Source organism: Halichoeres trimaculatus, unplaced genomic scaffold (genome assembly GCF_033239565.1).
Source record: "Halichoeres trimaculatus isolate MK-OKI-2021-1 unplaced genomic scaffold, fHalTri1.1 fHalTri1_scaffold_17, whole genome shotgun sequence".
NCBI classification, from domain to species: domain Eukaryota; kingdom Metazoa; phylum Chordata; class Actinopteri; order Labriformes; family Labridae; genus Halichoeres; species Halichoeres trimaculatus.
In genome coordinates this window covers 6,886,407-7,174,764 of record NW_027437195.1, presented here as the reverse complement: position 1 = coordinate 7,174,764, position 288,358 = coordinate 6,886,407, and the positions used below count along the sequence as shown (strand labels likewise).

At 39.4% G+C, this 288,358-nt stretch overlaps 1 protein-coding gene across 1 annotated transcript; it reads right to left on the bottom strand.

The window, feature by feature from the left end:
- Positions 1 to 94,238: 94,238 nt before the first annotated feature.
- lrfn5a (leucine rich repeat and fibronectin type III domain containing 5a) lies at positions 94,239 to 262,922 on the bottom strand. Its single transcript, XM_074692287.1, has 10 exons — positions 261,957 to 262,922; positions 182,753 to 182,864; positions 130,676 to 130,899; positions 126,865 to 126,993; positions 126,547 to 126,727; positions 125,831 to 125,986; positions 123,295 to 123,554; positions 120,975 to 121,442; positions 98,134 to 98,407; positions 94,239 to 96,208 (listed from the first exon to the last, which is right to left on the bottom strand). The coding sequence occupies exons 3-10, from the start codon at positions 130,870 to 130,872 to the stop codon at positions 95,282 to 95,284; spliced, it is 2,592 nt and encodes an 863-aa protein (XP_074548388.1). The 5' UTR covers positions 130,873 to 130,899; positions 182,753 to 182,864; positions 261,957 to 262,922; the 3' UTR covers positions 94,239 to 95,281.
- Between the last annotated feature and the right edge of the window lie 25,436 nt (positions 262,923 to 288,358).

The window sequence follows — 288,358 nt, the reverse complement described above, 5'->3', positions numbered from 1 at the left end:
ATAAATTCTGTTCAAGCAAAGGCTGAACAACACTGAAGTTTCAAGCCATTTTTGGGAGAACTGTCATTGGAATGTTTTTTTTCCTGCATACCAACATCAGATGGCTCAGCAGAGAAAAATTCCTGCATTGTTTTTGACTAAAATCCAAGGTCTCATGAAAGCATAAGAAAAGGATACAACTCTGTGGTCTGACACTGAATGGCAACTGCACCTGGCATTTTTCACAGAAGTGACAAAAAAGGGAAATGACTTTAACTACGACTTACAAGTCAAAGACAAGACATTCAGTGATGTGATTAGTGCTGTCAAAGAGTTCAAGGAAAAGCCTGGCCCTTTTTTTTTTCAAAAATTGAAGAAAAGAAAATACAGCTTTTCATCTCTGTGCACAAAATGCATGATAAGACCTCTCTTAACAGCATAAGGATTTATAGCATTTCACCAAAGTTCACTTGGTATTGAAAAAGAAAAAAGAAAAGAACCACTCCTGTCTTTATCCTTAGTCTGTCAATCAAATGAAGGGCAAAAATGACTTTCTGCAGAGGAGACCCGATGAAAAAACTGTTATTTGGGAACTTCTGCTGCTCCCCTGTAATCCCCAAAACACTTGGCATCACTTTACCCAGAGTTCTTTTTTCCTGACCTCCGGTGGCTTTGTGGTTTGATACTTTATTTATGGAAGACTGTAAGAAATGTCTACTGCTCTCTTCTAGGCCTGCTTCAATAATTAACAAAAACCAAGAAAAAGCTGGCAGTGTCAGTGCACAGGGATTTAAATATTTCAACATGAGCCAGGGGTTAAATGTTTTTTGTTTTTTTTTACAATATCTTATCTACACAAGACTGATTTCTGGTTATCTTTCACATAAAGCTCACAAATCAATACACATCAATCAATACAGTTCTATACAGCATTGCACAACTTTCCATTGTAGAAAGAAATCTGTCCTCGTAGGCTACAGTTATTGTCCTGCAGTAGGTTGATGTTGCATCTTTACTTTCTCCTGTTGAACAAAAATGAAACCAAAATTCCCTCTTACGTTCTCAAACCAAGCAGTGTGGAAAGAGACAAAGTTAAGACAGGTTTTCTGCCTCCTTGCTGAAAGCGACAGTGCATTAGCCTTTCACTCCAGTCATATGTGCTCATAACCTAAAGACCTCTTGGCATTGATTGAACTTTTCAAGATTAGGGATTTCTGCTTGGGGCTGACCAGGGCTTTGAATTAACACCCTCCAAATGTGGGTGAACATCTATTTTATAAAACTCACTTGCCAATTTGGTCTGTAATAAATGGGGCCCTTTACCATCTGTTTTGCTGGATATGTGCACATGGTTTTGTATAAGAACACAACCATTGCTACGTCCTACGTCCATAGACTGAATAAAACATGGAGTTTGTCACCCATCTGTTCCTGATACCGTGACAGGAAGCCAATCCGTGGGTACAGCCACACTGGATATGACGCAGGCTTTGCGTTTCCTTTCTAACAGCTACGGGGAGCCTGTCAGTCACCTGACCTTAGCTGTGCCTCTGATTGGATAATCAAATGATCCCAATATCTTCTAAATCGCCGAGTTAGAAAAAATTCATTCACCATACAGTGTGTGCCGATACTGAAATCAATGTTTCAGACCCCAGCCGTTTTTTTGAACCAGACTGTAAATATGCTTTAAAAGTCTGTTTTTATGGCTGGGGGTGTACTTGACTTCCGGTCTTTCTGCAGACATCCTCAAGTTGACCCTCAGCGAACAGCAACTTTTAACACTATCACAAATGCTTCATTTTAGGGGATGGGGATGTTGCCCCTTGGCTGCGTCACACATCTCAGTGTGAACAGACGTCTTTGTCTCTGGGTGGGGCGGGATGTTTCAGTCTTATATTGTTGTAGGACAGTAGCCCTCTCCAGCCTTCTTAACATAAACTGCCTAAAGCTGCACTGCAGTGGGATGTGACCCTGGTGCTACGTACTTTCACAAGACCCCCTTTAGGGATAGGATAACACTTTCTGTTCCTGGCAGAAATATCTCATTGCTGATCCAAATCATTTACCAGGCTGAAACTGTAAATTGACCAGTCTCTGGAACCCCTTTCCAGTTTTTCTGACCACTCAAAGCGCTTAGCACTCCCACTCTCTGTCACCCATTCACACCACATTTACACCCTGATGGCAGAGATTGCTGTGGTAGGAGACCATCAGTGGTCGCTAACACATTCATACCCATACATTCACTTCTGACCAGGAGTTTTGCTCAATGACACTTCATCACATGACTGCAGGAGCTGGAATCAGATCTTCAACCTTTCTTTTGAGAGATGAAGACTCTACCCCTGAGCCACAGACAGCCCAAAAAGCCTCTGTCATCTTGCACCAGCTCTCTTCCCTTCTAGTTTTTGCTTTCTCTGCATCCTCTGTGCATATTAAACACCCAGAGTTCTGCATGAGTCCCCAGTGGTTTTGCCAATAAGCCGGCCTGGCTTCAGCTCTACCTGCTGTGCACAGAGGGGCGACATTGGTACATGTCCTAAGTCATGTGGCTGAATCCTAATCAGACAGTAAATGCCTTCCTCTTGTGAAATGAAGCTGATTTATTGATGCTCTGGAAAGCAGAATTTTGCTTCATCTTCATGGAGAATACAGAGACCATGTCTGTATTTTGTGCCATATTTCTTCATACCTGTCCACTCTCTTTGTGGATTGTTGCTGTCTGTGTTGGTTATGAAGTATCTCTTATTCACAATGAAGAATATGTATTTTTCTGCTGTCCTAAAACCACTGCAGCTCGTATATCTTGATGAAATCCAAAGACTTGTTCCTTCTCCTGTACACATTCAGTCTCACACTCCACTATCAAACACATAGAATGACATCAATCAAACTAATAGATTATTACAACAACACTTCCTACAGGGTGAGATCAATTCTCCACACACTCTGTGGACCACAGAAAACCACATGTATGTACAGTACACAGATGCTGATGACAGCGTTGAAAGTGGAGGTTCATGGTCAGATTATTGTGCAACATATGGAAGCTACAGATCTGACAGCTTGGCAGCATATTGAGCGTCAGAAAAAAGAACGGACAAGAACAGACTGAAAGCAAAGAAAGGAGCAGAGATGGCGAGGGGGGAATCGACGGATAGAAAGGATAGAAAGGACACTGTGTGAATAGCATGTACCTCGTCAACTGTGAGTCATTGTGATCGTTGCGTTTTTTCGAAAGGAATGCTTACTGTTTGTGTGTGCGTTTGCGTGTGTGGGAGAGAAAGATAAGAAAGAAGCAGGGAAACAAATTGCTTTATTTCATCAAGGTACTTTATTCTTATATTTTCCTGCTTTTTCTGTCACTTTTATAGTTTTTTTCTCTACTTCAAAGCATGTAAGTGGTTAACATCCATGGGCTTCTTGTATTTTCTTATACTGTGACTCAGAAAAGTATTAACGCCATAGCTTTTGGCTTGTGAAATCAACTTGGAATGTTGTCTTTCCTAGCAAGATACTGCTTGTTTGGGTTGTCATTTATTTATTTTTTATTTCTTAAGCATTTTGTTATTTGTTTTGTAGAAATGCAGGTTATTTTTCTTATTCTAATAAGTATCATTTAACTACAAAGACCAAGTAAGAATGGGTTCAAAATATTTCCTCTCCTCACAAAGTAGCCTTTACCATTAGTGTATGAAAGTTTTGTGAATAGTCTCCTATTCATATGACTAACAATGTAAACACTCTTGAAGTGATCAGAAGACTTTCAAAAAAAGCAGCCCAGTTTCAGTACTGGCCACGGCCAACTGTGCCCTTCTTGGTGGGCAGCATGTAAGCCGGATGCTAAAAGCGTCATCAGCTTAGTAATAGCGTGGCGCCACAGCAGTGCGACACAGTGTACCCTGTTAATCCAACGAAGAAGAGCACGACACAGTTACCAAAGAGCAACGATGAAAGACATCCAGAAAATCGTCTTCTTCTCTTGCTTCTTCTTTGTGATTGGCATGTGGCTCTTTGTTACAAATAACAATCAAGTTTTGTTTCAGAGAAGTCTGTGTGCTATAAGGAGAAATACAGCCAGTGACGATGCTTCGGACCAATCAACAGACTGTAGTGTCGTGACTCCAAATCCAGAGACAATTGTACAGTCTGGTTGGGATAAAGGCCACAGGCTTACACATACACACACATGAAGACACACAGCACACAAAACCTCAGACTCAACGCCATCTTTGGTTCAGTTACAGTGCAGGCTGCTGAGGGTTGAGGTGAGTGCCCGAGGAAGACTGCATGTGCGCCCCTCAGTGTCTGTGCAGTGACATATGTGGAAGTCTTTGAGGTCTTTGTTTATTGTTAACATGTGCTTATATGCTGAGTTGTTTTGTTTATTTAATCTCAAACTACGCCTAACCTGACTCGCTAGATGGACACTTTCGTATATCTGTCATGGAAATATTTCACTAGTCCATCTTGGTAGCAGCTCTTGGAACTCTGGATTTGTTTTCAGAGGCGGGACCTTCAAAAAAATCAACAGCTGGTGATTGGACGACCGTTCTGATTGACACACTCACCACAGACCAATCCACATCAAGCCATGGTATGACGTAGCCTGCTGAGAAACAATAGAATAACAACTACAGGAACATGAGAAACAGCTGTTACAATGGCGTTTTTGTAAAGTTCATTTAACCCTTGTATTGTGTTACAAAGCTGCTGACGTCTTTAGTGTTAACGGGTCAAATTTGACCCATCATTAAACTTGGCTTGTTTATTCTTAAAAAACAACAGCTATCACCTAATATTGTTTTTCACCTCATAGTTAAGTCATTTTGTATTCATATCCATGTAAACAATGCTTTAAAAATTATGTTTTTGGCTCTACACTCTTTTTATCTTACAATATACCCCTCATTTTTAATTAAAAAAAAAAAAAAAACCTGTTTAAATCACTTTTTTATTTCCTGTAGTGAAGATCATGGGTAAGCACATTATGCAAGTCTTGAAGACTAATATTAGAGCACACCTACCAAAAAGTTAGTTGTGTTCTTTGTTTTAAACCTAACATTATTAACAATAGTGACATCTGTGGTGTTAGGGGTCATTTTTGACCCCTAACACCACAGATGTCACTTTTTTTTTTGAGGCCTTCAAATTTTACTTAAGTGTAGAAAATGTCTTCTGTTGTGTTCGAATGGTTAGACAAGTACGAAAGTCTGCTGATGTCACGTCTGCTCGCCACCTTCGCTCCCACAGCCTTTTCCTGACTGGGCGGGTAAGAATTTAGCCGAGTGAAATTGTTGGTCGATGGAGCCTGGCAAGATGGTTCTGCAGGATTTTAGAAACTGAATCAGGCAGGTCCATCTGCTCTGCAAGGTTAAACTATGCCCACCCACTCCCCCCTTTTTTGAGCATAGTCTGGTATCGCTTTCTTTCTATTTCTCTACTTACCTCCTTCCTTTTTCCTCATCTGAGTGGGGGTGCTGTGCACGCTGCTGCACCCAGTTCTCCCGTTCTTGTCCTCCCTCTGTCCTTGTTACTGTCTTTTTAATATGTTCTCAGACGGGATGTAACTGAAATGTAATTTTGCTGCCCTGAGACATGTTCAATGACAAATAAAGCTATCATCATCATCGCCTTATGAGGTTGGATTGGCACCTCAACAAAAGGCTACCAAAAAGTGGGACGGTACAGGTTGGCAATGTGGGGACCTGTCCTGGGATTAATCAATGGCAATGCCACAAAGTGTGTGCAGTATCAAGATGAACTGAACTGAACCACTTGGTTGAAACTGGGCTGGGGTAAAGTCAGTCTTACAGAGAAACATGAGGCTGATTAAAGGAACAGCTGCAGTTCTTCTTTGGGAAGTTATAATATAATGGTGAAATAACAGTAAAATGGCAGATTGCTGATTGAACTCAGAGTTAAGCAAACAAAGAAAGGCAGACGGTCTTCATAGAACCAACAAGTACTACTTCCCATTATTTGCTTCTCACACTCGTTAGTGACCTCACTGTAACCTCCTCTCAGGTCTCTGGACATCAAAGCTACTTTATGACATTCTTGTCCCTGCCTGAACCCATAATGTCCTCATCACCCTGAGAGTTAGAGTCCTGCTCAGAGACTGAGTAAATCAAGTCTGCACTCCATCCATCACTGCCCTCCATCAGCCCTGAGTCCAGCAGATTTCACTGCTCACAGGGGGCTGTTGAGTTCTGCTATATGTCCTAACTCTATTTGGACAAATGCAACTTTTTTTTTATTTGAGCATAAGAAAAAAAACTTGAAAATATATTTTGACCTAGATCCTAAAATTAACAGTCCAGAGTTTTGCTTCATTTTTGCTCTCCCTATATTCCTTGACAGAAATGTATCACTCTTTTTTTCTGCAATTATAGTTAATGATGTTTCTTTGAAATGTTTAGAAAACAACAACAACAAAAAAAAAAAAAAACTATAGTGCTCTGAGGTTTTTGGTTAGTGGGTAACCTTTTCTTTGCTTATTAGTCGAATAATTTTCCCAACACCTGAACTCCGAGCCTCCCTGAGCCTCTTTACCCAACAGACTAAGTCAGTTTATTTATTTTTTTCTTCCCTTCTCTGCTGTCACCTCTGCTTCTGTGCTAAGCTCTACTCTTGTATCTGTCTTTTATTTCTTTCCCCCAACTCTTCCTCTCTGGGAGACTGACCGTCCCTTGTCCTCCACCCTCCCTAACGCCCCTCAATCAGCCTCCTCTCTCTCCCCTCTTCTCTGTGTCTTTCTCTCCCTGCCTGTGTGTCAGCTGGCTCACTCCTCTCTCCTCTCTCTCTGCAATGCAGTATCTGTGTCAGCCATCAGTCCACAAAAAAAAAAAAAAAATGTGTATGTGTGAGAGTAGATCACACTAGCAGCTGGACAATAAAGTGAGATGAATAGCATGTGTTCATCTCTCTCCTGTATTTCCCTCCTCTCTCTGTTTTTCATTTGTTCTATCACCTGTTTATTTCTGTCTGATTTTTTTTTTTTTTTTTACAATTTTTTTTGCAGGATTTCTTCTCTATTTCTCCACCTGTGATATGCTTTCTATCTTTCTTTCATACCATGCTCATGCTAAGTTCATCGTCAGTTTAATCATACAGTCAGTTAAAGGAGTATATATATATATATATATATATATATATATATATATATATATATATATATATATACACACACACATAGAATAGAATTTTTTAATATATTTTTTGCATTGTCATCATGTCAATAGTGCTCTTACTGCTTAAAATCATATTTTCTGGTTATTGTCCCTTTAAATGAATGCAAAGGTCACTGACTTCCTGGGAATCAGGGCAGTTTATCAGGAGGTTCGCCCATGACAAAGTTGTCAAGAAAAAACAAAAAATAAAAAAAACAAACAAACAAAAAAACATATTTTGCATGGGTGAAGGGGAAAAGCCTGGAATCCCAGTCAGAAGACTGATGTCTAGTTTTCCAAACAGAGGGCAATGTGGGCATAATGCTGGACAACCCGTCTGCACACTGGTTATTTCACTGCTGTATCTGATTTTAATGAGCAATATCTGTCTTCAAGTGCAGTATCTCTCTAATATAGTTCAATTTATACAATACCTGTCAAATACATTTTACTTAGTGCAATATATGTTTAATCTCAGTACACCTAAGAGCATTACTCTGTTAAATACAATTCATCCAAGTAAAGTATCTGGGATTTTTACAGCTTTATTTATTTCTTATGCATCTTCAAGTTGGCCGTCAGTCCATCATGCAACAAGGTTTGCCTGCGTTTACTGGGTACTCAACATAAACCGATAACTAAACTGGCACAAAGACAGAACTCTATACAGAGTATTTTTATCAATGCAATGTACAGTGAATACATAAAATTAAATGTGTGGGTAATTCAGATAAGATTGTGTGTGATAAGAGTTTTCTTCGAGGCTCCTGTGATTAAAGAAAGAAAATAGAGGGATCATCCACTTTGACCAACCGGAGATCATCCATGGCTTCAATGAATCTGTAATACACTAGAAAGTGTTCTGGGCTGCTTCAATCTATGCAGAGTCAAATGCAAAGACAGACAGGTAATGAAAGAATCTGAGTGGCGACAGGTGCAGCTGAAGCTTATCAAGACGAGTTATGCTCAGTACCAGTGGTGTGTTTGAGGGCAGCGTCGGTTAGCGTCAGTTGTCTGGTTAAAACATGATAAACTGCCCTCTTGAGGACAAACACACACTAAAGTGCCCACACAGAACTTAGTTTCCTCTCTTCAGAGTTGAGAATGTGCTGTATGTGCTTTTTTTTCACCTCTGCCCTCTAGAAGTCCGTGCACACCACTGCTGAGTACAGATACCCAGCATCTCATGGCTTTTTCCTGTAGCTTTAGTGCTTTACCTGTGGTTGTCACATCTGCCGGGACAGTCAAAATTCTCTGTGCAGCCTGCTTCTGTATGGAAGCTGGCCAACAGTGTCGTTACAGTAATTACCCTCAGTAAAGGTTACCACAAAGGTTCCCACAGAATGATACAAAAGGAAATGAGCTTTCACCTGCTCAGCTCGAGGTAAAGCACCAGGCAGAGCACTAAGCTCTTTGCTTTCATTCATCTGCGTCATAAAAGTGTTTTTGTGCATTTTTAATTATTAGCCCATTTTAAATTATTCATTGACAGCAACAAGGGAAATGTTAGTCATCTGTTTTCGTGCTCCATCTCTTCAACGTTGTTACTAATTTCATGTCTCATTATGTGCTCATTATATTCAAGTCCTGCTGTTTTTTTGGCTCACTGGCTAATCCATGCAGATGCAGACCAAACCATCAGAAACCCAGCTGGACTGAACTCAACTAATGATTGAGGTAGCCGTGTTATTTTCCAGCTCTTTTCTTCCTCCATCCTGAACTCTCTGTACACTCCTACACACAGGCACATACATACTGGCATTAATGACCAAGTGGAGTGAATTGCTAAACAATGTGGGCGTTAATGGCTGCGTGACAGCAAACAGTCACATCCATTGAGACATAAAATGTCACATCTGCAGAGCCTGATGTGTGCGTGTGCGTGTGTGTGCGTGTGCGTGTGTGTGCGTGTTCGTGCGTGTGCATTCAGGTCAGGTAGAGGACAAAGTGTGAAAATAGCAACTGCTCTGCTTCTAATTCCATAACATGACAAGGCAGACTGTGTCCATAAAATGAAAAGACCTACCACCTGCTCACATTTTCAAAATGACAGGACCGTTTAAGAGCCTGGCCTCGCTCGAGCAGAGTATAAAGTTAAATTGGTTGGGTATTAGAGTGCAAGTCCATGTAATGATGAACTGTACGGTTTAAAAGATATGGGCTAAAGCTCACTGCCAGCTGGTGAAGTGATGCCTTCTCATATTCTGCTCCCCGGGTGTTCCTGCAGGAATATTCTGGATCAGTGTGCAGATTCGTGTGGTTAAAGTCTATGTGAAAGAAATCAAAGAGCTTCTTTAATGAAAACCCAGCAGATGTCTTTATTTAACCCTCAGTATTTACACTAAAGGGTCAAAGCAAATTCAACTCTTTTTTCAGCCTTTTTGAGTCAGATATTGATTTAAAATCACAGCACTAGTAGATATCCTGAGTCAAACTCAAGGTTTGTGTTATACAACAACAAAATCAGAACTGTTGCTCTAAATTCTATACCGTATATTTTCAATGGCCTGGATTTCAGCACAGCAGTCTTTTAGTTCACCATCCTATGTCCCATACTTCATCCCTGACATTTTACCTGCTCAGGTAAAGATAGTAAAGTGTTAACAACTTAACTCTACCAAACGCTTGTTCAGTGAGTGCATTGCCCTACATCCATACTTTAAAGGGCAACTCCGTTTTTTTGACACCTGGACCTTATTTATAGGTGTGTGCATGCTCATATACTCACTCAGACAAACATCGTGCAGCTTGGAGTCCTTCAGAAGTTATTTAGATCCAACCGATTTTAGCCGCACATAGCGGGGGCCACAGCAAGGGAGCTTCAGCGCAGGACATAATCTCTGCAAAATCGCTCATTTCGGCTATATTTTTTCATCCATCACTATCCATGGTTATCACAAACACAGTCCTCTTCTGTTGCCATAGGTGAACACTGTCCACAAACGCACCACCAGTTCGCATTGAGTCGTGGACGTGCTCCTGTTTGTTGTTCTCGAGCCAGCTCTTCGTCTCTCCCTCTGCATCCTTCTTTCATGGCGCTCCTCGTCCATGTACTCAGGCTCAAACCGTCAAACTCAAAGTCGTAATCTAAAGGTAGATGAGCTGACTTTATGATAACACTGGCAACGGATGAAAAAATATAGCCGAAACGAGCGATTTTGCAGAGATTATGTCCCGTGCTGAAGCTCCCTTGACGTGGCCCCCGCTAAGTGCGGCTAAAATCGGTTGGATCTAAATAACTTCTGAGGGACTCCGAGCTGCACAGTGTTTGTCTGAGTGTGTATATGAGCATGCGCAAACCTATAAATAAGGTCCAGGTGTCAAAAAAACGGAGTTGCCCTTAATTAAAAATAAGCTTTTAAAAGGCGCTAAACTGAGGTTCAGATGGTAACGTAGGATGTATGTGACATCACCCATTAACATCTGATTTTTTTCTGTTACTAAAACTTAATTTGAGCCTGAAAGGGTCAAGGACATTATTCTGTGGTATTCGTTTTTATATATTCAGCTGTGTCTCTGATTGGACCATCAGAGCATCCTATTATCTTCTGAGAGAGAAAAAAAACCACCCACCGTACAGTGTGTGCTGATAGCAAATTAGCATTTCAGACCCAAGCTGTTTTTAAACAAGGCTGTAAATAGGCTTTTTTTTTGCTGTAAAACTCTGTAATTTTGGTTTGGTGTGTATGTCGTTTCCAATCTTTCTGCAGCGAGGCTCGTGCAGATTCTTGATGAACAGCGACTTGTCGTACTTCCACATTTTTCTTAACCAGATGTTGCCCTTTGTTTATGATGCATCTGGCTTTTTTGTGAAGTCTGCCAGCGCAAATGTCTCTGTGGGGAAGTGATGTGGTCCTGATGTCAGCTCTGCAGCAGTGAGCTGTGGGAGGCTCTCTATCATTGAGCGGTAAGAGTTGGTCAACAAGGATGAAAATCAGCTGGTGTTAAACATGTGAAAGTCATTGTTCTGCAGAATATTTCAGCATTTCTGAGAATATAGTCTCCTGTCACCGTGCAAGATGCTCTTCTCTGACTATGTCCAGAAGAAGATTTCAAATAAAACCTGAAAACAACACAAAGAGTAAACTTTTAAGACTCTGGTGCTCTCATTTAAACAGCCATCATATTACACTGTCGATTTGATGATGCTCGGTGTATTGAATGAGGGAGAGCAGAGTTGTTAAATCATAGCTGAATTGTTCCATTCCATCTGTCACAAATAGGGCTGATGGATGGCAGATAAAGGCAAGTGAAGAGTTCATTTAGGGAGAGGTTTGATAGAGAAAGACAGCTTTGACTATCTGCTCTCACAATGATAGAGCTCTGCTACCTCCTATCCATCTATCAATCTCTATCAATCACCATTTCAGCCTGCTTCCTCTTCTGTTTTCTATAGTTTAACCCGGAGCTCTGTCTATATCGTCTCATCTATGAGTCAATGCAGCTTTCTCTCCGTCACTCACAGCCTTTAGTCTGACCAGAGAGGCAGCAGACAGGTACAGAGCTCCATTTATCCATCATTCATCTCTGTCAAACTAAAGCAGGGCTCAGCAGCTGGCAGCCGACGGCCTAGAAGTGGCCTGGCAGCATTAACACTTGCCTGAGAAATTATTCTCTTGGTGCCTTTATTCAGCATAAATCCTCAGAGATAAGTCACTATTCAACCTGTGGCCGGGCTCATGTTCTTCACGAGTGAATAAAGGAAAGCTTCTGTTTGTGACCAAGGCTGGATTGAAAGGAAAGGTCTTTACTCTTTAACTGTGGAGTTCATTCATGACAGATGTGACAAAATTTTACATTTTATACTTCATCCTGCAGCTTTTACAGCAAAAAATCTAATGTACATAATGGCACAGTCTGTATCTGCAAGAGATTTTTTTCTCTGTTAGATCACCTTGACTAAAGCCAGAGTTCAAGAGGAGGAACCTGGGCAGCACAGGTGCCTTGTAAGCAGAGGGGATTGGTAATACAACTGCAAAGCACTCATGACTAGCTTGTCATCAAGTAAAGTTCAAAGCAGTTAATCATCCCCTTGCTCCAATTTTCTTTCCCCCAACTTTTGCCCAGTCTATTCTTTTCTTAATGTGTTTATTTTATTATTATTGTGGAACCAAAGGCTGTAGCACTAGCCTTAAAGTTCTATCTTGGATACAAAAAACGTGTGATTATCTTTTCCTTTCATTTGATTATACTTCAGTATGTATAAAGTCAAAGTCAAATTCAAACTTTTTCATAGGGGAAATTTCAAAAAACTGCAGTTGACACACAATCAACAAAACAAAGAGTTAATAAAAAATAAAATAAAAGTTGCACGTCTTGTTCAGGTGGTTCGGGCACCTGGCTAGGACTCCTCCCTTGGAAGGTGTTTCAGGCATGTCCAACTGGGTGGAGACCCCGGGGTAGACCCAGGACACAGTGGAGAGATTATATCTCTCGACTAGCCTGGGAACGCCTTGGTATTCCTCTAGAGGAGCTGGTGGAAGTGGCCGGGTCAGGGGTCATTGGTCTTCCCTGATGGTACTGCTGCCTCTGCTGCCCAGACCCAGATAAGCGATGGAAAATGATATGAAATGATGTCTTATTCAACCAGTATTAAATGCCAATGCAATGAGGTGTGTTTTAAGAAGTGATTTAAAGCTCTCAGTAGTCTGAGAAGTCCTATTTTGCCTATAGAGGCAAACTGAGAGTCCCAGAGTGTTGAAGGAGGCCCCACCAAAGATCTCACCTCTTGTTCTGGGCCTTGCTTTTGGGACATCAAGAAGGACCTGGTGTGTTGACCTGAGCGCTCTGACTGGAGGATGCAGGTACAGTGATGCCAACCTTTCTAAAATGTTATAGACCAACAACACAGTTTTATACTGGATCCTGAAGCTGACAGGGGGCCAGTCATTTGAGTCAGGCAAGAGTTTCCAGCTGATGGAAGAAGACTATTTACAGGAATATCCCTGCACATGACTTCGTTCATTCACCCTTCACACAGTTGCATTTGTCCTGTCCTACCCAGACTGAAACAACCCCAGACCATCACTGATCCACCCCCAAGTTTTACTGTAGGGGTCTGACAGTCTGGTTTGTAGGCTTCTCCAGGCCCTCCCAACCAGTTAGTTGGCCAGAGTGGACATCAACTAAAAATTCAATTGATCACTGAAGAGAACCTTTGTGCAATCATCAACAGTCCAGTCTTTGTGATGTTTAGCAAAGAGTAACGGGGCCTTCCTCTGCCTCTCGTTGACAAAGAGCTTCTTCTCTGCCTTGTGTGATTATAGACCAGCTTCAAGAAGTCAGTTTCAAACTGTCTTTGCTGAACAAGTGGGGTAGAAAAATGTTTCCTGCTTCAACCAGCCAGCATATTGGTGGTGCCATGTTTGGCTTGCTTTTGCTTGGTGTAATGAGCGGCTGTCTTGGATTTCTTCAGTATTTGGCTACCTGTCTCTCACTCATGCAAATTTCCAGCAGTGCCAAGATGGCTGCCTTTGTGGATTCACATAATTCTTTTGTTTAGGCATTATGTAAGGGCTGGCAACTTCTGAGATGTGCTACAGCTTGAATGTAAGCAAGAAACAACTCTTGGCCTTTGCATGAGCAGTGCCTATGACATGGGGAAAATAGTAAAGCTTAAGCAAATCAAATAGGACATAAAATGTAATGTAATCAGCTGCAGTTATGTCATGTTCATTGTATTCTTCAGGTAATATGCTTTTAGTGGTACCCAACATTAAAATGTAAAAACATTTTTTAGATCTTCTGATAGCCTATAGCTTTAGTCTAAGATACTGAGTTTACCACAATATATTAATAACTTTATTCTTGCACATTGATAAAATTGTTCTTGTAAATCTAACCTGACCTTAACCCTCTGTTGTAATTTTGTGTACGGAAGGAGTGCAGTATAACAGTTTTGCATCATGAAAGCCTAGTGCTGAAACGGCTCAAATACACCAGTCTGCAGTTCAAATCAATCCATCAACTTTCACTGGTCTGACTGCAAAGCTGGTCCAGCAGGTAGGCGCTAACACGCAGCTATCCTGTTTTGGCAGATACCATAGCTGTGACACATAAAGTCACCATAGGGAAGACCGAGTGGGACAGGAAGTTGTTCACCCAGCGACTTTCAGCTTAAAACCAACCTTGTTAAAACCAGATCGTATTTAGCTTGACAAAGACATCAAATGGACAAAATGAGCGGACCCAGACCAGGAGTCAACAGGTTTGAGGTATTACAGCCCAACATCGAGGGAGCAAGAAGCCTGGGAACTCCTCGGTCTGGCGACTCCAGCTGTCTGTCAGTCATGCAGCTATGGAACGCAGTCAGACCACAGACATATCAGGTGTATTTGAAGCGTGAGATGTGTAATATTGGGGAATCCCTGTGATTTGAGCACTAGTGCATTTAGAAATTAACAATTATGGTGCTAATGATTTCACTTTAAGTCAAGGACTTTGTACAGGAAAACATAAAATTGAGATAATTTTAAGAATATCCATGAAGTCCTTATAGCTCCTTTGATTAATAAACAAAAAACCTGTTTGTAGTTGTGACCAGCTTACTTAGAGAATGGGAGTTAACTGTCTGATTTCATTACCTTTATATCTGCTTTCCAAAGCCTCTGCACCCTGGGCCACTCTTCACACCAAGAAGGAGTATAATGTTGCAAGACAAACCTTTATTCACTTTGCTTTTTAGATTGTTTAGATGTGGTCTGAAGAAGCTAGCAAATTAATCACATGCAAAGGCTATTTTGCACAAGTTAAATGTATGGATAATAACTTGGTATATTTTATACAAAGCATACACCACATCATGGCCTGCAGGGTAAGGGTCTCTAGAATAAGTTTTAGTTCCTCAGTGTCCAACTGAGTGTTCACACTGAGATTCAAAGTGGACAAATAGTGGCACAAAGACATGGACAAGTCAGACAAGCAAGACATGTGGGCGATCATTAATGTCCATGTTCTGTCCCCTCACTGTCACATTCAAGGGTTGAAGAGCTGATTTGGTCTCTGTGTCAGTCACACACTTCTCATCTATGGCTGCAGACCCCATGCAGCTAAATCCGGCCAAGCTTGGGGAAAATTGGAGGGAAACTGTCATTAACATTCACCTGCAGACCCCATACTGTCACTTATAAAGCAGAAAAAGAGGAAGAGGCAAAGAGGAGGAGATGCTCAGAACCCTACACACTTATACATGAACATAGGATGAATCGGGCAGCTTGGTGTGCCATAAAGAAAATAGGAATAATGTATGACTTGGCTGAGCAGAATATCCACCAAGGATGACCCTGCATGGCTCTACCCCCCTCTCTCTGTCTGGTTATTATTCAAACATAGTTCGAGGACACGTCCAGCCATACAGCTTCTTTAGGTCCAGCTCAGTCACTCTGCTCCACCTTTGTTTCTCTCTGTCACTGTCTTCTCCATTATTCACACACCTTGGCTTGTTAAGTAGTAATGAGCAGGTGACTGAGAGGGTCATCACTCACACCTCATGACCTGAAGAGGGAAATCTGTGTTTCCCACGTGATGGATGTCAGAGGTTAAAAGTGATTCGCAAGAGCTGCCATTCGTCTTGAATATTACTGAGAATGACAGAGGAATATTAATGAGATTAAAAGGGTGAGAACATCAACACTTTTTATCAGTGTCTTTATAAACATTGAGATGTTGTTTAACTTTAATTTCTCATACAATAAGAGGTCTTATGCGCAGCCTTTCAAGTTACATGGTCAGGGAAAAAAGGGATTCTGGGCACACCAGATACCAGGGCTAGAAAGAAAATTTATACCGGTATTTTGAGAAAGTAAAGCTGGCCAGATGTGTGAAATAAAAGTGATCACATGATTAAAACTGATGTACCCCTAAAACAAAGTCTGTTTTTGGTAATGTATCGTTGTAACATGGGGAGAGTTGTAACACCACCAATTCCACCAATCAGGGATGAAATAGGAGTCATATGATCATTTCAATATTTACCCGCTTCCCCCCCTGACCACACATGGTATTGTCAGGGCTGAAAACAGGTACATGCAGATTCTTTAGAGATAAAAATGATTTTGAGGTAAGGAATTTTTTTTTTTTTTTTTTTTTTTTTTTTTTACCAAGACTATAATTTGTTTAGTACTTATACTATTCCAGATAAAACCATTTGACTTATTTCAGAATAAACTGTAGTTTCTCAGACAAAATGTGATACAGTTTTCACATGCTAATTTCAGTCCACTGTGCTAATACAGCGAGACAACCTGTTACAACCAACCCTGGAAGTGGGGATGGTTGTAGCAAAGGACAACCATGTATTTGTCATCACCTGGTGAGGTCTGTGATATTCTTGCAGAGGTTTGAATTGGTTACATTTGTAGTAAACAAATGTGGGAACTTTGCTTTTAAGTTTGAGAACTCTGACTCAAAAATTCATGGAATTGGAGGAGCTAAAGCAAAAAGTGTTACAACCATACACTCCCCTACTGAACATCTGATACAACGATAGGACAGGACGATTGCCTGCACAGCCGTAAAGTCCTTATAATTAAGTCCATGTTAGAATAAAGCTCAATTTACTCTTCTCCTCCCATATATAGATTGAAAAAGATGGTGCTGTTGAACAGATTTTTACTGAGGATCCCTTTGTACTTTGCTCTTCTTTCCCTCATCCCTGGCCAGTTTACCAGTACTTGCTGCTAACGAACAGACAAACATGTTCACATACTTATTGTGTTTCTCTGTTGGGATGGTATTGGGTAGGCAATGAGCCATGCTTGGTTTCCTCCAGACATAATGTCTAGAATTAAGGCCAAAACTGTTCAACCTTCGTTTCATCAGACTGAAGAATCTCCACACATGAACCACTGGGTTTTTTTTTCACTTACATTACTAAGGCTCTTCTCCCTGATTGCTCAGTTTCACCAGGTGTGCATGTCCAGCCATTAGCAAGAAAAGCGTACCATTTCTACTAACTGTGAAAAAAATGATTATGGTAAGCACAAGCCAGGTTAACAGAGCATTAAAGAGCGTTAAATTTAGTGGAGGTATAACCCACCATTACAGGTGCTAACAGCAGGATTACAATGCCTTTGGCTGTTTAAAGGCAGACATTGTGCTTGTGTATTACCTTTTGAGACAAAATCTACAAAGACAGTGGACAATCCTTTGGAAAGGTGGCGATGTGTAGCCATACAGCATAGTAGGAAACAGAACATTTTTTCAGTGAACAGATGAGATAAGGGAGACAAACAAAGTCTCAAACTGGCTAGACTCACTACCGTCAGTTTTACCAGTTTAATTTGCTCTTTGCTCTTATATGTCTGGGTCCTTTCAAGATGTGTGTGATAAAATGTTGGAGTTCATAAACTGCTTTAAGAGTTATTCATGGAGGTACTGGGACATTGCTGCAGCACCAGTTCCACAAAGCAGCTTTCATACCATTGATTTGATTCTTGAGGTTTTCTACTGTCCACTCAGAAACAATACACACATTTATTCTGTTGGACGTCGCCAAACTTTCACTTTCTCTTTGTTTACCTGATTGACTAACTGATAACAGCTGTTTGTGTGTTCTTATAATAAAATGTTCATGGCTTCTGGTGAAAAATATTTTTCTAGATCTTCTCTTAGTTACACCGTTACCCCTCGTCAGATTTATTGCAGTTTATTAGTAGTAGGCATGCGCAGTTTGAATTTGTTTGATAGGGTTTTTGATGGGGACAATTATTTGCTGCCGTGCATGAGGCTAACGCCAAAGGGGCCGTTCCTTGACAGAACGTTACGACTAATGGTCCTGTTTGTTTAATGACTGAACGTGCATATGGGCCCAGGTCTTGGTAGAGTCCTGGTTGTACCAAACTTCTTCCATTTAATAATTATGGAAGCTGCTGCTACTGCCTTGATTGATTGCCCTGATCTGTGCCTTGCAACAATCCTGTCTCTGAGCTCTGCAGACGGTTACTTTGACCCAACAGTTTGGAATTTGCTCTGATTTGCAGTTTTTTGTAGATAGGCATGTGCCTTTCCAAGCAGGGTCCAAGTAATCTCATTTACCACAGGTGAACTCGCGTCAAGGAGCAGAAACACCCCAGAAATGATCAAGAGAAATGGAAGGCATCTGAGTGGAATTTGAAGTGTTGTTGCAAAAGGTCTGGATACTTGTGCCAATGTGATATTTCAGGTTTTCCTTTTTGGTCACTATTTCATTGCTGGCTTCTTAGTGCAGATAAGTGTAAAAATGATAACAATGCTTTAATAGATTGTAGCACCATGCTGCAACATAACAAAAGTCAAAAAGTGAGCAAGTCTGAATACTTTCTGAATGTACTGTATGTGAACCCTCAGGCTTATGACTTCTCCAAGAGCTAATTGGAGTCAGGAGTCAACCAACCTGGAGCCCAATCAATGAAACAAGAGTGGAGGTGTTGGTTAAAGCTGCCTGCCCTATAAAAAAACACTCTCCAGTTTTGAGTTTGCTGTTTTCAAGAAGCATTGACTGATGAGAAGTATGGCCCCCACAAAAGATCTCTCAGAAGACCTAGGATCTAGAAATGTTGACTTACACAAAGCTGAAAAGGGTCATAAAGTATCTATGAAAGCCTTGACGTTCATCTGTCCACAGTAAGACAAACTGCCTAAAAGGAGAAAGTTCAGCACTGCTGATACTTTCCCTAGAAATGGCCATCCATGCACAGAATTCTCAATTAGGTGGAGAAGAGTCCCAGACTATCAGCTGAAGAGTCAAACCTCTGGCACATGCTGACATCTCTGCTGACTAAGTAAAACACTAAACAAAAGTAGAGTTCATGGTAAAACACCATGGAGGAAGTCACTGCTGTCCAAAAACAAAACAATACTGCCCCTGGATGTTCCACAGCACTACTGGCAAGATATTGTGCGGAGAGATGAAGCCAAAGCTGAGATGTTTGGAAGGAACACTCAACAATACATGGACTATGTGTAGAGGAAAAAAAAAAAGGCACAGCAGCACAGCACACCGACATCAAAACCTCTTCCTAACTGTGAAGTGTGATGGAAGGAGCACCATGGTTTGGCGCTGCTTTGCTGCCTCAGGGTCTGGACAGATTGGTTTCATTGACAGAAAAATGAATTCCCAAATCTATCAAGACATTTTGAGTTAAAGACTCAACAGATGGTAGACGATGCAACCGGACAATGACCCAAACCCAGAGTAAATCAACAACTGGTGGCTTCAACAGAAGAAAATTTGGCCAAAAACAAGTTTTTCGCCCCATTTCCTCGAATACAGACTGTTTGCAATCCAGAGTATGTTTATGATCCTCCGTCCCTTGAGCAGGAGAACAGCTTTGGTGAATCCGTGGGTATTTTTCGGTTTGTCCCAGGACTGTAGATAATGGCTTTGGGATCTGCATGGGGAGACACTTGGGCTGAGACTCCTACCATATTTCAGCTCTCTTCAAACAACATTAAACCAGAAGTTGGTTTATTAAAAAAGAAAGCTGTTATATAATTAAGGAGCAAAGATTGTTGAAACTGTTGCTTATATAAGTAAAATGGTTCCTGTCAAAAATTGGGACTGTTTATTTATTTATTTATTCATTCATTCATTTATTTTTCAACTTTTTCTGAAAAGTTTATTTTAGGTTTTACAGCCTTGAACAGAAATTCCTCAAGTTCAAAGCCAGGTCTCTGTTTACCATCTGTAAAACAGCTTCAGAAGGTGTTTAATGGAGATTTCTAGATTTCTATTCATGCATCAAGGTGTCTGCAGATTTTGAAAGTTACCCACATTTGGCACTCGAGGCTTCCAGCACAGCTGTGTAAAGACTTCTATAAAATCCTGAGATTATAACTTGAAATGAGTGTTATCCAAGCCATCTTATCACAGCCTGTTGGTGAGCACAGCCTACCTGACTGACAAGCTGCAGAGCTCTCTGCTTCAGGCCAGTGAGCACCCCGACAGACATGACTGCAGCTTGTCAGTCAACTTACTCAACAGCAGGCAACCGAATAAGGAGAGCAACTGCAGCATGATGAGCAGGTACTTCTGACTTGCACTTTACAGACTAAACTATACTGCATTTTTTTTTTAACACCAGAGGCATGTTTTTGTTTTTTTGTTTTTTTTATACAAGAGGCATCGTTTTTTTTCTTTTCTTTTTTTACAGTTTCAGACACATGGCGTCAGACGAAACAGCTCCCTGTGGTAAAAATGACCTGAAATGAAATCCAAAATTTGAGCCTTTCTTAAACTTTTGACCACAGCCGCAGATACTTTGTTGCAAGAAAAGACGCAGTGTTTCTCTTTAAAAAACTGATAAATTAAAGAGCATACAGGACATAAAAATGTCCCTTCTGCAAGGGAGAGACAGTAGGATGAGATAGGTGTTACATTTAGATAATGTATTAAAATGTGTTTCTATTGGTCATTTAGGGCCCCAACACTGATGGTGGCAGGTGGAGTCAAATTTTCAAGTCAAATTTTCAAAAGTGGAGATCCGCTGTTTTTTTTTTTTTTTTGGTGTTTTGGATAGTATACGGGAGCATACAGCAAAATACAGAAAAAAGAGGGGAAAAAAATAACCGATCCCCTCCTGGCACTGGATTCCCCCCCGATCACTGTCACAAAAACAAAAAAATAAACCTGTGAGACGAATGCACTTAAAAAGACATGCACTTAAAAAGACATTAAATACACTGTTTTTTGTTTTTTTTTGTTCTGTTTTTTTTTTGGGGGGGGGTTAAATAGACAGCATTGGTGGTTGTTCTTAAAGTGATACTCCGGGATGGAACAAGTTGGGTCCTATCACAAAGTTTAGGGCAGAAATTACCCCTACAGCAGTGATTTTGTGCAGCAGAAGTCCAGAGCGTACACACCAAACACCCCCTCTCAGCTCGTCAGCCGGTTTCCTCTGCACTCAGACGGGGCCATATTTTACTTGACCAAAACGACAAATAAACAGACTCCCACCAAAAAAATCTGATATCGGTCTGCATTCACGCTTTATTTAGAGAATTTTCAGAGTGTTACTTTCACACAAAAACACAGCTCAATAAGGCTCTAGTTCTCATCGTGAATAAAGCGCTCTGGGCTTCTGCTGCACAAAATCACTGCTGTAGGGGTAATTTCTGCCCTAAACCTTGTGATAGAACCCAACTTGTTCCATCCCGGAGTATCACTTTAAGGGGAAAAAATGATCTGTTTTTTTTTACATGCTGCTGCTGCTGAACAGTGAAAAGCATAGATTACAGCCAGTGTTAGACTTTGATATTCACACAGATCCAGGTGTGATGGTGAAGTTCCCTGCTCGTAATGTTCCTACGAGCAAATTTCTGAGGCTTATGGGCCATAATGACAGTATAGTTTATTTCCCATATTCATGACTGTTTTTTTTATCCTTTTGAATTTAGAAAGGTAGAAGTTCAGTTTATCTCTTTTAAGGATAAATTCAGAGTAAAACAGAAAAAAAGCCTGTAAAATGTTATTTTAAGAGTCAGTCGTTAAAGGCTGCCACACTACAGTATAAACTACACTACAGCTTACCTGAATAGGCTCCGTGGGTCTTTAACTGCTGAGTAGCTTTGCTTCCTAAGAAGAGCACCAGAGATGTGGAAAAACATGGAGAAGAGATTTGATAAAAGAATAAAAGATGGAAAGAATTATGGAGAATAAGGTTTGGATTGGAAACAGAGGGAAACAATGGGCAGACAGCGTGAAAGGCAACACCAGGCTGTTTCAGCTTGATGTGAACATTGATTTAATCAACCCCAAACTTTGTTGACTTCTTTCAACACACACACACACACACACACACACACACACACACACACACACACACACACACACACACACACACACACACACACACACACACACACACACACACACACACACACACACAGGTTTTCCTCCCCTGACAGTGTTCCTCTGGTATTAATTTTTCAGCACTGTCTTGTTTTAGGAAGGTGGTTTATTTCGCTCAGAGGAGAAATTACAATGGATTTCCAAATCCATTTTCTCCTATCAATTATTCAGATATGACCAGCCCTCATTATACATGGAAATGTTCTCAGCTCAGTGAATTCAGCAGAGGATGTTTTGCAGAACAAGTGTGTGCTTGTGTTTACATCCATCTACAGCTTAATGCAGCACAAACTATCATAACCCTCAGTCATTATCAGTCGCATGTGTTTATCAGCCTCTCTCCTCTCTGTGATGTGTGCATGGGTGTGTCGTAGAGTGTGTGCTGGAGTGGAGAGCAATGATTGGATCCTCTGGGGGTGATTCATGGTGACATCATTCCTTTTAAGCAGCACCTGGCAGAAGTTCAGCAGTCTAATACACTTTAACAATCTACTGTAAACTAATGAAGAAATTCCAACAGTAAAATCCTGTTATGATCCTATATAATCCTATTGTGATTATAATCCTAAAAACATTTCTTCCAATAAAAAAAAAAAAACAAACACATAGGAGATTTCAGTTTTCTGTAGTATAACTGTGAGTAAGGAGGGGCATGGGCTGTCTGTGCTACACATGGCAAGGCCACATCTACTCAATGACTCTTACAGTGTGTTTAATGTCATGCCAATAAATGAGATGTGTCGGTGGGTAAAGGTTGTGTCCATAGATGGTAAAAATAAAAATGGACGTAACCTTGCTCGGCTCGAAGTGATGTCTCCACAAAAACTGCTCTCCCTGGTGGCTGACTGCAGTATGGGTCAAAAAAATCCATCTCTCCAGTCATTCCAGATGGGCTGTCGTCAAACTTTAAAAAATTGATACACCTCATAGAAAAGTTTCTCACACAAAATTGTTGTGGTGATTTGAAGAAACAATTTGGCTGCCTTGTATTCCAGCCCTCTTTTTTCCGGAAACATTTCATTTATATTAGTTATAGGGGGTTAAAAATGAGGTTTTACATTACTTTTTACAATGATTGACAGCTGCCGTTCTTGTGTATTTTTTTCAGAAATTGTAAAATACGCTGGGAGGTAAAGCCAAGAGGAGATTAGACTCATGAAAGAAAAAAATATTATTATTTTTGTCACCTGGCTCCACTCAGATTTGGCTGCCAATGGCAGTGTCTGTGACGGGAGTTTTGGCTTCAAAACTGTACGATACTAAATGGCCACTACAACAAAATAAATCTCATTAGTTTTTTTGAACAGAGAAAACCACAGATTCCTCTTCTCACAGCTAAATTTCATTGGGCATGAATCTAGAAGTCAGACTTTTCAAGATCACTAAAAAGTCCTCGCAGTTCCTATGAAAATAGAAGTATAAAAGGAGGTTTGGCATGGTTCAGGTGCTGTTAAGATGTTTACCTGCCCTGCACCCAATCAGATGTGACGTTTCATGAAGTGCATGTTTTTTGTGGGCCTGAATGCAGCAACAGAGATTGATGTAATGATACCAACTCATGTAAGATCTTCTGTGTGAATGTGTGTAAGTGAAAATGTCATCTCATTAGAATCGCAATAAGCCTATGCAGTTTCTCAGAGCTATAGAAGCTCACATATACAGTACATCTCCCAGACATGGAAGACGTGTGTGTGTTACTTTTCAGGCCCCAATTAATTCCATGGTTGCACTCGAGCTCTGATTAGCACTGTTGTCATGGCAGCATTCCTGGGATCTGACAAGAACTCCTGGGATGGATTGACAGCATGGCCCTCTGTTTGACTTAAAATAGGCCAAATATGACAGAGTTCTTTAATTTACATACTGCATCTGCTGTGAAGAACAAAAGTGTTATCTGATAAATGAAATGATAATAATAAATAATAATGACAACAATAATAAAATCAAATCTTATAAAACAGCCCCTTCACATGAATGCAAATCCATTTGAGTGTTGATCCTCATTAGTGATCCATCACTCAGATGTTTTATTCATTTCATTCTGGTTAAATTTTCATGCAAACAGTTTTGTGTTTCTGCTGATCAGTCTGGGAGACCTCTGATCATTTTGACATGAATTTTGACTTGACAGAAAGAAAATCAAAGATACAAGCAATTTTTTAAAACACCATTTGTAGGACTTTAAGTAGGTCTCATTTCACCCATCAGTTTAGATAAATGTTCTGCTTGTTTTCTCAAACATTCTTAGAGAAACTTCAACGAGTTTTGCAAGTGGTGGATACGCTTTGATCGGACACTGTGTTCACAGATTAAACAGGGAAATTAGATCCACAATAGTTGGATATTATATTATAATCTAGTAGAATGATACACCACTGATAGTATCGAGCTCTAGGGAGCATAAATTAAATGTTCCAACAACTCCCCTCAATCCTTTGTTACTGGCTTAAGATAAAATGAGATAATCCTCTAATTGTCCCAAAACAATGGAAACTGCAGAATTCCAGCATCAAAACCAGTGTTTCGCACAGAATGATGGTATAACAAGAGAAAAACAGTGTATAAAGAACAATAACACAGCCGCATGGTATGGCACATCCAGATCAGTAGGTTTCAGCAATAAAAAAGCAAAAAAGCAAAACGTATTTGTTAATAAGTCTTGTACTAAAAATGTCAACACATGCTAAAAATAGAATCAATGCTGTACTCATAAAGTGCACCAGTGGATCATCCTCATTCCTGCATCCCAAATGTCCATACTCAGCCAGTAAAGGTCAATGCTAAGCCCTTTCAGACTGCTGATTTGTATAAGAGTCTGCAGATTTGTGGTCCTCCATAGCGCACTATGGCAACAGCTTGCTGATGGTGGTGGTGGGGAGGCTGGTTTCCTCTGAAACAGAAATGCTTCTGTGTGAGGTGATGGCATCACAGCATGGGTTGAATAATAATATTGATAATAATAACTTTATTTATATTGAACTTTAAAATAAAATCTTTAAAAAGAGCAAAGACTGACAGAGATGACGCTTGGCAGAGATTAAGGTGGGTGTCAGGATAAACATTAAATAGAGAGAGTGATGTAAAATATTCTCACAAAGCAACAACAAAAGCTTAAAGGGGACATATCATGCTTGTTTCTCCTTTTCACTATGCCAGACTTGGATGCCTGTAAAGCATTTCTGCCCTCAGTACAAGTCATTTAGTTCCTTCATTGCCCCACAATAGCGTTCTCAATATCCTCATTTTAGGCCATTCTGAAGATCTCGTTGAAACGCTCCGTTTCCAGAATGACCTCCAGTAACCTCTCAACGTCACAGCCCTTTGTGCTCTGATTGGTCAGTTCTATCAGAGGGGTGGAGGGGGTAGAGCCAGGGGGCTGTTTTTGCAGCATGGCAGTATTTACAAAATCGCCACATTGAATGGAGCAGACTGAGCGAGTTTGCCGTTTGCCAAAACTTCACCGTAAGGCATCGATAGCACTAATAAAATGGCAGAGTGTAGGATACGTCCTTTTGTATTGGACCCCGAGTCAGACCTGCACGGTTCTGCAGCTCAGGAGGAAGAAAATCCACCTGAACACAGATCATCTCAGGAGGCTTCAGTGTGGTGAGTCAAACCGGTACTGTAACATGTATAGTTTATACGTTTATACTCGGCTCTTGGTGGGTGTATCCCTCGGTGGCGGTTGTGTGACTAACTGACTTCACAGAGGTGGAGCTGCTTAATCAGATTACTCCAATCACAAGAAAGTAAGTAATATCTCATTTTTTGAAAATTCAGGGGGTGAAAGGTCTTGTTTTCAACTTTATTATTTTATATGTAAGTATTAAATCACAGATCAGCATGATATGTCCCCTTCAAGATGTAAAGGACATGTTGAAAGCATGGTGAGGACATCCAGAAAACTGTTATTTTTCCAGTTCCTACAAGCATTTGTTTTGGAGCAAATGAGTGGAGATTTAGGGTGTATTCACACCTGTGGCTCGTTTCCTTTGTTTTGATTCAGGGGCAGAAATGATACAATCGTAGCGGAAGTCAAGGCAAAAGTTTGTTGTGGTCCAAAGTTGCAAACAAATGCCACGTGCGATCGATTTATTCTCTCAGTGGTCAGAAATCATACTCGGAAGGTGGAGAGTTTGCCTTGTCTTCATGGAGCATCAACAACTTGTGTGGCTAGTTTGCGTCAAAGCGTTTATGGCTCATGTAACAGTGTGTGCTACATGATCAACATATGTAGTTTTTAAGAGTCCCGACTGCGCTAAGGCACTTTGATAAGGCACTTTGTTAATTTACCACCCTACCTGAGCCCACGACTCATTTTCCTCATTTCTTCGGTCTTGTTTTCTTCTGCTGTGGCTGATTCTTCTACTTCTTCTCCTTCCACTGTTTTGACTGTACAGTTGTCAACCGGGCTCATCACTGTCCCCATCACTACAGTGAGCCACAGTTATGAGTCAGTTGAGACCACCTATTTTTGGGGATCTCGACCTGCTTGTTTTGTCCCACATCTGAGAGTGATTGCTGTGTTCACATATGCCCAAACAAACCAGGGTTCCGGGAACGATTGCTCAGGCCCCATTTACATGATGCCGAAAACGGTCAATTCCGCAAACATTTCGTTGCATTTTGGCCTTCCGTTTAGATTAGACCACATCGCGTTTTCAGTGAAAACGCAATCTTTTGAAAACGCTCCCAAGTATGGAAAGATCTGAATCCGCTCCTCCATCCAGCCTCGTGTTAACACAGGGCAGAGCGTTTCAGGGTGAAACGCTGACGTCACCGCATGCACACTCACAGTTTCAGGTGAAGGCTCCGCGCGCAGCCACATTTCCAGTTGAGCCATTCCGGTCCAGTGGGTGGCAGTAATGCACGTCATGGTTGGATTGCCGACCGCCTCACACAACAAAACGTCAGAAAAAGAAAGAACAGAAGAAGTGACTTGTCCTCCTGGAGTCGTATGAACGCAGATCATTCTCACGCCGTCCTCATGTAAACGCTTGGAAACGCAAAGGAAGAAGCTTTGCGGGAGTCTCCGTGTTAACGGGGCCTCAGTGTTTTGATACCACTGCCCCAAACAATCCAGGTGTGAATACACCCTTAATCCTCTTTTTTACACTACATTCTTCGTTCAAGGCAACTTTTCACAGGTTACAAATTGACAGGGTGATGGATGAGCCTGATAACCTGGTTCCTGTTCACTTCAACAATTTGGCATGTGAAAACTAAACTTGTATCTGACAATACATGCTCAAGGTTGAAAAATACATAGAAAAGTCTCAAGTGTTTTTTTTCTCTATTTCTTTTAAAGACATTTTATTCAGTCCAGGATTTAAACGAGTGTTGGTCATCATTTATTCAGCTAGTTACTTAGCATTTTGATCCTCTGTTCCCTGGGGATTCACAACGTGAAGGTGATAAAGGGCTGATGAAAAATTGATCAGACTTTGATTAAGGTTTTGATTTGGCTGATGTCCTTTTTTATAGTCAGGTCAGTGAAATGAGAGTATAAAAAGCAGCATTCAGCGTTATTAAGTCCTTCATCATCAGTCTCCTCTGTCTCACCACAGGGCTTAATTTAAAGCCTTTAGAAGTGGGTCCATGGAAAATGTCATCAAATTGTGTTGATTTGGTTTAAAACTGTCCATTTTGGAAATGAGTGTTCACAAAAAAAAATGTTTCTTTTACTTTTATAGGTCTGCATAATTTAAGGATAGAGCCACAGAAATATAAACTTTTAAACATTCATTCTTGTGAATTTCATGTGAAATATGAGGTAGACACAGTTCCTCTAGCAGAGTGTCCACTTTGACACATCAAGATGGCATCTCAGACAGTTGCTGATGACAATACTCTATCTGCTGGTGATTTCTGAAGTGCACTCCAAGAGTTTGCAGTTGATTGTGCAAGTTTTGCATCTGACCATTGTGTTGAAAAAATAAAAGAGAGCTGAACTTCACCAGAGGCAGTGACCAGAACAAATAAACCTCAGACACAAACAGAGAAAGGTCAGGTCTTCAATCGTTATGACAGGCCTTACTTATATAAAGAAGAAGCCTGGAGACTGTGGAGAGTATAGGTGTTGTACTGATGCTCCTCGCTTCTGGCAACCCTGACATCCAGTAAGGCTAGGCAACAGCTTGACGTGGTGCTATCAGACAACTAATCGCCTGATGAAATATCCGTCTAAAGATGGTCCTGTCCACAGCCTAATTTAGAAGCCCGCCTGTAAAGGGGTGAAAAAAAGGATCAGGCATATGTGATAAGAATCCAAATGTTGGAGACAAGACCAGGAGCGAACGTCTGGCAATAAAACAGGTACAACCTCACAGGGAGATAAAGATAAAGCCTAAAGCAATCAATGCCCATGTTCTGATCTGGAAAACACCATTTCAGAGATGCTCGAGCTTGCCCCTTGGCAGCCCTACTTCTAAAGTGCTCTCAGCTAGACCAAGGCATCCTGAAAGAAATTCAAAACTCTGATCTGTCATTTGGGGGACAGGAGTCCTTGATAACAGTCGGAAAAAATTACAGGGGAATGAAAATCGTGCTGTCTGGTAATGCTGTAGGCAGGCAGGACCCTGGGCCTACAAGATGCTAGACCGTGTAACACCAGACAGAGATTTACTTTCTTTTCCTTTTTTTTTTTATTTTTTTGAATTTCCTGAAAGTAACAAAGAAAAGTGTTGATATTAGTTTTGATGAAAAATAAATTATTCCATCAGCTCAACTTTTTTTGGTACCAGCACACTGGTATGATTCAATGCTGCTGTTGTAAAGATGGAATAGTACTGATTGAGATAAATAGATCAGCCTCACTCAATACCTAACTATCCTCACTTATACTCACTAATGTGCAAATTGTATGTAAATCCTGCCATCCTGGCCCCTCCCCAAAATTTTTAAAAAAGACAGAGTGAAAAAAAGTGGGATCAAAAAAGGAAAAATGTCATTGACATTATAACCTGTCAGTGATAAAACAGTAACATCAAATAAATAAAATGTGATTTACTTCAAAAAAAGAAAAAAAACATTAGATTGCAATAAAATATAAAAATAAAATATATTAAATTTGATGTCCGTGTTTTTTAACCTTAGCAAAACATTATCAATGCCTTTACCTGTTTTGACGACATTATATATTTTCTATTATTTAACATGTATTTTGATGCCAATGTTTTTTTTTTAAGTTTCAGGCTATTTTTTTTGCCATTTTTTTTTCTTCAATATGGTCATAAAAGTCATTGTTTTGGCTCCATATTTTTTACCCTTTGGTGTTTGTGTGTACCTAATCAGTGTGTCTTCCGTTTTTTTCGCCAAGTGGTCAAGTGTTCCCTGGTGTCACCTCAGGTCCAGGTGCAGTGTGAGCTTTGGTTGCTGCGACATTCACTCATGCAGTGTGAGTTTCCAGTTCATTATGTTGTGGCCTAAAATGAGTGAGGCTCTTGCACTTTGTCTAAATTCTTTTGCAGTTTTAGTTCTTTTGGGGCACATACACTCATAGGCTTCTTGATTAGATTCAGCCTGTTAGTACCAGGTTGAACCCCTACTTTAGCAGGTCTTCTTGTCCCTGTCTACAGGGCTAAATGCACAGAGCTGCTGTCATGTGATTGGTTGATCAGATGTTTGTGTTAACGAGCACTGGAAGGCCTAATAAAGTGACTGCTCAGTTTCTAAAACAGCCTTAACAATGCTTCATAAGGCTCTTACCCCCTTCCTACTTGGCAATGAATATGCTTTAGAGTCTTTTTTTCCTGCTATCATTAGACAGAGAATGTGGGGAGCAAAGAGTTGGAACAAAGATGTAACAAAGGGTTATGGCTTGTATTCTCATTGCAACAAGTACTATAGCCTCTATGTACATGTTGCATGCTTGAAAATGGCCTAAATCACCAACTTTGAGATCTCAGGGCAACAGGCAGATGTCTCATTGCTTATATGTTTAAACTTAAAGCAGTGAAATCAGTAGAAATGTGTTCAGGATTACCATCTAAGACACCACAAAACGTCAATAGTAACACATTTTGTCATGAAACTAAACACTGAGGACTAATATGCAGCATTCCTCCATGTCTTGTGTTGGTTTATTTCCATGAGCTGAAACTACTGAGTGTTGTCACGGCTGATGAAACCGGTCGGCCAGTCCATGGATCTTTGATTAGTTGATTAGTGCAGTTCAGGATGAATCAATGTCAATGTGGGGAGTCTACTAAGACTGTAGACATGCATCACTGGAATAACACACTTATACATACAAATGTAGGAACGCTCTGTAGCCACTCGGATAGGTGTTGTGTCAGTGCTGTGAAGCCGTAGTGTTTTTGATTACTGCCTCTGGTTCAGTTGTACTGAGCTGAGTACAGCATCATATTTGAAGACTGAACACAAGGAAAGCACATGAATAGGAAATTAAACTGTAGTTTTTTTATTGTTCTTTAATTGAATACAGTTCTGTTACATTTTGTGTTTTTGAGACCAACCCACACTAGAAAACAACCCATAACTAGAGTCAGTCAACCCACCAAAACCTGGTTATGAAAATTCCATTGATCATAGTTTTTTTTTTTTTTTTTTTTTTTTTGCACAACAGCAAGACACCACACTATTAAAAAAACCCACAAAATTTGATATCAAAGGTGTAATTTTAAAACTTTTTTTTGTAATTTTATAAAGCTGCATTTTAAAAACCAGTGTGGCCGTGCATCTACAAACCATACTCAACCAGAAGAATGCATTCTTAAAGTAACCGCAGCTGCGCACAAAGCTTTGTTGCTAACAAAATAAATCACTTCAGCAGCACTACTTCTTGGTGATATTCCCCACTAGTATGTTTTAAACATGCATAAAATAAAAACAGTCATACACTTTGAGGAAATAAAAGAACTTGCAAAGCTGGTTGGAAAAAAAAGGACTCCTTAATTCTGGAAAAATTGTCTGCAGAGGGCAATGGTTAGAGTCTCAGAGACTTGTGCTGTTTCTCAAAGTGTGTACTTTTGTAAGTACACCTAAATGAAATGTACTGAATACACTCTGTACTTACAAGAGCAGTGCTAGAAATCCTACCGGGTAATGCTGTGTCAAATCAAACGTTGAAGCTTAGCACTTACTGGAAATAGTGATTGCATTTCACAACCATTCACAGGTGTTCTGCTGTTTACAACCATCATCCATCATTTGATCTGTTCCAATACAGCAACCAGTAATTGTCCAGCTTTTCATGCTAAACTTTTTGACCATTTTGTGAGTAGACTTACTCACAATCAAAGTGCACTGTTTTTTTTTCCAAACTGTCAGAACTGTCAGTATAAATGCATTTATGTACATTATGAGAATCGGGACACAGCCTCGGTCAGTGGGTTGTTCCACACCACACAACTATAAACGATACTGTAGGGTCCACTACCATTAAGCTTGCTTCCAAGGAGGCAATACAGACAGTACTACAATGAACTACACGTTGGCATTGAAACCCCACATTGTTTGATACATAGGATATCTTCACAGAGAAACACTGTTAAAACTTGTTTTCCTCCCATGGCCCCTAAAGAGTGAACGAGAACTCACCTCAATATTCACAATCTTGCCTGAAATCAGCACTGTTACCAAACACAGAGGACAAATGAGAAGACTGTGCGAAACAATTAACGCCACAGAAATGTAAGCAGTAATGCCAAAGCCCCATTCTTAACCCTACAGAGTAAAGTAAGCAAGAGAAAGACATGCAGCCAAGGACCATAGCTGGGAGTAGAACCACCAACTGTTGTGACCAGGACTATAGCCCTTAAATTTACGGTGAACACTGAAGTGTCCCTAAATTAAAATCTGAATAGGCAGATCCTCCTAAATGATATCCTGATGGTCTATGTTCTCATCCTCAGCTACAGTCATGAGCCATGGGTGGTGACTGAAAGAATGAGATTGAAGATGCAAGTGGTGGAGTGTTGAAATAGGGGTCAGGGGCTTGGAGGGGCTCAGAGTAGAGCTGCTGCTGTTGGAAGAAGTCCATTGAAATGGTTCAGGCATTTGATTGACAGGGTAGACCCAGAGCTTGCTGGAAGGATTGGAGATGCATTTAATCTGACCTGGGAACTCCTCAGGATCCCCCTGGACAAGCTGGAAAGCATTGCTGAGAAGAGAGACGTCTGGGTTGACTTGTTAAGACTGCTGCCCCGGCAACCTGATCCAGATAGAAAATGATAGAAGGAAGGATGGTCCTGGTTGCAAATGCACTTGTACACTGCAAACTTCCTAAATTTAAAGTTCAACCCTCATGCTCTGTATTTTCATATCAACAAAATTGCCTGTCTTTTCATTCATGCAGTTGTTTTGTTTTGCTCCTCCAGCAAAGACTTGAAGTATTTTCCTGTCTCAGTGCATCAGCCTTTCAGTCCAGAAAGCACAGCTTTAGCTTCATGATGCAATCGCAAGTCAAGTCAATTTCTATCTGTGTGGCCTACAATCCCCAAACACATTTTGCCTTAGAGAGACTCTCAAATTTTAAAACACTTTAAGTCAGGTTTTCTTGTCTCAGTGGAGTGCATATACTTTCCAACACAAGTACATTTTAAGCAGTAATCCTGATAGACTGCCCATGCTCCAGATCAGGCCTGTTCAGTAATCCTGCCTACTCTAACTGTACAGTACAAGTATACATGAAAAACTAGATAAGCAGTCAGAGAGCGCAGACCTCCACCAAGCATATTGTGATTGTCACCAACACTTTAGTCCTACTTTAATGTTATACTCACTTTCAGCAGACTGTCTGCTACAATTTGGTGTTAGTTGCAGGTTTGTACGATAATTTATTACCTGACTGTTGAAAATTATAATAACCCAGTACATATTTCATATTCTGTATCTTAGTATCCAGAATATTGACAGAATCTGGATTGTACTTCTACATCTGTCAGAAATTATGGTGACCTTGTCTTATATTGTTTTGCAAAGCAATCCGACCATTTATGGTGGAGTTATATACACATATGGTGAAAACAGCCCTATCTCACAATGATACAGAATCCTTGAAAAAATATCCTAGATACAGACGGTGATCTGGATCACCTCCAAAATGTAATTACTTCTTCCTTATCCCATTTCAAACATTTCCTGAAAATTTCATCAAGATCTGTTTATTACTTTTTGAGTTATTTTGTTCACAAAGAGACAAACTCTCCCAAAAACACAACCTTCTTGACCGAGGTAGTGAGTAAAATTCTGCAATCAAGATGAAGCTTGTCTTCTTTCCTTATGATGACAGCTCACGTCACCATACACTGATCTTGTTCATTGCTCCCCAGGCAGCCATCTTTCCTCACCTGCTCACTCACCAAGTTAGCTGGACTCAGGAGTAGTATTTTATTACAGAACCAAATCAAAGCAATGACATGCATCATATGCTCTCAGACAAAGAAATTAATGAACTGCCATCATATCAGCGTGTTTCCTGGTAAGAAAAAATTACTATATCCATTAGTTCTGCCTTTTTTCTGGCTCTGCTGTTCTAAATCACCACAACTAACCACAAGTCCAAATACCTTGAAGGTTTTTCCATTTTTCATACTCATACTCGCTGACGAATGACTCATCAGGAATTTACTATCGTTCATTTTAACATCTATTCAGGTACAATACAGTTCATCATCATAATTGAACCAGTTACAGAAGGCTGTTCTTTTTTTTCAGCAAACCAACATTGGATGAAAGCAATATGTATTAAACCAAACAAAAAAAGCAGCAATCTAAGTGAACTCCAGGGGAAAAAAAGAGAAACATTGATTGGCCGGTATTGATATGCAGTTACAGAGTGAAAACAATGTGTTGCTCTGTAATTGAAACATTTATCCTCATATCTTTGTGACAAACTCAAAACCTTTCTTCCTGTTTCTCTTGGTGTATGCCTTTGTGCTGTGTGTCAGAGGCTGGTTTGGAATATTTGTTATGGTCAGAGAGAGGAGTGTAGACAGAGGGAATGAAGAAAAGAGCTACAGTAGAGGGAATGAGTTTCTGTTTGTTGGTACAAGTGGCTGCTTAGGAAAAATCCATATTGTTGCTGAAGAAAGTTGTAAAGCCAGTGTTCTGACCAAAAACATTTTAATTGCAGATGTTTTTAATTATTTAGCCTATTTTGTTTCTTCTTGTGTGACTCAGAGCACAGGGTTTTAGCCCTGAGTTTTATCTGGAAGCACAATGGCTTACATTAGTGTTTTTATGGGGGAATCAATTTTTTTCCTCTTGACTGTTGGTGTAGTGCTCAAAGCACAAACTTTGCGTTAAGGTAAATGGACCAGTGTCTTTATAGTTCTTCCCTAGTCTTTCTGACCACTCAAAGCACTTTAGACCTCCGGTCTCTTTCACCCATCCACATCACATTCACACATTGATGGCAGAGACTTCTGCTGTAGGAACCATCAGTTTCAGCAAACACATTCACACCTATCCACACACCACTGACCATTACTGGGAGCAATTTGGGGTTGAGCATATTTATCAAGGACAGTTTGGCACATGACTGTAGGAGCTGGGATCGAACCTTTAACTTGCCAATTGTGAGACGATGACACCACCTCTTAGGCACAACCGCCCCATGTTCAAATTGTATTTCTGCCAAATGGAACTTGGAATTACGCATGATTTCAGCTGTGTCTGGCAAAATTATAAATTAGCACAAGATGGATGTTCTATAAACAGAGCCATTGTGTCCCCTTTTTTTCCCTTACTTTCAGGATCATCCAAAACTTTAGCGACGTCATCAAAGATAGTCATGACACTGGCACAACTGCAGTGCATGCAGGCTGAAGGTCTCACTTCAAGTCCTTAAAAAAAAAAAAATGGTGTACCTCAGGGATCAGTTTTGGGACCATTGTTGTTTACTATTTATATTAATATCAGGTGCAATGTTCATTCATTTCTATGCAGATGACACTGTTATTCACTGCTCAGTTCCAACATAGAGTAACGCCTCAAATACACCAGATGCATCTGCAGTTTGACTTTTTTTCGTTGTGCATTGACTGTGTTTGTCAACTCAAACCAGCTGCATGTTCAGTCCAACAAGCTGTATGACTGACAGACAGCTGGAGTCACAGACCGAGGAGTTCCCATGCTTCCGACTCCATTGATGAGTCTCTCTTCTCTCTCTAACATTGGGCTGTAACACCTCAAACTGTTTGACTCCTGGTCTGTCTCTGCTCATTATGTCAGTTTATTGTCGTAGTAAAGCTAAATACGAACTGATTTTGACACGTTTTGTTGTATTTGGAAGTCAATGGATGTTTTTAGGTAGTTTCTGGTCACAGCTTCCTGTCCGGCTTGATCTTCCCTATGCTGAATTTATGCGTCCGCATCCGTTAAAAAAGGAAGGCTGTGTATTACTTGCGTCATGACGGACCAACCACAGACAGACAGAAACGGAACGGGTCCAATGTGAGTTGACACAGACTTGAATGGAAACCTATCTGATCCGTTACAGTGATGGAGCGGAGACAGACTGCAGAAGCATCTGGTGTATTTCAGCCATCATTTACTGGAGGCTTTAAATGCTGTACAAGTCTTGTTCAGGGATTTAAAAATGGTCTTAAATCCTAAAAAAGGAAACTGCATGATGTGAAGTAACTCAAAAACTAAACCACAGGACTTGCCTTTTCATAATTATGTCTCAGGGTGATGCCATTAAACTCATCTTAAAAATATTAGGGTTTCTTAATTGATGATACCTTGTCCTTTAAGCTTTATATTCAGCAGCTCATTAACAAGCTGAAGCTGCATCTGAGTTTTGATTTCAGACACAAGTCCTGTTTTTTCTATTTGCTGCAAAGAAGAGATTTGTTGAAGTTACTTTCTTGTCTCTGATTGATGATGGTGATGTTTTATACATGCATGCATCTTCACAATATCTTCACTCCCTGGACACTGTAAATCATGTTGCATTGAGGTTTATTACAGAAACTCAGGCTCTAACTCATTAGTGTGACTCGTATTCTGGAGTTGGTTGGCTTGCTTTGTCTATTTGAAGAAAAAATCATGGGCAAGTTTTTATTTATAAAGATATTCTTGGTTTGTTATTTATGTGATTATATACAGTTGAGAAATGCTGGAACTCACAGTCTTCAATCTCTCTCTCTTTCACAAGACCTATACTGCTGTCTGTTCCTAAAGGTCGTCATGAAATGGGAAAAAAGGAGTTTTAGATATGTGACTCTTGCAACGTGGAACCTGTTGCAGGAGATGCTAGAATTGAGGAAACAGGTCTCTCCGCTATTTTTTAAAGGTCCCATATTCTGCTCCTTTTCTGCAGTTCAATATGGATCATTGATGTCTTCATGAAATGGTAGTAACATGTTTTGGTCCAAAAAGCCAATAAATCAAGCACAGCAGCATTGTTTCCAGGCTCTCATAGCCCCTCTGTTCGGAACGCTCTGATTTAGTGGGCGTGGTCTTCATATGTAAATGAGTAACCGCTGATACCGCCTGCTCTTCTGCGTCACTGAGAGCGGTGCTACGTTGTTTAGAAAACAGCGAAGCTCGTTTACTGCAACATTACAGGCTAAACAACAGGCTAACCGCAGGTAGCATCCTGAAGCTAACACAGAGACAGGGGAGACACTGAGGAAAAGCTCTTACATCTGCTCCACAGCACACAGTGTTTATAATACTCACATTTCCAGGGTCTGAGGTTTGTTGGAGGATGGTTGGTAATGCACCTGGATTCAGGACCTATGAACTATGTGGCTGTTTACAGCCAAAAACAGAGCAGTGATGGCTCTTCAACTTCGGCATTCTCCTTCCCGCTGCAGCAGGGAGAGGAGTGGGCGGGGAGGGGGTTTAGGGGTATCTGCTCCGGTGGACCAATCAGGTCAGAGTTGCTCCTGATTTGTCAAAAAGGGAATCGCTGACGACGGCAAATCCCCAAAATCCAAACAGCTCGTTTTAGGTCAGAATTTTAAGTTCACAAGCACTACTAAGGTTTTGTCATTAAATATCACATTTTGTGGGCTGGGAGGAAAGCCAAAGACCCACAAATTTCACTTAAAGACTTAAGAAAGTGATTTTTCGCATCACATGGGACCTTTAAAGTAGACCAAAAATGTTGGACGACAATGCATTAGGTTGTAAATGCATTGTTGGCTGATTTTTCTAATTCTACACAGGTCGTGTTGATCTGCTTTTGTTTTTTTGAGAAGTTTGTAACTGTGTTTAATGCTGTGTTTCTGCTATCTTGGCCAGGACACTCTTGTGAAAGATTTTTTTTTTTTTAATCTCAATGAGGCTTTCTCCATTGAATAGATTGTAAATAAATAAAACATTAATACACAACCAATTGGAACATCCTCCGGCTGAAACAACCTTTGGCCTTCCAATCACATATTGGGACACAAATCTGTAGCATTAAATTCATCCGGTCTAATGAACTAGCATGCTCAAAATGTTGTTAACCTGATGAACTAAAAAAATATATATCTTTTGGTATGTTACAGCTCTGCAGTGTGTCAGCCCTCTTTTCTGTTCTGGAGAACTGAATTCCCGCAACAGCTCATAATCGTTCTTGGGTTTCAGCTCATTTGAGGCTCTTGGGACAACACACGATAAGTTTTCTCCAGCTTACAGCATCTTCAAATATGCTTTTTCTCACTAAAGCCTCATAATATATTCTGTCTTTTCAGGACAAGGCAGAGCTGTCCTCTTCCCGTGAGAGAGAAGAGGCAATGTAGCTTCAGACAAACTAAACCAAGTGAGCTGCTGATAAAAATAAAAATGAAACTTTTCATTCAGCTTTTGAAGATTTACCTTACTTATCCACTTGAGGGCACTTGGTGTAGAGAAGACACAGAAGTGACTACTCAGACGTCCTCTTATGTGCCTTCAAAAATATACCCTTGATGATTAAATTACTGTTTGTGCCTGTTAACCTATAATTGTCATTCTACATCTGTGGCAGGCAGGTGGATCTTTTAGTATTCAGGGAGTCAGAGGCATCAGTGTCCTTCATCCTCAGCTCTTTGACTTCCTTACCTTACAGCTGGCCTGCACCACAAAAGAAGATGTCCCTCTGGCTTCCAGGTATGAAACAACTGTATCTGCTTTCATTCTCTCCTGTATCACTCCCCCTGTCTGCCTTCCTGCCACCTTTGCTCCTTGTTAAGATTCCCTGCAGGAACTAGTGAGGCGTCAGGAAACGAGGAGTCTCACAAGGAACAGATTGTCAATTTCCCTCCCCTGAGAAAGTCTGCACAGAAGTCCAACCCTGTTTGGAGACATGACAAAATGCTGTCACTTCATTAGCATCTTGACCGCCTCAATCTGTCAGCCTATCTGTCTCTATACTGTCGTTCCATCTTTGACTCCTTGCTGTCCACTTTGACACACTGTCCACCCCCTTCGTCCTTCTCCCCCACACTTTTTCTCAGTCTTACTCCCTGCTGAAGAAAAGTTAGCTAAAAATAAAGCATGACACATTGTTTATTAATAATGTATTGAATATGAATTACATAGGAGAGATGAGTCAAGCTGTGCAGGAGGATTTCTCATGCAGACAAGGAAGTTGCTGATTAAGAGTTAATAAAAGCTGAGTGTCCCAGACCGGCAGGGGAACTGATGCACTGCATACACAATTTTATCTGAGCCATGCTGTTATTTTAGGGTCATTAGAGCAGTGTTGTGTAGAAACAGCAGTACAAATGGGTAGTTAGAAGTTAAACAACATTTCTCTGTAGCTTGGTGGTGGTGTTACTGTTAGTGGAATTAAACATCTTTTCAGTGGCTTTGCTGTTTTGTTAACACATCGAGCTGGAGAATTACATACAGTTCATATTTCCACACAAAAACGTAAGTTCTGCTATTTCTGGTCCTAGTCAACACAACGGTATCTATAGCCCCGTTTCCACCAAGGAGTTCAGTTCAGTTCAGTATGGTTTGGTACAGTTAAGCCTGATCCCGTTTGTGTTTCCACAGCAAACTGTGCCCTCTCGTGGTGGGCTGCGTGTAAGCCGGATGTCGAAAGCTGCAGCTGTTCAGAGAAGTCTGTGTGCCGCCAGGAGAAATGCAGCAGCTGTCGCGGGTAAGTGATGAGTCTACCGACCAATCAACCGTCTGCAGTGTTCTAGCCCCACCTTCCGAGAGCGGATCAGTTTAGTCTGGCACCCATACAAAAGGGTCCCAAAAAGTGGGACGGCTCATCTCGGTTATTTGGGGATCTGTCCTGGGATAAGTCAGCGGAAACGCTACAAAATGTGCGCCATACCGAGACGAACCAAACCAGTCTGCTTGGTGGAAACGCAGCTTATATACGACACTTTATAAAAGGGGTGTTTAAATGCTTAAGGCCTGTGACCCATTTTGGGCTAATCCTGTGAGACATTTCAGGATTAAAGATGCTATGAGGAGGATCTGTATGTTCCCAGTGAATTAGCCATTTAGAGTCTGACACCATTTGTTCAAAGCATTGAACTTTTTCAACACATTAAATGATGTGTGTGTTGGATTACATTTAGCTGGGACATATAACATATTACATGGGAATAAAGCTGAGGGTAATTATACTTGTGTTGTTTTATCTTATCTACTTATCTAAATTCTTTAACTATTAATTACTTATCTACTCAAATACGTCACAATATACACAACTAGAAATTTGGCTACAATTCACTTGCTTTGCTGATAGCTGTCACTGACTGCTGCAGGATCGTAACTCAAAATTCAACAAGCGTGTCTATTATCAATTCATTTCCTCAAAGCAAGAATGAAGCAGCTATTAAATCCCAATTAACACTCAGTGTCTGCGTCTTAATTAAATGTCTGCAAATATTCACCTGCAGATAATTGAATTGTGATTCTTGGGAAGATTCTTTGATATCTTTACTGCATGTGTCAATGTGACACAGAGATTCATTGACCAATTAATCGCCAGTGGAGGAAGAGCGTTCGGCTATCAAACTTCACAACATGAGCATAAGTGAACATAATCAGAGGTTAAAATCATGGATCCATTTTTAATATTAGACCAGAAATGCTTTAGTCCTCAATCTTCATAATAATTAACTGTCGGATTTTAAAGCTCCCCATCAAATCTACAAACAACATACTATCAACATCTGCTTGCCTTCAAGCAACAAGCATGTTCAAACTTCCTCTTCCTCGCAGAGTCAAAATATTGGTTGTGTCAAACTACTGAAATTGTTCTCATTTGATTTGTGAATACCAGTCCAGGGTGTACCCCGCCTGTCGCCCAATGACAGCTGGGATAGGCTCCAGCCACCCGCGACCCTGAACAGAATAAGCGGTTCAGAAAATAAAAGATTTGTGAGTTGCAAACAACCGAAAGTTGGTAATAAAACAAATATGAATGGTTTATATTTTTTATAGTGCAACTATTGCTTAATTTCATTTGCCTTGACCAGAACAGTGGTTCTCAAACTTTTTCCAGTGATGTACCCCCCATGATAAATTATTTTTCTGCCTAGCCCTGACAAGCCCAATGCAGTTTTGGTTGAGAAAAAAAAAAAAAAAAAAGTAAAACACAGCACTGTAATATTGGTGTCCATTGGATAAAGTACTCAGTTTAAAAACTTAACCTCATATTGGAATCAAAAACTGATTAAATATATTGTGTTTTGGAATTAGGAATTTTGCTTGATTGCTATTTTTTGGTTATACATTTCTGAACTGTTTGAAGAACCAGTGGACTAAAACAACAAGCTGTCAGAATGAGTGGAGCCAGGACTGGAGTCAACAGGTTAGGTGTTTTCAAGTGCTAACAAAGTCAATATGGATGAGGCTGTGCGTGTGGACAGACTAGAGACTATGGAGCCCTACTGAAACAGAGTGGAGATGGACTGCACATGGACCTGGTGGAAGTCTGGTATCACATGGCTTGCATTGATACTTTTCATGAACCATGGAGCTATTATTATTCCTTTTGTACTCTCCAGCAACCTGAATTCCTGTTGATTGTGAGTAAATCTCAAGAAAATCAGTCTCTTGCAGACTATGGCCATGTCCACACGTAGATGGGTATTCTGGAAACAACATGTGTTTTTATACGTTTAGACCTGTCATCCACACAAAACTGCAATTTTATGCCACTAAATATGTTTTCTGAAAACTCTGGCTAAAGTGAAGATAACTCCCGGGGATGAAAACTCCCGGTTTATGTGTATGCTGGGAAATAGAGTTTTTGGTTCTCAAACGTCACAGCTGAATGACGGAGTTGGCTGGAATAGGTTTCACATCTGAAAATCACTGCCACACATGGGTTTGGCATGCTTTGAGATGCACTTATTGGCAGATTTTCTGGGTGGAAACAAGCATTTTTGAAAACCTATGAAGGGTGAGAGGCTTCTTAAACCATGTGTTGGACTGTAAACTATTTTACATATAGGAAAGAAATTCTTGGCGGCAAGTTGTTGGCCTGAGTGACAAGTTGATCATCATTCCCAGAGGCATGTATTATCACCAGATGATAAGTGGTAGTGACTAGAAAGTGAGTTGCTTATTTAAGATATGTTATAAGAAAAAAAACTTGGTCTAAAGTTGGTTTTGCAGCTCAACAACAGTTATTAAATTGCATTACAAGTCAAAGAAATACTACAGTTAGCACTTTGTCTCTGTCCTCTTGCTGTTCCATTGATAAATGTTGACGTCTTTGCTTTGATCGTTCTGCAAATAGAAGAATAGAACGGGCAGCTCGGAGGAAACCGACAGGAAGGAAGAACTGAGAGACAAAAGGCGGATTACAAGTCTGTCTGTTGACACTGCCATGGATTTATCAATACACAGCTGAGTTAAGCTTTTCAGAGCTGTGGCTGGGGCCATAGATTGGTCCCTCTTTTTTTACTTGTACGAACCTCAGTCACATAAAGGATCAATGAACCAGGCTTGAAATATCCCTTTGTCTTTCCTCTCTCTGCTGCCAGGGAAAATGGTTAATTCCCATCCCTTCATGACCTAAAGCAGTAACGGCTTTAAAGATAGGATGTTTTTTTTATTTTATTTTATAATTTGCATTTTTCTACTCTATGATAACAAATTTTCGGGACAAAATACAACATGAGGAGATAAGGTAAAAACAACACACTGCAAGAACAGCATTAATGCGCTTTGAATTTGATTTTTAAAGTCTCCTAAACTTAGGTGGATGGAACGACATCTTTCCAAAAACATGTTTTATAGTGAGCTGGTTAACATCATTCTGCAAACTTGCCTACTTTGAATCCAGCCATTAACTGCCAAGGCCATATCATATGAGCTGCATTACTATCATACCCATCAAACCATACAGTGACCTTGTGCTCTTTAAATTAGGATTTTGACATCATAAAGAGACTGTTTAGCGCCACATTCGGCCACAATTTTAGCACTGATTTACAGTCAAACACTGAGCTGTCATGGTGTCAGCTACAAACTTATTGGAAACCTTAGAGAGTGTGGAGAGGATGGATTGACTTGCCAGCAGTCCTGACCTCAACCCCACTGAACCCTTGTGAGATCAACTTGAGCTTGCTGCTTGTGCCAGAGTGACCAGTGACCCTGTGGGCTGACGTGCTACATATGCTGGCTGAGGAATGGAGCGCCATCCAACAACAGTTGGACCAGCCTGGTGACAAGCAAGAGGAAGAGGTGCCAGGCTGTTGTAGCTGTGTATGCCTCAACACATACTTCTGAGTCTCTCTCTTATTAATAATAATTGTTAAATTGCCAATATGTCATGTTTCTTCAGACCTGAATTATCCAATCCACCAAAAGACACTAAAGAAGTTTCAACAGCAGAATAAACTGTTTGGCATTGGCAGAGAAGATTTTGGCCACATCCCATGTATTTAACTCTGCTTCTTGTCCTACAAATTCATGTTCCTTACAAATAAAAGGAAAAATAGGCTTTTTATTTCCCCTTCCAATGATATGAGGCTGCATTGACAAGAAACTTTGTTAAGACAAAGGAAAAAGCTACCAAGCAAAAATTGCCTTACATTTTGTGTGAAGATCATACATATTATTTACTGAGAAACAACACAAGATAGTTAAAAATAAAAAAAATAAAAAATAAAATCCCACCACGACTACCAACAACAAATGAATTAATAAATAGATACATCAATAAATAAATAGAAACAATGAATCTATAAATGGAACTGATAAAACATTGCTAATAAACATCATCTATAAAGGGTAAACAAGGGTAACTCAATAGTTAATAACTATATTTTCATTATTTACTGTAAAAAAAAAAAATGAAATCATAGTCAATAATGTTTGCTGAGGATATATAATGCTATAAATGTTGTGTTAAAAGTCTATTGTTGCAGACCTTGTGACATTTAATTCACTTTATTAAAGTGAATTTTAATAATAAACAAAGGATTTTAAAGCTCTCAGATTTTTTTTTTCAGATGGTGATTATTAGGAGTTAATATAATGAAAAATGTTAATTTATGTCGTAATACAGGTAGTGACTATACAGAATAAGTTGTTAATAAGTGCTTAATAAATACTAATGAAGAGATAGTATGCTACTTATATGCATATATTTTGTATGCATATATTTATATATATATATATATTTTTATCTCGCCTTAACACTATTTGAATGGTAAGTGTAAAATTCAGAACTGATGTCAATAAAACGTTAAATAATGCTTCATGTACAGATTATAAACCATTTGTCAACATTATGAGAATGACTTGAGTTACAAGTGTATATATATCTCTATGCAGATAATTGCTTTATAAAACAGATATAGTGACTACAGTTGCAGCTAAAATATGGCTTTTAAAAAACAGTGTTAAGTGTGTCATAGATGACGTAAAGAAGATATGTATTTTTATATATGTTTTTGTTTTGCCCACCAACGGTTTTGAAATATAAAAATTGTCATTTTCTGAGCCTTATTGACTGGTGGCAATGCACCACAAAACAATAGCTGGGGAAAAGAGAACAGATCAGCAGTAAAATCTTTATTACAAGGTAGCATCGTAAAGGTACATTTAAGTTCTTGGAATAACCATCTAAGTAATGTTTATAAATGCTCTCAACATTATTCATTAAACATTAACAATCTATAATAAAGCTGCGATTCACAAAAACCATCCATATAGAGATTGCAGATGTCAAAAAAAAAATAAAAAATCAAAACACAAAAACAAAACAAAACAAATAGTTATCATGGATAAAGTATGAATAATCTTTTTTAAAATACAGGAATGTATAAGTGCTTAAAGTATTATTACAATTTTCAGTTAGTTCCAACTTAATAATAACCATCCTGAATTTCTCCTCGGGGATAAATAAAGTATTTTCTTTTCTATTCTATTCTATTCTATTCTATTCTATTCTATTCTATTCTATTCTATTCTATTCTATTCTATTCTAAATAATTTTGTAGACGCTTCATGAAATATTTACAAATCATGAAAAAATAACTGGTCCGTGTGTCTCTGGTCTTTTATAAACCATCTCACAGTTTTATAAACCATTTGGTCATCATTAACTAACACTTTATTAAGTGTTTATAATATTTTAATGTAACAGCAATAAATTGTTGAAGTAACATCAATTATAGCATTACAGATCAAGAGAAAATATCTCATTAATTTAATTGTTAACTGTTACTATTAGATAGCCATTTATTAACCTAATAATCCTTATTTACCCTTTATAAATGATTATTATGAAGTGTTATCATTTTACAAAAAAAAAAAAAAAAAAAAGAAAATCTTATTGTTATCCCTCCTCTTTTCTTTCTATTTAACATCAGTAGTTTGCAGGGATTTAAATTAGGTTGCAGCAAACTCCCCCTCTGTGATGACACAGGAACACAGAGAGGTAAACTACAGAGTAATATGTACTTTGCTTGTTAAGGGGTTTGCCTTACCCTGCATACTCTGCCTTATGCAATTGCGTCACATTAAAAACCACCTGCTGACCACCACATGGCTCTGGTGATCAAAGTTCATTATGGCCGGGGTTTAACAGAGATTGATGACCAGGTGTCAGGCAGCAAATTGCTTCTTGCATACACACTCACTGAGAAAAGAATCAAAGCTTGCATGCTCCAGGACACGCTCCGAGTAAATGCCTACCTGCGTGTTCACCCAACAGCACCAAAACTTGATCACTTGAATACACACACACACACACACACACACACACACACACACACACACACACACACACACACACACACACACACACACACACTCACGAAAAAAGGGGTTGTGAAACTACATCCACAAACACGATGACTGTCTCACACCAACACGTATCGCCTGTATCAGACCTGCGGAAAATACTGCACGTCACTGGTCAATCTCAGCCAGTTCTGCTAAGACTCTTGCCCCACACCCAAGCTCACACACACACATACACTCACACAAACCCACCCACACACACTTTTCCCATGTTGCCCCAGTCACTATATGTGTCACCAGTGGATTTTTACCCCCTTAAGTTAAGTCGAACAGCTCAAGCTTTGGGCTGATAGGCCAATTATCGAGTGTTAAACCTCGGATTGTCGACCACCCAGATGGATTAGTGAGGCTGTCAATCACCTTTGGCACTAATCCAGATAAAAGTCACATGGGACTGGAAGTGACAGAGGTCGAAGTAGACCTTTGGCAAACTATGTGACCTGCCCTTATCTTCCATGTCCTCCATCATCTTCCTCCTATTCTTCCCTTTCTTCAGTGCCTGATCTGGTGCTGCTTCTTGGATATTTATTACATCTTATTTTTTTCTCCAGCAGTACTTTGTTTCTTGTAGGTGTACCTTTTTTCAGTGTCAGGTAAAGAATTCAAGCTGCAAAGACTTACAGTGATAGTCTCACGGTTGCACAAATTTTCAGAAAATATCCAGGTGACCTGCACAAAAATAACACGTTTCTCACCTCAAGTTTACATGCATTTTTTTCCCACTAGCCCCTTTTGTATCTAGACTGATTTTTTTACGCTCCAGTGAGAATGCAGTGGGAAATCTCCAAAATGTTTCCTTGGGAGTGAGTGGAAGAGTGGGTGATGATGCTGACAACATGGGACCAATGTACTGTTTTGTTTGGCAGCGTCAGAAATGCTACAGATCAGCAGCATCGGCCACCAGTTGGCACTATTTAATAATGCTTTTAGCTAGTACAAAGATACGTCTACTACAATAATGAGGTGAGCACATTTTGGTATTCTATGAATCTTTAATTAAAGATTTAACAGTGTCCCAGTAAATCAATACCTAACATCAAATAAAGCCCTCAGAACAGAACCACAGACTGTTTTACTGCTGCTCTTATCATTTGTAATGTCAGATGCATACATGCAGTATCAGCAGTACAACAGTTATTATTTTTATCATTATTATTATTATTATTATTATTATTATTATTATTATTATTATTATTATTATTATCTTTTACAATGTATAGTTTTACAATTTATTTTTATTATATCATATTATATTATCATATATTATCTGAATTTCCCCTCGGGGATAAATAAAGTATTTTCTATTTTCTCTATTATTATTATTATTATTATTATTATTATTATTATTATTATTATTATTATTATTATTATTATTATATAATTTTACAATGTATAGTTTTACAATTTATTTTTATAATATCATATTATATTATCATATATTATCTGAATTTCCCCTCGGGGATAAATAAAGTATTTTCTATTTTCTCTATTATTATTATTATTATTATTATTATTATTATTATTATTATTATTATTATTATTATATTTTTAGTATTTTTGTATGCCCAGTAAACATGTTCATTTTACAACTTTCTAGCATTTGGACCATAGACTGTAAAATAGATGGATGTAATCTCCCTGACGCCACCAGTCTGTTTCTGAAACTGACTTTTGAAGCACAATGACTAGTGCGGCCATATTGATAATGTGTCAGGTTTTAAGTCTTTCACACTAACAGCTATAGGGTGCCCGTCATTCACAAGAGATGAACTGTGCTCCTATTGGGGACCTAAACACCTTCTGAACCACTGAGTTAGGAAAAATTCACCCCCAGTATGAGGCAATAGTGAAATAAGCAATTTAGATGGGAAACATTTTTTGTACCAGTCTGTAAAAATGTTCATTTCTGCATTGAAAACAGCTTTTTTGGCTTGGTGTGTATGTGACTTCCAGTACTTCAGAGCCAGCCTCAAGCAGACACTTGAGAAACAGCAGATTTTAGCACTTCTGCTTTGTTTCACATTTTTGCACAGGGTTTACCCACTTGATTTGGACATACATTATAAATGACAGACTCCTGTTCAAGGGTATTTTTATCTATTTATTTGAAGTAGGAAACTATGTTTGGACTTTTAACTTTCCTTGGTTGATTGTAATGAACATGGGACTTTTTCTTGTGTTTCAGCAGAAAGGAGAAGCTACATCTGTGCTGACAACAACTTTAACAGCTGTGGTGTTATGTCAACCTGCATGGATGGTTTTCTTTCCTTGTTAATTAAAGTATTACTCCCCATGGTGATGACAATTCTGTAAGGCAAACATATGGTACCACAAAAACTCACTAAACTTCTGTCCAATCCAATAGGTTCTTCCTGAAGTGTCTGGTACATCAGTTTGTGCAGTCTCTGTGTGTTTATGTGTGTGATTCCTTTGCCATTCATCGTTTCACAAAGGGAGTAGCAAAGCAGGCCGATGTGGACACAAGCTAATCTGAGTATATTTTTAATCAAACCCTGGGACAGGGTAGCTACAAGTGGGTACCTGTTATCATTTACATGCAAATAATAGAAAAGAGAAATGCCATTTTTCAAAAGAGTAAAAAACATACAGAAACATAAAGAATGGATGGACCTGGTTTGGAACTGGCCTTCATTTGAATTTGCTATTTCATATCTGTCGTAAATTAGTTTTTCATAAATCAACATGCAAACATGTAGTGAGTGAGATGCACAGTGCCTGACTGATCGAGGACCTTGTCTCTTGTGGTCCATGGACAGGAATGCTGGAATATCTTTTCCTTTAACCGGCCATTTCTTGTCAAACCTTGTCTGCACTTTTTTCCTTTGAAATATTTCACATAATCAGAGCTCAGAAACATAATGTAGTACATTCTGTTATGTTGCTTTCAGAGAAGATTATAGGCCTGTGGTACTCACTTTTCCCTTCCTCCTCTAATCTATCCTTTTCCCCTAAGAAACATGATGTGCTTTGTTTACGTGTGCAGGCATCACATCCCTTTCTCAGGCCTTTTGTTCCCATATTTCTGTGTTTTCACAAAGAACATGCTATGCTATGTTCAGTTTTTTCACAGTTTTCTCTTTTCCTCTTTTGTCCAGGAACAGAAATAAAGCAAGAACTTACTATTCCAAGCTGATTTTAACTGATCTGTGCCCTTGATAACTTGATTTGACATCGCATGCAAGCTTATCAAGGTGAGCATGCCTGGAATAACAACTCAACACATTCAGCCCTGGAAAAGATATGTCATAGTTGTTAAATTTATTTTCATTTTCTGAAAAGGTCAAGAAAGGTAAAAAAAAAAAAAGAATGTCAGATTGGCAGCCAGTTTCATGCCTCATCACCTACGTGTTAACTTTTCACTCTTTACTTCTCTGTCATGGCTGGTTGAATTTTGTAGCCACGCCCCCTCACGTTTCAGGTCACTTCAATTCCTACTCTGGTGTTATATTACAGCGATATGTTTCTTACATACTATCCTGCAAAAAACTGAAATCTTATCAAGTGATTTTGCCAGTAGAAAATGAGACTTAATATGAGCCACACTCCCCTGACCAGTCCAGAAACATGTCTTGTTTCAAGCTTTTTAAAGATAAGAATAAGGTCTGAATTGCTTGTTAATAGTTACAATATCTGTCAATGGAACAAGAGAAGAGTAACTTGTATTAGTTTCAAGCAAATTCTCTAGGAACAACTTAAAACAAGACATTTTTCTGGACTTATAAGTTGAATGTGGCTCACATCGAGTATAATGAAAAAAAAAAAAAGAGACTTAAAAAAAATTAAAAACACTTGATAGGATTTCAGTTTTTTTGCAGTGTAGTTACATTACATGGTGTGTTGGAGCACAGAAACCCTATTCTTCATGGTCATCTACTTTCTTTTCTGGGAGAAATTTGCTGAGGTGAACCGAGTCCTGTTGGTTTAAACCATAGTCTTACAGCAATTGCATTACCTGGGTATGTCATTCCAGCTATGCTCAATGCTTTCTACATCCGAAGAAGCTTATAACGTGCATCTTGATAGTCCAATCTCGTGCTGACTAGGGATGGGTACCGAATTAGGTACTTTTATAGTTACCGACAGAATTCTGTCAAAAGTACCGGGTATCGATTCACGTTAAACCAAAAGGTACCATGTTTAGGTACCTGAATGCATCCTTGTGACCGTGAGGGACTGGAAGAGTAGGTGATTTTCAATGCTGGACATGAATACAGCATTGCAAGGTTATATATTAAAGAATAAATTTGTTAAATTGAAATTTTTTAAATTTCATTATTAAACAAATTGATATTTTTTACCACAAAAACACAAAAAAGTACCGTTGAGTACCGGTACCGATTGCCAGGTACTGGGCATCGGTATCGTATCGTTTCAGATGTGAAAGGTACCCATCCCTAGTGCTGACTAAGCTCATTGTCTGATTCCTTAAACTGCATGCAAACGTACTGTGTGTCTCCCTCTGTCTTGTGCCAGATCATCATGTCCTGTAACTCATCCCTGTGCCATCTTTGTCTCCCCTCTCTGCCTTTGAAAGGCTGGGTAATGCTTTTCGCCAAAACATGAAACACAGATATGTAGTATAGTGCATTCAAGAACATATAATTGAAATAATACAATAAGTGTCAACTCGGGTAAAAAAAAAAAAAAAAAAAAAAAAAGTCTATCAGAGTCAACAGCTTGGTCCTCATTCTCCAGTCAGCCTCCGCCTCCTAAGGGTCCAGCACTGAACTGAACTTTTTCACCAGTTTGTTCAGTCTCTCTTTCCTTTGTCCTGTCCACCCACAGCTGGTGAAATCCCCCCAATGTGGCATTTGTGTTAGCTCTGGTATAGGTGAAGGTATTCCCTCTTGTGCTGGGTTAGCACAGGTAGCTTGTCCATCCTATTAAAGATATATCTTACATTCCCCAATATGATGGATGGAAGGACAGGTCCATACCATCTCTTTTTAGCTCGCACTGCAGTACCAGCTTATCATCCTTACCCTCTTCTCCCCAGCCTGTAGGGAACATTGGGCCTAGCACTGGTTAGCATTGGCATACCATGGGGCTGCGAACAGCTGAAATTTTGGGTGTAAACAATACAACCATGCTAACATTAAGGATCTCTGGACACACACAGGAGCAATAAAAAGTAAAAAAAAAAACCCACTGCAAATGACCAGTTTGGTGACAATAGCCAAAAATGAGAATTACAAAGATATGACAGGCTCCAAATAGAAAGATAACTAAATAGAGCGTGGGGAGAAAAAAAAGGGTGAAGAGAGAGTTGCTGCAACAAGCTGCCACTCAAGTGGAGCTTAGCAACATGTATACACTGATATAAGTGAGGTTTAAAGCCATAAACGATAATCAAAGACTGGACATTGTGACACAAGCTCATAGAGAGTTGCAGTGAAATATGCACCAGAGATGTAAATGATCAGATCACCCACACTCTGTGCTAAGTTTCTGTCTGCTGATGTGATTTATTGCGTCCAGTTAACATGTTCTAACAGAAGAGGTGCTGCTGTGTTCACTGCTCAGTTTCTAAAAATGTACTTCATCTTAAGAGCAGTGAAAACAGAGCAGAAGAGAATGATGCCATCTCGGGCAAAAGGAGATGACCTGTAATGCAGGATAAGAGGGTTTAATAAACAATAATCAAAAAACTTGCTCATAAGAAAACACGAGAGCCACAAGAGAGAAAGAAAAAACACCCAGGAATTGAACAAATAAAGGTGAAGCAAACAGCAGTGAATATCAGATAAAGACTTTTGACCTTTAATTCATAAAATGACTGATGAAGCCAATTACGCACTTGTCCAGAGGCCCATAAAATAAGTTATTGAGTTAAAGGGTTTTATCATGACACAGCCAGCAGTCACTTAGCAAACTTCCTTTGGTCTGCAGAGAAAGAAACATTTAGGTTGTGGTGGAGGTGGTGGCTTCCTGCTCCTCAAAGGAGCAGCTGACAGGATGATGAAGGGGTTTGTCCTGGCCTCAATCAGCTTGGGCCAGAGGAGAGTTTGGTGGAATGAAAGTCCTGAGCTGTAAGTGTGTGAGAGATGAAAATCTAGTTCTAGTTCATAAACTTCGGTCTCTCCTCACAGATTGGAATAAAACACAGACAGGAAACCACCATAAAGCAAAATGAACTGTTGGTCAGATACAGTTTGTTCAGAGGCATTTATCTTACACTGCTGTTGTTTGGTGGTTGTCAGAGTACAGTGTATCACCTGTTAAAATGTTTTCACTCTTACTCATAAAACTTAAATCCTACATGGATTTAGTTATTAATTTGCTTTTTCATTATTTGAGAATTATTCTTATAGCAGGCAGATCTGTCTTTAGTCTTCACAAGTGATGTCCTCCTCTGATGAAAAGAAAGATTGAAGGAAATATACCAAGAAAAACCCTGCTGAGCTGAGCAATCAGTCTGTCAGACAATGTCATTTTATGCCTTTGACAACTTTCTAATGCATTCAGCTGAAAAATGATTTGATACTTTTTTGAAAGTAGATCAAAGCTGGAAGGAGTCGATTTTACTTTTAATATTTCATTTCCAGTCCATGGCTCAACCAATGAGATGTAAGAAAGCAGATTTCACCTGTAATATCTTTGCAGAAAGTAATGGAAGGTAGTCAGGAAAGAGAAGAGTAGAGTCTGGTTCAAACTACTGCATCCTGGCTGTGCTATAATCTATGGGTCTGCAGACCTATCAGCCTGTGACCCTCTAAAAGCAGTGCTGAACCACCTGACGGTAACAGGTTTGTACTAATAGGCAATTACAAAAACAGACAAATAAATAAATAATAGATAAGCTGGATGAAGCTAGACTTACAGAACATGTGACAGTATTAACAGCACTTCACTTTTTTTTCTCATTTGTTACTTTGGTCCTTTCCAGATACACTGTGTGAGCAATTTGTGATATTGTCTTGATTAATCTGACGAACCTGATGGGTTTCTAATCCTCAAGGCTATGTTGTGTTTTCAGCTCAAATGTGACGCATGGAAATGAGACATATAGAATAGGCATGAGACAACATACTTTTGAACACTCCCCACAGCTTTGGTTCCCAAACTGCAGGGGGCGGTGTTTCGCAGACACATGTCTACAACAGAACTTAACTGTAGAACAAGTTGTTTTCACTGTTAAAAACATTCCTCTTCTCTGCCAGACACATTTTAAGAAAGTTAAAATTTTTAACACAAGTTAGATAATTTTCAGATAACATTATCCGTGTCGAGCATAAAGCATAATTCAAGCTTAAGTCACCTTTAGGTCTTGTAGCCACAAAGAACTGTGGAAAATAGATCAAACATGGTCTGTTTGCATAGATTTATATAAAATTGAAGCCTTATTTTGTTTTGGTTTTTTGTATTTTTAAGGTAATGGATAAAACAAGTGAGCCACATTTCTCACATGACTATGAATCCAGTACCCAACTGTCCTATACTTTGTATTCTTAATTTGAACCCAAAGGACTGTTTGCTAAACAGCAAAGAGAAGAAGATGACTGATTTATACACACTTGATGATTCTTTGCTGGAAAGAAATCAAGAGCCTCTCGATTGTTGAAAAGCTAACATACACGCCTGAAAAGGAAACAGCCCAGTTCAAAGAGATCTGGACCAATGTTCTAGCAATCTTAAAGAAGTATAAAGTTTAAGAAGCTCTGGTAACATTAAGGTGACAAGTCCTTAACTGTCGATACCTAAACCATGTGATGCAAAGCTGTGCGTGATTACAAATGTAGCTCCCCAGTTTTGTGTTTTTTTCTGTTTCAAGTTCTTTTATTTTTCTTTTTTTTTTTTACTTTTTTTTTTTTCTTTGGGACAATGGAAGTAGATTATTTTATAGTTTGATGGATATACAGTCAGTTAAACATGTTTAGATGCATTTTTGTAAACTTGTAAAGACCCAATTAATACATGCTTCTAAGAATATAAATAAATTAATAATAGATAAATAAGTAAGCTTAAATAGTTCTTGATTTTTGGAAGGCATCTTTCCTTACATGCTCCTCTTCAGAAATATAAAAACAGGTCAGATGGAGACTGACCAGAGCCCTTCCACTGGTCTGCTAAGGAGCATTCTGTTTCCAGACTGTACACAGGCTGAATATCATCTCCTTCAGCTCTCATCTCTTCTTCTTCACTTGTCTTGTAGTATTTTCAACTGCATGGTGCAATCATCAGCTCCATCCTCATCATCACATGCCTGTGTAATAAACTTCAGTGCTGACATTGTTTCCTGTGCTCAAACAAGTGATGTAGTTGTGACAGGGTCACCTCGCTGAAAAAAAAAAAAAAAAGTGGAAATGATAAGGAAAAATAAAAGAACGGAGTAACGAAAAATAGGGTTAGGCTTGGTTCACTTTGGTATTGAAGTAAGTCCCTGTACTCAAGGTATTTGAGGGGTGCAATAAAAATAATATTGGAAAACAAAGGTGATAAAAGGGAGGATGTGGTGTGGGGGAAGAGGTGTGTGGAGGACTGGGAGAAAGGAGGTGCCGAGGAAACAGCGCAGAGACCGTGGACTAACGTGGTGCTAAGGGGAAAAACAGTAAATGGACAGTCACGAAAAGTCATTGAAATTAATCTCGAAGAAAAGACGTTGAGCTGTGGTGATTACTGTGGAGGCTGTTTCCTCTCCTCTGACCTTTCCGTGGATGTACACGCCGCGGAGGGGACGAAGGAGCTGCTTGGCTGTGGGTATTCTTTCCCGGACCTGGGTGAGATCGATTGTTGTTTTTTTTGTTCCCACATTAAGTTTTTTCCTGGTATACTGGTGTTTTAATTTTGATAGATCTTTTTTGTGGACTATTTTATCTTTATTTTGGGGATTTTTAAGAGCCCAAACCTTTGGGGCAGGAAGTGCGGGGAGGTGAAGGAGGACTTCTTTTTTGTTAAAAATGAAAAAGACTCTTTGACCTGGACAGTTTTCGGGGAAAGGTTGGTTTTTGTTAGTGGGCTGTTTTGGGATAATTTCAGTTTCTTGAAGGCTAGGTTTTGAACTGTATTTTGTGTTTTTTTTTTATATTATTATTGAGACGTCCACTGTCACGGGCATTAAAGTACGCGTCCTGGCGAGAAACTGCTAACTTGTGTTTCCAACACAGTGGTCACAACAGTATCAGCCCCTACAGAGTGAAATAATACAGATGTATGGACCAGGTTTCAGTCTACACAGTCTTTTTGATACAATAAAACAAACTAAGAGTTCACTGAAGTCAGGAACAGTTTGGGATTAAACTTCAGTCAGACTAAAATACTCTGCCATACACATCCAAGTCAAGAAACATCAATAAAATACATCCTTTCATTTTTCAAGAGGGGGAAACGTACTCCAGGGGGAATGAAATAAATGGAATGGAATAAATGGAAAATATTTTGGGGTGATAAAGCAAAGGTAGCAGATGAAAAAAAAAAAAACAGTCTGGGGTGAACCAAGGAGCAAAGAAAAGCAAAGGAAGAAAGATGCACCAAACTAGGAAGCAAACCTGTTCGACTTACTCCAACAACAGCTAAACAATACCATCAAAAGCTTCATCACACAGATCATATTTACCCAACACACGCTAATCGCTGTGTTTTAGTGTCAAGCTGATGGTACATTTGCATGTAAATTTGGTTTTCCAGGCTTCCACTTCAGATTACAGCTGCAAACAGCAACATGCATTTATGTCCTTGAGGCAACAGAAGCACTTCCAAACACTCAGCTCTCCTCTCTTTTCCTTTTTTTTCCCCCGTGCGTATTTTAGGATGCCTGTCAACTCCCAGCAGGTTGGCTGTTGTTAGCCATAAGGGGATAAAGTGACGAGCAGATGGGACAGAGACAGATGCAAAAATGACTAAAGTAGGACAAACCTGGCAGAGGGAGACACAGAGTGAAAGATTTCTACAGAGAGCAGACACAGACTATTTCATGCTTTGGAAAAAGCATGAGAAATGAATTTGAGAGAAGAAAAAATGAAACACACTACTGTCTTTGGTCCCCAGGTTTGAATTTTATGTGGATATGAGCAGTATTATTACAACCACTGATGTTTTTTTATCCGGTCAAGGTGAAGATGAGTGGCTGCAGCTGCTAACCACATGCCTGTCAATTAAACATTTTTATTTTTTTTTTTTTAATAAAAAAAAGACCTGAAAAATAGCTTACACAAACATTACAGCATTTCCCTTTGAAGAGAGTAAAATGTTTGCTGCATGAATGCTTTGGTCCTGGTTCAGAACAGTTTTCTGAAAGGAAGTCTGCATGTTTGTGTGTGCCATCCCAGTGAAGGTCTGACTCCTTTGGCATTTTAATGACTGGCTGTCTTGAACCAACATATTGTTTACCACCTAAGAATGCTGTCACATTTTTTTCTTTATCACAAAAAGATTTTTGCCAGTGTCAAGAATGGAGGAGAGTAACATCTCATCCTTCAGTTCTTAAAAATTCACCTGTGGCTAAGCCACGCCCCCTCTACTCACTCAGACCAAAAATGAACATTCAGTGACAGGCGCTACCGCAGGTGTCACAGTAGGGGACATTTCATGGGAGGCTATTGTTAATTATTGGAGACAGAAAGATCACAGATCATCTAAAAGTTACCAACAGGGTCTCAGCTACCCATTAGAGGAATATAGTAACCATTTATTGTTGAGAAGATAGATAAAAAGCTTCAGTTACAAAATTTTGTCATCACCATGTCAGACAACAAGATGTAAGATCAGCATTGCTCATGAGGAACTTCCTTTGTATCATCTTTACCAAGAGTGTGTCTGTTAGTTTGAAGCTACAGAATTTACACTTAATTATTCAGCACAACATTTACCAACCTTTGTTATCTCGGCTATTACAGATAAGATAATGAAGCTAAGCTCCAGATGCTAACATTAGTTTAACGAGAGCCCTTTAGACAACAGCTAACAATGATGTATGATCACCAAAGAACAAAAACTAGGACAAAACAGGCCAATGAACTCCCAACAAGCAAAAAGACATGATGAACAACTCAGCTAGGAGCGAACGTTAGCTCCTAGCTAGTGTTAGAGGAAATCCCAAACATACCGTCAGACTGCAGTTGGTGGGTCTAGTGTTGGAAATGACTTTATGTTTCTTTCTAGCAAAGTGACAACATGTTACCTCAAATACGATGTCAGGCTAACTTAGAACAGATGTCAACTTCCTTGTTCATTTTACCCATGTTGAGTCTGTGTTGTGGTCTACTGCACAGCTTTATCCAAAAAAAGACACTTTCTCATAAATCTAAATGAAAACTGACTTTCTGCAATGCATAACAATGGATGTCCAGAGATAACCCAGTGTATGGTAGTGGCTATACCCACTATGATTGGCTCATTGTGTCTGAGGGCGGGACTTAGCCTCAGGTCAGTTTCATAGGTTATATGAATGTTCAACTGGACATGGCGATAAATTCTTCGTGTCAGAGATTAAAGAGGGGTAATGTGCTATCCCATGTTCTGAATAATGATATAAAACAACACAGCTGGATGTTCGTACCAAACGTGCAGATTTTAAAACCGTTACATATGTGCACGTAGTAGAAACCCACAAATCTGTCCATAGACTGCTTAAAATGGTCCGTTCAAAAGCACAAGATTTTAACCAGACTTGCTGAGATAATAAGATCCTCACAAAAGGCTATTCAAACTGGTTCATGACTAGCTGCAGAGGCAGGCTTCAAACACTAAGGGCCTGATCTACTTAAGGTTTGTGTCTACAAAAACGTGCAAACTTGATAATGCGCACAAAGCTAATTTAATAACAGGGTGCACCAAGGATTGTGTCTGTCAAATGAGCAAAATAGCATGCGTATGTACTTAAATATGCTGGAATGTGCAGGTTATCAGAATGTGTAAAATTCTGGGAGGAAGAGATGCAAATGATATCATTACCACACACAAAAAGTAATTAATGAAACCTGACACTGATTGGGGTTGGTGCTTTTGCATCTATATTTAGCACGTTAGGTGGCAGGTGCAAACCGGCACAGTGTTACACACAAACGACTGTGGCCATTATGGCCAGAAGGAGGCAGAGGTGCAATGACTGATGAGGGACGGAGAGAACCCTCTGTGTGCATGTCAACATATTTATACTTGGGCAGAAATAAAGATAGTAGATGTATCATCTATTCAGCCATTTTTGAGCTTCAGGATGACCTAAGAACTGCTTTGAAGCCAGTCATAAAGAGGAGGCATGCTAAATATCCTATGAAAAACTCCTTGTAGCACACTGCATTTATTTGGGATCTTGGCTCAAAACTATACCCCCGATAAGCCCCTGGAGGGCTGGCCAGTCAGAAGGGAAGGGCTTTTGTGAAATCTTAAAGAAACAACATCTTAAAAACAGTTTCAGACAGATTCTGAAATAAGGGCTTCCTAAACACCAGCAAGAAAAAAAAGAGGTTAAAACCATGTAATGTGACTACAGGGGTACAAGAGGGACAAAAAAGTTGTACAAACAAAAAAAAAAAAGCACAATACTCCTCTTTTTTTTTTTTTTAAAGGATTATGGGTGAGTTACAGCAACAACTGTTACTTTCGAATAGTGTTTGTGTTTCACTTGAGCAAAATGAAGATGTAAATGCAATCCATTGCAAACGCTGGATTAGTCCTGATTTGCCCCTGAGTGACTATGAGTTAGGTCTTTTAGTTGCAAACATTGTGTAGTTGATAGTAGATATTCCCTTGTTTCAGCCGATTGTTTATTTTCACACATCAATAAAAACAGAGTTTATCCTGAGCTTTGTAAACATGTTACTGCTGTCAAAGTCAGAGACAGGTCATCACACCCCCTCTGTCACAAGAAAAGGAAACATTTACAAGTTTGTCCGTCAAAAGGTGGAGGTGGTATAACCTTGTGAGTGAGCTCAGACATCCACAGGGCACTCCATAAATGTAAAAGCAGGCTGTATTGTGAAATGTTAAGTGATGCAGAAAGCATATGCTGATGTTGCCAGATCGGTGAAACAGAACAAGGACAAGAGGAGGTGAAGAAATGGAGGAGGAGAATTTGGAGAGGGCTGTGGGCTGTGGAAAGTGTGAAAAATAGATCAGAGAGCCTGAAGTTAAAGGTCTCGGCTCAACAAGACATGAGGATGTCAGTGTCCAGAGCTGCATATCAGCCTACAGTGGCTCTGACATAAACACACACACACACACCAACACACACTTTCTCTCTGAAGCTGATTTGTTATCGCTGCCTCTCCAGGGTCACTGCTTGCATTTGATTGGCTGCCACACTGTAATTTAGAGGAAGTGGAACGTTGCTATGCCGATACCAGTCAAGGCCAGAGACTGAAGGGTGGAAAAAAAAGAGTGATGTGTGAAGAATATTGATTTTCATGGCGTAACATTTGGCCTGGCATTGCTTTCTGATGAAGCTGACGGGTGATGAAGTTCTAAGGATTGTGTTAAGTAAATGTCTCATGCATTGAAATGAGGACTGGTGAGCATCAATATGTGAGGAGAAGAGAGTTTGTTGAATTCAGGGTGACAGTGTTCACTGGATCTGAGCACACCCACATGTCTGAGCGACCCAGGTGCAGCCCCACTACCAGGGTCGAGGTTTAGTCCTGTTCAAGCCTGATGCAAGATGCCTGCGTGCTTTCTGCTTCATGTATCAAGAATCCTACCAGAGAGTGGATCTAAAAATTAACAATGTAGCCAGTGAGCTAAGAGTTGACACTTTATCATGCATGACCAATAACAATAAGCCAGTGACTAGCATCCATTGCTATCTTACACACTGTTCTTATAGTTGTATATTATCTAATGTAAGTGAGTTTGTGAAGAGTCTGATAAAGGAAACCTTCTCCCTGCTCTTGTCACATGGCAAAGCATTGTTGGCTCAACTGCTAATGTGACAAAGAAGTTAAAAGGGAATGTATTCAGGCTGTTGACTTTTATGAAAGTCGAGTCTTAAAAGAAAAGTGTACATGTTTTTTTAAGCTAAGAAGAATAGGACCAGGGTTTCCCTGCTCATTATGTTTTGTGTTGTTGAATGACTTTGTACATTCAGTGTAATCATCTCTAAGGCAGTAGCATAATCCTTAAACAGTCAGCTTTGGTGCCCAGCTCTGAAAAAGGAGCAAAACAAACATTTAGCCAGGGTAGATGCAGATAAACCAGAAAAAGAAAATGATTTCGAATTAAGAATATATTTTATAAAATATGAAACCATTTATTATGATCCCTCCATAATTACCTTTTCAAATAAACAATAAAAACTTGAAATATAAACATATGTAAGTGTTATTAACTGTTCTTTTAAGACACACCCAAGGTTTCAAAAAACTGATTAAAGAAACTTAAAAAGTGCATTTGGAAGGATAAAGATCCTATACAAGGGACCTCATTCTAAAGAGATAAAAGACAATTTAAACACAAAAGGGTGACAAGCACATTAATATCTGTGCTAATCAGAACAACCATGTTTTGATATATTGAAATCATAAACTAATGCCCCATTTCAAGCAAGCGGTTCAATTTGGTTTGTCTCAGCACGGCATGCATCTTACAACGTTACCACCATAGACTGTAAAGAACATCGAGGTAGTCTCCCCGACGTCACCTGTCTGTTTCTGAAATGGAAAATGAAACACATCGGCTATCACGGCCATGGAGAGGGCTTCTCTTACAGCTATAGGGCACCTGTCGCTCACGTGACCTGAGCTGTGCCTCTGATTGGGTGAGCTTATGATCTTAATATCCTCTGAACGGCCGAGTTAGAAAAAAGTTCACCCCGTACAGTGTGTGCCAATAGTAAAATAAGCGACTCAGACAGGAGATGTTTTTTGAACCAGGCTGTAAACAGGTTAATTTCTGATTTGAAAACATCTTATTTTTGGCTTGGTGTGTATGTGACTCCCAGTACTTCAAGAGCCAGCCTCAAGTGGACACTTGAGAAACAGCAGATTTTAGCACTTCAGCACTGTCTGATATTCTTAGACCCGAGGTTGCTGCTTGGTTTCCCCTGACTAACCCCGGGACAGATCCTCAAATAATCGAGATGAGCGGTCCCACTTTTAAGCACCCTTTCTTAGAGGTGCCAGACTAAACCAATCCGATCTTTGAAGGCGGAGCTACAACACTGCAGACCATTGATTGGTCGAAAGACTCGTCAGTTACTGCGCGACAGCGGCTGCATTTCTCCTGTCCGAGGGTATGAAGCCAATGCAGAAGTGCTAAAAGTGCTAAAACTGTTAATTGAGCATCCTGGGTTTTGTTCAGCTTGTTCTACAGAGCATTAATATTTATCACAAAGCACTACACTGGGCCTCTGGTGTTATTCTGATGTAGCCACCTGTCAAGATGTTGAGCATGCACGCCTCATGGGTCATGACGCTATGACCCAGGCCACTCCTTCCTGCAGATCATAGCAGAAAACATGCTGTGACGGCCTGCTCTCATTTTCTTTTTCTTTAACTTTGAGCCATTATTTATTTTTTACATTAGCCCAAATACAACAAGAGTTGATGAGCTCTCTTATTCTTTATATTTAAGCAATATAGAAAAATTTCACTTTCCACAGAAAATAAATGTTTTAAATAAATGGATGGTTTTTAAAGCTACTCAGTTTTCTCTGAGTATCTTTGGGTATTTCTGAGTAGGGTGTCCTCTTTTTCCTTTTTAAATTATTCCCCCCTTAGGTTAGGTTTGATCAAAACAGCATCAATCTGCCTGTTTCAGCAGTGTTCAGTTTAGTTCAGTATAATTCTGAGGGTCTGAGCAGGAGATATGACTTCACTGTTTGTTTTCAGGCTGATTCACTGAGAGCTGTCAGCTGCTTCATAAACACACACAGGGTTGAAGGATGCATTTGATTTACTCTACTAGTCTGCCTTGTTTGTATGGATAGCTATTGTGCGTTAGCATCATTTTTCATGAGGGTAGGACATTAATTTCACAGGTAAACTCTGCACTATTTATTGTGCTGTAATACAATAAATAAACTTTAAATCCTTATATGACTCCCTATTCTAAGACTTATATGTTATGTCAGTCAGACACAAGAACCAATTATTTGGGGAAGTAGTGAAAAGACAAGCGTCGAGAAAAATGAGGTGCTGTGTTTTTTATTGTGACTCTTTTCTGTGAAATTGTGAACAAGTCTGTCCTGTTTCTGTGCTGTTAAACATTGACTTGGAGGCAGAGGTGACAGGCAGAGGAATAAAACAATGTCAGGGTTATAGATTGTAGGAGGGTTGGACGCTGAACAAACATAGATGGAAATGAAAACAGTAGGCTAAGGTATGATTAACATAACTATTTGCCACAAATAATACACATTGTACAGTGTAAAATTGTCCAAAAAGTTAGGCAGTTTCCCGAACTGCCTACCACACTGGTAGTGCCTACTACTTTGGCTGAAAATTAGTAAGTAGTAGGTAGTATGCGAAAACTTGCACGAGTACGCCAAAAATCCCCAGATGTCTACTGATCCAGGAAAATTTCTCAGTATTTCTCGGTCTACGGTCTCGGTATTTCTCTGTCTACCTAGAAAACTGTTTCCCACAATGCACGGCCCTAACGCTGTGTCAATGCAGGTGGCAGATTTGGGTGAATTACTGCCATCTACTGGAATGAGTCAGTCGCTATAACTAGAACACAACAACACTAACGTTAAGACAATCCGTGAGATAGAAGTGAAGAGGTGAGAAAGAAACACAAGTAAACTTTTTCAGGCAATTACCTCTACAAATGCATTAAGGCCCATACAAACCAATAATTACCTTGTTTTTATCCGTACATGGATTATATGGAAGTGGTTTTCCTTTCAGCTGTAAAAATAAAAAGTCAATTGCTTCCAAAAAAAAAAAACACCAGCTGTAGCTCTGCCTTCTGAAACTTATAACCAGAGCAGTCTACTAAAAAACAGACCCAACAGAACAGTCATACTACATATTACATGCAAAAGCAGAAGGCAGTATGCAGCATGCAGAGCCTACTACATACTTAATTCACACATAGTGTGTCGTAGGTGGTTTGGACAACAGCTCTAGTCCCTCCAGTTAGTGAATGTGTAGATTATACAAATTTCAGGTCCAGATGATGATTATATATAGTTTCGTTTTTTTCCACCTACAGTCACTGCACGTTACAGGTCATCATCAGCGACAACACAGTCAGAAACACCTTTTAGCAGCTTCTTTTTAATGTCTTATTTTTCACCTCATGCAGTGATGAAGCAAATCTTTATTAGGCACAAAGAAATCTCTTCTTTCTACTACAATCATATTTAATTAAAGCATTAAAAACACATCTCCAACATTTTCATTCTTTTATTTTTGTTTGTATGATTTCATATGGAATGCAGGTACTTTTCCTCATAATCCACATAATAATCAGCATTACTGTAATCCCTTATTTTAATCCTTTAAGCCTTCTGACTGCTCTGTTAGTCACATTTCTAGATTCTGCCTCAATAGCACGATATTTGGATTTGCAGCAAAACAAACAAACAGGACAAGCATTTTATTTACTGCATTGGAAAACAAAAAGGTGATGACAGATTTTGTCACACACTTGGATCTGCTGACAGGTGTGTGAGCTACACAGTAGTCCAGAGAGAGTTGTGCAGGTGAAGGAAGAGAAACAGTAAGACTTGCTTAGAAGTCACATACTTTGAATCATAAGCTTAAATCAAGCCCTTTGATGTCAATATACTCCTTTTTAAAGATTTTCAACAAACGGACTTTTTGAAATACTCCCACATTTTTCTCATGGTTTGTTTTTGGTATTTCTTTAACAGAAAAAAAAAACTGATTTTAACACTCAGAATCCCAATTCAGAGTGATTTTTGCTTCCATCATATTTTGTCTCATTTATCTCCATAAAGTGAAGTGCAGCACCACTATAGATTCAGAACAACCATGGCTATAGGCTTATGTAACTCAATTATGTCTTTATGTAGTGTAAAAAAAAAAAAAATTCAAAAGCTGTAATTCATTAGCGTTTTTGAACCTGCCTGCAGGTTTGGGATCTAGAGGGTTTAAGCCCCTTTTGCGCATAAAATCCTGACATTTTCTAACAAATTTTGGAACACAGAAAAAAAAAAAATTGCTAGGCTCAGCTGTGTGGGTGCCTGTTGCAGCAGCTTCTCTTCTTCAATCTTCCAACCACTCATGGTGAATGTTACCTGCTGAGTTCACACATTGACAAAGCTTGCTGCTTTTATTTGTTTATTTTTGGAAGAAGCATGGTTAAAATAATAATAATAATAATAATAATAATAATAATAATAATAATAATAAAAAAGATCTGCTTTATGTCACAGTGAAAAAAACACCAACTTGGGTTGACAGACAGAGGAACTTTTGGAGACCAGAAATTGAGATTTTCTTCCTCTTCATTGACAGGGGTGACAGTCTGATCCATGTTTATACATGTTAAACAGAGGCAGATACAGACGTACAAAAACCCATACTTAAACGTCTCCAGGAGACCCTGTGGTTTATTAATTTAGTCATTTCTGTCAGGATATTGTTTTTTTTCCCCATCAATTTGTAAACAGTTGTTTTTAAACTGCAATATGCCCTTTAACAAAGTTTTAGTACAGCAGTAACTTAAAGAAATCTTGTACCAACAGATGGGATGGCATGATGCCAGATTGCAAAGTCCTTATGACTTTTCTTATGTTGTGCAGTTCTTCGTGTTGAGGAAATTTCGGAAATCTTGACACTTGATAAAGAAGACTCAGGTGGCTTATGGTGAAAAAGTTCATATAGCTCGATCGATGGAGAAAATGACTGACAGTACACCTGTGTGCCCAGTGTAATGCAGAGTCAATTCTGACGGACCAGTCTGTGTGCTTTGTATTTACCATTCCTGAGATTAGGATTGCTATGTCTATCTATGAGCCAATGGGTTCAGCCTAGCTCTGTGTTATTTTTAATATTTCAGAAACTGGTGTATCATCTTTATGTAATGTAAAAAACAAACAAAAAACACATTTTTTTTTCTAAATGATCTCTTTGCATTCCTTCTAGAAGACGTTTGTTTTTTCCAAGTGAAGAAAAGGAACCAGAGATAAGACAGACTGCAGATACAACTTAAGCAGCCCAGGCAGACTGAAAACATGTATAATGTGTAGCAAAAAACAAAACAAAAAAACAAATGAATAACCTTAAATAACTTCCCAATACCAGATAAGTGGGCGACCACACATATGCACGGGCAGAAAGACAACACTTTAAGACAAACACAAAGAGTGGGTTTAGTGTTGTTTCTGTTGGAAACTCTGCTGTGTTCGCTGAGTATTAGCACTGCTGTCTCAGCCAGAAAGGGATTTTTCTTTCGTCTGCTTTCTTCTCCTGTGTGTGCTCACATCCATCCAGACTCTGTCTTTCTCTGTTTGTTTGCCAACAGCAGTAATTACATCACTGTCACTGAGCTCATGCAAAAGCAATCACACACAAACACACAAATGAGGCGCACAGCTGTAAAATAGATGACCTGGTTTATAGCATTATACTGGTATTTTTTTCATACAGCTAATAAAGCCTGTGAAGAGTCTACACCCCTTCAGCGTTTACTTCAAAGCTCTTTCAACCGTCTGCTTCTACAGGGTTTACTTACACAGGCGTTAAGGGTCCCTGTTATTCTATTAAATACCTAACGCTACTAAAACACACTGGTTCTACTACAACTATTTGTCTCTATACTGCTGCAAACAAGAAGGTGAGCAGAATCAATTTTAACAGAGGTAACAATCCTATTCATTTGAAGTCAAGATTTATGCCTGTAAGGTGGATGATACTTTTTTTTTCCTTTCCTCTTTTTTGGTTCATCCCTTCTCTTAAATCAATTTTTAGTTCTTTAGTTGCTATAAATAACCATTTATGGAGGACCAATATTAGATGTGCAGCAGGAAAACAGAATAAATCAAAACCATAAAGTTGTGCAGTGAAATGAGAACTCCTGATAGAGCTCAAGGGCTGTTTTAAACTAAGTTTGGCACAACATGCTTATAACATGAAGAGAGGGTCTTAATGTGGTTGTTTTAAAGTTCTCGTTGTTGCATAAGACGATGTTCAAATTATCCTTGCAATCAAAATATCAGCCCATATATGCAATGCAAAACAAACACAAACATCTCAGCAGTTCAAATGATCTTCACCTCTTAAGAATTATTACACCATTATTTCCATTTTTTTTTTCTCATCAGTAATCTGGAAAAAAAAGTAAATGCAAATAAATTAAATTAGCTGATAATGATGTTTTAGAACAGAAACAGTTTTTATTGTGGCAGCTTCTACATCACTGTGAATGTGACGTCAGAATAGAATACTGTACTTAATTAACCCCTGAAGGGGAATTCAGGGTCACAGCAGCAAAACAAGAAAGAATATAGCACAAAAGTTTCAAGGATATTTAGTAGAAAAATATAATAAGTGCCCACTTGAAGACAAATGTCTATCAAAGATGACAGCTTGGCCTATTTCCCAGCTCATCCTCCTCCTCCACAGGCTGGCCTTCTTCACCTCTTTCCTGTCTGCTCCCAGGAGGTGAAATCCTTACAATAGGGTGTTTGTATCTGGTGTTAGCTTAGTTCAGTGTTTCCTAATCCTGGTCCTGGAGCTCGTCATCAAGCTCTGCTCGAGCCTGATAAGGAGCCATTCATTTGAATCAGGTGTGCTGGAGTAGGGTAACATCTAAAACATGCAGGGCAGGGGTACTCCAGGACCAGGATTGAGAAACACTGGCTTAGTTAACCAAATCTTTGTACATAGCATGATGCTTCTTTGCCCTCTAGTATTCCCTTTGTTGCTAGGTTAGCACCGCTTGCTTGTCCATCTTATTGTAGATAGGCTTACTTTAATGGCTGAATGTCACAAGTAGTGCAAAAGCAAAGAGCTTAGTGTGGTTGGAACATAGACTGTATAAAGCATGGACATAGCATCCGTGACGTAACTCGTCTGTTCCTGAAACCGTGAAATGAAGCCAATCCACGGACACAGCCATATTCGCTATGACGCCGGCTGTGAGTTTTTCTTCGAGCAGCTACGCCCAGCAGTCATGTGACCTGAGCTGTCCCTCTGGTTGGAAATCCAACAATCCTAATAACTTCTAAACCACAGAGATAGAAAAAATTAGCTCACTGTACAGTGTGTACTGATAGTGAAATCAGCGTTTTAGACCCAAGCCGTTTATTGAATCAGGCTGTAAATGTGTTTTTTAATGCTGTAAAGGGCTTTGTTTTTGGCTGGGTGTGTACGTGACTTCTGATCTTTCCGCAGCCAGCCTTAAGCTGGTTCTCGATGAAAAGCGACTTGTAGAACTTCAACATAGGCTTCATTTTTACTAACTGCATGTTGCCCCTTGGGTTGGAAAGACTAGAAAAGGTATAATTTGATACAATATACACATAGACATACGTATACGTATATGTACCAGTTGTTTAGTATTGGTAAACAAGCATTTCAACATCTTGAGTCAATGTGTTCTCATCATAGACTGTAAAAAAAAAAAAAATGGACATCATCTTTCTCGGCTCGAAGTGAGGGTTCCACGAAAACTGCTCCCCCTGGTGGCTAGCTCCTGTATAGGTTAAAAAATCCGGCTTTCCGGCCATTCCAGATGGGCTGTGGTCAAACTTTAAAAAATTAATACACCTTGTAGAAATGTTTCTCATGTCTGATTGTTGTGCTGATTTGAAGATATTACTTGGCTGCCTTGTATTGGAGAAAATTTTTGTTTTCATTGGTTATACAAGGTTGAAAAAGAGGTTTTACGTAACATTTAACAATGATTAACAGCTGCTGTTCTCGTGTATTTTTTCCAGGGATTGTAAAATATGTCGGGAGGTAGAGTCAGGAAGTGATTAGACTCTCAAAAGAAGAAAATATGTATTATTTTTGGCACCCAGCTCCACTCAGATTATCCCAGAATCCCTCATTGTCTTTACTGTCCAGACTCTGGCTGCACAACTGCTGCCAATGGCTGTGCCTGTGAAGGGGTATTTTGGCTTCAAAACTGTACAGTGGTAAATGGTGTAGCCACGCTGTCCACTCTCTACACAGTCTATGGTTCTCATTCTGGCCTTGTTGATCTGAAGCACTTTGGATCAGACTTCTTATGTTGCCATATGCAGAAACAGTGCGGCATTGCTTTGCACAGATCAGCCCTAAGGGTCAGGAAGTCAGGCACTGATACAACATTAAAACATCCATTTGATCATCAAATTGGAACCATTTGTTAACACCAGACTGTGATTCACTTTTCTTTTCAATGACATGCCAAGGCAATGATTAGAACCTGGATTGGCCTGGATTGAGGATTTTGAGCCTAATCAAGTAAATATAAATAAACAGACACTCATTATTGGAGTTGAAAGCACAGGAACCCTTTGGTCACATGTCTGTCCAGTGATACGGCTGTACGCTGCATCCTGGCAACAGTTATTGTGTGTTCACAGACAAAGGAGGACAGAGAGTGTGGGGTCATGGATCTAGTGTGAATCAGGTGTTGGCCGTCAGTGTGTGCTGCGAATGGGTGACTCATGTTGTGGAAAAATGGAGTTGTGGTAAATAGTTCAACAGTTGTCCCACAAGTTAAATTATCATTAAATGACAAAAAAGACGCGTATTTACTTTTGAAACTACCATTTGACAAAAATACTGAAAAGTTGTCTTGGTACAATCATTAGAAATTCAATGTTGATGTTGCTGCACTGAAGTCTTTGATGTAAAATGATGGACATCAGCATGCCAAGTAAAAGAGGTCTGCTTTTTTGTTGCATTTACACACACACGCCAACACACATACCCTCATTTACAGAGCAGTAACGTATATATATTATATATCGACTTAAACACCGTGAACTGCCCTGCTTTGATCGTGTAAACTCTCTTTCCCATCTCTGCCTCCACTTCTCCCCCATGTCTTGTACCAGGAAATATTGGACGGATAAAACAAACAGCTAACTCAATACACACTTTGATCTTTGCAGCTACCCTGCTTCATTTCTCTCCTTACTTTCTCCCCCTCTGAACCATTCCAATCTCTTTTCCTTCCCTCGTTTCCTCTTGCTTTTTCTATCTCACTAACATCAAATTTAATATTTGTTCTCCCAGCTCACTTTTCTCCCTTTTTACCTACACTTTCCCTGTCTGCCTGCCTGTACTTTTCTTCACTTAAGAAAAGAAAACATGTTGTAAAGCACGGTCTGTGGCTGGTGATGATTTTGATCAAACTTGTTTAGCTTGAATGGCTGAGCATACCTGAAGGTTTATTTGTTTTATCTACACATAACTTCAGACAGATGATGACCTTGCAATCAGATGTGCAAAAATTAAAAAATAAATATTGATGTATTGAGAGGGATCCTTTTAACATTGTTGGGTTTTGAAGCTCAGTGACGTAGAGATGCAACCTACAGTTACACAAACCTTCAGCTGAAATCACGGCAGGGGGCAGGCTCCAAGATGCAGGATTTCAGTGTAAGCAACAGTGGAGGAGGTCTGATTTAGGTGTCATTTGTTAATTTCAAGTATTTATCTTTAAATTGGAGTACAGCTAAAAAACAGTCTTTCTGCAGCTAGCCTCAAGCGGATTCTCAATGAATAGCAACCTTTAGCACTTCCACATAGGCTTCATTTTTTCCTATACCAGATGTAGCCCCTTGGCTCCAAGAGAGAAAGCATTTTAGCTTTTTCCATCAGGAGGTCATGACAGTGGATACCTGAAAAGAAATCACATTGGCTCTCATTTTATCAATCTTGTTTGGCAATTGGTGCAGAACTGGGTATAAAAACAAGCATATGACATCATTCACATGTGATTTATGAAACATGCGTATCAGGGCTGATCACTGCGTACGCCTGATGAGGTATTGATACATGTGAAGGATGAAAACAGCCAACAGGACAGGCTTCCAACCCAAAAACAACATGGAAAGTTGGCTTTTAAAGATGTGTTTGAGCTCTGAAAGTAGCGGCAGACTTCAGCTTGACCTGTCACAGACGGAGGAGGGACTGATCTACGTTACTTTCACACAGAAGTCACAGGGGGACAGACCAACTTGCTCCGTGTGAAATGCAGATAATAATAATAATAATAATGAAAAAAAAGATGCAGGACTGCAAAAAAGTTCAACTAAAAACTGATTTCATTAACTTCATTTGTAGTTGTTTTGGTGCCTGACCAAGAGGTCGCCTATGCACAATCATGCATAGACCAGAGTCTTATGATTATTGGTACCACTAGACAGGCCAATTGGTTGGGATCCCATGTAAATGAACGTTCTTTCTTACGAAACAGTCACTTTTTCACACACAGTTGACGTTTATAAGAAAATATTGTGAGGATTGGAATAATCATTTTCACATCTTTTAATCAATGCGGCTTCCTAAGAAAATCCATGCAAAAATTGTATTCCAGTGTCCTCTGGATGTTCTCTGCCCAGACTGTATAATGGACATAAGAGTGTATTATTCACTGATAACAAGCTCTGTTTGTCCAAAGTAAATCAATAAAGTACACGCGTATTTGCCATACGGAGAAACCAGCTGACAGCAGCTTTTTCATGTGCAATGTATTTTACAGATTGGCAGAAGAAAAGTGAAATTTTAGAAACATTCTTTGTAACAAATTTAATTCAACAATCTAAACATTAAAATAAAAACATCAGTTTCTCTGTCTAAAAATATTTTTGCACTCACATGATCCAATAATTCATCCTCAACAGATGGATTTTCCTTGCTGCACCACGCTTCCCACTGTCATGAAACTTGCGTGCGCGAACTCAGACGTGGTGTGGGATGTTCAGACTCATGAATGTGGTTCTGTGCATGGTAATAAGTGTACACCTATTTTTCGGTTGCACACACATTTGATGAATAAGGGCCAGTGAATCCACATTTTTGTGCAGATTTTATTATAAATATAAATTATTTATTTTAAAATAGTAGTGATAAATTAGAGTTTTTCAACTGTGCTTAAGATTTGATCAGGTGTGCACCTCCATCCTCCCACGACCATTTTTGTCCCTTTTTTGTACCTCCACTCCTCTCCTCCTCTTCAGCGCTCACGCTGAGTACCTACTAGATTTTAAAAAACATGTATTCCTCCTTTTCTACCTCCAAACAGCCTCCCTTCACAACACTCCCCTCTACTTAAAACACATGCATTCATGCATCTCTTTCACCCCTCTCTCCTTCTTCCTGTCAATCTACCATTTTCATTCACTATCCCTTCCCCTGGTCCTCTCTCCATTTAAACATCCCTTCCACTCACAATTTGTCTCTCTGCAGAGAGGGGTTGAGGGCATGGTCTCATAGCAGAGCGCTGTAAATTGGCGAACACAGGCTGCTCTGGTGGGGAGCAGGGAATTGTTAAGGAGATGGACCATGAGGAGAAGAAAAGACATTGCAGCAGAATAAGGAGAATCTGGAGTGGACAGGGAGATGCTGCCTGTGTGTCTCCACTTCAAGTTTTACTCCCTCTTAGCATCAGTGCCATTGATTTCCCTCCATGTTTGAATGTGAATTCGTGCTTACCTCTCCAAACTTACCCTGCCTTCATTCTTTATTTTTATTCATCCTCTCACTCCCAGGAGAGGTCTGAATACAAATGTTATAAAAAGCAGACAATTCTATGTTTTTTTAAGAAACTTTCTCTTAAACTCTTGCTGCTTGTTTTGTGGTGCTGGAGCCTGACTGCAACACGGGTATTTAAACAAACCAGCATAAAGAAACATTTAAATGCAACAAAATTGATTTTTTTCATTGGCTTTTGCAGAACACAACCTTCCACATCTTGTTACCTGCTCACCTCACCTCTCTTGACTTTTCAATGGATTTGGTCACAGTTTCTCCTTCATCTCAGCCCTGTAAAAATGCACAACAAAAGAGAACCAGACAATTTCCACGGAAATTGTGAGAGGGGCTCAGGCGGCGGCCACACGGTGAAATAGTTCAGGAACACAGATGTCACCAGACCTTGTTTGACTGAAGTTGCAAAACACTCCCAAAAAGGTCTTATTTCTGATTTCAAACGTGTCAAAATTACTTCATGCACAGTCAAGTGTTTCGTGCGCACACTTTCATATCTTTACGGCTCTATCCCCAAAACAGTATGTCACAAAAAAATACCTACATGTCATGAGACATGTGGGAGAGTGGCTGGTTGCAAAGCCATAACCCCCATGAAGTACTAAAGAACTTGTTAAAGTACCTGAGTGTGTCTGTGTGTGTATATGTGTGGGTTGGCTGTTAATGCATATTATACCATGGTCTGGGTGAATACTCAATTCTGATTGGCTGCAGGGTGGCCGTTAAAAGGTGATAATGGACACACTGAACAGAAGTTCCGGTCAAATAGCCCTATGGTTCTAAATTACTGCACTGGATCAAACAGTAGTTGGTAACTGTGGCAACGGAAACTTAACATCGCCTACCTCATAGACACTAGACAAAATGAACGATTTCATGGTTTCCTTCAACCTGTTTGGTGAATTCAATCATTTTGAAGACTGGGATACAGCAGAAGAAGAGAAAAGAATATGAGAATAAGGAGATGCGACACAAGGAGGAATTGAACAATTTTGAGGAGGACAAAGACGAGGTGAACACAAAGAAAACCACGAAATGGGCAGGCAAAACATTAAGAGACTTCTTCCCTCAGAAAAACATGGAAATCAACTTTGAAAGCTAAACTGCCACTGCTCTCAATGACATTTTGAGACTGTTTTAAGCATCTGTCCAGTCAACCAAGGAGGGAGGAGAATACAGTGTTGCAAGTTTGAGGAGTTTAAGAGCCGGCATTAATCGCCACTTAAGAGACGTCAACATCATCAGCAACACTGTATTCAAGAGCAGCAACGCTGTTTTTAAGGCGATACTGAAGTGTTACAGAAAGAGTGGGAAAGACACCAGCTTCCACCATCCTAACGACCCACCTAACGACCCAAACAAACAAAACGTACAAGGTTTTATGTCCGCAAGGCCTGGTGATCCCCTGTGCCCAGTACAAAGTTTCAAGAAATACATCTCAAAATGTCGCCCAGACGCAAAATCTTTTTATCTGCCTCAGAAGTGCTCTGTCACCTTGGCATCTGATATGTGGTACTCCAGGGAGCCAATGGGTGTCCACTACTTGGGAGACATGCTAAAAAAAATCAGCGAAGAGGTCTGTACAATTCTAATAATATTATAGCCCAATATACCCTATTCTGCCTAACCCCTCTTCTGCCCCACAATAATAGCCAGTGTGTTTATTAACATTTCTTTAAGGTGGGTATGTAGCGTATTTACACAAACCACAGCCTCCAGAGCACGGCTGTAGGTCGACTCTCAGACGCCGGGCTGGAGACACACCAGATCATGTCTGTTACAGGACATCACTGTGAAAGCAACCTGCAGGCTTAATGGGCTCCATCAGTCCAGGAGAGGCAAGAATGGAGCAACATTTTGTCATCCAGCAACGTCCCAACCAACAGCAGTGGTCAGGGTCCACAAACGTTAAATCTCCGTCCTTCAAATGCCACTATGGATATGCCAGTATCTCTTTCAAAGTTCACCATCAACGGCAATGTTGCATTTAATTTCAAATAGCCTGTTCCTTGCTTGTCTTTCTGTCTTCCTTACCTTATTTCTTTCATTATCAGAGTGAATGGTGGATATTTATAAAAACGATGTCGGAAAAAATTACTTTCTTGGTAGCACATTTAATGATCAGAGTGAACGGTGGACAATAATTCTTGCAATAAAACAATTTAGTAAACTATCTGTTGACTTTGATTCTTTGAAAAAAAAATTGCAATTCTCTCTGGATACACAAACGATAAGAGATGCACTTGCGCTCTGAAATCACACTTTTTTAATGTAACTTCAAGCAATCATCTCACTTCCCTCCACTGATTAGGCCTAATACAACAACTGCGGCCGACCGAGCTGCAGGTTCTGTGGCCAGAGGAGGTTACCTTAGCAACGTGTCACAACGAGCAACATTGAATAGTCTGCTCAGCCTTCTTGTTTAAAACGAATGATTATAACAGTATAAAAATATTTACTTGTTAATAATTTACTAAATATGTATTTCTTTCATAAGTGACCATGGTATGTAAGCGGGATAATGCCCTCCAAGGTGTCCATTATCAGAAATTAATGGACTTCATGTAAGCAACCTTCCTCCGCTTCGCGTCCATTAAATTAATGGACACCTTGTCGGGCATTATCCTGTACATAAACAAACAAGTATATGTGTTTCTCTGTCCCTCAATGACCTTATCAATTGGTATACACAGCTGTGTGGTTACCATGGTGATGATGATGTCACAATGGATGTGATGTGTCAATGGAACTTTGGAACACTTTTGTGCCCATTGAGCTAAAGCAGGAGTATTGGGTTAGACATAGGTCCAAACACCCTGCATTTATGCTGAAACCCTTAGGGCTAGAAGAAAAATGATAACATCATAAAAATCTGGAGACTCTGATGAACACAGTGATGTGTTTCCCAAGTCAGTAGAGTGATAAATGAGGGCTGGACAGTGATCTACAAATGTAGTTCTGAATAGAGCTGAGAAAATCAAAAGATCAGAAAATTACATTACACCCAGATTACCGACACAAGAGGTTTTCTCACATTTTTTAAACGCACTTTTTATTTTTCTACAGTGAAGATTTTTTAAGTTATGACAATTTCTTCGAGAAAGTTGGAATGTCTCAGCAGGTGCCTCTCTCACTCTAGCTGAAGAAGTTCTGCACCTAGGAGCTGAAGGTTGATGTTGCTTAAACTGACATTTCAAAAATTGTAAAAAAAAAACAACAAACAAACAAAAAAAACAACTTTAAATAAATTCATAAACGAACAGCTGAAAGATCAGTGAACATTTTAAAACAATAATGGTGCCTGTAAGTGGAAGTATGCCAAAGTTTTAGCATCTCAAAGTTAGTGGGAATTTAGGGGAGAGAGTCTTAATTCCCATCCATTCCTTGTGAGACAACTAAGCCAAAGATTTGCGTAACAGCGAAAAAAGTCATAGCACACCATTCCTGGCCAAACCACACGTTTTGATTTGTAATTTGCGGGAGTTTTCTCAAAAACCTAGCAGCAAGCAAGGCAAATTGAAATTTTGGCTGGAAGATGACGAAAAAAGACGCATACAGAAGAGCAACAAGCCCCTAATAATTACACAAGAAAGCTCAGTCTGCTTGAGTTGGTCACATCATCTCTCCTGCCAATGGCAGATGAAAACAAATATCTGAGACATTTGTCAGTACCTGTGTTTGGTTAAGATAAAGGGGTTCATAGATCCAGCTCTGGGAATTGTTAAGATTCAGCCAACATCTCCAGCACTCTGCACCAAGCGCTTCAGTTTTGCATGCATTTTGTGGCTTTTCCTTTGACTCAGACGGGGACAGGTCCCCATACCATGCCACTTTTTGGTCCCCTTTTGTTGTGGTGCCAGACGTTACGATCTATCCCTAGAAGGTGGAGCTACAAACACTGAAGTCTGTTGATTGATTCAAAGAATCATCACTTTCCGTGTGACAGCGGCTGCTGTATTGCTCCTAGTGGCACACAGCCACCTCTGAAAAAAAGCTTGATTGTGCTTTTTAACAAAAAGCCACATGCCAATCACAAAAAAGATGAATGTCTTACATTGTTGCTCTTTATTTACCGTGTAGCGTTTTTTCTTTTTTGTTGGATTTATTAACACTGTGTCGCGCTGCAATGGCATCACAATATTATGTAGCTGAAGCAGCTATCGGCATCTGGCTTTACACGCTGGCTACCAAGAAGGGCACGACTGGCTGTGGATATGCAAACAGGAACAGGCTTCACGGATCCAACCCGTACCAAAATGTACTTACCATACTGGACCACTTGATGGAAACGCAGCTTTAGTGGCACAAAGAAAGCCAGACTCTAGCTTTATGGGCATAGGTATGTTACTTGATGAAAAGAAAAAGTTGAATTGAAATTGTTGATGGGTCACACTGCATGTTTGCCAATTTAGAGACTTAATAAAAAGCAAGTGGGAAAGAAAACACGGATGGCTTGTGTGTCACTTCTAACACCACACTACCTCAGTGTACCTTCAGAAAAAAACACCAGAAAATCAGAAAACAATGTGGGCAACAAATACTACTACCAACTATCAAAGTTTACTGCTGTTAGTGGAGTTTGCCCTTGACATGGCAGATTGGACCCTGTGTCCAGACTTAAACTGTTTTTCCACAGTTGTCTTTTATTTCTTCTTGTCCCTTACTCTGTTATCCCTTTGCTTCATCTCTCTGTAATCAATATGTTTGTATTCCAGGAACTTGCATGTCTGCTCAGCAGAAGTAAGGCGACCCTTAGAAAAAGTATTGATCTTGCTCTTTGAGCTGAAGTGTGTGACAGGCAACTAGAAACATGAAGAGATACACATGCAGACTACCAAAGTGTTGGATGTCAAGTTATAGTGCTGTGGTAAAATTATCTTTAACAAGTGCTAAAAAAATAAGTTTCAATAAATGCTTACAGAAAGATACCATCTATAATACAAATCATGGCTGGGTAGCTGAACCAGATGAATGAGAAATGTGCTCTAAATTAATAAATCACTTGAAATAAAGAAAATGTAAATACAAGCAGTTTGTGTATTTTGGACTGAGTGCATTTACACACTCAGAGAGCACATCTTACTGTAACGTGACACCACAAAGTCAAAATCTGCTTGAGGCTGACTGCAGAAAGACTGGATGTCACATACACATCCAGCAAAAAAAAAACCCAAAAAAACAAAAGCATATTTACAGCCTGGTTAAAAAAAACAGCTTGGGTCGAAAAACACTGATTTCACTATTGACACATGTATGGTGGGTGATCTTCTAATTTAGTGATTTTCTAGTTTAGAAGTTAGGATTGTTTGATTGTCCAGTCAGAGGCACTGCTCAGGTCACATGACTGACAGGCACCTTGTAGAATGAAAACTCACAGACAGCGTCATTTCAAATGTGGCTGCTTCCGCGGATTGGCTTCATTCCACAGTATCAGGAATAGACAGGTGACATTACAGAGACTATGTCCATGTTTTATACAGTCCACGGATTGAACTAAATCTCTGTATAGGCGTAACGATGACTGTTATAAAATTACAAACTTGTGATCAGAACAAATGCTAAACTGAGAGAAGCTTGACCAAATGAAAAATCCTCAACTGTCATGCCCTGGTTGCTTTGTCAAAGGTGGTAGTTGTGCAGTTTGATGTGTCTGTCTGACCTGTAGTTGTAAGTTCTGGACTTTTCAGCTTTCTTTGTATTGAAACAATTTTTCACACACTGTCTCTGTTGGAGAGTGACTTTATTATTTTTTTTTTTTTTCATTTTTAATTTCTATTTAGATGAAGTCCATCCTCCTGTTGTTTCAGCTGGATGAGGTCTTTATCTTAGCCAAGGGTGGCCCTTTCAGAGTCTCCAGGGTGGATCTGGTCTCCGGATCTTTAGAGAGACAACCCATTTAGCCTGGACACAGAAAACAGGAGTTATGGTTAAATACAAACACTCCTTTCAATGTGGGTCTAACTGTGTGTGTATGTGATGACTTCATGATGGAAAGACTTCTGCTGAGCCATGGGTTGACACGGACCACGTCACGGATCTCTTCAAATGGGAAATGTCCATGAATGAGTGTGTACAGCACGACCCCGAGCTGCCACACATACTTTATTAATCCCCGAAGGGAAATACATGTAGTTTGGCAACAAGAACAAAGAATAAAATGAAGATTTAATAACTCATCTTTCATAGATTAAAGAAGTAAATAGTAATAAAAATATAGTAATAGTAATCAAAGAATTAAAGAAGTTCCTATAATATCCACAGAATCAGGGAAAAAGACACACAGGTCAGAGGTGAGGACAGATGTGGAGGACTGAGACATGAAGTATGTTTGGTTGGTTCATAGAAAAGGTTTTTGATCAGAGAGGAACCGCGTACCAGTTGCTGCGGTGTAATATCCTTCTTGCATAAATGTACCGCAGCCGAAATCAATGATCCTCACACGAGGGACGTCAGAGCCGGTCTCTACAAGGATGTTCTCCAGCTTGATGTCCCTGTGGAAAACTCCTCTGAACTCAGGGACGTAACCAGGGTTTCAAAATTAGTGAGGTCCAGACCTTGACCCCCCAACCAGCACCCACACCCTATATATATATATATATATATATATATATATATATATATATATATATATATATATATATATATATATATATATATATGTGTGTGTGTGTGTGTGTGTGTATATATATATATATATATATATATAAATATACACACACACACACACACACACATATATATATATATATATATATATATATATATATATATATATATATATATATATATATTCATATATTCTGTGTAAGGCCTTTCCCCAGCCCTCTCTGTTCATCTTGCTTATCTTCACCTCTCTGTTTCAGTTCCTCTTCATCATCTGTGCCTCTCTGGTCCTACCTGATGCCATCACTGGTCTCCTCTGTAGCAGATGCCATCACTGACTCCACTTGTCTGCGTTCCTCTCGACTAAGTTAATACATACAAGCATTATGTAATAGCTTTGAATTAATTAAATTCTTCAACATAAATAGTATTATAAAAATGAATCACCTGGTATCAAGTGGCAGTTTCTACACGTGTCTTTTGTGTTCAAGGCCTCGGACTTAAAGCCAGTGAATGCCTGAATATTTACAAACCTCCTCTTCATACACTGACAGAACTTACTGACTGTCTTTCAACCATTCTAAAAAACTTTTTCCTTCTCCCTCTTCCGTTTTCTGTTCTGTGCCCCCGAGAGCTAATCAGTGACGTGCCGACGTGCCTCTGTTATCTATTGTATTGTTCACACAAACAGCGGTCAAATATAGAAGATGCCGACTCAAAATAATTTTCCCCCACCTCTTTGGCGCCCCCTATGCACTGCATATAGTGCATACCCACTTTTTGCACCACTGGCATGGAACAGGGAATAAACTTACTGGCACGTTGTCTGCCCTCCTAAAGCCGGCATAAACCGCTCCAAAGCCTCCTTTACCTACCAGTTGTTGTTGCTGTGGTCGTTCTCATTCAGCTTCATTCATATGAGTAAAAATCTCTTGTTTCCAAAGTGAAAACAAAGCAGAGCTAAAAAGCTGGGCTCTGAATGTAAACATCCACTGAGTGACGTATCTTAACCCCTATCATAAACACATTTATCATATCAGGATGAAATAATTCTCATGCTCTCTCAGCCTTATAATAATGAAAATGTTAAATGTATCATACCTCTCCTGGCAGAATAGCTTCCACTGAAGAGGGGGTTGGAGGTTTGGTGGTCCACCTCACAGTCAGGGCCTCTGCTCCTCTTCCTGGGCACCTCTTCAGCCTCATCTTCAGTGGATTTCCTCTTCCCACTGGTGTAACTGCTCACAGTGAGAAATGAGGACTCACTGAGGCTCGAGGACTCACTGAGGCTCGATGACAGGCTCAAGACGTCTTGAATGAGCGAGATAATCAAGAAGACAAAGAAAAAGGAAGAAAACAAAAACACGTGAGTCAGGAAGCCAACACTAAACCCCACACTCTAACATTGGTATTTAGACTAACTAGTTGTATTAACCTGTGGACTACACAGACCTATAAAACAGTTGGGTGCTTTGTATTAACTGAGTATTGATTTCAGACTTGAAGTTCAGACTCTAGCTGAGAAAAAGGAGAGGACTTAATCTACTTCCTCTAACTGTTGATTTGTTTAATGTCACTAATGACCATTTACCAAGTTCTGAGCTGATCTCATGTGTCAAACATTTTCCTCGTTAAAAACAAGTGTAATCAATATCATTTCTCTCTCATCTTACCTTCAAAGCCAAAGAGACCCTGGCGAGCCGACATATTCCAGTTGGTCGTTGAATTCACGCCCCCCCTACTTGGAGCGATCCTACTCCTCTTCTCAGGTCGTTCAAGACTCTCAAATGATTTTCTTTTGGAGCCAGTCTTGACAAACCCTGATCTGATGCAGCCTTTTCCTGCATTATCGAATGGGTATGTTTTGTTCCCTGGAAAAACAGTAAATTACAAACATGTAAGATTTGTGTGTTCACTGAATTATTCAAAGTCTGGGTGACTCAGGTAACAATCAGTGTTTAAAAATCCTTGATCTACATGTTTTTGTAAATAATTTGTTGCATACTTACTCATTCGTGCAGCAGAGGCTGAAGGTTCAACAGAGTTGAAGCAACACGATCTAGACTCCATTGTCTCTGACACTTGTGCTTCTTTGTAGAAACTACAAATGGCAAGTGACCTTTGGTCTTTCTTGGTATCTCAGTATCAAACAGGTACTGAGCAGGTAACGAGCTTGCACGAGGACCTGTACATTTTGTAACTTAAGCTTTTTTGACCTTCTCAACAATAGAATGATTGATTTATCCCTCCAATGTAGAGCTTAGACCTTTTTAGTGACTTCTAGATGATCTGTGAACTTCTATAAACTGAGTTTCTGGATCCAGTTGCAAAAGGATTCTCAACCACTATAAACGAAAGTCTTCAATGTGCCTTTAAATGATTTTGAAAAAATATTTCTGTCATGTATTGTATCATGGTTTCATACAGTTAGAGGCACACTGTACACCAGTTTTTCAGACCAACATGTGTCACCAGAGAGCGATGGTTAAATAGTTTTCTGGTTGGTTGTCGCAGTGTGGGTTGACCATGTGTTTACCATGATGGTGTTTATACCTCAGCAGCTGTGTCATCTAACTTCCACCGAGCTGTTCACTCCCCTGGTTTATAAATTTCAATTTCAGCTTCCAAACTTCTTCCCTCTCCATCCCATTTACCGTTCCCGCTTATCCATGCCTCCCTCACGACTTTTCTTCCCCTCCCTCACCTTCTTTCCCTTTGAAAAGAAAAATGGAACCGAAGCATATAAAAATCAGACAGCGTGGCGTATTCAAATGGTCCCCAGGGAAGTGCTGCAGAAGAGTGTTCACTTTGGGTGCTTCAGGAGGGGTGGAGAAATGCATGAAAGAGTGGCAGAGGGTTGTGTGAGCACCTCCCTTGTCCTTTCATCCATCCGTTAAGCTCTCTCACCTCCCCAAAGCCTCTAAGGTGTATTTGGCACAGAGCTCTGCCTCTGTATTTTTTTTAACAGTTCATGTTGCATGAGCAAGCCAGACATCCTCCACACAGCATGAGGTTGTTTGTTCTCTCATTTCACCCATTTATACTCTGTTTATAGCGTGAGCAGTGTGACTAATTGGTTAGAAAGTTATATTCAACAGCAACTCTAAGCGACAGTGTATATTTTGTTTTGAGGGACACAGCAGAACGGCTTCAAGGGAACACAATCTGCAGCTGAGCCAGTCCCTCCTTTATACTGTCATCCTGTTGTTGGATACGGTGAAACAGCAACACAAAGCTTGTTATGGGGCTGCAAAGGAGTTGGAGGAGAAGTTTGGTGAGAGTTACTAACAGGGAAATAAACTAAGTAAAAATAAGTCTAAAAACACCTTCATATAAGATTGTTTACAGATTATAACTTTTGTCATTCAGAGTTCATCTTCACTATTTTTCTGGCCAAGCGAAATGATGTCAAGATGTTCATTTTGTTCAGGTACTTCTCAGCTGGTATTAAGTAAAACACACTCAGCTTCACTGTCATTTCATCACCACTGGTCACACACAATGTTCTGATACACTCAAATAAATGTATGTTCTATACAGGGATACAACTTTCTGCTTGTTTCATTCACAAAAATTTGAAAGCAAATTTGAACAATTTTAAACTCTGAAAATCACTTATTACAAAGTCCTCAGGTACATAGAATAGAATAGAATAGAAAATACTTTATTTATCCCCGAGGGGAAATTCAGGAGTCACAGCAGCATTTAAGAAAACAAAAGTAAGAAAGTGTATAGAAAGTGCAAAAAGGTCCAAAAGAAAATAGATGACGACGTCCCGTCCACCACTCTCCACTCTCTCTGTCTCCTGGATCCTGTCTGCCCACAGCAGGCGAAGCTCCTCCAGTGTGGCGCCAGCGTCAGATGTCAGCTCCGTCAGCCACGTCCGTGAACAGCACGATGCCGCTGGGTTAGCACGACTAGCTCGTCCATCCCACCGGAGATAGATCCCACGGTCCCAACAACGATGGATGGAAGGACAGGTCCACGTCGTCACCTCCCAGCTCACACCCGAGAACCAGCATGGGCTGGAGAGTGGTGGACGAGTGGTGGACGGGATGTCGTCATCTAATTTCTTATGGACATTTTTGCACTTTCTATACTCTTTCTTACTTTTGTTTTCCTAAATGCTCCTGAATTTCCCCTCGGGGATAAATAAAGTATTTTCTATTCTATTTCTATTCTATTCTATTCTATTCTAATAGGCAGCTACTTAGGCAGCGCCCAGCAATGGAAAAAGATGACTACCCAAAGATAGCCACTGATTGGTGGTTCATCTGGCAACTACCAGATAATGCCTTTATTTGATTGAAAGTCTAAAAATTAAAGAAAACAGAAAAGATGGTTGTGCTAAACAGTTCAGTTGGCTGCACTTTGACACCGCTGGCGGCGCCATGATTTTGATTGTGGGTGGGGCTCCAGAAAACTGCATGGGCCAGTTAAAAACGCACAAATGTGAAAAAAGGTTCACTTTTCTTTGTCGTGGGTTTGAGGACAGTGACTAAGTAGCCAACCTGCGTGACTCTTGTGACACTGTCCTCAGCTCAGTGCTGAAGTGAAAAACCACTCACCTTGGCACTTGCCTTGCTGTTGTGAGGGGTTGGGTACGGGAGGGCTTGATGGAGAGAGGCCAGCCGAGCTGGACGGTAACTCGTCTCAGGTCATTTTACTCAAAATGGCAGGATTTTCCTGCTTTCCAGGGCCCCCTTTCCATGAATTTAAATGAAAACAAGCTGCTTTGCTTTGCCATGTTTAAGATAAAGCAAAGTGTTTGCGGCCATCTTTTTTGGAGCTAAATGTCATTCATTTGATCGGATGACATGCAGGTGACGATCAGTCTGATTGTCTCTTCGATCAGAGACAAAGAGACCACACGTGGGGGTACAATCCACTGATTGGCTGAGAAGCTGTCACTGCGTGGTCAAAATGGGTGGGCCCAGGCCCACCAAGGCCCAATAGTAGCGCCGCAAGTGTTAGACACTATCACATTTTCCTTTTTTCTAGGAAATGAACCCCTACTGGTCATTCTTCACATCTAATGTCACAGAAGGCTATATCAGATTCATTACTCTTGAGAGAGAGCCCACTGACTGGTCGCAAATGTACTATTCATTTTGCAGACCCTAATCTAGTCAGGTAACAGATTCAGTGACATGTTAAAATGTAAAGTATGCCACATTTGTATTCTATTTAACTGTATCAATCAGGACGAGTTCAAATTTGATAAAACTTTTGTTGAAACAGTATGTTTTGTGTGTTGTTTGGATGGAGTAATCTCCAGATTTAGGAGGAGTTTAACTACAGTATAGTCTTGAATTTAAGACTTTAAATGACAGAGCACTATCTTTCATCTAGTGGACCACTTCTTACTGAGCCTGGGTTGCCCTACACTTAATACTGTTTTTTGCAGGGAGCCAAGTTTTTCCCTTTAATTATTTTAACTGAAATAGGCATTGGGGTTTCCCTCATTTTGCTTGTCCTTTTAAAACATTGAAAGTAACTTTATTTGGAGGTTAGGCAAGAGATTGAAAGATATGAGAGCCTGGCAAACGTCAGGTTAACCCCCAAGTACCAATTAACTTTAAGGCAAGAGGGATTAAAAATTATGTTTAGAAACAGCTTAGGGACTAGTTGTGGAAATATATTGTGTAAGTTCAGGTTAACATTTGAGGTTTTTAACCAAAGGTGAGAGTTATGTGTAGTTAAAACCATTTTAAACCACTGAGCTTCTTCAGCAGTCTGTTCAGTCTCTGTCTCCTGGATCCTGTCTACTCACAGCAGGTGAAGCTCTTCCAATGTGGCGTTTGTGTCTGGACATGGCTCTGTTAGCCATGTCTGTGAATAGCATGATGCTACTCTGCCTTCTGGTATGCCGTCTGTTATTCGGTTAGCACGGCTAGCTTGTCCATCTTATTGGAGATAGGTCTTATGTTCCCATTAACATGGCGTCACTTCATAGCTCACACCTGAGAACCACCACTTTGTGGGAAACATCAGGCCTTGCACCAGTTAGCGTTGACATGCTACAGGCTGCTAACAGCTGATTTCACATGTGAACAATGCAGCCATGGTTACATGTAGGATATCCAGACAAACACAGGAGCAAAAGTAGTATCACTGAAGACAAAGCCAGTTTTGTGTCCATGATCAACTAATGAGCCATACAAAGTAATGATCCACTCCAAATGCAGAGATGATGAAAAAGAGATGAAAAAAATCACAAGAAAATGACAAAGACAGAGCTGCTGCAACCAACAGGGTTGCGCCAAGCAACTAAATTTACAACTATATAATTAAGTATATAACTAATTATAATACACTTACAAGAAATGCCACATCATTTTGATGAATGCATTAACATAAACACAAAAATCTAGGTCTACACTCACAGCAAATGTCTAGAAAGACTCATTCCTCTCACATTTTTCTATGTCAGGAGTATTTTCTACATTACTGTCTGTCCTTGTTTCTACAGTGAGTGTTAAACTCATTGGATTGTGAGAGCCAGCTCGGTAAACTGTTTCTCCATCCTCAGGTGAGTCAGCCAGCGATTCAAACATAGCCTTGAGATTCATCAGTAATGAATATAAAACCATCCATGTAAGAAGATGACATTCAGGGTGGATTTAAATGGAATGAATAATCAAAGCCAATGATCCCCAATAGCAAATGAGAAATTCTGCCTCACAGAGAAAAAAAAATGCAGCCTCTTAACGTACATTGAGCTGCATCTTTTGTGTCATCCAGTTTCTTACACAACTTATGTGAGTTTTTTTTTTTTCTTTTCTCCTTTTTGTGCAGGAGGAAGTTTAAATAAGATATGTGAAGGCCATGCATTTAGTGAGAAGAAGCACTGTAAGAAAGTCCTTGACAATAAATCAAGTCAAACCCACTTACACAACTGCCTCATCTCAAAGAAACACTGTTTGTGGTGTTGTCACTGCTTGGAAGTCTCTTTTAGAGTGGGCAAAAATGGTCACAGACTATGAATCATCATCAAAAATTCATGAAAATGCTCCAAAAATTCTTTGAAAGTTTTATACCATTGACGAGAGATTTTCTCCTCCATGAATCTTACTTTATATACTCTTTTCCTGTTCTCCTGCAGAGTTCATACTAAATGCCAAGCCTGCAAAAATCCAGACAGTGCAATGCAAGACGCCTCATTTATTCTTTGTGCAGACCATTTGCTCAACACAAAAACAGTGCTTCTGACTTGACACCATACTCATTTAACAAGATAATACTCCAAATATGAGATATCTGCTTCCTCCTTTGTGCTGAGTGTCAGGTGATCCTCCTTTCCTCGCTGCTCTCGCCTCACACTGACTCAGACTCACTTCCTGCGTCGAGTACATGCTGATGCAGTCTTATTCTCAAAAACAAGCACATCACCACAGTTAACCAGCACATGCTGACACACTCATTAGGCATTTCTTGTAGCATGCAAGAGGATGAGGGAAGAATAATTTAACTCTCTCACACACGCACATCCCAACACACACGCACACATTTGTGTTATTCTTCTCCTCTCTGGAGACAATCAATTTACTTATATTACCTGCTTAATTCTAACCTCTCATTTAATCCTTCAGTTTGACAAGTAATCCCACTGAGGTAATGTGAAGACAATCAGTTAAGGTGGACAAAACATATGTGCTAAAGTTTGCACACACACCTGCACACGCAAACACACTGTGGAATAATTAGTGTTCGCCTCATTATGCAACACTGGAGTCCCTTAAGGCCCAGATAATTCAGGCTGGGAAATCTGTAAAACCACAGGAGTATTGTGTGTGTGTGTGTGTGTGTGTGTGTGTGTGTGTGTGTGTGTGTGTGTGTGTGTGTGTGTGTGTGTGTGTGTGTGTGTGTGTGTGTGTGTGTGTGTGTGTGTGTGTGTGTGTGTGTGTGTGTGTATTCTCATATAACCATATGCATGGCCCAAAAAGTTGTGAGGAAGCAGACAGTGTGAAGCCTATGTGATACTATGGTGTAGGAACTCAATATGCAGCAATTACACACACACACACACACACACACACACACACACACACACACACACACACACACACACACACACACACACACACACACTCAAAAGAGTCACGTCTCTTTGTTACAAAATGAGATTCTGCTTCACTAAAGCCAGTCATCATCAATCACATTCCTAAGAGTCAACACACACACACACACACACACACACACACACACACACACACACACACACACACACACAAGGTCTATAGTTAAAAAGAAAAATTGAACTTGAAAAATAAATCTCTATCGCACACTTCTTAGTAATTACTTACCTTGAGGGAACTTTGACTGAACCAAACAAAAAGTTTTAAAAAACGACAGTGGACCTCAACATTACAGGCACTAACATCAGGATTACTGCACCTGTTCTGCTGTTTCAAAGATGGTGGATGTCACACTCATGCACAATTCAGATTTGTTGGATAACACTGCAAAAACCGAAATCCCCTGGATTGGCTCTGCTTATTATGTCTATTTGTTGCTGTAGTCAAGCTAAATATGATCTAGGTTTGACATGGTTTGTTATATTTTGAAAGTCACCGGGTGTTTATGGATAGTTTCCGTGCACCACTTCCTGTCCTGCTCTACCCCACAGTGAAGTGACGTGCCACATCTCCAGCTTCCGGCAAAAGTAGCAAGTAACACCTCAAATCCACCAGATTTGTCTGAAGTCCAACTTTGTTCCGTTGAGTGTTTACTGCGTTTGTCAACTTACACCGACTGCGTGTTCAGTCCAATAAACTGTATGACTGACAGACAGCTGGAGTCACAGACTGAGAAGTTCCCACACTTGGCACTCCATTGATAAGTCTCTCTTCATTCATGTTGGGCTGTAAAACCTCAAACCCGTTGACTCCTGGTCTGACTCCACTCATTATGTCCATTTACTATCAAATTTAAGCTAAATACGACCTGATTTTGACACGGTTCGTTTTATTTTGAAAGTCAGTGGCTATTTTTAGGTAGTTTCTGGTCATGACTTCCTGTCCTGCTCAATCATTCCTATACTAAATTTATGCGTCAGTGCTCCATGTGATATAAAAATAGGATGGCTCCGTATTACCTGCAACATGACAGACCAGCCACACACTCATACTGCAACAGAACAGATCCAGCGTAAGTTGACACATTGACTTGAATGGAAACCTATCCCAGGACCACAGGCCCATCTGGTGTATTTCAGACGTTATCATAGGCACCCCCAATTTTGCCATTGCTCTTGCACCCCTGAATGATGCTGTCAGAGGTCGGAGCTGGTTGGGCTCACTTATCATATTGTAGTGTGAGCGTAAAATGACCCAAGGTAACAACACAACAACTACTATTTGTCATTCAAACATTAGAAATGACACAATCCAAACAAGCGTTTAGTTTAAGTTTTAGTTTAAGTAACTGTAACTGAGCCAAAATGTTGCTCTGAGTTCTTTATCTGTGATATGCAGTTGGATACAAATACTAGTAAATGGTATGAAACCCATTGTCAAAGTGTACACATCCATTAGGCACTACATTTATCATCCCAAAGTGCCGACTCCACTGAAATGGATTGATTTGAAGATCTGGATTGCTGGTTGCTGGATATTTCACTCTTCAACAGCTGGTGACTCCACCTGAAACCAAAGAGCAGCCAAGAACAGATGTATTTTATTTTTCTCACATAAAGCTTCAAACTCCAGCTCAGGTTTGAGGTTTTTGTTTACTAAAGAACTTACCTGAATCAGAACTTATCTACGTTACAAACGTTTAAACCTGATTTTTATCAGCTCTGTAGCTGTATTCCACCCTCCCCTGATAAGGCCTTTATCTCATCCCATCCATTTAGCCACTGTTTCAACCATTTTTCACAGACTTGAAACAAACACACTGCTTTCTTCAGTTTCAGAGTCTTGTCCCAAAGGCACCTCTGCCAGCCTGTCCCTGTTAACACCAGATGACTCAAACTTATGCCGGGGCTTGATCAGATGGCCTCCATTAGAGCGCTCTGCCAGGTTCTGCTCCCAGTCATGGATCATGTGTCTCTGGAGTTTCCAACAAAACTTTACTCATTAATATCTAGATGTGGCACCTCATCCATAATGTGGAGGAGTGCTTATTAAATTAGATGCAGTGTAAATGTCAGATTGTTGTGCTTCTTCTCCTGCTTTGTTCACCACAAAACAAGCTGACGTGTGATGCACAGAAATAAAAATGATGATAAATGAAAGATAGAACTGAAAGGGAAGGGTGAAAGAGTGAAGGTGTGAAAGGGAAGGAGAATCAGGCATGAGAATATAGGAAGGGATCTTCTACTTTTAAGCCTCTTAACATTAAGCATTCACAGCTTAAAGGTGGGCTGTGTGACTCTAATCCAACACCTTTACCACAAAACGCTATGACAGAGACAAACCGACAGGAAGTGTTTGGGAGTGAATTCTGACCACATTGTCCAACACAGTAGGATAAGTCAGCTGATAGAAAAAAAGACAACCAAGTGCTTTGATGGCATTGAAGAAGATCCTGTGGCCAACATGGAAGAAGTAGTGCTTGACATTCTCAAAATCCTGCATGGTTAGGTCACTTCCTCAAACTTTTAGTTTGGTGCTTCCACGAGATGGGAGTGTGATTTTGCATATGAGCAAAATATTTGACACAGGAACAGTTTCTTTCCCCAGGCTGTCACACTGATAAACGGTTAACCCTGCCACATTTATTTGACATATTTTTCAGTGTTGGTTTTGAATTTTTATTTTCATTTTAACTTATGTGTGTTTTATTATTTTCTTACTATTTAAGCTCTATTTTTTTCCTATTTTTGTAATATTTAGCGTGTGTTTATAATAATTGTACAGAGAGAGTATCGTTAACAAGAGTCAAATTCCCTGTATTCTTGATATACTTGGCAAATTAGAGAGATTCTGATTCTGAATATTTTGAAATCTTTGCTCAAGGTTTATAAATCTTGACTAAATATTTAGAAATCTTCAATAAAAATACTTTAGTGTCCCTGACCAAAAAGCAAGGACCTCTTCTCTCCCTTTGGGTAAGGACTCTAAATATTTAGTCTGAGCTAAATGTTTAGAAATCTTAGATAAATATATAGAATGAAAAGTAAATGTTTAGAATTGTGGTGGGACTTGATTAAAAAATTAATTGAATTCATTATGCCATTTGTAATTAATTAATTGTAATTAATCACATTTTAATCACATCAATATTCAACATCAGAAGCAGCACTTTTCAATTCAAACAGACTTTGGTAGAAGACTAAATCATCGAATATTCTCATACGCAAGTTTAAACAACAAAATCCTGTTTATTTTGGTTAGAGGATGTTTTTTGTGGACACTACTTTCAAGTACATTCATCTGCCATAATGTGATAAATAGTGCTGTCAGGAGATTAAAAAAATAATCTAGTTAATTACAGGATTTGTAATTAACTGATCTAATTAATCACATTTTAATCTTATATCTGCTTAAGATCCCCACATAAATAATTTGAATTCTGAGGCATTACAAAATCATAGTGCATGACTAATGAGTGAATGAATATATTTGAATGAATACATAAAAAAGAGAAGATTTCTAAATCCTTTCCGTCTTTTCTCACGATGGGGAACGTTGGGAGAACTAAACATCTAACCAACACAGTACGTTTAGAGAACGTAACGCAAACTTTCCATGGGAACGTATGGGCAACCTCAAATCAAACCCAAAGACACCCTCCCGGGAACATCAGAGCTTTTGTTCCTAGAACATTCTGAGAATGAAAAATTGTTAGTAGGGGATCATGGAGAGGAGCAAAAGATTGAGCCCCCGAGATGAACGCGATCAAAAAAGTTTGATTTGTCTGTTTTTTGGACCAAAAACAGGAAGAGAGACATAAAAGAAGAGAGTCCACTCTTCTTAAGTAACTTTGGTGTTTTCATGGTCAGAGAAAACAAGATTATTTGGGTCTTAAAAGATCGTTCAAGATGCTCTGAAAATGGCTGGCAGCCAATGAGTTAATCTTGCATTGATTTGTATAACACGTTAATGTGCGGTGTAATTTATTAATCTAATTAACGCGTTAAAGTCACAGCCCTAGTTTAGAAATGTAGCTAAATATTTAGAGTCACAACATTGATTTATAACATTAAGATATGACATTTAACATTTAAATAAAACATTCAATGTTTTTTTTTATTATTTCACAAATGTATTTCACAAATATTTCTCTAAATCTGCATAATAAGTGACTTTTTTAGAGCTAAATGTGGAGAAATGTTGTTAATTGTAGTGTGTTCGACTTCACAATCGGCGCCCCATGGAACTGCAGTAGCAACGAATGCTTCTAATATAAACCAGAAATCAGTCGTATTGATTGTCTTAGGTGGGTATGAGAATAATTCCCAACATTCTGGTGTTTTGGGTTGGAGCTACTGAAGTGGACCTGAAGCAAGGGTTGTGTTTATTTCACTGTTGAAGTCAAACATCCACACTCATATCTGACCCACCCCAGCCCTGCATACCTCATGTTGAAGCATGGTATTAGAGGGTCTGTAAAGGAGGCTTAAACCAGGACATCACTGACACACCTGTAAAGCGAGGAGGATTGCAAATGTATGACCTGCCTTGTGCGGCTTTATAAAACAGCTACCGTGCAGCAGCAGTGGCGTTTTTACACGGATTAAACCAGGAGAATTATTCCCCCTCTCGTCTTCTCGTGTGACTCTCCGGTGGTTCAGGTTTCTGTTTAAAAATTCACCTGGTGTCTGTTGGCGTCATCAGCTATTGAAATTTAAATCCAGGGAGAGGACCTGCATGTGATAGGATTGCGGTAGTGGGGGGTAATTTCGTTTTTAATCCCCCAGGAACTGGAGTCCGTGTCTCACTCTCTATAATTAATTAACTTTGTGAGGATTAAACATGTGGGTTTATGAGCTGACTTCATCACTAGTAATTCATTACTTACAGTACGCCTCTGTCTGCTGAAAACCTGGAAAGAGCACTCAAATAACCTAACAGAGGTCAGCAGTGATCCACCTTCACTTCAGTGAATTCATTTGACTTCATTAAAACAGGAATGCCTTATAATTGAAGTGAGAACATCCATTTGCAATTGCCTGTCAAAACTGTTTCATGTCAAACAATTTGAATAATTTCATTGCAAAGTAAATCAGTTCCCGGCTTTGATGTTAAATGAAAGTGACTTGGTCCATACCGGCCCTCAGGTTGCCTCGTTACCATAGGTGCAGGTGTAATGATAGCAGCTTGTGGTGTTTAAGTGAGTCAGGGCCACGTAGTGCTGCTGGAGGAGTATCATGACAGGGAAGAGTGAGGGCTCATATCTTATGAGGACTTCAATAACTCATCTTTTAAACCCTTCATTTAAAAGAGTAATACTTTGAGCCCATCAGCACCGTGGTGTCAAAGGTTTCAGGATTCTGATGGTGAAACAAACTGAGATTGTTTTGAAGACAGGCAAACTAATGGGCATTTTGTACTTATATCTGTAAGCCCTGTTCATCTTCAGCTTTAAATTTAATTTCACAAAACGTCCCTCCTTCAGAGCAGGAAGCTGGCTCATGATTAGATATTCTGTGTGATGTTTTAGGGTTAATGTAGATTAGTAATAACAATGAGGTCTTATTTCTCTTATAATGATGCCTTAATCCTTTGGAAAGAACAACTTTGATCTTATAACAGTATAACTTAATTCTCAAACCATAACTATTTTATTCCCCCAAATCAATGTAAATAGCTTAATCCCTGCAAAAGAAAACATTACATGATACACTAACAGATTTTGTTACAGGTATGAGTCTGGATTTTGCACGAGCTGACATTTATCCAGGACTTTGAAAGACATGGAAGTAGTCTCTATGACATTATATGTTGGTTTTTGAAGCAGTTTTGAAGCCTTCATAAAGCGTCTGTAAAAGCCTTGTTGAAAATGCCTTTGGACTTTCTGACACCTTTGACATGAGGCAAAGAAGTTGGCTTGATGCAAACTTTTAGCCTCCTTACTAAAAGCTTACTGCCAGTCAAGTCAAAAATCATCACTGAACAGGATTTACCAATAGAGAAATAAGCCAATCACCAAACAAAAACATTCTTTGTACTGGGTCTGGAACATGTTTATCACCTCTCAGATTTCTGTTGACTGTCTATGAACGTCTCACATGCAGGTTAGCAGGCTGTATTGTGCAGATCCTTCACACGCTCTGTTCACAAAGTTTGAGTGGCTCCCATCAGACTGCTGGTTTCACTGCTCCGCCTGGTAAACTCAAAGAAGAAAGGACGCCTTTGTGCCCAAAGCTGTGCTGCTAATCAATTCAAAACATCTATAGTGTTGTCCTCACTGCCCCTTTACTCATGACTGACTGTCATTCATGACCACTGGCTCTCTGCATTTACTAATCCTTAATGCACTTTTACATTTTTTTTTTTTTTTTACCTCATTTTAATTTGCACGGCATCATGTTGGTCCTCAATACTCAGGTTCTTTGGTATTTATTTAGTTCATTACCTGGATTTAGTATTTTAATATTTTAAATAATAGACTACATTTGATGTGCATACTGTGCTGTTTGTTTTCTCATCTTTCTCTGCAGTTGTTCACATCCTTTACTGCTCGATGTGCCTTTAATGCCCCTTGGGATGATTAATATTTTAGAATTGAATTAATGTTGCTGTTGTGATTTTTTTGGTTGTTTTTATTTTTTTATTTTTTCAATTGATGTGTACATGATTTCTGGTGATTCTGCGGCCTGCCTCTAGAGGACAATGGATGAACTGTTGTTTTTAGGACTTCTGCATCAGCTTCTTCTGTCAGAACAGGAGGTTATTTGATCAAAACCTTAAAAAAAAAAAAATAAAAAATAAAAAAAAATTGAATTTATTGATTCAGGAGATTTTTTTTCACAAAAACCTAGGAATTTTTAAGTGCTGGCAGGCAGATGTGATGAGTGTTGCAGAGCTCTATCTTAGCAGACAAATTTTGTTATATAAGACAGTTAAGTTTGTTGCATCTGGGTATAAAAACTTGTCAAATGCAGACTAATAAGGAGAGGTCTCTGTGTTAGCAGTTGCAGGTGGTGAAAAGGAAACAGAAAAACAAACAGCTCAATTTCTAATTTCAGAGAACAAAAAAAAAAAAAAAGAACTAAACTAAATTACTATTTCCACCCATAAAACCAGCATCACAGGCACAATCTGGGCAAGGTTAAGAGCCAGGTTGGACCAGTAAAAATAAAACTACAGGGTGCTCAGTGCCCATCTCCGCATTCTAGATATAGCGCCAAAATAGTTTTTTCTTAACGCTGTTTTTCAGCTTCCTGGTCGGGTGAGGCAGTTCTGGACTAATTTATGGCATGTTAGTCTCTATGACAACACTACGCCAGCTGACAAAGTTTAGTCATGAGAAGAGAGATCTGTGTTTTTCTCTGCTGAAAACGATTTCTGTGATTAATTTTGTAGTGATGGTGGACACTGGAGCCTAACTGTCAGACAGAAAAAGGAAAGACGAAAGATAAACAGGAGGGTGATAGAGCACAGGCTAAAAGGCTAAAACAAGGGCTAAACTGTTAGTGATAATGTCCATTCCAACCCACAGTCAGCAGTTATTCTGCAGTGGTCTGTTCAAACTTGAAAGTCTATCAATAAAATGAAGAGTGAGGTTATGTTAGCTCTGATTGGTAGATGAGCACTGGTAAAGAGGATTTACTAAGGTTACATTTATGGACATGTCTCAGAGCACTGGGCTAGACTGTAGCGCTAAATATAGCTGGTGTCTAAACTTTGGTACAAACTGAGAAAGTTTACTTGCTGTCAGTGCTATGTAATAGTTAATAGCTACTTAACCTCATGCTGTATTTATGTAAAATGTTAAAAAGAAAATCCAATCTCCATTCATTATTCAAAACACACAGCCTGTGAAGAGTCATGTTTTATGACAGCTTACGTGACTCCAGGCCAAAGGTGTCGCTCCAATCCACTTTAAAATGATAGTCCTCACAGTCCCATTAAATGCTTCTGTTTTTCAAGTTCAAGTTTTTTGAATACAGTAGATCAGACCCCCTGAAAAAAAATATTAGTTGTAAAGCGAATGTTTTGTGTAGTTCTTTTTAACTTTAAAACATATGGTAATATGGTAAATATCTTTTCACTCCATAATTCCCTTTTTTCCAGCAGAAGTAAAGACATGGTCGAACATTAAGGAAACATTGTTATTTCATTCACGAAGTACAGCGAGATGTAGGTCATCTCAATCCATTGTTGCATAAGAGGAGGAAAAATTAAAAGTGCCAAGATCTTCCCACTCATATCTTGCTTCTCCTAGATCTTTCTCCTAGTCTGTGATCCATAAATAGTCTTCAGTATTTCTCGGGTGTTTTTTACTTCTTCCATCTTATGGTTGTAATCACGATCAGGTTGTAATCATTATTTGAAGCACTCAACATCACATCCTGTGAGTTTTATTTATTTAGACACTGTCAAGGCCACATGGGAGCACTTTTCAGAGCTGTGATGCTCATTAATTTGTTTACAAATGGGTAAAAAGTGGGAGGTTTAGAAAGGAGATGTGTTTCTCTTAATTAACTTGCAGATAAGTGGGTGTTTGCAGCTCTGGCTCTCTTTCCACTAACTATAGCACTACGAGTCTGAAAAGATAAAATAAAAAATAAATAAATTAAGAAAACTATTTGTCTGTTCTTGATTAAAGTAAAAAATAAATGAATAAATAATAATAGTAAAAATAATTGCATATTTAAAAATGGAATAATGGAAAACTATATGTATCATAATGCTATTCCACCCTGCTAACATCAACATTATTCTCTAAACACATATATTTCCCAAATATATGCAGATTAAACACACAGTCACAGTTCCAGTTTTCATTTTATCCCTTTTTTATTTTACACAACATAACAACACAGTACATGTTGTCTTTTCTGTACAGAAGCTTTCCAGGAGCTTGTGACGAACACAGGCTGCAGTATACCAATGTCGTTGAAAAGCTCACAGGGTTTGTAACATCTTTTTTTTTTTTTTTTTAATACTTCCCTTTAAAAAATATCAATTTCATAAGAGGTCTGTTAAAGTCTTCACCTGTTTGTTACTTTTTGTCTCAGTTTGTGTTTGTCTACGTGTCAGGAAACATCTGTACTCCTCCTGTAGGTAAGAAAGGCTATTAGTGAAATATCTCTTCCTTTGTTTGGCCCCTCCGTCCTAATCCCTCTTTCGTGGTTGGTTGAAGTCTTTGAACCAGGATACATCGTGTGTCAGAGGGTCTGTTAGTGCAAAAGAAGGCACCGACTGCTATTCTCTTGCCACCGTATGGATACACGCCTCCTACTGGCGTGTGAATGTAATGGTGTGCTTTTCAGTTCATTCGCTGTTTTTGTTTGTCTTTTTTCCTGTAATTATTCCCTTTTTGTGGTATTTTCAGAGAAGGTGACAGTGAACCTGGAAAATGACGTGGCGAAACCCATTGTCTTGTTTTCTTTTTGTGCTATAAGTGGAACCGATGAGACAACTTCAGGACGTTACGAGACTGTGCGAGTTTAGCTGCTCGCTGAATGACCGAGTGAAAACAGATAGGAAACTGTCAAAGTGAAAAATTTGTAAACGGAACAGAAGAGAAAAGTTATGAAAATGATAAAAAAGAAAAAAAAAACACACTCACGCGTTCACTCAGAAACACACGATCATCAACCCAAACATCTATAACAAAACTCTGAACAGTAGAAGACACACATACACACACACCAGAAACGCACATTCTAAACAGCAACAGCACACACAGATTCAAGTGTCACACACACTTGAAACTTTGTTCCCACTTCAAACAAATTCAAACCCACACACACACACACATAGCCTCACACACACTCATACAAAATTAAATGAGCAAACAAAGTTTTTTTTTGATGGTAGCTGTCTCCCTCCAGTTCAAACGGTGCTTTCTAGAATCCAGTCCGAGTCGCACCGCCCTCTGTCTGAGTCCCCATCGCCGTCTTTGGGGAGCAGCATCCCGCTCATTGATTGGCTCCTTTTGTTCCGCATTATACGCCCCAGTTTGGGCACTGCTCCTCCCTGATGGGATGAGTGAGTCTTTGAATCTCCTCCTTCGCTGAACGAGTACCTCCTTCTTGCCCTGCTCCTCCCTCCCTCCTCTACAGGGAGAGTCTTGTACTTGGCGGAGGAAGAGGCAGAGGAGTGGGCACGAGGAGCCCTGCGCAGGATGGGTGTCTCTCTGAATCGGATGGAGGGTACCGGGCTCGGCGTGGCAAGAGAGCTGGAGAACAGGGAGGGCGGAAAGGGAGATGGAGATTGGTTGAGGGATGTGGAGTTATTGCGGTTGGTGTTGAGATTTTCCAGAGGAGTAGAGGATGGGAGCAGAGCTGAGGAACTTGAGGAAGGAGGGCGAGGAGAAGGGGAGGTGAGGTTTTCAGAAGCAGCAGAGGAGTTGGAACAAGCCGAGCCGGGCTTACTGGGTGCAGGCTTCCGCTTTGGCTTGGTTAGTGAACCATTTGTAGCGGTGGGCGAGGAGACGCCGACTAAAACTCTCTCTTCACCTGCCTTCTCGCCTCCAGCTGTTGGGCTTTTGGCTGCCCATGACTGGCTGAGAATGGACGTTGCTGTGGAGCAGTCGGGCAGAGAGGAGTCAGAAGACTGAGTCACGGTATCCTTGCCCCCTCCTCCTCCTGCTGCGCTTCTCTTCTTGGAGCCTCCTGAGAGGTCGTCTAATCCGATTGAGCCGTGTTTAGAGGCGCTGGGAGTCACCGTGCATCCTTGTGACTGCGAGCCGTTGGTCTGTGAGTGAACATTGGTCATTGACAGTGAAACGCCTTTCCCCCCCTCGCCGGGGTTACACACCTGAGGAGAGAACAGATGGAAGGAGTGAGAGCCTGTTGGTCTCATCTGTTCAAAGGTTCACAAAGAAATCTAATGAGCAGGACAAATACAGCAAAATACAGACATTCTTGGTCCGACATTTTCAACTGCATTTAGTGCTATTTTCATAAACTGACCTTGTGTATAAGTTGTACAGGCCACATTTAACAGGGTAGCAAAATTATCTTTCCTGTTTTGACTTTTATATCAGAGAATAGTTTTCTTTAATTTCACAATACATTTGTTGCTAGAATATTATGACATGTGAAAACATGGATTTTATTTGACTAGGGAGATTTGAAACTGGTTGATTTTAACCTTGGAAATAATCATGCTTAAAGTGACAGTGCTGATTAAAATTGAATCAACTGCAAAACTAATAGGTGTTTCTGGCTTATAACTGGTTTAAACAAAATCACATTAGTATGTACCTGACAAGCTCTGAAAAACATCTTAATGTAAGAGTCGACAGTAAAAAGTCTGCCCAAAATTTGCTGCTGGGTCATGGAAAAATAACTTGTTAAGTTCCAAACAAACAGACATTCTTATTTTCAGGAACATATTTTTTCTATCGATAAATGAAACAAGTAGTTCATTTTACCCCGCTGGTATTTTTTTTTCTTTTTTACAAAAAATCCTGGTCTTATTTTGGGTTTGTCCTATCTACCACACCAAATTTATACTTAACCTTCCTCTTTATCTCTATTTTTCATTTTCCCTCTTACGCTGTCCCCAGTTACACAGACTGGAGTGTCCTCAACTAGCCAGGTGGCAAACTGACAACTTGCTTTTCTACTTTTCCTCTGTTGCTTCTTCTTGTTCTGTCCTCCTTTTTACCAAATGTAGATAACAGCTAATGCTAAATAAATAAATAAATAAATAAAACCCACCATGGCCCTTTCCTATGAACTACTGAGTTTCCCTGAATTACAGTCTGCTTGTTTTTTGCACAATAATGACATTTTAACTTTTTCAAACCCTAGAACACCATCCCTGGGTGATTTCCACACATGGTTGTGTTCATGCTGATTTTCTACTGTCTGAGCTGTGTGGATTCTTGTGTAGCTTCAGGCTGCTCACTGACATCATCAAAGGTGAGCGTGTCTTCCTGTCCCTGTTTTTTTTTTATTTTAATATTTTTTTTCTGCAGGGACGTGTTCAAGTGATTTTTCACCAGATGTTAGTTTTTAAGGAGTTAAACATCCTCAGCACATTTTATAATGAAAAAAAAAATCTTATAATCTTCACTGGACAAGACACACATGTCCAAAAATGGGTAGACCGAAGAAAAGTTCCCTGCTCGTTTGTCTTTTCTTTCTTTTTCTTCTTTCTTTCTTTCTCCTTTTTTTTTTAATGACATTTTTACTGACATCTCCTTGCTCTTTTGACAATTTCAATTTATTTGGGTGTGCTTCCAGTTTTTTTTTTTTTTTGTAATTCGATGGGACTTCTTAGTAGGAAAGGTAAAAAATAAGAGTACATCACTTTGCTTTGGTATTTCATGAGAAGAATTTTTAATTGGGTATTTTATATCAGGTCAGATATACCTGATTGTGTAACCATTTTATGCAATTGTAAAAAAAAAAAAATACCTGATCAAGAAATCCAGAAACTTCAGAAAAAAAAAACTTTGGTAATCATTTACTGTTGATTGAGGGTAATGGTGGCAATTGCCTTACACTGGGCAGTGATCTCATATATATTTGTTATGCATCCTATGTACTGTGGGCATATTGAATTTTGAATGTCTTGTGACAGTGGTTCAGTGGATGAGGAGCAGCCCAGGCTGGCATACAGCCATTCACCATGTGAATAACGCCAATCTTCCCCAGAAATGGAGAGCCTCATCCTTTTATTCTCTTTCCTTTATGGCCAGAGTGGATTAAATGAGACGGACAGAGGCTTACCTTGTACCGTATCATCAGGATGATGATGAAAACGAGCACAGAGGCCACTATTATCCCTCCGATGATGATGATCATAGTCCCACCGAGGAACTGAGACTGCATAAAATGACACCTCATGTACTCTGACTCGGTGGAGAACTGCACGCAGCCGACCACGCGGGTCGCTGTGAGGGAGGTGATGACATCATCGTAGATGGCCAGCACGCAGAGGTCATACTGGGTCCCTGCCGCCAGATTGTTGACCAGGAAGTTCTTGCTGGATGGGGGTATCATTCTGTGGCAAAAGAAGGAGAGGAGATGTTAAACGTTGCGGACATCAACACTTCAGACAAACTGAAACTCTCCAAAACACAGTAAGGGGAGAAAGGCCCTGTTTATGGTGGATTTTCACTTTGGCCAGCCATGTGAGAGCTACATGGAGACACATCCCTCATGTGTGAAAACTCCAGTTTCATGGTTTCATTTACACGCCAGAAAACTCAGTGTTTTGTTCTCAAACGTCATGGCTAAATGACAGGGGTTCATTCTGATTGGCTGGGTTTCACGTCTGAGAAGCACTTCCACGTATGGGTTTGGCATGCTTCACTGCACATATCAAAGTTATTTTTAAATACAAATGAGAAGAGCATATTTGTTTTTTTTAAAAAAGGCTATGTGTGTATAAGGCCTTAGGAGCTGTCTACACTACAACGGTTTTAGGATAAAGGGTTAATGCCTCAAATACACCAAATACATCTGCAACCTGACTCCATTGCACTGCGTCTTGACTGTTTGTCAACTCACACTGGCCGCATGTTCAGTCCCACAAGCAGCATGACTGACAGACAGCTGGAGTCACACACTCTGGAGTTCAGTGGGCTGTAAAACCTCAAACCTGCTGACTTCTGGCTTGGCTCAGTATGCTCATTATGCCTGTTGGCCGTTGTTCATTTCATTTCATTTTCCACCGCTTATCCGGGTCCGGGTCGCAGAGGCATCAGTGCCATCAGTGAAGACCGATGGCTCCTGTCCCCAGCTACTAACACCAGCTCCTCTGGGGGAATACCAAGGCATTCTCAGGCCAGTTGAGAGATGTAACCTCTCCACCGTGTCCTGGGTCTATGTCAGGGTCTCCTCCCAGTTGGACATGCCCGAAACACCTACCCAGGGAGGTGTTCAGGAGGCATCATCACCAGATGCCCGAACCACCTCATCTGGCTCCTATTAATGTGGAGGAGCAGCGGCTCTACTACCTAATCCCTAAGGCTGAGCCCAGACACCCTGCAGAGGAAACTCATTTCAGCCGCAAGATCCATGATCTTGTTCTTTCAGTCACTACCCACAGGTTGTGGCCATAGGTGAGGGTCGGAACGTAGATTGACCGGTAAATTGAGAGCCTTGCCATCTGGCTCAGCTCTCTCTTCACCACAACCCACTGGTATAGAGTCTGCATCACTGCTGACTCAGCCCTGGTCCGTTTGTCAATCTCTCCTGTTGGTTGTTGTAGTCAAGCTAAATATGACACAGGCTGTTTTATTTGAAAAGTCACTGGGTGTGTTTAGGTAGTTTCCAGTCACAACTTCCTGTCCTGCTTGATCTTCCCTACGCTGAATTTGTGAATCATAGCTCAAACAGGATGGCTGTGTATTATGGGATGGCGTTTTAACCAACCGAAAATGCTCAGTCCCTCAGCCTTTCTGTGTAAACACAGATTTTTTATTACTGTATTTTTTGCGTTTTCGGGTGAAAAGTTGTGTAAAAGGGGCCTTAGTCTCTGTTGTAGTGTATTCCAACTTTTAACCCCAAAACACACCTTTTGAAATATAACATAATCATTGTTAAAGAGCAAGTTCTAGTAGAACCTGTGAGGACCATGGTTCCAGGCAGAGGACGGGCGTCTTATTTGGTGGGCTGAGGGGTCGCATATGTTATGTCCAGGTTTCCCCTACGCCAGAGTAATAACACCACCCTAATGGCAGACTTCACTATGTAAAGCCCTATTAGTATTGACACGGAAGGCACAGCCAGTTCGGGGTTAGATGTCTTGCCCAAGGACACTCCAGCATGTGGTCAGCTGGACCTGGGATCAACCCGCTGACCCTCTTGTTAAGAGACGACCAAATCTACCCCTGAGCCACGGCCGCTGGAGGAATGCGAAATACACTAAATGTGCCTCAAAGGGCGAATAGCCTGAAGCGAAATCTGTAAAAAGCTACCAATAAGAAAGACCAATGGAGTATGTTTTTTTTTTTTTCACTGGTGTTTTATGCAGATCCTCCTTCTTAGCATTCTTATACACACCATACAAGGTGAATAGTCTCCAGCCAACTGTGCATCAATCCAGATTTTCCTCAAGCCAACCAGAAGAGCTAGTTTGCCACTTTCACTTGAAGTTGGTAATTCTTCACTGGATGCTTGTCACACTGACTAGATGATTTGCACATTTGTCCTTCAGTTTCCCTTAAAGGGCTTAAAGGTTTCCAGGATTTTCTCATTAAAATGCTAATGAAATTCCTCATTAAAACAGAAGAGGGTGGCTAGTGCAGTTTGCGGTCTCTCGTGCACAGAGAGGAGCAAAGGGGCTTTTTAGGCCAGGTTAAGCATCTGGTTTAGAGTTCAGGATAAGTGAAGGTTAGGGGGTATGTTAAGGTTTAATGGTTAGTATTAGGGGCAAGAGAATAAATGTAGCACTAGGTCATTAGATTGTTCTCTGTGGAATAAAAACACAGGGCTTTAGGAGTGTGTGTATGTGTGTGTGTGAGAGGATCTATAAGACCCTATGAATACTAATGGGGCTATCTGACTGTTGGCTGACCATGACTGTTCTCCCCTTTGCTGCTCTTGATGATTTTATCACGATAGTGTCACCCTCCTAAACACCACCCCCCATCACACACAACCACACACAACCACCCACACCACAGGTGACATTGAAGTGTGTAGGTTAATGATGGGGGCGAGTGTCAGCATCACCTACAAGCTCAGATATAAGCAGCAACATTTGTATCTGCAAACACACACAGACAGAGATTAATTCCCCTCTTCTTGCTCCGGCCCTGAGGTTTTTGCTCATGTGTATGACTGTACATGTGTGGATTCATGTTGTATAAGCCAAGGCTTGAATGTCTCAGCTGAAGACTGGTTTTCTCTTGGTATCGTCTTTTTTCTTGCAGGTGTTTGCACCGTCGTGCCCACAGAGATAGCAGAGACCATATACGAGCTCATTAATACAGTTTGTGCCTGCATTCACTTTTATGTACACATTTAGGAATATCCAGGGGGTTTATATCAAGTACAAAACCTTACACACTTGAGGCGTACTTTTGGGCAGATGACACAAGGACACACAATAACATTACACAAAACCTAAAAAAGACAACACTATCAGGCCCAGCTCCTTATTGATATTTCTGTTTATCTTCCTTGAAGCACTGAAGCAGCTGTAAACAAACCGGATGAGATGAAAAAACAATAAAACCAACATTAAAAACATGCCCTCTGAAGTTTTTGTTTTCTGGAGAAGATTTTGCTCATATGATGTAGCCAACACAACAAAAAGGCCTTTCTCTGGTGTAAGTAATTATACAGTCAAAATTAGAAAAAAATAATAATGAGCAATTCACAGCTGAAACACAAGCTTATTATTCTGCCAGATTGCCATATCATTCAATATTTCTGCTGTCAATCTTGATATGGCTGTGTAAGGACCCATGTTTGACTACGGCAGCTGCTTTATGACAAATGACTAGCTGACAGATCTCTTTTCAGTATCTGCCAAGCGTCTGTGGCAGAGACCGACTTTTCCGATAATATTTCACTCAGACATAGAGGGGAAAAAATATGAGACGGCAGTAACAGCTGAGTGGCTACTACAGATAATCTACAAGATGAAAATGTCCTATCTGCAAAACATCAATAAAGGAAGAAATGATGCCTTTCTCTTCTAACAGTGGGCTTTACTTAATGCTGTTAATAAAGCTCTAAACAGAATAAAGAAAAAGGAGAATTTGAGTACATTGAAAAAGTATTTAACTCATTAATAAATAACTCACCCTTTGAACCCTAACCTCTGTAATGGCTCTCTGCTAGAAAAAAGACATACCCAGATTGAAAAGAGGATATCTACATCAACACGGTCTATTTGAGTCATTCTGGTGTCATAATACAGGAAACAGTTGTGAACTTTTATGTCACTGGCTCAGAGTGATAATTCAGGTATTTTTTTTGTCTTTTGTAGAAATGTGGCCTCAGTTCAATCCTCTGTGGACATTATTAATTTCAGATAATATGAACATAATGGGTGTTTTATTGGAAATATTGAATTACTTAGATCATGTTTTCTTTGTTCTGTGCTGTTGTGTTGAAAAATGTATTTAACATCTATGTGCTAAAAATACCAACTTAAGCAAAACAACAAGTTTTATGTGTCAGCCTTGCACAATTCAATAAATCTAAAATCTTAGATCAATTTTTTTTATTGTTAATTAATCATTTCATTATCTCCACATTGGTTTGTTGTGCTTGTAGAAATAATGATCATGAAAACTGTGCTGGATCAAACTCAGTTTCTGTGTTTATATAGGGCTCTAATAAATGAAATAACACCACAGTGAGATTCAGTGGTGTGCTCCGGGGGGAGCAACTGGCCCCCGTGGGGTCCTCAGGTCTTTAAAAAATGCTACATAGGAGCAATCTTGGATGCTTTTGTATAAAATGTATTATACGTTAATCTGTAAAGTCTACTCTGGTCTATTAAACTTTAAATATTGTTAATTTGTTAAATATGTATGTTCTGCTCTGGTTTGTTAAATTTACCTATTGCTTATAAGTTAATTTATTTAGCCTGCTCTAATTTATTCCACTTTGTTTTATTTAATGTATTAGTATTAAAGTTAGCCGAGTGTATCGTACTTTGTACTGTCTTTAACTGTACTGCTCTTTACTTCTCACCTGTATGCTGCGACAAAATAGTTTCCCCCTTGAGGGTCAATAAAGTTTTATCTTATCTTATCTTCAAATGTTATCAAATACCCTCTATATCACCATTGCAATGGTAATCACATTTTTTTAAAAATGCCCCCGTATGCCCTCCAGCACTGATGCCAACATAAATAGTCCTCTGGATGATTCTCCAGCAGCTGACTAGAATAGATCAAGGTTGGAGGTTTAACAGGTTAACGTCATGTAAAGTCTTATCCATAGATAGTTTAGAAATAACTTCTGTGCAGGTATTTAATTCAAAAACACGCATCTCTTGTGAAGTGTCTCTAAATGAGGGTCCACAATGAGCCTTGCTCAAGGTTTGTTCACACATTAGTCTTGTATATTCATATACTGATGGCACTTTCTGCTTTCTGGTCAACACTGACCAAGTTGTCAACACTTGTTATTCACAGATCAAAAGAACATCCTAAGTATTGTTAATGTATGTAGGACCCTTGTATGCTGAGTTGACTAAAAACATTGTCATGGTAATGAGCAGATTTTCCTCTTTGTCTTCCATACCATTATTTCTTGACTGTTAAGCCGTTAGCATTATGAACTCATCCAAACTGACTCATTCATTGTGGCTAATTTCTTTGTGTCTGAGCTGGATCTTGCTGCCAGTATTTGAAGCCCTACAGTGGGCAGATGATTGCCTTGGCCGAGACTATTACACTAATCTATCTCCTCTGCTCTGCCAAGCCCTCAGCCTGTGTGTATGTGTGTGTCGTTATGGCTTTCATTACACTTACACTGGTCTATGTGCATGTACCTCTGAGTCTGCATTTGTGTACTTGTCCATATAAGTCTGCAGTGGATGTGTGTGTAGTAGCATGTGTGTGAATGTGTTTGTGTGTGTGAGTTCCATTATAGTAATCTCCTCCTCCCATGGCAGCCTTCTCTTCCCAGTGGCTGTCACTGAGTCTGGCTGTCCGCCAACATCCATCACTGATACAGCTCCACAAGCTGGTCAGCTCTCACTGTGTTTGCGTCTGTGTGTGTGTGTGTGTGTCTGCATACGCGTGTTAATCAACTTTAGCTTTTCTCACTCCAGCCGGGACAAAGCCAGGAGGACAATGTGATCTCCATTAGTCTCTCTCATCTTTTTGACTCAAGACAAATGATGGCCTCCATGCACAGAACAGTGAACTATGATACCAGATTGTTCCATTTCACTTGATTACGACTTGGACAAAGCCTACAGGCCACAAACATGCATTATTCCAGGAGGGGAAGGAGCATTCATGGCAGTAATTCAGCACACACGACCAGGGCCTCTAGGTCGAGCTGGAGCACTGCGATAAGGGGACGGGGCTTCTAATAACTCAGCAGTGTGTCACCCCTCAGCAGCTGCCCCAGCAGCACAGTCCAGCTTGACCATGTGTGACAAATTCCAATGTTTTTTAAATGATATCAACTGCTTTGGGCCTGCTCATTAGTAGTTTCATGTAGCTGTGGGGCAATATTGTTTTCAGAAATTCTGAGAAATGTTCAAGTTGTTGAGTTTTAACAAAAAAAAAAAAAAAAAGAAAAAGAAAAAAGAAAGTGATGGGGCTCTCATAGCACTTCAGTGAACTGTGTATAATAAAGTCTATTCAAGTTGTGAACTTCAAAGTGGCCAAAACTAGTTGCACAGGGTGTTTTAAAGCAACCCTTCCCAACGTTTCAAAGAGGAATAGATAAGAAAATTGAACACGTGGGTGATATCTTCAAACTATCTTTGAAAATATCATCTGCCATCTCAAATACCTCTTATGTTTTCATTCAGATTATGACTTATTGCCCACTGGAAGATGTTCAGAGCTTGCAGAGTTAAAAGTACACTGGAAAAAAATGAAATTCTATCAAGTGATTTTGTCTTATTTCCAAGAGAAAATGTCTTTTTAAACTTAATATGAGCCACATTCACCTGACCAGTCCAGACAAAATTTCTTGTTTTAAGATATAAAAAGACCAAAATGAGATCTGAATTGCTTGTAAAAATTCAAAATTCTGCCAATGGAACAAAAGAAAAGTTACTAATATTAAGATATTATACTAGGTTTAAGCATTTTTTTTTACTTGTTACAGGCAATTCAGACCTCATTTTTGTTTTTAAATAACTTTTTTTACTTAAAATAAGACAAAAAAACTTGATAAGATTTCAGTTTTTTGCAGTGTAATTAGGGGTCACTGATCACAATGTTCTCGACGATCATGATTACCTATCTTTAAAAAGCCTGACCTGCCGATACCTGCCAATACTGATTTTTATTTTTTTTATTTTTTACTACTGACAGCATATAACTTCAATGTTCCAATCTTGTTTTTATTGAAAATCATTGAAAAATATCTGTGAAACAATACAATCTTTATGTTTTAACTTAAACAACCAATAAAGTGTCCTGAGTTCTAGGTCTCAGAGCAAAAAGAGACAAAGGCTGACTGTCAGACCTTTCCAGAGGAATATAAGATCAGTTTCATGTGTAAGGATCGGCTGATCACCAATCCCTGATCACTGATACCCAAAACTAAGGAAATCGTCACCAATCGATTGGTGCATGTCTAAGTGTAATCACCTCAAACGCTCTTTCCTCCCTACTTGCCATCACTTTACTTAACAAAAAATCTGGGGTACTGTAACACAGAGCAGGAGGGCTGTATTATTCTTGCATTAGTTTTAATGACATTTATTTTACTACATTGGTTTGTTTTGTATTGATTAACATGTGTTGTGTTATTGGCATCCCACAGTGAACACAGCTTTCATTAAGTTATTCATTTTACAACATGCATGTTATTATAAATTGGTATAAATGGATGAATGAATGATGTGTTGACTGTTAGCATCACTCTTGTCTTGTCTTGTCTTGTCTTGTCTTCTTATCTTATCTTATCTTATCTTATCTTATCTTAACATTTTAAAGCAGTAACCCAAGCTAAGCTCTACATCAATACTGTACATGTAGATGAAACACTAATAATTGCATTTGAAAGGGAAAAACAACAACACTAACGACAAAACCCCTACTGCTGTTAAATGAACCAGCACACTGAAGCAAAGAAAACCCTCTTACTCAGCTGTTCCAGTTTTGGTTTGAATAAGTTCAAATGGTTTGCATATCAGAGTAAGCTTTTTGCCTTTTTCTGCAATAGCAGTAATACTGAAGAATTTCACAACAGTTTTACACAAATATGGATTGGGCCAAAATATGTGGCACAAATATCCAAAAGTAGGTTGTCCAATTATTTCTGAAAATCTTATTCAGTGCTCCCAGCTAAAGCTGTCCATGCTACCACAATGCATGCTGGTCTAAAATTAAATAGCCTAAAACACAAAACTTTGTCAAATAAGCCAACAAAAAAGCATAGAAAGCAGTTTTAGAACTTTGTAAATACATTATGCTTTGAAACATGTTTAATTTATTGTTTTGCTGATGTTTAATGCATATGCTAAATGGAAAGCATTTTGATGATTCCTTTTCCTCTTCTTTTCTATAACTTAATACTCATTTTATCATCCTCTCAGGGGACAAACTCACAGGATAGCTCACTGTATTGTTAGGCACCAGTACAATCAAAGTGTTTGTAAATAAATGTTTTCTTAGCACATAGAGAAGAGTAATAATGTTTGTTCAACTCCTGCCCCATTACTGTTGACCTCAAAGCTAACGTGGCTTAAACAGCAGATGGCACAGTGCCATGCTAATAGGTCTGAGTCTTTCAGGCAGACAGGAAACCCTGCAGAAGTTAGCTCCTTATCTCATTTTACTCTGTGCTGGCTCTGATGCCAGAGCTAATGGTTAACAAGCACCCACACAGCTTGTACTGTGGTGGAGCAGGGAGTTTGAGTCCAGGCCAGGTGGGCTTTGCTAACACATCCCCATCCATTTTTATTCATTACGCCAAAGCCAGACTCATGGAAAACATTTGCTGGAAAGTAAAGATTATTCACATGGCTATTAAGGAATTCAAGTGGTTCTTTATTATTTGGTATTCAGAATGTCACACTACACTTAGTCTATTTAAAACAGATGTCAGATGTTTCCAGCAACGTGCTTGACATGAAAACAAAGCGACAAACCGACACAGAGGAGGCTATGCTAACTATGGGATGGCATATGCTAAGCCAGTTGTTGGGCCAACTTGAATCCTGACAGAGTGAGACAAGACCCTGATGCAGAGCAGATGGCCTCTATACCAAAATAAGTGAATGAACAAATAATAACTGGATGAATATGATTTCATAGTGGTACCCATGTTTCATCTTAACAAACCAAGTAACATGATCAGGGTAGCTGAGGGCTGGGGTCCACTTACAACTGCACCACTGTGCAGCCAAAGCAATATTCAAATCCATTTTACTGTTGTTTTTCCTTTCATGTTTTTCTTGGTGTAGCACACAATGGAAGCACCGGGAACTTGTGCACCCCCAGTACTATACCGGTAAAAGAGATTATTTATAATTTAATTATGAAGAACATCTGAGAAATGTTCTGTATTTCTTTTCAACTTACCAAACCAAAAACATTAATGGACAGCTCCCCCCAAAGTTTCAGTAATATTCAATCACTGTGTTAACCCTTTTTAAAAGGTACCAATAGAAAACAAAATGAATTGTCTACAGAAAGTTTCAGTGGACCCACCCATAATTACTGCAACAATCATGACCATTGCTCCAAACTACAATTGCACAACCCAAATCTCCAATCATTGCATCTGGCTGTTAGCTAGCAATGACTCAGCACTTTTATTAATAAAGCAATAACATAAAACTAAATAACACAAGATTGTTTTAAAAGCTTACCCCAAATGTTTTCTCTCAAAATGACTCTTGTGATTGAAAGTAGAAACATAAAAAAGGTGCTCTTCTGTTATCTTCATTGATTAAAATTTAAATCATTAGAGGCAAAGCTGGGCGCAGTTGCCATTTTAGGAAAATTATGTTTAATGAATCTCTGTTTTCAGAGAAGCCGTATGAATTAATGATCTAATCAAATAAATTACAACTGAGATGAGTTTAATGAATATCAAATTCCTCTTAGGAGTGGTTAGCTAAGGCAGCAAGTCAAACCAGGGTTTAGCAACAGAAACATGCAGACAAAGACTATTTCATTAAAGAAAAATGGGAAGGCTTAAAGTTTCAACATGACTGTCAAAAGAAAAGGTAAACAAACAGGATTCAACACACTGAAGCCTGACGGAGCAGGTTAGCACTTAAGGCTCTCTGTCTTGATTTGTTGGAACACTTGACTCTTTGGTTAACTGTCACTGCTTTTATAAACTTCTCTGGCCAACCATGGAACTAAATACAGAAAATAGACTGTTGAATAATGCTGCTCAGTCTGAATGCAGTTTTATCCCCATCACTCTGCCTAACTTAATGTCCAGTCAACAGAACTATATGATTGGCCAGATATCCTTAACTGAGCTGTAAATTGTAACTGTGAATTCCTGTATGACATGTTGAAAGTTTTAGTTTTAATTTTGGTTTAATGCTTCAAGCTAAGCATCGTGTCAGAGTTCCTAAAATTTAAAATTCAAATTTAGACAAAAAGTGTTTGACTTTTTTCCTTTTTGCAGATTGGTCCAAAACATTGGTTGTAGTTCACATAAACTCATAATAAGTGTTATTAATCCCAGTTTATGAATACATTCATTAATTTATATTTTTTGCAACATCTATTTTTTCTGGATTGGACTTGTAAGTACTGGTACATCTTTTCAGCCTGCGTTTCTCTGCTTTTCCTCTGCTGTTTATGTTCTTGAAGTCAGTCAGGTCTTGCTTCAGATCTGTATAGCCCCTGATCTTCTTTCTCTTCTCTAAACAGTAATTCAAGAGTTTGTGTGACTGCTGTTTGTCAAAATAGTGGCTGAACAACCATGCATTGTAAGTTTGATGTATAGTTAATGTTAAACAGCAAGTTTTGTGGAAACCCTAACGTGTGGGTCCACTTTTGTCTAACTTCACCTTCTTCAATACTCTTAGAAAAAATAGCTAACCCAGAAATACAAACTCAATTGGTACATCTTTCCAGGCATCACTAATAGCCATTGTGTTTTGAATTTGCAGAGTTTCCTTAAGCCCTGTTTCCACCGAGTGGACCAGTTTGGGTAAGTACAGTTTGGTATGGGTTGGATCCTGTTTTCATTTTTACTGCCAACCAAGCCCTTCTTGGTATACGGCATGTGGGCCAAATGTCCATAGCCATGTCAGCCACCTAACATCATGACAGTATAGCAGCAAAACACAGTATATCCAGTTAATGAGTCCAATTAAGAAAGAAAAACGAGATAGAGTTCCGTTTTGACAGCAGTATCACTGTGTTTCAGGATGCTATTTTCAAACAAAAAGAAAGGTATCTTCACAAAGTCGACTGGAGATTTGAACTTGGCAGGGAGATCCATCCATCCATCTATTTTCTATATCACCTATCCTGCTCAGGGTAGCAGGTGACTGGAGTGCATCCCGGCTGTCTCAGGACGAGAGGCGGGGTACACCCTGCACTGGACGCCAGTCAATCGCAGGGCTTGGCAGGGTTATATGATGTTCTTTATTACCACCATCACACAGAGGGCGACGATCCTTTCAACCAATCAATGGAATGCAGAGTTTTTAGCTCTATCTTCTGGAGCTGGATTTGTATGCCTGGCACCCCAATAAAACGGTACCAGCAAGTGGGACGGTACGGGTCGGTAATTTGGGGACCTGCCTCGGCCTTAGTCAAAGGAGATGGCACAAAATGTGTGCTGTACCAAATCAAAACAAACTGAACTCCTTGTTTCCTTGCTTGTTTCTTATATACCTTGATATCATGACCGTGGTTTTCTCCTCTTTGATCCAGCTCTTGTGAGTTTTTCATGGTCATAGCCCTCAGACACCTTGACCTCAATAGTATCTCACTCCCTCTCATCTCGACATGTAGGTTACAGGCAAAAGGCATGTGATAGATACACTTTACACACATCATGAGGATTCAGGGAAAGAAAGTAAGTTGATTTGTATAACCAGTATAAAGTGGGGTTTAATTCTAAGAGCATACTGATGAAATGAATTGGAAATCCATCAATCAATAAGTAATTTGCCAAGTGTGGTCACTGATGCACGGTTTCTCCACTAATAAGACAGCCATCACAGGCCCCAGTTTTCACATTTGTCAAATTCCTAATTTCACCAAAAATAGGATGGAGCCCAAACTCTGCAAAAATCTCATTACTGCTGAGCTCAGAGCAAACAAGCACAGCAGAGGAGATGTCAAGAGGCCATGCAATAAAAGCCGTCCCAGATGTAAAGAAGACGTCTCAGCACTATCCGGAGCTCGATAGAGACCTCCATCTGTCCAGCTGAGCTCCATTCATCCAGTCTAACTGAATCATCCTTATTTCTCTGTGCTGCAGCTGGCTCCTCCTACTTTCATTTCTGGTTTTCACTTCTTTAATCATTTTCTTTTCTGCTTTAAGTCTTTTTTCCACTGTCTCTGCATTTTTCAATTTTCTCATGTAATTACTTTTCCATCATTTTTCTTGTTTTGTCTTTATTCTTTTTACATCCTCCCCTTTCATTGACTTCTCTCATATCATTTACCATTTCCACTTTTCTCCTTTACTTTTGATCTTTCTTTTCTCTGTAGTTTTCTGTATTACCACTTTGCCCCCCCATGCCATTATATCATGTTACACTCTTCTCTTTTCACTCTCTTTCAAACTTTATACTCGCTAACTTTTCCATTTTATTAAACATTATCTCTCCTGCATCCTTCCTCTCCTCCATCACCTCATTTCCAATCCTTTTCTTACACAGTATCTGTTTTTTTCTCAGCCTATGCTCCTCAAGTAATTTCATTTTCAACATTACTTTTTATAAAAGACTCTTTTTGCTCAATATCTCTCCTTTATTTCCTAGTTTAACTCTCCTTCTTCCTTATTTCTTCACCTTTTCTACTTCTTGTTACCCTCCATATTCTTTGCTACCTTGTTTTTATTTCTTCTTACCTTCTGAGTCACCAATGCTGCAATGCTACTCCCCTCTATACAACTTGTCTGCATTTAAAACCCCATAGACTACTTACAACAATACCACAGTAACATTAGGCCCGCGGTGTGTTTATGGTGCCATAAAATCAGAATTGGAACATTACAACGGGATAAAAGCAGATGTTTTTTCACGCCTTAAGCACAGCTGAGCAAGGTGTTATACCTGGGCCGTAGGGACCATTGGCAAGGATAAACTACTTCCTCCCAAAGAGAGCCAGAGGAAGCCAGAGAGAAAGAGAGACTCTGTCTTTTTTAAGATTTGGATTCATCCCCCATCCCCTGTTGTGTAGCCTCATAAAAAAAGCTTGCCACACAATTTGCTTGATGTGTAGTTTTTGTGGCAAATGGCAACCAGCCCCCGTAGCTGGATGGATCTGCTGGAGTGGAAAACAGCCGATGAAAGGACGTAAGGGGAAAAAAAGCAGCAAAAAACAACAGTCGGATCAGATGAGATGAGAAATAGGACAGGGGGAGAACAGGGTTTTTGTGTTTGTTCCTCTGATAATCTACATTTTAGTCTGTTCTTTCAGATACTTTACAGGTGAGTAGATCTTAAGTTAATCAGCTCTTATTAACGTACTACCTCGGTGCGTTTTTTACATGTGAGGGCAACAGAATCTCATTGAAGACTCAGTCTGGTTCAGCTCCTACCTTTTCTGCCAGCGTTTTCCTATCATCTCTCTATTCATTTTTTTCCTTTTATATATTTTTAGTCTTGGCTCTATTGGGATTTTGTAACACTTTGCATACTCCTACCCAGCATTGACGAGCATGTGCCAAATGAAACTTCTTAACTGTGACAATTCAGTTATTATTTTCTATGATTTATTGGGCCATTAGTGTTTTTGAGCCATGACTTTTCTTGTGTGGACTCTACCACAATCCTCTCACACACCCAGCCATTATCACAAACACAGGCCATGCAAAGAAAGAAAAAATAGAAAGTAAAAACATATATATATATATATATATATATATATATATATATATATATATACTATCCTATTCATGTGCTTGCTGTGTTGAGTTTCCTCTGGATTAAAAATGCTATGTTGTGTTCTAGTTCTGTGAATAACTGGAGAAGTCATTTTGTAACTGTGTCAAACGTAAATACCAACTGCTGATGACGTAAATTCTAATTTGTTGTTAATGACACCAGTCTTGATGACCAGATGTGGCTGAGGACTGAAAGAGGTGATAGAAAAAACCCACCTGACATTTGGAGACGTTCATATCAGCTTTTTGGGCCTGACTCCAATCTGATTTTAGATATTAAAAACCTGCTGATAACCAATCAAAACTGCACATAGGTTTTTATGGTCATACAAACGGTGACACAATCTTTTTCATTTAGTCCAGCTAGCACTGCTGTAAAAGTCACATTTAACATGTTTTATGTGCTCTGCTGAATGAGATCCTACAAACTTGTGTTGATGCAATGCTGCACACTTAAACATGAGGCAATACTGTAGAGAACACAACACTCAGCGAGATTTTCAAAGGCAGTCCCTGGCTGCAAGAACAAGAACATAAATACTGGACATTAACTTAGTCCCTGTTTGCATGGTGTTTCATCTGAAAACGCTAAAATGCAGTGAAAAGAAATCTGTTTACATCGGAAACGCTGAGGGACTGAAGAGCCTGTAGGAAGCATGCTGGGCCTGTAGATGGCGCTATTACTGTCTTGTCCAGAAGCAGCTATTGGTAGATCTTCACCAAAGTAGAGTTGCTCTGATCATCTGGTGTATTGGTGAATACTAAGAGCAGGAGTGGGGCAACAGATGCACATTTTGTATAAAGACAGTCAGCAGATTCAGTAGATTGAGCAGCACAAGTACAATATGGTAGCCTGCAAGGATTGCAACAATGGTAATGTTTACTGCTGTATGCGCGAAGCGGAGTGTGACGTCAGCGTTTCTGCAAAAGACGCCGGCTGACTGATTACACGGCAACCGTGTCTGCAGCGTTTCAGAAAGATTCCTACTCTGGAGGCTGTTTTCAAAAATGTGTGTTTTAAGCCAGCTGGAATGCTGTTAACATGTAAACGTGAGGCCAAAACGCATCAATGCTTTTGAGTTTTACCATTGTTGTATAAACAGCCCCTTAGCTTTTTTTCACATAACATATCCCTTTTTTTCCCACTGATGTGGTCACAATTTCATCTGACCTTGATTTGAGTTTAAAAGTTTTCTGTTTTGTTGTTTTGATACAATAACACTTAAGCGAAATTACTCAGAACCACAGACGGTATAAAACTGTGGCTGCGTACATGTGACCTGAGCTGTGGCTCTGATTGGAAAATCAAACGATCCTAATAACTTCTAAACCTCAGAGTTAGAAAAAAATCACTCGCCTTACAGTGTATTCCGATAGTGAAATCAGCGTTTTAGACCCAAGACATTTTTTGAACCAGGCTGTAAATATGTTTTTAATGCGGTAAAAGTCTGTTTTCATTTTACGGTATTTCTGCATCCAGCCTCAAGTGGTTTCTGAACAGCAGCTTTTAGCACTTCCACATAGGCTTCATCTTTACTAACCGGATGTTGCCCCTTGCTCAGTACGCTCACTTACACTACAGCAACTGCACTGAGCTACCAGCTGTGCTCAGTGACATCTAATTTATATGTTCAGGTAAGATCAGCTCTGATATTGTTGTTGAGATGGGATCAAGAAACCTCTAATAACAATGAAAAAATCTAATGAAATGTTACAAATCAATAGTATCATGCCATCTGTCTGAAGAAATTTCTTCTACTGCTCAACGCTGTGGTTTCATGATCCCGGGGGTCATGATCCACCCAGGGACAACTTGTTAGCTGTTTTTATTCGTTGATTGAACTCCTGGTACCTGACAGGTGAACGTCAGACATGATTTATGAAGACAAAGCTGAAAATTGGGGTCTGCTGTCACATCATATACTGTTCATTTAAGGTTGTTTGCTGGACCTGCTTTGGTGAGAGAATGTCATCACTGCTGTCATTTTTGAAATATCTTTTTTTTCTACCTCTCACACTGAGATTCTGTATCACACCAATAAAAGAGTATTTGATCTCTCATTCTTTCTCTGATAATGCTACACAAAGATTTAGTTTAGTTCTTTAATGCATCAATTTACTGCATTAACCATATATTAATCTTATAATTATAAAGTTGTTCTCTGCGTTTTAGTATGGCCTGTATTCTTCTAATCCCTATACAAAGTGCAGTAACTGGGGACTACATCTGAATAAGAGCACATCCCACTTTGTGGACGTTTTATGGCCATCGATGCTGCCATTGAGTTTTACTATCACCACGGACACAGCTTTCATTGTTCAATAAAACCAATGAGGTGTAAGCACCAAAGCCAGCAGGAGCTGCTTGTGCTGTTATAGGTCAGGTGTAAAAGGTCAGCATGTTGTTACATCCACATCAGCCTGTCCTTTACTTAACCTGCCCCAGTTCACTTCCAGTTCAGTGTGCATCTATCAGTGTATGGCCATTTTTATTGCACTATCACCAAGCACTACTTGATTCTGATTGGTCAAAATCTATTGAACACATTTATTTATTCTGAAAAGCAGAGGTTCCACATTGAACAATCTGACAGCATCTGAAGACATTAGGGGAACACATGTAGGTTTTTTTGACAAGTAGTCTTTATGTTTTTATTTGAACAGCTATGAGTTGAGATTGATGTTAATGGCTGACCAGTAAGCAGCAGAGAAAAGAAGATGAAAAGTTCAGCAAGGGCAGATCTTTTTCTTCACCTGAGAAAAATGGGGAAAGTTGAAGTTCATGTTTAGACTCTACCATGAATAAAGGTGTCAAATTTTAAGTACATTTCATCCGTATGTTGGCTGGTATGAATTCTGATGTCATGGAAACACTACCAACTGCCTCAACTGTGAAACGCTGTCAGAATGAATTATTTAAACTATTTTATTCAATGCTGATCATCTCTTTTTTTTCTTTTGTACATTTAGCTGGCAGCTGGGTTATAGGTGGTATAATATGTAGTAAGCCAGTGGTTTAGAATCCGTCACCCTGCATTTTCACCCTACAGCAGAGCTCCAAGGTAAACTTTATTTACAGGCGCCAAGTGGCGACCTCTGGCCTAAAAATATGAGACAATGTGGAAGTGCTAAAATCAGCAGTTCATGGAGAGTCTGCCTGAGGCTGGCTCTGAAATACAGGAAACCACATACACATCAAGCCATAAAAAGTATTAATATAAAAAATAAATGTATTGAAAAAAAGCAAAAAATAATAAAGAAAGAAACAGCAGAAATAAACATGTTTACAACATTGTACAAAAAATGTCTCCTGTCTGAAATGCTCATCTGTCTAACGGCACAAGCTGTACATAGGGTAAACGTTTTTCCTGACTAACTGACTAATGAGCATCCTATAAGCCTTGTTTCCTTTGTCTAAACCCCAAAGTACCGACCCTTACGGTCCCACTTTTTGGTGCCCTTCTGTTGGGCTGCCAGACATACTGATCAAACCCCCGAAGGTGGGGCTAGAAACTGTGAAGTCTGTTGATTGATGGAAAAATAATTGTCACTTATCATGCAACAACACTTAACCCTACCAAGTTTAAATCCAGTTGACTTCGTGAAGATAACTTTCTTTTTGTTTGGAAAATGGTGTCACCAAACAGCGTGCTCTTTGTTCACTGTATCATGTTTTTTGTTGGATTTATTAGCGGGGTATACTGTTTTGTGCTGCTATACCACAACGCCTTTACGTAGCGGCTATCAGCATTGACATACTGCCACCAAGAAGGGTATGGTCGGCTGTGAAAACAGAAACCGAATCAGGCTCTAAGTACCTGATCCGTACCAAACTGTACTGATCCATCCCAAATCTCTTGGTGGAAACGGGGCCTGAGATGTTGGTGAGGAGGCTTTCAGCCCACCCCATCCAGTATAGCCTCTGATGATTTGCGTAAAAGCTCTGTATCATAAAGAAATGGGTGAAGCTGAAGTGTCTAATGTGAAGTTGTATAAGGTGCAGTCTGCGTTATCTAGAATTGTTTCATGACATGAAGACTCAAGGTACCTTTCCTTTTGTTGTAATGGATTGTGACAGACAAGTGTCCCTCCTCTGTCTACAGCTGTGGGCTGGCTCCAAGTTAGATCAAAGGAGTTTGGACCTTCTGGTCTTAGAGATAAGAGAAACTCCTATGAGTAGTATAAAAGGAGGCGGTGTACTGACAATCAGGAAGAGACTATACTGACAGTTGTCTTCCGAAGCTTCCATGGTGCTTGTTTGATGCTGGTGTTGTTCTGTGTTTTAAAATTATTACCTTACAAGCAGACCAGTGTCACAAAGTTCCCTTTACATCTCCACATCACAAATGTTCAGATACTTCAACGTAACAGGGGCTATGTCCATTTATTATACAGTCAATGCAACATTTCTACACTTAGTCGACCAAACCAAGTTTGAGGCAGGCCAAATGATACATTTTGACACCTCTGGCTATCACTGATAGCTTTAAATTAACCCTACACTTAACGGTGTGTATTAATCTCATGGTCCTCTCATTAATCGGACTAAGGGACTAGGGATGGGTACCGAATTAGGTACTTTTATAGGTACTGACCAAATTCTTTCATAAGCACCGGGTACCAATAAGGGATAGATCGATTATCGGCTGGGCTGATAATCAGGGCCGATATTTGGCATTTTGAGGCATATTGGTACCGGCCTTTTTTTTTTTAATCCATTATGAGAAACAAATTCAAAACTCCGCTGTCTGCAGTCACTACTGAATCTCCAGCACTGTCCCACCCACAGTAGCATCTGATTGGTTACAAGCAGAGCCATGGCTTTGGTAACAGCCAATCAGCAGTGCATTTATTACTGTAATTGCAGTTGTATTGAAATTTTGGAAAACTTTAGCTATTTTTTTTAATGTTTTCATTTAACTTTATAAAACATGCTGCTTAGCCTGGGAGCTGTTTAATAAACTCATGCTTAAAGGTATTTGGATGCAGTTATGTGTCGGAGTTCGTACTATTCAAAATTTTGACACCAATATTTTCATTTGCAAATTAATAACAAATAATCTGTATCAGTATTGGCCCTGAAAAAAACACATTGGTCTATCTCTAGTCCAGATTCACGTAAAATCAAAAGGTATCACGTTTAGGTACCTAAATGCATCATTGACTGTGGGGGACTGGAAGAGTAGGCGATTTTTCTTACTGGACATGAACACAGCATTGCAAGGTTATATAAAGGGTACCATATCGTTTCACATGTCAAAGGTACCCATCTCTATAAGGGACACAATTGGCTTTAAAGAAGCTTAATGAAAATATTCTCTGCTTTAGCTACTTTGGTGTCATAACCTTTATTCTACCTTCCTTAATAAACTTCCCAGCATGGCACCGAGATGCTGAAGGTGATTATTTACACTTCAGTAAATGTTCAGAGGGCGTTACTACAGTGTCAGACTGGGCAGTAGGCCTGCCGTCTAAAGGAAATATAATACTTAAGCAGGCAAACTGGTGTTAAAACAGCGGTACTGTATCAGTAAACATCTGCTGGTTTCAAGTGTCCTTGAGCAAGACACTGAATCCCTGTGAGCTGCAGCAGTACTGCTCTGCAGCTGACACCGACTTCCCGCTGGGAGCAGAGGTGGGCTGGGTCTTCGTGGCTGGATCAATACAGAATCAAGTTATACAACTATGGCAATTGAGATGCGCAGAGTATTATATATCCAAGAGGTCAACATGATCTGGAGGATACGCCTGTAAAAGCTATAAACCGTCACTCTCTCATCCATCTGTTTACACAGAGAGCCGAATTCATGCTATGAAAATACATTTAGCATCTGTCCCTATGCCCAAAAGCATTGTGGGGGTTTCAGAGATGTCAGTGTGCAGCAAATCAATAAGCTCTTACTGAACTTGAATGTAAGACTCCTGTCTGTGACAATAGGGCCGGTCTTCTCCTGCCTGTCTGTCTTTCTTTCCCCTCCCTTCCTCTTTTCCCCACTTGCCATTTGCTTCTCTCCTTTTTTCCCTCTTCCTCCGTCACTGTCTCTTTTCTCATCTTCTCTGTGTTTGGGTAATGAAAAAAAAAAGCTGAATCAATGGGTTGCTTCTTTGTGCCAGCGGAGGTGTTGAATGGAAATCAATTGGCTATCTAAAGACAAGAGGGCTGCAAAATAACACCAGGAAAAACAAAAATGACTTCGGCACTTAATATCGGAGGAAAACAGAGGACAAGAGAGCCAGAGGGAGCAGAGGAGGATAAAAAGACAGGAAAGACTTTAAGTGTGTGAGCGTTGGGTCATAAAAGACTTTTTAACCACTTATCCTTCGTGGCCCTACAGGATTGTTTTTGGCCACTATGAGTTCCAACTGAACACTTTCCACAAAGAATCGTAGAGTCTTTTGGTTTTCAGTATCTATGTATGCTCTTATAAGATAATATCATAAAACGCTCAAAGGCTTTGTGATGCCTTTAAAGATGGAAAGAAGAGAAAGAGAAAGGGAGGGAGAGCAGTTATCTTGATGTGAAAAGCTATGCCATTACATTTAAGAGAAAGACATCTATGCTGCAGTCTCTGAATGAGGTTAAGTGCTGATAAATTATGAACAGAGATTAGAAATATAAAAGGAGGATAATACCTCCAGATTCTCACGCTACTGATCGCTGTTTTTTGATTATACGTTCACGTCTTCACAGAAAGAGAACCACAGTGAGAGATCAAGCATATCAGATTCAAAGCTTTAAAGCATTGAAATCAGTCTTCAGAGATGAGTTTAATAACAAGCCAAAGCACTGTCATCATCGCGACCCAGACGGTCAATTTCAATGCTCCCTCAGCTCTTGATGATGATGAAGTATGTATGAGGATTAGCAGCGATATGAAATGCAGATAATACCGGACGTTTTTCCCAACGAAAAGCTCCGTGTGTTTGTTAATTCCTCCACCCTCTATTTCACTGGAGTAAATATTTAGCTCAAATAACAATCATTCCCTGTGAGATCGATGTAATCTGTGTAATCCTGAGCAAACAGCAAAAGTCAAGAAGCCCAGCACAGCTCTCCCTGTCAAGGCCGTCCTGGTGAGTCAGCACAAGAGCGAGTGCTGCCTTGCAGCCCGGTTTGTCTGGGGATCACAAACTTTCTTGCAGCACCGTTTGCTTTCCAGCCCTTTTAAAAAATCTGTTTTGGTGCAATTTCCTCTGAAATGAATGTGCATCTGTGCCTTGATGCAGTACAGCAGAAAAAGATAGTCTATAAACATTCTTAAAAACAAATTTTCATGGTCTACAGAGACAGTGTTTTTAATGCTTAAGAGTTGCTTGTATTTACAACCCTTTGAGGATATTAGAGAACAAAAATGTCCTCCACCAAAACATGCTATAAGACACAACAGACTACTACTTTTTGGGACTAATTTTAGTCCGTTTAGTGTTTAGAAAATAACAAATATCTATTTATTTATTTATTATTTTAACCCTTGAAATGTCCATTTGAGGGTCATAATTTTTATTGTAAAAAATTACGCATAGAATAAGTTGTTTTCCATACAATAAATCTTAGAAGGCTGTTTTTTTGTCATATATATATATATATGAATATGGATCTAACATTTATTTAAATGGTAATAAAACTGATTTTGATGCATTGTTAATTTTTTTCACAGTCAAATTTAAACTTACTACCCTTTCAAAACACAAGAGGACCAAAATCTCCCCTTCAAAAATTGTTAAAAAAACAAAACAAGTTTATTTTTTTCTAATCTTTTTGTCCTTTAATTTTGAAAAAGGGAAGTAAATTAAGAAACTGACACTGACAAAAAAAAAGTAAAAAAAACATTAAAATCAGTTTTTTTATTTGTGACATGTATATCAAAAAATCAGTTTTATCATTTTGTTCCTCTAAATAAATAAATAAATTCCTAGCCTCTTAACATTTATCATATGGAAAGTAACGAATTTTGTGTGTAATTTTAAAAATAAAACTGGTGACTTCATGTTATTGGATGGGCATTAAAAGGGTTGAAACACTAAAATTATTCAATATTTGATATATATCCCAGGGATTAAAGTTGATTGATTTGAGGAAAAAGTAATACAAAAATATTAATCTGTTACATTTTTAAAGAAGTTTTTGGTAGATGACATTTTTGTCCTATTATAGCCTTGAAGGGGTGTTGATTTGCCCCACGTGTATTAGTTACCTCTGGAAATATTTGAAACTTTAATTTTAAGATTTTGCATGGATAAAAAAATAAATAAATAAAAATATCAAAATTTCTCTCTATGTGGTAACACAACAAAATTAAGAAAGAACTGAGTAAAATGTTAACTGAAAGGACAAAAATGTCCCTGATTACCCCTGAGGGTTAAAGAAGAAAGCTTGCTGTTGTTCATCTCTAGGAATGAAAACTGAACTTGTTTTTAAAAACTGATTTCCAAACCAAACAGTCTTTTACTTATTTTCATTCGCTGTTTCTCTGAAGTGTCTTTCTTTGTAGTGATTGTTCTACCTGTAACCAAAATTTTAGTTGGAGCGAAGCACTGAAGCACACTCATCGTTCTCCTCTTCCTTGTAGTGCCCTTGTTAAAATCTCTCAGCGTCCCTGAAACATCTAGTGTAGCCCCCGCCAAGTGCCCGTCATGAGCTCTTCAAGCATCCTGGTAAAGCTCTTGGAGTGCCCTTTGTGGAAACCTTGTTGTGCACGAGTAGTGACAGGATCCCAACAGGATAATTAAAGTTGCATCCCATCCCCTGTAATCTTATCCATACAGCTCAGACTCTGGTAATACTCTACCTCCACGTTGGCCACATATGGTTCAGCTTTCATTGAGAGAACAGTCAGACTCTAATGTGTTAAAAGGTGACGAAGTGTTACCTGTAAACCAGTGAGTCATCTTGGCTCCCGTTGTACTGTATCTGGAACATCCTGATGCCGGGAATAGTCCTCTGGAAGTTGAACTTGATGAGGGCTGTTGATGACGTAGCCTCAGCTGTCACCACCCTCTTATCCACACCACCCTTCACGTCTCCCGTCACATTGCTCCCATTGGCCCCGCCTCGGGTTGACGTGGAAATGTCGGACGATCCTGGATCAGGCTCCTGGATGTTGTTGGTGTTATTGGAGATGTGAGGGAGTTTGATAATCACCAGGTCCACTGTTTGATGGGCTTCACCAGCAGGGTTGGAGGAAATGCAGGTGAAGGAGCCTGTGTCTTTCACAGTGCTGATGAGGATGTCCAGCGTCCCATTAGTGTAGACCAGTGTTCTTGAGGAGTTGGATACCAGCTTTCCCTCAGGAGAGATCCAGTGGATGGCTGGCTCTGGGTCACCTCTGGCTTTACACCTGTGAGGAAAACGCAGCGCAGAAATATCAGTCACTGGACAGAATGAGGTCATGTGTGCAGGAGGAGGAAACTGCTCAAGGCTGATTCCTGGGTTCTCCATACGTTCTCTCTCAGACTGGGAGATAAAAAGGAGTGAACATAATGAGGGTTTCTGGTGTAAACATGGGTTCAATTTAGAATTTTTCTTATACAGAGGTCAAGTCTTTGAATTACAACGGTAACCGAATCTGTAGCACATTTTGACCACCAACATATCTTTCTATAACCCACTGGGACACAAAAGCACCTATATATGAGATATGAGATTTATATATATGAGATTTCACTTTTACACTGATAAAAGATCGAGATCAAGGCTCTGCAACCTGTGGCTCTGGAGCCTCATGCAGCTCTTTCACTCTTTTGAAGTGGCTTCTTGTAGCTTTACAAAAACAATTATTGAAATGAAGAATTTTTATTTTTCTTACAGAGGATGGATTAATTTAACTGCCACAAGCCAGCAATATACATGCTTAATATGGAAAAGAAATTGGTAAACAACAAAAAATGATGAGTTGAGAAATATTGTCAATATATGGTATCCAATTCAAGAATTCTTTCAATTTTTTTTTTTTGCAAATTCATATATTTTTTTTAATTATATATACATAATTATAAAAATATATGAATTTGCAAAAAAATGAAAGATTTTTTTTAAATTAAATTATTAATTAATTCATTTTATTTTATTCATTTATTTTAATTTATTTTATTTTATTTTTAGTAATTTATTTTGTGAAGTACGTATGTCAAAACTACCAATAATATCTGCATATTTTTTTTAAACCAAAGGTTGACATTATATTTCATTATAGTTGCTCTATGAGACAGTTGCAAGGGGTGTCGTTGACAACAGCTAAATGTAACTAACAAAGTAACTTATAATTTTACTTAGTTTCTTATAAAATCAAGTAATCAGTGAAGTAACTAAGTGACTTTTAAAGGAGTAATCAGTGATCAGATTACTTTTTTAAGGACACTGGCAAACATATTGTCAAATAAGAGCTGTGAAACTACTGTATTCCTTTTTTGTTTTTAATTTAAGATGAATTGCATGACTGTTGTCTGTTGTCTGGTAGTGTGATCATTAGTTAACATTTTTAAAGGAGGAAGCAGCTTCACCTTTAAAGTTAATGAAAGTAACTGAGCTGTTTTTTATAACTGTTTATAGTTCTGAAAATAACAGGATACTGTATTTTCTATCCAATCCAAAGAACAGGCCCTTATCAGAAAGAAAAAAAAAACAGGTCCAATGAATATGTCAGCGGGGCATCTGTGCATGCAGTTCAAAGCACTGAATGGGACGTTGAAATAGATGAAAATTTCAGGTCACTTGAACCTGATTATCTCTACTTATACCTTCCATATGAGGCGAGGACAAGACGCACCAAAGGAAACAGGATAATGGCATCTGATTGATTTCCTTAGCCTTTCTTTACTCAGTTTCATTATTATTCCATATTTGAAAACACAACATCTATCATGATTGGAAGTGTGTGACCAATATATATGCAAATGAAGTAATCATCAGCTCTAAGGCCTGTTGTTGTCTTGATTTACTTTCATCCTCCTTAAGATCTTTGCCTGATTTCTTTATCTTCAGCTTCAGTAGACATTGAAATGTGTTTCATGTATCCCTGAGCAGCTTGGGAACACAATTTACAATAAAAACTCTGTCAGTCTGAGTATTTTCATTAATTTCTCTTTAGGTATGTGGTTAAAAATGAGTGAAGATTGTTTAAGGATGGATATAATGACACTTAGTTGCTTGTCTTTGTAATATTTTCTGTTCATCTCAGTAAAATCAGATACCTGAGTGCAACTCTCTGCCCTTCAAGCACCCTCATCTCATGGGAGTATCTGGTGATGAGAGGAGGTTCACAGAGGAACTCCTCTTCAGGAATGGACCAGAAGTATCTGCCAGAGAGGTGCTGGGGGGACGCACACGTCTCCAGGTCATCCTCCCTGTTCAGTCTCCGCAGCCACAGGAGCTCACAGTTACAGTGGAGAGGGTTCCCGCCAAATGACAGGGCAAAAGACGTGGAGGTCATGATCCCTGAAGTGGCCAGGACCTGGAAGTGTGAGACGGTGTAAACAGTTATTAGCCATGTTAAATGTTCCTGTCCAGAAACACCGGGCAAAACACTTGGTTCCACACATTCAGATGTTGTTATTAAATCAGTATCATTACTCTCTTTATTGTCATTGGCTGTTTAAGTATTTGTTTATAAGAGCTTGAGCGTAGAGTTGATCATTTTCTTTCCATTTATATAGCATAATCAATGTCAGTTGTAAATTATACCACAATGGCCATAAAATTAAAGGAACACATCATAAATCTGTTGTCCCTCTGCCTAAGCTAAAGTTCAAAATTTTAAGACCAGTTAAATAATTGCACAAATTTATGTTTTGTTTTTTTTTTTTTTTCTATTGTTGGGTCTTAAAAAGGTTATAAGTTTGTTAAATTTAAAAATGAGAAATGGGAGTGAGTAGGGATGGGTACCTGATTAGGTACTTTAATGGATACCGACCAAATTCAGTCAAAAGTACCAGGTACCAAGTCATGTAAAATCAAAAGGTACCATGTTTAGGTACCTAAATGCATCATTGTGACTGTGAGGGAGTGGAAGAGTAGGCATTTTTCCATGCTGGACATTAACACAGCATTTCAAGGTTATATATTTAAGAATAAAACATGTTAAACTGAAAAGAAATATTCCTAAACAAATCAATATTCTTTCCCACATAAACACAAAAAAGTACCAAAAATTGGTACTGTTGAGTACTGGAACCATTTACCAGGTACCAGGCATCGGTACTGTATCATTTCAAATGTGACAGGTACCCATACCTAGGAGTGAAACTGATCAGCAGAACAAATGTTTAAGAGCACAGCCTTTGAAAACCAAAATCCAACAATGCAAAATGTTAATTTGTGTGACTTTTAAATTTGTCTCAAGATTTTAATCAGGTGTGTATAATTAAAACTTGTGACTTGAATTCAGTAAATTTCTATTTCCAGTTCTGTTGAAGGGTCGTAAGCTTTCTTGTTGTTGGATTTTTAAAGAGGGGCTATAATGCTTTTCTGTGTTTTAAACAGTGCTGGATGTCCATGCGTCGGATTTTCAGACTGCAACTGCATCTGTTTGTAAACTGCTAAAAAATTATCATGTATTCTGCACAAGATTTGCTGAAATTAAGGCAAACGGACCAGTACTTCTTGAGTGCTTTTCTTATCTGTGTGGCCACTCAAAACACTTCACACCACTGGTCATTTCACCCATCCATACCACACACTTGCATGTGACTGCAAGAGCTGGGATCAAACCCTCGACCTTTCAACTGAGAGAAAATGATTTTGAGTCACAGGTTAGCTCTAAAGAATTTCATGACAAGATGGAGGCACGGGCCTCAAACACCAAGGTCTGCCCATAGCTCTGACCCCGAGAGGCGTCCATAGGATTGGCCACTCAGAAGGAAGGAGAGTTTGTTAATCAGGAAGTCTCACAGAGACAGCAGCTAAAGTGAAGCATTCTTACACAATAATACCAGTGTAACAAAAAAAAAAAAATCTTTTTACAAAGTTCTTTATTTAATATTACTATAATTATTTTTTCCTACTGGATAAGTTCCATTTTTTTCTACTTTAGAAATATTAAGTGTTTTTATAAATTCACAGTAATTGTACTTAGAGACTACGGTTTAAACCAGAGTCAAATTCCTTGTATTCTTGAAGATACTTGGCGAATAAAGGTGATTCTGATTCTGATATACATTATTTTTTGTTATACTCCCTTTCAGCAGACTGTCTGCTACAATTTGGTGGTAGTTGCAGGTTTGTACCTTAATTTGTTACCTGACAGTGTTGGAAATTATGACCCAGAACATTATTCATATTCCAGATCTTAGTATCCAGAATATTGGTAGGATCTGGACTGTACTTTAACATCAGTCAGAAATTATGGTGACCTGTTCTTGCATTGCTTTGCAAAGCATTCCAACCATTTATCATGGAGTTCTGTACACATAATATGTGCATATATAGTGAAAACAGCCCTATCTCAGAATGATAAAGAGTCCTTTAAAAAAGTCCTGGATCCAGATGGTGATCCAGATCACCTCCAAAATCTAATAACTTTTTCCTTATCCCATTTTGGTCATTTCCTGAAAATTTCATCAAGATCCATTTGTTACTTTTTGAGTTATGCTGTTCATAAACAAACAAACTCTCCCAAAATCATAAACTCCTTGGTTGGAGGTAATCAGACAAAGCTACAAGGGCATCTCAAAGTCTGAAAAAGCACTTTGTCCCTTTTTGAGGTTATATTCATGAAATCTCTGAGAGTACCTGTGCTCGCTGGAAAAGCGGGTCTGGTGGCAGCTTCTGGAGTTTATTAGAGGTGACATCCAGTCGGTTAAGCTTCTGCAGCAGGGAAAATGTCCCCTCTGGGATGAAGTCCAACATGTTGTGGTCTAAACTCAACGTGTGGAGGCTCGTCATTCTCTGCAGGAATGAGAGAGAGGGAAAACAGAAGTCTGGATTATTCTCTTGATGTGATGTGATTCAGACACGAGGGGTTTAAGTTACTGACCTTCAATGTCGAGCAGTGATGATAAATAAACAGTGTTAGCATATTGATGTTGAAAATGGCTGTTCCCCAAATTACCCCACACTGCATCGATTCATCACACCCATCTCTGGAGACTTTTTGTGCTTATTCATCTAAAGTTCCAGCAAACTTTTTAAAGCAGATCCACAGAGGCCCAGACATCCATAATACATTTATAAAATAGCTTGTTTTCTGGCACAGAGTACAGGTAAAATGCAAGTGTCAGCTCTAAAACTGCTTTGAAATTGAAAGGGTTTTATTGACCGTCTGACTGAAGAAGATTTTCAATGTGGAGTCAATGAATAGACAGCTCAAACCCAAAAGGCTTTAAGACCTCATTATTTGAATTTTATATAATTGCCCGACGTTTAATGGGCTATCTATTATGCTGGGGTATGGCTTTGTAAAGGCCTCCAGCACTACAGTTTGCCTGCCAGTTTAAATAGATCCTGACCTGGATGGCCTCCCAAGGAATAGAATCCAGGTTATTGTAGCTGAGGTCTAATTCTTCCAGCGCCAGCAGGTCGTTGAACGCTCCCTGGTGGATGAGCACCAGCTGGTTGTTGTTCAGAATCAGGTGGTGAAGCTTCGACATCCCGCTGAATGTATCATTACCTATCCTTGTCAGTCTGTTACTGTAGATGAAAGAAACAGAGAATCCTTTAAAATCTAAAACCCTCTCCCTTGTGCAGTCTTTTTTCAAAGAGGATCTCATGTAATACCTTTATTATCACATATACATGCAGATCTTCAGGGTTAGATTCAAACATACCTGTTGAGGTGAAGCGCTCTGAGGTTTTCCAAATCAGAAAAGGCATAAGGTGTGATGTAGGAGATGGTGTTTCTGGATAATGTTAAGTCTACCAGCCGTGTCATGTTTGCAAAGTCTTTCCTCTTCACACTGAAAACACAAAGGGAAACAAGACATTGGTATCCACCATTTTCCAGTAACAGGAACAAGCATTTGAGTCACTACTCTTCTTTCCTGTGAGTTTTGCCCTTTACACCAGCGGTCCCCAACCTTTTTTGCGCCTCGGTTTAATGTCAGACAATATTTTCACAGACCGGCTCTTCTTCTGTCTCCTCGCTGGCTCTTTTACCCTGCCAAAAGAAACTTTCCAAATATGTTTGTTTTTTGTCCATTTTGCTAGCTTGGGGGGGTTTAGTGTCAATAATGAGTCATAGACGGGTATGACAGAGAGAATCCGGTCATGTTGCAAAATAAAACATAATTCAGTATCAGATAATAAATCAAACTGAAATAATGTAAGTTTAGTGTTTTTTCTGTGCAGCCCGGTACTAACTGACCCACGGACCAGTACCAGTCCACGTCTTGAGGGTTTGGGACCACTGCTTTACACTGTCTGTCAGTTCTGATGACTAGTAAGTGTTCTTCGATGAAGCATTCAGTGTTAGCCCAATTTGGTAAATTCACTACCATGACAAATTTAGCGCAAAAAAAAGGAAGCCAATAAAAAAAAAAAAATAAATAAACAGAAAAAAAGAATTCTCAGCCAATCCCAAGCAGCTTCTTTTGACACCTATGGGAGCAACCAGTGTTGCCAACTTAGCGACTTTGTTGCTATTTTTAGAGACTTTTAGCGGCATGTCTACTCAGTGCACTACTTTTTAAACTTTTTAACTTAAATTGTGTATATATCTTTATTCTACTCCATTCAAAGTTGTTTATTTTAATATTGCATAATTATTATTTTCTCTACTACTTAGGTTCTATTGTTTCTACTTTTTTAATATTTAGTGTTTTGCTGTGCTTTTCTATTCACAACAATTGTACCAAGAGAGTGCAGCTTTAACCGAAGTCAAATTCCTTGTATTCTGGAAATACATGGCGAATAAAGCTCATTCTGATTCTGACTTTCTGGACCCCCCAGCGAGAAAATTAGAGAAAAGCAACTAGCAACAAATCTAGCGACTTTTTTGGTGGTCGGAGGCTCCAAGATCATAGGAGGAAAGTATAAAAAAATAAAAATAAAAAAAAAGCTGTTTTCTTTCTTTCCCTGTTCACTATGGTTCAAAAATAGTACTGATATTAGAAACTAAATTCTGAAATAGAGAGTAAAATAATTGTCTTCTGTATTGCCTGGTTTCAGCTCCTATCTTTCTGGTCAATGCCTCTTGTACAACAAGTAAAGAGACAGACTGCTTTCAACAGCAGAGATCTTGTCCCTCATATTTGTATTCTGCTTTGCTCAGCAGATACCTGCTCATGGAAATAAGCAGTATCCTATTTGATGGACTGCCAGGAGCTGGAAGAAAGAGTGACTGAGTAAGTGAAGGGAGCAAAGTCTAAAACAAAGAAAGCCAACCTGTCCTCCAATCAGGCGTAACCACATAACCCAGAGCCTTGACTGGTGTAATGAGAGATTTTTAAATGAGATTTTATTGAATTATTGAATTATTTTATCTGCAAAAGTCTAAAGATTTAAAAAAAAAAGATTTGCAATCCTGGGCAGCTCATTCATATTTTTGATTTTAAACATTTCTTTGACACCATCCAGAGAATCGAGGTCTTGAACTGCAATGTTATTGAGACAGCCTTGAGCTGCCACAGTGTCCTCTGAAGCCTGAAAGGATTTGCTTTTTAACCACCTGAATTATTTTTAATTTAATTCTACTGCCAGATGAGGACCTTTCCTTTTTGACAAAAAAATTGGCAGTATCTATATTTTGAGTTTATAGGAAACAGTTATGTACTTTCAAATATCAAAGTTTTTCTATTTTTTGTTCAGTTGAAAACTTTAACACATGCACATCATTCCAGTACTCACTGTAAATTCTCATTTTCAAGTGCTTTTCATTGTCAATAACCAATCTTTGTATATATCTTGCTCTTATATAAAAATATATAAATGGTAGTTTTTTTCTTTAAATTTCTAATTTCATATTCTTATTGTCATTATTCTATTTTATTGTTATTGCATTGTTGCACTGTTTTGTGAGCTACAGTGACAAAAAATTTCCCCTAGGGGGGATCAATAGAAGAATATTCTATTCTATTCTATTCTATTCTATTCTATTCTATTCTATTCTATTCTATTCTATTCTATCTTACAATGTGTGGAACCAATTTAGTATTGTGAAAAGCTTGATGTGATCTGCTCTGTTGTTTTGCAACAAATGACAGATTTTTTTCTTGTCTTAATTTGTCAAAGTTATCATGACGTTACAAGTGTAGGCATATTATGCATAGAATTGACATTTCTGAGTGATGCAGCTTGAATAGCAAAAAGTGATATAGCTTACATAGTGCACAGACCAAATCAATTGTAGCGTGCGGCTGACATGGAAAAATGATAAACGGCTCAGGGAAAAAATCTCTGGTTTTAACCGTATCAAGAATTCAATTTTGGGGTGGAAGCCAAATTTGAATACATTGAAATACTGTTTCTGTTTGGAACAAACTAAAACAATTCTGGATCAAAGGTCTGTGTCCACTGACAGTGTTTTAAGTACTGACAGTGTTCAACTCTTCCATGCCATAAAGTTGTTTTTTTTTTTCTTTTTTTTTTTTTTACTTAATGGCGCTGACTGTTGCTAGCTTATAAACATTGTCTTGGCACTTATTTCACCCACTGACTGACTTTTAATTCTGTTTTTCCTATTTCTGTTCCATTAGTTTATCTTATCTATTTTTCTGCCAAGATTTTTTTTCTGTAAAAAATAAAAAAAATCCCATTAGCATCTCTAGACCTAGAAACTTTACCCTTGAATAAGTCACAATTCTTGAAACAAACAACAAAAAGTGCTAAGAACCACAGAGCCATCTCTCTGCCATAGTTGTTGTCAATATATTCCACAACTTTTTAAACATGATTTATCAATGAAGGAAAAGTTACAACGAAGAACACAGCTGTTTACAAGTTAATTTATTTATCTTCTATTATAATTATTTTAATCAAGAGAGCTATTAGTGACAAAGTACAGGCCTTCAGTGTGCTTCTGGTGTTGAGCTCTGTAAACACTGAACTGTATTGCTTCTGTATGGAAAACAGATGCTGCCAGTGGACACAGGCCCTTTCTGTCCTTTTACTCTTTGTTTATCTTTACAATGGAAAATAAATACATTTTTCCTGTCTGCTTTTGACACTTTGAACATCAAAAAAAAACCTATAAGAAAAAAAAAAAAAAACACCATTCCACCAGACAAAACAGTGAGGCCTCACAAGTGTGCATTTTCCAACAGCTGATAGGCAATGTAGTGCTGGTAAACACAGTATGCACTTATCTTCAATGATCAGTGCAATACTTTCACAAACAGTAAATATAGACATGCTTTTTTTTAAGTAGCTGTTTGAGTCTCACAGTTGCACTTGGCACTGTAGACAAGATTATTTGAAGTCATGGGAGCTACTATAGGCCTCAGCATGCCTCGCTTAAGAAACAATAAGCAACAGTTGTGTTTTACTTTTATCAATAATACAAAACAGTACAAATGACAATGTCAGAAGGTTACAGCCTTATCTTTGTAGATGTTGACTGAAGCTGTTTGCAACCAATGTATTGTGAAAACTGAAAATTGCACAGGTAAGAAGTAGCAGCAGCAGCATTGATGTGACAGTTACCTTGTGACAAAGTTGTCGGCCAGCCGCAGCTCCACTGTGTGCCTATCAATGTTCGGCGGCACAAAAAGTAGACCTTTCTTGGCACAGAGGGTTGCCAGATTGGGTGACAGGATCTGACACACGCAGCGCTTTGGGCAGATCTGCGCCCGCACAGCCATGGCAACCGCCAGCATCATGCACAGCAACAGCCTCTCCATCGTTACCACCCCACCCGGACACGACACCTGTAAAATGAGACAGACAGAGACAAAGAGAGACGGAGAGAAATGGAGATGTTAATGAAATTGGACCTGTGTGCTCAGTGAGAAACTGGGCGAATATAAGGATTGTATAATCATATAACACAGGGAAGGAGAGTCAGAAAAAAGCATTTCGTTTTCAAGAGAGCAGCTTGGAAATCATCTCCAGTTTTTCCAAACTGTCTTTGGATACCTTCCAGTTTGCTGTGTCAGTCAACTTCACAGTGTTTACAGTGATCTCCAGTGTTTGGTATTTAGCTACAGCAGACTAATGGACTACTTATTATCCATGGCACTTCCTCCTTTATCAAGCAAACTGTATGCTACTTTGAATGCAGAGTGATAAGTGCAATATGTAGAGGAGCGACTTTGAAATGACCCATTTAAAACACTTTTGTACATTAGTGAATAAAACTTCATTACCCAACTGAAATAGATAAACCTAAAGACCTTTGAGTTGAAACACAACCAACTCTGCCAGGCATCACTAATCAAACCAGGGAGGGATCATTTATTGCTCAGCAGTGTACATGCCTCCAAACACACACACACATACACACAAGCATACACACGTTTTCAGTCATCATTAGTAAGCTGCAGTGCTTGTAGTTAATTAGGAGAGGTTTAGAGTGAGAGGCAGAGCAGGGAGGGCGCGTCAGGGAGAGAGAAAATGCTCATTAATGACAACCTTGATTGGGGCTTGAAGGACACAGGAGAATCGGGATTAACGGGATCACAGTGCAAACACATGCACACCTAAAACACGCACGCAAAAAAGTCTAATTCCTATTCACACACACACACACACACACAAAAGACAGCTGGGTCCAGTGACTCATCCTGTCGGTAACCTTTGGAGTTGGAATTATGGTGCAAGACAAAATTAAACAGGGTTATTTAAAATGAAAGTTTCATAAAGCTTTCTTTGTTTTAATTCTAACTGATGGTCTGGGGAGAAGGAGAGAAAAGCCCATAAGTAGTTATCATTATCAATGAAGCCTAAAATTATCTGAGGGGACAGTCACGACCAAACGCTTTCCTTTTTCACTTTTCATTTTATGACTTAAACTGAGCAAAAGCTCATATTTTACTCTTTGTGGTGAAGCCTACTTTTCATTGTACTTGTAATTAAACTCTGACTGATTTGTCAAAAATGATAGACATCAATAAGCAGAGAAGAAGTGGCTGTAAACAAAGTTTTTGGAGTCAACTTTCACACAAACAGACAAAAAAAAAGAAAAAAACAAAAACAAAACAATAAATAACAATTGGTTAATGCCAGAGAGAAATATGTTTGCGAAGCCAACCATTAAGCCAGTTATCCTAATTACTGTTTATACGCTTATCCGTGGTTCATGTCACAAGATGATTCAGTAGTGCAAAAGTATTAAAAGAAACAGCACATAACAAGCTGCACTGATGAATGGCTCTAAAACAGGAACAGCTCTCAGCAGACTGTGATTCCCTCCCAATGTGAGGCACACAGCTAAGGTTGGAAAAAAGAAATGTTTTTGTTTCATTTAAAACCAACTAAGCTGTGAAATCACCAAAATATTACAACTTTTATAACACTGACTTTTTGTATGTGACGTCACAATGTCCTTCCACTCTGCCTGGATGGCAAAAAGGACAGGTTTGATTTCACAGCCAGTTGGAAGTTGGGGAAAAATAAATATTCTCGTCATGTATCTGCAGTGTTTCCCATTAATTAATGAGACTGTGGCGGCCCGCCACAGTCTCATTTGGCCCCGCCACAGTCTCATATGGAGACAAAAATACGATCCGTCACTCTGTCAGACCATTACACAGCTGTACTTTCCTACCGCACGTAAACAAGAGAACAAGAGTGCGCGCGCACTGGTCACACTCGTAGACGTCACTCTTTACCTGTTACGTTTGGCGCGAACCAGATTCCAGCGAAGTTAGAGCGGGGCGTCTGACTCTGAGGTACGTGTAACTTCTTTTTTGGGCATTAGCGGCCATGCTAACTGCGGCCGTGGACACAGTATCTCACTGCGCTGTCTGCCTCCCTTCTTGGGAAGAGGAACGGCTGCACCGCGCACGTCTCGGTTCAAGAGTTTCATTATCACAGCGCATTCAGAGTCAGTGTCAGGCACACAGTACAATTACCTGTACGATACCAACGAGCTGACGCGGGTTATTATTTCATAGTCTCCTCTCCTGGGGCCTACATTTATTACAGCGAAGTCCTCTTAAGTTTCACTTACGACGAAAAGGCAAAACGTGGATACGACCAACATTCTATCAAACTCTGCGTACACACGGCTGCACGCTATTCTCCGTGATAAATCACACCGGGACGAGAAAAGCTTGAATGTGGTGAGCACGCCTCCTTTCCCTCCTTCAGCGTGCCCGAACGTAACTATATATGGTCAATGCAAATCAGTACGTGCATATTAAGTAGCCATGTGCTACTGCGATTTTTGTACTGACGTCAGCGTAAGACGGTGAACACCACAGACGGAGAGAGCATGGAGGAAGATGAATTTCTCTCAAAGTCAGATACACAGAAATATCAGGAAATATCAGTCAGAAAATGATCTTGCATTGATTTAGGCTTCATTTTGTGATGAAGTGGGCCGCAGCAAATTTAGGAATCTTTATTCATTTAGACTATTTTCAGCAGTCACTATAGAAAAAAAACAGAATGAAAACACTACACTCCCAAATCCAAATAAGGGAGCAGAGAGAAGAAGAATCGTAATCAGACCCTTTATCCCAAAAAATATTTTTTTAAGATGTTAAAACAATATAAAGGGTTTCTACTTTGCTTCCCTTCCACCTACTCACATCCTGGTGCTCTCTTTTCTTCATCAGCTTCAAACACACACCTCGTTAACTCAGGTGAGAGAATAAGGGAAGGCTACAGTCTCAGTAGCCTGATAACGGATCACAGATCATGGAAATAGTGTAAATAACCTGTTGTTGAAATGTTGTTCAGTAAATTGTTCAAAATATTGTGAGAGAGTGAGTTTTTGGTTTTGTTTCTGAATCAAATTGAAAATATTTCTGATATGCCTTTGTAAGTTCTTATTTATCAGTGTACGTTCATGTCCATGGTCCCACACTGCACTTACTGTAAGGGCGATACATCGCGCTTAAAAACGTACACACACATTAAAACCGCCGAGGGTCAGAGACTCCCCCACCACAGTCTCCTAAAATCCTGTGGGAAACACTGATCTGCCTTCACAAAAAAATATGTTCAACCATGATCACCCTGGTGTGTGCATGAGGATGTAATAATAGGCAAAAATCTCTATCATATTCTTAGACATGCAAAAAGGCCAGAGTCAATCACAGCTCTGCAATAGAAGGAAGGGCAGCCATTATTATCGTACTACCGCTTGCTATGCTAACTGGTTTCTGTGTTTACTGTGGAGTATGAACTGTCATCTGCTACTGTCACACATTCACAGACAGGTTAACAGCAACTGTCAGGTCTCATTTCACCTCTAATGAAGCAAAAATGATTGTATATGTAAGTAGTGCATGACGGTGGAGTTGGATTTGATCTGGCAAATGCATTCAGCTGAAGCAATTGACAGCTCGTGACTTTAGGTAAAAAATTTCAACCACTGGATTAGCCAATCGGTTGAGGCAATAGTACTGTCCTCCATTAGTTCCCTTATAGAGCTCTGTTTAACTAAAATGCATACTAACCTTATGTCAACACAACTACTTCAACATGTTTTGGCTAAAGGCCTTCATTGAGATCATGGTAAATCATATCACAGACACTATTTAACACTATTTAGGATGAGTTAAGAGCAAAAAGACGTCATAGACATCCCATTATATGCATCCACATACAAGTTAGGCAAGAGGGCTACTGCACAGGTGGATATGCTGTTTTAGACCAGTTATTGTCCCAGGTTGAACGTCTAATGAGGCCCCCATAAATGGAGCTTCTCCGCTGCAGAGCAGGGATTCAGAATTGAGTCAGTGTAACCAAAATATGCCTTATGATACACCCCAAAAATCAAGACCATTGTATGGGTTATAAGTAAAGTAAAAGGGTTCATATAACATCACAAAGGTTATGTGACATGCAGCTGTGCTTAAAAGTGCAAGGGTCCATCTGTTGCCACTTGTTGCTGGAATTTCAGATGTTTCCTGGTTTTAGGAACCAGGAAAGACACCACACATTTTGGAGATGTGTTTGTTTTGGACTTTATTTGGCATATTTCATAAATTTGTGTTATCTTTGTATTTTCAAAACATTTACCCAAGACAGACTTGGCCGTTGCAGATTTTCTGCCCTTGTCAGCGACCTTACTCTGTGGTGGTACCACCGACCACCCAAAGAGCATTTACACTTCGTATCACATTCATCTATTCATATATTCATACTACATCCACACATCGATGGCAGAGATGGGTACCTTTCACATTTGAAATGATACAGTACCAATGCCTGGTACGGACAATACAGGTACTCAACAGCACCAATTGTGTTTATGTGGTAAAAAAAAAATCTTTTTTTTTATAATAAAATATAAAAAACGTTTAACCCAGCATATTTATTCTTCAATATATAACCCTACAATGCTGTATTCATGTCCACCATGGAAAATTACCTACTCTTCCACTCCCTTACAGTCACAAGGATGCATATGGGTACCTAAACATGGTACCTTTTGGTTTTACGTTAATCTGTACCCAGTACTTTTGACAGAATTTGGTCGGTACCCATAAAAGTACCTAATTCAGTACCCATCCCTATGGCAAAGAATGCTGCGTAAAGTGCCCATCAGTATTATCTAATCCAATTTGAACACAAACTAGAACACCAGAAGTAATCCAGGGTTCAGAGTCTTGCCCAACTACATCTTGGCATGTGGAACTGGGATCAGACCGCAATCCGTCAGACTGACAGACAACAAACTCTCAGAGAGCCACCCAGGAGGCAAAGACAATCCTCGAAGACCTTCACCAGCCCCCATTTAGCAACAGAGAGAGGGTTCACTCATGCTGAGGGCCAAATCAAACGGACATTGTAGGATTGTTGTCTTTTCACATGAACTGATGCCTCAAATACACAAGATATGTTCCATTGCGTGTTGACTGCGTTTGTCAACTCAAACCGGCTGCGTGTTCAGTCCATTCAGCTACATGACTGGCAGATAGCAGAGACGCAAGAACCAGAAGTTCCCACGCTTCCCAGTCTATTTATAAGTCTCTCTTCATTCATATTGGGCTGTAAAACCTCAAACCTGTTGATTCATGTCAATATTATGTCCATTTATAATCCTTATCAAGCTAAATATGAACTGATTTATGAACGGTCTGTTTTATTTTGAAAGTCTCTGGGTGTTTCTAGGTAGTTTCTAGTCACAATTTCCTGTCATGCTCAAGCTTCCCTACTCTGACTTTGTGCATCACAGCTCCGCATCTAGCAAAAATAGGGTGTATTTTCACCAACAGAACGGATCCAGCGCAAGTTGACACATTTACTTGAATGGAAACCAATCTGATTCAGTGCTGTGACAGAATGGAGACACACTGCAGACACATCTGGTGCTTTTCAGTCATAAGGACTGCGTAAACCATGTTTCTAATGTCTCAATGCACAAAAATGATGTTATGCTTGTGAGAACTTCTCTAGTAAACAGAACAGCCCCTTGTTGGCTACAAAGAGTTTTCAAACCCAAATCCAAAGCAACAAACTCCCCTTAAAATCAAAATAAGCGTTACAATAAGTGTTAGTTTTTTTCTCAAAAGGATTTGTGGATTAAAAAAATAAAGGACATGGTTGTCAACAACCTTTGGGGCTGATGCTAAAACTGTTTCCTCAAAGAAATAATCTGTATAAGTTTGGTCGCTATCATATTTCAGTGTTTTGATGGGTGTCACAGGACTCATCAATAGCTGCTGTAAGGAGATGGACAGAGCTGGTCTGAAAATCAATGAAGGATCCTTTTTAGAAACTGACACTTCCTGTCACCGTCTGAAAAGAGATGGTGCAATGAAACTGTCCTCCAGCATGGTATAAATGCTCCAACTCCAGACTTGATCAAATCACTTCTAAGGGCTAAGGAGTAGTTCACCTTTGGTCTAGTCTCATTGTGTGGTCCTCTCGCTGTACATCTCTTTCATTTTTCAGCGTTATGAATGAAATAAAATCTACTGTGGTGTCATAGGTTATACAATCCCTGATTTTTCCTTCCCCTCACCATTTGACTGCAGAGAATGAGGCGCAGAAAGACAGGACGGTGAGTATAAAGAACGCCACATGACTCACATACACTGGCACTGCACAGACAGAGGAAGAGAGAAAAGAGGGGCCTGCGACCCCCGTGACACAAAACCAGATATCAGCTCATTAATTACACTGAGAAATGACTGTAATGAAAGCGAACGAGTGAGAGAGAAGCCCAAATGGATAGAAAAGAGGGTGAATTATCAAAGAGGGGCAGCAAGAAAGAGAGATCAGGGAGTGAGCTAATTAAAATGAGAGCTGAGCTGTGAAAGGAAAGAGGAAGAGGACAATTTTCATTCAGACAAGACAAAATGGGAGAGATGAAGGCGTTGTTGTGTTGTGTTTCCATGCTTGCATGGGACACACAAACCATACGGTGTTCAGGTAACACAACGGGATCTGTCACCTAGCTTACAAAATAAGGAAAAAAAAAAAAAGCAATCGAGCTTCATTTCACACTTTCATCCAAGAATGACACACACTGGATGCTCGGTATAGCCGGAGGTGACATGTACCACTGGGATCAAATGGAATGGTGAATTAACCAACAGGATTATGGGTAAAGGAAGACAAATTAAGCTCTGTTTGTAGTGGTGTGTAAAATATGATCCTGTTCCCCACATGGATTCACCCTTTCCGATCCACTTCTTTCAGCTCCTTTCACTCTGCGTCCCTGAAGCCTTTTCCTCCACGGGTTTGCTCACAGAGGATCAACTGGCCTCCTATACGGCTGAAACAGATTCTCCATATGCTTCTCATATGGAAACTGCTCTGCATTCTCTTCAGGCTCACGTGGATAAACCAGCAGAACGACTTGGCAGTTGAAAGCCATGGCTTGGGACATAATCGTATGCCCATAGTCTTTTGAAGCTGCCAAGAAGAAGTGATTGAAGATTTCTGTCGACCTTTCTTTCTCCTCATCAGCTTTTCCACACTTAACACAGATCCAGATCAGACGATACATCAAGAAATAACTAAAAGAAAGAAAAAAAACCTGGGAATTTGAACACGTTTTTGCAATATATTTACAACAAAAACAGATTTTACCCTAAACCTAGCTCTATCTGTTGCCTGCTGCCTACAAAAACTGGTTTGATGCTTTGCTTTCTGGAAAATATCTCTTCTCTGTTTGTGTCTTCTAGCTTGAGAATGAACCATCTAAGGCAGGGGTGGGCAATTATTTTTTACCAGGGGCCACATGAGGAACCTGAAATGTGTCAGAGGGCCACCAACTTTCTTCCATCGTAAAATGCTCTAAATTAAATATTTTGAATAGTCGGAACTGATTATCAGAAGAATAAAGCACTCTGTAAATGTTTATATTAGGTGATGTAAAATTGTGGTGTATAGGTCAAGTAGAAAAAAAAACAATTATTGAATCCTAAAATGAAAGAGAAAATGTCTTAAGTTTTCGTCTTTGTCAATATCTGTCATACATGAACTCACTTTTACCGATCGAGAGTGCTGGCAGGCTGCCAACACTTCCTAATATGGAGGGAATCTCCCATTTTTTTCAACCCTTTCTCCAGCTGTTCTCCTGGCTTGTGATTTCTCCTGATAGTCCACCAAATTTAAGTTTGCTTCTGTGAGCTCTAATATTTTACTAAGTCAAATCAAGTCCCGTACTTGGGCGTTATATCGAAAACTCAGAAACCATCCACCCTCTCTCTTAGTTGGTTTGATCCAGAGACGCTGCAGGAGACCTCAGAGACAGAGACAGATAACGGTGCAGCACTTGTTGATGAAGACTTTATCAGAGCCTTAGCTGTTTCCTTTCTTTTTTGGAGAACTTTGACATGACATGTCGTGAGTTAGACTAACGTAGCTCTGCTCTAACGCAGCATCATCTCCAATCAGGAAAGAGCAGCGTGAATTTTATAGTGAGAAGGCTGACTCTAAAATAGTGAAACGCGTATCGTTGTACTGAAGACAGTGCCGTCGCGTACATGCGCTGCGCGTGTACCAACGGCACTCTCTTGCGGGTTTGTAATAGCACACAGAGGAGGGTGGAGGAGACTGACTGAGCCAGTGAAAGAGAGGGAGAATTCAATCCAAAATGTCTTGTTCAGTGCCTGTGATAGATGGAGTTTTAAGACATATGCACCCGCACGAGTTTTATGTTTATGTTTATGATTGGCCTCACGCGGGCCGGACAGGGACGTACAAAGGGCCGGATGTGGCCCGCGGGCCGTAGTTTGCCCAGATCTGATCTAAGGGATTAACCTCACAACGCATTGCAGAAAAATCTGATTGGCTTGCTATGGGTCAGCAAATGATTTCCAACTGTGCCTGTATTTCTGTTTATCGCCCTGGTCAATTTTTGTTGGGCTGATTGTACAGCAGCAAAACCAAACAGATTCTACACTCCCAAATACACTGTGACACATTGCACTCTTTAATGTGTTAAAACTCCCTCAAGTGGGACCAGAGAGTGTAAAGCTAAAGCACTTTTCCATATTTATAACCTGTACATAAAGTAACAATGAAGGTCTTCCATACTTGTGTAAAACTTTTCAAAGTACTACGTATAGATATGTTTTAGAAAACCCTGAATCTAAACTGCTCAAAACAATCCATTAAAAAAACATAGCATGGGGTCTTGACGTGACTTGTTGAAATACTGAGGTCATAGCAGGAATCCATTAATTGACTTATGACATGTTGGAGGAATGGACCTTAAAAACCAAGGTCAGTCCAAAGCCCTGCCCCTAAAAGGCCTCCAGAAGGCTGGCCAATCAGAGAGAAGGGGATTTGATGAGATGTGATTCTTAAAGTGACAGCAAATAAAACAAAGCATTTCAGATACAGGGTGAAATAAGCGTTTTCTAAAAGGGAAAATTACAGCTGTATTTGAGTTGTAAAAATGCTACTACTAGTACCAGAGGGAGAGTATAAAGCCAAGAAAAAGCACAAAAGGCGCTTTGCATGCACCAGTATGCACTGGCATAAGGATATTTGGGAGAACCAGAAGAAACATTAGACAGTGTCAGCAGATGGTGTTATGATGGCAGAGATTGAATAAACAAGGTGTTTGCTGGAGTCGCCTAAAGTGTCTGTAGATGAAATACAGAGAATGGAACATGACATCTTGTACATCAATACATAACAAATTGTATAAAGTCTCCAAATTGTAAATGTCTTAATTACTTTGTTTGTAGGTAATTTGCTAACATTAGCTAGCCTGAACTAGAAGCCTTGTTTTTAGTGTTTTATGTTATGACTCTGTCCTGCTGCAGGTTAATTATACTCTAAAGTTAGTTTAATCATGTGAATACACCTCTCGCTTTGTTTTTGCAATTTTATTAAAGTCACAGGTAAAAACAGGGCCTCAAATGAGATCTCTTTAAGAGCAAAGAAATGCATTACACTCTCCTGAGAGATACCTAATCCAAACATTTAACATGTTTTACATCTCTAAATGTACCAAAAACTATAGAAAACCTAGTGCTAGCTTGATGCTAACATACATAGGAAATTGCATTGATATGCTAGTGGTGAGCAAATATTACTATAACTTTGGTTTCAGAGCAGAATTTCAACTCTCATCACTGAGCACACAAACAAATGAACATCTACTCCATCACAAGAGGGTCCTATTCAATAACATACAACATGCCATACATCCCTTATACCACACAGCAGAGATGGCTGGAAGAGCTCCAAGCCAAAAATAGCCGTTTTCAAAGCAGAAATTAACCTGTTTACAGCCTGGTTCAAAAAACCTCCCCTGTCTGAATTGCTAATTTCACTATTGGCACACACTTTAGGGGGGCGGATTTTTTTTTTTTTTTTTTAACACTGCGGTTGAGAGGATATTAAGATCATGGGCTTGCCCAATCAGAGGCACAGCTATGGTTTGCACACTATAATGTTAAATGCGTAAAGTATTGGGCTACAAGTAAAAACATAAAAACATTGAAGTTAACATAAACAACACAAAAATTATGAAAATAAACAGTTTTGGATGTTTTGACGATAAACATTTAATACAGTAGCACAGCACTCTACAGTAACCAGAAGTATAAACCACTCTGAAATTTAACCATCATGCTCATCTGTGCATCCCGCCTATACCCCCTTCTTTGAGTTGCCTTATTGTACTTTACACAGTGTTTTCGCAGGTTGGAAAACTCATAGACAGAGCTTTGTGGAAGTCTGTAGAATTTATATCACACAGGTAAAAGGGATATCATGTTGTTCTTCAGTAGACCATGCAGCAAAAGACACTCGAAAGCCAGGTGCTCTTTAAGATTAAAGTGTTACTGGTCATAAGAGCAGCAGCTTTTCTAACTGTTCATTTATTGTTGAAAGACAGTTTCATAAGAAAGCCAATAACTTGACGTGTAAATGTGTGATAATTATATGAAGGTTTTTGGTTTGGGTCAATGTAAAGTGTTACCTGATAATACTCTAAAGGCTGCTGTGTGTTTCCAGACTGGCTGTTTGTACAGGTCTTGAGCTGATACTCTCCCTCTTTAATTCATGACTTTAGACACTGAAAACTACTCTGACAACAAGTGTCATCCAGCAGTTTGCAGGGCCCTTTGTCAGGTCTACTACGGTCCTTGTGTTGTTAAAATAGATTAGTCATGTCAATGTTAGGAAAACACTTTATGTGTTGAAGTGTTCTCTAACAGTCTCAGAGCCTAGGGCCCTTGTTGAGAGGGGCAGCTCTGTTTATTGAAACATTCTACTACAAAATCAGCTCAATTCTAACCTCATCTACACGGACTTAACATGATTCACACCAGCCTAACCAAAAAAGATTCAACTACAAAACATAAAACCTGTTTGCAGATTAAAAACTTCATCAAAATCTTCTTTCCCCTCGCATTGCTGCACAGCCTGTGGTACCAACGGAGAAGTGTACGCGGATTTCTCCTTCATTTGTCAGATTCCTGCTTGCCGCAGCAGAATAAAGTAATGAGCGATTATTTTAACGCATATCTGTGTCATTTCATTTGACATGGAGCATTTGCTTGATTTTATTCCAATCATCTATTATGGAATGTAGCATGAAATATTAAGACATATTGACTTTGATGTTGTATTACACAGAACGGATGATAATGTGCGTTTCAAAAACATGCAATAATGTAATGACAGTAAATGATGTGCGCGAGGGCCACCCCTGATGGTATCACACAATCCGCTTTGACAGATACGGTTGCATAGCTGTCATGATAAAAATATATGAAAGCTGATGGCATAAAGAGGACTTCATTTTTTCTCCATGCACTCGTCTGTGTTTTTCTCCATGTTCAAAGAATTTAAGCTGCTTTGTGACAAAAAAATCCATTAAAATATTTCAAGTATTTTGAAATAAAAGCAAAAGGACAATGAAAAGCGCCTGCCATTTCATACCATCAGTGGTTTCCATGGTTTTTTGTGCCTCCAAACTTGTACCTCAGTTTTTATGCCAACATTTCAGCATACCAAGAAATGTCCACTGCTTCTGTTTACCCACCGGATTCCTGTTCCCTTCATTCCACTCCTCTGCTTTGGTTTTTCTGGGTGTCAACTGAAGTAAACCATATGCTTAAGCTAATGGCTTTGTTCATTTGGACAACAGAGGTCAGCAGCTGCCTAAACACATCACATTTACTCTTTATTCAATTAGCCGCCTTAAAGACTGCTGCAGACTCACACATACAAACACTTATACACACACACACACATGGACACACAAGCTTTGGCCGCCTGAATGTGTCTTCACAAGCTCTTGAGCAGCCAACTGTCAATGCAGACACACAGAAATTCACAGCACACACAGGTAGTTTGAGCACAATGAATCCCAACCACACACAGGCTTCACCTCTCTCTGAATGGGTGCTTTGCATTTAAAGAGGAGCAGCATACAATTTCATGGAGGCACGGATTCATTGATCTATAGCTGAATGTCTAGGAAAGTGATAAAAAAGAGGAGAGACCTGCACTCTTCAGGTCTTTGCACACTGAGTCTTTTTTTTTCAGATGCGTTTTTTGATGATCCAAAAAACAAAAAACAAAAAAATAAATAATGTCTTGCAGACACCTTGCACACTCAATCCAATGCATTTATTCTGTATTAGTTGCTAAAATTCCAGTACAAGAGAAATGGAATCATCAAGCAGTGATCAAGCAATTCTTGAGCAGGAGCTGTCAGTATGTTGAGGTATGCGCAGCGTTTACACCATAAACTGTATAAAACATGGACGTAGCCTCCACGTCACCCGTCTCTTCCTGATACTGTGAAATGAAGCCAATCTGTGGACGCAGCCACATTCCCTAAGACGGTGGCTGTGAGTTTTTCTCTGAGCAGCTACAGGGTGCCCGCCGGTCACATGAACTGAGCTGTGCCTCTGATTGGAAAATCAAACGATCCTAATAACTTCTAAACTGCAGAGATGAAAAAAAATTGACTCACCGTACAGTGTGAGCCGATACTGAAATCAGCATTTTAGACCCAATCTTTATTAGACATGGATTAAAGTTCTCAGTCGCTGCGACGGATTTCCGTCAACCGGGCGGAGAAAGTTTGTGTGTGTGTGTGCATGGGCATGTGTGCGTGTGTGTGTGTGTGTGTGTGTGTGTGTGTGTGTGTGTGTAGTTCTCATCGTGTCTCTTCGTCCTGGCAGACTACCTGTGTTTGTTTATATCTGGCACGCTGCGCGCCGTTTTACGACACGATGAGAACTAGAGCCTTATTTAGCGGTGTTTTTGTGTGAACGTAATGCGCTGAAAATTCTCTAAATAAAGCGTGAATGCAGACCGATACCAGATTTTTTTCGGTGGGAGTCTGTTTATGTGTTTTTGGTCAAGTAAAAAATGGCCCCGTCTGAGTGCAGAGGAAACCGGCAGAGGAGCAGGGAGGGGGTGTTTGGTGTGTGCGCTCTGGGCTTCTGCTGCACAAAAACACTGCTGTAGGGGTAATTTCTGCCCTAAACCTTGTGATAGGACCCAACTTGTTCCACCCCGGAGTATCACCCCCCCCCCCCCCCCATAGCCTGCAGGTTCCAGAGTCAGGTGCGGCTCTTTAGCTCGGTGTCACTCCATGCCAGTGGTGTAGCGGAGGGAGCACACGTTGTCTTCATTTTTTTATTATCCAAGCTTACGGTACGAGCCTGCAGGTGCCGGTTCTTTGCAGTGTAACGGGGCGTAAAGCCCGCTGTGATGATCGGCGTGCGCATAAATACCCCTTCTCTGTTGTTGGCTCACTCCCCAACCCCCGCCCCCCAGAAGTTAACCGCTGCACCTGCGGCTCCACACGACGTCTCCAGAGTGGAACAGAGGGCAAAATGGCTCTTTCCATTAAAAAAGTTTGCTGATCCCTGGTCTGGCAGATTGGAGCAGTTAAGCAATAATCGGCAGAAGTAATGAAGAGAGGCTGAGATTAAATTTGTTGTTACTGAAATACTAAAAAATTTAAGTTTTGTGATTTTTATCCAATTAATGATAATAGTAGGATCTACTGTTACATTATGGAATTTTATGACAAGTAGGGGCTCAGGAGGAAATGAAGCTCCCGACCACCTACTACTACCATCAACACAAAAAATAATTTTCTGTCTTTTTTTTTTTCTTTTTACTTTAATCCATGTTATTAGATTTTCTGTTATTGAGATGTGTACAGAAAAGAAAAAAACACATTTAAGACACACAAAATGGACCAACTTCTGAATAATAGCAACATATTCATTCACACTTATCCACACTACAAGAACAAAAAGGCAAGACAACACACTCAATTGACACAGGGTATCAACAAGTAGACAAGTGGTATCAGAGAGGAAGAGAAAGGGAAAGACAAGGGAAAATTAAAGGAAGAAAGTAGAAATACTCCTATATTTCTATTAATATTCAAATAATGAATATAAATGAATAAGAATTTATTTTCAACATGTGTAGGTTTCGGATGAAAAAACAGACTCGGTGTGCAAAGGTTTTTCAACACCAAAACAGCAAAGGGAGAAAGCCCATTGATAAATTACAAACCAGTGAATCAACTGTACTGTAAGCAGTTTGGTTCAAGCATAAATAAAGACAGATTTTAGAGCTGGAAAGGGAATAATGAAATCATAATTGAGTTGGCTTTGGAAGTAATTTATGAACATAAGCATCTGGTATCATAGCATGCAAATAATGACACAAAATTAACACACATTAAACTAACACTTCAACACTTCATGGTTTCTGAAAGACTAAAAACAAAGAGACATCTTCCACTGAAGTCTTATAGTGCTGATATTTCAAGGCAGGGTATTTACACATTTCATCTGCAGTAACGCATAGAGCCATAATGGTGGGACAAAGTGGTTCCAGTTCTGATCCTCCCTCTGTGGCAGTAACAGTGGAATGGGGCTAAGTGGAGTTAGAGCAAGCAGGGTGGAACAGCACTGTGTTTATGTGTACATATTTGAGTGTGTTTCACTCCTACAACCCCATAACGTGATGTGAAATCACACACAGGGACACAGACATCACTCTGTTTAAGAGTGCAGTGTTTAAGCAAGCTTCTTCCAGTGTTGTTGCGCAGTACTGTGTAAGAGACTCAACCATAGAATAACTACAGATTATCTTCACTGGATCAACATCCATTCCAAAACTCTACTACCACATTATAACTGTTACTAACCTGTTTTTAGCAAGAAGTCAATTCCAGCGTTTCCACTTAGTGCGCATTGACTTGTAAGTTATTTTGCACATCACATTACTTTCCCTGTTCCATGACTAAATAGGCTTTAATGGATGAAATCAAACCAATGAATGGCTGTTACAGCCAGCTGGAAGATGTATCTGAGCTGCCAGGAATATGAGACAACCACTGCCAAGGTCAGTCTGATGGAGGTGAAAAAAAAAGAAAACACACACACAGGCACACACACATCACTGAGACCTTTCACATACGGACTAATCCATTTTTAATGAACAGGAAGGGATAAAATAGAAGTAAAAGACGCATGGAGCACTTGTGTAAAGATCTTAGGTCTTGTTATGAATGCATTTATTGTGTGTATGACCATGAGTTACAAAGAGGCAGGAAAGGAAACAGGGAGGGAGAAGTGTAGTTGAAGATTCTGATGGTGAGAGCCTCATAGCCGTACTTTTAGTGCCTTACTCATGGTGCTGCTGTGTCAGTGTCAGGTCTATACAGCCCTATTTTTTAAAACAGGATAAGGCTATGGCCCCTCCACATCTTGTGTTGGAGAAGGCACCCTCTGAGGGCTTGGAGCAGAGAGGTGGGCCTTGTACCAATAAACAAGTGGACGCAATCTGCCCCATTTTAAATCACATAGAAGGGATAGTCTGCAGGGTAATGATTGGAGAAAAAATACTTACAGTGAGGGAAATAAGTATTGAACTTGTCAACTTTTTTCTCATCACATTTATTTCCAAAGATGCAATTCAAAATTTTTTTTTTTTTTTTTTTTTTTACCAGACATTGGTATTAACTCAAATAATCCCCACATGAAAAAAAAAAATCTCAACGTTCAGGTCCATAAATAATGATTATGTGGAATTAAGTACAATAACACAGGAAAAAGTATTGAACACACTAACTGAGACTCATCTAATACTTAGTGGAGAAGCCTTTGTTTGCAATGACAGCTTCCAGACGCTTCTTGTATGTTTGAACTAATCGCCCACACTGCATCATCCTGGTAGATGGCAGCAGATTCATATCAAGAATTTCCCCATACATGGCTTCATTCATTGCTCCGTCAATTATATGAAGTTTGCCGATACCATGAGATGAGAAACAACCCCATGCCATGATGCTTCCACCTCCAAACTTCACTGTTGGTGTAGTGTTATTTGGGTGATGTGCAGTGCCATTTCTCCTCCAAACATGGTATGTAGTATGACAGCCCAAAAGTCCAACGTTGGTCTCATCTGACCAGACAACATTCTCCCAGTATTCTACAGGCTTGTCAAGATGCTGTTTAGAAAACTTTAAACCAGCCTCAACATGCCTTTTCTTGAGGAATGGGGTCTTGCGGGCTAAGCGTCCATAGAGGCCATGGTGGTGGAGTGCATTGCCTATTGTTTTCTCTGTAACAATTGTACCTGCTGCCTCCAAGTCTTTCTGGAGCACATTCAGGGTGGTCCTTGGCTCGTTGAGTACTCTTCTGACTATCTTTCTGACTCCCTGGTCAGAAACCTTACAAGGAGCTCCTGTGCGTGGCCTGTTGATGGTAAGGTGGTGCTTCTTCCACTTGTGAATAATGGCCCAAACGGTGCTGACTGGAATATTCAGGTGCTTTGATATAAGTCTGTAACCAGTTCCATTCTGATGCTGAGCAACAATCAGGTTGTGAATTTCTTCAGAGAGCTCTTTGTCTCTACCCATCATGAGGTGTGTGGTATTTAACTGCTTGGTGCAAAAACAACCTTTTTTATAGGACCAACAATTTGCTCTTGCTTAGCTGATGTTGGTTTGCATTAACTGGACGTTCAAGTAATAATTACTGACAGATTTCAGGTGGTATGGTGCATTTCCTTGATTACAGTCTTTCCATGGTGTGTTCAATACTTTTATCCTGTGTTATCATATTTAATTCCAAATAATCATTATTTATGGACTTGAATGTTGTGATTTCTTTTCATGTGTGGATTATTTGAGTTAATGCCAATGTCTGGTAAAAAAAAATGTTTGAATTACATCTTTGGAAATAAATATGTTGAGGAAAAAAAGTTGACGCCTTCAACACTTATTTCCCCCCCACTGTACATGTGTCACAGAAACAACTTGGCAGTTTTCAAATTTATTACCTGAGCGGGATGTCTTAATCATTGCCATAGGCATTTATGTTCAACATACTTGTTCCTGAAACAGTGAAGAATGAATCCCCATGAACACCACCTGTTCACCCAGCCTCCATAGCAAAGAAAAATACAAAACCACCATGAGAGAAAAGAACTGTCGATGTGAACTGCAAACTGTAAGTGAAAAAGATTCAAATCAATTTTCTCACGGTTGACTTGATCAATGCACTGAGTGAAATCTGAAGCAGCAGAACTCTGCATGCCGCCACAGTACTTCAATACATACAGCTGAAACATGTTCTCTGTGGAAATGTTAATCAATGTGTACATGTGCAGCTCAAAGCAGTTAAGCAGTTTGCAAATCTCCTTTGAAAATGTGTGTTTACTCAAATCAGGGATTCAGCATCTGGTTCTTAACGTGTGCATAAAAAAAGGATTTAAGGAGGTCTTTCCCCTCTACCTTGGGGAAATGGTTGTGCCTAAATATAAGTTCATAGAAAAATGAAGCAAAACATAGAGGAGGTGTGAGTTCCTGAGGTCAATGGAAACATGGTTGAAATGTTTCATTTCAAGCACAACACATAAGGTTATTCTATTTTTGCTCAGTCAAAAGCAAAATAACCTGAAGGACTCAGGACTGAAAGAGTTCCTGATTAATTCTGAAATTAGTTCATCTGAGCTGTCATGAACAAACTGTGTGGCTTGTGAAAGCAATCATGTGTAGTGTCAGAGAAATGTGTCCAATGCCAAAATAAAATCTAAAAAACACTCCAGTTGTCAAAATTTGAAAGGAGAAAACATTGGGAACCGAGACGGCCTTCACAGCTGAGCACAGACTATGTTGTTGATGAGCTGGATTCAGAATGTCAGGTGAGTAATACTGATGCTGTAAAATTTTGAGAGATTGTCATTACCAATCTTTAAATCCAACACAGTGGCCTTTTTTTCACCACTCATTTACTATCAGTGTGTTCTGCAGCTGATATTGTATCTCTTTTGGGGTGAGGTTGAAAAGACAAAAAAGACATGTCTTCAGTCAGTTTATCAAATACTAACCCCTATCTTACCTTAACATGTATGCCAACCATGTGCAGTATTATATAAACTGCACATACATGTTTCATATACATTATACTCTCCACTACACCCAGTGGTAGCTTCATTTCTGTTTGTTTCTTAATCATTTACATCGTTTTGTATTGTACTATACTGTACTGTATAGTTGCATGTACGGTCATGTAAACTCAAGGTTGTTTGGTCCCTTGATGCTGTCTGGTTCTCTGTAAAGGTTTTATGTTTTCTATACATGCTTTATGTACAATCATACATATTTACCTCCAACCTGCCAGGGACTGCGACTGTCAGAGGTTTTACCCCAGCTCCTGCATTAACATGTCGAAGTGTCCTTGGGCGGGACACTGAACCCCAAAGTGCTCCCTCTTGTTGTTCAGTGGAATGTGTGGGAATGCAGTTAGCTAGTACTGTACTACAGCAGACTCTGCCATCAGTGTGTGAATGGTGTGTGAATGGGTGAGTGCAAAAGTGCTTTAAACGGTCAGAATTGACAGTGCTCAATAAGTACTTCTCTTATTCCTTATGAAAAATTAAATTTATAAATGGATAAAAAAGATAAAGACAGAAAATTAATTAGAAATGCTCCAGATTGCTAACACAGGCATGGTATAATGTCTTCTGTTGAACCTTTACCAATATCTGCTGTGCTATGTGCTGCTGTGGACAGTGGCAGCAAAGCGTGGTCAGCAGTTTAACGGCCTCTTAATAGTTAAGTTGCTTTACAAATGCCTCACACCTCTATAAACTTAGGGTTAGCTGCTAACTAAAAATAAAATGAAATAAAATTAAAAATTAGTGCAAATCTTCTTTCCACCCTTGTATGTATCTAGCCAGTATATTTATGTTTGCCTTTGCCTGTTTTTATGTATTTATTTATCTTTTAATGTATTCTCTTTTTTTTTAACTGGGCAAATTAGTCTTGAAAGATATGTTTGTAATTTTTTTTTCTTTGCCCTTGCTGTTATTCCATTTTCTCTGCACACGTGATTTTTTAAAATTTATTTTATCCTTAATTCTGATTTATCAGCCAGTTATCTTAAACACTTGACTGAAGTGAGCACAGTCACAGTGGGGATACAACCTTTCTTTTTTATTTTTATTTATTTTATTTTTTTATTTTATTCTATTGTTTATTTTATTTATTCATTTATTTGTATTTTATTTTTATTTATTTTATATTATTTATTTTATTTATGTATTTATTTATTTATTTGTATTTTATTTTAATTTATTTTATATTATTTTATTTATTTATTCATTTATTTGTATTTTATTTTAATTCATTTTATATTATTTTATTTATTTATTTATTTGTAGTTTATTTTAATTTATTTTATATCATTTTATTTATTTATAAAATAAATAGGGGGGGGGGGGGGGGGGGGTTTGTTCAAACACCCAGCCCGGTGGAAAGGTTTATGATAATAAGTCAAATGAGTGACCACTGCTACACAGAATACAGCCTCTGCTCATAGGGTGTGCTGGGCTGGCCAACAACCCCTTTTTTTTTCATACCTACAACAGTAAACAGCATCTCAGAATGTAACATAAGAACATAAGTAATATTAAAGCAATGGGAGCTGATTTACTTTTCAGCATGTGCCCTACCAGAGCCAAAGAAGTGTTTGATGTTAATAAAATGACACCATTTATTTCACCCTGTCACCCAATCTGCCACTAACACTTGGCTACATTTCCCTGCCAGAAGCCATTCTGACAAAGAAAAAGAAATCTAATTAATAAATCCTGTCTTTACTGATACCCTTCATCCTCCCAGACATCCACCAGGGGAAAGACACTGAAATGAGTTTGTGATTTTAAAGTATGTTTTCAAATGTTGAATAAAAGCATATATTCTGACATAAATGATCAGGTTGAAGTAGATAAGGCCAACTAAGAGCAGCTACCAAATGCAACATATTTTACAGTGCTGTCTCAGTCACGTGCACATGTCCACAAATACCTACACCCAGACACCCACACAGATCTCTGCATGCATTTAAAGCTTCAGTATACTATGAGGAAACCAAACACACAGGTTAACCTGCGTACATGCCCTGAGTGCTCTCTGTTCCGTACAGCGCCTCCTGCTCCTCGCTGACAGACGCACCAATTATCACTGGTATCTCTGTTCAACTTCACTGCACAAAACAGATCATGGATCTCCTGCTCTTCTAAAGACAGAGGATCAAGGAGAGGAGAGGGAAATCAGAGGAGAGACAAATCCTGTATGGTTCACCGCAGCGGATCAGACCTCAGTGAACGATACATCACCTGTTTGGTTGTAAACAGAAGCTATGATCTATGACACATTTTTCTGTATATTTAGATAAGTGGCAAGAACACATATGATGACTTTGTACACAACCTGTGGTAAAGACTGCCAGCCAACCATGAACCCAGAAAATGTAATAAAAAAAATACAAAGATATAATTAAAATTTCCTGAAATGATTCACTTTGATCATGGAGTCCTTGGATGAAAAAATATTAATCATGAATAAAAAAGGCCAATGAATATTTTATCCTGATAGTCAAAATTGGGTCGGTCTGTTTTGGATTTTCAAATGTGAAAGAAGCGAGAGATCGCATTGGAGTGGCAGCTTGTTGCAGCAGCTCTCTTTGTTCCTCTCAAGCAACATTTTTTTTCTTCTTCATCTTTTAGTCATCTCAGTATTTGGAGCCTGTCTGTACTTTTTGTGGCTAATTGTTTGGCCATTGAAACCAAACAGGTAGCATTTGCAGTGGTATTTCAACCTTTTCTGCTCCTATGTCTGTCCAGAAATCTGATGATTAACCATGGGAGCAATGTTTACACATGAGATTTAAGCTTTTAGCAGTCTGTAGCATGTTGATGCTAACTGTCGCCTATAGCTGTGTTTCCACTACACCTGGAATATAACATTTCAAAGAAACTTTCAAATTTTGATAAAACGTTTTTAAGGTCTCAGGAGGTGGTTTTTCAGAAGTTTCGATATTTAACTTAATCTGAAAAGTGCAGTGGAAGCACCTTTTTTTTGCAAAAACGTGTCATGGTGTCAGAACATCGCACCTCCCTTATTTCCTCTTATGTGTCCACGTCCACACAAATAGATTCCAGCTCATGTTATAACAGCTCTGTTGTTTGTTCTGTGTTCAGTGCAGATGTTTGTGTTTTTGACCGTCAGTAGTGAAGGCATGGCTGTGAGCGAGTCTGAGAGGAGCAGGAGGGAGGGGTGGAGATCTGTGTGTGTGTGTGTGTGTGTGTGTGTGTGTGTGTGTGTGTGTGTGTGTGTGTGTGTGTGTGTGTGTGTGTGTGTGCATGGGTGGAAAAGCAGACGAGCTGGAATTTATAATTTTCATTCAGTGTCTTGTTCCTGCCTGTTTTGAGTTGACCTGGGGGGTATTCCACGAAGCTGGCTTAGCTCAAAGCCTGGCTTATTTGGGTTAGCCTCGCTAACTTTAGCGAGAGTTGGGTTCCACAAACGAGGCTTAGGGCTAGCGTGGCTTGGTAACCATGGTAAATTAGCCAGTGCGACTAGCCTGGTCCCAGTCAGGCTAAACGTCAGGCTTACCTTAGCTGCTTCTCAGAGAAGGTCAGACCGGCTTCTGAAAGACGCCTTGTGAACTGCAGGTGTCACATTAAATTAATCTATACCTGTAATATTTGATGTTCTTGTTCAGAAACATAAACTGAGACCTTTTGGTAACTTTTCTGACACCTGCTTAAAATCCAAAAAGTCAGAAGGATCGTGAGGCTCCGCTTTCACGGTGCGTATTGATACTGAAAATCAAGATCAAGCGAGCTTTTGTCCTTCAGCTCCACGGGAGGTTTCCGTCCTCCCTGAGCTGGCATTAGGACACCTGCGTGATCCTTTGACAGGTGAACCACCCCAGTTATACTAGACTGGAAGAACCATGAATCAAGACGTGAGATACTAGACTGTCAATGTCCAAAGTAGGAAAGTCAGTGGCTGAGTGGTTAGAGAGTAGGACTTACGTGCACAGGAATCTATGTTTTACTTGCAGCGTGGGTTCGATCCCACTTGTGGTAACTGTTTGAAAATAACTGATTTTCTTTCTTCTGTCACCCTCAAAGTACAATCAACATGTGACAGAATAAAGGCAGAAATTGTCTTATGATATAAAAGGTGACAACAGCCACAATTTTCCATAGAAATACCCTCCTTTACCGGAGGTCCGTTCTGATCATGATGATAATGTAAAGGTGATTCCACATGGTGACATAACTTTGTGTCTTCCCCATTATTTAAATATAGGGCACTGTATCACGGACACATCTCATCTGACAGCTGAATCATCTCGAATGAAAAAAATGACATCTCATCTACATGTCTTTTTCTGCTGTTTTAGTCAGTGTTTGATGAAACATCACCCCATGAAGTATATAGGCTTATATATATGAAAAGCTTTAATTTAATCAAGACCAATCTCCTCTGGGCCACGGCAGTGTGAGGAGCTTTAGGGTGAGAAGAAAAAAAGGTCATCAAACTCAGCAGAAACAGTCAGTGTTGATTTGACACATAAGCATGATATTCTTGAACCAGCAGCGTCTCTGGCTTTATTAATTGCCACCTTGTCACCCTTTTATGTGAATTTCACCTTGTAGCCATCATACGACTCCATGAGGGTTTTTTCTCCGCTGAGGGAAGCATCTCTGCTCTCGGTTTTTACATGATTTGGTCATTTCGACAATCGACACGTCGGGGCTTTTTATCTACCGCGGACGCGCGCTTAGCCGCAGCTTGGATCAGCCTGGCTTGAATAAGCGTCTCTGAAAATCAGCTGAGCCTCGTTAGTGGAACGAGTTGCAGCTAAGATTGAAGTGGCCGCTTATTCAAGCCACGCTTACCGGCGATAGCCCAGCCTTCTTTAGCCAGCTTCGTGGAATACCCCCCTGATCATAGCCGACAGTTTGACCCATGAATAAAAACACTAATATTTATGACTTATGATCATCTTCAATGCAGGGTCTGGATGGATGTGACATTTTACTTTACTCAGGTTGTGCCCAATTCTAGTCATAATGGAAACACAGGCAAGGTGCATTTGTAATGTATAAAAACTTCAGAAATATAACTTTCATTTTGCAAAATGGTGCAATGTTCCTCGTGAGCTGAGGAAGGGAAGGTGAGGACAACCTGCTGGTACTGCAGTGCGAGCTAAAGAGAGATGACATCGATCTGTTCTTCCATCCTTGGTAATGGGTGACTAAGATCTATCTCCAATAAGGTGGACAAGCTAGTGAAGGTAACCCAGCCCTAGAGGGAATATTGGCAGAGTAGAATAATGCTAATCACAGAGACATGGATAATGGAGCTAACACTGGACAGGAATGCCACATTGGAGGGATTTTCACCTGCTAAAAAACAGCTTAGTCCTGGACTCTGTGGAAGTGGAGGCTGACTAGAGAATTATGGCCAAGCTGTCATCTCAGATTTTTTTTTTTCTTGAGTTGACACTTATTTTTACCTCCACCAAGGAGGTTATGTTTTTGGTAGAGTTTGTCTGTTTGTCTAAGAACAACACAACTTAAAAAGTAACAAACAAGTCTTGATGAAATTTTCAGGAAATGTTCAAAATGGGATAAGGAAGAAGTAATTCAATTTTTGAGGTGATCTGGATCACCGTCTCAATCTAGGATTTTTTTTTTTTAAGATTCTTTATCATTGTGGGATAGGGCTGTTTTCACCATATGTGGATATAACTCCACCATAAATGGTCGGGTTGCTTTGCAAAACAAAACAAGACATGGTCATCATCATTTCTGACAGATGCAAAAGTACAATCCAGATCCTGACAATATTCTGGATACTGAGATTCAGAACATGAAATATGAACTGGGTCATCATAATTTTCAACACTGTCAGGTAGCAAACTATGGTACAAACCTGCAACTAACACCAAATTGTAACAGACAATCTGCTGAAAGGAAGTATAACATTAAATCAAATCAGTCACAATATGCTTGACAGAAGTCTGTTCTCTCTGAGTGCTTTTCTAGTTTTATTTATATATTCTTGATTTTTTTCATTGTATACTTTCTTGTATTGCAACTGAATTTTTCCTTTGGGGATCAATAAAGTGCATTCTATTTTATTCCATTCTATCCCTTAAACATAGTGAGGTAATAATGAAAGGAAGGCATAATTGTATAAAACTGACAGGAATAGCAGAGACACTTAAAAAAGAAAAGTTTTTTTTTAATAAATGCTCTCATGGTCATACTCCTTCCCAGCTTAATGAATCTGCAGAAAGACATCCCTCAGATGAGTCAGCAAATGACTTTGAAAGTGTGAGCTGATAAAACACATTGTTTAAAACTTAATTCTAAAAGTCTTCTCTGATAATGGAGAGAAATCCATTTCTGCTATGAGGCGATGCAGTGTCTCCTTGGCAGACTGTGGGACCATTCACTCGCCTCCACTCTGAGATGGCGCAGAGCTGTGTGGGGAGCCGAGCATCTGATTTTCAGTGACACTGTTAGAGCACAAAACCTACAGCACGCGTCGCTTTTTATACGCGTTTCAAAAATTCCTAATTAATGAGCTCTTTGTGCACGTCACTTCAGCTAAGCTGGCGTGGAAAAGTCTCCAACATTTACGCCACGTTTGATTTGAATGGGTGAAGAAAGAGAGCAGGCGGGAGTCGGAGAGATGGAGGTGGGAGGATGACAAACAGTTTCCATCATCAACCTCGAGGCAAGAGGAGGCTGCATGCTTACATAAGAATACACACAGAACATGGCACATGTGCATCGCCTCACTAACAAACAAATAAATAAATAAATAAATAAAAACATGTTTGTTTTTGTGTTGATTCCTTAATGGGGGTTGGCCTATAGAGCAAAGCATTATGGGAGGAAATGGAAAACATAAAATAGTTAATGGCTCGTTAATAGTTAAGATGATTTGTTTGTTTGGTGTTTCTGAAAAAAATAATAAAGAAGTCAGTGTGAAACAGCAGCAGCAGGGTACGTGAAAGAGAAAGTCTCACACATCTCCTCTCTCTGCCTCTGATCTCATTTTCTACTGTACTGCGCTGGAGCCTGCTACAGTAGAGACAGTAGGAAGGGTGTGGGGGAGAGGAAGACTGCAGTGAAGATGATAACCAAGAATCCGACATCTTTCATCTCCCAAACAATTAGAGCTAAAACAGATGAAGTTCTCAGAGGGAAACCGGAGAACGCCAAATCTCACTGACAATATTTCTTACAGGAGAAGCAGCCTCCACCTCTGAAACGTCTCTATCCCACTGCTTGTTCATCAGACAAATTGACTTTCTCTGCATTGGTACTGATGTGATTAAACAGCAACAAAATTCAATCTGCATTCAAACCTAACATCCCAAACCACCATGGATGTTCCCAGTGTTAACTTGAATTTGAATTTTGTGCAAAATATTCATCCGTCTGATGGGAATCTTCTTAAAAGAGATCTGGTTTGATGTTTCACCTGCACAGCAATGAAGAGCAGCCTTGTTGAACACGGGGCGTGTCTTCATGGGGATGTTCTGCTCAATCCTCCTCTGAACTCTGAACCACATGAGCTGTTTTAAAAGGCAGGTGTTTTCTCATCATAACAGAATTACATTGTGTTAAAAATATTGATCAAGTGTTCAGATGTATAACCCAAGGTCTGATTGTTATGTTGTGTTGTTAAAATTACCCAATTATCTCTGAGCTTGCAAAAGCATGCAGGGACAGGAAGTCTTTTACAGATGAAGCAGTGCATCTGGTGAAAACTGACCAATAAGCAACTTCTCCTGCAGCGGGATTTTTCCAGTTAAAAGTAGAGTCTGCAGGATTTTACTTTAAAATAAAAAGTCAAATTTTACGGGAATAACTCTTTTTAATCGTCACTTCTAGGCCTCTATACATGTGTGTCAGCGTCTGTGTCTGCCTCAACTAGGGCTGCACGATTATCGCAATCGCAATCGCAATCGCAATCGCAATGTCAGTACATGCAATTCAGATTTTTCTCCATGATAACCAAGCAAGTCTGTAGACTCATCATGACACAACTTTTTTAATTAAATCGCAAGCACAATCGCAATCGCAATATTGTCCACCTAATCGCAAATCGCACCTTTTCCCCAAATCGTGCAGCTCTAGCCTCAACCCCTTTCTCTGTCTGTATGTCGATGTTTTTGTCAATGTTGATAAAAGAAGCTATCTCGAGCGGCACAGCCAAAGTAAAAACAAAACGCCACACAAATAAAGCTTTTTCCTAAACAAGGGTGAAGCTTGGCTCGACTTTCACTCACTTTCAGGCACTTGGAGATGAAGAGACACGTGAGTTAGCTTTCTGCTAACCAGGTATATGTCAAATTCCAATGATTATCTTGTGCTAACATGCCAAGTCAGGTGCACAGCTCTTGAGTTTGTCCCACGTATAAATCTGATGCCATAGATGGTTCCTGGGCTAGTAAGTGTGTTTACGTTGTCGCGGTCAGAAGCTGTGGGTGTGTGCTGCTGCTGGCACTGATCCAAGGAGGAAGAGCCCAGTTAGACTGTTTTGTTTACAAATAAGTAAGAAAAATTCCCGCAGACCCTACCTTCAATGAAAGGGAGAGGATGACTGATTATGTATGAAAAAATGCATTAATGCATTAATCAAAGTGGGAGGGCTGCACAGCTGTCACTTTTTTATGGTTTCATGTACTTCCTGTATGCCTCGAAAGGGGAAAAGACAACTTTTTGTTGGACAGTTTTCCAGTATTTATGATGCACAAATTCTGAAAAAGCTTTACCAAATAAATGCATTAGTAAGGATGGGTATTGATACGATTTTACCAATACCAATGCCCTCATTGATTCTTTATCAATTTATCAATTCCCTTTTTAATTCCTCCTGTGAATTTCCTCTGTACACAAAAGAAGCTTTACAGGTTTTCTAGGGCAACAACATTTTATTGAGTTTATAAGGGAATAAATATGTAATTGGTCACTGTTACTGGATACCTCTGGTAGTAAACATACAGAGATAAGTAACAATTGCACTTCATGTGACGCTGATGTACTGTTTTGCAATACATTATTGACTAAAGTAGGTCATTTAGTGTTGAAGTGGTTATAGCTAAGCTACGAGTTGTTTGGAACCTTGCCGTAGTTAAGAAGCCAGCCATGAGCCTGCACCTAACTTTTATTTTATTTGCCAGTTAGTATTTTGACACGTGTAGTGACTGTGATTTGTTTCTGTGATGAAAGTTGAAATTCTGTTCTGAAGCCAAGTGCAGATATACAGTAACTGCTCGCATATCTGTGCAATTTGCTATATATGTTAGTATCGAGCTAGAGCTATTTATATTGTTTTTTTGGAAATAAGGAGATTTATACCATGTTGAATATATTAAATACGATCTGATGTGATGGAAAAATGTTCACTTCTTTGTGAGTTCAGTAAAACTTCAAGACGAAAATCCTGAATCCTGAGTTTTCTTGGGAAACATTATCTAGCTGCCAAGCTAAGATAGACGTGGCAGACTAGTCAACGTAAGATTCCGCAGCTCTGGCATGGTGTAAATAATCATTAAGGGGATCATTAAGCACAAAAGCTAATGATATCAATGGATTGAAACATTTCTTATTGATTCTGAACAGGAACAGGTTTTTGATTCCCATACCTATGCATTAGCAAGCCACGGTGAGAAATTAGAGGTGTTTTGAAGTCATTTTTTAACCGACTTTAAATCTTTGACTTGCACAAAGTTGCTGCTGCTCTGTGGTAAAAGACGGCATCCTGTAATCATGATGAGGATAATTAAGGACAACTGAAGCAGCTCACTTTGAGTTTCCAGAGTTGTCCTACCTTTTCAATAAAACACAGTCTACCTGACCTTTTGAATGATCTCCTCTCCCTGTGTTTATCCCTCAGCACTGAGTACACGTCGTGCATGTACAAAGATTAACAATAACGTAACATTTGCACCAAGACTCATTATAATCTCATCACTGGTGATGGCATATTGTATTTACATATTTACTTGTTTCCCCATCCAGAACAAGGTTACCAGCAGGGGTGCCTTCCACTCATTTGCATGTGACTCAATAATTACAACCATTATTTCTAAATTAAACGTCATTACTTTGTAATTATTGTTCAGTTAATTACCTTAAATTCAGGGGGAGTCAAGCGGAAAATCTTATTGGCTCTATCAATACTGACAATTTAGCACACTGTATTTCTGTTCCTGGTGAATGTCTTCATACCTTCAACAACACTTCAGTTTTCTTCATAATTATACATGAATGTACCCTGACCTTCAACACATCTTAAAACTCCTTCTTCTTTTATTGATGAGAAAAAAAATGAATTTATTTCTATTCTAGACACAATTCTGGCTCCTTTCTCATTCAATACTGTTTGTTTTCCACACAAAGAACATTCAATCTGGGGCTCAGGAGGCACCGTGTAACCACGGTCAGACAGCAAACAATGGAAACAGGGGATGCTATTGTTACAACACAACTGGGAAACAGTTTCCAAAAAGGACAAAAAAAAGAAAAAAAAAAAAAAAAGACAGAAAAAAAATTATATTTCCACTGACCATGCTCAAATTTTTGCTGACCTACCACTTGTCTCACACTGGCAATCCTTATTATCAGTCTCTGTCTAAAACACTTTGTTTAAGCTGCTGTCTCTTTAAAGGCCTTTGCCTACTGAATCTGTTATATATATATATATATATATATATATATATATATATATATATATATATATATATATATATATATATATATTTTTTTTTTTTTTTAAGTGTCCAGTAGGTGTCAGATGATTTGCAAGAGCTAAAACACACTGGAAACAGATCAACACAAATGTAAATGCCACAACATAACTGAAGCAAATTCATTAGTTTGGAGGTTAGTTATTCCAACAGACACAGAAAAGTTGTGAAAGTAAGTGAAACATTGTTTTCTTTTTTTTTTAACTCCAGCTATGATACACATAGCCACAATGCTAATGTTATAGCATCAGCAATGATTCATAAAGCTAAATACAAACAAATAATACAAATTACTGATACATATAAAAATAAAACTTCCTCTGCGTCCTTCTCACCCCAATGACAGCAGCCATTTGTGCATGACGCTGTGCCAGTTTGCGCTCAAAGTAAGACGCAAAAACACAGACAGCAGTCAGTTACAGATCTGATAAATCACTCTGAAAGTGCTAGATTATTAAATTTGCATCTCCTCCTCTCAGTATTTTGTGTGTTCTGTTAAGCTGCCTATATTTTGCATATTAATGAAGGCATACAAGCTAAATAGACTGCGCAAGCTACTTTGCTCATTTGACAGGCTCTGTGACTCCAGCATATTCTATCTGTTTTTTTTTAAGTAAACATTGTTTTTTGCAACACATTTAGTTCAGTTATGCACAAAATAAAGAATGAAACTACATATGGTGAACTTCCCTTCTTCCCTGCTTGATTTTAGCACGAGATAAAGTTTAAGTTTCACCATCCTTCCATCCAGTTACATGATCAACCTTGAACAGAGAGTTAACTCTTGGTTTCACATCTAGTATTCTTTTAATGCAATACTGTTCCCACACATTGGCAAATATTTTCACCTTACTCCAGAATCTGCAGTCTGTATTTGTGATGTGCATATTCAAAAGCACAGATTGCAGTTAAATGCATTTCACATTCCTATCAGCTACTTTAGAAAGCCAACATCAAAATTCTACAGGTGCACTGAGACCTCATTCTGCTTCTGAGAAATGTTTAAAAAATAAATAAATAAAAAAATCTGAGTGTTCACAGAAAGTTTCCACCAAACCGCTCTTAACCTCTAAAATGGATTGTTATCTGGAGCAGGTACCAAATCTCTGAGTAGAGAAAGAAAAGAAAAAGTAACTTTGGGTAGGACAGCCAAGTAAATGTCTAAAATATAAATGAAAGCACACAGCCAAAATACAAAGAACAGACCCAGATTCTCATCTCCTTCGGTGTGCCCGGTCTCCTGGAGTATCCTCCGTCCTTGTACCAAAGTCTCTAAATAAAGACTCTCATGTCTTTTTTCCCCCTGTGAGAGCAGCTGGAGGATGCACTTAAGACGTGGTCAACTTTAAAACAGATTATGAAACTACTGGTCCTGAGCCAACCCACTGAGATGTTTACTTCCCCAAAAAGCTGCCTTGATCTTGTAATTTTCAACCGAGGTACTCAATAAGAAATGAGACACAAAGAGAGGGGGAGAGCAGCGGGAGAAAGAGACAGGTAAAACTCCAGTCTGCAAGAGTGTGCGGGTCCGTGTGTGTGTGTGTGTGTGTGTGTGTGTGTGTGTGTGTGTGTGTGTGTGTGTGTGTGTGTGTGTGTGTGTGTGTGTGTGTGTGTGTGTGTGTGTTTGTGGACTCATCTAAATAATTCAAAGTGATCAAAACATGAGGACGTGCTTTCATTATTTACCAGCAGCACATTTAATAGACAATCACAAATGCTTAACTGAGGATATCCTCTAAAAAACTAGTCAGTCAGAATAGGATTACCATAAATTTTTAAGAATAGCAGACAAACACAACAGGGAGGCGAGGAACAAACCCAAAAAGGATGTAAGGAAGAGGGGGGCGAATCACAGCTGGAGACACACTGAGTACAAGAGAGCAGATAGGAGGAATATTAAACTTGTATAAACCTTTTCCCAATGTTTACCTTTCTCCGTGGTCTCTCATCGTGTCATAGCAATATAAATAGAGTACTTCGCAGTAACCAGAGGGAAGGTTGTTTGGCGGGTCAAGTGCTTTTTTCTCCAGTACTTTCCTTCCCCAGAAGACCACCATTCATTGCATATGTAATGCTAATTTAAGAATCCATTTTATACACACAAAGAAAGCACGCTCCTTCCTGTACATGGCATGAAGACACGTGTTTCAGTTTCCTGTCTTCACGTACACTCAAACATGACAGGAAAGAGATGAAAACAGCAGTGAGAGGAATGAGAGCAGGAGGATCTGTATCTGAGTGAGAGCTTAAAAGAAGAGGAAAATGACTAAGAAGAAGAGATATCAGTAGGTGCCAAGTCTTGTGTTGCTAATGCAAAATATTTTACAAAATTATAACAGATTTCCAGATTTTGGTGAGTATTTCCTCTATGATGAAGCACAACAAGCTGCCTTTTTGCTGGATTCACTGTACCAACATATCTATGTACTAAACTTTGCATTTGCTGTAATCACTTTTGGAACCAGCTATGCCTTAAGAAAGGTGCACACCAGCTGAGTTACTCTTGGCTCAGTGTTAAAGCAAAGGTAACTAAACAGATCCAATGTGGAAAGAATGAAAAAACAGATTAAGACAAAAAAAAAACCCACAAACCACTAACATTATGCACAACTGGAATGCGCTTTTTATTGTCACAGTGTTTCTAAAATGGCTAATGGTTATGATGATGCTTTTTCTGTGTATTTTCAAGGCTGAACAACAGGGGACAAGATACTTTAGCTCAGAGTTGAGTAGTAGGAGCTTGTGAAAGATTCATTCCAGGAGACCTTTACATTTAAGATAAGATAAGACAAGACAAGACAAGATAAGATAAGATAAGATAAGATAAGATAAGATAAGATAAGATAAGATAAGATAAGATAAGATAAGATAAGATAAGATAAGATAAGATAAGATAAGATAAGATAAGATTAGGGATGGGTACTGAATTGGGTACTATTATAGGTACCGACGAATTAACCTGGTACTGATTCACGTAAAATCAAACGGTACCATGTTTAGGTACCTAAAAGAAATCTTGTGACTGTGACGGAGTGGACAAGTAGGTGATTTTCCATGCTGAACATGAACACAGCATTACAAGGTTATATATTGAAGGATAAATATGTTAAATTGAAAAAAAGAGACATTTTATTATCAACCAAATTCATATTTTTTTCCACGTAAACACAAAAACGTACCTAAAATTGGTACCATTGAGTACCAATACCAATAGCCAGGACCGTGTCATTTCAAATGTGAAAGGCACCCATCCCTAGATAGATAAGATAAGATAAGATAAGATAAGATAAGATAAGATAAGATAAGATAAGATAAGATAAGATAAGATAAGATACGATACTCCTATACTTGCCCTACTTGTCCTATTCCTGAGAATTCTACAATTACAGCAGCAAACAAGAAAGTGTGAAAACATTCCAATAAGAATATATCAAATAGAATAATGTAATAAGTGTGACCTTGGAGAAAAAAATTGGTAAATGACTGTTTAACAGCAAAAAATATGTATGATATATATGATAACATGAAGGTAAAAAGTCTTCTGAAAGAGGTGAGATATTTCCACCAGAGGTGAAATCTTGGCCATCATTCCCCTCTCAGCCTCCACCTACCCAGGGTTCAGAGGGCAGCCCAGGTCTGAGCCAGCGAATGAATGTATGATAAATAAAAACAAAATGTATATTATGAAATATAATGAATAAATGATCAATATACAGTTCTGATGCTGGACTCTGCAGACCTCAGCTCCCATTACTGTATGTATGAAACAACATTAAACAAACAAACCAATTTCCTGGAGGGAATTTACCACACTTCCACATGGCTCACATATGTTTTCCCTAATATAGAGTTCACTATGTCTAAATATACATGTTTTAGCTCCAGGTTATTAGTTATCTAGCATGAATTATCTGCATAGAAGGAGTCATAAAGGGTCCACTGATTTCCCCTGGACAAAGACAATTTTCAAAGACAAGTTTTGCCTCCGTTTGCATCGACAAACAGCATTTTCCTAAACTAGACTGCACCAACCTCCTTCTTTGGTCTTAACTGCAGCTGAAATAGGCATTTCGAGCTAAAATACTTTTTGCAACAGTGTGCTCTTTGTGTTTTGTATTTTTTTCATTAATATTTCAGTAACAATGAGAGTTACCACACTTATTCCACAGGGTTAAGAACTGAATGGTGAAAAAGAGCATCACTCAGGATGCTTGGGGAGCAGTGGCGCTTGTCAAAAGCAGGTGCTGGGGCTCTGCATCTACCTTACTTAGAACTAGGCACTTAAAGGAGTAGTTTTCTATTTTTTAACAGTGCGTCTGGTAGTCAGTCTTCATTAAAAATTAATTCTGTAACGTTTTGGTTTCTGTCTGTGCAGCCATGTGACGTATAAGTAGTTGTATACTCCTCGGCTGCAGGGTACCAGGCTGATGGGAGTGTATACGAGTCCTAAACTTCTTTTCTGTAAGCTGACCTGAGGCTTCCCTCTCAGGGGCTGCCTCCGATCAGAAAAAAACCCCAGCCCTCTGCGCAGCTTTCCACAAAGAACTCTCAATTCTCTAACGTGATTGGTCTTTTCTGTGCACTGGTGTTGAAACAAAGGAAAGGAGAGATGTTGGAAAGCTTGTGCTGTAGAAGAAAAACACAACTTGCTTTTGTTTCAGTTCCCCTGACGTATTTTTCAACAGAGGTCGAGTAGACCGGAGTGCTGTAGGTGATACCTGCTTTTGACAAAAACTCATACAATCCAACTTTAAGGGAATAAGGGAAAAAAGCTTTTCTCTTAACTGTACTACAGGTTTTGAAGACTAAATGCACTTTTCTTTTCTCAAACTGTTCATAGATACAGAAAAGGAAAAGAAATAAGGAAATTAACACTTCCAGAGTTTATTCCTTTAAAAAAAAATCAAATATATGACGCAGTAGTTTGCTCCTCTTTTAATATCAGACCATGCAAGCAATGATTTTTTTTTCTATCCAAAATAATGTCACTCTCAGTTGTCATTTTGTTTTGGGTCAACAAGCCAACTGATGTTTAATCTCAGCGGTATTGAAATGAGGCCAGTCCCCAGGAGATAAGCGTGCAGGGAGTGCAGATGCATGCTGTGTGTATTTCTCTTTACAGCTGCAGTTCAGAACAGAAAATGCTGACCTTAAAAATGACACAACTGTCGATTGACACACTGCGCCTCTTAAAGCTAGTCCCTAAAATTACCTGCTCTACGAAGCAGCTTAAGACCTCTGTGATTCTGTAATGCTAAATAAAGAGATGCAGGGTCATTATTTCTGTGGTGCTGCTGAAGTTTGGAATAAATGCAGTGTTATCCAACAGTCATGGTATACAGCAGGGCCGAGAGTCAATTTTGGATGTGTAACCCTGCTGCTTGGACAGACATGGCTGCACTGGCAGAAGCTGAACAGACCACTGCAGTAACTTCAGCACCATGGACAGCTCTGTCCTGTCTGCCGCACGAGCAGAGCACTGAAAATACAAGATATCACTGGAAACACTACGGTCATCTGTTTGTATCCACCAGGATCCTAATGAATTTACTGGGATATCTGACCTGTGGCTAAGTCCCGCCCTAAAACAAGATGAGCCAATCACAGTGCATATAGCCATTCCCACACACCTAGACATTGTCCGCCATGATGTCCATTGAAATTCATTGCAGAAGTCAACTTTGTTGAGTTTTATGAGGTTTTTCTCATAAAAGCCACATCTCTACCAAGCAAGAGAATTGTCTTTGGATAAAGCTGTGCAGTAGACAAAATCAACTCAAGGTGAATGAAATAAATTAAGGATGTCTCCATCTTTTCCAGGTAACCTCACATATTATTTGAGTTGGCATTTTTTCACTTAGCCGAAAAGAAATATAAAGTTATTTTTAACACCAGAACCACCACTGCAGTCTGACAGACTATTGTGGATTTTTTCTAGTGTTAGCTAAAGTTAGCCCAACATTAGCTCCTAGCTGTGTTGTTCATCTTGGTTTGTTGGGAGTTCATTGGACTGTTTTGTTCTAGTTTTTGTTCTTTGGTGATTGTACATCATTGTCAGCTGTTGCCCAAAGGGCTCTAGTTAAAATAATGTTAGCTTCTGGAGCTTAGCGTTGTTAGCTGATCTGTAACAGCCGAGATAACAAAAGTTGGTAGACGTGCTGAATGATTCATTGTAAATACTGTAGCTCCAAACTAACAGAGGCACACTCTTGGTAAAGATGATAAAAAAGGTTATAATTTTATCCTGACCAATGCTGATCCTCTATCTTGTTGTCTGAGATGCTGATGCTAACCAGATGCTGTTCATCAGGTTTGCTGCGGGAGCTGTAAATTTAGTCTGTAACTGAAGCTTTTTATCGACCTCAACAATAAAATTATTCATTTATCCCTTCAATGCAAAGTTTAGACTCTTTTGGTGATTTCTAGATGATATGTGAATTTTCTGTCTCCACAAATTATCAGTAGCATCCTGAGAAATGTCTCCCACTGGGACACCTGCCATAGCACCTGTCACTGAATGCTCATTGTAGTCCGAATGAGTGGACTTAGCCACAGGTCAGTTAGAACTCAGATCTGATAGGTTTACACACATAAACAAAAGAAAAATGCTCTCTCACACTGGGGAAAGACCACTTTTTTTTTTTGAGGTAGAACACGTACATTATTGATTATCCTCACTTTGGTTGTATCAAGAAACATCCCTGAGTGATTGACTTTCAAAATGTCCAAATACCTCATCAAAGCAACTATTTATTGACAATACCGTCTTGACATATTGTTGCCTTGATGTAAAACTCCAAGTTGTTCATAAGAATTATTTCCACAAGGAAAAGCTGATCCTGACCTTAATTGTTTGTGTTGTTTTAAAAGAGTGTATAAAACCTGGCTGATAATAATGATGGTGATGGGAATCATGTTAGAGGGTTAGCCATTAGCACAGCAAAGCAGAACAGATGTTTGCTATAAGTCACATTTAAAAGCTATTCCTGAAACTCCCCTGAGAATATCTCTGCACACTGAAGCACTCAGGTCTGCACCCCGGATGCTCCAAAGAGAGTCTGGGGACTTTTCAGAGGATTCATTGGTAAAAGCTGCAGATGCTCCCAGAGACAAGGCAGTCATAACTCTTACTGTTCAAGCAGAGCACCAAATAGTACGTTTAAGATGCGTGTTAGTCTCCTCGGCCTTTCATCATCCTTGGTTATAGCTATTACACCGGATCTACTCGAAATATGCCCAGTGCGAATCTGCCTGTGGGATTTTAGACTGAGCCTGGGCCGACCCCTGTGGGCCACAGTGGCTGCCTTCAGGCAGTCGTGGTTAGCCTTATGCTGGTGGGAGAGTGCAGAGAAAATTGGCAGAGAAAGTGCAGTGGAGTCAGTGATGCATCTACAATTGGTGGTGGCAGAAAAGTCCCTGACAGGATAGAAGAAGGCATGCAGGGTGGAGGAGTAGCCCATCATATCAGTGTCCTGGAGCTCTGGGAGATACTGCTATCCTTCTTCAATTTTCTGTCTTTTTTTTTTCCAATCCCATCATGCCTGATAGGGACAAATAATAAAGTTGCAGGTTGCTATCTTCAAATTCTAGTCTCAGGTGGATAAACTATAATGACCATGCTCCTATTTGTTCTGATGATATCAACCACAATGTTGAAATCCAAATCCCTGCCAGGACATGTTTAGTTATTTCTCCAGAGCAAAGGGTTGAATTTTTCCCCTTCATTATGTTTGTTTGCACCATATGGAGCTCTGTTTCAGAACAAAATACTCACTCTAATTGCCAGAGAGAAAAAAGGCTTGACACAGGGTTCTCACCACCCACATAAGCTTTGCTTGTTTACAGATCAGATGGTCATACTGTAAACAGAATGTGGGAAATGGTGTTGGAACTATCAGGTCAGTCAACGCCACCGAGGTGCTGCCTTCAATAAGAGGAGACATTGAGTCAAAACATGGAGATACTATTTTAGAGGCACTGCCCTATTAGACAGCTGTTAATTCTTGTTTCTCTGACTCACACTGTTCCACACTGCAGTCATTTATAATGCACTTTGTGTTAATTCATTTCAAAGCATTACTTTGCTCCTGAAGTGCACTCATTTAATACATATTTTAAAGGGTACAACGTGTTCCAACTGTGTTTTATTTATTACGTTTGCCCTTTAAACTGATTAATTTTAGCTAGCTGCTGACTAACAAGGTTTTTTTTCCCAAAACACACACACATGCCACACACAGAAACACACACACACATGTCATTAAGAAGGCGTAGGCAGCACGTTTCCTGCTGAGGGACCTGATAACATATTTCTCCAATGAGTACAGTCATCTGTCCAAATTTGGGCAACAGAAGATCACTTCCTGTCTCAGCAATCTACATACATCAGCAGTTACCACAGGCACATCAGGACAGTTGAATGAAGGGGAAAAGAAAAGAAAAGGGGGAATGAGGACACGCAAATGATGCTGTCCAGCATTAGAACAACTGCTCTTATTGTTTCAGAGTATGTTTCTATACAAGTAAAATCATTTTAGAAATCTTACACTTTTTTCCAAACTATGATTTAGCCTGAAGCTGTCAGTCTGTTCAACACAGCCAGGCTCACATTGACCACTGAGACACCGAACACACCTGTACTTTCATAAACAACATCTGACAAAAAATGAAGTTTTCTCAAGTGTTTTTGTCTTATTTGAGTAAAAAAAAAAAATGCTTGTTATACTTGATATGAGCCATGTTAAAATGATTAGTCCAGAAAAATGTCTTGTTTCAAGTTATTTAAAGACAAAAATGAGAAAAATAGGACAATTTTTTGTTGAAACTACAATAATGTCTTAATGTGAGTAACTCTTCTCTTGTTCCATTCACAGATTTTTTTTCTAACTTGTTACAAGAAATTCAGACCTCATTTTTGTCTTTTAATAACTTTAAGGTCTAGACCTGCTTGGGTGATATATCATCAACAAAGACCCAACAGGTTTACAGATTTCCAAAGTCCTAGGACAATGCTGCACTTTAAGTGTTCACTTAAGGCTGGCTTTAAAAGTACAGAAAAAAAATACTTTGAAAAGAAAAAAATACTGCCTGGTACAAAAAAATGTCTCAATACTAAATATGTCCATCACGCACACTTCAAGGGAAGTGAACTTTTTTCTTACTCCGAAGTTTTAAAGATAAAAAGACGACAAGTTTATCGGATCGGAAGTATAGTGCTACTGATTGATAGCAGGCGCCCTTTGGCTGTTAGTCTATAAGCATCCACCATATCCACCATAAGCATGGGAAGTTTCATAAATTTAGAGTCTAAATGCTACAAGTGCTTTGTTAATGGTGGTTTTAAATGGGATCCGAACCCTCCCTTTGTCTTGGTGTTGGGTCTCTATTGATAACATAACATTAGCAAGTCTGTTAGTATTGTATTTTTAGTTTTAGTTTTTGGAAAGCCATTTCAAGAAATGTATCATTATTTTGTGCCACTAAAGATTGATTAATGAAATCTGACACTTTTCTGAATATTAAATATTAAACCAAGAATGTGATAACTGCACAATGCTTTTATACTCAGAATGTAAAGAGTGTGCAAATGGTTGAAATTTGTGTGTGGGCTTGTGTGTGCGCAATAACCAATCCTTGTCTCAGCCAGTGCCCCATTTTTGGCCACCCTAGTTTTAGGGATAGGTACCTTTTACATTTGAAATGATACGGTACCAATTCCCGGTACCTGGCAATAGGTATTGGTACTCAGCGGTACCAATTTCAGCACTTTTGTGTGTTTATGTGGTAAAAAATATGCACTTGTTTAATATTAAAATGTAAACTGTTTTCAATTTAACACATTTATTCTCAGTATATAACCTTATAATGTTGTGCTCCTGTCCATCATGGAAAATAACCTTCCACTCACTCACAGTCACACAGATTTGTTTAGGTACCTAAATATGGTACCTTTTGATTTTACGTGAATTGGTACCCGGTACTTTTGACAGAATCCAGTTGGTACCTATAAAAGGCTCTGAACTATGTGTGGAGTCTGCCCTGGTCTATTTGGGCTGTGGGGGGTGGTCTCTGTGGTGGCGTTTCCTGTGGCTGTGGACTACGGTGCCTCCAGGTGTGGATGGCCACCCATGGATGGCTTCTCCTCACCTGGATCCTCATTGCCATGCCATATTACCAGTCTATTTACTGTGTTTGTAAGTAAGGGCGTGTGTGCAGGTGTTTGTGTGTGTGCGGTGTGCATGTGGATGATCTGGTCTACATGTGGGGGTGGGAGGGACGGGCTTTCATTTTTCATTGTTTTATGATTCTTTGTTTTATGATTTGTTATTTTATTGTTTTATCTTGTGAAGCACTTTGGATTGCATTTTAATATGTATGTAAAGTGCTATATGAATAAAGTTTGATTGATTGATTGATTGTTAAAAGTACCCAATTCCGTACCCATCCCTACCCTAGTTAAAAGAAACAAAATGAATTTAAAACAGCGTTGCTGTGTGGTTTCTGTTCTCTAGGTAGTAAAAATGCATCAGTTGTAAACCATAATGGGAAATATGAAATGTTTTGACATTTGGCTAATTTAAATTTAGCATTAGCTGAGCAAACATAGTTTTACTCATGCTTTATTTTCATATATAACTTTGCTTTCCCTTTGCATGCCACAGCTTTAATAACATGGTAGGGAATTCAGTGGGCAGCAGTATTTTTGTGCCCTGTTACAGCTGTGAATCTGAGAGCACTATTACTCTTCTGCTGTATTTATTTGATTTTGGAAAAACTGTGATTGTGTGCTGAGTTTTTCCATAGACATGCATAAGGAGGCAGACATGAGTGTTATCTGCTCAGCTCAGGCCTACATTTCACACATCAGCAGAGTAGAAAAGCCTCTGCAATTGCTTTACAGCTATTGTGAAGCATTTTAGTTTTTTGAAATAAACAAAGTTGTTGATGAAAAGGAAAGTAAACTCCACTGTAGTCGAGGTAAAATGCACTTTCATTACAGCAAATGACCAGAAATTCACCCAGAAAACACAAGTTAATCCACTAATCACCACGTGTGAGCACATTTCCGCTGATCCAGCTCCCCACTCCCCCTCTGTGAGGAATCCAGGATGTGCTGGAGCATCTATTTTTACCACTGAGAGACAGGGAGGGAGGTGAAGATATACACGGAGGGGTAGGGAGAGGGGAAGGCGTGCAGACTCACATCGACAAGCAAACCAACACACAGGATGCAGGGATAGAAAAAGATGTCAAAGAGAGGAGGAGGGAGGGAGAATGAAACTTTGTAATGCTGAACCAAGGTGCTCAATAAGAAATGAGGAGAGAAGAAAGCCAAGCCAGGGAGACGGAGAACGGAAATAGACTGAGAGACGAGGAAAACAGATAAGATCTACCTAGAAGGAAGAAGAGGAGTAGAAATCCGAGAGGAGAAAAAAGAGTGTGCATCGCAGAGGAGGGAGCTATGAAAAGAGCAGCAGACATGTTGGTGGAGACATGTTTAGCTTAAGGGAGGGAGGGAGAGCATCTGCAAGCTGTCTGCCTGAGCACATCGGTATTAGGAGGGAAACAGGGCCAACTGAGGGGACATAAATGTGGAGATGTTGATGTGCATTAATGAAAAAGCTAAATTAAAAAGCACAAGGGGGAATATATTAGATGCTTTTGGAATAAATGGCTGCATATCCACAATACAAATGCACCCAAAGAAAAGCAATGTCCTCAATTATGTCTGCACAGCGTAAACATCTACTAATGTTGCACAAATATTGCATCGCCTCATCTACCGCGCAAACTACTGTAATTGTTACACAATGTTTTCAGACCAGGAGATGTGATCTAATGTAGCTCAGTGAGGTTATGTTCTGCATTGCATTTTTCTCAGATGCTTTTTGGAGCTCCAACATACCTGCAGGTTGCTATCCTGAGATGTCAACAGTGTGATACTTTGTTAAACTCTAATTGACTAATGTAGCATGACAATATGCTCAAGCTGCACACACAGAGTTGCTTATAAGGTTGCAGTTGTGATAAAGAAGGATAAAGATGTACTCACGTCACCAGCAGCCCCTGTCAGACAGCTGAGCACAATAGAACAAGACAAAGTGATGGATATGACGCTTAGGGAAGCAGAGGGAGATAACGTTTGAATGATGCAGACAGAAATAGAAGACGAGACACAGGCAGAGGAGACGGAGATGCGGACAAGTGGCAGGTTGGCAGGGCAGGGAGGTGACGAGGGAGACAAGTTAAACTTCTTCAAAGTCCTAATTTGAAATATGCGGAGCATTTGACAGTGAAGAGTTCATCAAGTTAACTCTGAGTAGCTCGCTAAACGAAAGGGCAACAGATATAAACACAGCAAACATAGTTCATGACAGGCAGATACCTGTAGGTGTCTATCTTTTAAAAATAACTGCTTTCTTCAACTTTTACTTGCTAAATTCTCCAAAGTGCTCCACTCATGGTGGGTTAAGATGGGAATAGACTCCTTGGGCTCTAATTTCATGGCGCAGTGCAAAGGGGGCAAGCCTGGTGCACCCCATGCAGTGTTAATTTTGTGTGGCGCACCGCCGTGCGCCGCCAATTTGACAATTTGGTAGACCGTCTGCGCAGAGATGGGTGTGACGGCACGCCAGGGGAAGGTGTCAGCAGATTCATGTTGGTGCAGTGACAATTTTGTGCCAAAAAAGTGCTCTAAAAGCTCGCCAGCTCCAACCTGGTCTATTCTCGGCGCAAAGCGGAGCGCACCCTCCGCAGCTGTAATTTGGTGACAGGCGCACATGTGCGCACATGTCATCAAAGCCTCAGAGGCAGGTTTCCAGAGTGTCAGACACATTTTAATGTAATAAACAATCACAGAAATCACTATTTAATGTAACCGTCTGAACCAGCATATACATTTATATCTATATTAACTGTCCCGTCACATCTGATGTCAGATTAAAGCCGTTTGTCATAATGGAAAGTTAACCTGACGGCAGCTGGAAGTTTGATGCACATCTTACAATTAAACAATAAACAGCCTTAACATCTGATACTGAGTATATATCTGGTTCTCTCATTTCATTTAATTCAAAGAAAAGAGGGAGAGAAAAGACACTCCTTCCCCTTGACCTGGAGAATTGGGTCACCCCTTCAAGGGGCTACGGGCTACTATTGGGAATGGTCCTCAGTTTGTAATTTATTGTTACCTTTGCTGCTGTGTCATATTCATTTTCTTGTCTGCACGTGATTGCACCTCTCATGTTTAGGTTTCAACAAAGATAATGTGTCACTGAGTAACTCCACTGATGTAATGTGACTTGGTTATTTTGGATCATCTTTACATGGTCGCTGGGTGCTGGGAGGTGACCCCACAGAATCTGTGGCTGATTTTGTTTGGTCATCCTTATTGTACCCAAAATGTTCCCACACTGCCAACTTCACTTGTTTCTTCCATGGATGCAGAACTTCACAGCTTTACAATCCCTCGGCCATAGTTGAACTAATGTGGCGAGACCTGAGAGTCTCTTGACAAGCATGGCACATTAAGCCGCTGCGCCACAGGTGTTGCTTTGTTTTCATTCTGTGCAGGTTGCAACAAACTTAATGTACAAAGCCTTTTTTTGAGAGTGACAACGGAATAATATTGTGGAGGGGACATTTACAATTAAAAACAAGGGAGAACTTCAGGTGTTTGATAGACAAACTGGCCAACGACAAAATACTGTACAGTCTTGTGTTTCTTTCTGCCCTTTTCATTTTTTCTTATTTTCTCCCCACTTCTTTCAAAATACTTAACTTCCTGCCCTGGTATGTTTTCTGCCTTTTTGATTGTGGTCCCTGCCCTCTTAAAGTTTTAAGCCAACCAGATTTAGCCTCAACTTCCATCATCCTGCTGCTGAAAAATGTGATTTTGTTACCTATGGACAGTCTGTTCCTTGCAACCCTTCATCACCTCAGTCCTGTCTGAGCCCACTCCAACCTATCAGCTCATTCTGCATCCTTTTGTCACCAAATTCAGATTCAGATTCCTTTATTTTCAGAATACGAGCACAGCGAAGCTACCCAGTGCAAAAAAAAACAGCTGGATAAGAAGTTAACAATGATAATTTAAACAGCAGCACTAGTGTGTAACTCCATATGAAACCACCACCTCGTTGTGTACAGAAATTGCCCCATCTGTCATGATTCTAAACTTGTTAAATCCTAACGTAAAATAAACAGACAATGGTGTAAGTTCTAATGTTTCTCTTTCTACTCTACATTCATCAAATTAGAGTCTTATTCAGTGTATTTATTTTTAACATTTGGCCTGTTTTCCTTTTGCTTTGTCCAATTCCCCAAGCAATCAGAGCCAATATGTCAAAATGATTTTTCTCCTCATACCTTTGTTGTATGAAATGTCGTCACAGGCAGAAAAACACAAAGGAAGAAAAACAAAAACCACAGCGGGTCTGTGTCTGTAACCTCACTGTCTCTGTCCATTTTTGTCATTCACCATTGGTTTGCAGCCAGGCTGTGGGCTTTTAGTGCAAAATAAACAAGTATGGCTACCCTCACATCCTGTTCCACACACTCCATTTCCTGCTGCTGCCTGCGGTGAGAACAAAAACAGGGAGACAGAGACTAACCAGGAACTCCGGAGAATGTCAGGAGCAATATGACCGTGTGCGATGGGCAGGAGGTAGTGATAGAGACAGAAACTCAGTTCCTATGTAGGGGTACCAAAACCCTAGGGGGAGGGGTGAGTGGGGCATTTCTCGTGAAGTATTACTGTGTTTCATACTCAGGAAGAAATGGCCCAAAGATATTAGAAACAGTAAAATGAGGAGCTTTGTCTGCTTGATGCAAGACGTCTTTTCTCCCCTGTGTGTTCAGCAAACAAGAATGTGCTCTACTTCTTCCAGAATTACACATTCATCAAAGACTCTCAGACAGCACGCTGTAATTTCAATCAATCAATCAATCTTTATTTATATAGCGCCAAATCAAATTTAATGATAATAATAAAGTAAATTGGTTGCAACTTAAACTGACATTCTGTGCATTTGTTTGTCCCAAACATCCTCAGATTTGGGCAAACATAAGAAGGGAAACAAAGGATAGTTTGGAAGTGGTCAGCATCACTCATCATTGGCTTTGTTGCTAGGTGCTGCCCTGTTGTGGCAGCTCTCTCTTCCATGTCAATTTCTTTTTTCATCCCTTTTTTGTCATCTTTGTATTTCGAGGGATCCATTTCTTTGTATGGTTCATTTGTTGGTCATGGAAACCAAACCGGTTGTGTCTTCAGTGATATTTTTTCTACCTTTGCTCCTGCGTTTGTCTGGTGATCCTACATGTATCCATGGCTGCATTGTTTACATGTGAACTCATCTGTTAGCAGCTTGTAGCATTTCAATGCTAACTGGTGCAAGGCCTGATGTTTCCCCACAAGGTAAGGAGAGGGAGGTAAGGGTGACGTGCTGGTTCTCAGGTGTGAGCTAAGAAGTGACGACATGGACCTGTCCTTCCATTCATCATTATTGGGAACGTAAGCTCTATATCCAATAAGACGGACAAGCTAGCTGTGCTAACCCAGCAACAGAGAGAATACCAGAAGGTAGAGCATAATGATATTCACAGACATGGCTAACAGAGCTAACATCAGACACCAACGCCACATTGGAAGAGCTTCACCTGCTGTGGGCAGACAGGATCCAGGAGACAGAGACTGAACAGACTGCTGAAGAAGCTCAGTCCTGGACCCTGTGGAGGTGGAGGCTGGCTGAACTGGAGAATGATGGACAAGCTGTCATCATCTATTTTCTTATGGACTTTCTATACACTTTCTTACTTTTGTTTTCTTGATTGCTGCTGTGACTCCTGAATTTCCCCTCAGGAATAAATAAAGTATTTTCTATTCTATTCTATTCTATTCTATTCTATTCTATTCTATTCTATTCTATTCTATTTATAGGACACATAAGAGAGTATGAGTTTCAGACATGACTAACCATGTACCTTGGGGTGTGTGTCTAATGTATTTGCATTTCCTCTGTATGAATTACCCCCTTGCTTCATTTCCTTTTATCTCTCCTCTCTTCCTATGCCTCCTCCTCCTCCTCTCTCCTCACACTTCTAATCCCTCAGCCCCAGCACTGAAGCAGGGGGCAGGGGTTAGCATGGTGACCCAGGCCGACATGACTGGCCCTGGACAGAACTCCGTTGCCACACTCTCCCTCCCCAAGGGATCCATGCAGTCTTTCAACTCTCCTGGAGAGAACGCATGTGCACACACACACACCGACACAAACCTGGCAGGATTAACAGGCACACGTGCACACTCACAAGCTGCCAGAGCAGGAGGTAAAGAGGAGGGTAACGAGGGAGAGAAGGAGATGAGAGGGGGGAGGAAAGGTTTGATCTGGAAAAAGGGGAATGAGAGGAAAAGGAATGTGGGATAAGGATGAGGGAGGAAAATTTTAACTGAGGAAGAAATGATACATTTCAAGAGGAAAAAGGCGCAAAAAGGGGGAAATAAAAAACAGGAGATGGAAAAATAGATGAAGGAAATCAGGGGAAAAAAAGTAAACTGTTTAAATAAAGGAATGAAAATAAAAAAAGGCACAGACTGACGCAAAGTTAGAAATATATAAAAGGAGTAAAAAAAGAACGGATATAGAATGTGAGATTTCATCTAAAACTTATGGGACCAGCTCTGCAGAGGGTGATGGAAAGGTCACAGCCATCTGCTCACATTTCAAACATCTACTTCCACTTCACGTACTCTCTTCAACCTTCCTTCTCATCCATCAATCCGTTCTGAACTTCTTCATTCACCCCTCTTTCCATCTCCTCCTTTTTTACCCGTCTCCCCTTCAATTCCCTCCATCCCTCCATCCATCCATCCATCCATCCACCAGGCCCCCATTCATCAAAGTGAGGAGGGGACAGGGGGAGACTTGACTTTGACTTTGATCCGTTTTGCTGAATAGTTAAGGGCTTCAGCACAAGCAGACACACACACATGCATGAACACACACAGTGACACACACTGACACACAAAAGGGTGATCCAGCTTTAAGGGGGGCAATAGTTCGAGGTGCTCTCAGAAGCTGGGGGGTTGCAGGTTGAAGTCCCTCATTGGCGCCCAGGCCTCTGAGTGAACTCCAAAGCGCTGCAGTGTGTGACACTTTGTTCATTAGAAAGATAAAACAAACAGAGGCTGCTGTTTGATCTCCCATCATCCCTCCTGTCTGTCTCTGCATCTCTCACTACATCTCTCCCTGAAGCTATGGAAAAAAAAAAGATTGGAGAAAAAAAAAAGAAAACTTCTGTCTCTCCACCAATCTAGGCCTTAGAGTATTTGCACATCTACAGGACGAGATGATTGGCAGGGCCTGACATAAAAGATGAACCAGATGAACTTCAACCCACACATACGCACTCACAAATGCAAGAAGTACAATACAGACTGCACTTTATGTAGGCTGTGCTTTTTGCATTTCCTTTTCAGTTTTATCACTGACACTTATTCAAAAGTCAATGCGCCTCAATATCTGAGGTTACATAGTAAATCTATGAATCCATATTAATGACATCGAGCACACCAAGGTTAACTTAAAGTGGAATCTATTTGAAGCATTGTGAAATTTAACAAGCAACTCAAAACTGTTTTCACTTTATGTTAATTTCCTTTCAGACAATTGTAAAACACGCTTTAAGAAAACTGCATACATAGCTACCTGAAGTCACATGAGTATGAGGATTTCATTTCTGCTTAAACTTACCAATAGATTATGAAATTAGTGGCCTTTTTTAAGATTTTGATTTGGTTCTTTGTTTTTTTTTGACCAATGACTGGCTAATAACTGGATATATGCAGATCAAAATACAGCTGGTCTGGCATACCAACATAGGAAAACATGTGGTGAAGTATCTCTGGGACTTGAGTTAAGGACTGAGGGTACAGTATAAAATTCAATACTTGACCCACCATAAAGATAAAACCACAATACTGTCAAAACCAATATATTGCAAGAGAATCATGTAAGAAAAAAAAAAAAAAGAATTAATGGTTTTATTTATTGCACTTTGATTTAATATCATGGTGATAAAGCTGTGTTTTTAGTAAGTTTTATTAGCAAATTTCAAAACTGAACTTTTACTTGTAAAAGTACCAGTTTATTAAAATAACAATTTAAAAAAATGAACTTTTTTGTCTGTTTGTCCAACTAAAAGATTGGAGAATACTCAGTCAACATGCAATGGAGCAGAGTCGGACCATGGACACACTTGGGGTATTCACAGCGTTATCTGCCATCAGCCTCCTGCAGTCAATAAACTGCTGCTCACAATCCACTGATCCTCGAGTCACAGCAAGTCAAAGTGGAAGGGAAAACTATTTAAACTGCTTATTTATTTATTTATTTAAAGATGTTTAGCCTACGCAAAAGAAAACACCAGGTCCATCCACTCCTGCAAACAGGGCAGGTACAGGGACACTTTCCCCTCCAGGTATATTTTAGGAAGCCAGTGATCCAGTTTGTAGAGTTTGCACTGTAACTGCTCATCAAGTGAGCCAAATGTCACTCCCCACTCTTGCCCTGTTTACTGTCCAATTCAAGTAAAGGCATAAGAAATGGGAAAGACTGAATACAAGATAAATAAAAGAAAAAAAGATACATAGCCATTGATTAATCAGAGGTGAAATGCCTCGAGTTCATTTGGACAGATGAGCACAATACCACAGCAGTTAACAAACTTGTTTTTGTCAGCCTAAAAAGCTTACAGCTTCGAGTTTCCAGGAGGGAGGGGACACATCCCTTTTGTTTGATATGCTGCACAAAATCCTCTGGGCTCAACCAGTCAACGATGTAGAGTCCTGTGTTGTTACACCTAGCATCAGCTCCTTTACTGGTTTGAATTGAATTGAATGGACCCAGTAAGTAACATTAACCCTCTGATGCATAAAATGTGGAATTCTGTGTCAAGATTTTTGAAGTGATTTCATTCTTAAGGTATCAAAATAATGTTTTCAAGTTCTTTTTTTCAAATACATGGTTTGTTCAGAAAGTAACAGACATGTCTACTCCAGTGGACACCGTCCAGTATAAAACAGCATGAACTTGATGTAAAAAAAATATATACATATTATTATTTTAATGATATTTTTTTATTAATATATACTTTTTTAATTAGTAAAAACTAATATATATTTTTTTTATTTTATATTATTTTTTTGCTAATTCCATTAAAAAAACAATATCTTCAGACATTTTTAACCATGCATATTTTAAAGTTGATAAGCTTTTTCTCTAACATTCTGAAGAAATCAAGTGTTTAAAAACACTAACATTGCTTTTTTTTCATGGTTTGTGAAGAATACACGAACAGATACAGTTCCACCACAGAAACCATTGGGGTTTTGTAGAAACGTATTTTTTTAATATCTGTCCACTGCAGGGACCACAATGCACAAGAGGGTTAACTGATCTCTACTTTTCTGCCAAACTACCTCACACACTACTAGTGTGATGAGTCAAGCATGTGACATGATCTGAAATGTGATTTCAGATCATGCTTTTAAAATACAATATTAATCTTGAAATTTAGTTTCTGGAGGCACAAATCTTAGCCGATACACGTACACTTTTTTATATTTTATACTCTACTTTGCTTTGGTTAATCCACTTGGTTTTGGGTTAGAAAGGCTGCAAAGAAACAGAGATTAAAGATTAATCTGTAATTAATATAGTAACAGGGAAAGACAGGCTGACTGATGGATTTTCTACGGCTGCTAATTTGCACACCTTCCACCTTTTCTCCTTCTCACCACTAACTCCCTCTTTCTTTCTTTCCCTCCTCTCTCATTCCAGCTGAGTTCAGCAGTCAGCCACATCCCACAGGGACATATCGGGGTTAGAAGTGTAGATCTAACAGCCTGCTGAAGAGAGGAAAGGGGGAAGCAGGCTGGGGAAAGGAGAGAAAAGGGGAGAGTTAGGGGAGAGGAGATCAGCAGAAGAGTCTCGTGGGGGTAAGGGGGTTAGAGGTTGATATCTGACAGAGAGACGTGCGTGAGGATGACAAGTTACCATATCCCCTCCTGAAAACATGAAAAGTGGAGGTAAGAGATGCTGGGGGAAAAAAGAGGAGATAAAAAGATGGAGGCAAATGAGGCATATGGAGATGTAATGAGGAAGAGGAGGAAATGGCTGGATTGGGTCAGATTCACTTCTATAGCAGCGCCGTGCACAACCTAATCGCAATGACAGGTCCAAACTGGGTCAGCCTGGTTTCCATTGTTTATTCACTCTAAGTGAAAACATGATACCCTGGTTTCCACAACAGGAAGAATCAGGACAACGCTAATTTGGATGGCAGACACACACAGAGCAAACCACTCTGCTCTCCACAACAGGGGAAGAAGCAGCTACATGTTATAACTTAAAGCTATTACAGCGAGGTTCAAGAGAAGTTTTTCAAAGCCCATGACTCAAGCATGACCAATTTATCTCAACAATCACTTCTCAAGAGCTTTGTTAGAGCTATTAGAGCAGAAAAGCTACGAACTCCCCCTTTACATTAGAGTCAGTCTTCAGGGAGAGAAGTGGCTCCCCTTGTTTAGCATATACTTTTATGAGTCCTTCCAGCAGCAGCCTGAGTTCAGTTCAGCCCCAGGCACTTCACTACATATCATCCCATATCCCTTTCTCCCCTGTCTCTCCCATCTCTCCTGCCTGTCACTACGTAAAACAAAGCCAAAACGCCCCAAACTGTTTGGAAGAGTTTAGTCCCAAGAGGAACAAACTTTTATTACAAGCCTCCAGTGCAGAATTTGAGGATGGATGCAACTTTATATGCAAAGCCCCAATTTTACCAAGCGGTCCGGAATGGATCTGTACAGTTTGGTACAGATTGGATAGGTAAAGCCTGATTCTGTTTGTGTTGCTATGGCAAACCATGCCCTTCTTGGTAGGCTGTGTGTAAGCTGATTGCCGATAGCCAGCTACGTAATAGCATGACACCATAGCAGTGTGACACAGTGTACCTCGCTAATAAATCCAACAAAGAAGAAAAACACATTTTTTTAACAGCAGTTTCACACCATTTTGCCATTTTCCAAGCAAAAAGAAAGTTATCTGCAGTGCTTACAGCTCCACCTTCTCGGGTTGATTGGTATGTCTGGCACCCCGACAGAAAGGGACCAAAAAGTGGGACTCCAAAGGCTGATTTATCCTTCAAACTTCCACAGGGTCTGTGCAGCTTTGTGTGGACGAATTTAGTCATTCTTGCACCTACGCCCCTTGGCATGGTCCATTTCACGCGAAAATTTTCTTAGCCATGCACACTTGAAAATTTCTAACCTGCTGGACGGAGACGCGTGAACAACGTGGAAGAAGAACGGGATCTCCTAGGGGTCAAAGTGCAGATATACAGGCATCTGTATGACTCTTTATACAGAGATCACTGTGATAACCAAGTGGTAAATAATTCATGGCATGAATTTGCGGCCACTCTCGGCAGAGAAGAGGAATCTCTGGAACAGATATGTCATGATGTAAATAAAGGCAAACTTTTTTGCCTTTCATTTAGTACTCTGGTAGATGTATATTTGAGATACACCGCCCCCTACAGTTTGGAAATGGACACCAACGGACGCCAAAGGGAAAGTTAAATAGCATAAAAGCCTCACGGGTTCTCTCGCCCGGATCTTGTGCGTCTGATTCATGTTCACATGGAAAGCATAACACAGCCCTAAGTGTCAATAGTTTGGAGACATGTCATGGTTTGAGTCAAAGAAGCACAACAAAATGTGTGCGTAGACAAACCAAACAGAACCGCTTGGTGGAAGCAGAGCTTAAGGTAGGAGAAGTTCAAAATTAGCTTAAGTTAGCATTCAGGCCTGAAACAGGGGTAAGTACCTTTGAGGAATGGTAACAACAAAATTTGCATATAATAACCACTAATACTGCAGTGTTCTTACATTTTAACTGTAAATCGCTCCAAAATACTTTCTACAGCTGTACCATGGGCCTGCTTGTTTACTGCTTGCAATAACTTCCAGCACATTTTTTTTTTTTTTTTTTTTTTTTTTTAACCACAGTTTAAACAAAGTGAATAACATGTAAAGACAGTGCTCTTATAAGGGAAGCTTGGCAAGCCCACTCCAAGTCTTTATGCTCACATCAGGTGTCCATCTGCTGGCAGTAGCTCTTAATGAACACAAACTTAGTGTGGATCTGTTATTTTATTGAATTAAGGCATCTCGTTTTTTGATGAAGTTGAGTTTTTGAGGTGAAATCAGCATTCGTGTGTAGATTTAATCAAGAACCATTAGAATTTACAGCTTATGTACGTGTGCTTTACCAACAATATTACACAAATGTGCTCAATGTGGTAAAATACATTGTGGGAAACGTGAAAGAAGGTTAAAAGCTCCCGAGAGATTAAGATCACCCAGGATAAGAATGAGATGTGACCACAGTTGCAGGTAGTGCTTATGCCAAATAATAAAAATAATTAATGTGTGTAATTCTTAAAAACTCAAGTCAGGAATTTATTTTTGTAGAGTTGAGATTTATATTTAATCTGAAGTAGTGAAGAAAAATAAACAGGGAACAGGGAGATGTGTGGTTTTAACAGTTTCTCTGCAGACAGTGAAGGAGGTTGGATAAATATTTCAGAAATGCAAGTCTTAGTTTGCCAGGGGGGGGAAGAAGGTTAACAGCCAATGAAAAGAGACACCGCCCGAAAATGATTCAACCAACATCCTTAGAAAATATACTGTTAGCCTTTAAATGAGTGCGGATATAGACAGATGGGGTCAGACTTCGTGAACTGCCCTAACACATGTTGTGGTCAGGAAAACGAAGCTGCACCCAGAGACTCTGTAACTGCACATTCTTGACGTATTTTTAATAAACTGGTGATCAACTGAGAACCAGGACACCTCCTGCTCTTTCTCTCCCATCAAACAATCGGCACAGGAAGAGGTGGGAGGAGTATGGTGTCAGATTAGTAAATTTTAAGGTGCTGTGTTGATACCCAAACTGAACCCAAACTTACAGTTTTCTCAGAATGCCACAGGAAAAGAATGGGAGCTTACCTGCTAAGATGTAATAGTGGATAACACGCAGCCTCAGGATTCACATGTTACCCCGGCTATAACATTGTGAATGAGGGTTTAAGTCCAAAGTCTTCCTTTCCTCTCCCTCTCACTGCAGAAAAAGAAAGACACAGGATATGATGAGTGTTAAATGTTAGAGAAAAGAGGCAACGCTTAAACCAAGCAACAAATCTTTGACAGTATGATAGCATCATGGGCCTCCACACCTCTCACAGTGTATCTGTAGTGACTTCAACAGTGCTTGGCCTGCAGCACAGTGAAGATGTAAAGGGTTCTTCAGCACCAACTGTGTTCCAAAAGAGCTTAATTATCAATAAACTGCTCTGTTGGCCTTTAACTGAAAACCAAAGTGCTGCAACTGTGCACCATTGAACCAAGTGGAAGTGTGCTGAGCTGAAAGCACGTCCTATAGACTGATTCCCCCCTCATACCCCGCCCCACACACAGGAAATCTGCCCTCACATGCTGTTGCTACTGGATATCAATGACTTGAACAACCCTGGCTATTGATCCAGCCTATTCCTCTGCCTTCCTTCCGTAGCCATGATCCCCCTTTTCTTCCCCATGTTCCCATTTATCCCCCTGAGCCTCTCCTCTCTTTATCCCAATTTCCCACTTGTTTTCTTCCTCCTCCACCCGGTCCATGCTTCACATCTTCCCTCTCCCTCCACAGCTCCCCCCTGCTTCAAAGGGTAGAGGCCGTAGCTGAAACAAAGGATGCTTCTGTACCAGCTGAGCTAGCAGGATGGACGATGGGGGGAAAGGCAGGGAGGGCTAAGAATGTGGTGAGGAGGAGAAAGGATGAGGGAAAAGAATACAGTGGAATGAGACACGACAGAAAATAAAATAAAGAGGGAGGAGTCCAAAGATGAGGTGATATAATGAAATAAGAAAACACAAGGAGGATGTGGGATAGAAAAAAAAAGTGAGAAGAGTCTGGATGTGAAAGTGGAAGGAACGGATGTCAGATGAAGACAAAGATAGATGAAGGGAGGAGTTAGAGATTCCTAAGAGCAGTGGTGTCGAATATCAGCAGTCACACACACACACACACACACACACACACACACACACACACACACACACACACACACACACACACACACACACACACACACACACACACACACACACACACACACAAGTCAGCTAATACTGAAATCTTCTCAAAACAGATCAATCCCATGTACTCCACTCTATTGTTTCCAGACTGTCTCTCTGTAATAGTCATACTGTTAAAGTACTGTATGACAATATAACCAGACTCACTAAATTTCTATTCATATTTAGCCAAAAAATTTCAAATCAGATGAGAAACAGCAGGTGGAAACAAGCATTAGGATTTGAGAGGACGACAGTTTAAGGACAAGATTCATTAATCTCCACCCTGAACATAACCTTCAAAAATGATTCGTTGGTAAAATAGAGACTCTTTGTCAGAAAATCTGCCTAAAGCAGCAAAACTGACTGGCTGATTAATATGCAGTGTTATGCCCTTTACTGTTCACTGTTTTATACTCACACACACACATTTGTATATATATATATATATATAAATCACACACAGTGGTTAAAAAAAAGTATTTAACGCATCAACTTTTTTCTTATCACATTTATTTCCAAAGATGCAATTGAAACAAAATTTCTCCCAGACATTGGTATTAACTCCAATAATCCACACATGAAAAGAAATCATGACATTCAAGTCCATAGATAATGGTCATGTGGAATTAACACAGGAAAAAAGTATTGAACACACTAACTGAGACTCGTCTAATACTGAGTGTCTCATCTGACCAGACAACATTCTCCCAGTATTCTACAGGCTTGTCAAGATGCTGTTCAGCAAACTTTAAAAAAGCTTCATCATGCCTTTTTTTGAGGAACGCAGTCGTGCGGGCTGAGCGTCCATAGAGGCCATGGTGGTGGAGTGCATTGCCTATTGTTGTCTCTGTAACAATTGCACCTGCTGCTTGGTTCGTTGAGTACTCTTCTGACTATCTTTCTGACTCCCTGGTCAGAAATCTTGCTAGGAGCTGCTGTGCGTGGCCTGTTGATGGTAAGGTGGTGCTTCTTCCACTTGCGAATAATGGCCCCAACGGTGCTGACTGGAATATTCAAGTGCTTTGATATTAGTCTGTAACCAGTTCCATTCTGATGCTGAGCAACAATCAGGTTGTGAATAACTTCAGAGAGCTCTTTGCCTTTACCCATCATGATGTGTGTCATATTTAACTGCTTGGTGATAAAATGACCTTTTTTATAGGACCATCAATTTGCTTTAGCCCAGCTGATGTTGGTTCGCACTAACACACGGGAAACAGAGACAAGTATAGGGGAGGCACATTCCTTGCATAACTCTACACTCATCAACCCAACTTTGCTAATTAAGCTTCTTTTGATCATGCATTATTGCAGCCAAATAACAAGAAAACACTGAATGATTGATTTACTGAATTCATTACTGCCAGTTTCCCTCCGGAAATATTTGTTTATTTATAAATCCCTCAGTCTTTTCAGACAAAACTCCACCCTGAAATGACCCTGAAATAACTGAAGTACAAGTTAAAGTGAAAACTGTTCTCCCAGTTTGACTGCGGTTTATTAACTTGTCTAATAAATCAACAAACAAACATTTTTGCTTCATTTTTGCTCTATTCGACAGACTAATAAAAGCCTTCTCTCCTAGTCCATCCTGATGACTTGTCTGTTCTTAAAGTATACCATTATCATGCCTTTCCTTGTCTAAAACAAGCCTTGCATCCTTATACAATATTCATTTCAAGTCTTGTGCTTGTCATCATCAAACTTTTATTTTGGTGACAATTGCACAGCATGCAGCAGCAACATTAAATGTTGATGAAATCCATGACAGCACAAACCATTAATGTTGCACCAGACAATATGATTACGTAAACCCTAGGTTGGTGGTTAGTTTTGTTTAGATTCCCATTGGGAATAAACAACGACTGCTGTCTAATGAGCCTGCATCCCTTGTGTGAGGCTAGATTTTCACATTTTTCTGGATTTAACAAGCGTGCATGCATTCTTTAATGAGCTGATACCTGGGGTGATATGCCGAAGTGACTTTACTACACATGGGCTCCTGAAGAGCTTTAACTAAGTCCTCACATGAAGCCAAAGCGCTTGTTTTGTCCAAGGGAAAACTGTTCTTTAAAAATAATTACTGTCAATTATTCAATACCCAGTGTAATTCCAACCAAGGAAAAGCTTAACAAGGTCTCTCAGCTACAGGAAGTCTGCCAAATGACTGTTGTTTACTGTTTGTCCGAGGGTTCAGAGGGTGGCCAGTGCAAAGACATGCTGCACAGACACCACACACTGCTGTGTTTTCATCCTGTTGTTGCTTCCAACTTGTCAAATATGACGCTTTAATCAGCCCAACTGAATATAAGAATAAGTTGAGGTGCTCTCAGGGCAATTATAGCAAAAATCAAAACTATGTTTAACTGAACCTTTTATCTCATTTTCAGCTAATGCACAATTCTTGCACTCTCAGCTCATTAATTCTGTCAATATTTGTGTAACTTTGAAACAAGTAACTGAACTGATGATGCACAGCAGAGCAATTAAGAGTTATTTATTCAAACAATGGAACTGGAAACACACATCAGATCGAATGAAAATGTGTTGTGGAAAAAAATCCTAAAAAAGATGAAAACAGTAAATATATATATATATATATATATATATATATATATATATATATATATATATATATATATATATATATGTATGTATATATATATATATATATATATATATATATATATATATATATATATATATATATATATATATATATATATATATATATATATTTTTTTTTTTTTTGCAAGCAAAATAGATCATTTTGACACTGCTATGTCAATGTAGAAAATAACTTTTACCTTAAGGTACTCCACTACTTTTGAGTTGTTGTCATCCTTACTGTATCCAAAGTGTGTCCAAATTGCTGACACAGAACTCCTTTTGGCTACAAGCTGCTTGTGTTGTGGTGTCACCTCAGTGTTTGACGCCTTACATGTACCAAATAGTCCAATAGAATGCTAACTAAGTGCACAGTCTGATTTCTTAATCTGCATGTAATCGAACTGTGTGTAGCAGACAGGGCCATGTGACTACTTCTTCTTCTGCTGGTTTTCTGGCAGTTTTCACGCTTAGTGACACCTAGCTGCCTGCTGTGTAACTGCACAACCAGTAGTGTATTTAAGAGGAATTGTGTATCAGTAGAGAGAGTATTACAAGGTGAGAAAAAAACGAAATAGCTGACAGTTTTACCTTGGTTAGAAGCTCTAAATGTCTGTTTCAATTATCTTTCAATAAATCTCCCAGCCCTCACTGAAAAAGGGGCTGAACCCCAACAAGACCTCTGGAGCTCTTTACTTGAGGACATCATACAAAATTGATGCTGAGGGAACCCCATGACATCTTACTTTGAAGGGTTTAAGTCTGTAGAGAAAAGCTCCTGTTTTTTTTTTCTTTATTTCTTTTTTTTGTTTTGTTTTGTTTTGTTTTAAATCAAATCAGAGACCAATGCACCAACTGATTTATAACAAAACTAAACTGAAAGGATTATAAAAATAAGGCAATGTCACACGAGTCAGTCCACAGAGTTTTAGACTGATCTCTCAGATCAGGTGCACTTAATTAATGATAACATCTAAGAAATTACTTTTCATGTACAAAACAATAAGTGCAAGTCACGTAAAAGGTCTGCATTGAGCAAATCCACATATTATAGGGTACACTTTTGTTGTTGTGTCTTTCTCCACTCAGCTTTCAATACATCTCTGCCTGATCCTGTGTGACTTCAGAGTACAGATTCAATTCATCATTATACTTGACGTAATATTTCACATTCAGCTATATTGAATTTGCACTTTTGGTGATGTATATCTCCTCTGGGATTAATCATCCTTTACTTGTTAGTAACCTAAAATGCAGTGTGTTGTCAAGTCAGCTACACCACAAAAAAAAATAAATAAATAAAAAAAAAAATAATAATAAATAAATCTTATCAATAGTTTTTGTTTTATTTCAAGTGAATTTGTCTTGTTATACTTAACATGTGCCACATTTAACTCATCAGTCCAGAAAAATGTCTTGTTACAATTAATTAATGACAAAAACGAGGCCTGAATTGCTTGTAACAAGTTAAAATATCTGCCAATGGGAAAAGAGAAATGTGCTCAAAAATTTGCTTCAAGTAGAAAAATGTCTTAATACAAGTAACTTTTCTCTTGTTCCATTGGAAGATTTTTTTCAACTTGTAACAAGCAATTCAGAACAATTTTTTGTCTTTAAAGAACTTGAAATACAACATTTTTCAGCATTGGTCAGGTTAATGTGGCTCAGATCTTATCTAAAAAGACATTTTCTACTGAAAATACAACGAAAACACTTGATAAGATTACATTTTTTTTCCAGTGTACTTCAATGGCACTTGCCATTTGAAAATAAAAGTGACATGCTTTAATCATGCATGAAAAAAAAATCTTGTATTTTCAGATTTAGCATCACAGTCCCTGGAAATGTTTCCCTTTGAGTACATGCAGTATATAGTCTGTGTAACGTGCAGCAGACGTGCAAACACACAGTGAACTGGGAGCACACTCTGGGTGTTGGACGAGTCGTACACTAATGGAGTCAAATCTCAGAACCCCTATGGTGCATCGAGCTGCATGGATGTACCACTACCAAGCATGGCGAACACTGTGTTCATAGGAGTGTGAGGGTGTGTTTGTGTGCAACGGTTGACCGAGTCTATGGATAGCGTACACTTGCAGCCAGCAAGCAAGTCACTCCTCTGAATTATTGAAAGAGGTTAGGAAGCAGGAGGAAAACAGCCTGTGTGTGAGTGTGTGCATGTTTGTGTGTTTGCAATTGTCTGTCTGTGTACCAGAGAGCGCTGTCGACTCTCAGCTTAAGCTTTCTGTTCCATGCAGGACTGTATAGAGGGAATTATAGGCTCTGCTTCCTTTCCATTCCCAGGCTTATGAATAGAAAACAGGAGAAGTGTCAAGGAGTTGTTTCTTTTGTGCTCATGCTTATATTGCATATTGTGTCTCACATATCTGGCCTCTCTTGGAGCTGCTGAAAACATTTATCAGATCATGATAAAAGGTCACCTGTAATAAACTCGGTAACACCAGAAGTATGAGCAATACTCCCATAAAGCTTTCCTCAAAAGCCCTCGAGTTTCAAGAAGCTGCAGAACAACTCCTGTCCACTCTGCTATTTCATTGTTGTTTCTCTCTTTTCCCAAAATAGGCCGGAATGAAAAGTGAAGTGGAATAAAGTCCTAGTGTAGTCAGCGTCCCAAGATGAGATAAATATAAAAAAACAGTTTCTGATCTCGGCTGCTGTGATATTAAACAAACCAGAAAAACAGATGTTTTGCACAAGTTGCTGCACCTTACAATGTCCTGATTTTCTTTTAATAGAGACGTCCTCTTTTTATTATTATCTTTATTGTTTTTTTTTTTTTCGTCTTCACTGGAAAGCAGGGACTGAATCTTTCAGAGGGGTGGATACTGGGACTGTAGCCTGCAGCTAAATACATTGGAAGCCTCATCTGTTAAGTTAAACTTGCACCTCAGAATTTTTACGCCTTTTTAAATTTATTTATTTATTTATTTATGTATTTTGGATTACCCTAAAATAAACAAAAATAAATATCTTCATTGTACTTTTAAAGGGAGAAATATCCAAGGTCGAAAGATAATTTTACGAGTAGATTAAAGACAGTCGCAGACATCAAGTGCTAAAAAAATAATAATCAAGCCAAATGATGCTTTTGAAATACCCACCATCAAATTTCCCTAGTACACACAATCATTCACAGATATAAAAAAAAAATAATTAAAAATCAGCTTTTCGAACACTTGTTATGTCATTTTGATCATTACACGATGAGTGGATAAGTCTTTTATTTCTATTTTGCAAAGAACATTCAAAGTGTAGTGGACGAGATCTATGCACGTCCAAGTCTTTGCATAAACTGGAAGCCAGTCGTAATGTACTGTTATGGAACGGCCCATTTGGCCAAAGTGTTAGCCATAAGCACAACTGACCAAAGACTTGTGAATTAGCTCTTTGCACCATGAAAGCTAGGCTGGTGCGGAACACAAATGTCCAGGGAACTTCCTGGAAAACCATATTTAAAAAAATTGAATTGCACACGCATACTCCCCATAAAACGACTGTACATCTAGATGCACTCTGCGGTTCGACTAAGGTCATAGCTTGATTGTGAAGTCACAGCAGGGGATCTAAGCCTGTCTGTGTATACATACAGAAAAGGTAATCAGACTGCTGGCTGAGAATATCTCACTCCTTTTTGATCTGTGCTTCTGTGTCCTTTATGATAAAGTCAAAGTCATGTGCGTACAGTACTATTTTCAGTTCACCTGAGATGGATGCCACTGTAGCTCTTTGTATTTCTTACATACTCTGCATGTTAATTACGTTGCATGGTGTTTGTTTGTTGTGTTGGAGCCCAGCGACCCTATTTATCATGGTCAACTCCTTCCTCTTCTGGGTGAAATTTGCACCCTGAATGCTGAGGTGTACCAAGACCTGCCAGGGTCTGCCGAATCCAGCCGTAGTCTGATAGCAGTCACATTGTCTAGGTGTATCAGCTCAGCTATGCTTGGCCCATTCTTGGTCAGACTAAGCTGTTTACATGCATCTCAATAGTCTGATCTCATGCTGAAAAAGCTCATAGTCCAATTTCTTAAGCTGCATGTGAACGTACAGACTGATGAACATGGCAAATAGTAATGATATCTCCTTCCTGTATATCTTGATATTTACAATACTTTTCCAAAGGATCCATTTCATTCCTAAATGTGAGTTCTTTTTACACATTTTGAAACAGTCCATTTTAATTGATAATAGCTGGAAATCCATACGGGCCCTGGATAATTTGAATTTGGACGAAAAGTCTGAAAACCAATGGCATGTAGTTTGACTATTCTGTTTCCTGGAGGCCATAGATTCAAAACCATGATATGCCAGATTTTAGGGTGGACAATTATACAGAAAGGACATTTCCAGCTTAAATACATACTTTGGATTATGCAAATGATGTTGTAATGTGTGATGTGTAAATGGTGTCATTTATCCAACACATCATCCACTACCACCTATATGTATTCTTTCACTTCTTTTGAGTCCGTAAACAATCACTTTTTCATGCAGATTTATAAATCCCAATAGAAAACTGCTGTGTCCCTCATAAGCTACTGTTCAACTATGTTCAGAGGCCTCCCTCTGCTGTGATCCCTAAAGAAAGCTGATGCCAGAAAATTGGGTGGTTTCCAAAGTGAAGCCTCTGAGTGTAATATTCTTTCATTACCATACAAATATGATGCAAATGCAGCACTTTTGTTTTTGCCTTTTGGGTTAAGTTAGGTTTCGATAGCATACATTTGTAGTCCAGTTTTTGCAGACTCAGTTTTTACTACACCTGTGAACCTCCATTCTGAACTGCACATGTGAAACTCTCAACGTAGTCAGGAAGAAGGAACGGTGTCTCACAAACAAGCAACCTTTGTGCGCTCTTTGCTGTTTAATTACATTTTCATACATTGAATCAATAAATGCTGGTCAGGCTGTGGTCCCTCAGCAGCTGTCTGTGGACTAGGTTTGGCCACCATATCAATACCCCAACAATAACCTGCCACTATCCAGAGATACTGCCGTGATGCTATCAGACTCTGTTCTTCAGATGTGACTGAGCTCAGATGACACATTACATCTCATAGCTTAACACACTATGGCACTGTTTTGATCTGCACTGCGTAGGGAAAGTTGTAGTTCCACCGTATCTTGTCAGCATCTGTCAAGTTAGAATATTGTTTTTGAACTTCCTGTTTCATTTTGATAATCTGTGTCTCAGGTCTTTTTCACTTCCTGTCAAGCTGCCCCCTTCACCGGTGATCACCAGGCCTCTCCGTAATGCGTTGCACCTTTGTCTCCCCTTCCTTCCTTATACTTGGGTGTTCCCTCACTTCTCTGCCAGGTTATCACAGTCTTCTAGTTGATTCATCCAGCCTCCAGTACTTTTAGCTCCTCATGTTTCAACCCTATTTCTGATTTCTCTCGTTCCCTGATCTTGCCTGCTGGACATCACTGCAAAAAAAAAAATTTAGTCTTTCAAGTGTTTTTCTCTTGTTTTCAGTAAAAAAAAACATGTCTTTTTAGACTTGATATGTGTCCCTTTCACAAGACCAATCCAGAAAAATGTCGACATGAACCGATTGATCTGTGCCAATTTCCTTAGTTTTGGGAAATCGGTGATCAGCGATCAGAGATCAGTGATCGGCCCATCCTTACATATGAAACCACTCTTTTATACCTTCAGGAAGATCTGACAGCCAGCCATTGTTGCTCTTTGCTCCAAGAGCTAAAACTCAGGACACTTTATTGGTTGTTTAAGTTAAAACATAAGATTTTATTGTTATACAGGCATTGTTCAATGATTTTCAATAAAATACAATTGGAACATTGAAGGTATATGCTGTATATCCCTATCAAAAGTAAAAAAAAAAATATGGGCCCAGGTCAGGCTTTGTAAAGATCAGTGATCTGTGATTGGCCAGAAAATTGTGATTGGTGCATCCCTAGAAAAATGTCTTATTTTGAATTCTTTGAAGACCAAAATGAGGTCTAAACTGCCTGTAACAAGAAAAAAAATCTGCCAGTGGGGTTAGAGAAATGTGTTCGTCAAAATTAGAAAAATGTCTTAATACAAGCACATTTCTCCAACCCCACTGGCAGATTTGTTTACTTGTAACAGGCAGTTTAGACCTCATTCGTGTCTTAAAAGAACTTGAAATAAGACATTTTCTGGACTGGTCAGGCAAATGTGGCTCATATCAAGTCTAAAAAAGACATTTTTTATTGAAAATAAGACAAAAACACTTGATAAGATTTCACTTTTTTGCAGTGTTGTACTTTTGCCTTGGACTGACTTCAGTGTATTCAACCCATTTTGGATTAAAGACTTCAAGTACCTATAGTCTGACTCTGCGCTTCATTCCTTTTCCTGTGCCTGATAAACTGCTTCAACTGGAATTCAACCACACAGAGCAATGAACAGACAACACAGGCAGATGGATGTTATAATGCAAGGAGGACCAAAAGCTAGTGGTTGTAGCTGCGCTAATGTTAGCAAACCAATCTGGCATTGTTAGCAGGCTCTGTGGTCCCGTATCAAGCACGGCAACATAAACAGTGCTCAGTTATGAGGTTTTTTTAAGTGTTTAGTTAGACAACTTAGTTCTGTTTGTACAACTTTTAAATGAGTCTCTTCGGAGCATCCGTTTGCCTTTCTTCTTTTCACTTCACTTGTTCTTGGAGACACCTGCATTTTACAGACGACTAAATGCCCTCTCAGCGACGGTCGAGGTTTTATTGACTCAGTTTCTCTACAAATGTTTTTCTGAGTAGTTCAAGAGGAAAATAAACTCCAGGAGGTGAAGAAGTGAGACTAATTAGTGCAGCACTACATTAGAATCCAACCCTCTCTGTAGTAATGAACACAGTAAGGATGCTCCCACACGTTTTATCACATTAACTCATCCAGTCATTCTGACACACTCCAGGACTGGTAATGCTCAACACAGAGCAGTTATATAACCGAGGTGTGATCAATCAGCCGTGGTTACACAACTCAGAGCGGCCCTTCCTTAAACAAGCATATTGAGCTTTGGTGTGCAAATTTGACTGTAACCTGGCTGTTTTGTTTTGATTGTTTTTTTGTGAAGCCACAAGTTTCACCAGCTGTGAAACTTGAATTCCCTGCAAATGAACAACACGCTCAGTGAACATACACAAACATCAAGAACAATGACGGGAGCGTGGACAACAAACACCAGCTGTGGTTATGTTGAAAAGCAGTTCAGTGACACTGTTAATAAGCTCAGCGCTGATTGTCAGACTACAGGAGACCAGAAAACCAGATGAGTCAAGTTGTTTTATTTTGGTTAAACAGTGTTTCATCTTTATTTTGTTTTCTTGTTTAAAAAAATAAATTTAAAAAAAGTTATCTTCATTGATTATAGATTCCTCTTTCTTCCAAGTACTCTGTCCTTGGTAGGTCGAGCATAGACAAGACTCTTTATCCTGTCTTTATGTTAGATCTATGTTAAAGAGGAAGCCTGTCCATTTGAAGTGTGAAGTATTCAGTGCTAATGGCAGCTTGGTGATCTGAGACCTTTCCATGACATGTACCATTAATGACTCCTTGTTAAATCCTGCCAACGCTCATCGACCAACTCGTACCTCACCAAGCAAAGCTAACGTAACCTCACTCTTCATTTTACTGATAGACTCTCAAGGTTGAACAGACCACTGCAGAATAACTGCTGACTGTGGGTTGGAATCAACATTATAACAAACAGTTAACCTCGTGTTTAGCCTTTAACTTGTGCTCTATCACTCTCACATTTTTCTTTTTTCTGCTCTTCTGTCCAACAGTTAGGCTCCTGTGTCCACCATCACTACAAAATTAATCACAGAAATTATTTTTAGTGGAGAAAAACACAAATCTAGTTTCTCTCTGCTCACTTTTGTCAGGTGTTGCCATAGAGACTTCGACGTACTGTAAATCAATGCGGTCCTGACCCGATTGGAAAGCTAATAGATAGCATTTAGAAAGACTCTATATTGGTGCTGATAATCAATGTTGGGAATAACAACGGCGTTACTAACGCCATTAGTTTTTCTAGTAACACATAATCTAATTAATTACTATTTCAAAGGTTATAATGCCGTTATCGTTACTAACAGTGAAATGATGCATTATTATGTATCTGACCTGACTCGCTCAGCCAGACACAAGAGAGGAGCAGCAAATTAAATGTGGGGAAAAGTGGCAGACACACAAGTAACGACGAGTACAATCATGTTGACACGTCTTCAACAAAGAGTTGATGCTGAGGTAAACTTTTCAGCTACAAATATCACACAGCTACCTGTATGTGTCTGTGTAACCTGCAGTCAGAGGGGATCTCCTGCAGCGTCTTTGGATCAAACCAACTCCAGGGGGAGGGGTGGATGCTTTTCAAGTTTTGAATGTAAGGCACCAGTAGCCAAATTGTTTTGACTTGAAAAAATATAAGGGATGACAGGACCAGAATTCAAAATAAGGGGTGATCGGGGGAAATTACAAGTCAGGAGTGGAGCAAGAGACAGGGTTAGAAAGCGGGTAAATCCCTCCTAAATCAGGAGTGTTGGCAGGTCTATCTGATATGGCTTACTCAGCCAGACACATGAAAGGGACTAGTCCAGAGCAATCTGTGAGGTTAAAACTGCCCATATTCAGGATGGAAGTAAACAGAAACCACTTTAACGTTATTGATGTAAAAGGCAAGAACAGACGTGAACATTATGTCCCAGAGAAAAACCTGCTCAAAACCTGACTTCTTTTTCAATTTTTTTTTTTTCTTAACTGTAACGCATAAATTACTTTCCCTGGGAACTAATTATATTTATGAAGGAGTAATCGTTACTAATTCAATTACTTTTTTAGGAGAGTAACAAGGAACTATAACTAATCACTTTTTTAGGGTAATTTGCCCGATTTGCCCAGCTGATAATCTCAATTTAGGTTGTGTGTTATGATCTGGCATATATCTAGAAGGGAGACTTTTTCAGGATCACTGAGAAACTCTTCACAGTCCCTTTAATAATATAGAATTAACAGGTCAATCCATCAAAGATTGACTGACCAATCAGAATAGTGTAACTTTCCAGATATGGCGTTGGGTTTTGAGGATCTTCTAGTTTGTAGGTTTCCTGTTCCTGGCCCTAACACTTTTTCAAGATAACACCAATTGCTTTGGATGAAAGAAGAGAGGGCAAACAGGGAAAAAAGGAGATAAAAAAGGGCTTCAGTTTAGGAGTCATATTCCATCATTCACTGTTTCACACCTTATTATATATCACACATCTCAGGGTAAAAATGTAAACACCAGATGACAATGTGTCATGTGTATGTATGTGTGTGCATGTGTGTATGTGTGTGTTTCGGGGTGTGGAGGGCCCTCCAGATGCACCATCTGTCAACTCTGCATATTTCATTCTTTTACACCTCATCCCTCCATCTCTGAGACTGCTCTCCACCCACCCCACCCCCTCCTCCACCTCTAATCCATCCATCTATCCATCTCCATCTCCCTTTCCCTTCATCCCTCAGTGCATCTGTCTCCCTCCACCCATTACTTGAACTGTCAAAGTGGAAACCCAGAGTGAGTCTGAGAGGGAAACATCAAACTCTCTCCACATTGTTGGTGTTTATGACCCAGAACTCTTCCAGATATTTAGCTGCAGAGAAATCAGTCCTCTTTAGGAATCCAGTTTTTAAATGTACACTTTACACAGTAACCCTTTGAAGATATCTTCCACTGTGATGTTAGCTTTCTGCTCCCTGGTGGTAAATTACAACGACACTCAGGGATTTAGCATTGAGCTAGCTGTTACTGATGTAAATGTCTCTTTAAGTCAGTCAACAAATACATCGAGCTCGTCGTTTAGTTGCGACAAAGAAAGATGGATGAGTGTTATGAAGAAGATGAAAGGAGCAGGATGTAAACAGAAGCAGAGGGTAAACTGAGTGTGTGCATGCATTAGAAGGGACACTGACATCCTGCTTCTGTCTGACAAACTGTTTAATGAGTAGAAAGAAAAGCAATCTGCTAAACGATGTAAAATTTTGAAATGCTTTGTTTACGTAACACCTTTCAAGGCAAACCCTTTTTTTACTCTGCAAAAGCTGACATTTAAGTCTTTTAAAGGCCCTGTGAGGACTTTGGAAAAATCTGCCTTCTAGACATATGTCTGATCATAATCCACAACTTCGTAAGAGATAAGTGCCTCTTTGGTTAGACTGGACCAGACGATAAGCACGTCAGAGTCTCGATGACAACCCCACGCCGGCTGATGAAGTTTAGCAGTGAGAAGTGAGTTCTATGTTTTTCTCTACCAAAAACAATTTATTGGGTTAATTTTGTAGTGATGGTGGACACAGGAGCCTAACTGTCAGACAGAAAAATGACAGAAAAGCAGAAGAAAGATAAACAGGAGAGAGATAGAGCATGAGCTAAAGGCCAAAACACAGGAGCTAAACTGTTTGTGTTAATGTTGATTGCAACCCACAGTCAGCAGTTATTCTGCAGTGGTCTGTTCAAACTTGAGAGTCTATCAATAAAATGAAGAGTGAGGTTATGTTAGCTCTGCTTGGTAGATAAACACTAGTAGGACATAACCAGGATTCCAAACGTTACACATTTTATACATGTTTCAGAGCTAGGCTACAGCAGGCTACTAAACTTACAAAGTTTGCTTGTTGTCACATTTTGAACAACAGCGCTACTACGCAACCATTGATTAATATATTACCTTGTTGAGTTATATTCAGTAAAAAGTTGTGTTGAACAAAGAAAAGTAGTGTTAAAAAGAAGATATGATATCCATTTATTTTCAAAACAAACACACGCCCTGGTCATATTATCACAACAGTGTGTGTTTCACTCTGGGACAAAAGTGCCTCTGCAATCCACTTCAAAAAGATAGTCCCCACAGCCTCTCTAAGTAAGAAAATGTCAAGACCTTGTTTGTGGAGGTGGAGGCTGACTGTAGAATGAAGGCCAAGTTGTTGACTTTGATGGACATTTTGTTTTTTTTTTCTGGTTGACATTTATGTTATTAAATTATGTTAGCTATATATTCTTGAATGTGTTTCTCTAATGTATTGCTGCTGTGACTTTGATTTACCCTTCAGGGATTAATAAATTCTATTCTATTCTTCTTGAGCCACATTCAGCAGGAAAGCCCAAAAAGATGTCTGATTTCAAGATATTAAAGACAACAATAATGCTTGAGCTTGAATTAAAAAACAAAAAACTATTTGTCTGAAATCTTGCTTAAGTTTCTGTTTCTGCAGAGTGTATACAAATCAAAGCAACACTTCCAAAAAATCAAATACCATACATATGATTTGGATTATCAGCACAGGATGCAATGTCAGTAGGAATATTCCAATTGTAAGTCATGTTTGTAGGTGAAGTTTTAAAGTTGTGGTTTTGTTTTCAAAAGTATTGTCTTGTGAAAATAGCTCAGTGAAGCCGCATACTGCTCAGGCCAAACTACACATAGCTCAAAAGCTAAGAAAATTTCTTTTTTGGTAGATTAGACATTAAATCGTAAAACGTTATAAAGCCTGTTTCATTTGCCTGTTAAATGGTGCCACATTTGTAAGAAACATGCATTTGGAGCTTCTGGTACCCCTAGGTCCAGGTCCAGGTCCTGCCAATCACCACCCTTCTTTTTTCTCTTTCAGAACCTTTTTTTTTATTTTTTATTTTATTTTTTTTTATGTTTAGCATGACCTTTGTTCAGCTATTGTCTGGGCTATATTACTGAGACATTGCTAACTCCAAGCAGTGTCTGAGTGACATGATTTTAAGCTGACCAACCATCATCATCCTCAGTCATCCTTGACGTCATGTACAGTGGCCTTCTTGCATCAGCTTGCTACTTCATCATCTATCAGTGGGTGAGTTCAGTGATGGATTATTATTGTGCTATGGATGGATTAGTATTGTGATATTATTTGCATCACAGTGATGGATTATCAAAGTGGAAAGCAGCAACTGCAGAGATGTGGTTTGGCTTTTACAACTTGCTTTGCTTATAATGGGTGATAATGGGTGATGGATGTTGCAGGACTCTGTACAGGAAGCTTCAACTAAGTGGTAAACAAAAAAACAAATACAACATAGATTCAGACTTGACATAATTTGACTTAATGTGCACTCTAGTGATAGCCTTTAGACCGTGTACTGAAGTGTGCATATAGAAGATCATATGTAGCTGGCAGAGGACTGCTCCAGTCCACTACCAGACATATAATCCCTCACCCAGTGCCCCCTTAAGCACATAATCCTTCTATTTAATCAGGATGAGCAGAAACACAATGGAAGCAAAGGTTATCTGCAAACTGGGCACTCAGAGCTTTGTAGCTGGATATGCCCACTTCTCTTTCAAAGACACTCTTGGCATCACTAAGTTACAGGCCCACCATCCAACTTCAAAACAATAAGGGCACCTCCCCTGAGCCACCTTCCTACCTTTCCACCTCCCACAACCGGCTCCAGAAGCCCTCACACACAGAGGCTGTGAGTGACAGACTGCAGCGTAACCAAAGTGAGTGGCTAACTCTTTAAAACTTTAACATCACTTCGACTGAAATGCACATTCAGCACTGACGCACACACACACATAGGGAGAGAAAAGTAGCACTCTGTGCAAGCAGGGCTTTCTCTGAAATCCCATTGCTAGCGACTTAGCTCCACTTAAGCTCTTTTCACACCAACAGAGGCACATACTGCAGCTAAAAAAGACACACTGCAAAAGGCTACTTTGCTGGTTGCAGAGAATTCCACAATGTCCTTTTGAAAAACCCACCAACACAACAAAAAGATGAGACACCTTTCGCTTGTAAACCTGGACCACTGGGTTTCAAGTGTAGCTTTTAAAGTCAAACCCTCTGAAACCCATTTTGATGTTTTTTTTCTTTTTTTACATGGCTTGAGTTGAATGCCTCACTGTTTCTCTATTCACTGAGGAGGATTTGTTGCACAAAGGGCCTGTCAGTAAGGAGCCATTGTACAAAGTGAAGAATGCAAGGTTTATGGAGCTCGTATTTTTCTATCGGTCAATTTTGTAGCACATCCAAGAGATTTATCCCGTTAAACAGCGGGTTTTGTTGTCGCTGTGTTCCTACTGTGCCTCTTTCCCGGACCTCCAAGCGACTTCCTCAAGGCATCACAATACATTCAAGTGCAGCGCTGTCAGTATCTTAACTCAAAGCATGAAGACACAGCACATGCACACGGTGCACGGACATGCTCATCGCTTTGAATAAGCCTGAGTTTAGTATCCCTGCAGCAGTGGGTTGCTCTTTGCTCAGAAGAAGGTTCAGGCTCCAACTGGCTCCCTTCTCATTACAGTCAGGTTCAAGGATTGTGATTACTGCGGATCAGAGTTCAGCCTTTAATATTTGGTGGCAGCATGTTATTAACATAACCCAGAGCTGTTGCTAAGAAACTGGTAAATCACTATCAGAGATCTTCCTCATATTCACATCATCCATATCATCTTTCAGGTCACCCCTGCATATATTATATGCTGCATATTGAGCCTCTCATTATGCTGGGAGGGTTCAGCGGCGCTGGTTTGATGTGTTATGCTGCTAATCCAATCACCTACAAAGTAAATGTCTGATCTTGTTTCTTGAATTACTGCTGAGGCCCTGGTAAACATCCATGTTATGTGTGAGTAATTGATGCTAGAGGAGGGGGTAATGTAGACATTTTAAAGGTTATCATCAGCAGAGGGATCTACACAGAGCCTTCATATTGATTTGAATGCAGCATTATAAAAAATGAGAAAGATGCTTGAAGAATTTAGTATGGGAAAAGTTTCCACTGGCTGAATGAGATGCACATTATATTAAAAGATGCACAGAACAACCACACTAATGTGTGGGGTGCTGCTGGAGTCCTGATCAATACCAGTGACTCAGCTGTTTCCTGGCCAAGTGCTGAGCTTTCAGAAACTCATTCACTGATGCATATTCACTGTTTGGGATCAAAAAACCTCCCACTGTGGAGTTTCTCTTTGTTTTAAGAAGCTAACTTGCTTTAAGGCTTTTTACAGCAGTTATAGGTTTCTGTAGGGATCACTGAACAAACGTTGGGTTTGTAGCTGCAGAAACACAAACCGTATGTTCTGTTGATGCATTTACTCAGGGTGCAATCAGTTAGGAAGGATGGCGAGGTTTTTACATCTGCCGAATGAGTTTCATCCTCGCTAGTGATTAAAAAACAACTGAAATACATGCAGGTTACATGTCCACACTGAGCAGACTTCTCTCCTTAGCTAAGGTTTGCAGAGATGCGGACAAAAGAGGGGCAAAACGCTGCAAAAGAATAACAGGGAAGCTGAAAAGGCCACACGAAGTCTGACATCAGAGCAAACTTTATTCTTCTTCTAACTAGCCGAGTTTTTTTTGAAGCAATGTGAAACCTTAATTGGTTAGTTTTTGTTTCCTTTCACAGTCTGACTGAGTTGCCAGTTCCCCTTAAATCCTCTACCAAGGCGGTGTGATCGGCTCTTGTCCGTGGTCCTGAAACTTCATTAGGCCATCTCCCACGTCGTGTCCTGTGGCTGTTGCAGGAAGTTTAATGTTTCAGGTTTTTTATGTTTGCATTACAGACGGCATGTGGTTTGATCATTTTTCATGATTACAAAAAAAAAGTTGCACTCTGCATTTACAGGCCATTACAGATTAATTATCAAGTTACCAAAATTTGCCATTACAATTTGTTCTTCTTTAAAACATTCTTGAATGAAATACACAATAATGAAAGGGCCACGACTCTTCATAGTTTTAAGCAATTGAGGAAAAAAAAAAGTCTTTCTGAATTCAATAGCAGTAGAGGAAGAAGCAAAAGTTTTAGAAATGAAAATGAGCTCTGTAACTGGAGAAAACAGTAGAGACTGTGCATGTACAGTCAACTTGTGTGTTAAATTAATCATGTATGCCATCCCTCTGCCTAACACAAACACACTGCAGTGCCTTTCCTTATATGATGAATGCTACTGTCGTAAAAATGGAGCGTTAGCAAAAGCAGCATGCCTCAGAGTGTTTGAATTTGTGTTGTGTCTACTTTTCATGTCAGAGGTCTGAGAGGACCAAATCTATCGATCTGTCGATTTATCAATCTATCAATAGATAGATAGATAGATAGATAGATAGATAGATAGATAGATAGATAGATAGATAGATAGATAGATAGATAGATAGATATAAAACAGAGAAATATGGGAAATCACGGGTAAATCCTGTGTGACACATATTTATTTTGTCTCTTTTTTCTTTGTCTTTTCTCTCCCTCTTTTCTTTGAATTAAATGAAATGAGAGAACCAGATATATACTCAGTATCAGATGTTAAGGCTGTTTATTGTTTAATTGTAAGATGTGCATCAAACTTCCAGCTGCCGTCAGGTTAACTTTCCATTATGACAAACGGCTTTAATCTGACATCAGATGTGACGGGACAGTTAATATAGATATAAATGTATATGCTGGTTCAGACAGTTACATTAAATAGTGATTACTGTGATTGTTTATGGCATTTAAAATGTGCCTGACACTCTGGAAACCTGCCTCTGAGGCTTTGTTGACATGTGCGCACATGTGCCCCTGTCACCAAATTACAGCTGCGGAGGGTGCGTTCCGCTTTGCGCTGAGAATAGACCAGGTTGGAGCTGGCGAGCTTTCAGCGCACTTTCTGCACTGTTTTTGGCATGAAGTTGTCACTGCACCAACATGAATCTGCCGACACCTCCTCCTGGTGCGCCGTCAACTCCCCCTGGCGCGCTGTCACACCCATCTCTGCGCAGACGGTCTACCAAATTGTCAAATTGGCACTGCACAGGCTGCGCCAAGCTTGCGCCCCCTGCGCTGCGCCACGAAATTAGAGCCCGATAACATAAAACCACACTCTATGAGAAATAAATGTCTGTATTTATTCATATCCTATAGCAGCAAAATAAAATGCATAAACTGTCGTTTTCAGTATTGATTTGCTCTAGTCTGAGAGTGTTTGCATCTAAGTGTGGGTGCATGCATGTTAGTCTGTCTATTCACCCAAGAGGGACAAATATAGATAACATTTGGATAGTTTTCCTCGGCTAGTATTTTTTCTTAAAATGCCTATCTCTGGCGCACATGACAAAACTGAAACAATGCTTAAAAAAAATAAAAATGTTCAAGAGTTTCCAAACCAGTCCCCTGACTTTGCTCCACCTTGGTTTTTCAGAGTGAAGCAGTTCATCAAGTTTAAAGGTCAGAGCCAGCCAGAAATTTCCCAATCCATCTAAGCTCTGAAATTAAAGATAAATCCAAGTTTCTGTGTCAGGTCCCCAGGCTGTTCAAACTTTGGGTATGTGGACATCAAAGAAGAACATTTCTCCCATGACTTTTTCTTAAAAAATCTGTATCTGATAAATTCCTTTTTTTGCACAGTTCTCCAGCATTTTCAAGTGTATTATTCTCATTCTAATGGGTTAAACAAGAACAAGAGAAAGATGTTTTTTTTTATAACGTCAATCACGGCATGTAGTTTGCAAATCTACTTCTAGTTTGATGTACTTTTTCAGTAACTCATCTGAAACTTTGATACGACTTAATTCATCCTACAGTGAGGAATAGTTGGGAGCATAAACATCTTGACAGGGCTTTAAATTATCTTGCACATCATTAAATTGAACAGTGCAGTGTTAAGAATTAACTGAGAAAAGTCTTTTTTCTTTGAATATGAATTATGGAGGTTGCCTTTTGGGGTCACGGATTCCTGAATTCACTCATTATTTCCCAGGAATCCAACAAAAGCAGATTAAAACAAGCTTTGATCTTGAGAGGATGATTTTTTTTTTCCTTCCTGCAGCTGAGTTGGGAATATGACTTTGTGCTGGTCTTCAAATTGCTGCACACTCATTTGAAGCTCGGATGAATCAGAGAAGAAATTGTTGCCAGTAATTTTCATCTGGTAAAAAGCATACTTTTTCTTTTTTTTTTTTTTAATTTCCCAGGTAGCCTGAGAATACATAAGCAGTTGAGACTGACAAAAAAACACCAGCTTCTTTCAACAGCAAAGCTTGGCAGCTAACGTGACAGCTGTTGGTGTTTTCCTTCTGTTTACTCACTAAGCAGCACCGGCTTAATCTCCTGAGGAGAAATGAAGTTTTATTCATTTATTTTACTTATTTATTTCATTTCAGGTTGGTGGTATTATGACTTTGTCAAACAGGTGGTCCAGGCATGCGTAAATGTAATCCACTCAGAATGCGGTTATTTGTTCCACACTGTTAAGTCCATTGAGCTGCAGTTGGGTGATATGTCAGGCTGAGTACATTTTCACTGGCTGGAGCAGATGGTTTGTTAGCAAAAAGAGTAAGAGACGAGGATAGGAAGGAGCTGAATGACAGTGTTAAGCACATTCAAAGACCAGTCTTTAAGGCAGTTTACAGATGTTTGCATTCAGGAGAGGGGAATTGCATTCTATAATATCGACTGTTTCTGTCTGAGGAAACAGAAAAAGGCTTCCTGCTCAAATCTACATCACATCTGATTAGCTGTCTGGTGTGGAATTGCCTTTTCAGAGGAAAACAAATTTCTACACACTGCATGGCTTGTTTGGGGCCTGATCCCTCTGTTCTCACCAAAGTACAAACTCATTTCTGACAGTGCCAGACTTTTCTGCAGGGTGAAATAAGCCAACAGTGATTAAACTTACCTGATCAGCTCAGAAAAAAAAAAAAAAAAAAAACACTCACCGAACTTAAAATGTTCAGGGTTAAACATGTTCACATTGTGTGCAGGTAACACTGAAGACAGAAGTTTTCAGGAGCTGTTCAAATAATACCCAGGTTGGCGGAGGTGCAGCCTGTTGAGCATCATGGCAGAAAAAATAAGTGGTTTCAGGAAAAGATAAAAGGTTCTTCCAAATTGCTTATAGACTTTGAAGCTTGATGTAAAGGGCAACTGGACTTGGTTGCAGTTCTGAAGGGGTTTCACCTTTAACGCGTAAGGCCCTTCAGGTCACTGGAACGCTTCACAGACATCTAGCTGATAGATTTTTCAGCCAAGACTTTTTTTTTTCACTGTACTACAAAGAGAAGGTGTTTTTTTTTTTTTATAAATAGATTTTCTCCCTGAGTTAGTGGTAACACAATACTGCCAACAGCTGACGAACAAAGTCCATCATTGAGGGTTTTTTTTTTTTTGGTCAGGGGTAGGGGTACATCTTCTATTGTATCCCATATGGACATGGTCTCTGTGACTTTACTCATGTCCTGATACAGAGTAATGAAGCAAATTTTAGCACCACTTTGGGATTTTTGATTCAAGAGGCTGGGTTTGAGCCTCCTCACTAACAGCTACAGGGTGTCAGACCTGTCAGTTACGTGAGCTGCACCTCTGATTGGATGATCTTGGGATCCTAATATCTTTTAAAGCGCAGATGCGAAGAAAAATCTCACTGTGACAGAGTGAGAGAAATTAGCTATTCAGACCCTATTTTTAAAAAATTTGTTTAATTTTTTTTTAACCAGGCTGTGTAGGTAAGTTGTAAAAGTCAGTTTTTTTGCTTGGTGTCTATGTGGTTACCAGTCTCTTTGCAGTTGGCTTCAAGTGGCCACTCGATGAATTGCAGCTTTTAGCACTTCTCCATAGCCTTCATATTTGTAGCTGGGACTTGCTGCTTGGGTTGCCTTCCTCCCTGAAGAGGCAAATCCCTTACCCTCAATTCACACATAAAGCATGAGAGCCACACAGAGATGTGCACAGAAACCTTTCTAGTCAATTGTTGCAGTCCTGAAAATTATTAAAATGGAATTAAAGCATTTTGGTAAAGAACTATTCATGTGATTCTCCTGTGATTTTGCGTATCCAGCTGCTGTGGAGTGCACTGCCCTGTGTTCCAGAGATGCATCCAGTGAGAAATGGCACACTACGAGAAGATTAAGATCTCAATATTCTCTAATATTCACAAGGTAATGGATGAGGATATGGAGGGAAAAAAAATAGTAAAGCTTGAAGCAGATCACTTGTCTGTTTTTCACAGTGATCAGGAAGTCACCTTATAACATTTATTGAATGAAAAACCATGAAAGTTGACCTTTTTCACTGAAACCATTTGAAGAATAAGTGTTTGATGATAAATAAAAAGATGATAAGACTATGATTAAAAGTCTTTTGGGCCTTAGAAAAAAATAATGTTTTTGAAAGGAGTGTTTACTCAGTTTCAAAACATCCTAATTTTCCTCGAACAGGACTGGTCATGATCTGTCCCGCCACTTTTAATGAAAACATAGCCTTAGCCATGCTGCCACAGCTTGGAGACAGCACTGGCCTTCAACTGGAGCAATCTCTGCAAACCAAAGATGAAAAAATGAAAATAGCTGCTGAATCAAGAGGGAGACGGTCCACTGCAGAGACACTAACGCCTTTGATCTGCAGCTCCAGGAAAACGACCAGCCAGCACCCACACTGACGTACAATGTACATGTATGCTCTCGACAAAATGTCAGTGGACTTCAAAGGACATCAGAGGAAGATGCAGATGCAAGATGCAAAATACCTAATTACAAGAAAATAGACTGAAATGGATACTGTAACAATGTGTCGGAGTGAGTGTGATAGTCTGTGTGTGTGGTATAGAAGTAAAGTCTAGATTCTGGTCAGGTTTATGCAGGAGCTTTTAAATGAAAAAAAAAAAAAAAAGCTTTATGGTCCAATGTTGAAGATACAGGTGGGAATGATGCACAAGTTGTGCAGGATGTAAACTGACCAAATAGAAATAATAACCATAAAACATCTAAAAACACATATAAGAATGATAATAAAAAAATGAAGCAATAATAAAAGTAAAGTACCAAAACAACAACAGCAGCCCAGTGGGACCAATTTCCAGACATAATGTTCTTCCAGTTACTGAAATATCGGCCTGATCGTTTCCATCTTACTCAATCAGTAACCCATAAAGCATCCAACTAACAGTAACTGATCTGGCATTACTCAAAAAGATTAACCAAATTGTCAAAATGAAAAAAGAGTGTCAATTCCCAAATGATTGAAAAACATTTAGCTTCACGGTCTAGATCAATTCCACACATCTGAGAGTCATATCAATACTCACAAGTCTCATTAACAGTTCAAGTGCTTCTGAATGCTCTCCATAAACATTTGCATCTCTCCTCAGAAACCAGCCGGCACATACATATTAAAATACTCCGAGGGAGAAATCCAACTCAGATTTCTCTCATTTAGTCATAATCACCCTGGAAAAACTGGATTGAGATTTGGGCACATTTCATTTCAGGGAGGGAGTCAATTTGTTTATGTTTACCGACTAACGCTGGAGTTTTAAAAAGCAGCTTGAGAGACTCCAGCTCAAAACTGCAATGTTTCATTTCTTCCTTGTCCTGTGTGGTGAAAAAATCCACAGCCTGCTCAGTACAAGTGGCTGGTTTCTGAACTTATTAACATCCATCCATCACTCATATGTTTAGTTACGCTGCACTGAGTGCAGACATATGGGGCAAAACACCAACAAAATGGCTTTGAGTTAGTTCTGTGTCACTGCTTTCCTGCAAAGAGTTCAACTGAACCAAACAAGGGGCCTATAAAGGGATTTAACACATACAGTGTCTATGTTGATCACTCAGATTTATGTTTATTTCACGCATCATTGTGTCAGTGTGCTGCATAACACACTATAGACTAAAGCTGTATGCAAAGCACCTCAGTGAAGGCTTTTCAAAGCAGTTTATGGATCACTGGGGAGGGCGCTACATATGCATTTCCAGTATGGCTGACCCCTGTGAATCCAAACCCACTGAACCAGGAGTGTTTGTGCTCTGCCCTGCTGTCTCTGGAGCTCTAAACAGCGTGTTTATTTATACATTATGTATACAGGCATACACTTCATTCAAACAGTCACACACACATATATAGACAAATCCACAAATGACTATATATACGCAGTTTACCATCTTAATTTCTATGCATGATTCATGGTTTCTATGTGTCGCCAAGAGCGACAGATTGATGCAGCTCCATTATGTAAAGACGCTAACATGCTCACCGTTAAAGAACGCTTCTTTGAACGTGACACAGTATAAAGAGCTTGTTCTTTACAGCACTCCAGTTAGATCTCACGCTCTTCATTTAGCTGAATGAATAACGGTGGAGTACCAACCAGCCTCTGAAGGTTTCTAGCGATTGTCTTTTCTTTGAGGTGAATAGAAAAACCACACTAGCAGCACTAAGCTGATTTAAAAGCTGTTTGCGTGCATAAATAACATTCTATACAGTTTGATCTGATATTTGTTCTCCTGAACCACCTAAGCTCCCATAATGCCTTTCAAAAACCCCAGTATGACAGGTTCTCTTTGAGATTACTCTTTAATCCATACAATAGCATTGCATAATAATGCAGTCCTGCACTACCTATATGTGGATTACATAAGATCATGAAACACCCACCATCTGGGTGGTATTGCATTAGTAACCTTTCCTATTAAAGTGGAGCCTCACCCTCAGTCTGAGGCAAACCCCAAACGCAGCACTGTAATAATAAGTCTGCATGCACTACCTAATTAATCTTCACCTACTTTTTTTTTACCCAAGCACACAGGAAAACACTACCAAGCTTACTTCATGGTGCACATTTGTACAGTACACATGTGACTCTGCATTACAATGCAAGGGATTACAACTACAGCAGACAATAGTCTGACAATGTTTCCAATGTAAAAAAGGAGGACATGGTGATGGGATTTTTAAATTTAGAAAATGTAAATACTGTGTCCTGTATTAATCAAAACATTAAATCATCAGTTACCCATATCAAGATTAATAGACATGGTCTCTTGCCCAACACTGTCGTAGCCATTCTGTTACTTAAACAGTCAAAATACTCAAAGAAGACACTTGACATGCAAGGTACTGATCTGACTGAATAACTTTTAGTTTATAAAACCAAAGAGCCTTTGGTTTTAAGAATCGCAGGTCATGTAGAGAAAAAGTCTCAGGAACAGAATCAAAATATAATAAACAAAAGGAAATCACATTTTTTTGGTCAGCTGTATTCATTACTCATCAACATGTTCCTTAAGTTCTTCAGTTTGAAAAACAACCCCAACCCAAAACCTGACTATTCTGTGCTTTCATTATCTGATACTTGGACACTTTCATGTTCCTCTGATGGAACAGCTGGAGAAAGACAGGGAATGTAGGGAGCAGAGAGTGAAGATATGAAGTTTGCCAATACCATGAGATCAGAAACAACCCCATGCTATGATGCTTCCATCTCCAAACTTCACTGTTGGTGTAGTGTTTTTTGGGTGATGTGCAGTGCCATTTCTCCTCCATACATGGTATGTAGTATGACAGCCCAGAAGTTCAACTTTGGTCTCATCTGACCAGACAACATTCTCCCAGTATTCTACAGGCTTGTCAAGATGCTGTTTATCAAACTGGAGTGCATTGCCTATTGTTTTCTCTGTAACAATTGTACCTGCTGCCTCCAAGTCTTTCTGGAGCACTTACAGGGTGGTCCTTGGCTCGTGGAGTACTCTTCTGACTATCTTTCTGACTCCCTGGTCAGAAACCTTGCAAGGAGCTCCTATGCGTGGCCTGTTGATGGTAAGGTGGTGCTTCTTCCACTTGCAAATAATGGCCCCAACAGCGCTGACTGGAATATTCAGGTGCTTTGATATTAGTCTGTAACCAGTTCCATTCTGATGCTGAGTAACAACCAGGTTGGAATATCCTCAGAGAGCTCTTTGCCTTTACCCATCATGAGGTGTGTCGTATTTAACTGCTTGGTGAAAAACAACCTTTTTTATAGGACCATCAATTTGCTCTAGCCCAGCTGATGTTAGTTTTCACTAATTGGAAGTTCAAGTATTACTGACAGATTTAAGGTGGTATGCTGGACTTCCTTGCCAAAATAAACAGTCTTTCAATGGTGTGTTCAATACTTTTTCCTGTGTTATTGTACTTAATTCCACATAATCATTATTTATGAACTTGAACATCATGATTTCTTTTCATGTGTGGATTATTTGAGTTAATACCAATGTCTGGTAGAAATTTAGTTTGACTTGACATGAGTAAAATCAATAAAATCATTAAAAAAATAAAGTAAAAAAGTAGCACACCCACAAATCCACACTTACTTATTCAAGCTTGTGGCACATTCCCTACTTGTGTAAACATTATTCTGCATTTTGTACAGTTATTGCTTGGGGGCAGCAGATCAAACAGTTGATGTCTGATATTGATTTATAGCAAAAGTTTCATGCCAAAAAGTGACACCACAACATGTTAAACTGTGAAGATAAGCTCTGACAGAGTTGGCATGGTAGTTCAGAAAGGGTTTAACCAACTGTAGTATTATCATTGAGATTATGAATGTGTAAATGTGTGATGAGTAAATCTATGTTACGAAATGCACAGACCTACCTAGATCTAGACATCATAACTGACCAGATATTATGAGTTGGATCTGACCGATATTCAATTCCAGGATTGAATCCCTAAATAGGACCATAACACCTATACATGGGGTGCCTCAAACAATAATACAACTCCCTTTTTGCAGAAGCCAAAAGGCTGCAGTAAGTCCCCACAGCTACTGCTGAACAGCAGCCTTATTATGTAACAACAGATTTATGATCAATTTAGTATTTTTTCCTTCTCCAATACTCTGAAATCATGCATTATTCAACCGTACAATGGGCTTTCAGTAACTAAGTCTGACACATCAAGGCCATTAATAACATAGAATTATCCGGTAAAACCAAGCAAAATGGCTTCAAAATGCAAAAATCTTAATTCTGTTAAAATTGAGTTTTGACTGGTTGTGATGAATTCGGTCTTTTATTTCGCAAAAAGAGTGTTAGTCTAAAATATATCATGCATCAGGCCATCAGCTTCATAAAACCAAATCCATGATCCAAAAATGAGTAATATTCCTGCTCTGTATCAGCTCAGGCTGAGCTGTGAATTCCTCTTGTTTTTGTTTGCCCGGCTGGTTGTATCAGCGAGCTGTGCTTTCTCACTAACAGTGATGTAATCATAATGTTAACAGTCATGTTGTCAGGCATTGTGAGAGATACACAGGTCACAGCCTCTGCCTCTTTCACTTTCCAGTATGATATTACACTGGCTCTGCCTAACACAGAGGTGGACACTGAGGGCTTGCAGAGCTTTTGCTGATACTAAACTTGCCTTCACATTCTGTTACTGGTGTCAGCTGTGATCATTTCAATCTCTCACTGAAAATATCTTCTCACCCTTCTCTTCATTTTTTATTTAAAGGGATAACAGCAAGCTGCCGAGCTGATGGAAAACCATTTAGCAGATTAACTGCATTATCATTCTAACCCTATTAGACCTGCTTTGGTTCTGATATCAGCGCGCAGTCATGAATTATCTCCAGCTCCAGCAAGAATCACTATCCAGTGAAGAGTACACTTAAGAAAGAACTTTATAAAACTGGGCCAATAATGTTAAAGACACGTGCCTCTTGTAGATGTTAACAAAAGAAATGCTCTTTTGACCCAATTTCACAAAACTTACAATAAAATATTTTGAGCAAAGTCACAAAAAAGCTAAAGGTATTAGCAGCTAAGAAAAAAAGAATAATTAATTGTAAAAGAGCAGAGCAACAGGTCGGGTAATTCGATTTCATTTAATTTTGTTTTTTCATTCTGACAAAAAATAAAATATTTAGTGCAACAAAATAGAACTGATACACATAAATGAAAAGAGAGAGCAGAAGGAAGAAAAGTTATTATTTTGTCTGCCCCTTTCCTCACACTATATATTATTTACCAATCACCTAGTGCAAAAATTAAAAAGAGCTGCAGGTCATCATGCAATATTACACTTCGGTTGTGCTTTCCCATCAAAAAAAAAGAAGAAAAAAAAAGAAAACTGAAAACAACCCAAAAAAACAAGGATCCATAAAAGACCCGTATTTTGATTTCCCTTATGTTCACAAAACAAAAAGTGATTTTTATTTGAACTCCTATCCCCATATTTACTTGAAATATTACATTTGATAATATTTTTTCAAAATAAACTCTGATTTTGCCTGTTTGGTCTCCTTTTCCAGATTTTTCCACAAGTTTAACCCTCTTACTGTGATAAACTATTCCAGTTAATTTGTGTCAAGACAGCAGTGGCGTGCAGTGATGGGGGGGCAATGGGTGGTCACCCCTACTTGTGGCCCAATTGTTAAAAAAAATGCACACTGAAGTGCCCTCCTGGGAGCCCTCCTGGTTGGCAAGACACACTTAACTGCCCTCTTGGCTGGTTAAAATACCATAAACTGCCCTCTTGGGTGCCAAAAATGTGCACTGTATGTACCTTCTTTTTTTTTTTTTTATTATTATTACCCCTGCCCTTCAAAATGTCCATGCACACCACTAGAGAGAGTGTGACATTGGTAGGAATGTGAGATTCAAAATGTAAGAATTAAAAAGACGGCTTGTTAAATGTGGAAGAATCTTCCACACATTTGTGAAGTGAATACAACTTGGCTATGAGCTGAAATGTGCTTTATCCTTTTGATCTTATTTGCTGTAATCATAAATTTGGATCTTTCCAGATCATGAGGTCAGAGCACAAAGCCTGAGGCCTGATGAAAACTAATGAGTGCATGGAAATTAAAGCCTTCAAAGCCCTCATCACCATAAGTTTTGCAAACCAAGAAAAGCTTTACTGTAAGGCCATCTAGATGATTACAGCCCACATGTGAAGCTGTCAAGTGTATGAATCTTGGATGAATCTGGATGTCATGAAGGCACATCAGTCACCCATCGTCTGGCTCGCCCTCATTATCCAGCTATGTCAGAGATGAGGCTGGAAAACTTAGTGCTGTATTTGACTCCAGTCTCAGCTTTTCTACTGGAAAGCATTCAGAGTTATTTTCAACAGCTGAGGGTTATGTGGACACTTTGTTTTTTTCTCATTTGGATTTAGTAAAGGTCATCCATGCGTCTATCACCTCAGGACTTGTCTGTAATGTGCTGTACTCTGGCAAAAGTAAGAGAATTATTTAGAAGCAACAGCTTACTGTGCGGCTCTTGACTTGCTCATACAAGTTGCCAAAGAGCCTCTAGTCATGACTGTGACCTCTTAACCTTTCTGCTGCTGATTGAGATCTTCTGACTGGAGGTTTCTCCATGTTTTTGAATTCCAGCTAGGTACCAAAGATAAGCCAACCTTCACTGTATGAGACCATGGTGCTTTGGACCTCCCCGCTAGAAGATCTTCAATCAGTGGTCAATGTGTCATCTTTTAAACTAGACATGTCCTAAGTCAGGCCTGTAGGCCAACCTCGGCCTGAGATCTATTTCCATACAGCTTTCATCTTAAATGTTTTAATCATGGCACTGAAATTAATCATGTTCTAAATTATGTGTACATTTACATTTTCTTTCACGTTCACTAGGGGTATAATGATCCATTGATATACATTGATACATCGATTGGTTAAGCAATGATCCAATCACATCGATGGAAAGTCTAAACATCGATCATCATCGTGGTCGGTAATGTACGCCTTTATTTTGAAATCCCAACCGGACACGCATGTCCGTCTCCGTCCAACCGCAAGTCGTTCTGAAGTTTCCTCTCAAGCCTCACGAACTCAGCGTATGAGACACACATTTGAACCTTTTCACTCTCTGACACGCCACGCCTGATATTTACCCTGCTGTGAAACGTACTGTTTAGCGCCCACCGAGTCACACCGCTGTAGGCGAACGTGTAGCAAGACGCTGTTAGCATCACAGAGCTAAAAGGGAACCAGACATATCGGCCAATCATAAAATAGCTTTCCTGTATCCAGGTAAGATACATTCGACCTGACTGCAGAGGATGCATGCTGCACACACGACAGGAGTGCATCATCACACGACTGCAGTGAGTTATCTCATAATTTGATTTTGTAGCGCACTGATTCATGAAATTTCATTTAGTTAAAAAATAAAACGGCGAGAGCTTAGTGTCATTCCTCCTCCACATCGACTATTATACAGTGAAACAAAGTCTGATCACACTGACATACAAACCGTGGTTATCAGGCATCACAGTAAAAAAAAACAAAAACTTACCAATGTTAAGTTAGTTAAGCTGATAGTTCTAATTTTGAACAATAGAAATGTTTGGGTGTAGTTAAAATCAAAGCTTCACATTTTTGGTTTGATAGAAAATGGTCAAATGTTGGAGGTCAATAATAAAGTTTATGTAATCAGTAGTTTTTAATTATAGTGTTGCATCATTACTTGATATAATAAACAAACATTACAGTATAACAGTCAGACCCATAAGGTAATTGTGGGGGCAAAAAAGCACCTTACCTGAATTTAACCAGTTTTTAATTATAAAACATAATTATATCATACAGATGGCTATAATCCTCTACAAACTATCATACCCAAAGGTCAGCACATCGTTCCACATTTCAGTAATAAAACTATCAAAATTGTTTTGTATTTCTTTCTTGCCTCAGGTGAAATGTTGCTGATTGTGTTCAGTGAGGACATTATATAGTCTTAAATTGATCAAAGGCCCCTGAATCGTATCGTATCGTATCGCATCGCATCGCATCGCATCGCATCGCATCGCATCGCATCGCATCGCATCGCATCGCATCGCATCGCATCGCATCGCATCGCATCGTATCGCATCGTATCGTAGTGTATCGTAGTGTATCGTATCGTATTGTATCATATCGTGACAGACTTTGTAATATCGGCAAACATCATATCGTTGTCCCAAGAATCTATATTGTATCGTATCGTCATGAAACTGGTGATTTACACCCCTAACGTTCACAAATAAAACCAGAGTAAACATCATCAGTTATACTGTGAATAGGCTACTTCTTCAAAGCTTCCTTAAAGTCAGCAGAAACAAAAGAACTGTTATAGCTGGCATGTTAAAATGTGTACCCGATACCTTGAAATAAGGCCCGGTATCGGCCTGATACCAACACCTGGTATCAGTCCTCGCCCATCCTTAAAACTAATGATGATGATGATAGTTATGATTGAACCACTGTGCCATCACTGGAGTTTCCACTGTGTATATTCATCATTTCTGCAAAGTTGTAACTGAGAGGTGTCCATACTTTCTGAACTGGGACGGTCCAAACTGGGATACTGTCAAAGGCGAGGATGGTCAGTGTGTGTGTGTGTGTTTACGGGCCTCCAAACTAATTCAGTGCAGACAATAACCACATTCACCCTCTTTGTCCTCAACAACGGTCATCAGAGCATCTTAAATTGACTTTAATAGAGACCTTCCTGTGCAGTTTGTTAATTTTTGCACTCAGAAGTAAATGCATGGTTACAAGTCATTCATACTAGCCTTCAGTCTATTAGCCAGGAGTGCAGAGATATTCTCTCTTTCTTGATGTGTGCGTGTTTGGTAGCAGTCAAACACGCCCCTGGTGAACCTTGCATTTAGAGATAAAGAGGAAAAATCGGCGACAGAATTCTTAGCGGGGTTATCTTGCGGTAACATTCAAAGGTTTTAGCCACTGTGACAGCGCGGTGCAGCTGTTTTTTTGATCATTAGGATTTTAAATCACTCTGCTATCACGGCCTCCTTCACTTTACTGTGATTTGTCAAAGTGGCTTCAATGGAGGCTGTCTCTCTGTATTTACCAAGAAGCAAAAGTCATACACAAGTGACAGAATGGTTTCTTTTAAAGTAGGTCATCTTGTTCCTGTTTTTTTTTCCTCTCAAGAACTCTCCTGATACTAAAAACTCAATCCTATTCTTTAGGTCCTTTTGGTTCCAAGTATACAGCACACATCACAGTGTGCTCCAGATAAAGCTGTTAGAAAGGAACCTCCAGCCTCCTACTGTATACACAAACAATGCTAATGAATGACTTAACACTGCATTCTTTTCTACACCTGATGAGGATTCACTGAAAACTTGGATGTTTGTGGTTTAAACTCAAACTGTTAAACTACTTTACAATAATTAGATATGAAACACTTCACACCACAAGTGAGTGCAAACAGGAAGAAGCTCATTGGTCAGCACGTTAGCTGGCATCTGTCTTTCTGCTGAAACGGCTCATAAAACAGGAAAACAGGCAGCCGCTCACTGTTTTCAAGCATCCTCCACAAACATTTGTGCACACACCCACACAGTTTCGATTTCCCACCCTGACACACATGCACATGTGCCGAGCAGCCAGTTTATGTTCCTGGTTTCGACCTGTTGTGCTACTACAGAAAACAGGAGGTTGCAACATGTAGTGTGAGCGGTGGCCTGGATCGCACAGGAAGTGCTGTTCCCTCAGACTGAACAAAGGAGGCTACGCTTCAACTTCTTTCATGTTTCTCTTTAACTGTGTCATTTCTTTTCATACCCAACAAAGCAGGAATTATTTTCCGATGAAAATCTTGCAAAGATATATACGTTATGTGGGTGGTACACTTTCAAAAACTGCAGAAATAATGTCAGAAATGACTTCAAAAGCACAACAAGGTCAGGTAGTGCAAGATTATTGTTCTCAGCATAGAATTACACTTTAAGATGCAGATTCTCTTATAAGGGATGTCAGTCATTAATTCCATCCATCCATCCATCCATCCATCCATCCATCCATGACTGCACAGGGGGAACATGCAAACGTCACAGAGAAAGGCCCAGTCTGGCCATGGTCTCATACCAAGGACCTTCGTACCGCCAACATCTGCACTCCTGTATTAACATGGAAACCAAGCTGTTTACATTTGCAGTGGTGTTTTTCTACTATTTTTGTTCCCATCTGTGTCCGGAGATCCCACGTGCAACCATGGTTGCACAAGATCAGCTGTTAGCAGCCTGTAGCATGTTGATGCTAACCGGTGCTTGTCTCAATGTTTCCCCATAAGCTGAGGGGAAGGAGGCTGTGGTTCAAGCTAGAAAGAGATGACATGAACCTGGCCTGCCATCCATTGTTATGGGGAATTTAAGATCTATCTCCAAGATAGACGAGCTAACGGTGCTAACCCAGCATCGGAGGGGATACCAGAAGGCAGAGTAGCATCATGATAACCACAGAGATTGGAATGGGTACCAAAGTAGGTACTTTTATGGGTACTGACTGAATTCTGTTTATAGTACTGGGTACCAATTCATGTAAAATGAAATAGTACCATGTTTAAGTACCTAAAAAAATCCTTGCTAATGTGAAGGAGTGGAAGAGTATGTGATTTTCCACAGCATTGCAAGTTTAAACATTGAGAAATAAACATGCTAAATTGAAAAACTTTGAGATTTTATCAACAAACAAATGTATTTTTATTACCTCATAAACACACGCAAATGTACCAAAAGTTAGTACTATGGAGTACTGATACTGATTGCCAAGTACATTGGCACCATATTTTTTCAAATGTGAAAGGTACCTATCCCTACACAGGGACATGGCTAACAGAGTTAACACCGGACACGGACGGCACGTTGGTAAAATTTCATCTTTTGTGGGCATACAAGAGACAGAAAAGCAAGACTAGACAAATAGGAGAGCAAGGCCAGCTGAGTCCTGGGCTGCCCTGTGGACCCTCTGGACCCACCGGACCCTGTGAAGGTGGTGGCTGACAGGAGAATGATGGCCAAGCTGTGGTCCCTGACGAACAAAATATCACACTCCTTTAATGTTTTACACTTAATAATTCCTAATTCCTTAATTGTTTGGTGCTGTAACGATGTAAATCTCCCTGTTGTGGGATGAATGTAGGTGTGTCTTATCCTACCTTATCTTACTACATCTTGATGATTCATTGGTAAGTACCGTGTGCACTAAATAAATAAATGAAACCCCTCACTGACTTTTGAAATCAGCCAGGCTGACGTTCACTCTAACAGCTCTCACAGCTTCACTTATTGCTCAGCGCCAAACAGCTGATAACAAACCGTTAGAAGCCTCCCCCTGGAAAACAGCTGAGCTTTTATCAGATGAAGAGGCAGATATTTATTTTGGGAGCTTGAAACAAAACAGATTTGAAGACACTGGATATATTCAGTAAGATGACAAAAAAATATCCAACTGATGAATAATGTTTCTTTGTACAGTTAAGGATAGCTAAGCTCACAGGTAGAGAATATCAGCCTCCATTAGTCAATATTTTGTTCACAGCTGTGAACTGCTGCTTTAAAGGGTAACTCAAAGTTTGATGACTGCTTTGGTGTGATCTTAATAATCTGAGTCGCAGCATGTTTTCCATGTTAAAGTCTTCTGCCAGTAAAGGCAAAAAGTAGAGAGGTAAAAGTCAAGTTTGCGTGTTTTTACCAACTGCAAATCTGCTTTTCTCCCCAGGGTGTGTGTGAGAGAGAGAATGCAGGTTTGAGTGTGTTTTTGTGTGATGTGTCTTTTCACAGTCTCAAGGAAGACTGCTTTGCTAAGAAGTGCTAAAAGCTTCAAATGCAATGGTGACAGGTTGCTCAGCGTGACTGTGTGTGTGTGTGTGCGTGTGTGTGTGTGTGAGTGTGTTCAGCTTCCCTGCAACTTTCGTCACGCTGCTGCCCACCAAGCATGCCACATGTCACAACCACTTTACTCCTGACTCTTCACGCATGGACCGAGAACACACACTCCGCTCACACAGCTGCTCACACACTGCACACAGCTGCCAAACAGTATTTCCAACCCATCTTACTTCACAAAAAGATCCACATGGTTTGCAATCAGTGAGGAATACTGATCACTTGATGCAAGGTCAGATGAAGAAGCGAGGGGAGGCAGAGAAAAAGTGAGCAGGGAGTGTTTTGTTCCTGCTTTCCCAGTGTGTCATTACTGGGTGATTATGGTGGTTAATGACCCTGTAACTCTAACACCTGTCAGCCTAACTTACGCACTGTAATACTGCGTTCATCTCCCCATCTCTGTCAGAGGAGAGAAGTGACCTTAATCATTTTACACTGTAAGGCTCTCTTGGAGGGAGTTTTTTTAACAAGGGTTATATACGTGGAACTCTATGAATTATGGGATTGAAAGCTCTGCTCTTATCTCCGTGTGCACTGTGTGAAAATGTTTGCAGTGTTATGACTTATTGGCAGATGGACAGTAATGATGTAAGTCTAACTGAGGGCTTTGCTTGTTGTTTTGTTTGTTTTTAAATGTCACTTTAACAACCCCCCTCCTTTATCCAGGCTTGAGAGCAGCCAAGGTGACCCAAAAGTGACTAGCATAAGCACAACTCAATTCCATACAGCAGTCTCCTGCTCTGGCTGCAGTTTGGAGGGACTGCTGTGAGGGAGGAGGACTTGACAGCATAGGTGTTTGTTATAGGGTAGGGGCTCAGCCTCCAATGATTGTTGAGAAGCAGAGGGTGCTAAAGATAAATACATGCTTTCACGTCAGTCTCTTAATTCCAGACAGTTGCTAGATGTGTGGGTAGTTGCTTTTTGAAAAAAAAAAAAAAAAAAAAAAAAAAAAAAAAAAAAAATCACCACAAGAGACTGAAAAATCACTAACAAAATTGCTGAGTTGACAACACCATCGTGCAATCACGTGCAACATTACAGCCAACACCCCTGGAACTGTAGAGTTCTGCCTCAATGCATACATAGACTCAGAAACACGAGTACACATGCAGACAAGCACCATATAGTGGACAGAGAGTCAGGAGAAATAACGTCACAACCACCACAAGAAACACGTAAGAAAAACTTTTTTTAAGCGCTCCCAGGGCCCTACCAGAATGGACACAAGAAAATAATTTGATAATAGGACCGAATGATTTTTTTTTTGCATAAAAGGTTTATGAGAGAATAACTCTTAATATAAATGTCACCTCTTATAACTGAGCAAAGCTGAGCTCATGTTACGTCATAGAACATCTATCTATTTCATCTCTTTCACTTCAGAAGAAGAAGACAGTGCTCTGAGAAGCTGCTCATTTGGCAAATCACAGTGAAGAGTCTGGTTGAGCAGACAAGTTTCTAGCAGCTGACAGAGGAAGTTTTTGAGGTGAGTCTGCAAAACTGTGAATGATCGTGAGGCACGACTTTGCTGGGGAGAACACCACACAGTAATTTGACTTCTTGGAGAATTAACAAATCAGCTCAGAGCTGTGATTTAAAGAGTAGTTAAGAGTGGCTGAAAAGAATGAAACCATTCAAATTCAGTCCACTTTGGTATTCATAGGCCAATGACATCTGTGTAAAATCTGGCTTCTTCTGATACAAGTACATTAAAGACTTAGCAATAATCAAGCTGTTAATGTAAACTGTTGGATCACTGGCTGAAAATAACTAAGTAAAAAATGCAGATAAGTTATGAGGTAGCATACCTTTAATATACGATCTGGGTCAAATTTGGGGTCAAAAGTCATCATACATTACTTAAAATAAAGCAGCAGTTTTTGGTGATATATCTCTTCTATTTTTTAAGAAGTTGACACAAGTTATTTAGTGTGTATGAGTTAGCCTTTGTAAAACTAAAAAATGTAAATATTGAATAAATAAATAGATAAAATCCCCACAATGTGTTCTGAAGCTTTTATGTGAAGTATCACATACAATAAGTCCTTACAGAATACATGTGCTGTGTTTACTTTAAGTCCTGTAACCTTACACCTTTAACAATAAAGCCTTTAACCCTACACCATAAACCCTAGGACCTAAGGCATTTAACCTTAAACCTTAATGCCTTAAACCCCAAAACTTTCAAGCTTTTAACCTTCAGGTCTTTCACCTTACAGCCTTCAACTTAAACCTTAAAACCTTTAACCCTAAACCTTACAACATTTGACCTGAAACCTTAAAGCCTTTAACCATACAGCTTAGACCTTAAGACCTAAAGGCCTTTAACCCTAAACCCTAAATCATTTTATCATTAACCTTAAACCTCAGCAGCCTTTTACCCTACAACTTAGACCTTAGGACCTAAAGGTCTTTAACCATAAACCTTAAAACCTTTAACCTTAAGGCATTTTACCCTACACTTTGAACCTTAAAATCTTTTAACCCCGGACTTTAAGCCTTAAAGCTTTTAACCCTACAACTTAAACCTTACGACTTAGACATTAAGGCCTTTAACCCTGAACCTCAAAACATTTAACCTTAAGACATTTTACCCTACACTTTGAACCTTAAAACCTTTAAACCCAGAACTTTAAGCCTTAAAGTTTTTAACCCTGAACTTTAAGCCTTAAAGCTTTTAACCCTACAACTTAAACCTTAGGACCTAAAGGCCTTTAACCTGTGATATTATTTCTTATTTTTACTGTCTTGTAGTTTACCTTTGTTATGTCTAGTTGATAGATAGACGGCGTCTGTCTCCAGCTTATATCAGTGAATTCTTCTCCTCGGGGTCACCTCATTCCCCCTAACCAACACACACACTTGTTTAAAGCTCAACAACTCCATCTGGAAAAGCCAAGCATCTTCTTATCTGAAAGCTAGTGTGATGATTATACTGTGAGGCATCGTCAGCTGGTACCTGCAGGCTGAGTCATGATCTCACCTTCATGTGCAAAAATCTGAGTTGTCTGTTTTTGTTTTGTAATGCCTTTAGCCTTGGCTGTTGCCACCAGGGAAACAAACAAACAAAAAACCCACAACTTTAATAATACAAAGATTTTTTTTTAAATGTGAGCTTTTCATTTCATTAAAGGAAGTAAACATCCCACAAATCCACATTCAAGCATGGCTCTAATCTCTAAACTTCTCTTTTCATGACGGGGCTCAGTGGACTCATGAAGGTTTAATTTTTTTCATGGTGTGATGCTCTGCGATCATGTGTTTTACTTCTTTATCTACATTCTAACATGTGCTGTTATGTTCTAATCCCCTCTGTCTCATGTTGAAACATATCAATTATGTCCGCTCACTTGTGTGTTTCCCCCCTGTGTTTCAGTCTCTGCGTGTGTGAGTGTGTGTGATGATGTTATGCTGGATCCATTATGCCCCTTGTTTGTCAAGGAACACAGAGGCATGGCTCACTGCCAAGCGTAAGACCTATCCATGCATGTGTGTTTGTGTGTGTGTGTGTCATAAAAAGGGAAATTAATTCAGAGTCAACCATGGGAATTGTAGGAAGGCAATTTGTTACTTTCTATCAGATTTTCCCAAAAATTATAATGAAATTAACAGGCGGGGGCGCATGTACTAATTTATTCCAACTAGAGAGGCTGCAAATGATCTTGCATGTGAGAGTTTTAACATGTTTGCACATTCATCGAAGTGTGTTTGTGGAAATATGAATGGAAGAAGAGCTACTTCATAGTCAGGCCTTAGGCATTCTTTGGCATCACTCACTTTTTTCTTCAGTATCAGTATCCGCTCGCTGAGTAAAAGATCTGCACAGAGACACAGACTGACAGTTACACTTTTAGTCTTTGTCTTCCTATCAGTATTTATTTTTGTGTCGATATAACCCAAATGAAGAGGCTTGCATGCAACGTTAACCCACTGCCATATTCCCATTAGCCAACAGTCACAGACACACAAACACACACACTCTCACACACTCACAATCACAGTAGGGGTACTTAGAGAATTGGCAGTGAAGCTGCTCCCAGCTTGCCCACTGTGAACTGAATTGAGCTGTACAAACAGCATTTAAACAGTTAGGCTAATGCACGTGTGTGTTTGTGTGTCTCTGTGCTTGATATACTTGGAATTGAGACAAATATGACACCGTACTGCCGAGGATAAATCACCAAGGGTAGAGGAGATGAAAGAGAAACGAGAGATTTTCAAAGAGAGTTTGTGGGTTGAGGGAGAAGATAGAAGGAATGAGGAAATTAAATTAGACAGAGAAATGAAGGGACAGGAAGAGAAGGAGGGAGCAGACATAGCCCAGAGGGCTTGGCAGAGACAAATGAAGCTGCTGAACAGGGTATGACTGGAAGCCAGCGTTTTTTAAAATAAAAGCCCTGACAATAACAGAAATCAACCATCAGGAGAGAAGTAAAGTTGTTGATTTAGAGCAAGTAAGGTTGAAACTAAAACACACACAAAAAAAGAAAAAAAATATCAGAAAAATAAACTGTATCAAATATTTGTTTATTTCAGCTCTATGAGAATCAGATCAGCCAACCACGACGGCCTGGGGAAGAGGATTAGGAAACATAGAGGAATGAAGTGATTAGAACTGTACAGATTCTATTGCTGAGGTATGTACGAGATTTTATTTTCCTTTGGCTCTTTTCCTCTTTCAACTATGAATCAAAATATAGCCTGCAGCTTGAAAAATTGAAAAACAGCCGACCTCAACCCTTACACATTGAACAGGTCAAATTTGATCCACTTTTTGGAATATGAGAGCAGTAATAGCCTGAACGTGATTGTTCTGGTAATAAAAATGTGATGATCCTGAATTGGTTTAAAACACTCATAAATGAAAAGTGCTACAAATTTAGGGATAATGAAACTGTTATTTGAGTTGATTTTTTATTTGAACTATATGAGTAAAGAAAGCAATATAATGCAAATACAACACAAGCTATACGTGTTTGAATAGGAGACGTGTTTCGTGTACATTTAACAAAAATTTGTAACCGTGTCAGTTCTGTGGTGACACCCTTAAAAACCTACTCCGAATTCTCCCCTGAAAAAGGGAGAATCATCTGCAAATAGAAAAAATCTTTCTTTATCTGATACCACAAAAATGTCCTTTAGAAAAGAAACATTATCGGGCCCTAATATATACCCTGAGGAACCCCACATACTGTATTTCAACTTGTGCAAATTTATCATAACCCATGATTAAACAGAAATAGTAAAAAAAGAAAGAAATAAAATTAGTACACATTTATTAATAATTGCAGCAAAACAGAATTCAACAAAGGGGTTGAAGGGTAACAAGTTATGTAAGCAGCCAAAAGCCTTGTTATCACCTAGTGGCCTGATATGGATCAGTACAGTTTGGTATGAGTCAGATCGGTATGGCCTGATCCTGATTTACGTTTCCACCACCAATCGGGCCCTTCTTGATAGGCTTTGTCTTTTTTTTGTGATTGCCATGTAGCTCTTTGTTACAAAATGCAATCAAGCTTTATTTCAGAAAAGGCTGTGTGGTGTGAGGAGAAATAAAGCAGCCACTGTCACCTGGGTAGTGACAATTCTTTTGGACAATCAGACAGATTGCAGTGTTTTTAGCGCCACCTTCTGGAGTTGGAGCATTAAGTCTGGCACTCCAACAGAGGGGTACCAAAAAAGGGGACATACAGGTTGGTGATTTTGTGACCAGTCCCTGTTTTAGTTAAAGGAAATGTCACAAAATTGGTTTACCCTACCAATACAAACCAACCTGAACTGTACTTGGTTAAAGTGGGGCTTAGTTGCCATTGTAACTGGAGTTATGAATTTAAAAGCAATTGATCAGATCTTTAAAGAAAGCAGACTCATATTTGAGGAAAATGTGAAATTAACACACTTGTATTTTTCTTTCTTTGCTCTGGATGTACAGAGAAGCCTATGATTAACATTGAGCATTGTTTGTCTGTGCTAATGAACTGATTTTGGTTTAGGAGTTAATAACCACTGTTTATGGTTATGAGGATCATTTTCTTAGATACAGCAGTAGGGATAGTGTTAAAATAGTTTTTCACAGTTACATTAAGAAGTCCATCAGTCCCAGAACGTGTTTTTCATTTTCAATTTCCTGGAAATGCAAACTGTGAAATCACAAAATAGGAACAGTACGAACGATTTGAAAATTCTATTAGAAATGACATTCAATCTGCTGCCTGGAAATGTAAAAATAAGACATTGTGATTGAGCTGCATGTTGTGAACGACTTATTGGTGAATGACGTCAGGTGCAGCTGCTCCCATGAGTCGTATCATTGGTGGGTCTGCACCAAGCGACCAAAGCCAGATGGCTATATTCTTCTTAAAGTATTTATGCTAAGCTACTTTTGATGCCTTTGGCCTGATTCCAGACCATTGAATGAACCCAAATCAATCTCAGACTGGTAAAGCAATTCAGATAATCCTGATGTATTAATAGGGCATGATCAAGGGTGGGGCTCAGTGGTAGAGTTGGTCATCTCTTGCTCTAGAGGTCAGGAGTTCAATGTCAAGACCTGTGCCCATATGTCAAAGAGGCCTGAGGTAAGACATTTAACCCTGAACTGCCCCCAGTGCTGTGAAACTGGTGTGTGAATGGGCACTGTACACAGCTGCCTCTGGCATCAGTGTGTGAATGTGGTGTGAATGGGTGGATGTAACGCGTACTGTACAACGCTTTGAGCAGCCTGAAGACTAGAGAAAGCGCTTTATAAATGCTCCATTCATTCATCATTGAAAGGATTCGCCCATCAGGAAAAAAACAAGGGGACCAATCAGAACACAGCTGGTGTAGTGTTGGGCCTTCTTTTTACACATCTACTGTATGTGGTCAGTTTTAACCAGCCCCTGAGCTCCTATAGTAGCTACATAAAGCAGATACACGTTTTGAGGCAGTGACACTAAGTCCTTCTTCTAGCAGGGATGGGCATTTCAAGAAAAACTGCCCACTGTTAAATAATCCCCATGAATCATATAGTTTTCAGACCCCACAGCAGACTAATAGAGATGGAGACCCATTCAATAATATAGTTAATGATGCAAAATTGTTGAAGGCTAGGCAGATAAGACCCATAAACTGATATGATACTACATATATTTTATAGATTTATCATACTAGGTTTTACTTGACCTCATCAATTGTTTCATTCTTATTTTTGGACTGTCCTCCTAGACCTCTTGGGTGCTACAGAACTCTCTGTGCTTTCCCCCCAATTTCAATTTAACAGTGCCACAGCTGTTTTGCAACTGGCACTTATTTCAGTGCTTGTCATTTGAAATGATGTTATGCTGACATAGAAGGTTTTCGTTATTCAATAGAAAAAGCAAACATTTCACAGATGCCCTACAAACACTGTCTGTTAATTGATCTGAACCAGGGCCTTGTACAACCAATTACTAAATACATTGTCAATATGAGATAGCAGTAACATGAGCAACTTTTAATTATCAAATATATATTCAAAAATCACAACTCGTCTCTAACTCTGACCGAGCTAAAGCTTATTGTAAGCTAATACTTTTATCCTCTTAGTTCATAGAGATGAGAGACCAGATGCAATCACAGTGTAACTACTTATCACTGTTGAAAACAGGTGTTATTATTAATATTTTACAGGGAACTTCCAGTAGTATGTTCAACAGTAAAATGTTCTGTAAATTCACAATCTGTATCACCAGCACATATTGTTGTTGGGGCCCTTATAGTCAGTGTTTCAGGGGTTGTTTACTTTGGTACCATTTAATGTATTATCCCAAGTACCCCTGAGCACTCACTGTGGTGTTGAGTGTGGACTTGACTGGTCCAGTTTAAATCAGGTTTTTTAAGTATCTCTTTTTTAGGTCTGTGCATGTAAACATCCTATCCTGAATTCAGGAACCAATATGTCATTGCATGTTATGTAGACTGGACCTTGTACATTCAATTGGAGAATGTGCCAATGTGAAAAATCATTATTATTATTATTATTATTATTATTATTATTATTATTATTATTATTATTATTATTGCATCATAATCATAAGTATATATATATATATATATATATATATATATATATATATATATATATATATATGTATATATGTATATATATATATATATATATATATATATATATATATATATATATATATATATATATATATATATATATATATATATATATATATATTTGTGATATGAGCCAAAAAATAACCAAAAAAAAAATGTTTATGCATTGTCCTCTGCAACACTTGAAGAACTTAGGTTTTGTACTTTACTTACAACCCTCAAAGTTGAAGTGTAACCTCCCATTACAAATGTTTTATTCTTCCCAAAAACTGTCTTAACATTTAGCTTCATAAAACATATGAATTTAATCTTTTCCTGATCTGATTTTGCAACATTAGGAGTAAATTAAAAGCAAAACTTGTTTCTCCAGGCACTACTCCATACCTCTATGAAAACAAAACAGTCAATTTGATTTAAAGTCATCCTCTGAACACTAGTATGGCTTCTTTGTGTGTCCTTTCAAAGTTAAGTCGCTTGCAAAACAAATGCAGCTTCCATTGCCCTTCCTCCTCTTATGTTTGTGTTATTTCTGCATTCCTCCTCACACCCGCCTCTTTTCTCTACACTCCATGTCCCTATTTGTCCTCTGTGTCTCTTCTTGACTGATTTGTTGTGATTTAAACTGTTTCTTATTTGACCTCCACTGTGCAGTTCCTCCCAGAAAATCCATCTTTCTGTCCATGTGACTTCCACTCCACTTTCTATCCTCTGTCACTCCATTCCTTCTATAATCTTTCTCATTTTTTCTTATATGATTTTCTCATGTTTCCTGTTCCTTCTCCTTTTTCCTCTCCTCCAGCGACTTAACCAGCCCCCTTTTCTCTCTTTTTCCTTTGTCTCATTTCCCCTTGCTGTTCCCTCTCCTTGTATCATCCTCTCAATTACCTTGTCTGGACAGCATCTGGCAGCCTGGCCCAGCCTGTGAGTGCGTGTTTGTGTGTTTACGTGTGTGTGTATGTGTGTGTGCGTGATCGTGTGCAGGTGCCCAGGTGTCTCAGATATGCTGTGCTGGGTTCTTGTCATTGTGAATGCAGCAGCTGCTAACAGATAACAAGAAGCTGGCTTCCCCACAGGTTTGCAGACAAATTAGGAAAGCAGTCACATTATTCAGTCAGGACCTTTCCTGTGTCACCCCGGGCTCCATCTGAAACAAATGGCCACTTGTGGAGGAGAATAATCTCTATCTTATTCAATCAGCCACTTGGAAAAGAACATCAGGGGTAAAGATCATGAAACAGTCATTCATGTCAGTCTAGTGTTATGTCAAACCCAAACTAATGCTTTGTTGAGTTTCTTTATGAATTCCACAGTGGATTCAATAACTGGACTTCATAATTTGAAATTCATAATATAAATAAATGATTACACCATCTAACAGTCAGTCACATTCTCCCTTTTTTTTTTTCTTTTTTTTTTTTTTTTTTTAGCTCTGTAACGAGTACAGTGAACTGGGACAAGGATGCTTTATATGCTAGCAAAGTTTTGCAACTGTCAGCTCATCACAATGCAATCCATGTTCTTAAAATAAGATGCTCATGCAGAGGAGGTAAAAATTGAACACCCAGCCCCAATTTTAAACATTTTTTTCTAACTTTTTATATTGAAACCACTCAAGTTTTGAGTTTTGCCCAAATATAATATAATATAATATAATATAATATAATATAATATAATATAATATAATATAATATAATATAATATAATATATTATAATACAATATAATATAATATAATATAATATAATATAATATAATATAATATAATAGAATAGAATAGAATAGAATATATTATAATACAATATAATATAATATAATATAATAGAATAGAATAGAATAGAATAGAATAGAATAGAATAGAATAGAATGGAATATACTTTATTTATCATCAAGGGGAAATTCAGGATATAATTTAATTATTAATATAATATAATATATTATAGAGTAATACAATATAATACAATATAATAAAATTCAATATAATATAATATAATATAATATAATATAATATAATATAATATAATATAATATAATGTAATAAGTTTAAATGTAGTAAAATATAGTATAGGCCCCCTGTAACTGTCTGAAAAGAGGCTAAAGACTGCTTCTTTGACTACATACAAGTTACTTTTTGAATAAGTTTGACTGCTGAGGTTAAAATGTACTCTAGATAGTTCTAGACCAGCATCTCATTTCATTTGGGCATTTTTTCAGGGGTAGGTCAAGGGGTTTAAATTTTGAGCTATTGATAAAAACTACACACAGCTGTCCAGAAACAGGAAGCAGTTCAACTTTCACACTAAATTAACTTGTCCCCCTGTTCTCAAGCCCCGTTTCCACCAAGCGGATCAATTTCATTGGCTAAAACTAGGAGAGATCCCCAAATGGCCGACCCGTACCGTCCCTCTTTTTGGTTCCTTTCTGTTGGGGTATCAGACATACCGATCAGACCTCAGAAAGTGAAGCTAGAAACACTGCAGTCCATTGATTAGTCAAAAGGATCGTCACTTCCTGTGTGACAGCAGTAGTAAGAAACAAAGCTCACAACAAAGAGCCACATGCCAATCACAAAAAAAGACGAATTACTAGATGTCTTACATCATTTCTCTTTGTTTACTGTGTTGCGTTTTTCTTTTTTGTTGGATTTATTAGCAGGGTAAACTGTGTCACGCTACTAAGCCATCACGTTATTACATAGCAAATGCAGCTATCGGCCTCTGGCCTCCACGCTGCCCATCAAGAAGGGCATGGTTGACTGTGGAAACGCAAACATGATCAGGCTTTTTCGATTTGTTCCATACCAAACTGCACTGATCCATACTGGACCGCTTGGTGGAAACAGGTGAAGTTCCAACTCCTCCTTGCCTTTCTGCCCTTTTTCCAACAAAAAGGACGATAAGAATCAAGTGAGGGATCAGGGATGTCATGTCAGAAGGCACAATCTTGGATTCCTGCAACTGAATTTGGAAAACACAGATACAGTTGCAGCTCCTAATGAAGCAGACACAACTTTCCTAAAAAGAGAGGAGGTGAGTGGAAGAGATTACAGCTGTGCAAGCGTCAAATGTTCACACCTTCTGGGCTTTGCATGAGCTGTTTTTATTCTGAAACCTGACTGGATTATCATTGCTGTTCTTATGTATGACTTCCATCTGCCTCGTGCAGCTTGATGTAGCCGCACAGCACCTTCATCAAAAATAGACCAGGTGCATATTTTTAGAGGAGCAGAGTGGAGTGACGCTTCTTGGATGCTTCCTGATTCTCCCTGCTGTGGTGCATCGGCTGGAATCACAAAACGTATCTCGAGTGTCTGCCATCAGCTCCATCAACAGCTCCCATTGATGGGTCAACCCCAGGGGGGCTTGGTTAGGTTTATGATTTCAGCTACTTTCAGTTCAACTGAGTCGTCTGCCTTTGCAACTTCTTTCCATTTCCATTTGCACTTTCAGTAACAGCAGAGTAACAGCAAATCTTTCAAGGAAATGACATCTTATAATACAGTTTCTGTTTGTTCTCATGAGGTGTAGCCAGGAGTCAGTGTTGAGGTCAGTGGCAGAAAGAGACAGATTTCACAGAAAAGCGCACTTTTAAAGCCACCTTTGTGAGTCCGTGTCAAATCCGAACTGAGCTCCTCACTCATGGAGTTTCTCGATCCATCATCTGTGACTGCACAGCCTCCTCTTGATAAATGGAGACCTCTCTCTGGTACTTGATGCCAAACTTCCTCTGCTCTGTGAGCGGGTTGTTTTACATCCTCCCAGCAAGTATTAGCTTTAATGTAACTAGGGACAGAAATGGCATAAGTGAATGCAAATCTACTCACTGCAGTTTCTGCAGGGCCTGCCCTCCCAAATGACTGTCTGCCAGCTGTTGAGCTGATGGTTGAAGGATGAAATGCAGAAAGAAGATTAGAAAATCTGATAATAAACTTCTTACGGGGTCTTTTAAAGCCTCTCAGGCCCTTTCTCTATTCTCTGCCTCTGTTTCTCTCCTCCTCTCACTGTACCATCTATGCTCGTCCTTCTCCTTCTCCAGAACTATTGAATAAATGATGAAACTCAATCTGGCGCTGCAATCACTCCAGTATTTTGTTTCTCCTTCCATCTTTCAACATGTGTTGCTGTCTCTTCTGTCTCATCTCTGCAATTTACCTAAGGACGAGATTGCCGTGTTTTCTTTACAGTGGTTTGTCCTTTGATCCCTTTTTCTTATTTTTCTATTTTCTCTGGTGATTTCAGCAGGTGAAAGAGGATGACAGAGGCAGTGCTTCTGTCTTATCATTATGTTGCATAGTGTTGTGTAACTCTCAGTTTTGGTTTGTAAAAATGGGAACATCCACAGAACACTGGAAAACCTAATAGCTTTCTTGGCTCAAATTTTTGAGTTACCATTACTGAGTTATTATAATCTGCCAGATTTTTTTTGAAGTAGCAGAAGTACACTTAAATAATGAAGAAAGCCATTTTACTGTTGTTTTGAGTGAAGCCTACTTGAATTAATTGAGTAGCTACAAAAGCTGGAGCTGTCTTTTTCCCATTTCACACTCAATTCTGGTAGGTGGCAATAATACAAGGGAATGTAGATGTAGGTAGAAGGCAACAAAGGAATGCCCACCCTTAAGTGTGCACAGTGAACCCAGGTCAACTTTTGCCCAAGCAATGAATGATATATTGAAATCTGTCCGTGCTATGAATTACACAGGCAGATTTTACATATCTTGTGATATTTTTCTTGATAAGTCAAAAAGTCACAAGGGTTAGTCATTAGTGGGGACATTTCAAGCAAAAGAGCTATTGGATATTTGCTTGTGACTATTCAAAAACTATTCGAAGGACAATCCCCCAGCAAGCTGCTACCACCTCCACCCATTGACATAAACATATCTGCCAACGTTACACTTTGACAACAATGGAGAGGGCTGTTATGCTCTGCACGTCTACCATCAAACGTACTTCTCCGGTTGACGAAGCCAACCACTGACTGTTGATCTGCAGACAGCGCTAGATGCCTTACTGTCACATGACTGTACATAGTCGATGACGACTTGTGATATGCTAAACTAACCTTACAGAGTTTGCTCTGTACCTCATTTTCATTCATTTTTTCAAAGAAGTTCCTGTTCTTCCCAATCCATATTTGAACATCTCCTCGTTCTTGTTTTGACTGTAAATCCTCCAACCTGTTAACTTCTGGTCTGGCTCCGTTTATAGTGTCAGTTTAGTGTCGTGGTCAAGTTAAATACGATCTGGTTTGGATATGGTTTGTCTAGTTTTGAAAGTCATTGGGCATTTAAGATGGTTTTGTGAAGTGGTTGCGTGTTTTTTGTGGCATCCCGCATAAAACTGTGATCTGCCACAGACAAGACAAAGAGATCGTCACATGAACTATTTGATTTTTTTAATGTTAATGACTATCAGAATATTTAAAAATCATTACCCATCCCTGGTTATTAGCAGGTACAGTTTCCATTTTAATTTCCCACATATGCCTGTATCACCTGATCTTACCTAGCATACGCATAACATTTATTAGCTAATAAGACAAGCAGTATGTGGAAGTAACTCAGTCCATAGGGACTTGGTTTGGTATCTAGGGGAGTCACTGGCTCAAGTTCACTAATTGGGTTTTACAGTGCATTTGGAGATCACATTACATAATCACAATTAACCCTTTGAGCCCTGACCTCTTTTTTAAGTCACTTTGTTCAGAGGCGTCAGTATTTGTATTAATGTCACTAATTTACAGTAATAACTCAAGTAATACACAAACAAACAGAAAATTTGGCTGAAGCATGACTTTATGGTGTTAGTAGCTGAGGTCCTCTTGTTTAATCTCATGTGCGATGTGACTCTATTCATACATGATGTGTCTAAACTGTTAAGTGTTTGTAACTTCATTTCATGCCTTTTGTTGTGGTGTGATCTCAAAGTCCCACAATTGGGAGGCCTTAGGCTCTAGAAGGTTAAGAAAAGGTATGTTTCAAGCATGTAAATCAACTACTTTGTCCAAGCCTCCTCTCACAGGACGTATCAGTCAGTCCATTTGTCAGGGAATATTTCATTCAAGGACAAGTTTTACCAAACCAACTAAAAAGTGCAGATAGGATAACTTTTAGGCTACTAAAGCAGCTAAAGACACAACTTTTCTGACTCTGGCTGAAAAGGATTTCAGTTATCTGCAGTTACTAATTCACTGAGACATCATAGCATCGCTGCAGGAATAAAACAAGCTGCCTGGGTCTAAAGAAGAATATCTGGGTGGAAAGCAGCACAGATGCTGCTGCTTAGCGGCTGGCAGAGGATTTTCACAGGATAAACTCTTTCCTATGGGCAACAAAACACCCAGGAGGTCAGAGAAAGACCCTTATTTCCAAACACCTGTGTTTTTAATGATAAGTGACGTCATGTATTTTGACGGTGAAGGTTTATATTTTCACCGATGATGGCAGTATTTTTTTCCTTAAAGTAAAATCTCATCAGACCTAACTGTGATTGATACAGTTTATACAATACTGTTTGTGTCAATCCATCCGTCTGTCTCCTCTACATTAGTGTCACCCTCATCTCCATCTCTCAGTCCATTTATTTAGCTTCCTCTCTTTTCACCCTGTCTTTCCTCTCTTCCTCCACTCATGCCATGGAGTGAATATTTCATGTTTATTCTTCAAGGAGGCTCTTTGTTTGGACCCGCTAGTGTTTTTTTTTTCCTGCAACACACGGGATCGTGTGCATGAGCGTGTACACGTGCAGCTCTTGTGTGGTTCGGGGAGGTTAAACTCATTCCAGAGTCTTCAGATTTCACTCTCTGCACGCAAAGCAGAGGCTGACAACTCACAACTCACAAAGCAACCGCTCAGTCAAAAACAAAACAACCTGTTCCTACATCTATTTTTTATTTTTCCACATTTGTGTCATGGCATCCCTGCCAAAGAAAAATAGATAGTTCTTTGGAAAAAGAAGTGAATGGTTTCAATGAGGAGAAATGGCTGTTCGTGTTCTGTGCCTGCTCATATGGGGACAAGTTTTAGTTGTCAAAAACACTTAAACGTGTGAAGGCATCAGAATTTTGGGCTCAGCTTACCAAAAAAGAAACATCTCATATAAACAGTTCATTTAATCAAAACACTCAAATACAATCCCTCTTTGCACATTGACAATTAAAACACAAGCTTATACATAACACTATGTACTATTTCAAAACTGATGTTGCCTTCAGGGATGCATGCTTACTCCAAGACCATTATTTTTTGTTTCATATTTCAGACACTTTTACATTAATTTTCTAAATGCTATCTGTTTTTGTGCTTTAATTTGTCTGGGATTAATATGTGCTGATTGAAGGCTTGGTATGAACTATTGTTTACAGTGACACCTTTGGCCAGAAGCGGTAGTGTAGTTCCAGGATAAAGACACAGTTTCCCATGAGCACCATCACCCACTATCACAAGGACATGACTTTTGACAAGAGTGTGAATTGATTTCTAAAAGAAATGACTGGAGAGCAGCTTTTCTTTTTAACACAACTTTTCTTTGCTCAAAACAACATTTCTCGGGATGCAAAGTGACGAGGTAATTGATTAATTTGTAGTTATGTGGAGCTATTGTTCAGGACATCAAAACAAGCGGGTTTTGTAAACCCCATTTGTAATCATTTTCCAAGAACAGGCCAGATCCTGCTTCTCACTGCACTGTAGGGAGATGAGATACTTTTATTGGTACCGGCCAAATTCTGCCTGAAGCACTGAGTACCAACTCACATAAAAATCAAGCAGTACCATGTTATGGTAGCTAAGCACATCCTTGTGAATGTGAGGGAGTGGAAGAGTAGGCGATTTTCCATACTAGACATGAACACAGCATTGCAAAGTTTTTAATGTGAAATAAATGTGAAATTGAAAAAGAAAAGAGAGTCATTATTGGACAAATTAATATTTTTTACCATATAAACTCACACAAAAGTACAGAAAATTGGTACTGTAGAGTACAGATATTGATTGCCGGGTACCGTGCGTTGGTACTGTATCGTCTCAAATGTGAAAGGTACCCATCCCTACTTCACTGTACACTAAGTTGAATCAAAGAACAGACATTTAAACAAAAGTAAGGTTATTTTAAGACCAGTTAAAAAGCCCTAGTGACACCTTTCACCTAAATAAAAGCAAAATAGTGCCCTCCAGCTCAGGCCGAGGACCCTAAAAAGAACACAAGTTCAAACTTCCTGATTTCAAGATTGCTATTTTTATGCCACATAAAAACCCTTTTTCTACCTCTGCAACCCTCTGTCAAACCTGTCCCTATAACCTCCATCATGTCACAGTCAGTCACCAGGGCATAGCGTGACAGCGCTGTCGTGTGTCACTCTGAGGAGCTGTAGAGCTGCTGGAGCACAACTGAACAGCCATCCACCACTTTATGCATTTCTTTTTCTTTCTTTGACTGAAAAAAACTTTAATAAATTGGTTAGTTGCATGATGTAGGTATAACTCACACTAACTTTCATTTCCATGTCAAATTACTTTCAAAGATCCACCAAGCAATACGAGAGCTAATGATAGAAAAAAGAACAGAAAGTATCAGACGTTGGATAATTCCATGTTTCCATGGAAAGTGGTTTGTTCATGGTTCACTTCCCACTTCATTAGCCTTACTTCTCCCAAGAATAGAAGTTTCCTGTGCATTTTTTTAGTGTACTGACAGTAGTGTATAGTTGCCATCTATAGGCTTCCTATTAACCTCTAACCATATTCTCTTCAGCTTCTCTCTGTTATGTCCTTGTGGCTGTTGCACAGTGTGTGCTCAGATCAGAGATTGTCAGGTCTCCGTAAACAATACAGCAACAAATCTGCTACGACTGTAAAGTGTCATGAGATGCATTTTTCCCTTCTAAGACGGCGATAAAGAAATTGACCTCACTTTACTTAAGCTTAGCATTAAGCCTCCTCAGCTCTGCAGACTAAATGCACTCAAGGGCAGAGGTGCAGACTTCAAAGATGTCTGCAATAGCTGCATATATACAGCAAGCCTTCACTTTATTGGGTACACTGGATATGTTCTTCTGTGATTTTGGTCCATATTGACATGATAGCATCACACAGTTGCTGCAGATTTGTTGGCTGACCATCCATAATGAGAATCTCCCATCCCACCACATTCCAAAGGTGCTTTATTGGATTGAGATCTGGTGACTGCGAAGGCCATCAGAGTACAGTGAACTCAATGTCTTGTCCACAGAAGAAGTTTTTGATTATCCTTCAGGAAGTATCCATCAGAAAATGTGTACACTGTGGTCATAAAGGGATGGACATGGTCAGCAACAATACTCAAGATAGGGTGTGGTGTTTAAACTGTGCTCATTTGGTAAAAGTGAGCCAAGAAAAAATCGCCAGCAGCCTGAAATGTTGACACAGGACGGATCCTTGCTTTTAAGTTTTCTGCTCCAAATTCCGCCCCTACAATCTGAATGTTCAACAGAAATCATGACTCATTAGATGAGGGAAATGTTTTTTTAAATCATCTGGTGTCAATTGTTGGTGAGCCTGTGCAAAGTGTAGCCTCAGTTTCCTGTTCTCTGACAGGAGTGGCTCCTGGTATTGTGTTCTGCTACTGTAGCCTGTCTGCTTCAAGGTCTGATAAAGCCACTAACCTCCAGCATCAACAAAGTATTTTTGACTTTCTACCACTGGGTTTCCTCTCTGTTTTGGGCATCTTCAACATGTCATACATGCCTGAATTCAGTTGCAGCCATGTGGTTGGCTGATTAGATGTTGGTGGTAATGAGCGGTTGAACAGGTGTAATCAGAAAAGTGGCTGGTGAGTGTGGATTCCTATGTAGCCAATCCTGAGTGATTTCTCACAAACCAGTATTACCTAGCCATGCCGATTTCCTTAACTTTGGGGGATCGGTGATCAGAGATCAGAGATCGATGATCGGCCCATCCTTACATATGAAACTGAACTTATACACCTCTGGGAAGGTCTGACAGCCAGTCATTGTTACTTTTTACTCTGAGACCTAAAATTCAGGACACTTTATTGGTTGTTTAAGTTGAAACATAAAGATTTTCGCGTTGCAAAGGTATTGTTCAATGTTTTTCAGTAAAATAAGATTGGAACATTAAAGGCATATGCTGTCAGTTATAAAAAAAAATAAAAAGTAAAAATCAGTATCGGCCCAAATGGGTATCAGTAGGTCAGGCTTTTTAAAGATCGGTGATCAGTGATTGGCCAGAAAATTGTGATCAATGCACCCCTAGTATTACCTGTTGGTTTTCAAACATGAACAAAATTTTTTCATCACATTCATTATTCGTCATCTCAGACCTCATCAAAGGAAAATGTAAAACTTTGCTCAAAGTAATAAAAAATCTTTCAAGAAATATAACATAAAATATGAAACCATAAACAACAGACATCAATAAAAATATATAATTAAATATTTCTGACTTCTCTGAAAATCCCAGTTTTCTAGCTCAAATTTGTGAATAAGAACACAAGATCAGTTTGAAAACTGCTGTGCTGTTCAAACGGACAAAGGCCAAAATCATTTACAGATACATTTATTCATTTATCTAACCTATATTTAACCAGATAAAACCCACTGACATCAAGATCTCTTTTACAAGGCTATGTCGACACATAACCTGGTATTTTCAAAAATGAATCACCCCCCCAATTTGTTTTTAAAAACCCTTTCCAACCACACGCAGTGGGCAGTGGGTGAGTGGGGCTCGAGGCATACCAAACCCATAATGGGCAGTGTTTTCTAGACATACAACCCGTGCCAGCCAATCACAATGAGCCTCTGTGATGTTTGAGAACCAAAAACTCAGTCTACAGGCGTCCACACCAAACCATGAAACCGAAGTTTTACAAAATCTTCACAGGGTGGCCTGTCCAAGAGGTCAGCAGCACACATCTCAATAGATAAAAATAAATAAATAAATAAATAAATAAATAAATGGGTACAATGCGGTCATAAAAAGAACGATTAAAACAACACTTAAAGAATGTATATTTAAAGAAATTACAGATGAAGTGCTGGAAGTGAGTCAAAACACAAGTTCAAAAACACAGGCCCTGGTCCGTAGTTTCTTGTTTGTCATTTAGGATAGAACAGAAGGACTCTAAGAGAAATGAGTTTTCACAGGTTAAGATCTGTCTGTAGAGCATTCCAAGCATCAGGAGCAGCAAAGCTGAATGTTTTTTTCTCCATTTCAGTCCTGACACAAGGAACAAGTAGTCAAATGTTTTCCTGGGAGCGCAAGGCATAAAGGCTTTCAGATCTTTGGAGGAGTGTACAGAAGTATGAAGGAACACAGCCAAGCAGAGCCTTGTAAATTAAAGACAGCCAGTGAGTGTATCTGCAAGCTTTTAGAGAAGGCAAGCCAGAAATGGCATAGAGCTGACAGTGATGAGTGAGGCCACTGCGACCAGTAACAAACCTTAAAGCACAATGGTCAACAACATTCAGAGACTTCAAACGTGGCTGAGGCTGACATGTACAGGACATCACCATAACCAAGCAATGGAAAAAATATTGTGGAAACAAGAAATTTTCAAGCTCGGATCTATTTCTGTAAAAGAAACCGACTTTCACCCTGGGTTCAGCAACAAGGTTGGCGATGTGAGCTCTGAAAGAGAGCTCACGATCAATAAGAAAGCCCAGATATTTATAATTAGGCACTGGCTCAATGGGCAAACCCTGTGAGGTAAAGATTTGGGGGATGTTTCCCGGCATCTCACTCTTGTTTGAGAAAAAGCTTGTTTTTTTCTACATTGAGGACTAGTTTTAGTTTCTGCAGCTGAGATTGAACCACATTAAAAGCAGAATGAAGATACTCAAATGCCTAGGATAAGTGAAGTGGAGAAACAGTAGATTACAGTATCGTCTGCATGAAATGATAAGAGGTATTTAACATACAAACAACATTTATCCTCGTGCTAAAGTTTTTTTTCTCCCATCTCTTTTCAACCAGTTGATAAATGTGGTTGGTAGCAGCTTCAGGGGCAGCTGTAGGACTTCAAATGAACTTACGCTAGCTTTAGCATGCAAACTACCAAACAAACCATTAGGCTAATGGTATTTACCAAGAAATTTAAAATTCAGCCAAGCTGGTTAGCCTGTTTCCCACATACGCTAACAACACCACCATGAGTCTTTTTCTCCAGCTGCTGCAGCTTTTGAAGGAGACTGTGGTGGATAGTTGAGCCTGCAGCTTCTCAGTCATTTCAAAGAGAAATTTTAGTTTTTTACTCCAGATGAGTTGAGTAGGTTTTCTCTCCAGCTGCCTCTTTGTCTTACGGGCATCATTCCCCATGTATGATGTACAGATAAAAATATGGCCGCCATATGACTAAAGAAATGCAACAATCCACACACTTTCTAAACACACAAAGATGCCGAAAGCAATCATTGAGTGTTGTCGTCCACCTCACAAAAGGTTTAGTTAATTTCTTTTTCTGCTGATTGGAATCACTGCCACTCCACCGTCTACGGCCGGAGGGTGCGATGAATATTCATACCAGTTTGGACCCTGGTCATGAATATTCATCGTGGTTAACACCAGATATGCAAATGAGCATGACAACCCAGCTGGCTTCAGATCACGACATAATGATCACACACATAGATGCACGTACACACTCTCAAAGAAACTGACAATATGCACACACATGCACACACTTTGATGCTATTTTTTTCCTGCCACATGTCTCACATATCAGACAAAGTTGAGAAAAAAAAAATCGCAGCCAAAATGTGCCAAGTGGGGATTTAACACTGACAGTGAGGGATCATCCTGCTGAACAGATGAGTTTAATGAACAAACACTTGGTTTAATTTGGCAAAGATGTTAACCAGTCTGAGTGAACAGATTAATTAAATTCATATGTTAAGAGTTTAAAGGTCTGTTAATGGTAGCCTGGTCTACAGGGGCTTACAGGAAGATTAAAGCTTGTTCTCCAGGATTGCTGGCAGTGATTCTTTGCCAAAACCTTTCCCAGTGTCCCTTTAGTAGAGGATGGGCTGATAAAAATGAAGAAAGGAGATTGCTGACACAAAAAATGAGACAGAAAAAAGGGAGAAGTGCTCACGGGTTACTCGGAGGGTTCTAGGGATTCGATCAGGTCTCTGCTGAGGGAGGTCCCTACTCAGCAGAGCTTTATGTGCGTTTCCAAATAAATCTCACTGAGTTAGGCAGGAGTGAGTACCGGCAAGAACCTCATCCCGATACTTCATCAGTTACTCATCAGTTAACTTTTTGATTGGAAACAATTTTTCTATTTTATTGTGTTTGAAATAATGAAAGTCAGATGCAGTGTTTCATACTTACAGCTAGAACATAAAGTGCATCAAGTCTGTCACTTAGGGTGTATTTACAACTGGATTGTTTGGGGGAGTTATTCCGAAGCAGTGAGCAGCCAGCCCGAAAGTCCGGTTCGTTTGGGCATATGTGAACACAGCAATCCAAGCGAGTTGGGATCGCCAAATATAGGTGGTCTCGGCCCGCTTCCATTCAAGCCCTGTAGCGGTTCCTTTACAGTGAGAACACAAATGCCCCAGCAACCGGCACAACTGACTCATAACTGTGGCTCACACTGTAGTGATGGGGGCAGTAATGAGCCCGTTTGACAACTGTACAGTCAAGACAGTAGAAGAAGAATGAGAACAAGAATCTACAATGCCAGAAGAAGAAGTAGATAAGCCTGAAGAACAGAAAAAATGAGTCGTGGGCTCACGTGGAACAGCAAGGAAATGAAATGCCTCATTGAAATCTTGGCAGAAGAGCACATCTGCAAAATGCTGGACTCTACTCATAAAAATACAGAGCCTTAAGACATGCAACAGGATATCATTTTCCGGGACACAGTCTGGACTCCTGAAAAAACTGCACATGTTGTTCATATAGCACAAACTGGTACATGAGCCAGATAAATGCTATAACGCAAACTAGCCACACATGTTGTTGATGCCCCATGTAGATAAGGAAACTCCCCTTCTGGGTATGATTTCTGACCTATGAGAGAAAAAATTGTTCGCACGCGACATTTGTTTTCTACGACCGCGTATTAGGGCCACTAAAGAAATAAAATAAATAAATAATTTTTTGAGAAAAAAACTCAAAATTTTCGAGTTTCTAAAGTAGCAAATTTACGACTTTAGAAACTCAAAAATTTGCAAGTTCATTAAGTGGAAAATGTATGACTTAATAAACTAGTAAGTTTGCGAGTTAAAAAAGTCACTAGGGCCAAATTTGTGACTTGAAACTCGAAAATGTACTAGTTTATTAAATCGTAAATTTTCCACTTAAGAAACTTGTAAATTTTGGATTTTCTAAAGTCATGAATTTGCAACTTTAGAAACTTGAAAATTTTGAGTTTTTTCTCAAATTTTTTATTTTTATTTTTTTTCTTAAGTGGCCCTAATACGCCACCGTAGGTTACAACTATGGACTGCAAGAGACTTTTGCCTTGTAAACACAAATGAACCAAGTGACAACCGCGACAATTGTACCATTTTAGCCCCTGAATCGTAACAAAGGAAACCAGCCACAGGTGTGAATACACTCTTAAACTTCTGTGACATTAAACTAACATTGCAAAAAAATATGGTGGAATATGTGGTCAGTTAGTGAAACTGATAAATGTCACTTGGTGTAACCAATGTTACTTATAAAAAAAAAAACATACTGAGCAAAACACGACTGATTATTATTTTATCAGTCTACTACTCTGTAAAACATAAACTTAAATGATTTTGAACTAAGTGACCCACGAATAGAGAGAAAACATTGATGTTTACAGCATTAAAACCCACATCATCGGGTTTAAGAATTAAATATTTTGAATATACTTTGAGATTATATTTGTGATACAGTTTTTTGGCAACATACAACAGAGTAGCTCTTTGGCGCCATCTACCGCAGTGGAGGTGCAGAAGACTTCCAACTCCAAGTACTTCCAACTCCCCTAAAATATATATTTTTTATTTTGACAAAAATATCAATAATACGACTTGAAATATCAATATTTTATCACATCTTCAGCTACGTTAGCCAAAGTATATGATGAAGGGGCATAATGATGAAATCAAACAAATACCATTACACACCCAGTGACATCATCCCAACCACTCACACACACACTCACTTACACACAGAAAACAACCCCGCCCAGTTACTGTAAGTACCTCAGATACTTCCTGTGAGCCAAAGCTTTGCTAACAGGCTTATCACACCACACAGAGTATGTGTTAAGATAGTGTGTGTGTTGTCTTTTACAAACCGGTTGATGTGTTATGCATGAATAATCTACTATGACCACACACATGTACACAATCCTGCACCCATGCTAAAACACAGAGAGGTATAACCCAACAATCCCATTCTGCTTTATTTTTGTTCTGAACAGGGATTAAGGTCACCAGGCCTGTTGTCTGTAAGCTTGACATCACCTGAGATCACATGCACACACACACACACACACACACACACACACGTACTCAGACAGACACACACATTCATACAGTTGATGCAACTCTTTGCTATGCTGCTGTCGTTCCTCTGGTGTTTGTGCCACTCTGTTCCTGCAATTCAGTCTGCTGTCGTATCTTGTTTGAGGCGAGTCAGGTAGCTAATTACACTACCTCAAATGCCTTAATGCATTTATAATCAGCATTGCAAAGCAGCCCCGGAAGAAGCAGCGCTGCTTTTGATAGCTCAGTGAAATCCTGTGAAATACTAAATACTTGACTAATTTATGCAGCCGGCCCTGCTGTACCTGACAAAAGCAGCTGCAGTAACATAGGATTTGTTTTTTACTGCGCACTCAGAATGAGGTCATACCCAGCGACAAAGCTCAACTGGGTCACAGGCTGTGACTCACTGTATGTTGCAATATACCTGGACTCAGTTAAACCCACACCCGGCAAACCAGCATCAGCACAGCGCTCTCAGACTTGGACGGTTCAACATTTACTACTGCCAAGCAATTTCTGTAAAACTGCTCATGTGTTGACTCCGAGTATACAGCCGTAAATATACACTACTAGACTCAAACTTAACCTCCCGGTGTCTGAGATGGCTGTCTAGGCTTTTAGAGACCTAATTGCTCTAAGGGAGGGTGTGTTTTTTTCTGGATGTTTTGTGTAAATGTTCTCTCTTTCTCTCTCTGTGTTTTATTCCCTATCTTTCATTTTCTTAATGGTGTGTCTGAGCTTTGCCTGTTGGGTGTTTTTGAAGCCTGTCCTCACACCATGCCCTCATTATGGAGAAGAGGTCATGTGGCTGTAAACATAATTTAGTCAGCTCCTTAGAAAAAGTTTTCTAATCATGAACTTAGGATGAGATACAAACTAAAGTCTCTTTAGCCTGTGTCAGATATCATACTTATGTACCCCACTGATGCTCCAGAAATAGCCTCTAAAGGTCAGAATCTGTCTGCTGAGGATTTGCTCTTTGCATTATCCCCCTGAGAATAATAATCTTCCTTATTCTATCAACTTGCAGCAACAAACGTCTGACCCTGCTTGTATTCTATTGCACCATACCCAACCACACCCAGCTGAATGCAGCGATGTTAGTGCAGACATGGCCTCCACTTATAAAACATCCAGTGTCAGCAGTAACATGGTATCCAGCATTCAAATGACACATCGTCGACCATTTCCTGGGCTTTGTTTTGAATGTATGTCCAAATACATAGATGCAGGTATAGCTTGATGGGTGCCTCGCTTGTTCATCTGTGTAGATGTGCTGATTCATTCTCCTTTGCTGGTAAATGGTTGAGTCATGTTTTCGTCTTAGATCCCAGAGGACAGCTGCAGTTATGTTGAACATCCTCTTATCAGCCCACTTACTGAGCTTCTGTGTGTGTGTGTGTGTGTGTGTGTGTGTGTGTGTGTGTGTGTGTGTGTGTGTGTGTGTGTGTGTGTGAAGGTTATAAGTGCATGTTTTGTGTGCATGCTGTTCTTTTCAGTCTGTGAGAGTGCACAGAGAGGCCCTTGCGATGTAATAAAGAGTGTTTATGTTCACAGATCCAGACTCTACAACTCTCAGACTCTTATACGTTTATCATTATGTATTCATTTCTTTTTGCAAAGTAATATTCAGCATGACAACTCTGCTGTTAGGGAAAAAATGTCAGGTTCAAAGGGGAATGGACTGTGTTTACACAGATATGCTGTTACTTAAACATATTTTTACATCTAAAGGACTTTTATAGGGCTGCAGCTATCCAATATTTTAGTACTCAAGTATACTATTGAAACTTCCATCCGTTAATCAAGTAATTAAAAAAAAAAAGAGCATTTATTTTTCAAATGAAAATGTATTTGAGACAAGTGAAAAAACAAGTGACATATTTTGAATATTTGTAGTTTTTAAACTAAAATGATGACACCTGCTGTTTTGGAGCGCATTAGCGCCAGTGGTACTTGATATTTTATCCATCAATGTGTGAGCTAGACATGACATCAGCCTAGCTAGCTCTTTTATGTTTTTATTTTTCATCTTCTCCACTCTACCGTGCTGTGTTTGTACAAATTAAATAAGTTGCAAAATGACACAATTGTCTAATTTGCATAAAAGTCATTTGCATGTAATTGTCAGGGACGTTAAAGGAGAGAGGAAGCATGTAACTACACTCTCTAAATGAACTACAAATGAACTCTTCTTTGCTTAATTTTTTTTTCTTTAATGTCAAAATATCAATCCTCCTCCTTTATGTAGGCTTGGAACCAGCAAAAGTGACCCAAAGGGGATAAGTATAAGTGCTATTCACTTGTATGCAGTCTCCTGCTCTGGCTGCAGCTGAGAGGGACCGCTGTGAGTGAGGAGTCTATCTCGGAGGGTTTTGGATAGAGAGGGGCTCAGCACGCGCTAATCGTTGAGAAGCAACATGTGCCGAGATGAAGAAATGCTCGTCAGAGTTTCCAAAAAACTGAAAAAACGCTACATTTGTGGTTAGTTGCTTAAGTTGCTAGAGGGGTCTGAAAATTCACAAAATTTGGCGACAAAGCTGCTAAGCTGGAAACACTGCATCTCCTTTTTCTTTCTTTGCATGTGTGATGTCAGCGCTATATGCCAAATTAAATGTAGTCCAGGCAAAAAAAAAAAAAAAAAAAAAAAAAAAACATGCTTTGAAATGAATATAATGATTCCTTGAGGTGGGGTTAATTCCTTGAGCATTTTTTTTTTTTTTTTTGGAATCTAAGTACTCAAATTTTTTGAACTTTTAAATTAAGCCAAAATATTGCTACCCCAAAACAGGTCTGTAAAACATATGTTTGTGCCTAATCATCAAGTTTAATCAATTTTAAATGTAAAAAATAAAAATAAAACAAATAAAACAAATAAATAAATAATAGAAAGACAGCACTGCTTTAATAGTCCTTTAAAGTCTAAGGATATTTTTTAAACTTAATTTCTCCACTTTAAAAAAACATCTCTGAAGCATCCTGCTTTGAGTTTTAATCAGCTTAAAGGGATTTCAAGAACCAATGTCGTTTGATCTTGACACAGGTCAAACCCCCAATGACAGTTTGCAGTGTACAACATGAGGCAAATTAATGCAGTATGTCTGCTGTTATCTGGTCCAAGGACGAAGGGATTTATCATGAATGGATTACTCAGCAGACCTTTGTGCCCAAAAGTCCAGGGAACCTGTCTGTAGGTATGTGATAAAGTTATTACCTGTGTGATACCACTATCAACATGTCTGGAACAATAGGATCACCGGGGTAAAGTCATGTCAAATGTGTAATCCCAGTTTTCATTCTTATATTCCACTCCCTTGTCTTATGTCACACTAGTTGGCTAAAGCAGTATGTGTCCATTGAGCTGCTCAGAGATCCCTATAAATGGCCCTGAATTTACTGGCAGCTGCCACAAACCATAAAAATATCCTTCAGCAGGATAAATTAGGCCATCAGGTTGTGTTGCAGAAAAGCAGCTTGCTGAGTTCAGGTTAGTGCCAAGAAGAAAGAAATAAAAAAATAATAGAGTAACTGCCAAAGCTCGTATTAGCTGGCTGTCTATTTTAGAATTTGGTGCTAAGGCTAGCTAAGTGGAAAGCAGTCATTTGGAAGTGACCATGCTTTTGGAGCAGATGGCCGAACCTTTACTCTCCACAGTGAACAGCCTTTTATAGCTCACTAATAAAGGCCAAACAACAGAATTTTAATGATTTATACAGTTAAAGAGGGAGTATTGTTCTTTTTTAGGCTTCACACTGTCCATCTGGTGCTCCTGTTGTAGCTTTAAATGACAAACAACAACAGAGACACCCTTTTTGACTCATAGTTTTGTTTAAGAACACACTTATTTCAGCATCTGTTTGAGACTCTTGCTGCTGTCTCTTTAAGGCTCTCTGCTCCACAAACCCCCTTCCCTCTGACTGGCCAGTCCTCTGGAGGTCTGTCCAGGGCAGAGCTAGGGGCAAACCTTGGTGTTTGAGGCCTGCCCCTTTAACATGTGATTAACAAGTGAGGAGGTCCTTATGATATGAGCTTATCATTTCAGAAAGTCACTATTTTTTGTTTTTGTTTTTGTTTAATGCAGTTTACAGACAGATTCAGGAATTTCTTTAATCTAAGAAAAAGGCCAGATCTCTCTGCTCACTTACTTGGTCATCTCACTCCTGCCACACAACAGCCGGCTAAGTATAAGTGTCATAAATACATTTAGAAGATATACTTTATTTATCCCCTTGGGGGAAATTCTGTTTTTACACTCTGACTCATGCTATATAAATAAACAAATGCACAAACAGCACTTTTTTACAGAAACATGCAACGGTTGGCGGTCAGAGTGATGATGCTGCAGCAGTTGGGGGGGTTGCCTTGCTCAAGGGTACTCGACAATGCTCAGGAATGTAAGCCAACACCTCCCCAGCTATCAGCCCAAGTCCCAAACTATGTCTACACCTGGGCTTGGACCACCAATCACCAAACCAAGTCCCTACGGACTGAGTCACCGCCTCCCCCATTTGTCTTCCCTCAGGAAAATCTGACCTGACCACGGACACTGAATAACAGCTTTTGACAATAACTGTTTCTGGTGCCTTAAAATCTCATTTTAGATTGTGGATTGTGAACAGACAAGTTCATTACAGTAATACCACTTCAAGCTCACGTATTAAGTCCTCACAGCGCCTTTAAGCAAGGCACACACCCTGTTTTTCTATGTCAATGTCCCATTATGAACATGAGAAGATTTCCTTTAGCTTGTTTCAGTAATGTAGATGTGAAAAAACAAGCTGATAGAGCTAACCGCTGGAGGAGATGATAGAGCCAGCAAAGCCAACAACAACCCATGGAGCTAAAATATACTGAGTCTCTGATCACAGAAATAGGAATTCTTACAGTAAATAAAAAAAAACACAAACAAGTTGCAAACTGAATTTAAAGGATGTCTGTACGAAGCTCTTGGCATCAGCTGAGTGTATTTGGGTGGAGTTTTACGCTACAGATGATGAACCTCAGTGTTAATTAATCTAGAAAACTTCCAAAGATGAGAGACAAAGGTACACTGCTCTGCTTTCACCTCTTCCTTGGATTACGGAGGTCTTTTCTCTGGGTAATTTTAAAGTTTTGTCTGAACCAAACCAAACCAAAAAGATACAAAGTCACTCGGATACAATGGAAGAAGAAGAAATATCAATGACACTACAGCAGTGACTCTACCTGTTGACTCTATGTAGGATTTCATTAAGTGTGGTTCTATATTAATTACACTACAGTACAGTGTCAAATCAGGTCATCAGGCAATGATAAAGCCCAATAAAACTGAACAGAACAATATCTACTGTATGAGTTTTATTTCTATTACCAATAAGAGCTTTGGCAGCTGATTGGTATGGGTTGGAGAACAACTCAACATTCAGGCTGAAAACCACAAATCAAAGACTCAGAATCAAAAATGGAGGACCTTTTACAGCATGGTGAATAGTTTTCTGCTTCAGCAGGGACAGAAAAAAATAGGAGTGCAAGATGAGAGAATGACAAGAATGTTCCAGCAAAGGCATGGAGATTGCTCACAGTTCCCATGAGAAGAAGTATCAGTAGGCAGATCTTAGGGTGAAATTGATCCCAAACAACTGCTCTTACAGAGATGTTTTAAGAACACTGATTATTTTGGGTTATTCCAAAGATGAAAAAAACAGACTCAAAGAAAAAACAACAGTATATACATATCAACAAAACTCCCAACTGGTTGTAGTTTGAAATCGCCCTGACATTAAACTCTTACTCAATACTATTAGCTGAGCTGCATCATGTGTCATAAATTGATAAATTAAAGTAAATAGTAGAATGTGTGGGGACCATAACATAAAGATCATCTGGTTATTGTGATTAATTTCAGTTCCACAGATGTGATCAACACAAACATTTTCCTGCTCCTGTATCCGAGCTGCTAATACTGACAGAAATTACATTAACATATGGTGAGTTTAATGAGCTGTAAACTACCTCATACATGAGGCGGGAAGAGTAAACACAAATGGAAACAAAACAAAATGTGTGTACTACACAACAGTTTATTGGGCTTCATAACAAATTAGAAAAGAACACCCAACACACCATCAATGAATACTCCACTGCTCTGTTTGGATCACAGGACTCAAAGTTGTTTCAGGGGAATGGGGTCCGCTGAATGGAGGACTTTACACTGCAGCACCAGTGTACCCATAGCCAACGCCTTCTGTGTAGCGTTAATCTGTGTGTGAACAGATGGCACTCACTAACAAGTTAGGCTAAATGTAGCTACTGCTGGCATGGGCCAAGACTGATCTCTGACTCCCTGATCCCAAGCCTCTTAATTAAATGCACCATTTAATCTAGTCAGTTTTCAGTCCGGCTGTTGCCCCCAAACATAACACCGTTCATCACAGATGACCTGTTTGTGCTGGTGGTTTGAACGTCATGCAGAGGTAATCAGAGGAAAGTAAAAAAAAAATAAAAAAGAGGCGCTTCCCAATCAAAAGGCATACTTAAAGAATTACTAAAAGAAACTAGAAGAAAAGAAAAAATATTAATCAATTTATTTAATGATAAATTTATTTTTTATTACCAAGTTTAATAATTCAAATCCGAAAAAAATAGATGAGAGACAAAAAAAAAGAACTTTACTAAGACATCACTGTCCATAGTGCTACTTAAGAAACCCCAAAACAGAGAGCACAGCACACTGTGGCTGTCCGTGGTGCTGATCAGCTGTTCGGCACGGAGTGGCTCAATAGAGCTGTCCATGGTGCTGAAAAAACTTACTTTATCAGCTTCATCATTTCAAACATCATTCATTTAGAGTGACCTGTTGTATTAACTTTTTCTCCTTTTTTAATTTCCCTTTTTTTCTTCAAATGGATATTAAATATAAATAGTAATTTGAAAAACAAAAAAAAACTGTTTTTATAACATAATGCTAATTAAATGAGAAACTTCTGCCCAAGTACTTGATTTAAATTCTTGCAAAGTGCTTGGGTAAATGACTGACATTTACAATTAAGTCAGTATCTGCAAGAGTTGTTGTGGCTGTGTGCTGCAGCCTATCTAATTATAAACAAGATAAAACCTATCAGCTTCAAGCTGTGACTTCAGACTTTTTTTCCCTTAAGTGTTTACATCCACATCTGATGAACTTTCTAAGAACTGTAGCTCTTTTGATCCAGAGTGCTTCCTGTAATCAAATCCACCGATAGAACAAGGATTTCTTTTTACAATTAATTTGACTTGAAGTATGATAAACAGACACTTCATTAGCATTTTTATTTTGTTAAGGCTGTCAATGCTGATGATTAGATGTTAAATTTAAATATGGTAGCCTGCTCGCCCAAGGCAGAGGTTGTTTTTTTTTAATTGTCATTATTAAATTTTTTAATTTATATTTAATAAAACACTGCAAATAGCATTTATTACCCCAGGCTCATTAAAATTCGATCTTCATTCTAATAAAGCTGCTACTGTGGTTTTAGGACTTTAATTTAACTTGCATGTGCAAACTAATTAAAAAAAAAATAAATTATGAGGTCATTCTATGGATTTCCAAGCGTGATAAATCTGAGACACAGAGGGGCTAGAATTTATTCATCTGTACTTTATTGCAAATTTTATGTTAAATGTGAGCCCATAACTGTCATAGATTAGATGTGCTGTCATTAATGGTGGCCTTTGAGATCTGGGAGGTGCTATAGAGTTTCTCCAGCCAAAGCTTTTTCTAATGTTTTTTTTTTTTTTTTTTTTTTTTTAATTCTAAATGCTACCGCCAACTTAAACACAACTAAAGAATTCACAACAATGACCTGAGCTGTTTTAATAGTGTTTTTTTACTTTTTTATTTTATTTTTTATTTTTAACCAGATCTTGTTTATGTCTGCTCTTATATTGTGTCTTATATATGTTGTTTTTATGTAAGACATTTTTTATTTATTTATTGTATTTTAGTGCTGTATGTTTCTTGTGCTGGTGAGCCAAAGTCAATTTTCCACTTTGCTGGACAATAAAGAAATATTCTATTCTACTCTATTCTATTCTAAACATAGCATCATTTAAAGGGGGACCTTGTATATAGCTTGAGGGTAGACATTGGTTGATGCCATCTCTTAATATGCCATTCAGTGATCTATATAAATGCTCCATCAATCTGCATTTATTAAAACTGTTTTTTTAAAACAGCATCATGTCAGTTAAATACAGCATTTGAAGTGTCTGTACGGCATTTGTGAGCCTTAATTCTTCACCTGTTGCTGAAGGGAACCGTTTTATCCAACATCCAAATCTAACATCCTTGTTTTTTGCGCTCACTCTCAAATCTACTAAACATGGACTTGTACATCTTAAATTTAAACCTGTGAAAACAGTATGAGCTTTAATGATGAATTTAGTGAATTAACAAACTATGTTTTAGTCTTGAGGAGCCAGGATGTTGTTGTTGTTGTTTTTTTTTTCTATGTTTGTGTTCCTTATCTAACCGGACAAGCTGACAATGCTGTGTTATTTGTGGTATTGGCCAGAGGGAGTATTCCCTAAAAATATAAAAACACATACTATGACTGTAGAGCATCACAGGAAATGTTTTTGCCCACACTCTCAGTTGTCCTTTGTATAACAAAGTCTATTTTCAACATCCTTTAAACCTGATACTTCTAAATAAAGTGGATCTTTGAACTCCGGATCTTTGAACTCTGTCTTGAATGAAGAAATGTTGGTATATTTTTTCATCTTTTATTTCTTCCTTCACTCAGTTGCCTCAAAACCATGCAACACACTTCTTCGTAGGCAAAGGAAATGATGACATTTTTTTGTCCACCCTACACACACACAATGTCAAGCACATTGACAAGGACAATGGACACAACACACAACATACAAATGCAGCTCTGCAGAAAACACAGACCACACAAACTGTCAGCATGCTTTCCTGTCACAGGCTGTGGACTAACAGGCATCTCCAGTTTCACAAACTCAGCAAGTCTGAAGTCTTTAGTAAGCAGAAAGGTAAAGGATGCACACAGTAAAGCCAGCAAGGACTCCAAGAAGTACTGGTACTACTTTACACTGCACATCACAGTCTGTGTATTGAAGTTCAGATTATGTTAACATGTGTTAACTGGCTTTTTGAATGTTTGTGCCTGAGCCTGACCCTGCTAAGACTTGTTCTACAAAGAGAATTTTTCAATAATTTTCAGTGGCAAGACTACAAAGCATCTCTATCAGCATATAAAAGCTTCCCCAGCACTGATGTTTCAATCATTTTACCCCCTGGGATTCTCTCCGTCTCACTTTTTTTTTTTTTTTAAGAAAAGCTACTTTACTGCTGGTGTGTATAATCTAAAGCAGCGCTTGGATTGTGGCCCACTTTAATACAGTGACTTAAAAGTCTTGGTTTAATCCCCTGGTAAATACTTTATTGCAGTGCTTATAATTAGTACAATGATGACAAGTGAATCACAGTCCTGGATGTGCTGAAGAGCCGGTAACTCAAGTTAAAAATAAAGAGTTATGACTCATCTCAATATGTACATTTTTATGCAACTTCCTGGTAATACGTTTACACAACCCTGTGTCATCTTCTTCTTGTACTAAAAGCAGTTTTCTGACCTTTAACAGCAGCAGAGATTGGATATATTCCACTTGAAGTTGCAGTTAAGATCAAATAAACATTAATCATATCACATACCACACACAACATAAGAAACATCATAGCTGCTCTCTAACTAGTGAACAAGTGGTTAAACTCTGCGACTTGTGACTGTAAGATAAGGAAGTAGAAAAACGAGTCTCCTCACCTGGTTATTAAGGAACATACTGTAAAATTGATTGTTGTGATCTCTTGGTTTAAGAAATTAAAATATCAGGTAATAAAATTAGGATTTTTGGTGATTTTAAGATGTACCAAGAGCTCACTGGGGACTCATTAGAAACTCATTTTAGTGCAGTATGAGCGCTTGTGCTCAGAACTACCCACCTATGAGCTGATCCAGGCCTGGTGAAAACTGGTATAAATACTCTGCTGTAGTTTTATTTGGCTCTAACTCCCTTTAGGTGTCTCTTTGTCTTTGTAACTCTGACTCAGCACTGACACAAAGTTTGCCCATCCTTTTGTCTCTTTTGTAACATATTGCTTCCCTAAACTGGGTAATATTGGTATCCCAGTGTGTGATTACGCATCACATTGCAGGGTTGCAGAAGAGCAAAAGGAATGGCTTATAAACACACAGCAGGAGCTTCAAATACACACAAACTCAGACATGCATGTGCACACAGCCCTTGTCTACCTTCTAATAAATGATTGAATCTCTGAAGTCACCCATTATCTTCTGATGCAAAGATCTGAAGCCTATCTTCGCCTGGAGCCATATTGGAAAAGCTACACTCAAGCAGAACATCTGGAGTCAGATTCAAGTGGACACTGGACAAACTGCGGATTTTAGCACTTCTGTGTTGTCTTCATTTCTCTCAGCAGGGGGTTCCTACATGGTTCTACCCTGTTAGCTCTGACGTTACATCACCCTGTCTTCTTCCCTTTCTGCCTCTGTTCTACCTCTAAGGGAGGATCAAAGCTTCCCCTACATTACGCCATAGTGTATCATACATTGCAGATGAGGAGCCATACATTTATCATACTTAGTAGTTGAATACAAAGTAGCCATACAGTCATGCTCCATACCTCGTTTAACTTTGTAACTTTTGCATCATCTTTTCAGAGGTGCCATAGTTGGATCCAAAACACTCCCAAATGAAATATGTCCTTTTTTTGGCATCACTTCAGCGTCAGCACGTTTATCATGCTTCTATTCATTGGCATTCATGTCGATCACTCTGCACGCTGGACAGTCTTGTAATTACACAAACATACTGCACCAACACTCTCACACCCACTGTCATAGCAGCTGCTGGGTGTAATGAAACAGGCTCCAAGAAATCAGAGGCAAGTTTATCAATTTTACAAACAAAAATGTGCTCTTTTGTTAGAATCACATACTGCAATTGCATTAACATGCAAACATGCCCCTCAGAGTAATGTTCTGAAAACCAATGTTAAAAACATCACTTTAAAATGTAGTTCTCGAGATTTTCAGATTTTATCTGGAACTGTGCAGACTTAAAGCCCATTTATGCTCAACAACAGATCAACGGATCAGGATACGGACAGTCTTCTTCTGCTCAGTGTTCATTTCGTCTGCATTTCTGCGCCAAACAGAGCAGTACCACTGCAAACTGTAAGGGCAGTATAGCTGTTACTACCCGATACGTAGGTAACAATGGTGGAACTCTTGGGATGTACTTAACAGCCACACCAACCACCGCCTCCTACAACGCTGGCTCCGTTTTTGTCTTTTATGCAACTGGTACATTAGCAATACCTCATCCACAGTCGCCATGTTTGTTTTTGAGTTTGTTATTGTCATAAACTTTTGACCATAGACTGTATAAAACATGGACGTAGTCTCTCCAACGTCCCCCGTCTGTCCCTGAAATGGAAAATGAAGCACACAGCGGCCATATTGGTAGTGGCAAGGTCTTTGCGCACAGCTATTGGGCACCTGTTGGTCACGTGACACTGAGCTGTGCCTCTGATCCTATGAACTGCCAAGCTAGAAAAAAATTCACCCCCCATACAACATGTGCCAATAGTAAAATTAGCGACTCAGACAGGAGACGTTTTTTGAACCAGGCTGTAAATAGGTTAATTTCTGCTGTTTGTTTTGTCTTGGTGTGTGTGTGACTTCTTGGACTTCCGGAGCCAGCCTCAAGCAGACACTCGAGAAACAGAAGATTTTAACACTTCTGCATATTCTTGGACTGGAGGTTGCCGCTTGCTTTTGACCCTGGGCTGCTCCCCCTGGTGGGTGTATTGGCTAACAGCAATACCAATGTAAAGGGCGCATGAAGGTATGTAAGCAGTGACAGTAACATCATTTGAACAGGACAGATACATTTTTGTACATGAAGGGAGTGGGAATGAGCCTTTAAACGTTTGTTTATTCAAAGCACTAGTTTTCACTTTGATGCTTGCATCCCAAGGTGAGACTTCATGGTTATGGGATGTTATCTAAATGCAAACACATCTGAGGCAGATAAAATAGACATATTTTCAGACATCTTTCATGTATAGTCCCATTTCCAGTAGTCAGAAGCTCAAAAGGTTGTTTGCTTTTCTCTTCATGCTCACCGTTTATCTCTATGCATACGCAGACATGAATACAGGCAGACAGAGGGAGCGGGCAGCGAGCCAGAAGACTGTCTGCATTGTGTCACATTCACCCACAGTTATCTATCCTCAACACAGCTCATTATCACCCGACATGTTTCACATCTGTCACATCACCCACTCCTCATGCTCTCACCATCACACTCATGCAGACACACACATACACGTGTACACACACAAGCATCCTCCCTGCTGGCATCCTAAAGCAGGATCAAGTGTCAGACATGTCACGGATGATTTTGAAACAGCAGGTGTGCAGACAGAGGCAGGTTGGTGAGAGGATCAAATGAGTGTGAGTCATTTTACTTACACAAGTGAAGGGGGAGGAAAGAAAGAAAGACGGAGGAATAAAAAGAGGAAAATATTTAACTAAATGAGTGTGTGACAACATCAAGGGTGTGTAATAAACAGGTAACCCAAAATAGGAGCAGTCGTCACTACAATCACAGAGCATATGAGGTAAAGTCCAAGAAGATGCCACACACACATCGCCCACAACAACACATAAATCTATTCTAATGTAATTAACGACCCTGTAATGGAATTTAAGCAGGAACTAAACTAGAGCTACCAGCCAGTCAGAGACTAATCCTGCCTTGGCAGGCAGTGTATTTGAAGCTAATGTGATTCAACAACAATGCCATCACAGAGTAGTAGCCCTACTTTTTTTGATTTGATGGGTGTTAATAACATTAATAACACCTGTATGACACCTACTTTCTGTATATAAAGGTGATTTTGGTGAAAATGGGATAAGTGTCGGGAATGTGGGGCGAAACAAAGAGATTCATCATCAACACCTCAACACATGAGCTCAAACATCAACAATGAATTTGATGGAAACCACTGAGAGGAAGCTTAACAGGTGATTTATTATAGTTAAAAATACAAAAAAAAAAAAAAAAAAAAAGATTTTAAGTAAAACATATTGGCAAGGCTTTTGGAATAGCTTAACATCTCTGGAAGTCACCCAATGAAATGTTGCTTCATTTTATTCAATCTGTCACAAAAAAAAAAAAAAAAAGGTATTACGTCAAGATTTTCCCAGATGCAGGGTTAGGAGGAAAGATGTTGAAAGTAGTTTTTGTCTATTTTAAAGCTTCACAAAAAAGACACAATAATAATAATAATAATAATAATAATAATAATAATAATAATAATAATAATAATAATAATAAGCCCAGTTTCCACCAAGCAGTCTGGTATGGATCAGTACAGTTCAGTAAAGCCTGATCCTGTGTGTGTTTCCACAGCCAACCTTGTGGTATGTCTGGCAAACCAACAGAAGGGTACCAAAATGTGGGTACGGGTCAGTAATATGGGGACCTGTCCCAGTTTTAGTCAAAGGAAACACCACAAAATGTGTCCCGTACCAAGACGAACCAAACTGAACCGCTTGGTGAAGAACCACAAATTTGACCCATCTGAAGGGGTTTAAACCAGTGAAAGACTGCAACAGTAGAGCTAATGAAGTCTCTGTGTGTGTATGTGGGGTGGGGCATCATTAAGTAAAGATAATCCCCCACATCTTCTTTAAATTCATCTGACTAATGAGTTATGGGTGAAAATGCCAGAGCTGTATATATCTCTGCTTACATCATCCAGTAAATGAAATGCCTGACAATTTAGTAAGTTCATCAAGTTGCTGCAAATATCTGCGCTCATCGATGTGCAAGAATGCTCACAATGACCCATTGTGCGAGCAGTAAAATCAGCTGAAGACTCTGCAGTGGGCTAAATGATGAAAAACAAACACAGACATAGCTTAACTGCCCAATCATGGTGTTGTATAACAAACATTACGCTACATAAAACCTGAACTGAGGCTCCCTCTGCATCTTTTGGTCAATAAACGGCACATAAGGCTAACTGAATGTGACACACTTGATTCTTATCATGGGAGAAATACAGGCTCTATTCAATGAAGATAAGTGTTACCATCAAACCTTTTGTTTCTTTAGGATTCCCTCCTGACTTCAGTGTTTGGTGTGGTGCATTCATGCCAAATACACAAACTCTGTACTGTACTGAAAGCAGAGGTACAGGATATTTTAAGGCTTCCTACTCCGCACATATAGGATAGATCTATCCAGCACTGTTACTTTATATCCATGTGTAAAATATGTTAAAGCACGGTACCCCTTCTTTAGGTTTACTGCAGATGCAGGGGGGCTGCACAGCAAATTGTTTTCTGCCAGGTTGGCAACAAATTATTATTTCCATAGTTGATCAGGCTTCAGTAGCCAGAACAATTGTTCAACCAATCAAAAATTAACTAGCAGAACAGCTTAACAGCTCTTGTTTCATCTTTATCTTTCAATTACATAACATTCTTTTGAACTCTACACTGTAAAATACAACAATGAATTCCATAAAATTAAGTGAACTCACCTCATTTTTCATCAAAATGATATTAACACACTTTCTAAACAAGTAGCGTAATTAGAGCTTGGTCAAGTTTAAAAAATTAGTTTTTCTGAGTTGGGTCAACATAGAAAAACTAGAAAAGCACTCAGAGAGCGCAGACCCCCACCAAGCATATTGTAATTGTCACCAACACTTTAGTCCTACTTTAATGTTATACTCCCTTTCAGCAGACTGTCTGCTACAATTTGGTGTTGGTTGCAGGTTTGTACAACAATTTGTTACCTGACAGTGTTGAAAATTATGATGACCCAGAACATATTTCACATTCCGGATCTTAGTATACAGTATAGTGTACAGAATATTGTCAAGATCTGGATTGCACTTTTACATCTGTCCGAAATTATGGTGACCTTGTCTTGTATTGTTTTGCAAAGCAATCCGACCATTTATCGCAGAGTTACACACATATGGTGAAAATGGCCCTATCTCACAACAATAAGAATCCTTTAAAAAAGTCCTGGATCCGTACAGTGATCTAGATCACATCCATTATCTAATCACTTCTTCCTTATCCTATTTTAAATGTTTCCTGAAAATTTCACTAAGATCTGTTCATTACTTTTTGAGTTATGTTGTTCACAGACAAAAAAAGCAACAAACAGACACACTCTCCAAAGAACAAAACCTCCTTGGTGTAGGTAAAAAGTTATCAACAAGGTGTTTTGATTTGTTCAGTTTATACATGCACAAATAAGCCCTAATTTACTTGGCCCTTCACTTTTGGAACATTGGTGGGCAAGTCTACGTACACTGTAAAAAGGGAATTTTCAATCAGTTGAAGTAATGCATTTACTTATTTATTTATTTTTTTAATTATTATTACTATTTTTATTTATTTATTTATTTATTTATTTATTTTTTTTTTTTGGGGGGGGGGGGGGGGGGGGGTAAAACCACAAAAAACCACAATCCATGTTTTTTTTTTTTTTAAAGTTAAGGTTTCCAAAGTATTTTTCTGTATCATTTCAATGTGAAATTCTGCATTGCTACCGTGATGTAATACTTTCATGGAGTTGAAAGCAAATCAGCTAAGTTCCTGTTTGAATTGTTTGTTGGTTTTTAAGTTAGCTCAACTTGTCCCATTTTACAGTGTACATGTGCCACTAAGAGTCTCAATTCCTGGAAACAAGCAATTTAATGTGTATCTGTACTCTAGCAGTTACCATAATATGGTAAAAGTGAGCTCAGCTGTTCAGGTTGTCTAGGTTTTCTTTTTAATTGGATACAAAAGGCCACATGATGACACTGCCTTAATGTACACATACAGTTAGCACTGCAAAGGCAATTAACTGGTCCAAGATATAGGAGTGTCTCTAAGTGCATGCTGGAGGGATGTCAACCATCTAATAAGGCTTCTATTAGCTTATGTAGGCCTGCATGCTGTGTAGCAAAGTTATCCAGCTGATTTTTTCTCCCAAAACACCATCAAAGCTTTTGTTTTTAATGTTTTTGATCAGACAGAGGGCAGCAGAAACTTTGGACAAGTTACCACCTGATTACTAGTTATCCAATTCAGACTGGATTACCATCGTCAGAGGACTTCTATGTCTCCTGATTTGCCCTTCTTTATGTTACAGACGTGGTTGGTTTGCACAGGATTAAAAGCACCACAGCTATTACAAATTAAGAGAAACTACCAGGTAGGATCATGTTTCGTTTTGTACAACAAGCAATCAGAAAATGATTGAGCTCAGGAATGTCTCTGGTGGAGGAGGCTGTCTGGAAGTTTCACTTTGAAAAAGGGAAATTGTGTTTTCCTGGCTGGGATGACATTTTAAAGACACAATGCTTCACTTGATAACTCAAACTCAAACACACACCAACATTTTCATCACCTGCAGAATTAATCCAGATGTCACATCATCAGGCCAGCTTTATATAAAGCCTGCCTCTTCACTGCTAATAGGAAATGTTCCCTAACATCTGTGGTCTCCATCCCTATCGCTCTCTCTGTCTTTTTCCCCTCGTCTCTCTCCTGCTCCCTCTGTCTGTCTCCGAGCAGTAGAATAAATTGAATTAGAGCTCCACCACCCACTCCACAGGATCCTGCAGCCCTCTGTCAGATAGCTTAACAGAGTGGAGGAGAGAGAAAGTCGCAGAGAGAAGATAAACAGAGGGCAAGAAGAAAGACAGGTATAATAACTTTCCCCCATCCTTATAAAGAATAAAGGACAGCTCTTACAGCCTCTTGACTCCTGTGCACTACAGCCTGATAAAAGTTAGCACAATTCTATTTTTGGTGAGATCTGTTGGGAAAGGTGGTAAAAATAATGAGAAAGAGAGGCTAATTCATGGAAAATGAGATACTGCGTCTACTTCACCTCAGTCTTTACCGCACGCTTTATTTCCGAAGAGGAAATGATCTTTCATTATCAAGTCAGCAGCACCCAAAGACACAGCCAGTCATACAGCGGGCCAGATGGCACTTCAAACACTATTAGTTTGGCACTGACGCCACTAAAGCAAATTAAATGTGAATAACTAAGTGCGAGTCAGGGGGTGGCATTAAAATAGAACATTTTTCTTTCCTGTCTTTCATCGCCCAATAAAATCTCAAAAAATATCTTTCACACAAATGCACCACTATTCATCCTGAAGCTAATGGCACAGCAAACCAAGCCCTTTTAGGCATAAATAGTAGGCTAAACAGAACTAAAATGGAGCAAAAACCACAGCTCCTCTCTGCTCACTCACCCACACTCTTTTCTAGAGCCAGGCAGGCATTTGCATAATGGCCTCCATATCCATGGGCCATTAGCACCAGCATGAGTGGCTCGTGTGCATAAATTATTGCCTTGATCAATCAATGCAAGCTACTGTACCATTTCAACTCCAATCTAGGAGAAGATAGAGTCGAGGGAACCGGGGGGAGAAACATGTCATGACATGTCAGGGGCCCAAATTAGAGACACATTAAACTCCAAAAATGCAGCCTCGTAGCAAAATGTTTGATTGAATGATATTTCTTATTAACACATTTTCTGCTGATTTAGTGAACCATCAAGAGGGATAACTCTCCATGTGATGAGGAACAAACAGAATTGAAGAGAGTCCTGATAAGCTGCATTACTGTGTGATACAAAGAGCACCACATGGACCCTGGACGCTTGCAGAGAGTGGTAAAGACTGCAGAGACAATTGCTTTTATCCTCCACCATCAGACTGATCAGCAGATCCAGTCCACAGCTCCTCCCTCCATTTTCCTCCCTTCATTCTGTGTTCTTTCTCTTCTGGTACTCATGTCTCAGTGCTGTTAATGAAATACAAGAAGATGCACAAGAAGCCTTGTAAATATGTTTCTAAAAGGTTTTAGTTTTTCATTCCAAGATCCTTTTAACTGTTAAAATGTTAGCACTTTTAGTCCAAGGCATCTAGAAAACACATTTTAATAGGGTCCCCCTTTGATGCTAGACCATGACAGTTTGGAGCTGAAACTCAAGCCACATGCATGCTCATGGGGCCGAAGCACCCATTAATCACCATTTCACAATATCTACCACAACATGGCTACTTATTTTCAACCGGGCTGGGACAATATGTCCTTCTACAATTTCCGAGGTTCTGATTTACTTTAAATGACAATGCTTTGATATTTACAATATTGGGGAGATTTTTAGTAAGCTTTTTAACTCCAGACCACGTGAAAACGTTGAATGATGATAATAATGTCTACAGACTATACCAGGAGCCCAAAAAAGGCACATCACATGTAAGTCATTTTTTGAGGTTTATTCAGGGGATCTGAGATAAGGTTACTAGAAAGTCGAAGAAAAACATTTCGCCCTCTGCTGGAGAGAAGTGGAAACGTTTTTTTTTTTCCCATCCAAGCTTATAAACAATGACTAAAATGAAGGAGTTAAGTTTGACCCAAAAAAGATTTTTTTTTAACAAAAAATATGTGATTTAAAAATCATAAAACAAAAAAAAATAAAGTTAGCATCATCAGCCAAACAAAAAAACAAATAACAGCTTGGTACCCTCTTGTGGATGGATAACCCATATTGATACAAGTTTAATCATCTGATATGTGTTGAATGCGGTGTCTCCATTGTAAAGATCCAAGACCATGAAACAAAAAGTCTTATTCATTCATGTTTCTGAGGCTCAAATCTCATACCAACATCTTTTTGAGATGTTTCACTTAAAGGGACTGGTAAGCAGAAAAATCTTGGTTTGAGAGACATTGGCAGATATTCTCCAGATTTTGACCTCGTTTTAAATTATATTCATCTATGTTCAGAATGTATCATGTTTCCAGCTCAAACAACATGTCTGCAGTCACCAACATCCTCTTACATTGAGGAGAGCTCAGGAAAGGTTTCAACCAGCACCAAGAAGCAGAGCATACAACAGATGAAAGGTCAGTCTTTAGGAATAAGTAGTCATTACACTGTGAAACCACAGTGATGTTGACCATTTGCATTTGGCTGAACTAATTGTTCAATTTTCAAAGCAAGTTTGGTAATTTGCCATTTGAAGTAAAAGCCACAATAGATGAGCTCTAAATAAGTTTCATTACAGCAAGTGAGTAATATGCAAATCAGTATTGATATCAAATTAGCCATGCTATCCAAAGTCAGTGAGGAGGCGAATGTTGAATGGCAAATATTGACTGGAATCCAGTTGAAGGAGGCAACAGTCAGTAGTCTGGGAGCAGTCTTCAATGGAGCTGCATTGCTCTGGCCCCTGCTCCATTCACTGGTGTTATATATCCAGGATTGTATGTCAGGCACGGACACGAGCACGTGTCATCATTCGAAACTTAAAGCTCTGCGCGCGAGCAAACACGTCTCGAGGACGATATGCACAAGCTCCATCATCATCTGGCTTTGAGCCAACAAGGTATAGGGCTGTGGTTCAGCGCACGCGCATGCGGACCAACCGCGCAATAACAAATGTATATCATGCTGCTTTGCTGTCAATGCGCATTTTAATTTCACTTCAAACTTGCGTGGCTGTATTGATTGAACTGGGGCACAAACACGACACGCTGCACTCACAGGGACACTGACATTTCGCGCTCCTCTCTTTTCTGTCTCAACTCAATTCAATCCACCTCAATTCACAGGCTTTAATGGTGAGCCTCTCGCGCGCGCTGTCTCCGTCCAGGTGCAGTGTCTGCGCACAGAAAAGGGCGCAGTTAGTGTGTATCTAACTACTTCTCCTTCCTGTCTTTCACGTCTGCTAAATTTGTCATTAAGGCAACATGAAGATCTGGAAAGGTTAGCGGATGTGAACACACAAGTCGTCTTCCTCCCTGGCAGCAGCAACACGCGCTCCTGCCTGCGTGCGTGCGCGCGCGTAGACACAGACACACTGACGTTAATTCACAGCACTCAACTGGGTGCAGAGCAGCTGAAATCGAGCCTACTGAAACAACTCTACCTCTGCGTCCATCAGGCACGGTTTCAGGCGCGTGGGCACCCACAAACACGCACAGAAACAAGAGAAGGAGCGACAGACCCTATAACTTACACCGGGCTGGATTTTGACCTTGCGATGTTCTGTGTTGGGGTTTTATGTACAGCCCAGCACCCCCCCAGTAACCCCTTCAACACTGCTCCCTCAATGCACCCTCTCTGCCTCCCCACGCCCCATTTCATCATCCAGACTAAATTTCATTACAAGGAGAGCTGAAAATAACTCTACAGTTCCCATTTTATCCCTCAGCAACCATCATTCCTTTGCTTCTCCAGACAGCCTGAGAGAAAGAATTGGAAGACTCAAAGGTGGACAAGGGGAGGAGGAATCAGAGCGGTCATTCTGCACGTATGAACAGAGAAGAGTTTCAACTTTACCTCTTTCTGAATGTTCTGGTTCGTGCGTTTGGTCTCAGTGCGAAATTGTCCACGCAAATCCCATCATTGGAAAGCCAGTGGTGACTGTAGTTATTACTCCAAACAAATAGGTTCCGAAGAAGAGAACGTGCCCCATATATATCGAGGTAAGTGTGTGTAATATCCTTTAAGTGGTGGTAAATTCCGTGTGGGTTTATTTTTCAATCCTGTCTTCCAGAGGGGTGCGTCCGTTTTGCATTCTTACAACGCCCGACGACTACATCCCTCTCTTCTTCCTCCTCTCTCTTGCTTTCTCTCCCCGTCTTTTTCTCCCAGTTTCATCCCTCCATCCGCGGGCTGAAGGAAGAATCCCATCCGAGAGAAACTGAAATTATCCTTCCATCCCTTTTCGCAGCTTCTTGTCCTCTTTTTTGCCACCTCTTCTTGCCGGCAGTGTCTCCTTTCCCTCCTCCTTTCTTTTCCTGCCGGTCGCTGTCTTCGAGCAGGTGAAAGGAATTCCACAGAAAGATAAAATATCCCAGGCAAAGGGCGGAAAAGTCTAATTATTCCAACGAACCAATTCCGCGCGTAACGCACACTTTGTCGGTTAACAAACCCTCCTTAGAATCCACAAAATCCCCAGGTTGGAAACCTCTAAAGCTTTCTGACGAAGGATTTTTAGAAAGACACTTCACAGTCGCAAGCTTCTACCTCTCCTTCTCCTTCTCCCTCCGTCTCCGAGTCTCTGCTTACGTCGCTCACCCTCTGTTAACTCGACTCTGCGCGTCTCCACTGCAGTCTGGAGTGGAGTAAAAATGACTGAAAGGGTCGCAATATTTTAGAATTGAACAAAAGACGTGGTTACATCCCAGTGCTGCTGACTTCCGTTACTCACACCGAAATCCCCACGCCACTGTCCCGCTCGTCATCAGTCCTCCCCATCGGTCGCTTCTCCTGCGCCGTTAATCCACACAGCGCAGCGGTCAGGACAACTTCCAAGACCGATCAAATAGCCACGACTTCCTGTTATATCTTTCAAAATAAAACACATCCTTTGGCAACTATAGCCTACCTGAGAATGATGTCCTTGGCTTCTTTGACACATGACTCTATAATACACCTCACCAGAGGGGAGCATTATGGGGATAATAACCTCAGAACCACCTGCCATATCCTTCAAAGTGTCACAGAAGCTCTGGTGTTACTGTGAGTTGGGCTTGGGAAACTGCAAATATATATCAAAGACATGCATTAACTAGTACAAATCCAAACCTTGAGGCATCACAAAAACTGGGTCACACAGTCTCTCATAAGGGATCTTCTTAAATCTCTGATTATTTCAGCTCATAGCTACAGGATACCGAATTCCCAATGCATTTGTATTTTCATGTTGAATAGGAGTGTTCCAGGAACACTATCTCCAGAAGATGTGCCTTTATCTCTGTAATATTAATGTTTGTGTAGCTTAACATTTGTCAAGGTGAAACAAACTCCAGCTTATAAGTAACTCTTTGTATCCCTACAAGAAAGATTTTGATGTAGGCTTAAAGAAGGCCACCATAGCCCAGATTGGGAATAAAAGCTAATGTCTGTGGAATTAACATTAATGTGTGCTGTTGGCTTTGGTTCACACTCTTAAAGTCTGAACCCCAACACTTGATGTGGAGACAAGGTAATGCATTTTGAGACACCATCACAGCTACTTCATAAAATAATGTTCTCCATTAAAATCCAGTGTCAAACTTTCACTCATATGATGATGTTTCTATGTCCCCAATCCAAGTAATATTAAACCTGGATACTAACGAAAACAATTGTTGTTCAAGCAAAAACCTCTGAGCTGCCCTGCAGCAAGTTTCATATGAAGTACACGGACAACCGTGTTTTATTTTGAAAGAGTAATCACCGAGCTTCCGGGTTGCGTTGTAGGAACGTCCTCGCGCTTGATGCAGTTCAGAGCCTGCAGCATGGAAGTTGTTGAGGATCACTTATTTCTGATATCGCACACTAACAGCAGCCTACAGGATTTCTTTTGTTCTGTTATAGCTTCATGGTTGAAGAATTTTTATTATCGTAGGGGCAGTTTTGATATTGAGGCTCGTGTTGTTCGTGTTCACAGCTTCCTGTTTCTGCTGCCATTCCGCTCACCATCGTTAAAGGTGCGTGAAAGCAGAGAGAGAACGTGCGGATGCCGCGTCTTCTTGTTCTGTCCCAAGCACCGTATGGCCAAGCGAAGCGTGTGTCAGCTTCATGGCTTTGTGAAGGAGGATTGATTTTTTATTTTTTTATTTTTTATTTTTTTTAATAAAATACAGGAAAAATAATAATTATTATAAAATTAATCTTCTGCTACACAGCATTTTAAACTGATAAATGAACAAGTGATTCATACTGTCTTTAAATAATCTCCACCACCAGTATCAAACTGCATGGTTCATAATATTTTATTTTGGGAAACATAACTAGACTTTTATTTTTGATGAAAGTTGATTTTTGTTTTTAGATTAGGGAGTTTACGCAGGTTCATTGAGCTGATGCATCTGGTGTAAAAAATAAGAAACTCTATCAGCGTCATAAAACACTAAACTTGAGATAAGAGGTGTCTGCAGGGCGCTGATAGGCCTGATGGTTCCATCCTGGAACAAAGAACAGAAGCTGTAGTTTTGGTTCCTGAACCAGAAAGAAATATGGATGCAGGGAAGCAAAATAATGTCACATTTTGCAGCAGGACAATGTTAAGAAAGAGTGTGTTTTGTTTTTCTCTTTCTCTGAATTAATCAATATTTGTCAAAGCAAAAATTCTCAGTGCTTTCAGACGCTGCAGCCTCCTGCTGAAACTGGGGTGAGAGTTACGCTTTAATATTAAAACAGAATCTTACAAGTGGCACAAATGAGCTGCATGGGTGCCAACAAATGAGATGCGTGTTGAACAGTTTAACAGTCTTAAACTGAAGTGAAAATCAGTGTGTGTGTATCTCATGTGAGATTAAAAGTAGCTAATTAACAGCTTTTGGCACTAACTAGCAGAATTCCCCTGTCGTGCTTTAAAAATGTTTTCACTGATAAAACACATCAGCTACACCATGGGGGAGTAAAAAGGCCCTCAAATGGAAATTGTGACTAATTGAACCACTTTAGTCTTTAAATATTATATTTGTGTTGTTTCTTTATTTTTATTCACCATGTTATTTGTCTGAAGAACAGGACCTTGTCTGAACTAAGTGCAATAGAAAGTGACCACAGAAAAACAGAATGATTGACAATAAACCGGCATAATCTGAGCCTCAGGCCGCCACTGCTGCCAATCACTGTATTGATTATCTCTTAACAGCTGTTAGAGTCATTGAGGTGTTGTCAGGTGGCTGCTGGTATCGCTTCCTGCTGAAATCACTATTCATTTGTTCGCTGAGTGCTCATAAATTTGGTTAATTCACAATTGATTAAGCAATTAAAACCTAATCAGTCCTTTTTAAAAGTTGTATCTGGATTCAATGATACAATCTATTCTGGAAAAAAAAAAGAATTGATGATGCATACAGGACATTTGGGTGTAGTAAATGCTGTGTTATTGTTGTTGAGTAGACCATGTCTGCAGTGGTTTGATAGAATTGTTCTTCCTGGAGCACGTAACTTTTATTTTTTTATCTTTCAAGCAGGCCTTAGAGCCTGACATACAGTTTGTACTGGAAGCTGCTCAGTCAGCAGCAGTCTTTTACTGGCCATGAACACTGGGCTTAATTCAAACAGGTCACTTCTTGGGCAGCAAGTAGGTTAATGTCTTGGCCTAGATCTGGTTATGGCTTAAAATAGTGCACAGGAGGAGATCACTTAAGATCACCTAATAAGTGACTGTTGCTCTACAGTGGAGTCCAGTGTTGGCTCAGTTATATATGTATCTGAGGTATCAACTAAAACAAAAATCACCTTGCTTAATGATTTAGACCAATAAAAAATTGCAAGATATTTTTTCTTTCATAAAATGCTTGATGCGTATAATACCAAAACTTAATTTAAAATAAATTTCGATAAATACATTTAAAACTGATTGTGGATATCAAGATATTTTAGGCATAGTTATAAGGGATAGTAAAATTAATCAATGATTGATTAATGGCCGTTAAGAAATTGTCGACCTGATGTTAGCGTTGTATAAAGAGACTTAACATGTCTAACTCTGCACTGCACAACATCTACAGTCATGACATTATAAGTGGATTTTACAAAATCAACAAGACATATTAATCACCAGGGGGCAATTTAAGTTAACGAGCAAGGGAAAGAACAAACAAAAGAAGTACTCAGCGTAATGCTGGAAATATAAAATGAAGAGACTGAAGCAAAGCGAAATGTGGCGTGGGGCTATGTATTTACAACACAACTATTACAATGAAGTACCACTGGCTCTACGTACACCAGACTCTCTTGGTTAATAAATCACCTGCTCCGTCTAAAAATGAAACAATTAAACAAAATCTCTGAGAAACATACTCATTAGTTCATGTACTTTACAGTATATGTATATAAAACAAACTTGAGGGATGCTAAAGTTGGTAGGTTTCTTCCAAAAGCTCATTCCCAGTTATTACATTACTTTATGATAAATCATATCATTGTTCCTTTGTTACCCGACATGTTGCAACAAGACACAAAGGGTTCTTTGCTGCTTTCAAATGGCTCTAGTAAAGTTGTGAGGTAGCGTAGTTAAGTCATGTTCAAGTGGTAACAAAATGCTAGGCAACAGCAAAAGAGACACAAAATCTTTAGTCATTGTACAGCTCACTTTAAATGGAAAAGCTAAACTGATTTTTTTTTTTTTTTTTCTGTGCTGAAATGCCATACAGAAGAATCTAAGAAAGACAACAAAGTTAACAATCTAGATTAACACCTGCCATAGCTCCTTTTGGTCCCCGATGTGGCAAAATGCTGCGCTCTTACAGCATGTTAGCTAGGTTAGCCCCTCCAGCGACAGACTCAGCAACAAAGTCCATTGATGTGAAAATGGATGCCATGGGTGCCAGCCTTTGTGAGAAAGTCATCAGACATGTCACAGTTTGTGAACTTGAAGCTTTTAAGAACTATTCAATTTGAGATGTGAATATGATAAGAGAGGGTGCGATTGTTCGGTTATTTCAGGTGAAAAAAAAAAAAAATTGACATCAACATTATTTCACTTATTACAAACTAGATTTAAAAAAAAACATGTCGACAGGAAGTTGATTTAAGAAATATTTTGTTGGTTTACAGATGACTGATTCAGGCAGCTAAAACAGTTCCTCAGTTCTGATATTAGAAAATGCTCCTAGGGCAAAAGTGCACTAGTGTTTAAGTTTTACAATTACATCCAACTACACGTCTTTCAGGTGGTAGCTTTGATGTGGCGTGTGTGATACGGCTACCTATGTTCAGGGGTGCCAACAAATGTCAAGATCATATTCCAGGCTGGGTGACGGGTGAAAATAGACTGTTTCATAATCTGTCTTAAAAATAGATTTTAATTGGAAAAAAAAAAAGGTGAATAAACAAACAAATAAACATACTGTTGTCTAGATTTATAGCATTTTCTAGCCAGGTGTACAACATTTTATTCCCTTTAAAGTGTGTTCACATGGATGCACTGAGAATTCCACACGGCTCTTGTTGGTTCACCAGATTTCTTTGCAGACAGCGAACTTCAATCAAAATGAATTTCCTTTCTAAAATCTGTCCACATCTATCCCCTATTTTATGTTCCGTTGACGCCACTTTAAACTTTTTGACAATTTTTCCATTAATTTGAGCTTTCTCCTACATCCAAAAGCCTGGACATCAACTTTTTATAAACTGTATAATAAGGTGGTTGTCCTTAACAAGCAAAGTGTCTAAGCTGGTTACTGACCACTGGGCGTCACACCCCGAGTTACCACGATTGTTGGCGCCCAGTGAAGCTGATAAGGGAATTGATTATCTGATCATCTGGGGACCTTGTTGGAAACGGTTTTAAGGACTGAAATAATTGGATGGTAGAAATCTCGTCAGGGAGCATGGATCAGTGATCAGATAGGTAGACAATCAGCAACCAATTGAAGAGAAGGTCTGCTGGACTGTACAGTTGAGTTTGGTCACTATAAATTGGTGGTATTGATCTTTCAGAACATTTGCTTTGAAAGAATTTATTTTAAAACCGTACCTTCTATAACCTTTTATATCATAATCATTGTTCTTATACTGCTCTACCAATACTGGCTGTAGATCACCCTGAAAGCCCATGACTTGTAGTTCCCTGTCCAGACTTTTTAGAGCTAATCTTTTAAATTCTCTTTACTTGACAGCATATGATTGGGACAGTCATAGAGACGGCTGCCACTAAAGCTATAAAATCCCTGGCCCTGGTGGTGTTTGTGTCATAACTCTATCCACTAAGGGAAAAAGCTGAGGATGGGAGCACAAAGGCACTGTCAGTATCACCATAAGCTGCTGAAGCTTTAACCTTCTGTCACTGTGGATCCAGATATTGATTAGCTGTTATGGCTACTGCAGACGGCAGCAGGTCATATTGGCTGAAATCCTTTGGCACACAGATGAGTGGTCAGGAAAGCACACACTCAGCAATGACTTAAAGCCTCAATCCAGGATTTTTTTCCATTGCATCCATTAGGCACACATTCATTTTCCCTTAGTGGACTGCAACGGCCTCAGAGATAACATTAAGAGCTTGTAATTGTTCTGAAATGTTCACAAGGCAATACTGGCTTCGCTAGAGGTCCCTATCCAGCTATCTTAATAGAACTATTCTCACCACTTGACCCTATAAACACCAGATAACTTGTTTGAGTATGTTACATTCACTGTATTATGGAGGTATAAAACAATAAAATGTGTAACCATGAAAAGGGAAATACTAATAGATTTTATCTTTCAAACTCCTATTTACATCACCATATCCCACTAAAAGTCTGATCCCAGTTAATGTACTCCACAGAGGTAATACATGTTACAAACCCTAAGTTAGCTCAGATACTGCTACATCCTGGCATGAGTTCTCTAAGTGTCCATGTGCAACAGCTGTGAGTTTTGCTGAATTCAAGTAAAACAAATCCAAGCTTTATTTTCTTTTATTAAGTCAAAGGCATCAAACAAAGCAAAATCTTTGACTACGACATAAAGTTAAAGAGTGGGTATCATGCGGTCTGCTGTTTTTAACAAGAAAATAAGGTAACATTGCTGGATGTCCATCAACTCTCTCTTTGCATGTGAGACAGGTGCCATCTCCCTGAAACTGCACAGAAAAATCATTCCCTACTTCCCCTGAAACATTTATTTGGTCTTTGAAAAAGATATATAGCTTTAACAATGTTTTGAGAATGCTGACAGCGTGACAAATGTTTTTCCTTTTTTTCGATTTTTTTCTTTTTTCCTTTTTTGTATTTTGTTTTATTTCACTTGTGTTTCTGCTTGCGTTCACATGGTAATTATGCTGCGTTCAGGGTCATGTCGGAAATAAGATATTTCTCCCCTTGTCCCAACTGCAGACTGGGCTATGAACCACATTTCCTTAATTCCCCCTGGAATCAATTAAGTATGTCTGAATTGGATTCAGATTCTGAATGAGGCAGGCTGGGTTTCACCATTGATTATCAAGTAGCAGGCTTTATGACATGGTTTTGCAGGTCATGTCTGGCCTGGCAAAATAAAGGGGTGCAGGATAACGAAGTGACATTCAAAACAAACAAGATTATCAGACATAAAAAGAGACAGACAAAACAAAAACACAAAAATCACATGCACACATGACCAACACAAAATAAAAGCAATAACAGGAATATAGAGAAAAGAAGGGAGTAAAAGGGGTTTTCAAGGGTGGCATGCTGTTAAGAGACTAGTTTAACAGAACTGAGTTTATAGTCAGTTATAATATCAACTACAAATGTGTCTGAGGAAGTGTTAAAGAAGTACCCTTTCATATTTGTACATAAAGAAACATAAACATCCACACACATCTGTGATCATCTCTATCTTATAGCAGAGCAACACTAATGCATAACATTGCTGCTATGTTTTATTAAGTATTGCTTCAGGCCAGTGCTGTAATAAAACTTCCACATGGATAGTCCAATGTTTTCATCAGCTTTAGTCTTAAATTCAGGGGTTCTCAATCTTTCAGCCAATAACCCCCCCCCCCCCCCCCCCCCCAAAAAAAAAAAAAAATAAATAAATAAAAAAAAATAAAATAATAATAAACAAATAAATAAATAAATGCATAAATAAATAGAATAAAATTAAAAAAAAAATGGCAGTAACTCCTGCCTTGCAGATACACTAACAGACCAATCCAAACACAGATTAAAAACAAACAGCATAAAAAAAGTCTCAAAATACTTCAGTTATCTGAGCAGAGGATATTGAAATACCTATAGGCACATTAATGTTGTGTTTCCTAACTGAAGCCATCCCTACTAACACCATTCTTATACCAGCTTTGTCGCCTCAGGGATCTTGTGGGTAGGACCATAAAAAAAATAAAAAAAATAAAAAAAATAAAAACTCAGAAAACAGATCCAATGTTTTCTACTTGCTCCCTTTTATATCAACCTTAACCCAAATAACCCAAACAACAGTCTTTCAAAAATCATCTTTAAAAATATGTTAGATGGAGGAAACGCTGATATTCAACAGTCATTATTGCTGTTAAGAATATGATTGCATCTTAATAAAGTATGCCCAGCTGACATGATCAAGTAATTGGTGACATCATTCAGTCAATTAAAAAACAAAATAAAATGAAATGAATATGAATCTCCAGCAAGACTTTTTATTGGTGTTGTTGTTTGAGTTTGACTTAGATTATTCAAATCTGTTGCCATGATCCTTTGTTGACTCAGCAAAGCTTTTGGAGTATGAGGCAATTAGCCCTGCTACTATTAATTGACACAATTTGACAACAACCTGCTCAACAGAATAACTATGACACTGTTAAACATAAAAACACCCATTATTTGCACAGAAGCCAAACTAATGAGTAATCCCACTCTGGCCTTGTTTTGATCCTGTCGTGGATCTCCAGTTAATGAGAGTTCACCCTCATTAAATTCAGCAAAGCTGCTCAAAGTAGAGGTGATTTAAGCAACTTGGACATTATGTCAGCAAAGAGAGGGGGAGAAGAAGCTCGCTGTGCCAAGACGAAGCAAGGTTTTAAATCCACAAAGTGTTTCGGAAGATTTAATTTGAGCGTCCAGATAAGAGCTGTTCAGCACCACGGACAGCGCCAGGGTGAGTTCAGGGCTGCACTGAGACTTTTAAAGACATCAAAAAAGAGTTGGACTGCAAAAGAATTACCTCTGACTTTCAAATTAAAGCTACATTAAAGATGTTTCTTCTCCCACTGTTGATGTTTTTCTCAAAGCATTTTCCAAGCACATAAAGTAGATCAGTTATATTCACATGAATTATACCCATTCATCCCAATGAACGCTGTTTGACATGTATGTGCTGTGATTCAGACACTTGTGAGAAGCCAGTTGTCTTTTCTTTACTAGTTTCCTATCCAGCCCAGATTTTTTTTATTATTATTTTTATCAAATATAAGTGTTTAATGTTGAGTCCCTTTGGTTTGTTTTCTCAGTAGAGGGAGACATGAACTCAAAATCAATTCTTACTCTCTCCACAGTGGCAGCTTGATCATCACAGAGAAAGGCTGCCAGGTTGGACCAGAGTAAACACAGTCTCCAGCACTGATTCAATCTCTTTTGTCTGGACTTCATATTTTGGGGGGCTCTGAAAATCAGTTTTCTCAGCATAACTTTACTTGAGTACAGAAGTCTGTTTAGCTCCTCTTTAATAATAATGAACATAGATACAGGTCCCCAGTGATCCGCCTACTGGGTTTGGAGTTGTACTCCTTAAAATACATCTTTGTTACATCAGAGGGCTCTTCTGTATTTGACCTTCTCATTTTGGTTACATAATCATTCTGTATTTACAAAAATGTGGAAGTTATTTTCTTTCTACCCATGACTGTTTTAAAATTAACTGGAAGTCTGATTACTCCCCATCTTTTTTCAAAGATGACTAGGATTCCTTTTGTTAGCCTTATCCATCTTTCTTTTCTTTCTTTTCTTCTTCTTCTTTTTTTAAAGCCTTAGTAATATTATACATTATTTACCTTAAACTGAATCTTATTTCCCATAGTCAGCATTGATTCTTGACATTGAATTTTTGCAGAGTATCAGCTAACATTTGTTGTGAATTGGTGCTACTTAGAGACTAGGGGTGTAACGGTACACAAAAATCACGGTTCGGTACGTACCTTGGTTTTAGGGTCACGGTTCGGTACATTTTCGGTACAGTATGGAACAACGCAAAACCATTTGCTTGTTTAGCATGTTTATTAAACCAAAAACTTGCCATTCTACAGCGGGGGGAGGCTCTTCAAGCTCCGGTTGGTTGTTAGCAGCAGGCATGATGCACAATTCAGACACAAGCTCCTGCGGCTACAGAAGCTCTTTGATATTCATCTTCTGATTGGCTCACCGTGAGACGTCACGTCCACATGATATGCACATGATCACAAAGAACGAAACACACACCACTTTCCTCATGAATATTAAAACGCCTTCCCCGTTCAGCCAATCATAGATGAGTACTCACATGAATATTAAAGAGCCATGTGCAGCGGCTATCGTAAACTTACTGTACTCGTTTAAATACAGCACTTTACCGAACTGAACGGCCTTATGAAGCGGTTTGGCACGGGTACATGTACCGTTACACCCCTATTAGAGACTGATTGATTGATTGATTGATTGATTGATTGATTGATTGATTGATTGATTGATTGATTGATTGTGTTACAACCGGGTCCTAGGCTGTAGCAAGAATGGGAGGCGGAAGAGAAAGCTGCTCCTTAGTACCAAGTTTATTACAGACGGCACAAAACTTTATCAGCTTCTTTAAAGAAACCACAGAGCAAACAGTCGTGCCTTGGGTCACAAGGCTTGGGTTGGTGAGGTAGGCAGCCCCCACACTGATTCAAAAGGTGGGGCTTAAGACAGAGACTACACAGGGCCTAGGTGCGTCTCATCCACTCCTGATAACCCTGTGTCTGGCTCTGAAAGACAAAAACACACACAACCAGCAAACGGCCATTAGCAGCACCCAGTGGTTCGGAGGGGTCATCATAATTGATTGATTGATTGATTGATAATGGTTGATTGATGATGGTCAGAATTTGGATTTGACAGGTTGACCATGTAGTAATTTTTTGGAATTCACCATCAGACAAAGACGAACCAGGAGACCCTGCTGCAGAGGAACCCATTTTATTGATTTTAGAAAATAAAGTACAGTTTCAGCAACATTCTACCAAAGTCCATCATCTACACTCATGCATTACAGCGTATAGATCACGGTGTATCTACAGAGGCACAAAACATTTAGTCACAGGTATCTGGAACTGGATAACCAAGTACTTTACATTATAATCCAGAGCAAGACGTGATTCGAAATTTACATGAATTTCCTTGTCTGTGTAGTAGCAAGCCTGTGATTGGTCTGCTAAGCCAGATCATGGTCCCCATAGTTACGACGTTCCCCAAATTGCTGCACGTCTGCAAACATTTAATCTCTTTTATAGCGTTCCTCATAATAGTTATGGAATGATAAACTTCAACATGACACACTTTAAATTGCTGTGCTATTTAATTTGCTGTAACTTCCTGTTACCTCATGTATAAATGGTCTGTGTCTCTCTTTGTCAGGTGTCAGTTCGTCTTGTTTTCTCGAAGCTGTTTTTCTGAAGTTGCCGTGAAGTCATGAAAGCTTTTCATAAAAATACACTGATTACAAAAGGGTTTATAAAGACACAAATTATTCATATTTGCCAGGTTAGTCTAAAACATGAGTCCTCATATGATATTAAAAGAGAAGCCATTTAGGAGACAGAAGAGCCGGCTCCTTTTTGGGAGCCATGCCAAAAGAAGCAGCTCTCTGAAAAGAGCCAAACCCCCCATCACTAAAATGAGCAGTTAAAAAGAAAAACAAGGAAAATGTGAGAATGGCAAGAGTAAGAAACACAAATTTAACAGAATAAAGTATAATTACAAAAAGCCCAACCACCAAATTGAGGAAAGAAAAACATCAGAAAAGCTACTCCTGTCTGTGACACTGTCAGAGAAAATAAAATTCATTAAACAAACAATTGATCAAACGTGTGTAGCTAAAATCTCCTGTATAAGAAAATCAATAATTATGTGTTTTTTAAAAGAGACTTTTAAAAAAAAGTTTATTGAGGTGTTTTTCTTCTTTTGTAAGTAGTATGTAGGCTACAAGGTGCTAGAATAGTTGAACATAGTTCAAGGTGAGGAAATGGAGCAGTAGGAGTAGAAAATGCATTTGCATATCATCTCACCAGGTGACAGTATTAATTACACCAACCTTGAAGTCCATGAGCAAATGCCACAAGACCACATTTTTGGAAGATTTTACATGCTACTGTTTTGAAAACAGGCCACTGACCTTTACTGGAGGGACTTCTTTGAACCAAACAAGGGAGAAAAAGTGAAGAGCACTCAGATCCTCTGGACCAGAAATTCCCAAACGTCGTCCCCTGGGATGGGACTTCTAAACTTTTGAAAAGTGGGCAGCCCACAGTTGGTGGAGCTCAGGGTGAGATATGACTCATCATAATTTATTGTCTTTGCTTTACCAGTTTTAAGCATTGGGATACTTTCATTGTTACCCTTTTATTAACCTGAACACCCTTGTACAAAATTAACTACGCTTTGTTAGACGTCGGAATTGTTTTCATTGTTTGCATGAAGTCTTGCTGCTTGTCTTAACACCAGCCTCCATTAGGGGGTTCGTTTTGGAATAAATTAACTACTCTGATAATGACCCCTCTATTGTCTCTTTAATTACCACAAAAAGAAACTAGTCAGGTTTGGTTCTGAAGTGTGAGAACTTGAGTGTGGTTTTGTTTTTGTTTTTTCTTTGTAATTTTGAAATTTGCAAACAGACCACAGTTTTAAAGCTGTCAGGAATAAAGGGTTTAATTGTTCACACTGCTAGTCTCATTGTTTGTTTTCCACCTTGTTGGTTTATCCTCCTCCTGTTCAAGTCTTGTTTTTGCTTTGATGTAACTAAAAGCATTTCATATTGATCTAAGCCTTATAGATAAAAAAGGAACCAAGGGTGCAGAAATAGCTCATTTTACAGTCCTGACAATGTGTTAATAAAATATTTCAGAGCCCATTCAGTCAAAATAATGCACCAGTCAATAACCCAGTAGTGTCACTACTTGTGTCTTTTACAGTTTGACATAATAGATGCACAGCTTGAAACAGAAAAGGGTTTCTTCGTCCTTATTAAGACATTATGGCCTGGTTTCACAGACAAGGCTTATATTAAGCCAGGAGTTGGCCTAAGTCAGACTAGTAAAGCTGGGTCATTCAAGTAGCTTGCATGAGCGTAGCTTACCTTTGTTTTAGTCAGTCCCAGACAATGAAATCCTGGGGTAAGCTTCAGTGACAACACCTGAGTCAATTCTCATTAGTATAAGCGGGAGCATTGACCATCAGCCCAATGGTGATTCTAAAAACCTGGAATGGACATGAGAGCAGTTTTGCTGAAGGGAACTTTGACACCAAACATGAGAGCCAGAAAAATGAGCTCAAAGAACTTAACTGAGTTTGAAAAAACTCTACTTAAACAAATTGTGGGAAACCATGCTGTCATTGAAAGTAAAGGCCATATTGCGGCCAGTGAACACAAGAAGAGGAGGCCTTGGGATGCCAAGAACCTCAAAGTGAACTTGGAGAGAACTGGGTACAGGCCTTCCTCTTTGAGACATGGAGGAAAGTCTAGGGCTCAAGCAAAGTGACTATCTCCGACATGTCTTCTTTGTACATATGAAAGCGGTCATTTTAGGGTCATTTTACTAAACTGATTCAATGGATTACTCCAATCCGCAAGTGTTCGTCTGTCTGGCCCCTGCAGCGGATATTGTTCTTCATTTAGATATTCTAAATACTCCATGCTCCCAAACCATTTGTGTGCTCCCTTTCACAAACCAAGGGAACTAAGGCTACTGAAATGAAGTTATACCTGCCTCTTTGCAGGATTAATGTAAACTTCGGTTTAATCCTGGAGTAGTTTAAATCCAATTTTTTGCAATTGGCTTTGTTTAATCCAGAACAGACAAAATCTATGACTATTTTAAGATTAATCTGTGCAAGTAACTTAGAGTTAAGCCAGCTCAAACTGTATTTTAGTCTTGGACTGGGCTTAAGTCTTGTCTGTGAAATTGGGCCTGTATGTTATTGGTAGATTTATTTCAGACCCATCTTCAAATGCTGCATCACAAATTAAGGGCCAATCCCAATTGGGGTGAAAAAAAAAAACAACAACAAAAAAAACATATCTCTCAGAATCAAGATGCCACTCGATCCCTGCTACATCATCACCCCTTGACGCCTGCTGCCTGTCATAGGCAGAGTGAATGTTTATTTACTTCCAGACAAAACACATTTTTACAAACTGATGATTAACTGATGTCAGAAACTCTCAGCAAACAGACACCACCATGATGAACCCCATCACATGAGTAACAAGACAGCTAAACCATGAAAAGCAAACCTTAATCAAATGTTACAGTAACCAGAAATAAATCTTCTGAATACTGTATCGTTCACTTTTCAAAGCTTGTGTAGCTGATGCAGCTCCTGAATGTAGTTTATTTGTCCAATCACTCATAAAACGCAGCACACAGCAGTGAAGTCCGTCTGCTGTGAACCCATCACCCCAGTCTGACATCAGTGTAGCTATTTCTAGCTATAGCCGTAGCTGTTGCTGTAGCCACAATAGGTAGATTTTTATAACGAGCAATTTCAAAATGAAGCCAACAGTTCAAAACATGACTGATGTTACCGTGAAGTAGCAAAAGATTGGATATCTGATTGGAAAAAGATCAATTTCATGGGAAATTTCTCATACCCCTTGGTTTCAGGTGAGTTCTTGGTTTGTCTTCCTTTCAAGGACTGTGTAGCTCTTTCTCTTGATCTTATAGAGACCAGGGACACCCTTTCACTATATGCAAGTGCAAAACCAAGGGCTAAGGACTAGAATTGGGATTGGTCCTTTGATTATGCAATCCTCCTTCTTCCAGTAACTGATTGCCATTCTCAGATTGAGCACAACCTGATTTAAATGCATTCAGCAGCTTCCAGCTCCCCTGTATGTACGTTTCTTTTCCTTATCTGAGAGTGCTGCCACATGCCTTTTCTCTGCATACATATCATGATGTTTGCCATGTCGTTTGACTGGGTGTGTAAGTGTGTGTGTGTTTGACATTGTGAGTACTTACCTAAGCCAGGTACATGTTCCATTTATGGCAAGATCTGCTCCTTACTCTCTGCCATGCAACGCTATCTACCCTGACATAGATAAGGCTTCTTAAAAGTGTGTGTGCTTCTGTGTGTGTGTGTGTGTGTGTGACAGAGACAGTGTGTGAGCACTCTACCAAACAGATAAGCCTTCCCGTGAAACCTCTTATTCATGCAGCACCTAACAAGACAAGGCTGTAATCACTCCAAAACCGTCTTTGACTTGTTTACAATTCAGCATGACCAATGCACACTTGTGTGTGTGTGTGTGTGTGTGTACATATGTTAAGCGGGTTGTTTTCATCGATGTGTATGATACGTGTGTAAGAAGGTGTGTTACTAAGCTATCTGGACTCACACATGCTTCCTGTGTGTGGAGACATATTTGCTTTTTTTTGTATGGATGGTGGTGCCTCTGCATTGTGCTGTGTGTCTCTTCTTGTGAGCGTGTGTGTGTTTGTGCGTGTGTGCACCATGACAGATAAGCCTCCCCTGCAAGCCTCTTATTCGTTCAGCAGCGAACACAACAAGGCTGGCATTACTAATAAACTCTGCTTCTACGCTCTGATATGAGCAACAAATTCAGAGTTTTTCAAAGAGGTTCGTACGGGCAAGGCTGCTGAATCCTAAGCCCCAAAACGCTCGTATATCAAGAAAGGAACAAGGAGGAGGAAGACAAGGTAAAATACAGCGAGTATTTACATGCAGTGTGTGATAGATTATGTGTAAAACAGAGCTTAGACCCACATGAAAAGGAGGCAAACAACATCCTCTTAAGCTAACAGAGGTGTCACCGTTTCCGATTCATCACAAATTTATGATCAAACATTTCTGAACTTTCCATTACAGCGTTCTTTTTATGCTAATGAAAGTCATTTAGATCCAGTTATAACGTCACAATGAGTCACACTTTGTCTGGTTTCCATTTCAGAATCAATTCCAACCTATATGATAAATTTAGCCAGGCTTTAATTCTCCCAGATATTGATGCCTGTGCATTACAAACAATGACTCAATGCCAGAAGTGGCACTCTGGGGGAAAAACAGAACATCCGCTCTTTGCTTTTGTGAAATTGATTGCATGCAAGAGCTGACTTAACACTAGCCTATTTAAAGGACAACAGTGGCGATACTTGTAGTGTTTTTAATTAACAGCAATCCAATAAAAGACCGAGACAACAATGAATTAATCATACTAACAAGCATGGCCCAAACTAAAGCCTGATAAATCTAACTCCTCATTATCACAGCTTTATTGCTGTCCACAATCTATTAAAAACATCAGCGAGCCAAAGTGGTGCTCTGAGTGATGTGTTTGTTTATTTCCAGGAACACACACAAACAGACACAAAGCACCAAGGGAACCCAACCCCCTCCCCCAAACCCACACACGCAGACAGATAGTTCAGTTTTATGGGGCTGTATGAAACACTTGTCAATAGTAGGCATCTATATGACCCCCAGTGGACCCTGGTCAGATCAACCACTCAGTTAAAGGGACCATGAGGAGTTTCTAAGTGACCTTGAAAAAGTCTCTCTTCTAGATATATGTCTGATTGTAATCCACACTTTAAAATGAGGTTATCAGCACAAAAATTAGTCATTCCTAAATGCTGTTCCTCAGCTTCCTGATTGTGTCAGACAGAATTGGTTTACAGCACATCCAGGTCCCCATGACAACACCACGCCGGCTGACAAAGTTTAGCAGTGAGAAGAGAGATCTGTGTTTTTCTGTGCTGAAAACGATTTCTTGGATTGATTTTGTAGTGATAGTGGACACTGGAGCTGGATGTCTGATAAAAAATAAATACATTACCTTGATGCTGATCCATTAGTGGCAGCCACCTAGCTTCCATACCAATAATACAACAGATTTCTCAACAGGGTTTGAGCTGGATGTGATCTCTTGGGATTGATACACATATTATAGTAAAATACATCCTTTAACCAAACTATAAAGCCCTCCAAAACTATGCCATTGGTTGGCTACAGCTCCAAGTTGTTTTGCTATACTTGTACCCATAACTTCAGTGGGTATAAAAATAGTAATGCAATTAAATATCCACATTTACCATATAGTGGTTGCTTGTGATGCATGCCAATAAATTGTAAATAAATAAATAAATAGATAATTTGAAAGGTGGTGTTGGAGGGTGGAGTTGTGAAAGTAAGGGTGTATTCACATCTGTGGCTTGTTTATTTTGTTCCGATTCAGGGGCAAAGATAATACAACTGCTGTGGTTGTCACTTGGTTCGTTTGTGTTCACAAGGCAAAAGTTTGTTATGTTCCAAAGTTGTAAACAAAAGCCACATGCGATATATTTTTTTCTCTCATTGGTCAAAAATCATATCCGGAAGGTGGGGAGTTCCCGTATCTTCATGGAGCGTCAACAACGTGTGTGGCTGATTAGTGGTATAGCTTTTATGGATTATGTACCAGTGTGTGCTATATGATCAACATATAGGGCTCTAATTTCGTGGCACAGTGCAGGGAGCACAAGCCTGGCGCACCCTGCGCAGTGCTAATTTCGTGCGCCACACCGCCGTGCGCTGCCAATTTGACAATTTGGTAGACCGTCTGCGCAGAGATGGGTGTGACGGCGCGCCAGGGGGAGTTGACGGCGCACCAGGAGGAGGTGTCAGCAGATTCATGTTCGCGCAGTGACAATTTCGTGCCAAAAACAGCGCACAAAGTGCGCTGAAAGCTCGCCAGCTCCAACCTGGTCTATTCTCGGCACAAAGCGGAGCGCACCCTCCACAGCTGTAATTTGGTGACAGGCGAACATGTGCGCACATGTCATCAAAGCCTCAGAGGCAGGTTTCCAGAGTGTCAGGCACATTTTATTGCAATAAACAATCACAGCAATCACTATTTAATGTAACTGTCTGAACCAGCATATACATTTATATCTATATTAACTGTCCGTCACATCTGATGTCAGATTGAAGTCGTTTGTCATAATGGAAAGTTAACCTGACGGCAGCTGGAAGTTTGATGCACATCTTACAATTAAACAATAAACAGCCTTAACATCTGATACTGAGTATATATCTGACTTTTCTCATTTCATTTAATTCAAAGAAAAGAGGGAGAGAAAAGATGAAGAAAAAAGAGACAAAATAAATGTATGTCACTCAGGATTTACCCGTGATTCCACTTATTTCTCTGTTTAAGTCTTTATTTTTAACGTGATCTAAAAAGATGGAGCACATTATTATAAGGAACAACTGCCCCAAACAATTTAAGTGTGAACACACCCTAAGATGTGTCAGAAGTCCTCATCTTGTGTCTAATACTCAGTTTGAAAACTCTAACAGTACTGTCAAACTGTCAAACTGTATGAAATACAACCAAGCAAAGGTTCAAGTAATGTAACTTTCTACCGGCAAACTGCATGATCCTGGAAACCACTCACTATGTAACAAGATCATCTCCTCAGCGATGGATGACCCTAGCTTTAGTAGGAAGACATTTATTTTCTTATGCCCACTGAAGTTGACCCTTTTACTTACAGTTTTTCACTTGTAGTTCAGCCCACTCAATCCTACATCCAAAAAGCAATAATGCAACTAAAACACCCCTAAGAATCATTTTCCCTCCCACAGCACTAAAATAAACATTTGTCTCTGGATATTTCCTTAGCTTTACCATGTAATCACAATTAGAAAAAGCAATAACACTGTTAGATCTTTAATATAATATGTAAAATCTGTATACTCAAAGGAGACAGCTCAGTATGAGCAATCAGTATGACTCTGATCTGTCTCTGGGATTCTTATTCAGCAGTCAACAACCCAACCCCACAGTGGTTCGGAGTGACTTAATGTAATGAACTGTAACATTTTAAATATACTAGAGATACTGGCAAACGCTTTCTGGTGGTCAATATTGAGTAAAAAAGTATTTTATTTATCTTAAGAGATGTTGTCACCCTTGGTGTTGTGCATCAAAGCCATAGAAGCAGATAACCTCACCAAAACTGACAGCTGTCGTACCAACTTGGGTATTGGTTCTGAAAAAGTGAGCTCAGTTAATGGCCAAAAAAAGCTGGAGCTGTTTTCTGATTGCTCAGTTTTTCTTCGCAGTTCAAAATGTAATCTCACTATGCAAATGTAGCGTGGAAAAAAAAAAGGCGAAAAGCCAAGTATGATGGTCACGATTCTACAGGAAGCTTTGGTGTTGGCAAACACTTGCTGTGTCTTCAGTAGGTATCACAGAAAAGGAAAGTCAGATATAGAGGAGGCTGTGAGTGGGAGAAGAACAGGATAGAGTGAGTCAGCTCACTATGCTTCAGTTTTACATGACGGACCAATGTGTAGCAAAACCTCGATAGCAGAGGAACATTGAGACAAATGCCAAAGCTGGTGCTGTGCTTTATGGATACGTTTAAACCCAGCGTCCAAAAATGTCTTTGGCGCTGTCATCTCTGAATTCCTGAAAGCTTTTCTATTTGCTTAGGTTGAAGGAACATAAGGAGCCATATATCACTGAAATGCTATCATAGATGCATGTTTGGCCACGGTGCCTACACACTGAGGGATATCAAAGCAGCACCAAAGCAGGTGTGAAAATCTGTTTGACAGACTGGAGTAACCTTATTGTATCAAGTGTTTTCCCAATGCTTTTCCCTTTACTGAATGCAAGAGGGATTACTGAACAAAACACATTGATGTCAAAAAATACCACAACTAGGTGAAGAAAAAAAAAGCAAGAAGGGCCACAATAGAAGGATGCATTGCCAAAAGAAGGTAAAGGCTTTTAAAACAAATACAGGCCTCATGAATAGTAAAAATAAATGTATGACCCCGCAGTGGGACCTCTGGTTCTCAACAAAAGCTTCATTTACAACTTTGTTATTCTTCAAAGGCTTCTTGTTTGATGAAAGACTGACTCACGTTGCAGCCTACCATGGCCTAAGGCCTGGTGAAAGATGAGAAATGTAAAACGTCGTTCCAAATCGCCTTCTATGGAAAGGTCAGACTCGCAGTGCGAAGGAGACACATTGACTTTGAACTGAAGAAAACACAAAATGGATCTGACTCCCACTCCAAGGGAAAATAACATGTTTTTGCTATTTTAGTATCAGCTATTTAGAGCTTTGAAAGGTTAGCAACTGGTTAGCTAAAGATTAATAGCTATTTACTTCAACTCACTCCCTCTCATCCAGACAGGCCCACTCTACCCCACCAGGCACAATGCCTGAAATCCTGCCCCAGCACAACGTGTAGCACACAGGAAAACTGTGATTTGGTGAAGTTCTGTTTTCTTTGTGATGTGCTGAAGTGAAACATTCCAAAAAGACTGCCAAAGGGGAAATTATGTTAAAGATAATTGCTTATTTATTTCAAACTCGAAGTCGTAGTCTGAAGACGGTAGACGAGCTGACTTTATGATAACACTGGCAATGGATGAAAAAATATAGCCGAAATGAGCGATTTTGCAGAGATTATGTCCCGCGCTGAAGCTCCCTTGCTGTGGCCCCCGCTAAGTGCGGCTAAAATCGGTTGGATTTAAATAACTTCTGAAGGACTCCGAGCTGCACGATGTTTGTCTGAGTGAGTATATGAGCATAAACACCTATAAATAAGGTCCAGGTGTCAAAAAACCAGAGTTGCCCTTTAAGACCTTGCTTGTTTCCATACAAGGCCCTCAAATGTGGGTCACCACCAGTAGAAATAAAAGTAACACAAAATATAGAGACTTTTAACTAAAACACAAAAGCGTGATTAAAGGAGCTGTGAGGAGTCTGAAAGTGATCTTGAAAAAGTCTCCCTTCTAGATATCTGCCTGATCGTAATCCACAGTTTGAAATGAGAGATTATTAGCATCAATATTGCTGGTTACAGGTTATTTCAAATAGCTGCTTATTAGCTCTTAGCTAGGTCGACCAGGACCAAATTGTTTCTCGGCATGTCTAGGTCTCCATGACAACACCACACTGGCTGACAAAGTTTAGTCGTAAGAAGAGATAAAACATTGAGATTTTTTTTTCACTGCTGAAAACAATTTCTGTGATTAATTTTGTAGTGATGGTGGACACTAGCGCCTAATTGTGGGACAGAAAAAGGACAGAAGTGGAGAAGAACGATAAACAGGAGAGTGATTCAGCAAAAAAAAAAAGGCAAGCCAAAGACTAACTAGCCTTTAGCTCTGGCTGTATCACTCTATAATAAGGGGCTAAACTGTTTGTGCTAATGTTGATTCCAACCCACAGTCAGCAGTTATTCTGCAGTGGTCTGTTCAAACTTGAGAGTCTATCAATAAATGAAGAGTGAGGTTACGTTAGCTCTGATTGGTAGATGACTAGCAGGACTTAGCTAACCAGGATTTACTAACATTACACATTAAAGACATGTCATAGAGCACTGGGCTGTCAGCTGCTCTGATTATACACAGCTACTAAACTACTTAAAACCTGACAGTGTTTACTTGTTGTCACGTTAGCCTACAGGTGGGTTGGAGTACCGGGTTGACGATGACTCGCTAGCACATAGCCAGCTGCTACAAAGTTTGCTTGTTGTCACATTTCAAACCATAGCGCTACGTAACTGTACCAATCCATACCTTACCTCAGCTCGTTGTATCCAGTAAAAAGTTGACTTGAACGAAGAAATTTTGTTTTGATCTGATTTTTGTTTAATTCCAAAACAAACACACGGCTTGCTCAAAATAATTTACAGCAGTGTGCAAAGATTCTGACCACAAGGTGGCGAGGGAGTGCAAGTAAAACAGATCCTCCCCATAGCATCTTTAAGGCAAAAGATTTGATCATTTTTAACTATGATCCACATCACTTTATAATGACTTGATATAATCTTGATGTGAATATTTAACCTCTTGATTTATTCTATATTATTAATATCTTTTTTCTATGCATTTTTTTTCTTCTTCTTTTAACATAAAAGCCCAAGAAGAGGCATGGGTTGGAAACCAGCAATAGCTCCTGTCTCTGTGTGCTCAGAATTCATCAGTAAAGCTGTTTGTGGAAGGCAGAAGCTGCACTAATTTGCTTTGTCCTGAACCAAATAAATAATCAAAATGAATTAAAAAAATATACTAATAAAATAAATAAATAGATAAATAACAAAGAGATTAAAATAAGTAAATATATCAAACAGTCTTCCAGGCCTCTGGCAATCTGCTGACAGTTAGTATGCAGTCTATCCAGCGGTTGGACACACTACAAAGCTGCAGTACAGAGGAAACCAGGATTAGTTATGAAGGAAAATGTCAATTTACAGTTTGGGCTTGATGAGTGGAACAAACACTCTTTGAAATATGGCACTACTGTTTGTTTGCTTCTTTTTCTGCAGCCACTGCAAACAACTTATCATTATAATTCAGCTGGATTCAAGGCATTTCTTTTAAAGCAGACATATAGCAGCAAAAATAACAGTGTCAACATACACTGCTAAGTGCCAATGAAAACGCTGTGAATAGCAATTTCCCTTCCTCTCGTTCTCTTTTTGTGCTTGTCATCTTATCTCTTTCTTCCTGAACTACCACTTACACAGGTAATGTGCTCCACTCAAAGTGCCTCCCTGCAGAACCGCCGCACCAGGGGACACTTTGACATTCTGCGTTATATTCAGTTTATTCTTCAAAGTGCTCGTCATAGTGACAGCTTGAATTTCTAACTATGTTCGTTACTCCCTTATAAAAAGCAACACTGAGATGAAGAGGAGGTGTAGTCACAAGGCTGTGGTTTACTTTCACTCAGGCTTTTTGAGGAAAACATTCTCAAGTTGCTCTGGGAAGAAAAAGAATGTGGAATGTAATTTGAGAGTAATACTATCCTGAAAAAGGCGTGACTGCCACATTATGACAGTTAAAGATGGTAAAAGGTTACTGCATCACGGTGCTGCCCTCTGGGAAATTTCTCAAGGGTTCCTCCCAGCATGCTGACTGATATCTGATGAAATAAATCTCACCTTGACTCCTTTTCTGTCTAATTAGGTTAAAGGAACAGGCTTTTTTGTTTGTTTTTTGTTTTTCTTTTATTCAGTGAAATTGTATAAAGTAGTTGTCAACATAAAGTGCATCAAAAACAAGGGGACCCCAGTCAATGTGGCCCTGTTGTTGGGGAAAGGGCCAGACAACTAGATCAGGAACTTGGCTGTTAACCACTTAGTCTGCTTTACCTCATCCATTCATCCATTCATTTTCTAAACCACTTATCCTGTTCAGGGTGGGGGGTGGCTGGAGCCTATCCCAGCTGTCATTGGACGAGAGGCGGGGTACACCCTGGACTGGTCACCAGCCAATCACAGGGCTGACACAGAGACAGACAACCATTCACTCACACACTCACACCTAGGGACAATTCAGAGTGCTTAATTAACCTGGTGAGCATGTTTTTGGACTGTGGGAGGAAGCTGGAGTACCCGGAGAGAACCCACACATGCGCGAGGAGAAATTGCAAACCCCACTTCAAGCTGGGAATCAAACCGGTGACCTTCTTGCTGTGAAGCTGCAGCGCCACCCGTTTTGCCACCGTGAAGCCCCTGCTCTCCCTCATATTCTAGCTAATTTTAATAAACTGTTACCAAAAATATATATTTTTTTTATCTGCCCTTAATGGCAGAGACCAACTGTTTTTGCATTATACTCGTACGTTCACTTATACCAACATATTTTTGCAGGCCACTGAATCAATTAAGTGGGTCCATGAGGAATAAGGCTCTGATTATTTGTGAATTTATTCACAATAAAAAAATAAAATAAAATTTTAAAAAATGAAATAAAATAAATAATAATAATAAAAGTAATAATAATGCAATAAAACAGATTATTATTATTATTATTATTATTATTATTATTATTATTAGTAGTAGTAGTAGTAGTAGTAGTAGTAGTAGTAGTAGTAGTAGTATTGTCTCTTTTTATTTAAAATACCTCATAAAACCAACAATACTAACACTAAGCAATAAACTTTAATGGCCCTAGGGAAAACAGACTGTTGAACCTTGCTCTTCTCTAGCAACACAAAGCGATATGGCAATGCTTTGCACCTGTCAAAAAAACAAACAAAAAATAAAAAATAAAAAACAGGAAATACCAGGTAGATATGATATGATATGAAATGATTTTTAATGCTATCCTCCTTTTTAAGGGAAATATTAAAATGTGTAATTATGTCCTTTACCCTCCTGCCATCTTAATATGTTAGTGCAGACCTGAATCCTGAAGTGCAACAATGTATCCAAGGCAGTGAGCAGAATGTAGCTCACAAAGGTAACAAGTTATCAAACAATCCATCCTGTTTGACGTCTAACTAAAGATCCTGTCCTTTAAAAAAAAAAAAAAAAATCTGAAATCCCACTGAGCCAAACTGAGCAGAAGGTATTCACGTCAGAATCCCAGAAAGACCAGCAGATTTCTGTGTTAGAGTTCAGCTCTGCTGTAAAACTGGAAGAATTTGGCTTATGTTGTGCATGCAAATGCTTGTGCAGCTGCCCGTCAAAAATAATGGCCGAGGTCTGCACAATTCAGCACGCCTGTGGTAAGAAAGCCTTGTAAGAGGTTAATGGTAGCAGACAAGGCATCTCTTAATGTAACTGTGTGGAGTTATATACGCATAAAAAAAATTGGAACTGCAAAGTGATTCTTTCAGAATTGATTTGGCTTAAAAAAAAAAAAAAAAGGAAATGTTTCATACAAACATTCTGCACAACAGGTGACAGAGGTCATGGATCACAGCTGCATGCAAACAAACCATCAAACACTTGAGCTTTAACTGCTCTACTTTGAGCTAACAGTGATATTAACACCAAACATCTGCTGAGTGAATTTATTCCTGTGGAGCTTGGCTGTGCTCTGCCACTATCACTTCACTGACTGAATGAACATTAGCTGCTGTTTAATACATAAGGCAGTGATTAAAGGTCTGTCTATATTCATAACTGAACTGACAAAGCTACGAGAGGCAGCAAGGTCATTACATGATAAGAGATAGTGAGTTAAACCTACAGGATTCCTCTGCTAAGCTCTTTCCTTCTCGCTGTTCCTTTCCTCATTTTAGAGCATTTCCCCCCTCTTTGATAGGAAAGTAGCCTTCCTCTCGCTGTGCATCCTCTGCCTCAAACCTCACTCACAATGTTGATCAAAGCACAAAAGACACAGGTTTATTTTTCAACTAGAATGCCTGAAGGTCAGGCTACTGTTCATTGTAGGGGGAAGTATAAGGATTTCAGTACAGTGTAGTGCTACAAGTGTAAAGAGGACAGTGTTTGTCAGAAAGAGGCCTTTTTATTTCTGTTAGGAAAAAGTTATAAAGCATGTATGTAGTGGTGCTCACAGGGTCACAGCCTTGGCTACATTTTTTTTTCCTTTTTATAACCTTACTTCCTTTTTTTTTTCTTGAAGATGTTTATTTTTGTAAGGCCTGTATTTTCACTTTCTGACACCTTCACTTCTTTCCAAGGCTGCCAGCTATGAATATGTGAGGGTAACTAAAGAAAGTCAAACCACTGGCCAAAGTTTAAGCTCACAGAGCTTGCTGGTAAGTTCTTTTTCTTTTCTTTCTTTTTTTATGTGTTTTGTGCACAACTTTTATATTCAAACGGGATTTTTTTGTTCATTATCAATCTTGAACACTACTTGTCAGTGATAGATGGCTTTCAGCTGATTAAGAGTCACAAAACAATAGCCAGAAAAACACTCAGAGAGCGCAGACCTCCACCAAGCGTATTGTGATTGTCACCAACACTTTAGTCCTACTTTAATGTTATACTCCCTTTCAGCAGACTGTCTGCTACAATTTGGTGTTAGTTGCAGGTTTGTATGATAATTTGTTACCTGACAGTGTTGAAAATGATGATGACCCAGTACATATTTCATATTCTGGATCTTAGTATCCAGAATATTTCCAGGATCTGGATTGTACTTCTACATCTGTCAGAAATTATGGTGACCTTGTCTTGTGTTGTTTTGTAAAGCAATCCGACCATTTATGGTGGAGTTATATACACATATGGTAAAAACAGCCCTATCTCACAATGATAAAGAATCCTTTAAAAAGTCCTGGATCCAGACAGTGATCCAGATCACCTCCAAAATTTAATCACTTC

What these genes read in the sequence shown, in the direction of transcription:
- lrfn5a (XM_074692287.1), bottom strand. Translation starts at nt 130,872, where the DNA reads ATGGAGAGGCTGTTGCTGTGCATGATGCTGGCGGTTGCCATGGCTGTG. An exon ending in GGGCAGAGAGTTGCACTCAG is followed by an intron (nt 121,443 to 123,294) that starts GTATCTGATTTT and finishes TTTTCCTCACAG; the next exon opens with GTGTAAAGCCAGAGGTGACC. An exon ending in GATGACTCACTGGTTTACAG is followed by an intron (nt 98,408 to 120,974) that starts GTAACACTTCGT and finishes CTTTTGCCACAG; the next exon opens with AATGATACCCCCATCCAGCA.